The 288,358-nt window shown below is 35.1% G+C and overlaps 1 long non-coding RNA gene across 1 annotated transcript; it reads right to left on the bottom strand.

Moving 5' to 3' along the window:
- Positions 1-41,492: 41,492 nt before the first annotated feature.
- On the bottom strand, positions 41,493-43,914 carry LOC138118418 (uncharacterized). The gene is made up of 3 exons (XR_011155120.1): positions 43,725-43,914; positions 41,930-42,006; positions 41,493-41,774 (listed from the first exon to the last, which is right to left on the bottom strand). It is a non-coding gene; the product is annotated as an uncharacterized lncRNA (long non-coding RNA).
- Positions 43,915-288,358: the final 244,444 nt, after the last annotated feature.

The following is a 288,358-nucleotide window of genomic DNA, read 5'->3' on the forward strand; positions in this document are numbered from 1 at the left end:
GAAAAAAAAAAAAGTTACTTTTTTGTTAGCCCTACAGTTTAAAACTTACATCAAATTGAGTTTTAAACTTTGCTGTGTATTACAATCAAAAAAAATTGCATTTTTTTATGGAAGAATGTAAGACAAGGAAGATATTTTTCAAACAATTCTACTTGATGACAAAATAATAGATATAATGAAGAGCAGGGAATGAAAGAGAAGCTTGTGCTTTAGAGCAATATAATTATGTAAATTATCAACTGAGATATACATACTTGCTACTCTTTCATTTGAGGTTGTTTCACTTTTTTATTATGTGCATAAAGAATAACAAATGATTTAAAAATATTAATTGCAAGAAGCTCAATTAGAAATCAGTTGGGAAAAACCTTTGTAGGAGTTTAATGACATATGGATCCGTCATTCCTCACAGATACTCATGAAGAGGTTGAGTTGTCCCGCAACCTGAAGAACCACAGAATCACAGAAAATCCTGAGCAGGAAGAGATGCACAGGACACCCCAAGAGTCACATCATGTGCCTGAGAGGATTGTCCAAACCCTCCTTGAGCTCTGTCAAGCTGGTGCTGTGACCACTTTTCTGGGGAGCCTGTTCCAGTGCTCAATTAGACTTTTAAAGAGTTTAGATTACGTAATGAAGGAAAAAGAAGTGGGACCTGAAGACTCCACTGAGATAAAGGGCATTGAAGACTGACATGACTGGCAAAAGAGAAGGAACAAGACAGAGTAGTTGAATAACCGTACCTAGGATTGCTGTACTCTATTTTCCACTGTTTTTTCTGTTTTTTCCATCCTTCCATAGAGAGGGTTTTTCTACTCAGCAGTGTGAATTGTAGTGCTTCCAGACTGAGAGATATGCTGGGGAGAGTCAAAACAGTATGCAAAACAACATGGGAGTAGAAGAGCAGTCTGTAGAGAGTATCATATGAAATGATTGCCATCTGAGATCTGACAGGAGAGAGAAAGAAACGTTGCCAATATGAGGGGAAAGGCCAAATGCTGAACAGCATTGCTGCAGCTCTGACAAAGTCAGCAATTTGGGGACCAACTTTGTCTTTCCTAGGTTACACCTTGGGTTCTGTAGTATAACATTTACACAGAATTTCTGGTTATGTACTTTAGCAAATTTCCCAAACATTTCAACCATTTTAGTTTTTGCCTTTCTTGTTATGAGTCCAGTTCCAACATTTGAGACATGAAAAAACAACTGGATTTCAGATAATGGAATTGCAATGTGCACTGCTGGGCTGTGTTCTGTGGTGCTTTAGGTTTGCAGCTCAGACAGAACTAATTTTCCCTGGATTTAGTTTTCTAAAAGTTTTTCATCCTACTTTCCTTATGGTATTTCACAGATTTTTCCAGGAAAATAAAGCTTTTATAATTCTCAGGTTATGGCTCAATTATAGTAGAAACAAATGCCATTTATAAGCAGTCATAGTTACTTACATTTAAAACCCCAGTTATTTAGATTTCAGTAATAGAATGTATTTCCAGAGGACAATTCAAACAATCTTAGAATAATTGGTACAATATACTTTCAGACAGGGAAAGAACTTAAAGAACTTTAGATGTAATGAATCTTAAATTTGAGGGTGATTTTCAGAAAAGTTCAAGACTTGTAACCTTTATATGAGGAATATGACATAACTAATGTGTTCTAATATAATAACTAATGTGTATGTACTGTTCTTTAGCTATAAAAACAAGGATATTGAAGCTTGGGCTTCTAGGTAAGAGGTTGCCATGTTTTTTTCTCTTACTATCATTTAACCCGCAAAACTAACTTATTTTGCCTAATATTAATTCAAACAGCAATTCAGAATAAAATGTCTTGTAGGAATAAACAATGTTTATGTTTGAATGGCAATATGCAGTGAGGAACAGAGACATCTATTTCATAATTTTGCATTTACAATGACTTTTCTGCCTAAAGGTTTGACCCCATGATGGTTGCTAAGACACTGTTTTGCAACTGTAGAAGAAATTAAGAAAGAAAGAAAAGCAAAATAATATTTTATGTTACAATCCTAAAGATTAAAATTCAAAAAATATTCCAGTCCTACAAACAAATGGAGTGGGTTTTAAGTAAAATCCTAGGCCATTTTGAGAATTGCGATTGAAACCCATATGAAGTATAAATCTTGAAAGTATTTTGAAAAGAAACAAGAAAATACATTTGAATTTATTATTTATTTCAAATATTGTATTTAGAAAAAGAGGGCATTCAAGTGAAAACTAAAAACCTTCCAGTAAAGGTCAAAGGAAAGATACTTAGTGGCTGTTTAGAAATACTATTGAGAGCCACAGAGTCCAATACTCAAATTTCCTCATTTTACACCATTCCTAACATCACTTAGAATTCTGCAGTATTAATTACTGACCTCAGCTCAACAGGATTTTGATACCTGTAACATTTGCTTTGCATTTGGATAATGTCTTTGCCATTGCCTTCATGAAGCAAGAATTTTGGCTATCCTAAAAAGAAATGTAGTAAGATGTGACCAGTCCAGGCCACACATCACTGGCTATCTGTATAGGGATTGTCAGTAGCCTGCTGACCAAAGTTTGAAATCCTCTGCCTGAGTATCAATAGCAAGTAAACATTAATACTGATAAAAAAATTGCTGTTCTATACAACTAAAAAGAATTTCTAGCACAGATTTATTGGAAGACAGAAATGGTCTATCCTAGCAGTGTCTGCTGTGCTACACTATGTCATGTGATGACTTAAAAAGTTGTACCAAAACAGAGATAATTTTTTGTCCATCAGCATTGTGGATGGATCTATCCCTGCTTCTTGGAGCACCTCAATCAAATTAAACACAGCTTGGTAAGCATTTTGGTTTTATTACAGGAAGTAAAAACCAAACGATGTCTCTCGTCCTTTCTAGCAGCTCTATCAGACTCTCTGAACCTTTCAAATGTTAACCTTACTTCATTAAAAACATCCAGCCTTATGGTAAAGTTGAGATGCTGTAGATTTTTCCATATGGCATAGTAATGGTGTAGATATTTAATGTATTGGCACACTCACAAATGAATAAAAAATGCAAATAAATATAAAACTGCTCTTAGTAGAGAAAACAGTGGAATTGTAATTTCTATTTTGAGAATTTTCTTTTTTTTTTCCTCCTCCAAAATATTCTACAATAAGTATTGTTCACTCTCTGGAAATAGATAACAAAATATGTTTAATTTCTTTTGCTCCCAAGAGTCAAACAAAACTGTGGAGTATTTGGTGCAAAACATTCTGCAACTGATATGTCCTTTATAAAGCAATAACTTGAATAAGTGTTTTGGTAAATGTTGAGAGAGAAAATGTCCCACAATTGTATTTAATGCAACTATTATAGTTATGTTCAGCATTATTAGTTTACTGGGACAGGGACAAGGTGAGAAACACCAACTATGTTAATGTCAGTAGAAATGTGTAAGCCATCCAATGCCATTTGTTTTCTTCTGATATCTGCACTCCACTGCAGATGTTAGTGTCAACCTCACTGAAATTATTGTTGGATTTCTTCAACATCAGACAGACTCAGAGATAGTAAAAAGATCTTTTAAATGCAGAATATTGTTTTAGCCTCACAATGATTTCAGTACTAGCAATACTTCATAAGCTAGAAGTGATAAATATTCATGTGCATTAAATATATTCATTTAGTAGAATTATTCATAGTGAGGGAAATTATGTAGTCAGTTTCTTTTGGAATCAATGTAGTTTTAAATGAACAAAGATTGTATGACTTGGCCTGTGTATTTAGCAAGATAAATAGCCTGTGTTCAGCACCATGTCACTTTTTGGTGCTTCAGTGATTCCACTTCTCTTTCCCACACACACAGACATAAAGAATGTGTTTCTTTCACTGAGGTCAGCTTACTTCTATGCTTTTCTTACCAAGAAAGAAACAGGATGTTAAGGGTCTACACCTGTCTCAGAAACGCTCCAGCAAGAGTAAGTTTGGGCCAAAAAACCACCACCCTCTTCCATGAGCCTAATTGAGTTATGGAGTTAGAATCTGCCTATTGCTTGCAATGGTTTTGACTGAGACTGCCAGAACAGCCAGGATCAGTTTCAGCAGCAGTTGACTATGGCAGCTGGATGTAACTAGGTGTACATGAAGAAAATATGTGGTAGTATAAAATAGGAAACATCTTACAGATACCTACAGTGTCTGATTACTTTTCTCTGAATCCATATTCACAGAGGCAGACTAATGGCTGCAGGCTTCTCTGTAGTAAAGTATAAAGGATTTAAACCTTGATTTCTTTTTTTTTTTTCTTTTTTGATCTGAATTGCTTTTCTGTTGAAAAAAATTAAAATGTAGAATCCTTTCCTTGTGTAATAAGCATGTTGCAAGTAGTGCAGAGTCATCAAACACAGCATTTGTCAGGCTTTTAACATTAGAGATTGAAAGAACTGTAGCATACATAGAATTCTGAGCCAAGAAAATTAGTTTTCAAATTCCCAAACATGTACCATTGTGAGAGACAGGTAGCAGAAGTATACTTCACGTGGTCTATATATTTGCCCACTGTTGCATATTAGAGCTGTGGAATATGCATTACTTTAGATGTACAGCTATCTAAAGTCTGTAGGAAATTTAAATTTGCTGCTATGCGGTCACAGGAAAGTTGGCAGATTGTAACTATAAAAAACTTAATTAATGTTCTCAATAGAGTTTTAAATTAGGTGTTTTCAACTCTTTAGTAACGTGGGCAGTCCATTAAAAATAATATGTGATAAATTTAATGCTGTCTGCTTGCACAATCAAAAATTCATTATTTTATTTTTAAGGACTGCTGAAACACCTAATAATTGATACTTCTTTTCATATTTGCAATTATGAAAGTTTCATTTCAAGCAAAAATAATTGGCATGGAATTAGGGATTGTATATTTTTGTAGATTCCTTTTTTCTGTTTAATATATCCTCTAAAGAACAATAATATGACATTTCTTAAAAACACACACTGAGATTTTTTTTTTTTTAAATGACCCTTGACATTTTTCCTTTGAATGCTTGTGAGATTTCCTAGTGCTAACAGCAAGAAGCAAGCCAGAGAGAACTTCACAATGGCAAGCATCAGCAGCAGAATGAAAGAGTGCCAGAGGGCCTGTCTTGGGGTCCAATCTGTTCAGAGAAGAGACAGCAAACTGCTGTTGCCAATTTACATACCTTTGCTTTGCTCTGAGGCACAGGGCACAGAACTGTGTCTGCTGAGAGCTGCATCATATGCATATTTATCTCAATGTAGTAAGTACAGGGACTTAAACAAAACAAAACACTGAAAAAAAGTCTACCCTAGCAACAAAATCAAGATCAAAAATACAAAAGACCTTACCACAGAATAATTGATGAAAGACTTGTGGTGCAACCCGACCTTTTGATGGAGAAGCCAAGACTAAAGTCAGTCTGGATTCCACGGCACAGATAGAAAGCTCACACGCTTTGTGCATGCTTTTGTTATTGTTGTTGTTTTGTTAAAGCAGCTGTGGAAGTGCCTTGTAGAAATGATGATAAAGATAAGAAACTGTATGCCTACCTTATCAAAGGGCGAAATGGTCACATGTGTATTTTTAAAAGAGAAAGTAATTGAACAATAGCATTTAAAGCACCCTGAGAATCAAGCTTATTCTCTGTACAAAGGGAGGAGACTTTCTTCCTCTTACAGCTCTTTTGGGGCTGTCTTAAATCAGGAAAATGGAGGAACCAAGGAAACCATATTCAGAACATGTTTTTATCTCTGTCTGCTGATCACTGTCAACACTGCTTCACCCAGAAGAAGAAATTTGCCTGCTGATCACTGATGACAGTACTCCACCCAGAAGAAGAAATTATGCATGGTTTCTATGATGTTGTAAGATGAAATCTGAGAATTCAGAAATCTTCTACCATATAGATGTGAGATTTCTAAAATACTCTGTTGTGTGAATTTTAAGATAGTCTTTCACTGATTAAATAGAGAAGCCACAATATTCAATCAAGTTATGTATTTTCATTTTAGCTTCTAATTTCACTTTGGGGTCATATGATTGCTCTTAATGCAATTTTATGAGCTTAAATGACTGGTTGAATATCAATCTTAGATAGCTATATTTTAAGCATTCTAATTTAAAAAAAAGTCATGTTACAGTATCTGCTATACAGAATGTATTTTTTTAAAAAAACAGAACACTTGGCAAGATTTTGTCTTATATTAAAGCATCAAACTGAAAAACATGATTTAACCCACTATGAAGTGTCTGGCAGCTGGATCCAGTACACACCTTGGGAACTTGTTAGAGTACACAGGAGGAATTTTTTCTGTCTTGAAGAATTTGATAATGCGTACAACATGTCACCTTTGCTATAGCTTGTTTCTTAATTTTTCTCTTGGAGTGAAATGCTTCTTGGACTGCTTCCCTTGAAATATATGCATTGAAAAGAACAAAAAGCATAATTAAAAATATCCTGACACCTCATTGGCCTCTGGACAAATCATAGGAACTCAGACTTTTTTGTTGTTTCCTCTGGAAAATGACAAGTCCACTGTGACCATTTGATGGTATAGTTGTTTAAACTGGTTTTATACTATTAGTGTAGCTCAAAGCTCTTGGGTTTAGAAAAGAATTCTTTTTCTTTTTTTTTTTTTAACTTAACACAGTTCATAAGCAGTCTATTATAAACTTTAAATATATTTTAAAAGCTTTTGAGAAACGGAATTAATGCCCATTCCATATGCATGGAATCAATAAGAACCCAGTAAGATATATTTCTATTTTATGCCTTTTAGTTCTGTTTTATGAGGCATAGTGAACACTGTGTGGAAAATAAACTGTTTGCATCATATTGTTAGGATGTCAAATATTGAATAACAGCCAGTAGTTATATACTCATGAAGTACAGCTGACACCTATTACCTTTTGGGAGTGATGTCTGCAGCAAACCCAAGCTGAGGAATTAAGAGCGATTGGAATGACTTTGAATAAACAAATGCTTTGAGTCTTCCACCTGTCAATACAATCTTTCCTCCTCTCAGAAACAGGTGAACTTCTCAGGGGAACGGAGAATCTGAGACTTGTGTTCAGCTGATAGAACATAGGGACAACATCCAGGTTTAAATGTTTGTGTGTTAGGTCACTAGGTCAAATTAAGCTTGTTAATTTAGCCTAGCTTAATATAAAATATATTAATTTCTATGAATTTGTTCCTTTATCCTGTGCACCCTAATAAATACCCACAGCACTCAGAACGAAGTTCCTATATAAAACCCCCTGAATTTTAAGTGGAAATAACACCAAGTCTGAGAACACAGTAGTTAGGCCTTTCTTCAGCATTTTTCTCACCCAGTGATTGTTTGTCTATTGCATTTGTCTTGTTTTTCTTTATTGATTTTGATCTTCAGGGCTTGCTTATGTTGTTTTACTATCTTTAGATGTTTGTGTTCATTTCCTAGAGGAAAATTTTGCAGATTCTGACAGACTATTCTAGAGGAGCTGTGCTAACTTTAGGCAACCAAAATAGGGAAAAAGAAGTCTGTAGTGTATCATGAAAAATTGTCTTTCCATGTTGAGAAAAAAGTACTAGATAAATAAATGCTACCATATTCATTAAATGCATAAATAGACAATGTGTAAATTTAAATTAAGTTTATAAATAATTTCTCTTTTACCCCCTTGGGATTCTGTTTTTTTATTTATAATAAATAATCATATTTTTACTATTATAAAAATCACATTTATAAACAATATCAGGAATTTGTAATGTAATATCAGTTAGTGAAATTATTACTACATTAAATTATAATGTTAGTCTCATATCGAAACAAAAAACTCAGTAGAATTTTATATAGATGACAGCATTTCACTTTTTTTCCCCCCTCCCCTCAGAACCAGCAAATATTCATTTGCAAGTTTCTTAAATTGAAATTACAGAATCCTCTTTTCAAGTGTTTGACCACGTAGGAGCAACTCAAATGGGCTTTAATTTTTCATGAAATGGAACATGTCAGGTATCTAACAATCAAATTCACTTTTATGTACTTATTGTATAACTTACTCAATAAGAGTGGAAAGGAGAGTTACTCTCTATCATTTTTAGAACACGTTCCAACAGCTTGTCTTTGGAGTTAAATAGAGCTGTCTTGATCATTTTTACATATAGACTTCTTTGAACACTAAAAAGAATTATAATCACCTGATTATAAATTCACTGTTAATATAGCCTTAGAGCTGAGAACATTTCACTCCAGTAGTTAATTTAGTCTGTGGTAAATTCTCACTGTTATTTAATGTCATTTATCACCTGCTGTTTTGTCTTACTGTGAACATCCTGCCTGCCCTGTACAGTCTACAGTACATGGACCTTCTGTGACTTTAATGTACTCAGAACAAAGGCTCCAAAGTGCTTCTATTGGGAGGATTTGGCAACTTGCCTTAGATATATTCAAGCCATTTTGCTGCCTGTCACTCAGTGCTTTACAAATTGAACTCTGAGGAGAGGTAAAAAGGGTCTATGAGGCATTTTTTTTCTGGGAAGAATATGCTAATAAAGCGCCATCAGCAGGAAGCAGGTTGTGTCTGAAAGAGTTTTGTCAACTCTGAATTAATTTTGTGTGTTAAGAAACACGGGGGTGCTTCTAGAGCTGGTCTGTGGTAATTAATCCTTCCTGTTTCTGGAAGAGGAGAACTGTAATAAATGCAGCCCAGATTTAACAGATGTGTGCATACAATGTCTGCTTTATGAGGAGTAAAACAAAATTATGTGCATAGAACAAAAAATGTTGATTTAAAAAAATTAAAACAGTATGGAAAGTACTAAGATTGGAATTCCCAGTGCTTATGCAAATACTGTATTCCTTTAAATGTTACCAGACAGTATGGTTTTAGAAACATCTGCCAGAGTGGTTGGATGCTGTGAAGAAAGTAAAAAGGACAGATGTTACTTGTGCTTGTTAAAAACACCCTACCAAAAAATAGATGCATGAGATCTGAGCCACAATCTGCTTAATCAAGGTGATTATGGAAGCTGGACTAACAAGATGGAGAGTGGTAATGAACTATTCTGGGAATCTTTGTAATCTTTGCATAATATACATTAAAAAAAATTGTTGTTGCAATACAACATTATGATTTCAGTACCCTTACCCTGTGTGGGATCAAGATCAGGGCAGGACATAGGGAAAATATATTTGGTGCTATGTAAAGAGTTTTAGAACACATATGTAATATATTACCAAAATATCTTAGTCATACTTGCCTGTAAAGTGTGACTTCAGTGAAGTGTGTGATCATTCATAACAAGTTTCAGATTTTACTGAAGTCCATTACATGCTTCTCATTTATTTCTGTGCCCGTCAGGTCCCATGGACAAGGTCACCTCTGAAGAACATTACAATCCCGCAGCTAACTCCTCAATGTCCTATCCAAAGCATACTCGAGACCTTTTCCCTCAGACCTAATATAACTTTTGATTTTGTTTGAGGGACTGTTTTCTCTGTGCTTTTCACAAAACAGAAACCTGAACAAACAAGCAAAACCACCAAACACACAAAATCCCATCTAAAGAAAAAAAAGTTCTCCATCATCCATTGATGACGTTTTGTCATATTCATAGTGCATGTCCTCCATTTAAATGTGTCTCCATGATGAATAATTCTAATTGCTATGTAGACAAATAGATGCCTTAATTAATTTTAGCAGGAAATATAACTTTGAAGATTATTGATGGTTCAGCCCTCACACAAGAAATAGAATACCTAGGCACATGTTGTTTAAAGTTTGACACAATTGCCACTTACTGAGAGAGCTTGAAGGTTGTTTTAATTTTCTACCTCATCTTTTACTGGAGCTCATAAGCATATATACTTCTCTGACACTTTTCAATACTTTGTCTTTAGACATCAAAACTTCTCTTGAATTTGAGTAAATACAGTACTAACAATGTATTATTAATACCTGAATATTAGGTGCTTTTATTAAAATGTCTACAAAGACAAGTGAATCAAAGCAGAGTGAATTACACTTCTGTGCGTAAGTTAAAATACTAGAATCTACAACCTGTGTTTCATGTGGATTCAAACTTTTTCAGTTATTACTTTCAGCTAATAAAACTCTAGTCAATTGATCTATTTCAATTACAATTCAGTTTAAAATATGGCACCTGAAATATTTTTCCACTGTTTACTTTAGAAGGATTGTGGAAATGTGGTTAAGAAACAAACATGTATGATTGTCAGATTCTGAGCAAAACTTCAGTGTCAGCTGCATAAGAATTCCAGATTTCTGTAGTGAAATTCTATGAGCTTCAACTAAGATTTAGAATGTATTACCTGTTTCTCATTTCACAACAATTCATGTCATTGGTAGCTGTGGAATTTTGTTTGCCAATGAAATAATTTCTTTATTAAATAATTGAATCATTTTCCATGGCAAGTGTTGGTAACTTATAAACATTTAAATATAAACTGAACATAGGAGATAATTTTATTTAAAACTTCCTGCAGAGGTATAGTTTTGGGTAGATATGAGTGCTTTATGCATCTCTTTAAAATGCAACATTTTGAATAACACTAATTGGATTTCAGATATGCAAATTTGCATATTAAAATGATGTATTAGGAAAAACAGGCAAATTATATATTTGAAAAAGTGGGAAAGGGAAAATCACTCACAGTGCCAAATTTTGGGCTTCCTAATTTCAATATTCTTGATCATTCTGTGGAGACACATTTTTTTCTTTTTTTTTTTGTTAATCTATAGACTTTCAGATCCTACCTACAGATCCTCTAAATTGTGCCAATACTAGATGCTTAAAATAGCCCTAAATGGAACGTGTGAAGTCCCATTCAGCAGCCAAATTCACACATGGTGCATAGCCATTAAATCCAGAAGACCACCATATATTTACTCTGTCTAAATCAGTCTTGGATTATTCTCACATTTCACACAATTTGTAGCACATCCTTTTCAGTTTAAGAGGAGAGATGTGAAGCATTGTCATTATTCTTAACCAAATGCTCAAGGAAGAGGTTAAGTCACAGGCTCCTTTTCCATCATTCTTGCAAATCACTGGGCTAACTGCCTTGCTTGGTCTGTTGGGACTTTCTGTAGTGTAAAGCTCTAAGCAATTGCCCTGCTGGCATCTCCTAGATATCACATCTGTTCTTGTGTCATTGAATATTCAGTGAAGTTCTTCAAGTATTTATGGTATGTTTTTTCCTTTTTAGCTTTATAAATGTAGAAAATAGGAATAAAATAATCTGTGCCTCCTGACTCAGGAGGAGAAATATTTACTTACTTCAAAATTAGTCTTGAAAACCAATTATTCTGAGAAAATTCTGGTCCATATTTTGAGGTTTTACTCCTTATTCTTCCTGTTTTTTTGCAATTGCCAAGAAAATACTGACTGTTTTTGACAAAGACTTTAATTTTCAATAGAGAAATTAATTGGTTGCTGTAGAGGAAAAAATGTTTATTTTCTGTATGGAAAATTACCTTTTAATGTGTCAAGTAGCTCATACTTTGTCAGCCATTTCTGCTTAAGTTTGTGCAAGAAGCTTCAATAAAATAATCTGGCTTTCTTTCTCAACTGGTGTTTTTTCCTGATTTGCCACTTGTCTACACTTGGTAGATTATCTTCTCTTTGGAATAAATCATGATGAGGGGTTTTTTGTCATTATTCCCATATTTGTTCCAGATGACTGCAAAATGAGAGTAGGACTGCCTTTATTCACCCAGAATTACTTCCCAAATTGACCCCAGCAAGCACAGTTTCTCATGAAATCCAAACATTTTTATTGGTACCTGACCTTTTTCTGTATGAGATTAGATAGTGTATTATGTTTCCAATGACAAGCCCTTTACAAGTTTGAAGACAATGCTGAAAAATTGATGGTAATGTTCTTGATGAATAAAAACTGTCTCATCATTACCATGCAACATATTTTTGCTGAGTTGTAGTGAATGAGGCTCCATCTGGCTGGCATCTGGTCACCAGGTGTGTTCCTCAGGGCTCAGTTCTAGGGCCAGTTCTATTCAATATGTTACTGATGATCTGGCTGCAGGAGCTGAAAGCACCATTAGCAACTTTGCTGATGGTACCAAACTGGGAGGTGCTGTTGACTCCCTTGAGTGACAGGAGGCCTTTCAGAAGGATCTAGATAGGCTGAAGCTGTCATCACAGAGGCGCTGGGCTGTGATTAATGCGATGAAATTTAACAAGTTCATGTGCCAGATTCTGCACCTAGGATGGATTAATGCCGAGTATAAACCAGCAGAGCAGCTGGAGACCAGCCCTGCAGAAGGGGATCTGCTGGTCATCAGCAATCTCAGTGGGAGTCAGCAGTGTGCTCTGGTAGCCAAGAGTTCAAATACCATCCTACGTTGCATCAAACGACCAACTGGCCAAAAGACGTGATTTTCCCTCTGTATTCAGCATTGCCACTGTCTCACCACAAGTGCTGTGTGCAGTTCTGTGCCCCACAAGATAAGAAGGATGTGAAGGTCTTTGAATGTGTCCAAAGGATTGCAACAAACTGGTGAAAGAACTTGAAAGAATTTTCTATCAGGAGTGGTTGAGGATGCAGGGTTTGTCTATTTTGGACAAAAGAAGGCTGATGGGTGATCTCGTTGCTCTCTTCAGAACCTGTGGGAATCATTCAAAGCACCAGAGGAGGTTTAGACTGGACTTAGCAAGAGGGTGGCCAAACATTGAAACAGTTTTCCTGGAGGAGTGGTTAATGTCCCAAGCCCATCAGTGTTTAAAAGGCATTTGGACTGTGCTCTTAACAACATGCCAGTCCTTTCAACTGAATAGAATTTTTATTCTATTCTATTCTATTCTATTCTATTCTATTCTATTCTAATTACTTGCAGTAGTTGCCTAATATGTTTTATTGGATATTTGCTGGCATAGATTAAACTCTTTTGAAAGATTTCTTGGAGATTTTTTGGAGGTGAATGAATTTTCCTGGGTTTCGAGGCAATGTAATCATGAACATGGCACTAGGGGTTGTGTTTTCAAAGCCGTTATAAAATATTTGAGAATAACAAAAATAAATTGGGATAGTGGATAAAACATATTTGGGGTATAGGTGAAATGGAAATGTGTTGATTTTATTTGCATAGTGTTTGTCTTACTTGGGTATGAGAATCTGAGGCAAGTATGCTCCTGTATTTAATTCATACATATTTTTGCACTTCAACTGTATTGACAAGCATACCTGAAGCATAAAATAGTAGTTCCTATACTTGCATGGTAAAGGTCTTTAAATATAGGTAAATAAATGTGACAATCAAATTGAGTTTTCACACTGCATTTACTAAAGGCTGACATTCACTTTGAAACAACTTGTACCAAGTAATTTCTGAAACACTGCAAACTTCCTCCATCTACCAGTAATTCTAATAAACAATGCCATATGAGCTGCCTCTGAATGTCTAAAGGAGGAGACAAGGTGACCACTTCAAATTGTTATCGACAAAAGCAATAACAATATTGCTATTAAAAGCACACAGTGCAGTAGATAATAAATCTCAAATGTTTAGTAGAACTGTCAAACCTACATTATTCTGGACTTCTACTTAGAAATGTTTTCAGATCCTAAATTGACACTTAACAGTGTGTAATGTCCCTGGGGCTATTTCATAGGGCAACATTAGTGATGAAGTATGCAGAACTGTGCTTTTCTTCTTTCACTAATCACAGTGTAGCTGAGATGAAATCTAACAGAAGAAGAATGATTCTTCAGGGGAAAACAAAAAAAACAATAGGTTTATACCATCTATTTTTAAGGAAATTAAAAAAACCCCAAAACAACAAAAATGCTAATATCACTCCATTGGGCAAGCATTCACTTTGTTTCCCTTTCCATGACTCAACTTCAATATGAGGCAATTTGGCAGAGCAATTGAGCACCTATGAAGTGTTACATTAGCAATAATGAAGGATTATAACTGCAGCTGGTGGGGGTGGGGGAGGGGGTGATATATTTTGGTTTGGTTTGGTTTCTTTTTTAGTCTTGGCTTTTAACCTTATGTGAGTTGTGAAGTCTACCCTTAAAACATCTGGGCTTCTTACTGAAACAATGGCATAGTTTCTGCAGTAATCTTGTATAATTTCTGATGAATGGTAGGGTACATTTAAGCAGTTCTAATGGGGTGAGCAATATTATTTTAAGGGGCTTTGATCATTACTTATCTTCCTGCTGATTATAGGAATCTTGTTGGAAGCTTTCAAAGGATTTTTAATTTTGAATCTCTTTATGTCTTCAGCTTAGTGATGACATTAATTTCCCCTATTGCTTGTGAAAGGAAGCATAGTTTTGTCTCAGATGGTTTTTGTTCCCTATGTCATGTCTTTGTGCATGCAGATGGGACTGATTAATTCTGTGGCCTTACTTTTACAAAATGAAATGAAATGAAATAAAAATAAAATAAAATATCACAGAATTATAAGCATAACAACTTCTGTTAGAATCTACCAGTAAAGAAAGGAATGTGGCTTTTACCTTAGGAACAATACAGTTAACATACCTCTGTATATGACGTCTGTGTGGATTTTTTCTTAGTTTATAAGGTATTCAGGATTTTTTGCAACATGTAAGTTTTGCTAAGAGGAAATTTGTTTCTGTGCAGAGATATGTCACAGGCCACTTCATCTCTTGAGTTCTATTTAAACCTTCAAAATAAGGCTTAAGTGGCATATAAGTAAGCCATTAGCCTCCACCACAGGTTAAATTTCTGAATTAGCAGTTTTCTTTCCATTTGACAATGACTGAAGAACATAAAAGATTAAAAATTAAAGGTGAAGTAAGGATCATGCATAAATGATGGCATTAAGAATTATTATTGGCATTATTATATATTTAAATAGAGAAAGGCTAACATCTAATATATATTACTTTCATTTATTAAGACTTCTGAACTAAGCATAGTGCTGAATATAAGCATTTCAATCTTGGATTAATTTCTTGCATGCGATGACATAAAATTGATCTTGTATACTTAGATCTAAATATTTTTGCTTTTGGTTTTGTTTTGGTCTTTTTACTTACGATTAAGGTTTACTGAAACCAGTCAATAAATACCATTAAGACAGTGTCTTTTTCATTTTGTTCTTGCTAAGACAGATGCTGAATATTAATTTCATTCCCTATAATGCACTGCAAAACATCCTAGGACTGATAAAAAAAAAAATCCCTTTTTACACAGAATAAGATGAGAGAGGAAATCTTAAAATTTTCTAAATGCTGTATTAAACTTATTTTCTTCGTGAAAAGAGTAAGCAAACAAAAAACTTCCCCTCCAATTTAGCACTGAAGCTATTTAAGCATGGTGTACCTTCAGATCTCTCAAATCACTTTAGCTAAAAAGTGTAAAAGCAACGACAAAGAGAATAATCCCCGAAACAGAGCAAGAGACCCCACCCTACTGAAAAATATTTATTTTGGTATATGTACAGGAATAGCAAGCTCATTTATGAGTAAAAAAAAAAAAAAAAATATTAAAATCCCTTAATTGTAAACTGAGAAAGAAAAAAAAGTACTTTCACTATATAATTTATTCATAACAATTTACCTGACTCAAGCTTTCAGTACATTTTTTTCCCAAGAAATCAAAGCACTTCAACACTTCAAATTACGCTTTGTATTAAGCAAACAAAATCATGAAAAGTTTCAGGTCTTCTTGTTTTTGTTTTTTTTTCCCATAAAAAAATCAGGTTGAAAGATTCCTGGCCTTTTACTCTGGCCACAGAGTAAAAAGTACCAGAATAAATGCTGAACAAATGCTTTCTATTGTCAAACACAAGAAATAGCTTCCTGTCCAATCAAGGCACTTAAATCTCCCAATTTTTATTAATAATAAAGGTGGGGTGGGGATGTTTCATGCTTGCAAATTAGTTTTCTGATTAAAAATAAGTTAAAAAATGCCCAGATGAATTAGAAAAAAAATGATTGGGCTGAAAAACACAATAAGTAACATTTTAACAGCTGAAAAAAATCCTACACATGAAACTTCATGAAAAATGCGCTTTTATTGTCATTGTTATCCTTTGATGGTTTGGATATTGCACTGAGAAAAAGGAAATAATTTTTTGTGTTCATTAGGAGTCTTTGAATCTATCACGTAAAATGATAATTGCAAAATGGCATGCTTATAGAAGTAATGTGAGTTTTTTTGAATTAACGAAGGAATGGATGTAGACTCTAACTGCATACCATTTTCAATAACAAATTTTCAGGCTGTGTAAACTGACTGCTTGAATCAATGAAGCACAAACTACTTATTTAATTGTAAAATGCCTCTAATTTATTATATTAATTGTATGTTTCTGCTTCAGCCTCTTTTGTAAGTATCTGAAAAGGAAGATTTAGAATGGACTACAACTTATCATCTCTCACTATACGTATTTTAAATAATCTGTTTCTAAAATTCAACCACATTCAAACTACACAGTAGAGGAAGTCAGAATATAGATTTAAATTTCATGGTGCTGAATGTGAAGAAGAAATGGAAATGTGCCACAGTGGAAATATCTGGACAGAACATTGAAGAGTTATAAAGGTAATTCTGGTAGAGTTTGTGTAATTGTCTTCTGATCACCACTGTCAGTCGTCACTTCTTCACTCTATGTTGCAATATTTGCTGTGTTTTTCCGTGTTTGCTGTCCTCTGTAAAGAAAAACATGTTATACAGGCTCCTGTAGCTTCAGATTGGGACATATTGTGGGACATACTGTGGATTCTTCCTGCAGTAAAACCCACAGGGCTTCATCTTTCTCCCAAACACATTTTATGTAACCCATTTTCTTACTTCCACAGAACTAACACTTCTTCTCATTAGACCAAAGCATGAAGCCCTTTATGGTTACAAACTGTTGATTTATATATCTGAAATGCTTTGGTTCTCTGCTTTTATCAGCTTTTAAATAGCTTCTTTACTTCATCAATTCTGAGAAATTTTTCAGTGCCTTTGTGCTTCATGGGTTATCTGACAATAACTATGAATAAAAATATGCCCTTGGACAAACTCCTAGCCTTCCTTAAAACTAAGCAATAGTGAAAGAAGGAAAGGAATATGATAGTATCAGCAAATATAACTCCAAAATACTTTTTGCATAAGCTAAACTCAATTGAACGTCAACCTTGTAAAAATGTATGAGTTCACCCAAGTTGACCCACTGTCAATATCATTCAGAAAAGACAAATAGACTTCTGGACTATATATATTTCCCTTGAAGGTCCTCAGAATTTTCATGTTACCTGTCTATTTTCGTTGTCCTTTTTGTGCTTTAGTTATCAAATCTTCAGAGTAATACTAGATCATTCCTTTTACCTGTGTTCTCAATGTGCCACATCACCAAATCTCTTAAGTTCTGATTTTGAGAAAAAATCACTATAAATACTTCTTATGCCCACATAAATTAGAATTTAAGTGTTGAAAATACAGTAGGAGAAATAGCTTAGACAGCATATCTCTCAAATAATATAGATCCCATTTTATAGTAGCAGTGACTGAAAGCCACAATAGAAACAGAGAATGCTGGATAGTGTGTCCATATGTGAGTGATCTCATTTCAAAGGGATCATAAGTAAAATAAGCAAGATAAGATAGTGGAATATTATTAAATTCTTAACACTTTTATAGAATCAGCAAATCAAATTATAAAGCTCTTTTTTGCCTGAAAACACTATCAGGTTGAGCAGTTTTATAGGATTTGTATTACAATCATATATGTATTACTTTGGTAATGTTAAAGTGATATTGAAAGCCATAAAATTTAGTCAATGTTTTTCATTGTCCCTAAGTCTTTCCAATAAATAAAAAAAATGACAATAACTACTCTGTGACCCCAAAGGCCAATTAAGATAGTAGAAATTGTGCCTAAGCAGGTAAATTCTCTTACCCCCAGACACATGTAGTGGTACTAGAACTACTCATTTGGAATTGCTCCATCTTGAGCCACGCTTGTATATGGTTTCTAAGTCTTCTGCTTAGCTAAGTCAGGCTAGGTCAGGAAACATGCCAGCTGTTTAACAGCATAGAGCATTTCATGCTAGCGCTTGCAAAGGTAGTCAATCTCTGTCTGAACATGAAAGAAATGAAAGGAAATAACTGTACTTCAGGATTTCAGTAAAACCATCTAAAATTGGGAAGGTCGAACTCTAAGTAATTAGTTGTATGTAATATGTGTTGACATTGATCTTTTCCTTTTGTATTTGTGCATGTGCATGCGCATAAGTGTCTGTGCCAATATTGTATAATGCAGTAATTCAATTGATTCACAAAATGAAAAAAAAAAAATGTTTTATCTGAGTGTGGTCTTTGACTTATTAGACTACAGTGCATTCAAAATATAACACTGTAGAGCATTAAACAATCCATGATCTTTATACTTTATTAAATGTGAAAATGTGAGATCTTATTTCTGCTCACCAGCAGCTACTAGAAACTATTTAGCTACACATTTGTAAGAAGTGCTTACTCTGCAACTTAGAGTAATTTACTTTTTACAATAAATATCTCTTTGTGAAACTATCCAAAGAAAAATGTCAAGGTCCTAAAAGCTTTAGTATTTGCTTGACTTATCATTCTGTTTCTGATTATCATACATGTCATTCTTTTTATCTTATTGAGCTTTGTGATTGATTTTCCCTTCTTTTGTCTGTTTTTAATGTTACTAGTCTCCTATTGTGTGAAGTTTTACAGCAAATGTTGATCTACTATGCCTACTTGGAAATAAGTACCAAATAAAGCATCATAAGTTCAGTAGAATTTTAGATATGTGTTCACATGAGATACTCCAATAGAATGATATTCTTTTCTGTAGCTTTATATCAAAGCCATTATCAATGCCACCACATGTTCCATAACTGCATCATAACCTTATATATTGAACTATTTTGTGAGAGAAAAAATTAGGAAATAATTAAATAATTGCTTCCCAAGATATTTGTCATATTTCATTTATACAGTCAATCAAAACAACTTCTGTTCCTGTTGTAATAACTTATGTATCTATAAAGATTGTATTAGAGTAATTTTAATTAAATTGTAGTTAAGAATAATTATATATATTTTTTTTTTACACTGTGGTTAGAAGAAAATAAAATTATTCGGCCAAGTTCTGAGTATCATTATTTTCTCTGAATTGACTAATGAATAAATTATTTACGTCCAGTTCTAAGATCAGAGCACATATATGCATATAAGAAGAAGAGCTGACTAAGCCATATGACTTCAAGCAATTTTATCATGTTGTTGCTTACCCTGCCAGGTTGTCATATGAACTGGGTTTAAATTAAGAGCAATTGGATTTAAATTAACAGCTATAGCTGTATCTGACAGGCATTTGTAATTGCATAACAGTCAACAACTCATTTGAATTCAGCAGCCATAGATAGTTTTAATATTTTTTCCACTTTTTAAGTTTTAATTAACAATGACAATGAGGATTTTTTACAGTTATTCCACCTCTGTTTTGAAAGCACTCATTTTGAACTATCTCAGAGCAGTAAGATACAGTGTTTAACTTATGTTAAGAATGCAAGCACAGAAAAATTAATAGGAAATTAATCCAGTGAAAATTTCTTATGAATATTCTTCTTATCGAGGGAAAAAAAATGCTTATTTATGTATTTTAAAACAGCTGCTGAAACTATATTAGCTCTCTGTATTTTAGATCTAATTCTGTCTGAAATTTCTCGTTTTCAAATCAGATTATGTTTTGCTCTAGGTAAACCTCTATTTCACTATGGAACTACTTTCCTGTTTGAATGCATTTTATTTGAGAAGTTTTTGACTGTCATGTGCTACACTTTGCCTCCCTTATAGACAATGAAATATGGGTCATAATTTTACCAGGAAAAACAAAGAGTAATTGCTATGATACTTAAGGTTTCTCTTAAACTCGTACTTTTTTCTTCTTTATGTGTACCTGTTGACTTGAAATGTATGGACAGTACAGAAAAAAAAAAAAAAGTATATTATAAATTACTTCCAACAACTTATAAAATGCTGTCTGATAAGAATATCAAAAACATTTCAAGTGTTTTTGCTGTGAGACATTGAAAGTAAAAAGTTCTATAAAGATCAAGCGAAAGTCTGCAGCTGTTCAACATTCTTATGAGACATATTTCACATTTTATTTGTTATTTTCTTGTGGCTGGAAATAAATTTAATCCTAGGAGTATGCTTCCTTAAATAAATTACATGAAATGCACCTACTGATATTCTCAAACACAATGTTAACAAATTGTTCTGGCTATATTAACACTTGTTGAATTTTACAACTTTCTAAAACAATGTTACTGAGCTTATTCTGAACAGCTGAGACAAATAAACACAATATGAAAGGAAAAAAAATATTTCTTTAATATCAGTCACTACTCTGTATGATAGCATGAGAATCTGCTATCATACAAAGCAGATCTGTGTGGACTAGCTCTGGGTCAAAAGAGGTAGAATGATACATAAAAGGGCTAGGAGTTACACATCCTCAGTGATAGGGAGACACTGATTCCTCCAGCATAGGAAGCAACAGCACTGTTTCCCAAAGGCATGTTTATGTTACCAACATATACTTTCAGGTCATTGCATGAAACACTGAGGGGGCAGGAAAGCATTAAATGGCATCCTGTCTCCTCCTCAGCATCCTTGCTAAAGGAAACACTAAAAAGATGGTGTACATTGTAAAAGCTGGGGGATTCATCTCACCTAAATTTTTCTGAGATTTAGATTAATTTTCTTGTCTTTACTCAGATCAGTGAAGGCCTCACTGGGATGTGTTGTGGCATGATCCAAAGTCTCAGCATCTCTATTGCTGCACTGGTATCCTGGTGGAGCACACCATGGGTGAGAAATAGCACGGAAGGACTTGTATGACCTAGGGGCTTAGCCTAAATGAGAGTGCAACCAAGAGCACACAGCCCTGTGAATTTGGAAATGTTTAGAGGTGCAGTATCTCAGGCATAGCTTCCCATAGTTGCTTTAGGTTTATGTTAGAATGAGGTTTGGGTTATGAGATTGTCTGTGAAGCAGAGATTTCCACCTTCTCCAAAGCAGTGCAGAGTAACCTTAAACTGAAACCAGTTGTTTTTTTTTTTTTTTTTACAAAGTTCAATGTAATGCAGCAGCAGGACTCTCTGGATTTTCGAATTAATAAAAGGACCGGTCCACAGTATTTTCTTCTAAAATTCACTCAGTGTCATGAAAGTCACATGACTTAGAGTCCTTTTCATCTTGTTTCTGAATTTTTACTAAGTGTGAACTTTGGAGTCTCAAATTGCAATATGCATTTCAAAGAAACAAAACTGTATCTTTTTTTAATGTAGTTTAGGCTTGATTTGCAGCTCAGAATACATTAGGAGTGGGAAAAATAGAGAGGTTATCTTTGACTCCTTAAATTGTATTTGCCAGTTACAATTTCAGACAATGTTTTAGTTCAGATAATCACAGGACTGGTTTCATTGATCTTTTTAATTAAGTGAAAAGTAAATTTCAATGAGGCTTTCCTCAAAAAGTTTCACTTAAAAATGAAAAAATATACAGTCTTCATTATAAGTGTTAAGGATAAATGCAAGCTGGTTTTTATGTCACTCCTTTTTTTTTAAGTTCCCCCCTCCAGGATGATTTTATCAATTAAACTTGTTATCTTATTAACAGTTAAGACAGATTTTCCTGAAAGCATAATGAAAGTATTCTTGTTAAACCTCACAGATGTTCTGTTAAAAGTAGTGCACTTTTGTTCCTGTTAATGAAGTTCTATATAGTTACTACCTTGGTGTCACTTGAATGAGATGCTACAGTAACACCAATTTTAAATGGTTTTAAAGTTTATCAACTACTTTTGACACAACCAGAGATTTACTTTGGTGATCAGAGAATACATTTAGTTTCTTCAGTGGCAAAAATATTTTTTTCATCTTCTCTATCAATTCACTCATGTAATTCACTACACACTCCAGATGAAAGAATTTTTATATGTGTTATTTCATTACTTTTAACTTTTTTTTTCCTTTTTTCAATTGCCTCATTATTTAGTTATCAGATAGCTCATGGAGACAGACAATTGTCTCATCACGAGACAGAAAGGCAATGTTTTGTAAAAATCATAATGTTGAGCTCCTTCACTAGAAAAGAAGCTGTATTCATGTCCTTGATAAATAATTAAATTATAATTAATTTTTCATTCTTCCATCTGATACTCAGCAATTGTTTAAAAGCATATTTATTATTCAAGTGGAAGTGTCAGATTGCCCATAACTTGCTGTGTTTCAGCCTCAGTCACAGAGAAAACTATCCAACTTCAGCGCTGTTTCCTTTTCAATACTTTGCATGGTGTCAAAGAAAATAATGACTGATGCAATGAAAACAAGACTGATAGCCTAGAACTGGAAGGAAATATGTGCCTACTCTCATCTTCCCACTCTGTACATGCACAGCCAATCTGAGAGACTGACAGAACACACTCTCTCCAATGTCCCAGGCTACTGGGCTACCCTGAGAGCTGGAGCCTTTATGGAGCTATGAGCTTATTATGCACTATCTAAAGTTATACCCATCAATCTGGTCAGTATTCTGGAATGTCAAGGATCATCAGCATGGGTTTATAATCTTGCATATGTGAGACAGGCAGTTCTGAGAACTTTATAAATGCATGTGTCTATGTCAGCATTGGCTGTGTGGTAATATAGTACATGCAGCTGAGTTGAAGGTATAGTGAATTCCAGACCTGAATAAAGCTAGTTGTATATTTTCAGCCAGCTAATAATAATCAAATATTAAAAGACCATATTCTTCAACTTTATTGCGTGTGTCTGGGAGGAAAATTTCTTAACATTCAGGTGTTTGTTCTCACACATTAATCACAAGTCAGAAGAGCATGACAAAAAAGACCAGTAGTGAATCTTGCTCTTATTGTGCAACCCAAAAAAGAAATTAGAAAGCACAACTATATCAATGTAATTAATAACTAATAAGAATTAATTTGTTTTCTATACCTATATTAATATGATTCATAAATTACATATTTCTTATTAGGAAAAACTAGAAGTTCCCCAAATATCTAATCACACAAGAAAAAATAATATTTTTTTTATATTTTCAGAGAAGCGGATCCTTTTAAACAGTCCTTTAACTTAATGCATTAACCTGATCAATTAACACTAGACAGCAATACCTTCTGTGCAGGAGGTAACCAACAAACTAGAAGCTAACATCTTCACCTGCAGGCCTGAATCTTAGAACTGATAGAAAAAGATAGAACTGATGGGAAAAGAGTATCAATCTACTCTACATTTGTTAGTCTGGCTGCTAAGAAAAAAATATTTTCTGTCCCAATTTTTCAAGCTACCAGAAACTAACTGGGAAAATTCACATAGCTTATAAAATTCTACAGGGGTGCTCTAAACTGTCAGGCACCAGAGGGCAATGGGTAGAACTAGAGCTAGTGGGAGCATCTGAGCATACACCTACTCTAAACTGAAGGCTCACCCTTATCTAGCAGCCATTACATGTTAGAACAATCCCAGAGAGCTAAAGTATGCATTTTATGCTAGTCTAACTTAAATGGAAAATATGTGAAGAAGATAAAATAAGCACATTTAAATTACTATGTCACCTTTTTTGTTAGGCATTAATTGTAACTAAAAGGCAAATGGCATTCTTTTTCAGTTCTTACACAGGTCGCATGTGGCATTTAAGTAAAACTTTATAAAATGAAGGCCTTGTTGCCTTTGTAAAATTATGGCTCAGGCCTGTCTCTTTGGCTAGAGAAGGACTGTGAGAAAAGTCCATGAGAAAAAAAACAATTAGTTTTTACCCATGAGAATGTAGTATCAACAGAAGCAAGAAAGTTAAACAACTGAAGGAGAAAAACAGCCACATATCTGCACCTGTTATTTTTCTGAATGCTTGAACCCCTATGCCATAGGTAGCCAATGACTATATGTTTTAGTTAATAGCAGCCAGTAAGTATATTGTAGTAGTTTAGCAGCCAATGAATCTGTAACACAAATGATAACATACAAAAAGTGCATAAAAGAGGCTGCTTTGTTTAATAAATGGCTTTTTGGCCCTGAAAGAGGCACTGTCCGTGTGTGTCGTGACCTCCCCAACAGTGACAGTCACATATTTATGAGAAATAATACTAATTTCTTTGTGTGAAAAACTCTTGGTCGGTGTGACATATCCTTTCCTGGTTTGCTTCACATTCTGGAAATGCCCCAGTTTGGACATCTGAGTACTTGACTCAATGTTTATGGAAATGTAGATATTAGAAGACACAATTTTCTCCAGTGATGCCTTGTAAATTTTATCAAACTACTTTGTTCAAAAGCCCTCAGCAATGTGAATAAGTATTCGAGCAAAAGAATATATTAAGATATATCAGTTGAAAATCTGCCCCCTTCGTTTCTTCTGACAAAGATAACAGTGTTGCTCTTCCTGCCCCCATCTCCTTTGAGTTGGACTGCAGCCATGCAGAGTGAATAATGACACATAAGCACATTGTTTATTTAAATAGATTTGTGTAGTTAAGTACATGACCTGTGATCTAGAGCTGAGAAAAAAAGAATTAAACACTGATTTCTAAGTGCTCTGTGAGATAAATCAGCCATCACTCCAAGACTCAGCCAACACAGATACTTTTATTTGCACTTATCACTTCAGTTTGTTTGAGTATTGTGTTAATAGTTTAGATTAGTTTTTGATGTCTGTGCACTGTTAACATTTTTACAAAATGAGAAATGATGAAGCTATGCACTTTCTATTATGTACCTACAGTTTTCACTTAAAGCAATGAAGTGCTACTTACCATAACAGATACACACTAAGGATCTGATTCTCCTGTCACTTGCAACCAAGTTTCACACCAAGGTAATTTCTCTCCCTTCAGAAGTTTTCTTAATAGTTTATGTTACTGCTACAATTCAGGCCTCCCCGTGCTTCTGAAAACGAGTATGTTTACACAAAACATTCTCACAGATTTCATCGGGGCTGCCTTCATGTGAAAAGATGCTTGAAAGCAAAAATCCTTTGCCAAATCAGTCTTTGAGAAGCAAATGAAGCAAATAATATCTTTTTTTTTTTTTTTTTTTTTTTAAATGTGTTTGTGACAGTGTTGTCAGAAGCTGGAAAGGTGCTATGTACTTAAATGTAACACATGGATTTTGCTTTTCCTGTAGACAGGATACTCACAGCTGCTTAGTCCTTCATGATTTTCAAGCTTTTATTGTTAATTTTAGACTTGTTTAACCATTTGCCTTTTAGAGCATTTTAATATGGAAATGCAGATGTAAAAGGTAATCTAAGGTAAATTAGGAAACTTTTATTATTTATGTTCCATATAGCACACATTGTCTTTCATCATTTCAATAAGTGAACTGTTGTGATAAAATAATCTAAGAAGACAAATGTCAGCATGCTGACACACTGACTATAAAATTAATAAATTTTAATATCTTTAAAATAAATTTAATTATAAAAGTATTTTAGAAATAACAGGAAAGGTTTATTTTTGTTGGAAAGCTTTCTAAAATATAGAAGTAGACTCCATATGTTAAAATAGAGTGGTTTGTAGCACTTTGCAAATATTTTTTTAAATTCTAAAACATGGTTGCAACGTTATTTTTATTATTATTAATTTAAGACTTTGTTTTTCTTTTATTTGTTTTGTGGTTTTATTTTTGTCTTTTTATTGTTCCTTTTGCTGTGTCTAGCTAGAAAAAAATTGTTTTCATTTTATATCCATTCTGAGAATTTCCATTGTAAGTACAAAAGTACCTTTTCATGATGATTTGTACAATGGTTAGCATCTCCTCATTTTTAATATATTCTACCAAGAAATAAGGTAAAACTAACCATGTAATCTTGTTTATGTTAACAAGCTCTTGTTCTAATTTTAAAGTCTATATCTGTGCATTTAACTCATCGGTACCTATGTGGTAGGATGTGTCTAAGAGTAATGCACCTATATTGATGGCTAACAGTTTGGCTGTTAGTAAACACTGACTGAAGGCCTGGAGCTGGTAACCACCAAGACTTTGGTCATGCCTTTGATCTTTTGCAACCTAAGTAATGCTGAATCTGCAGTGCACTCTCCTGCTCCTTGACCTGAGAGCTACTTGAGCAGTGCATATGGTTTCACTCCTGCCTGTCTTCCTTAAAATACGTCTGATGTATACAGCCTAACAGGTCTCTGATTCCTACTATAGACCATACTGTGCCCGACCTTCATGTGTGGAAGACAGTTGATTTCCAATGGCTAAAACCTTGCCTAACCTTGTGCCAATATACAAGCAATATGGACAGTTGCATTGCATGCCCAGACCACTGCTAGAGACTTACCCCTGCTGATATTTTTTGGTACAAATGTAACCTCTGCTGCCAATGTCACATGACCACAGAGACAAAAAAGTGATAAATGGGGGACAAGACTGCATGGACAGTAAAATTCAAGAGACATCTGAAATATCAAATGCATATTTGAAGAACAGGCAAACCTAGGAATACAAAGGCACTGCAAAGTTGACGAAGATATTAATGGACATAAAAGAATCTAAAGGGAATTACAGGTTGGTGGGAGCAAGTGGACTCCAGCAGTGGATACATAGAAGACTATAAACTGTTAAGATCCTGGATCAGAGAAATGAGTGGCACTGTTACCTAGCCTATCTTGACAGAGAGAAATGGAACAGCTGTTCACGCCTCCTTGAAAAAGAAAAAAAAAAAACGACAAAAAACCACCAAACATAAAAACATAAACATTTATATATAAAGATTTTTACGGTATTTAACTGAAATTCCAAGTCCAGATTAATAGCATTAAAAATGGACATCTAACCCTAAATAAGAACCAGTAATATTCAAAGCAAACGAGCAAGAATAAACCCCTGCATATTGAACTGCCTTCTTAAAAAATTATTTTGCCATTTAATTTTTAAATCTAAAAATAAAACATCTCTCATACATGTGTGTTCAAGACCAGCAATACAGAACATTAAAACTTCAAAGTAAAATATCAAAGTCAACCTTAAAATGTGAGAAGCATCTTTTTCTACTTTTATTAAATACTAAACATAATACCCTAGGTAACTTGTTTCCAGAAATCTGAGAGGGGCTTCTGTCACCAAATACTTTCAGAGTTATAGTTTAGCACATCAAATTAATTTAATTTCTTATTTCCTACCTGCTTGTTCAATGCAAAATAAAGATAAATTCCTGAAAGAGAATGTGCCAGAAAGAAATGGAGGAGACCTGAATATCTGAAGTTTTCTTTACCCAATTAATTTTCATTGGGTTCCTGTGAGTGCTTGAATTAAATCTGAGAGATTAGGTAGGTTTTTTTCCTTCATTTATAATTTTTTATATTTAGCTTATTGTATTGGTGCACAGGTCCTTCAAGGAAGAAAACAAAAACGTTAAAGACACTGTTTTCTTTTAGAGTTACATATATAGATTTGTTTCATTTCCATTTCTTGTCAGTAAAGGTGAAAGATGTTCAGTAGTAGCAAGATGATTGGAGAGAAAAACAGGCCTGACCTTTAAAGAGCATTGCATGACTTCTCAGTAATTACAATTAAACACAGGCAAACTCATGTTAATATTAACTGTCCAGCTGGGAAGTGACACCAGCTGTGGTCTGCAGAACCCGTAGTGTCATCCTGAGGAGGGCTTGGACAGCTTCTGTACCACACCACTAAATCATATCAGCACAATCAATGGATCAATCAAGGACTTGCCAAATGTCTGTCCTCCTTGCAGGCAGTTGCTCTGGCTGCTATGGCAGGGAGTATTGCTGTTAAAAACAGGGAAGCAATAATTATTTATGCCAATGACTCCATTAAGACTCAGAACATATTAAGATGAAGCTTTCTCAGCTCATCCATAGTAGCATGTATGTACACAAAATATCAGAATATTGACAGAACTTATAAAATAAAGGCATTGATTTCGAGACTGGGTGTCTGATTTTGTGGGTGACTTTACAATCACTGGCACTTTGAAAAATACTTGTGCATAAAGTACATATATATATATATATATATATATACATAAAACAAGGGGTTAGAATTTTTCTGATGATAATGTTTTTAAAGTTACACCATTTTTTACTGTATTATATTTGAATATAAGTATAAGGTAAAGTTATACTTAAATGTTACTCTTTTCTTAAGTGAGGTGCTGGACAACCCACAGATTGTGATTTTACAAAAGACAACTACATATAAAAAAAATAAACTTGCCACAATATAGTTGTAAATTTGTATCAGCTCTTTTGCACCCGGCCCCAATTTAATTGTGATTCATGTTAGAATCAGCATCAGAGTATTTTCATAGATTGCACTGAAAGTTCTAGTCTGGGTTAATTCTTCCATCTTAACTGACTGGATAAAACAAATAACATGAAAGCAGATAACCTTAGCTACTATATATATTGTTTAGTGGTATTAGCATATTTCCATTTAATTTTCTCTTATTGTGTCTCAAAAAATAAAAATTAAGAAAGGTACCTGTAAGTTTTATGTGCTTTTTACTACAACTCTCTCTTCCCTTACTAATATGAATGCTATTGAAATAGTCTGACATTTAGCACAATCACATCATAGGAAAGTAAATTTGAGATGTCAAAGATGGAAGTAATTACAAAGACTATTTTGGATTACTAAATTTTTATTCCAATGCAGGGTGAAAGGATATTTCAGTGATATTAGAATTTTCTATGGAAAGGAAATCCCAGGATGATTTTTACAGAGCTGGAATACAATTGAACGAGTTTTCAAGTAACTTTATTCTCTAATGTATACAGCCTACTCATACTATTAACATATATTTTTAATTTGGTTTTTGATTTTTTTACTGATTTACTTCTCTTCTTCCACTACTACTCATCTGTTTCAGACATGAGAAACATCTCTCTACATTCTATCACTATTCTGTCACTATTCCAGTCCTGTAGGTTACTTTCTTGCAGTGAAGTAATTAATAATGTTGAGTCTTTTTAAACTTATGTAGAAGTGAGATGAAGGCAAATGTTATTGCCTATGAACATCTTTGCAGGTCAGAAGTTTGCACCCTCAATGAAAATGCTGTTCCAGTAGCATTTACTTGTTTAAATAAACAAAGGATTATCTGCACTCAAAAGAGGTTGTCTACAGAGTAAGATAGGTAGAAAATTTGGAAGTCTAAGCTGAGCAGCACCACCTGATGTTGCACCTCCTGAAGAATGTGGTAATAATACCATGGCATGGATCTTTTCTTTCAAATATATTCAAAAGCTGGTATAGAAAAGCAATTAACAGCCGCAGCAGATGTGTGTGAGTAGGTGCACACATAAGGGTCTCTGTGTGAAAATGGATACAGAAGACTTGATCCCAATGAGCACTGAAGACACTTGTCTGAATTTCCAGATGTGTCTTATTTATTGTCCTCACTGTGAAATAGTCTAGAATTCCATGCCATGGTCAGGATGTTATTCTCTAAAATATACTTGCAAAGTTTCTGGCCAATGTGATTTTAAATGGCTGTTAAGCCATATATGGTGCAGAAAATTGGATTCATAATGGAACCATAGAGAAATTCGTTGGTTTTTGGAAATGCCAGACATGGTTATATGTAATGAAGTGCAGGTGATGTTAAAATAATGGATTATTTAAGGTGAAAGGCAGCAGAAACCTCTCAAAGTGCAGACAAATGCTGACAGGAGTTTAGAATTGTCCTTAGTTACTTCGTATTATTAGATCCATTCTTAATAAAAGATATCATTCATATAACCTGAGGTCTGTGATTTCACAGTGGAGACCAAAAGGATATCACTTTCACAGTCTCTGACCATACCTCATGGTGAGTTAGTGGCAGTAATTCTATTATTTCATTATCGTGTGTTTCCACTGGAATTCTTGAGATATTTCTCCGCATTCATGAAAATATTGTCACTTTGCTGTCAATAAACATCACAAATTATACAATTTATTTTTCCATTCATGCAGTCTTTTACATAGAACTCCTTTCCAGACATAATTCAAATATCACTTTTCTAAAGGCTTCCTATTCATTGCCCCTCACCATCTTCCAGTAATAAGGGACTAAGGTTAGGTTGCGTGAAATGAAAAATAGGGCTTTCCTTGTTTTGCTGTTCCTGTTTTTCCCTAGATTCTTTTTTAATTAATTCCACATGCATAATATTAATGTTCGTCTCTCCTTTAACTTCAGATTTCATGAACTATTTAATTGATGAGGACTTTTTTCTTTTAGAATTCCTCCCAGAGAAATTAAAAAAGGAAAGAGCCAGTTTTAAACTCCTAGATGAAATATTGATGCAAATTTATTTTAGCAATAGTATATTTCATTATATTTATAAAAGAACCTATCAAAAGAAAATTAAATAAAATACTCATTAAAACTTCTTCAAATAACTTTTCACTGAAATATTGCTGTCTTGTGTCATGTGTTTACCTGCATCTACATTTCTGATTTTAAAATGCAGATATCATTTCTTGGACGTAGAACATGAGATTTAATTGACTTCTTTAGACATGCCATGTGCTGGTCTTCCAAAGTGTTATGTGGCTATTTCACTTGAATTCAATTTTTTTTTTTTTTTCAATTTTAATTCAAAGGTAAAATAATTCAAAAGAAAATGTTTATAGGAAATCATCTGCATGAAATGTACCAGAAAGACGATGGTGAATTCTCAAATGGTTATTTCTTAGAACATTGATGTGCATTTTGGGGTTGTTAAAGATCATATGAAAAAGTCCCCACCTATTAGGATGTATGCAAGAGATTAATTTCTTTTAGTGTCTGTGCTTGTTATGTCCACTGGAAACATTTAAAGAACTTAAGCAGAGGGCAGGTAGACATGGAAAATTCCTAAGTAGACTTTTGCCACTTCCAGAAATGGACAATAAAGATTTGCTGAGAGCATTCACAATGAACAACTTATCCATTTGTACTTCTTTGTTGTCATCCAGAGTCAGTAAGTTCCACACTCATGAAAAAGGATATTATTATGCATGTAGTAAACAGTGTTTGAATATTTCATTTGGTTTCCTTTTTGGTCCTTTGTTGTCAGAAGTTGTGAGCAAATATTCCTTATTCAACCTTTTGAATATTTAATGATTTTATATTCATCTTTTATATACCATCTTTGATCATCCCTGTCACAATTCTCTATACCTTTTTTCTGAGATCTGCTGTTAGAGAAGAGGTGATCACAACTACAACTGGTATTCAAGACAGAGGCAAAGTGACACAGAAAACAGCAGTTTGCTGACATATTTTTTTTATTATGGGGTTTTTCCCCCAAACAATTTCTATAATCTCTTTCCCCATTTATTTGTTTTACGCATTGAGTTGGCATATTTAGAGACTTCACAGTAGCTTGAGTATCTTTTTTCCTGAGCATTTCTAAGTAATTTAGAGATACCCAAAGAATTTTTCTGATTTAGTTCTGATTACAAATCCTAAATTTAGGATTTTCTTACCTTCCTACATTTTCTCCAGACTGAAATGAGGAACATACTGATGCTTAAATTTATCACAGAGGGTCATATCTCTTTGTTGGCTCAATCGATTTGGTAAATGTCTTCTGTTAACTTTTAATAACCTTTTAATTGAATTTGTTTAACTATTTATTTGTCTTAAATCAGATTATGGGGTATTTTTTGGATAATAAACTGTAATATTATACATATTTCTGTCTTTTTTCCTCATCTTCGCCAAAAATAATCTTCACACTGAGCTAAATCTTAAAGGCAGAGTGGCTATGGGATGTATTAAATGCTTATTAATGCAAGTGTAAAACACTGGATTAGAATTTTAAAGTGAAAAGTAGGTGTATATTTGTGTGCATACCTATATGTATGCATATATATATATATATATATATATATGTATATATGCCATAAATTAATAAACAAATTGTGGTTATATTTGCATAGTCTGTAGTAAAGTCTATATCAATTTCTGAGGATAAAGTTATCTATAAGCAAGAATAAGATTCATAGGAAAAATGTCAGGCTAACAAACAGGTAGGATTTTCTTCAGCTTGAATAATTTGTTCGAATTCTAACATTTTATTCATATTAGTATATAAAGTCAGTGCTTGCTTTTTATCAAAAACAGGGCCTGGAGACCAGAGTAGGAGCTTTTAGGAAAGAAACATACATTGCTGTGTCTGATATCCACAACAGTGTTCTCAGATGCCTTGAAATGATTGCTGTCAGAGCTTTGATTTAGCACTTTGTGCACAGATACAGCACACGGATCATACATTTGATAGTGACCAATTCTATTTATTTTCTCAAGATAATTTATAACAGACTAAATTCTAAATGAATGTGAACTGTAGAAAGCAATACATAAGAACAGGATATGAGGTGTGCACAGAGGATATGAGGCGTGCACAGTCTTTTATTTGTGTTTCAGGTCAATAAAATATTGCATTAACATTTTAAAATCAAAGCAGTAGGTAAAGATGGGATGCTTTCTATCTGCATATGTGACTACATCACCATGCCTTTGAAAATCCACACAGTTTTAGTCAGTTACATGATTAAGTATTTGTCCTGGGTATTAAGCCAGAGTCACAAATCTGAAGACTGTGTTATCTAAGGTGGTGTTTTCACGTGATGGGGAGACCCATATTTTTTATACAAGCTCTTTGAGAGATTTATAATAATAAATTATTGGATAGACTTTTATAAAAAAACCTGTGTTAAGATACTGGGATGTTTAGCAAAATCATATTGAAGTTATAGTAGGAAAATGACATAAAAGAAGGAAAATTTTTACTGAATCTCAGAAGAAAATAATTTTTTATTTTCAGTTTTAGTTCCTTTATAATATTTTTTCTACCAAGGTACACTGCTTAAGGCCAAAAACAAATGTCATATTTTAAGATTTTACATTTATAAAGCTCAGGAGATCTCTAATAAAATTCCTGAGAGAATTCTCTTTATTGAAATTAAAATTTATTTTTAAACTCTTTCTGGGGGAGCTATACTTTTAAGAAACGAAATTCTTCACAAATAGTAAAACTCATGCATCATAGCCTACATTTAAATAAATGGTTCTCTATGGAAAATATATGAGGATAATAAAGAGAATAATAATATAGATCATGACCATGTTTTACCTATCCCAGAAGGTAAACGGCATGACATAATCCAAATTTGTATAGTCAAAATGACTTCAGAAAAGGCTATCCTGAGTCATGACTGGATATTTTCGAATAATTTTATTGTGTTGTAGTCTAAAACTCTTTGAGGAATCATGTTGGCATTATAAATGGCATGGATGTTGTGCTATTGATTATTTCAATTCACTGGTATAGGTACAGCTGCAACAGCCTCACTAGATGTCAATATATCAGAGTTACAATTGAAAGTATCCATCTGACTAGATAAGAAAATAGTGTCTTATCAAGAGATCCTGGAGTTTTCCTGTGGGTTTCACTTAGGTCAGATTTTGCCTTAATCAGAGATTAAGACACAGCTATATTAAATATACTTTGTGTGCATATATAGCTATATATAGTGTGTTCATATATAGATACAATATATTTTTCCCAAAATATTTCATCTGGGAAAAAAAGTAGAGGGAGGGTATTCCTACCCTCTTACCAAAGTAATGACATGCACATCCTCAACTTCCCTTTTGGGGGAGCATGAGGTCTTGCCAGTTTTGGTAATGTAACTGTTTTGCAAACATCTGATCACAAGATGAAAGCAATTACAAGGCAACACAAGAAGAGAGACAGCCAGAACTACATCTCCAACTTTTCTTCCACAAAATATATCTCAAAGTACACAAATAAATTTGAGAGTATTAAACATCCAACCATCTTCTTTAAAAAGTTTACCCAGTTTTTATTTTGGTTCAGGAAAGAAGAAAATAACATTTGTTTATACTTAAGCAGGTGTTTAGCTTAAATGCATACCAAATTTTTATTAACCCTGAGGTATCCACTGTTCTGGTTGCTGTCATGCTTCTGGGCAAAGGAAATAATTTTGAAATATTCTTCATCGCCTTTCAATTTTAAAATATTTGATAAAGGGAAGTGGAGTAACTTGAGTTGGTACATTGATACTATGCTGAGTTTGAATTGCAGGAAAAAAATAATGAATTAGTTGAAAATTCCCTCTACCTGTCACCCTTGATAGTAGGTATGAGGGGCTTGATTTAAACTGAGATCACCTTGCAAATCTTACATAGGATGCATTGTGTAGCTTCACAGCCAGACGACGCCAAAGCCACAAACCCTGACACGCTGATAACAGCCTTTCAAATAGACACACACACACAGAGTTTAAAAGCACCTCCCCCACCATGCTCTGACACAGAAACATTTTTCTAAAAACAGACCTTGACTAGCAGTAACTTTGGTCAAAAACTGTGAGAAGTAAGAAAATAAAAAATATGTTGACAGGAGTATGACTTCCTCCTATGCAACAGTACAGAATTAAATATATATTGCACCTTCAACCAAGGGGTCTATTTCAGTTGGTCTTCCTCCTACAAGAGCACATATTTTAATCCGTTTAGATTTTTTCCCTCTTTCCATTCACAATTCCTGATACTAAAGTGGAAGCTGGGTCATGTTAAAATTACTTGCATTGCTTAAGTGTTCCCATTATTTTAATGTTGTGAGTCCAGGCTTTCTGATTGCTTTCACAAACTGAAAACAAGTGTTTACTGCCTGAAGAGCTTGATGTATTTTGGTTGTAACACAATGGCAGGTATAAGGTTGCCAGAAACTCTGTGACGCATCACTCAGAAAGAATTCAGGCCAAAAGGAAGGAGATTAAGATAAAAGACAGGGAGGAATTTTGATGACCTGCTCCACTGTAAACCTTCCATTTTTTCCCTGTTACCTATGGTGACAAAATACAGAACCAAAGAGGAATTCAGAAAACCAGCTTCTGCAACTGATTCTACAGTGTTGATCTCATAGTATAAACAGTCACACAAGTTACAAAGGCCTTCCCTCAGTGACAAGGGGGGCGTCATCCAGCGTGATCCAGAACAGTACGAACCATTAACCCTGAGCACAGGTGGGGGGTTATGTAGGAATGGAAAGGCTTGTGTCAAATCTGCTTCTACCACTTCTATTTGCTTTATGCCAGGTGAGCTCTGCTGAGCCCTTTATCCACCCAAGAATCATTTATTGATGGTCCAAGATTGGGCCAAATCCCAAAAGTGGGATTGGATTGCTTGCCTGTGGTAGTTTGAAACTGTTGGTACCTGCCCCCTCCACAGGAGTCTTTAAAAGCCGAAAGTCTTTTCAAGTTGCCTTGACAGCTGTTTTAAAAACCGTTTGAGACAAATTAGGCATAGTCATCTTATGCATTGGATTCAGACAGCACATTGCCAGTCAGACCTGCTGAAATCCTACTTGCTTAAAGTAAAGGACAAATTAAATGAGTTACTGCTCCCAGTCTGAATATTTTCCATATGCCATTGAAATCAACACAAAATAGTAGAAAAACAAAACACTACTCAGTTTAGGGTGAGAGGAATAAAACTTCATTTTTCAAGTTTAGTATTAACATACTCATGTGCTCTTGGAACTTAAGGGACCATGTTCAGGAAGCGTCTAGACTACATAGTTCATTTAAAATATTAGCAGTATTACAGACATTTATCAGGGATAGTATTGCTGGAAAAATATTTAGCTGTTGTGTAGATATGAAATAGGTAGGGATAAAAATATATAATATATGTGCATGTGATAATTTTTTTTTTTATTCCAAAAGGTTGTCATGCTTCTGTACAATTTTCTCTCATTGCTTATTCTATAGTGAGACCAAGTTCCAGAAAGTATGTGAATGATGTATTAAAAAAAGGAAATTTTCATTGTTTTTCAGAGGAAAAAACCCCTGTGTAACTAGAAGCAATGTTTAAGATCATGAGCACTCTTTTTCCTCATTCCTCACCTGGGATGCCATTCATCTTCATGGTAGATGCAGGACTTACTATATTACCTGAAATTTTATATTTTTGGTTTAAATTATTAAATTGAGCTATATGGCAGAACAAGAATCTAAAATGATAAGCATTACTTTGGTACATGTTTTTTCACATTTTACTTCTCAGGTTTGTGTCCTCATCATATCTTTCCCCTCCCTACTCAACTGCAATCTGCTAGCATGACTTTTCTTTCTGCTAAAAATGCTCCTTTAATTAGTGACATTATTTGATTTCAGGGTTGGCATAATCTAAGCAGTGGAGTATGAGAAGTGAGAATTTGATTCCTGTTGTGTATGCCTGCATTGAACTGTGAAGTTCTGTGGAGATACCTGAGCTGCTCTGACAGAACCCAAGCAACGCGGCAATGTCAGTGTGTTGCTGTGCCAAGGCTAATTAGCTTCACTGCTTGTAAGGATTAGGTACAACAGCTGTGTAGTGTATGCAATTTCTTTTAATACATGGAAACTGATACCACCCGCTTTCAACGCTAGAATCACATTCAAAATGTCATGTTTCATGGCGATTTTTAAAGAATAAACATTTACAGAGTGATAGAATAATTTGTATTGTAAGGGACCTTAAGGATTTTTCTAGTTCCATGCCCCCTGTCATGGACAAGGGACACCTTCCACTAGGCCAAGTGACTCAAAGCCCATCCAACTGCTCTTGAGCACATCCAGCCAAGCAGCATCCACAGCTTCTCCGGACAATCTGTTTCAGCGCCTCACCAACCTCACTCCAAAGAATGTCCTCTTTATATCTGATCCAAAGGTACCCACTTTCATTTTAAAGCTATTTCCCCTTGTCCTATCACTACAAGCCTTTGTGAAAAGTTCCTCCCCAACTCTCTTGTAAGACCCATTTAGGTGCTGGAAGGCTGCTATCAGGCTTCCCTGGAGCCTTTTCTTCTCCAGACTGAACAGCCTCTCTCAGCCCATCTTCATAGGAGAGATGATTCAAGGCACTCCTCTGGACTTCCTCCAGCAGGTAAATATCTGTTATGTTGAGGGCCTCGGAGGTGGACGCAATGCTCCAGATGAAGTCTCAAGAGAGTTGAGTACAGTGGCAGAATCAAATCCCTCAACATTCTAGTCATTCTGCTTTTGATTCAGCTCAGGTTACAGTTGTCTTTCTGAGCTGTGAGCACATGTTATTAGGTCATATCACTCTTCTCAACAACTCACATTCCCAAGTCCTTCTCCTCAGGGCTGCTCTCAATCCATTCTCTGCCCAGCCTGTATTTGGGCTTGGAATTAGCCTGACCAACATGCAGGACCTTGCACTTGACCCTGATAAACTTCATGGTCCCACTTCTCTAGCCTGTCAAGATCCCTCTGGATGGCATCCCTTCCCTTCTTTATGTTGATCACACCACACAGCTTGGAGTAATGGGCAAACTTGCTGAGGGTGCACCGAATCTCACTGTCCATGCTGCTGACAAAGTTGTCAAACGATGCCAGTCCCAACAGTGACCCCTGAGGAACATTGGTCTCCAATTGGACATTGAGATGTTGCTTTCAATGCTTTGAGTGTCAATTGCTTATCCACTGAGTGGTCCATCCAATCCATGCCATAGAGAAGGGGATGTTGTCCAGGAAAGCGCCAAATGCTTTATGCAAGTCCAGGTAAATGACGTCTGTTACTCTTCCCTAATCCAACAAGACTGTAAGCTCATCCTAGAAAGCCACCAAATTTGTTGGACACAATTTTCCCTTAGAGAAGCCATGTTGACTGTCACAAATCACCTCCTTATTTTCCAGGTGCCTTAGTATAGATTCCAGGAGGATCTGCTCCATGATCTTGCCTGCACCAAGGTGAGACTGACTGATCGCTTGTTCCTTAGTACTCGCTTTTTTTATCTTATTAAAAAATGGGGCTATGTTTCCCTTTTTCCTTTGGTGGGAACTTCACCAGACTGCCACAACATCTCAATATAATGGACAGTGGCTTAGAAAATTCAACTACCAGTTTCCTCAAGACTGAAGGATGCGTCTCATCAGGTCTCAAGGACTTGTGTACCTTTGGGGTCCTGAGATGTTCTAGAACTTTATCTTCTCCTACATTTGGCAGTTCTTCATTCTCCAGTTACCGCCTTTTCTTTCTGCAACTTGAGTGGTGTGGCTGCTGCACTTTCCAGTAAAGACTGAGGAAAAAATCACTGAGTATCTCAGCCTCTTCATGTCTCAGTTAACTAGGTATTTTGTTTTGTTCTGGAGAGGGCTCTGTCTCATTAAATATAGTGTTATCTATGTATGTGGTAGTTCTGTAGACTAGTATCATCACATGACTCTGAATGATTCACTACATCTATAACTAACAATCTAGGGCTTACATGGGCATCACTAATACAGAATGAAGCTTCACAGTATAAACAAACCCTGAAAGACTCTCTGTTACAACTGAAGAGAAGATGGATGTGTCTTCTCAGAGTGGGGTGGTAAGTTCCTGTTGGAGATGGGAGAAAGCCTAGCACCTGTACTGTCTCTCCAGTTCTGTGTCTTAGAGGAAATGTGCTACCCATTTTCAAAACATTTAGAATCAAAGTAAACAGCTGTGGAAAATTACTGATTATTCTCTTTTTAACCAGATGGCTAAAGCACCCCCTTCTCTCTTTTGCTGTAAGTGATACTTAGATTAACAAGATATTTATTATGAAACAAATTTTCCTTCCTGAAAAATCATTACAGATGTATAATAGCATTTTGAATTAATTCTCTATCACCCAGGGTGGTATCATTTTCCACATATTAGAAGATACAGTGTTAATTTTACTCTTTTTCTTTAAGTATATTTATTTACTTACCATTCTATCTCTTTTTTTTTTTTTCCCTTTGTGTTTTTTTTCTGTTTGAAAATAGAGGACTAATCTTATTTTCCTCAATACTGGATTATAGAATTCAAAATAATTTATAGCGTTTTAAAGCTAATTTTACAGGACTGTCAGAAAAAATCATCATCACTTAGCATGAAAAGCTATTAGGAACAGGAATTTGATTTTAGAAGCATAAATTATTCATATTTACTTCTCAATATGAAGTTGGGTGGACTTTGGATTGATATGACCAATAAATACCTTGAGAAAAGGTCCAGTAATACTCCAGTCTGAAAGTAACTTTATCAGTTGCTGATTTTGTGACCTTTGCACGTGTTAAGTAGTTTTCTTACGCAGCTAGCATTCATCCATAAATTTCATGCACTTATTCCCTTTAAAAGAAATGAGTTCCATATTTGTTGTGTTCCACAATTAAAGGCCTATCTGAACAGTACACCTGAATATTACAGTTTGGCTTCTCTTGGTCTGTGGTCACTGATAGGACTGAAAGGCTTTTTTTTTCTTCAACCATTTTCATCAACTGTTCTGAGTTTCACTTCAAAACTGTTGGGCTGTAGGGTAATATAGGGAAGATCAGAATATATAGAGATTACCTATATTGTTTAAACATAGAGAAAAATAAATGGAATAAGGACAAACAAAAGTAAATATATGTCTAAAATAAACAGTGTGCTGTGCCAAAGAAAGCTGCTACCCACTTTGATTCTTGACATATGTGAGAAGGAGGCTTAGCTCTATTTCGCCCACTTCAGAAGCTGATGAAATTGGTTGGCACATTTGCTCACTCTCTCCATACACTTGATCCTGCTCATGCATGGGTGTATGAGCAGGAACAGCAGTCTTTTAATGATTATTTTTTCCTTTGGCACCTTCATTAGCTACACATTAAAAAAAAGTACTTTCACTCTCCCTTCCTTCTAGACAGCAGCAATAAAATGCAAATGAGTCCAGATAGAAGCATTGAGTCCTAAGATTATATTAGTTTCCTATTTCTTCACCAAATGCCATGGTTTCTTTACTATTCAACAAGAGACTGTTTATGTTGCTCCTCATTGCACATAGAAATTAGTTTTTGCCATTTACATTATGTAAAAAGACTATATGACGAACTTGTGCAGAAGTCTACAAGTGTGATAGCAAAAATACACCCTAACAAGTGTCTGTAGGAATTTTGTGACTGTGAATCATGCTTCTTCCCACTACTTTCTTTAAAGGAAATGCCACAACAATTTTTCATTATATGTGCTATAACTAATAACAATTTAATATCAGCAACTAGTTAAATATGGAATAATTTATAACAAAGATTTGTTACAGTGCAGATACCACAACATGCACATCAAACGAGGAAGCCCAGGGAAAAGAAATAGATATGGACAGATTCTTGCTAGATGTTTCAGAGATGTTTATTTCTCCAGCCCCATGGCCGGGGCTCTGCCGAGGAACTGAGGCAATCACGGGACCTGAGGGTCCTTGCCCACGCAGGGGAACACAAAACAACCAATGGGGAACGAGGCTGACCAGGGGCAGGGAAACCCCGTGTCTCTGCCCCAGGACCCCTCTCCCAGGGATACATGGCAGGGGGAGGGCCCCAACAATGATTCAGTCATTCATCCACATCTGTGTATGCACCCAGAAAGTGCCTACACAATTATAAATCTAAATAGATGGTATAAAGTTAGAAAATACAGAATCACCTCAGCTGATATCATCCATAGATGTACCACAGATTCATATAGATATGTTATCCATACAAGCTATATTTTACCACTTTACACCTGCTTTTGTAGTAGGTTTTACCAAGATTCAGTAATTTAATTTAGGTTTTTCTTTTATAATGGGAAGGTCTATTTTATCTTATGCTAAGTAGTTACTATAAAAGGCTATTCAAATTACTCTTTAACTACTCTGTGCTTGTAGGCATATTAACTTTTCTGTTAGTGGGACAAGTGGAGCTTCACCTAGCATATTTTGGATTTCTAACGTAACATATTTTTCCCTAATACTTGTCCTTTTATTTTCGTCCCTAACCTACTTATTCCATTTTGAAAAGAAAAAATCTGTTTAGTTTACTGTATGTGATGCAGGAGAACTTATTCTTAAATCAGGGATTAATCAGACAGCTAACATATAGATCTGTCACTTCATTAATTTAAAATAAGGAAGGTAAATTACATATTCCTTATTGTCAAGATCTTAAAATATTTTAATGTGGGACTTTTCGGCATTCTTATGGAAACAACTTTGAAGGGCAGAAGAGAGATGAAATAATCTTAAATTATTTAGGAAAATTAAATGGCTTGGGAGTAGCAAAGTGTTATGCCAACAACTTCACTACATGTTCTCATATATAGAGCCACATAGACAGAGCATCAGACATGAAAAAGACTTGGAGAAAAGGTAACAGTGTCACATTTGAAAACATTCTAGTGTAGAACTGTGATTATGTAACTACTCAAAGACGATTTGAGTGACCCATATTTTTCTCCTCTTCATGAGCAAACAGCTTGTGAACTTCATCAGGCACTGGTCTCACTTCTCTCCCTGTTATCTTCCCTGATCCCAGCAGTGTTTAAAGGTAGCCTGTTGTCTCGGTTTGAGACAAATTAGAAGGAAACATCTGAAATGAAGATATCCTCTAATAGAAGGCAGGTTTCAGCAGCCCCTTCCCCACCACGGTCAAAAAGAAATTTATTGGAGAGAAGTAAAAAAAAAACCAAAACAACTGTTTATTTAACAAGCAGGCTGCATGTAGGCATGAGAGAATGAATAATGTTAAATAATAAATCCTCTTGCTGTGGAGAAGACCTGGTAAATTCAGAGTCCTTTCTGTAAGTATGGCTCTGCTCTCTCCAGAGCTGGGGTGTGGCGTGAGCCCCTCCAGACCACAGTGTGGGGCCTCTCAGTTATGGTGTTCTGGACTGGAGCTGAACAGTTCCAGGAGAAAAAAGAAGAAGCCACAGTCCCAGGAAAACTCCTTACTTCAGCTAAAGAATAAGATAGATAAAAAGCAAAAAGAATGCATCTCTCTTCCCTGCTGCAGAGCCAAGAGCTGGGGAGAGAGTGAGGCAGTTATCTGTGTGTTTTGAACACAGGCCACAGAAAGAATTCCATCACCTTCCCTCTGCTCTCCTTGACCTACCTTTAAAGGCACAGAACTCATGTCTGGCAAAGGGCAGACGATAGGGAATACAGCATCATAAAGTCACCCCAAGACACCTGTGAAGACAAACATGATGGTACAGTAGGGTTTACCTGGTCCCTAGTTATTTTGAAGGCCTCTAGCAAAGACAATATTCCAGAAAGGGAAACAAAAAGAATCATAGCCTAGATTCCCCCACATCTCATTGTGAAGCAATGTCAAATACTGCTGTGTGGTTCAGAGCAACTGTTAATGAAAAGTTTATAAAGAAGCTGTCATAAAATTACTTTGTTATACTAGTGCTTTATGCCAGCACTTGGATCAAAGATGTTGAAAATCAGAAATAACCAGGATACAACTTCAGAGAAACTACAGATTCTACACAAAGTATCCTGTGTCAAAAGACTAGAAAAAACAGAAAATTGATGTTCCTTCAGAAAGAAGTAATCATTTGTTTTGAAGGAACAAAAGACCAAACTCATGCAAAAATGTAAAAGTGAAAATGAAAAGCAAGGTAACCATAAAAAAAAAAAAACAATCAAAGAAACAAGCAAATAACACTTGAAAAAAAATTATATGCAGGCAGCTTATCAAAATATTTTAAATGTAATAAATGTCTCCATCAACAAAGGAACAGGACATGCACTCTGTCCCTAAAGACAGGTGCCATAACGGATCCCCTATCCATATGGCATATACTCTTTTTTATTCAAATAAAAGAAGAATTATTCATATGGGTGTCAACAACAGCCTTGACCTATGTGAGCCCCCTCTATACCTGAGTTTGCTCGAGAGGACGTTCTTTGCTGTAGCAAAAGGTATGTATTAAGAGGTATTTGAGTAGCCTCTTACCAGACAAAGCAGTCTCATATTTTGTGTGAACCCGTCTCCAGACCTGCGCAGTTTATTAGTATAAATATAATCAAAAGGACCATTGCCATCTTTCAACTAACTATAATAAACTGTATTTTAGTACTTCAGCATTTTTCCCCAGAAATGTACAGCTTCTTTATTGAGGCTTCCATATCAGAAAAGTAATCTAGATGTTTTATTAGGTATGAAATAGAAGTAGAGTGTATCAATGTATCAAGTTTTTGCTGCTATGGAAGATGCATAAGAGTCCACATAAGTCAATTACTATTCAGACATTTTTTGATATTGTGTTAGAATGAAATAGATCTAATTTCTAATTAGTGTGAGCTGGAAAAAATTGTTTTGCAGCCAGAACTTTTCTTCTGGTGAAACACAAAAAGAGATAAAAGAACAGAAAAGTTGTGGGAACTCACGCCTTCTGATCAACAAATCAATATGATTATGCAGAAGCTTCTTATTGTTTAAAATACACTGCACTCACATATCTCACAACTTTGACATAATACCCTACTTATACACTTTGCTCACTTACCCATTCTACCTACTTATACATAATATACTACTTACACATTTTACTTACTTATACCTTTTACAACTTTTACCTGTACAATTACTTCTACCATTTACAACTTTTACCTAGTACACTACTTATGCATTTTACTTACTTATACGTGTTACTCTACTTCTAGATCTTACAACCTTTACATGATACAGTACTTATACATTTTCCAACTGCTGTGCATGAGATCTCACATTGCTTGATTGGTTTCTCTATTTTGTCCACGAGTGCACATGCACGTTTCTGGTAATATGATTGGTTTTAATCTAGTGCAGCACAGTCCTTTTCTATCTATTCCTCGCTATCTTGGTATTTAGTTTTTCAGCTTCTTTCTCAATTCTTTTCCACTTTAGCACAGTTTACCTTTCAGTCCTTGATGAATTCCTGAGGTCTCTAATAGGTGGGGCTCCTGATGCAGGCAAGCAGCATAAAGATGATGACAGCAACAAAACCCATCCAGTGATCAGCAACCAAGTTAGTCCCAGAAATCCAAACAAGACAGCAAAGGACAAGGAGCAGACATATGCCCACCCCACCTCTCCCCTCAAATCTTCAGACTGGAGCTTAAAAACACTCTTGGGGCTGATGTGCTGCAGATGAAGGTGGAAAGGCCAGGTGAAGCCAGTGAGGGTAATTCCAGCCTGGTCCCACTCTGAGTAAAAATAACTACAAATGGTTTGGCTGGGGCACACTACCAAGGTTCAAATATTTTACAACAAAAAGTGGATTGTGATCACATATACCAATTAAAGGCCTATGTCAGTAGTATAACTAAACAAGAGTTTATTCTTCTTTCCAGAAAGAAGATAGTTTTCTATATGGTGATATCAGGTAAAAACTCATAACTTGAAAGTAATAGCAGATGTATCTTAAAGACTGCTCTGACTGGCTTAATGTTTGGGAAGAGCAACTCAGTGACAGTTGAACAAGACAACGTGAAAAAAAATGTGTAACAGAGGTATTCATGTCTTTACAATATTATACCAGACATTGGGCTCTAATCTCATATTTTCTAGAGAATATGGCAAGTTAAAAGAAATTTATGCTATTCTACAGGAAAATGAAACAAAGCAGAGCAAAACCCCCCCAAAAAAATCCCCCAAACCATCCTTTCCTTCAAAGCTTTATGTGAAAAAAGAAAGTTACTGTGAGAATATGCAAGAAAATTTTAAACCTCCCAGAAGAGTCTTATTTTTTTGAGCACTTGACATCATCTTGATGAGAATAATTTATATATTTGTGTTTATTTATATTTTATATTTCTCTTTTGTGATAACTCAGTGAAATAATACTGGAATTCAGTTATACTGAAATTCAACAGAGAAAAATCTGAGAGAACAGTAAATTTCTTTTGTAGAACAGAATAGTATAAATGTCTTCTACCATAATTATTTTATTTTGTTTTTAAATAAATCCTTTTCACATAATGCTTAGGATTCTGAATATGTTATTTCACAGTACTAACATCTGCAGGATGGGAAGACAAGCTGTCCTTTTCCTGAAAGGAAAAGGGCACTTTCAAAGATGGGAAATGAATTTTGATTAATTGTTTTTCAGTACTGTCCTAGCTACAGATGTCAGGGGACATTTGTAGTCTTTTTCAAAGATTTTTTGAAAATCTTGTGTCCCATGGAGTTTATCATCAAAGGGCTAAACCATGACTGTTCTAGATAGCCAAGGTGAAGGAATGGTGTTAACTTATTCTCACAGAAGAAACATGTAGTATCATACCTCACCAAGACTGAGGGTGTTTTGAAAAGAAAACCTTTTTAGTGATGTAGAATTCTGTCTTTGCAGTATCTGTCTTTGCAGAAACTTGTATTTCATCCAACAGAAAAAAAAAATATCATCTTCTGCAGGTTCCATGTGGACACTTCTTCTGGAAGATAGAATTCCTTGCCATATCACAGAAACTGTAAGCCATTTCACCTTTTATACATTTAAGCATACTGTTCGCTATCAACATAAGATGCATGAGAAGTTCTCCTGCAGCAAAAAAGTATGCCTTAAAAGAAAAGTATTATTTTACTGAATAAGTATAGTTACTGAAAAACACAAGCTATTAGAAGCACAGAATCATAAAGCTGGAAAAGACCTCCAAGATCATTGAGGCCAACCTTTAAGCAAATATCACCATGCTAAATAAACCATAGTACTGAGTGCCACATCCAGTCACTTCTTGAACAATTCCAGGGATGGTGACTCCACCACTTCCCTGGACAGCCTGTTCCAACACCTAACTACCATTTCAGTGAAGAAAATATTCCTGATCTCCAACCTGAATGTCTTCTGGCACAACTTGAGGCCACTTCCTTTTGTCCTGTCACTTGTTTCCTGGGAGAAGAGGATGACCTCCTCCTGGCTACAGCCTCCTTTCAGGCAGCTGTAGAGAGTAATAAGATCACCCCTGAGACTCCTCTTCTCCAGGCTGAACAACCTGAGCTCCCTCAGTCATATGACTTAGCTTCTAGAGCCTTCCACAGCTCCACTGCCCTTCTCTGGATGTGCTCCAGCACATCAATGTCCCTCTTACTATGAAGGGCCCAAAACTGAGCACAAGATTTGAGATGTGGCCTCAGCAGTGCTGAGTACAGGGGGACAATTACTGTCTTGGTCCTGCTGGCCACACTATTGCTGATACAGACCAGGGTGTCATTGGCCTTTTTGGCCACCTGGGCCCATGTCCAGCCACTGCTGCCCCACACCCCTGGGTCCTTTTCTGCTGGGCAATTTTCCAGCCTCTCTGCCCCAAACCTGTGGCACCGTGTGGGGTTATTGTGACCCAAGTGAAGTACCTGACACTTCGACTTTCGCAACCTAATACTATTGGCCTTGACCCATCGAGCCAGCCTGTCCAGATCCCTCCTCAGGGCCTTTCTACCCCCTAGCAGATCAACCCCCTCCCCCAACTTAGTGTCGTTTGTGAAATGTTCCAGTTTTTTCTTTAAAATCTATTTTTAAATTAAATGTAAATCATAAAATTACCCCTAAGGTGTTTAAAAAATAGAAAATTCTGCAGTTCAGCACCCCTCTCCTATAGCTGAATAATTCCCCAAAACATAACTAAAAATCTGGTATTTTTAAGTCAATGCACAATGACTCCCTTTCACCAGTACATAAATGAAATTATCCTATCCAATCCAATTTCATTTATGTCATCTCTTGCAATAGTTCAAGCTAATTAACACTAACAGAGTGAAGGTTAATCATCCTTAAAAATGCATACTTCTCTTTTCTCCCCTCTGAATGCAGGACAGAGCTTTAAGTTGGAGATGTTTTCATGGTCTGTTTCTAGGATGTCTCCTAGAAAATCAATTCAGAAGGCAGCTGCTGTCCAAAAATAGTAACTGATGAAACATGTGAGAGATACCTCTTCTTGCAGGTGTTCACTTGATGTTTTCCTTTCTTACTGTTGAAAAACAGCTTCCTCTTGCAAACAAACTGTGATCAAAAACTGGTTCTGAACAAGGATTCTGAAGGCTCTGAATCTATTTTTATTAAAAAATAACTAACAAAATCACAATATTTCCAAAGCAACTGATACTGATACAAATAATTTTTGGTATTGCATCTTATTTAAACACCTACTAAAATCTATCATTATAAGAACATGTCATTCCCATTCATTGAAACCTTGAAATCTCACTGAATATTTATGCTCTGTAACAATTTAGCCTTTTAACTTTTGTGATAAAAAATTCTTAAGTACAGTTTCTCCAATTAAAAAAAAAAAAAAAAAAAGAAAATCTTGTAGGATTTTTATGGATTAAAGATTATATATGAAGTTTATTTTTGAAATTGTACTGTTTGCAAATATATGGATAATGACTGAATATATTGAAACAGACTTGAATCATTAAAGTATTCTGTTACTTGGTGAAATTATCATACCCATGTAACAGCATTTCTGATATCTTATTTCTTAGTCATTGATAATTTTCTGCTTAAAATATTTTTCACCACTTAAGGGATCAGTGATACTTATTTGAACAATTAATCATAAATATGAGAAATATATAAGCATACTGAATCTTCTAAAGAGTCCCATAGACAAAAAATATTTTTCTCAATGATTTAATTTTAAATTTACAAAATTTAATACAGTCATTGAAATCAGAATCAGCCTATGAATACCATTTACACAGAAAATTATGATAAATATTTCAACATGCTGTTGAAAGAGAAAAATTAATTTATCTAGACCATGGTGTAAACTCTTAATCAAAGAAGCACTTTTCAATCTGTTTGAGAGATCCACTTGAGTGCACTGCCCAGTTAATGCAAGACAATGCTTCATTTTACTTTTTCCAATTTTAATTAAGTACAAATATGGTACACATCTTACTCTTGAGAGTATTAGTGTTGATCCTGATATTTCCTGATGGTAATCTGCACTTCTTTTCTCCTTCTGTAAGAAATTCTCTTTGTTTCTGGTGCTTACAATCTTTTTAAAATCAGGCAAAAAAAATAGATTTCATATTTTTCTTTCTTTTTGATCAACACTTAAACATCTGAACTGAACCAATAAGGCTCGGAATTCTGGTGAATTGTTCAGCAGAGCACTAAGGCAAGCTGTAGACCACATTTTACTGTGAATAAAATTTCTCCTTGGAAGGTTTCCTCAATCTGAAGCAGTAAACACAAAAGAATAATCCATTAAACTGTCTTATTTGATTAAAATCTTAGCAACACTTGAAATTTAGTACTCAAAAAGTATGAAAATTCTGTTAACACATAGATAAACATAAATGTACATATTTAAGTCCTGGTGATCTGTGCTTAGCAGTATGAAATAATATGTTTAAATGACTGTTAGACATAAACAAGACAGTTAATTTTGTGGATTAGAAAGGAAAAGTGTAAAAATTTAAACAAATATTATCAGATTTTTTTTTATTTATTACACACTTCATATTGCTTTTATGACACACACTTTGTATCAACTAAAGGGAATAAAAGGCTTTAGCATCTTGTTTTACTACCTTCCAGGAAGCCTGTAACTGCAATTCTTAAATAAATGGTGACTGGAATATTTTGATATTAACATGATTAATAAAACCACATTCTTCTTGTTAGTAATAATCAAGTTGATTTAAATAATATTTGCTGGAAAAGAAATTTAATTTTAATATCTAAACATAAATGTAAACAAAATTTTATGCAAGCACAACAAAAGAATGCAGTGTTGAAGCAGCTATATGGGTATACTATAGCATATAATTTGAATTTTGCAGCTGCCTGGGTCTATTTCCTTAGCATATGGTAAAAATGAAGTTATACAGTCCATATTCTAAGACAAGTTAAGGATAATTTGAATTTGATATGGAGTAGGTATGCACACAGCTACTGAACTCCTCAGAAACATAAAGTGGTAATTTGATTTATTTATTTAATGCAGAGTTATTGTAGATTATAAAAATGTTCTTTAATAGTAATAGCTTCACTACAGCTGTTCCTTATCTATTCCAATAATTCTTTCTTCATATACCTGTAGAGATATATAAAGATTATGACTTCTTTAAGGAGCTTTAAATTAATAAATTTATTTTAATGGTGATGACCAATAAGGTGAGAAAATTCAGCAGTTATAGATTGGGAAATTTTGACTCTTTACAGAAACAGAGTATGAAATTCACTAACTATATAAGACTGAATGTCCCAGTTTGAGACAAATTTGGATGAATATCTGAATTTGAACATCCTCTTATAGAAGCCAGGTTACAGCCACCCCTCCTCCACCAGGTTCAGGAAGAAATTCCTCAGAGGAAAGTGAAGGAAAAAAACTATTTATTTAACAAACACGTGGGAAAAGAATAATAATGTTAAATAATAAAAACTCTCCCTGTGGAGAGAAACCTAGGAAGATTTTAGAGTCCTTTCTTTGGGTGTGGTCTGTCTCTCTCTTTGAGCTGGGTCGGCCTGGGCCCCTTCAGGCTGGAGATATATGGTCTCCCAGGTATGTTCTGGTGTTGCCAAACAGTTCCAGAAGAGAAGAAGAAGAAGCTGAAGTCCCAGGGAAACAAAGAAGTGTAACTCTCTGTCTCTCTCTTCTGAGAAAAGGAGCCAAGAGCTGGGAAAAGCCGGAAGGTGGTTTCCTCCACTCTGCAGCAGTAGCAGCTGCTGTCTCTGTGTCCTTGGAGCACAAACTGCTTTGAAAACTTCATCTGGCTTTTTTTTCTTTCTCTCACACCCAGTTTTAAAGGCACAGAAAGGCACAGGAATCATGTCTCGGCATAGAGTGGTGATAGGGGATACAACATCATAAAGTCACCCCAAGACACTGAAACCTTCCAATTTTTTACTCATTGGTCACTGAAAATGCAAAATATGGATAAATAAACACATTTCATAAAATTCTTTAGCATATTCATGAAATGTCTCCATGACTTCTACTCTCAAGTCTGTTATTCATTTCTGCATGACATTCATGTACTTGGCCTACACTTCATGTCTGCATTCTCTAGCGATGTTCATATCCATCTGCCATTATGTTACAGTTCAGAAATGGCACCTGACAAGAAATTTTCTATTTTAAGAGTAATTTGAATATTAAATTCATAGTGATGAGTCAGAAAAAAAATTGAGTTGAGCTGTGATTGAACTCGCTCACAGAAGAAGAGCATTCTGTGACTTTCAAAAGATCTATTTCTGGCCTTGTCTTAGCTATGGACAATTGGGTCTCCTACATCTACTGTAAAGCTCATCCACGGGGTCCAAAGTTTATCATCTATCATACAAAAAATTATCCTTTCCAGCAGTTAGCTGCATGGTTATATTGAGTATTCAGGCATCAAACACTTGAGCCCCAAAGATTCTTTTGAAAAAAAATATTGAAAATTTACATTTGTAACTTCATAGATATGCCTTACAAACATCAGAACTCTGTCCTTTCAAAACCTAAATGAAGTGGATGCATTTTTTGTTCACATGCCCATATGCTGGGGAAGACTGTGTTCTTATTGTTATACCTGTTATCATCTGAAGAGAAAACTGGTGTTGTCATGAGGAAAGGCTTACTAAATAGGCAAGATACAGTGCAAGGAGAAAAGACCATGTGGGCCTGAGTGAAGACAAAACCAGTGTTTCTTTATCTGTTGTATGAAGCCACAGTAACAACACTTAATGACCTATGATTTTTTTGATTGTCCTAATTATATTCTCTTGTGAAATTCTTGTCAGTTATTTGAAGGTACGTCTATACTGCTGAGCATTTAGAACAGCTCTTTATGGAGGTACAGTCAAATATAAATGTAAAATACTATCTGCAGAATATAAGGTAGGAGGAATAGGGTCTTCTTTATTATTATCTTCAAATAGTAGTCTATGTGCCAATGTATAAGTAAACCTCAAGTGAACTGAAGAATGTACTCTATATCAAGATTTCCAGCGACCCTCTATATTTCTTCTGCATGGAACAAAGGCTTTTTATTCTATTGATAATGTAAACTTTATATTTCAGATTTTATTTGCATAACAATGAATCCTCATCCTTTCTTATCGAAAATTGCTTTTTTGTTTATGACTTTCTCTTCAGTAGGAAGAGGTATCAATTCATTATTCATAAAATAAAGACTCATTTAAAAAATAGAAAGAAAAAAAAAGAGAAAAGAAACCAAACTATGTTGTGTCTTTAATTTAAAAACTGCTTCAGGGCCCTATGGGGTATATTAAATCTGTCTCATTGCCATATATCTTAGTATACATTTTGCTTGAAACCAGGTGTTTTGTATATTGAACTTTTTAACACTGCAGGGAGGTAAGTATTCACAGCTGGAGTTTTATGCTTCACACATTTTCATGTTTCAGAACAAGGAGCAACCCCTAGGAAAAACTCCTCCAGCATGAAAAGAGGCAGAACAAAGCGCGTCTGTATCTGGTGGCAGGACATGGATATGATGAAGTCACAGATCTAGGACTTGCATATAAAATAGATGCTGGTGTAACTGAGACAAAAAGTTGCAAGCAATTGAAGTATATAGATTGCAGATCAATCACAATATATGAGGTTGTTAGTCTGGAAAAGAGGTGTAAAACAGATTCAGAGAAGGATAAACAGCTTTTGTAACAGACAAAAGTTAAGAAGACTTGCACTTTTAAACAACATTTGAAGGCTGTCATGTTTATTGAGCCACCAATTTAACTTTTATACTTAGTGTGTGTATATTATTACTCCAAAATTTCCAAATCAATCTTTCTACAGAGAGCATATTTTGAAAATTATTTTTGACAACAAAATACAATACAATAAAATATTTGAGAATAAAATATGAAATTAGTAAATTCATTTATCTGAAGGACTAGTATGAGAGATTAGCACTTTTCTTTCTTTCATGCAGACAAGGAAGAATATTGTGTCAGTTCTCCAAGTGACTTAAGTTTATTAAAAGAGAAAGAAAACTCCGATTTTCTGGGGTTTTCAGCTATTCCTGTGAAATCCCTTTAACAAAACAGAAGTGGACTTCCAGAAGAAAATAAGTTCTCTATGCCATCAACATGCAAGTTTGAAGCTGTTTATGTGATAATTGAATTTCAGTTTTCAGTATACTGGAGAATAATTTCAAAAGACACAGAAACTGGCTTATTAATATAGGAAATGAGCAGGGTTTTGGGCTCAGACAGAGTATAGGTCTTCTATCTCACAAATTAAGACCTTTCCACACCTGTATTTTGATCACTTAACAAGTTTAGAATCCTTTTACTAATCAGCCAAGACGAATAATTTCCTGCAAAGATTAAGAAGGAAAATATTTTTTTTTCTATGTCCTTTGTAGTAACAAGAGCTTTTGGTAACAGAAATCAAGCTTGAGCCACAGGCTGGCATTGCAGTGGTTAACTCAAAGGTTATCCCTGAAATGATAAGAAAAGACAGAGAAATAATGTATGAATACATGGAACACCTGTACAGCACAGAATAGGCTGTGTTAACAGTAAAAAGCTACCCAATCTGATAGAAATTGTAATTAATGGATCCTTTACAAATTTGAAATACACAAAATAGTAATAGTAACTGCATATTGATTGTTAAAATTATTAAAGTAATGGTGGGTCTGATCCTTTGGTCTCTTGCTGAGGTCAGGAATGATCACATTTTAGTGCAAAACTACATTTTAAAGTTTTGGGTTGTTTTGTTTGTTTGCTTGCTTTTTTATGGTGCTGTGCTTTCCCCATTACTTCAGGCCTAAACCAAAGACTACTGAAGTCCATAATATTGACACCTGGTCTTGTCCCTCAAGACATACTAGTATTTTGTTTCTTGTATTTGTGACATTATATCTGTGCCAGGTCCACTGTGGAAATCCCCCTGTTGACAGCAATGCATAGCTTTTCTTCTCTCCTTGGGTGATGCAGGCATAGTGGGGAGCATATGCAGGGCAGGGAGAGAGCAAGCACAAAGATAAACACAGTGATAAATAGTTATGTGTGGTCAATATTATTACTGCTTCTGCCATGAATGATTTGTTGCACGCAATATTCTATACAAATGGAAGTCTTAGAAGGGGAGAGTGGACAATAAACAAAATTATATTCTTATGCAACAATAGAAATGCAAGCAAGGTATAAAATTAATCTTGACTCGTTGTTGTTATACTGGAGATAAATTTTGGTCCATACAGAAAAGCTCTTTTGAAGTACCTTGTTGTATGCTCAGAGTTCATAAAAAAGAGTAAAGTGATGAATTAGACAACATCTTTGAATAACACTTTAAAAATAATAAAGATAAATGAAAAAACTTCCTCTGTCTTTTCATTGTTTGCAGAGTTTTTATGATGCATGTTTTATATAAGCTTTCCTTCCATTTTTCCTATAAGAGGATTTTATACTAGGCTTAAAAAAAAAATGTAAAATGTTAATAAAATTCACTCCACTGCTAGATTTTCTATTCTACTTAGGGTAAACATCTGTCTTACAGGGAGCCCTAAGGTTTTGGACAAAACCTGGGGATTTGTGCATTATTGTAACTCATTGTCACAAATCTCACTACTGTTTCTTTGCCTACCTCGGGTTTTGAAAATAGTTCTTTTGCTTTCGAGCCTCAGTGGTGGTCCTTTACCAAAGCCTATGTCCTTAGGTTTTTTACAGGAGTCCATGTGTTTATACACACATATGTGGGCTTGTGTTTGTGTGTTTGCATTGCAGAGTGTCAGAGGGAATGGCTTTCACCTATAATTAAGTAATTTGTGTTATAGTAATCTAATACTTTAATAATCTATAATTCTTTCTCCAAGCAAAAGCTTCTATATATTTACCTCAATATATATTTGTCTGAACAAAGAGTGCATGAACAAACCCTGCTTAATTTAAGAAGAGAACTGAACCACTGTGTGATTGCAGATATATGGATTTCAACCTAAAATAATTGCATTGGCTTCAGAAGACTTATTCTTGATTGACACTACTGAAAGTGAGGACAGCATCTCGTCCAAAAATTTTTGACAGTAATTTATTATTCCAGAGTTACTTACCTTACAGTGATTGTCCTTTTAAAATACTTTTATTTTGATTCATCACCCTTTATAAACCATTCTTGGGATCTATATTCTCAATGCGGATTTCAGTAAATTGTGAGGAAGTATTAATAATGAGCTCAAATATACTTGAAAATGTGGTGGGTTATATTTGACTGATTCATGTAAAATAGCCTCTTGGAGCAAAAATTATACACTGATGGATACTTAAAATAATTCATAGAAGTAAATAAAACTGCTCCTTTCTGAAACAGGTTCAGCTCATTAAATCTCCCGTGGTCATGTTTCTGTGGCAGAAGTGATATTCTGTGTAACAATTACCAATTACTTTGGTAAATATAGTTGGTCTGTACAAGAGGACAGCCTCATCTACATAAGACAATGAAACATTTCCCTGGCATCTGACCCAGAGTGCTTTGCATGTGGTTTTCCAAACAGATAAATGGCTGAACAGTGTGAGGAGAACCATTTATTAGACATTGCACATTCTCTGTTAAAACCTTCAAACATAAGAGTTGCTGTCAATCACCTTTCACTGAGTAAGATCTTACCCAGATAAAATGTCTAGAGTGCTAAAATCTTTTTCAACTACTTTTGCACATGGAAAGATGATTCCAGATCTGTCTGTATGAATGTTGGATGGTTGCCACACTTATGTAGCTACTGTAACTGCCAACATTTAATTTTTTTTTAGCTTTATACAGAAAGAGAAAGAAGGGTGGGGGTCTGTGAAGAATGAGAGATCTGAATATTTTTAAAAGATAAATATATTTAAAAATTCAAAGATGGTGCTAATTATAAAGAATTATAATTATAACCCATTTTAGGAACATCATCCTTGTTTCTCTAACCATTTTTGTCACCTCAGTGAGAGATAGTTTAAATTTTAGCTGCAGTTTCTTTGTTTAACTGGATTTTTTATGCCTACTTTATTTTCTGGGGAAGAAAAAGTGACAAGCATAGTTCAGAGGGAGAGCCTGACCCCTTTGTATCATTGTGTTCCTGGAATTTAGGATTTCCATTTCTGAATAAGGAATATTTCACCCCTGGTGAAATCACTATAGCTGAATGACATTGCCTGATAAAGGCCAGAAAGACAGAATTTTAATAAGCACTGAACTACAGCTCTAAAATAACATAGTGTGAAGTTTTACATATGTTTACAATGCTCATTACCCTACATACAAATTTCAAAACAAGACAGACTGTTTACAATGCCTGTAATCAGCTTGGTGTCTTGTAGTTGGAGTACTCCAAGGAATGAAACAATGAAAGCACCCAACAGAAGGGCTCTTCAACTTAATCTGTTAACTACAGTTTGTACCAGACCTTGGTAAGAATGGGAGGCCCCTGGCTAATCTTTTTACTTGGGTAAGTAGTTCTAGGCACAGAGTTCACAATAAAATAGTAAAAGCTCAAGGGGCCCTTCAAAACAGCATATATTCAGTACTGAATCTCCTTGTTAAAGAGTGAAGGTCAACACTATATTATAATGTTCTCTTGTTTGCATACAATGATTTTTTCTTTTCATGCCTTTGTCTGTGAGGCAGATAAGATTTTTATTTCACTATTTTTTAATGATGGCATTTATTAGATATATATTGATTTTGTATCATTAAACATTGTAGTGAAATTTTACTCTAAAAAAGCTTTCATATTAGATTTATATTTGGAACTTCAGACATTCAAAAAGGTCATAATAAATTAAATTTTCTGTACTTTTTCCACATAATCCTGATGCTGGCTATGTTTTTAATGCCATTTTATCTTATAGTGGTTGGAAATATGAAATCTCAATTTTAAATTTGTGATAACCCACTTAGTTTTATCATAGATACTAAATACAATATGTACGGATATGGCTGAAATGTCCATGTGCACATTTTAGTCTGAAAAACAGGAATGTGAAAATACCTTTCATATACTCCTCCTTTCTTATAATTACAAAATTATAGGCCAAAACCTCTGCTTGTGAAGATCAACCCACATATACTGATGTCAATGAGATTCTGTTGATTTATGCAGGCTGGTGAGCTGTGTCAGTGTCTCTCATAACCATAGTTACAATATGCTTTGCTGTAGTCATAGCAGACAGTGTTTGTTCAATTAAGCCAACATCTGGTGTAAAGCAAAGACTAGGAGTAGTAATTAAGCCTTTTATTCTTTTTTTATTTTTTTTTTTTAAATCTTTGTTAGACTACTTTATTTCTTAAAAATACAGGGTGATATTGCTATAAATGCAACCTACTTGTTTTTCACAGATTCTAGTTAAAATGTAACAGTTCTCCATATTTGCCTGCTTTGTTTTGCAGACACCATTAGGGCCATTCTACTCTAGAGGTTTAGGTTGAATCAACCTGCCCTGAAAGTAACTGGAACAATCCTAAGATGGAACATCTACCAAAAATAGTATCTATCTCCCTCTCCTCACACAGGTGAGCTGTGAAGCTAGTTAGTGTGTTCAAAGCCAAATGTAATTGTCTTTCCTAAGAGGAATGTCATCCCAGTCACTAAATCTTGATGCCTCAAAAATGGGGGAAGACTGGGAGTGTGTAGTTTTTTCTGTGATCCAGTGAAAGGGTGGGAAGACCAATAAAATAACCAACTAAATAAAAAAACAATAAAAATAAGAAAATACAATGTTTGTGAAATAAGGATATTATTTGGTTGTGTATTCTTTGTTTTTCTGATAGCTATAAATATAGTTTTGTCATCAAATCGCTGTATTGTATAGAAAATAGTTTTAAGGAACATGAAGGGAACAGTAATGAAAAGCAATTTATTACTGGAAGGATTAACATTAAAAAACATTCCATGTGTAATATAGGTTCATATGTAGAATATGTTTTACAAACTTTATTATTGGAATTTCTAGAAAATAAAAATATAAATATATTTTTTTGATGTTAGTACTGAATAAAAATTAAGGATGAAAATGAATGCTTCAGAGGCTGCCCCTTTTTTTCACTTGCAGGAAGAATAGTCCACTTAAAAATAGTGATCTTCAAGAATAAAAGAATGGGAACAGAGAGAAATAATTATTTTGCTTTCTAAATCCTCACGTTCCAAAGTCTGTCAATATCCCAAATGATTAGTCCAAGCATATGTGCTCCATGGTCATGCTTTAGTAACTTATTTCCATGTAAAATGTAGTTAAGGAAAGCTGAGTTTTGTCTTTTCATGAGACAAAAATCTCAATGTATCTAAAAGAGAGATGTCCCCTTATTTTTCAACAGCCTGCACTGTACATTATCAGCTGTTGCAGTAAAAATAAGGCATTTTTCCATTTATTGTTTAATTGCAAGTCATGGCTTATGAATTTCTATTTAGTTACAGCGGTTTTAGAAGCTGAGAAATTATCATTCTCACAGAGGCATTGACACTGTTAATTGTGATGTGCATGAAATCATCTTTATTGGTGTGACTACATTATTAAGGCAGCATGCAAGAGCACCATTGTCTGACTAGGGCATTTTTTTGTCATTGAAGGACCTGAAAATGAAATAAACCTACAATGCTTAGATATATATGAATGCATGTCAAAAATTACACTCTCAGATTTTCACCAAATTACATGCAGGATCAGTCTTATTAATAGCAAAGTCTTAGGCTGTAAAATGCATGGAATGAAAGCTAGTGGAATTTGAGCAATCCAACAGAAAAGTAGACAAGGTGGGCGATATCAAGAGAACTTGGGCAAAAAATATACAGCGTAGGACTGTATTATCTTTTTCAGGCCTCCTACACTTGCAGCTGTTGCACCAAAGAACTGATGTCAGCAGTACTTTAACTACCTTTCAAATACCCTGTATCTTTTTTACAGAATGGAAAACACTTTCCATTTCATTAAAATATAGTTCACATTGCCTTAACAAAAGAATAACCACAAACTAGCTGCCACCTAATTTTCCTTTCAGAATAGAGCAGGTAGAAGAAACACTACTAAATAAGAAATGTAACAGTCTAAATATCAGAGTATTCAAAGATGTATTTAAAGGCCCTTAAAGACCATTTTTTATTATTAATCTTGAACACAAACTTGAAAGATAATTTTGAATAGTCCTTCTGAGCTTGTTACATCCAAGAGAAATTGTAACTTTTAATTCCAAATACAGCTTTTTCTAGATTAGACTATTTTCTCCCTTGGAATTCTTTCATTTTGCCATTCTGTCTTTCATAATGTTTTTCCTCTAATATAATTTCCTTTCTTTCAGAACTATTTCATGGTATTCCCTTCCCATTTCCCTTTCAACTTCACAGGAACTTGTGGTTCACCTGCTGAAATTTTAGCATTCACATGTCTGTTTGAAATCCTTTGAGCCATGAGGGATTATTTTCCTCTCATATTCCTCCTAATTAACATCTCAATATCCTTGCTGGCTTTTCTTCCAACTACAGCCATGATGACATTTCCATAAACAACTAAAAACGGCACAAGAAACATTTTGCTTTTATGTCTGGCATTCAATGCAAAATTACTTCAGCAAAGAAGTCAACTGTACACCATCTAGTGCTGGTTGGAGCATTGTTCAAGAACTCAGAATATATCTGAAGTATATTGTTTCAAGTGACTTATTTTTTTGCTCAAAGAAGTAAATTTTTTAATTGCGAATGACACCTATGCTCTTTGCATTTCAGTATTGCTTTTCCTATAACAAGAACTATGTACAACTTTTAAATCTGCACAGCATATACCACTGGAGAAAAACTGCACAAGTATACACTACAACAGGGAAGAATAGAAAATTTGTGTCCCTAGACCATACAAGGCCATTCAAAAAACATTAGAGTGAAAGATTCACCAGGGAAGAGAGCTAGACTGTCCCCAGATAGAAGAGAAATCTCTTTCTCTCATAGTTTTAGCTCCTAAAAAATGTGTTTATAAACAGTAGATTATATAGAAATTTTTTCACTAGTATGTTTTAATGGTTTTGTGCTCTTATTTCACTACAAAGCAAGACATCCTTCAGTAAATTTTGTCATGTTTTGTACTTTAACGAAATCTGAAGAGAAAGTAAATTAATACAATGCAATATAAAGAGTCTGGGTATTTTTTATGTGTTTATGCAATATTTGATAACTCTTTTAAAAAATTCATAAGAAATCTGACTATTTGTCATAACTTAAAGGGTTACCAAACCTTCAGGTATATAGAAGTTGTGACTGTGAGTTCAGAGAATGACACAATATAAAAAAACACAGAAGCTTTATCCTCTAAATTTCACTACTTTTTTACAGATTGCCTCCAATGTCACAAAAATCACCAGTAGCAGGTACATCTATGATTAATAAAATGAGTATGAATTACTATATATCAGGCTTTTACCAATTGCTATCAGCAAACAGTAGTGTATTATCAATCAATAGTATGGTATCAATCAATAATAATAATATCAATTGGTATTGTCATACAACCAACAGCAACAGCCAAACACCTAGAGGCTATTAAAAATTGCTACAATTTATCATCAAGCAAACTTATCAACAATATAACAACAGATATATACCTATTCTGGATTACTTGTATGACTATATAAAAACAAACAAACAAACAAAAGAATTGATTTAGATTTCAAAAGGAAACAAACAATCCCAAAATTGAGAGGCAAACTGATCCCAGATCAAAAGGACCCTTGAGGTGAAGAAGTGAGGATAGACCAAAACAACAAGATAACAGACAGAGCCTCCCTTTAAAAATGGTCCATGTCACAGGGTCTGGAATCAGTCAGACATCCCACCTGGTAAGGTCACAGAGAGAGAGACTCTTTTTTGGAAAAAAATTAAATCTTTTTTAAAACAGCAACATAAGACAGTGGAGGATATCCCTCTTTGAGAAGCTACTAAAAGTTTTCAATTTATTTTTCTCACCTGTAACAGAGAATAAAAAATGGTGTTTTCTGCGCTTTCTGAAAAAAACATGACTTTTGAAGGGGCCCTTACTTCCTGTGGCTCTTGGGCCCTTTATGAACCCCAAAAGGGTGGAGATCAATTCTGTTGAATGCTTCTCTTTCTACAAAGAGATTGAGGTCAGAAAATTGCAAAGTTTTGTCATATTTGTGACCTCTCTTTCCCAAGAAAAGTTACTACTTTGTGGAAGCACTAGGTTGCATTTGTCAGATACTAGGGAAAACAGTATCTTATATCCACAAGCATAATTACCTGGGGAGAAGATGTGAGGAAAGCTTTAGAAAACTATCATTCTGTCAGGAGATTGAATCCTACAAGAAACAGTGTGGCCACCTTGGAAGTGGGAGATTCTCAAGAAAAAAAAGCCATTTTATCAAAATATTCATACTTTTATACCTTAATTCTTAAAATATAATTAAAATTAGAGCTATTATTTTTTAAATGGATTAATCCTCTATAAATCCCAATGAAGTTGCTTGTACACATTCTTTACAACTACACTAAATAATACATAGCACTTAATCTGTACTGAATAGATGGCAGGCTATAAACTATGGCTTAGGTTCATCTTTTCAGGTTAGACATGATCCAAATTTGTTTGGCTTCTCTCTGACACCTTTTGATGTATTACAGCTGAGTAAATCCAAGTTCATGTCCCATATTTCCTTCATTATCTGTATACCTACAAAAGAAGTAACTTTAAAATGAAAGCAATTCTATTTTCAGAGCAGATTAATAGTTTTGGTAGTTAAGGTTGGTAAATAGTCGAGAAAAAACAAGTATATAGAGTATTCCACAATAAATAGATGATTATATCTCTGAGAATTAATTGTAATAGAAAACATAACAGGACATGTTCTGTAAGGAGTATAGAAAGGACTGTCTGCACAGAAGCAAACCCACAGAAGCCTCCATGAGTAACCCTCGATAAGAGTCCTTGATGTAGGTAATGTGTAAAATAGGTTGAGTGAGACTGATATTGAGTGAGAATGATATTTACATTGATGATTCAGGGAAAATAGTACAAATTCTCAGAATTTCTCTATTGACAGTCAGTTTTCTTTTAGGGATAATTTTTTTCATTTGGATGAATTCCATAGGTATCTATTCTGCTATTAACTTAACTTAAGAGACAAATGGAGCGACAAAAAGCACTTTCCAAAAGTTTGGTAAGTTTGACCTACTTAAAGTGCTTTAGTTTTTCATTTATAATTGTTTTGCAGAAGAAATTACTGAAGGAAATAAATTATATACCTAGGCCTTTAACTGATTATTGGTTACTTGCATAAACTATCAGTAAAATGATTGTATTTATGTACTAACTGTCACTGGAAATTATACTGCATCTGACAGAATATCATCTCACTTCTGAACTATTGTGCATTGTAAGATCAGAGTGCCATCAGGTCACCAGGTAGTAGGTCATACAACCATGTTTCAGCGTTACCATATCTGTGATGATCTTCTTTCCTGTTCTCAGGACATCATCTTATGGGATGATTATTTTTTTGTCTCAATTATTTTTTTATTTTATTTATGTCTTAGATCTTTTAATTGGTAGACAGACTTTTCTAAACAAAGATATTTGTCAAAACTTTGATTGCTTCTAATTCTATGATACTCCAATCACTTGAATGAAAATTCAAGTTGCTCTGCAATTGTATTTCCTTTAGATACTAAGAACCACTTTTTGATCATCCACTAGTATCTTAAAAAAGATAATTGACCCTAAGTTTCCGATGTGAACCTTATTGACCAGGTCAGGTTCTCTAAAGTAAGTTGACATTTTAAAAAGGCAGACTGTCAAAGTATATGGGTGACATCAATTTATCTTAGTCTTTTAATAATGTGGTTAAAACTGGAACATTCGTTCTCAAATAATATAATCTCAGAGTTACTTAATGGCATTTGGATAACAGTAATAGAAGTTTACAACTCAACTCAGGAAGCTAAGAGTAGAAAGGACAGCCAAAAACTAGTTCTAGATAGCGGGCTGCTGTATTTATAATTGTGAGTCACTTTTCCCATTAAAATTCTTTTCATTAGTTTTTGTATTTAGAAACAATATTGATTGTTTACTTTTTATTTGTCCTCTGCCAAAAGTACATGTTTATTTGACCTTCTCATTCATTATTTCTGGTGATAAAAGAAGGAAGACACATCCAGAAAGATATAATACAGCTGTTCCAGGTTCAATGAGAATTTAAAAAAAAATTATTGTTGGCTGTGGAACAATTCACAAAATATTATGGAAATATTTCTACAAAGAAATAAGCCTTACTACTCAGTTTCTTCAGGAAAACTGAAAATATCTTTGAAATACAGAATAATAAGTACCCAAGAATTTGTTAATTTTAACACCACATAAAATTAGTTTCAAAAATATTTTTCTCTCTAGTAAACATCCTTAAAAATATTGAACAGAATATATCTATTTGATAATTTTATTGTACAGTTCTGTAGGGCTAGCATTTAAAGTTATAAACAGATTGCTAACAGAAATCAGGGCATTTAAAAATAACGGTGTGCACATGCCTATTTTTATTTCTGGATTTAAGAACTTATTCAAATGACAACACTGCTGAAGGATTTTTCACCTTTTATATGTCTATTAATTTCAGTGAAATTATTGGTAGGAAAAGCATGCAGGGTGCCTTAAGGTCATGGATGTAAAAAAGAAAATCCTTTAGAAATGTAAAATGTTTGAAGTAAATTTTTAAAACAATAAAATCACATACATTAAAATAATAATTTATTCACAAATGAGTCAAATAAGATAGTCCTCAGGGCATAATTTGTGATGTCATTTTAATTTAAAAATTCATGTCAGGGAAAAACTCAAGAAATTATGCGCAGTATAATAGAAAACAAAGAATTCATTCAAAGACCAGTTAGTGTTATGGAATAAAATTCCTTCCAGAAGAAAGAGTTAGGACCTTGTTTGAGAAAGGAATGCTCTCAATATGTACCAATATTTTGTACACAAGAATTAGAAGCTTCATGCTAAGATTCTTGGGAAATACAGCTGAAAGACGAAAAGTAAATGCAAATAAAATGCCACTCATAAAACACATATGTTTTAAAACTGCCTATAACTTTTTATTTTGCCTTTTAACTTTGTTATTAATTTTTCTGAACATTTTAAGACAATTTTGTCTGCAGTCATCAGTGCTCCCACACTTTTGCTATTTCTGCTCTTTGAGGACTCTAGTATAAGAACCTTTTATGCCACTGTCACCTTCCCTTTCTCCCCTGGTGAATCTCTCTTCATGATATAAGTATTTGCCTAAAATTGCCATTTCTAATAAGAATGATTTAATGTAAAAAGGTTAATTAGATTAGCAATGCATATCATGATCACTGGTGCTCTATCCCCCTTACAGTTCTTGACTTCAGTAGCCTTTTCTGATCAGTCTGTCTTCAATCATACCATCTCCTAGATAGGTAATTTGCTGGCTTTCACAGTAAGTGCCTCATGTTTTATTGCCCTTCAGACTATTGTGCAGCCTCACTGTTTTCTCAAAAAAAAAAAAAAAAAAAAATCCATTATAAAATTAATCTGGTATATCTTTTCTGAGCTTTCTTCTTCCTTTAAAGTCCTCTAGGTGGTGACTTAAAGACCTGTCTTGTCTACTGCTTCCCCTCATTAAAACTGAAATGACTTCTTGATTACAAATGCCCTCCTGTGGTTCCTTTTCCTTATGTATTACTACATAGCCAAATTTGTTTCAAATTTATTTGAAGAACCCTTTCTTCACTGGAAATATTTTTTCTCTTCATAGTATGTATTCCTCCAAGTTTTTTTCCATTGCTTTATATATATATGTGTATACATACATAGATTTTTTTTTATTGACTTCTTTTTTCTTTCTAAAGTTATGAAGAATCACCACTATGTTTTGTATTCAAGGTAAAATTTTGCATCAAATTTTTCAAAAACTCTTAAGTGTCTCTGGTCTTTCTGAATGTAAGAGGGCATGTCTCAAACATTTCTCAAACAAGTCTGAAAGAATTGCCAATATATTGAAAGAAGTAAAACAACTGTTTTCAACAGTCACATATATTGAATTGCTCTCCCACTAAGAAGTAGGTGTACTTAAATACTTTCCAGTGAAAATGTCTTGCTTAAAGATATTATTTACTGTTCCATTTCTATATTCATCAGAGTTGCACATGTATGCATGCTATAATATGGCAGGGTTTTTTTTTTCATAGAGTTCAGATCAATCTTTATTGACTTATAATACTTAATTTCCACTTAAATTGTTTTAAGGAATGTTTCATGACTGTGGCAATACAAGAAATCAAGGAATCATTCTTCAGTCCATCTATGTGATATACCTGAATGATAAACCTCCAAATGAATGAAAAAGTTATTTTTATGACTTGGTGTTATTTTTAATAGTCTTTACTGATTTTCAAGATACTATCTTCACTGAAAGGGTTTTCAGGGAACCTACAGACTGCCCAGGGAAAAGGTTGAGTCACTGTCCCTGGAGGCATTTAAAAGATGTGTAAATGTGGCATTTAATGACATACTTAATGTTGGACTTGCTAGTGTGAGGTTAACAACTGGACTCGATGATCCTGAAGGTCTTTTGCAACCTAAACATTTCTATGGTTCTATGAATATGTACAGCTACTACAAGGATGTAGTATTTATTTTATTAAATGAAATTTTGAGAGGTGCCTCTTTTGGGAAACCTGAGTTTCATGAACGTGGCATCTTTGACAAAGTTGTGTACTTGCACATTTCTGTTTGCTATTTCAAATCATCTTAACACTTTATAGTATTTTCTGCATTATAGTATGTTCTAAAATCTACAGTAGCTGTTAACTATGATAGAATATTTTATGTGTACCTATGATAAAATATTTTATGGAAACATTTAATTATATACAGTAAATGCACTCTAATAATAAGTTTACCTGTAAGAAGTTTAAGTCCTGTTCTCAAAGAAGGCATAGCCAATTGGAAAGACAGTTTCTATGAAAGCAAAAAGTATCATTTTCAGTATAAAAACTGAAGATTAATTATTTAACTCACTAGACTGTACCTGCAGTGGATATTGAATAGTAAGTTCTTAATTAGAGGATCCAAAGCAAACACCAAAGAGAGATTACTCTCTTTGTCCACCTAAATGCTTGAGAGGGAAAGAAAGACCTCTGCAACTTGTGCAGAGGTTTTCCAGATGATTGAAATATAGAACATTGTCCTGACTGTACTTCTAAAACGTTGTAGTTTGGTTTTTTAATAATTTTATTTTTCCCTTTTGTAAATCACAAGCAAACAATTTCCCTTAATTGTCTGGTACTTCATGCACTTGGCATCACTTCTTGTCAGTCTGGACTAAATGTAAACCTATCATCTGTGTCCATCCAAGTAGATATGTCTTTACTCTCCCTTATTGTCCCAGGATCCTAGCAGGGTTCCTTTATCTTATTCCCATCTGACATAACCATTCTGGAACACAAGCAACTGAGCTGTCTATAGAGTTCCAGGTAGAGTCCAAACAACAGCACTGCCTAAGCAATTTTTTACCTATTTCTCTGATGAAATACAGTGCAAAATCTCTCTCATATGATTTCATCATACTGTGGGGCTCAGTCATGTCACCAACGTACTTTGTCTTCAAATCACGTTGTCTGTAAATGATTTCAATGATTTCTTATCCATCTGCCCTCTCTGACAAAGAGCAGCTATTGTTGCTAGGTATTTTCGCTTTCTCGTCTTCAAAATTTCAAAACCATCTCTGGTTCAAACAATCTATTCTATCACATCACTACTTAAACCACTAGAAAATGTTTCACAGTTCAAGTGAAGGTTTTTATTCAGCGTAAGTTCAACACCAAGTCTTATATTTTGTGGATTCAAAAAATTATTTCCTTTTACCTTTCAGAAACATTTTGTTTGTAGTCTGTATGATCTTGTCTTAGTCTTCTGCTTTTTAGGTTAGCGAACTTCAGTTTGCTTTCTCCATTATTTGTTTTGCATTCCTCTAGACCATTTCTAGACTGACAAATGTAATACAACACCTCAGCCTTTGATGTAATAAAGCACAAAAATATCCAGCTCCAGGTTTGAGTATGCTAAGATACGACTTGCTCTTTACAACAATATGCAGGTTCCTAATCTTTTTTCACCTCATCTCAATCTAATTTTTTCAACAGACCTGCTGTATGCACTTGTCTTGGGATTAGATGGATAGTCATCCAAAAATCCTTTATGAATGCTTTGATTGCCATGGAACAGAGATAGATTGCCTAAAATTTGAATGTCTAAGTTTAAAACATATAAATTTGACTATGTGCAATCTACTCCATATGATGGAAGTTGCATTTTTACCCCTGGTTATCAGCAATCAGAGGAATCTAAGCAAAGGTAGCACAGGACTGGAGCAAATTTTCACCAGAAGTCAAGAAAGAAAGGTTCTTAATATCTCCTCAATTTCCTTTTGAGCTCACAATAATTTTAATGAAAACAACAGATACAGTTATATCAAACAAGCTCTTAAATATGAATATTTCCTCAAAATTTTAAGAACCAACAACCTTCAATACAGTTTAAGAACATTTTGCTATATTTAACTTATTTCAATTTTTTTCTCTACTTGAGTGATTTGATACTAGTGATGTGACAGGGTGGTAAAAGGTTGAAAACTGGGTCCTCAGCAGGGTGACAGAAAATTTTTAACAAAAAGAAAGCTATTAAAGGCACAGAAGTTAAGTACATGAAGTAAACTAGTGGTAGGATGGTGTGTTCAAGAACTTTTATGTTGCAGACCTTACTTAAGAGGTGAACAGATTTTAGGAAGCAGATAGACCATGTTCCATTTAAACATATTTAGAGTCACCAAGTTCTTTCCTTCTAGTCTCTGCTTTGTGATTTTTCTTTTAATCTTCTTTCTTACGTGTTTCACTCTTCTCAAGTCTAGAAAGTCTTTGCACTGGTTCCACATGGTTCTGTCCACTGGTATTCAGTTTTCATCTGTTTGGGGAAGAATGGAATAGTAATTATGCTAGTTAAGATTACTGTTATTAATGTTTTTGCTGTGAACAAACTTTAATGAACCATGTTTTCCATGTTTCCTTTGCTAGGAAAATATATACAAGTAGACAGTTAAGATGGCAGCATAACATTAGATACTTTGCTAAATTCATGTTAAAACATCCTCTGTTTTCCATTTCCTTTGCTGTCTTTATCATGTACTTAAAAAATTGCTGTAAAAGCTTAAATAAAATTCGTATCAGGTTAATTATCCTTCAGTTTCCTCAATCACATCTCTGTTAAGTAAATATTGATATTCCATTTTCTATTTCTTGATAAAGACATTCATTAAAATACCTTGTTTCTGCATCTATAATTTCATATACCAGTTTTTCCAATTTTCCTGTGCTAAATATCATAGGATCCCCTTTACACTGAGATCTTGAAACTTTGTTTTTACCTAAGAGGTTTTTGGGTTTTTTTCACATATTCATTCCATTAATTAACATGACTTTTTCTTGATGTGCCATGCCTTAAGTCTTATTGAAAAGTGGGATAGGTATTTTTTTAAGTTTTAGATACAACACAGATTATTTTTAATCTCTACTATATTCTGGACTCATTTGTCTTGTGTACTTGTTCTCTTTATATAGCAAAGAGTTTTTATTATTTGGCTTGATTCTCCTGCTACACTCTCTTAAAACTATTTTAATTATATATACTTAATCTCATTTTTAATCAAAATATCAAGGGAAAAAATAATTTCAACCAACTTTAAACACTAAGGCTCAGGAAGTGGACTCCTCATGTTGAGGTAATTCAAATTTGGTGTAAAGTTCTAATTTCATCGTTCCTTGTATCTGTTTTATGCAATCATCAATTACAAGAGAAAAACACTGAAACTTCTGTCTGTACAATCTTAGTTTACACTGCTATGTATCCTGGGCCTTATATTACCAATAGCTTGCATTGAACCTGTCACCCTAGAAAAGGTAACTGGAATAAAACCAGCTCAGGAATAAGGTGTTCCTGTACTATGTTCTTGTTTCATGAAACTTACTGGTCCATAGAGATGAAAAATAAATATAGGCTATAGTCCACAGGGAAGAAAAGTTCATAATTCTCTTACCACTTAAATAGTTCTAGCAAAATCAAACTGACAAAGACTAAACACAGATTTCAGAAGGGCAGTGAGTTACACTTTTTCTCCCAAAAGGTGTATTTTTTTTCAGAATTGTATTATGAGCATACTGGTTAGAAATTTAATGAAACATAGGCTCTTGCTAGCTGTTAAATTTTTTTTATAAAGGTGATCTTTTGTGTGTTCAAGAGCTCCTTCATTGCTGTTATTTACCTTTATGAGAAAGAAAAGAGAATATGTTCTTCTGCCCTTGTGTCTCCCTCAGTCAGTAATATTGCCTCCTACAACCCACAATAAATAAATTTCATGGTAAAGAGCAACCTTCTTAAGAATGCAAGAAATGTTCTTCTTGCGTTAACCTTGGTCTGGCTGAGTACCTGGCTCAGTTATCACAATGAGCATATAGCAATAACTTAGAATAATATTTCTGGAGTTGCCTGTAACTGCACTTACTGCAGTAGTTAATGTGGTTAATTTTACAAATAATTAATTCTAGTAACAACAAGATAAAAATTACAGGTGAATCTGGAACAGTAACTTCTATCTGAACATAAAAATATAATTTCTTCTTTTTTTTTTTTACATTCTAGGAGATGTAGTTTTATCGAAAGCAGGGGAGGGAAACACAGCTTTCATTCAAATTATTAAAACAGAGCATTCTTGTATTCTGGGTTCAGTTGGGCATCTTGTTTGCATCCTGGCTGTCTATTGGTAGGAAACTTGACGACTTTGTTAATGTACTACACACACATACTAACAAGCAAATTAATGTTTCTCAATGCTCATATTTTCACTAAAGCAACTTTAGGTGCATAGTAAGGGACAAAGGTCTGACCAGGTAATGGTCAGTCTTGATGAACAGGTGAAACAACGTGGACTGTAATATATAGCACACTTTCCTCAGAGTTGAAACAAGGCCAAAACCTATAGATCTGCATGTTGGAACACAGGGAAAGCAAAGTTCTGAAGTTTCACAATTGTGATAACAATTATTAAATTTGAGGTGCTTGATTCAAGATAATGATTGAGTCAGATTTAACTTGTTTTGAGTGCTTGGAGGAATAGATATTCTATTATAAATTTTGGGGGTTTTGCCCTAAATTTTTTTCATTTTACTCTGAAATTAGTATTCACTTGGTAATTTTCTTTGTGACAGCACACACAGTGTGGTAATGCTAATAGCTCTTAAAATTAATCATAAATGTTTTAATAGCAAGTACTGAAAATAACCATAAAATAGAGCTACATTCTTTGCATTTAAACCAACTGACATTTTCTTTAAACATACCATTTTTTTTTATTTATAAATATGCCCTCAATATCTCTTTGTTCTAAAATATGTAGAAGATGTTTCTTTACAAACATCAAACCATTAAATATTTGGTCTTTGAGGACATGTTTGTAGATTGACAAAATCATTCTTAATTTGCACACTTTTGAACGTATAATTTAGCAGGACATTTTTTGATAAAATTCTTGGTGATGACAAAAAAAAAGTTAATATCCCTCTTCAAAAAAGCAGATAATAACTTTATTTTTCCCTTTTTTTTTTTTTTTTTTTTTGGTCATTTAAATCTAAGTCATTATTGTTGTCCCACTAATCCCTAGTAGCTAAAAGTTAAGATTTTTTTCTTTATTCATAAGGTAATACAGTTTGAAGGGGTAGTGAAACATAATATTGTTGCCCCCCAGGGAAGATTATAAACAAAATGGAAGAGCTCAATTACTTTGTCTCAGCCGCTTTTCTTAAGGTGCTAATTTGCCAAAGCATTTCTGAATTATTTCATATACTTTGAGTATTGTATTCTGGTATTGGATAAGATTTTATGAAGAGCTTTAAAAATATCACTAGTAAATGTTTACTCAGTGTTTTGTGTTTGATCTTTTTTGTACAATCCTTATACCAAAGCTGGAATTTATTTTCAATGACTACATATAAATGCAGCACACGCTCTGTGTCCTAACAGATGCCATCTGTAAAAGCATTTACTTTAAATTAGTGGAATAAGTAATCAAAAGGGCTTTGTACTTAATGCAGAACTTTTGGTGACTATTAAATACTCATTAGAGGGTGTTTTTGCTGTATGACTGTCAAAATCAGCAGGACGTTTATGTTAGATTTCCTGAGTGGGTCAAGATTGAATATGATTTTACAACTTAAATAACATAAATGAATGCAGGTTATTTCAGAATCTCCAGATGTTCCTTAAACTCCCTGCCCCTAAGCGAAACTTACAACCAATTTAAATTTTGCAGCAATATTACAGTGCAGATTTTTGCTTCAAACACTTAACAACTCTCTTGTTACATTCTGCTCATTTGTGCCTTAACCATCACAAATGAAAAAAGATGAATGCTATTATATTGGGGGTTTGTCTCTTTAAAATATATATTAATAGATTTTTCAGGTCAGTCTATCACAATAAGACTTTTGGTTGGACAAAAGCCCTTTTGAAAAGTTCCTTACAAAATCTTCATAAATGTTCCTAACAAAATCACATTGTCTGTCCATATTTCAGATGTCTTGACTAGTCTTAGCTGAACTTAATTTAAAAATTAGGTAACTGCTGAAATCATGTTCTAAAGGTAAATAGAAGCTTGTAAGTTAGCTGTACAGGCATATGAATTTTCAATATCGTAATAAAGACTTCTACATTCTTATATGAAATTTATGATACAATGATTTCTTTGTCAGTAAAAGCTACATCTACTTGTTAGTTGTTGGGGTTTTTTTACATTGCAGATACTTATCCTAATTCTAACCTTTGAAGATGGCAACATCTGTTAGTAAGAAAGCAATAAACATGAATCAAGATCAAACTAAGAAAGTGTAGTAAAACCTGCTTAAAAGCAGCCTTTAAGCAAGACACTTTTCTAGATAAGCTTTTGCTGGAAAAAAATAACATTCAGAGGTTTTGCAATGATAAGATAAAATGGCCTGGTAGAAATTATCTTTGAATACCCAAGCTCCAGTATAAAACCTTTGAAACATTAGAGTTTTTTATAGTAAAATAAGTTTTTAATAGTTTAACTCCAAGATGACAACAAGATGAAGAATTCATGACAAAAAGAAAATAAGTAAGAGAGAGAATACCATAGACCATTAACGCTAGTCCCTATGTCAGCTGCAGGTGTTGGGTACCAGATCAGGATCTGCAGGAGTATCATCCACAATCTTTCCACTCACTCAGCCTCTCCTCATGGGGCAGCTACTCCAGTCTTTTTATCTTGGTGTTTTCCCCCTAAACTTACTACAGCATGTTGATGTCTTTCTGTACTGGGAGGTTCAAACTGGATATAGCATGTGTGAGTGCTAGATGGAGGCAGATAAAAATTTTCTTTGCTCTCCTAGTGATGCTACTGCTGATGCAGACTCAGATGTTTTTCCTGCCAGGGCTTGATGCAAGTTCCTGCCTAGCTCACTGTACCCAGTGCTCATTCCCCAGAGCTGTTCCCCGCTCAGTCCATCCCAAGCCTGATTCTTTTTTAAAGCTCTGTGAGTTCTGATTTAAACAAAAATATCCCAATCTTCCTCCAAAAGAATCCAAACAAAATAGAAGTAATACTACAGATGTAACCATTGGATATATAAAGCACAGATGGGTACATTCTTCTACTCTACAAAAATCCATACTTGATTGTTAACCATGTTATCCAGCTGACTAGAAACAGAGAACAAGCAACACTCATTTTTAAGGCACTCAGACTGATCCCTACATTTATAAAAAAGAATCCGACAGGTACTGGATTATCTTTACTTATGTTTCCAGGACATTTGGTACTAAAGGATGTAAAATCTGTAGCTAAGTCTTTCTGTTTAAAAGGTAATGCAGAAATTTATGAGAAATCAAATAAGAAGTTTGTCCCAGGGGCAGACTCAGTGTGTGTCTCTAAAACTACAGTCACACAAGTTCCTTCCATCTGGCTTAGCTACTTCAAGTTGCTCAGATTTCAGCCATGTACTACTGCTGCACATACATCTGCTACTGAACAAAATATCAACAACAAAGCAAACACCTTTACTCAAATCAAAATTATTATTTTTAATACAGTTTAAAAAAATATTTTGTGAGTGGCATCTGTGGCAAAAGCAAATGAAGCACAGAATCAATTTCAATTAGTCTCAGTTGTATGAGATTTTACACCAGTTCCTAACTGCATTCTAAATGTGTGCCCTAACTATCATGTTATAAGATATTATGTGATAAACATGTCTCCATCCTGGATACTGATCCTGGCTGATTAATTGAAACAGGGTGTGGAAGATCATAATTTTTCATTCTCTGTAAAGTAGATACTTGCAATGGAGAGTAAGGTCATCTTGTTGCTGTATTTTTTTTCCTCTATTGCTCCAACAGCCTTTCCTTGCCTCTCAATATTTGTTTTGTAAAAAAACAAAAGGAACCAACAAGAAATATCTTCCTTAAATATTTATCATGATTCCGTAGGCCACGTATTAAGCCATTTCAACTCAAACGTTATTCTTTCTCTTACACATGAAGCCATTAGGTATTACAGGCTCTATTTCTTTATTTTTTACTATTAATGCTGGACTCAATTTGAAGAAAAACCATCATCATTGAACCAAGTCAATAGAAAATGAATGACTTTTAAGTTGCTGGTCAGTGCACAGACAGGTCAGACTTGAAGTATCTCATTGAAGTATCCTTTAGAAAACAGAAAGAATGTCTCTGTAAACATAGGGACAGGAGCACTCTGCAGAATATGCATAGAGATATTACATCATCAGGTGTACAAGTACCTTTTATGAAAAGTGGGAGTTTTAATTCCTTTAAGTTTGTCTGGGACTCAAGCTTGACTAGCCCCAAATATACTTAAAGCTCAAAACACAAGACAAAAATAGTTACCAGTAGTACATAAGACCAAAGTTGTGTGGTGGTGGCAGGGATGACTTTTTATCATCTTTTTTTTTTTAATTAAAATTATTTTAGAAATCCAATGTATTTTTTGCAGTCAATATAGTATACTGTTAAAAAGCCCCCAGTTTTTAAAATTATTTATCAAGGACTCTACTGTTAAATGGAGAGTTCAACATTCCCCCCTCTAAAATATTGAGATTCCTCTTCAAATAAAATGTTATTCTAAAATATGGAGGACTAACTAAAAATTAATTTGTTTTAGCCAAGAATTATAATTGCCTGTCTTGTTGAACTGAGTTTTTAGTCTTACAGTAGTTAAAATCAAGCTTGATCTGTGCACTAACTTGTATCTGTTTACCTGAAGATTTCAACTGATATTTTAAAAATCAGCTTATATATGCATGTTTACTTCAATGTAAGAGCGATTTGTTGAAAAGAAATTTTATTTGAACTCCTGTAAAGAAAGGTCATAAGAAACTGAAATAAATAAATTTTGAAATAGGAGACACCTTTCTGTACAGATTTTAGCACCTAGTTACTATGATTGACATATTTATTTTTGTGTAGATAATGCCTTCAAAATGGCATAATGCAAATATCTTACACTAAGTAAATATTGTTTCATTTGAGAATAGAAGCAACATACAGTCAACAGGAAAACATACTGGATGTAAAGAAATAAGAAAAACTGAAAGCAAACACCATTTATCTGCATAAATTTTCTCTGTATTAAGTCTATTAAACGATTTTGGTTTGGTTTGTTTTTTTTCCTTCTTCAGGGCTAGCATGTAGGTTGTAAATGTAAGCATGTAAGAGTAAATGGTTTTGGACTATGTGTCAGAGTATATGCTATCTGAACGAGAGCTTTGAAAGAAAAACAACCTTTATATTTGTAAATTGTCTACATGTGTGGGGTTTTTAATATTAGTTACTATAGTTTTTTACTTACTTTAACATTATTAGAGAGGTTATTTCTGAAATATAAATGATGTCCTAATCAATTTGTGCTGCTTCAGCAAGTCACTGCAAAATTGAGCCCCATTATAGTCTGAATATTTTGTCAAATATAGGGTACAGGTGGCCAGTCTACATATATTTTTCAAAAGTAGACCAGGTCACTTCTGTGCAGGGCAAGTGTTTATAGAAAGCATTTCCTTTTCCTGAAAGTGATATTTAAATGCTAGTTGCCAAAAGTATCATTGCCAGATGAAAACCAACTTCAATAACTTCCCTCCTCCACATTCTTTTAATGCTAAAATTTGTATTCCAGGGTAACATTATGATGACAAAGCACGTGGAAGTGCCATGCTTGGACAGTATTAATGGAAATTTATGTCTTTAGGTTGCAGTTTTCAGTTCTGAGCATCCATTGAGTCCACATACTAGAGCAAGGAAATCTCCACATAAAAAAAAGATGAGGGGAATCAATTATTTAATATTTCTTGTGGCTCCCCAATATAGATTATGATGATGATGATGATGATGATGATTCTATATCTGTTTTAAGAATGCTGTTGAGCTTTCTTTTCAAGGTTTAATAAGCACTACATGCTCAGATAATAGACATAATGAGGGCAGAAAAGAAATTTCTCCTTATGTACTTAGCTCTTCTCCTCTGTCTGCTTGTATCTACTTCAATCTATTTCATTCTCAGATATTTATTCATAAAATATATAATCTCTATTTAATAATATTTTCATTGAACATTAAAGGAAAAGAAAGAAAGCTTTTTCAAGGTTATCCAAATGTTTTAGCCAACTGTTGCCTCCTATTTTAGTGACTTATACCTAGACTTCACTATCAGTTTGCAAAACATCCTTAGATGGGTAGAGTTGGCAAGATTATGACTCATTTAATCGAAACCTCTTAGTGACAAAGTTATAGAAAAAGATGAGGCAGGAGATATCAGGCCAGAGACAAGTAACAGAACACTGTGATACAGGTCTGACCAAAGGTGAATAATATTATGAAAGTAATTCAATTTGAATAATTGATTTATAAAATTCTCTAAACAGAGGTTCAGTAGCCTCCTGTATCAGGAAACCAGCTTGGTTTATCAAGTACAGGCTCACACATACATGTTTTTGGGGTTTTTTCTTTCTGAAAGGCAAAGGGTTTCCTGGGCTGTTCTTAGTTAAATCCAAGAAAACTGTTAAGTGAAATTCAACAGAAATTTTTTAATTTGGTGGAATTAATTTATTAGTTCATTAGTTCTTTTTTAAAGATGCTAGTTTTCTTAAAGACACTCTTTGTAAAATTTAGTAGGTAAGTAGAAAAAGAAAAAAATATTAACTTTTCATTGCATCAGCTCTTGATTCATGTATTTATTTGGGGCATTACAGTCCTCTTAACTTTCTGTGTAATGTATAATGATTGCATCATACATATGTGTGCATATACTTAACAAGGTTAATTAGTGAACTCTCATCATCAAAGTGTGATTAAGACAAATTTTAGTGAAAAAGTAGAATTTTTTTTAGTTCCTCTGGTTTTACCATTTTCTTAAACTTTTTCAAGGATGAGAAATTGAGAAGTCAAAAGGAAATAAATTCCTGAATTGTCTAATGATAGAAAGAACCCCACAGAGCTCCTTCATATAGTACAAATAGTGACATAGTAACTGTCATAGAACCATAGAATCATAGAATCATTTAGGTTAGGAATGACCTCCAAAATCATCAAGTCCAAACACTAACCTGACACTGCCAAGTCCACAACTAAGCCATGTCCCTAAATGCCACATCTACTATCAAGTACCTCCAGGGACTCCACCTCTTTCCTGGGTAGTCTGTCCAGTATTGTCAGTACTTGACAATCCATTTGGTAAATAATTTTTTCCTAATATCCAATCTAAACCTCCTCTAGTGCTACTTGAGGTTGTTTCCTCTTGTTTTTTCATTTGGGACGTGAGAGAAGAGACTGACCCCCCCAGGTGGCTATGTTCTCCTTTAAGGTAATTCTAGAGAGCAATAAAGTTTCCCCTTAGCCTTCTTTTCTCCAGGCTAAACAACTCCAGTTCCTTGAGCCACTCCTCATAACACTTGTTCTTGGTCACATGGCAAGACCAAAGTTAAAACCCCAGAAGTCCCCCCTTCCTCCTTCTTCCCTTCTCCTCATATGCTGAGCATGAGGCATTATGCTATGAAATACCCCTGTGGCCTGTTGGGGTCAGCTGTCCAGGCTCTGTCCCCTCCCAACTCCTTGTGCACCCCCAGTCTGATCACTGGTAGGGTGGCATGAGAGGCAGAAAAAGCCTTGACTCTTTGCAACCAATGCTCAACAAAAACTAAAATAGGTTTAACAGCCCTGTTTTCATCACAAATCCAAAACATGGCTCCCTACCACATACTGTGGAAGAAAATCAACTTTACCCCAGTCAAAATCAGTACACTTGATCTTATCCCATTTTGTTAGTCTCCAGGAAAAGAAAAGTAGCATATGCAACAGGTTACACTGCAACTACATAGATGATATTCACACATTTGTATGATGTATTGGACTTTCAATCCCTTTTTTGACTAACATAACTTTTAAATTCCAGAGTGGCCATTCACACTTGATAATTTTATATTCATTTTCTAAAAGTGCTCTGTAGTATTAGGCTAAGATTTAATGCCCTTTATTTTCTTTACATTTATGTAAATTAATTGGTTCCTTATGTTTTTCCTGGAGAGTAAGAACAAATGGATATCAATAAAAAAAGACAATAATTTCTTTTATACTTAAGATTGAATCTCAAAAATATTTCATTCTTTACCTACTCTCCCTAGATTCTAAATATTTTCCCTGTGGCTCAGAAAAATTAATAGTCTTAAGTCACAGAAGAGGTAGTATTTCCATGAAGACAAAAGAAGTGTTTAGATTTTCCCTATTCCTCTATATTTTATGTGAAGACTATTTTCAGCCTAATGTTATTGGTGAGATTTTTTTTTCCTTTAAAAGATTTTATATTGATACAACAACTGCTCACATATAATTTTATTCTCTGACTTATTATTTCTGGATTTAATTCAGTATCTGGTTTAAATCAGTTTTACTTCAAATTCCTTGGATTATATTGCCAGGTGACTGATGCTTGAAGTTGATAGTAAAGGTTCAGTGCAAAAATGACAGCCATCAGAAAAAAATAAATATCAGTTTTATAATAACATTGGTTTAAAATGAATGATGAAGGTATTGTACTTAAAAAACCTCAGGTCCAAAACTGAAGACTATATAAGCATAATGCTCAGCTGAGTGTTGAATGGCCGTAGTGTATCTGAAAAATCGTTACAACTTCCACTTCTTTTGGTAGAACAACATTCAGTTCTTCTCACAGTAAACAATACATTTGCACAATAAGCCAATCAGTGGAGCTATGAAACTGTCTCTGATACACTTCAAGTAACATACCATTTTCTCTTTTTTTGTTCAAAACTATCCCATTCAGGAATGGATGAGTTACAACTTTTTTTTAAGTCATGACTATAACAGTAGCGAATTATTAATAGTATAATAACTGATCTGTCATCAGAATGCTTAGCCTTCTTAAGCTGATGGTGAAACAGATGTGTAGGATCAGTAAAAACAATTTTTTTTTTTATAAACTATGTGAATGTGTTACTAGTGCCTAACTCAGGTGTAGATTTTAAAATTCAGTGACAAAAAAAGAAAGAAAACAACACTGGCTATCACATAAATCTGCATTATCTTATGTTTGTTTAGCTGTCGATTCATTTCTTAAAGCAAACAACTGATTATTTCCTTCCAATTGACCAGGCAGCATATTTAGGCTTCAAAGGCTGTAGCTTCATTTAGAATTTCTTTCTAAACAAAGACTTCTAAGTGTGTGTTTCAGCAGCTGTCTTGTCAGGTTTCTGAAAGAGAAAAATTAAAGCTCTACTATATTTATTCCAAGTCTTCTCAGTGAGTGATCTAATATGAGCATTAATTTTATTTTCTGTTTATTGGGAATATGGCTTATCAAAGATGCCGTATGTAAGTAATTATGAGAAACTGTCACACAGATGGTGGATAATAATGTGTAGCTGGGGAGGATAATTTCTTCCTTTTGACAAGTAAAGAGAAATGGCATTTGACTTCTCTTCAGAAATGATAAGACTCAATTCTTGACAGAGATAGTCTGCTTCCATTTTCCTAAGCAGAGGAGGTCTAGTGTTGATAGTAGTCTGCTTCCATTTACCTAAGGAAAGGAGACCTAATATTGGTAATCAACAAGTCTTTCAGAGAGCTGCTTGTTGCCCTTCTTTACTTTAACATTTTATTAGCTTTCAAATTCCTAAGAGGTTACTCTACCTTTGGATGCCTAATTGTGGAGTTGAGCTTGGAAGGGAGGAAATGGGCGCTGAATTTTGTTTACATAATTTCCATTGAGGGGAATTAGAGAATGAATATAGCTAAATTTATCTTTACTACTGTTCAGATGCCTTTCTTAAATACATTCTGTTCTGGAATATCTGTACAATTTGCAGATCTTTTGGAATATTTGAGCATGTTGGTATTTCCTGGACTTTAATGATGATGATTGATAAAAAGTCAAATTGCACTCAGTGTGTATGGTCACATGTTCAAATTAATTTGTCTGATGAGGAGTTTGGGTCTAGTGTCTCTAGGAGGACATTAATCTCTCCCATGGTGAAGGCTGAGACAAACCTTTCAGTGATTCTATTCTGTTCTCACTGACCCAAAGACGCCTGCTCTTACCAAGCCAAAAACAAACTTCCTGAAAGTCAACGAGCAGATTTTAAGCAGGACAGGAAGTTTCTCTAAGGAAGTTTTGTAATGTGAATCAGAAAAGGCACTTTTGGTGACAGAGATTGCAGAAGAAAGTGTACTGGTAACTTGAACCTTTTATCTAAGATTTTTTACATTACTACTATTTTGAATCTCTGCTTGATTTTGTGTTCCAGGTAAGCAGGTGGTGTTGTTTTTGAAATGTATGCCCAGCTTGTTGTGAAGAATTAATTTTCAGTGTTTGCTTCGACTTAAGTAAAGCTATGCAGACTTTCCAAATATTTCCAGATTAAGAATGACTCTGATACCTAGAGACGATTTTACCGACTCTATAATTCCCATTTATGATTCCCATCATCCTAAATGATTCTATGAAATCACTAAGCTACTATTTTTTGTTTCATTTCATTTGGAAATACAGACTCCAGCATATATGTTGTCACTCTGGTTTAACCACTTCTGGTTAAAAAGAAAATTGTCCTATGGGGAAGGTAGAGGCAGGGAGATAGAACAGACAAGGAAGTGAAAGTCAGACACACTGGCCCTCTAGGTCACTTCCCTTCTAGAAGCCTAAAGGAAATCTAAGACTACAAAACCTCAAGAACACTTACATGACTTTATTCTGCTCTGTCAATTGTATCAGGGACTCAGGACCTCACATTAAATTTTTGAGACTTCTTCCAGTATCTGTTTTATTAAATTACTTTTCCCCAGGAAGTTCCATCCTCCTACTTCTAAAGGGCTTGGTGTTCAAAAGGTAAAGAAATATCTGGAAGAGATACAACAAAATGGATTTTTGCAATTCGCTAAATCTGCATTTATATGCATTTATATGTCACGATCACTTCTCTTATAATGTTTGAGAGAAAAATATTTGAAAGAGACAATTATAACCTTTTCAAAACTTCTAAAGTTTGCATAAATCAGTCTTGTTGCTGTGGGGAATGCTTATTCAATCAAAGGCAGTAAATCAAATAGGTGGCAGGGGTGGGAATGAGAGTTAAAAGGTTTTTTGGGCGCCAATCAATATGTGTAGTTCTGTACATTACATGTAAGTTCACTAGCAAGCAGAAATTGTTTAATAAGGGGAGTAACTAGTAAGAGGAAAAGGTTATCTACAATGAATGGTGAGCATTACACATTTAAATGTCAGCCTGGGCTTCAGTGAAGCTTTTGTACTCAACAAGAGGGTTAACAAATTCCTCAGGTTTACTGCTAAAAACAAGAGATAAGGTGTCACTAGAGAGAAATAGACAACTAGCTGTCTTATCAAAATGTTAGAAGGGGAACATTCAAGTGATAACATTTTAATGAAAAAGAACAGAGTGTCCTTCTCCATAATCTTATTTGTGTTGTCTGTCTACTTTCTCTCAACAAGAAATCCAGTTTTGCTAAGTCACTTCATTAATCGTTTGAGAGCAAGAATACAAATCTCATAAAACACATGCTTCTGTTTTGGATTTTCACAGGTGTCTTGATAAGAGCCCAAGCTAGTGTTTATTACTGATTCTCCAAAACTTGGTACAGTCCTTGCAACTGAGTTATGGAAGGACTTTACAATTCACAATACGGAGTAACCTGAATTATATTGTAAATTACTGTAAGTACAAACTACTCTATCATCATATGTGGATGTGTTTTATGAGAATTGAACTCTGACCTTCTAAGAATCGTCACAGTGTAATTAAAAAGCAGAATATCCCAAAAGAGAGCAGCTATATATAAAATCAGTTATTCTTGGATAAGCTTAAATAGTTTAAGGGATTCTAGTATGTAGTACAGCAGAAAATATAGAATCACTAAATATCCTGAGTTGGAAGAGACCTATAAGGATCAGAGAATCACAGATTTAATTAGGTTGGAAAAGACCTCTGACATCATTGAGTCCAACCTATGACAGAACACAACCTTTCAACTAGACCATGGCACTGAGTGCCACATTCATCCTATCCTTAAATACCTCCAGGGGAGGTGACTCCACCACTGAGTGACCATCCTGAGCAGCCCATTTCAATGTCTAACCACCCTTTCTGTGAAGAAATTCTTCTTAAAGTCCCACCTAAATGTGCCCTGTCATTGCTTAAGACCACGCTTTTTGCCTGGGAAAAGAAGACAACCCCCACCTGGCTAAAACCTGCTTTCAGGCAGTTGTAGAGAGGGATAAGGCCACGCCTGAGTCTCCTTTTCTCCAGGCTAAATAACTCCATCTCCCTCAGCTGCTCCTCATAGGACTTGTGCTCCTGACCCTTCACCAGCTCTGTTGCCCATCTCTGGACAGATCCAGCATCTCACTGTCCTTCTTGGGTTGAGGGGCCCAGAACTGAACACAGCATTCAAGGTGTGGCCTCACCAGTGCTGAGTACAGGGGAACAATCACTGTCCTGGTCCTGCTGGCCAAACTATTGCTGATACAGGCCAGGATGTCATTGGCCTTCTTGGCCACCTGGGCACACGCTAGCTCATATTCAGTGGTTGTCAACCAGGTCCTTCTCTGCTGAGCAGCTTTCAAACCACTCTGTCCCCAGTCTATCGTGCTGCATGGGGTTATTGTGACCAAACTACAGGACTTGGAGCTTGGTCTTTTTAAACCTCATACCATTGGTCTCAGTGCATTAATCTAGCCAGTCAGACTTCTCTGCAGAGCCCCCCCCCCCTTCAGCAGATTGACATTCCCAGCCAGTTTGGTGTCATCCATGAATTTACTAAGGGTAGAATCAATCCTGTCATCCAGATCATCAGTGAAGATATTGAATAGGACTCAGCCCAATGATGATCCCTAGGGAACACCACTAGTGACCAGACACAAAATGGATTGCATTTACCACCAGTCATTGGGCCCATCCATCCAGCCAATTCTTTACCCAGTGAAGAGTGAACTTGTCCATGACGTGGACTGCCAGGTTTACCCGGAGTATGTCATAGAAGATGGTGTCAAATGCTTTGCTGAAGTACTGACATCAACAGGTCATTGAGTCCAGCTCCCGGCTATTCATAGCACAACCCAAAAATCACCATGTCCCTGAGAGCATTGTCCAAGCACTTGACAGGCTTGATGCCATGGCCATCTCCCTGGGAAACCTGTTCCACTGTTCCAGTGCCCCACAGCCTTCTGGGTGAAAGACCTTTTCCTGATATCCAATCTAACCCTCCCCTGACTCAGCTTCATGCCATTCCCTCAGGTCCTGTCACTGGTCACCACAGAGAAGAGATCAGTGCCTGCCCCTCCACCTGTCCTCACAAGGAAGTTGTAGACTGCAATGAGGTCTCCCCTCAGTCTCCTCTTCTCTAAGCTGAATAAGCCAACTGATCTTGGCTGCTCCTCATACAGATATACAGATTCCCCTCTAGATCCTTCACCATGTTCATGCCCCTTCTTTGGATGCTCTCTAGTAGCAATAGATCCTTCTTATACTGTGGCACACAAAACTGCACATGATCCAGGGAGGTACTTCTGGAAATGCTTTAATGGCCATCTTTTGCTCAGCCACTAAGTTTAATGCAATTGTATTATAACCAGTTATTTGAAAATGGAAACACTTGAGAAAATTTGTGAAAAAAGAGAAGTATTCACAAGGAATAATAAGTAGTGGATATGGAATCTAGACTCCACATCAAGGCTAAGGAATTTTTCTTCTATTTTCTTCCTAATTGCAATGTTTTGCAGTAAATGTGTAAAAAAAGTACAGGCAATAAACACATTAAAAAACATGAAGAAAACCTCTAAAGGTAAAACGCTCAACACTGTAAGAGTTGTTCTTAATAACATAAATAGAGGAAGTCAATCAATTACAGCCAAAAGAGAAAGGTTAACATGTTTCTCACAAAGAATAGCTAGATTTCCTCAGGAAAAAAAGCCAAGTGGATCCCTTGTGTGTATTGTTTTCCAGGCAGAAACAAGACTAAAATTCAGCTAGAAATATCAAGGACTGTTTTAAATAAAATGGATGAACTCCTATCTACCAAAATAAAAACCATTAATAAAATAAATAAGGTACCAGAGCAGAAATTAACAGCCTAACAATGAATTGAGGGAACAACCCCACACGGAACTAAAATAAGAGTTTGACTGGTTTTTTTACAACAAATAAAGTGGCTGAACATGAGGATTGTTACTTGTTACATTCAGAGATGAATGAATAATTAAAAGGAAAAACCAACAATGAATAATTTATTCAATGAATTTGGCTGGGGCTTTTTTTCTACAGCCTAGTTATCATAACTTTCTTAAATGTATTCATTATGCAAATTAATTCAGCTAATATTCATTTACACTCTTAAGAGATTGGATTCAATTATCCAGAGGGTATGTTGCTTATAGTATTTGTGACTGGTCAAAAAAAATTCAAACAGAATTGCTTGTATCACCTGACTGGGTAAATACATAACCAGTTAGTGAAACTATACAGCAGTAAAATTATCATCATGTATAGCCAAATACAAGCTTTGAAATATACCTTTTAAAAAGTTTTGCTGATGTATCAACCCTCAGACATTTACTTTCAAGAAACAGAGACAAAGGGAATTAATTCAAAACTTGAAATAAAATGTAGTTCTTTAGCTCTCACTCTCTATCTACTTTCTGCAAGCTGAAAGAACTTTTCAAGGAAATGAACCTTGTATATTTACCCTGTCACGTTGCTAAGAAACTGTTGCTGACCACTCTTAGAAGCATAACTCCCATGTAGAGGGACCATGAGCATGACCCAGGACAGCTTTTCTAACACTTTAGTATCTCAAATCCCAATACAGTGAAATATGATCCCTTAAACCTGTTGCCTATGATGACCAAAAAAAAAAAAAAAAAAAAAAAAATCCATTAGTATTATAGTTCATGAAAAGGCATGGAAATTTAAAATATTTCAAGACTTATCTGTCAATGGCTTGCCTTCAGAACTACCTCTGCATATGTTTTTATCTAAGTGCATCTCAAACGTAGTCAAATATGTTGCTATTCATGACTGGCAATAACTTTATTTTATAAAGGTCTACTATACTCATTTGCCAAAATTTCCAGTTTGAACTTTAACAGTAATGTCTCAGAAACAAATTTTTTGCTCACTTTTTGCTCACCCATTGTCAGAAACACGAGGCTTCTCTTTAAGTCTTACAATTCCCATGACAATTAACTCTTACCTTTGAAAAAACATGTCAGAACTTAAACAAAATATTCAAAAATTAATCCTAATGTTTTGATCTGCTAGATTTTGTTTCTTCCCTATAAGTAGAATTATTTGTTTGTAGTATTGTCATAGTTGCTCTGAGACATTTAACATTTTTAAAGTATATAGCAACATAAACAATTTTTAAGTTTTTGAAACAGCTAGTGGTAGATCATTTCATAATTCAAAACTCATAATAGCCTGCATCCGATATCAAAAAACCAAATAACAACTTCATAAAAAAACCCCAACTAACAAAATTTCTGCCAGATGATGAAGTGAGAAACAAAACAAAACTGATTTCCTGTAATATAGATCATCAGGTTTTCTTGATTTTCAGTGGTCTAGGGAATTTATAATTCTTAGCGCTGCATGTCATTTGCAGCTAAAAGGTGTGTGAAGAAAGGCAAAGAATGCCACAGCTTAAAACTTAAGCTCCTTTGAGCTGTTAAAGTCTTATTTAAAGGCAAAACTGTTATAATGAAGCAGAAAACATTTTACTTCTTTTCACAGTAAAAGCAGATTCTTACTTGATCTGTAAACTCTTTTTGAATCTGGGCTAAGAATTAAGTTATCTGGTTAGTAGGAAACCAGGCCATGTTGCTATGGTGTAGGTCTCATGTACCTTTCTAAGCATGCTAACCTCTTCAGAAATCTCAATTCAAATTACCTATATATTTCTAGAAGAGGACCTGAAGGAAACCTATCTACCCAATATTGGCCATGTCTCATAAATGCAATGGCTGGTAAAACCCAGAGTACGAGGCAACAGACACAAGGGCCTGTCATTAACACCTCTGAAGAACTTATGTTAAGCCCCAGATTTCTCCAGTAATATGTGCCATTGTTTTGTTGTCGTACAATGCACGAGTTTGAAAAGGTGTATATGCCACTTGTAGGGTCGATGTTCTCTTAGTGTCTGCCTAATACTAAGTTTGGCAAACTGATTTTAAGTTCTCTGCTAAATTGTTTTCTATTTAACTATATATCATGTACAAAGTCACGTACAAACTACTTATAACAAAAAAAAGACTGAGTTTTGACCAAATAATAACAACACTAGAATCCCATAACAGGACCTAACACTGACCTTAAAAATTCAATGACCCAGGTAGACTTTGCAGGCCTGTTTGCCACAGACAGCTCAAGATGAAAGAAATTAATTTAAAGCATACTAAAGTGTAAGACTTTATGCTTTTCAGTTCTGATGCTATTTTTAAATGATGCAGAGCAATAGAGAAATCAATAACATATGGACTTACCTGACAGACTCCTTGGCAAACAGCCCTTTGTTTTTAGATATATTTTTATAGAAATAAATGAGGATGTGTTAAAAATGTGCAGTTTACTATTTTAATACACAATTTAAGAGATTTATTATTTCAGTTTCCAAAAGTAGTTTGTAGGACATAAGTCAGCATTACTTATTCAAAATGTGTGCCATTACTCACAATAAATTCAATAAAAGTATTAAAATATATAGTTTACTTTTTACACTTCAACAACCTTTTCTAAACTAAAAATAAAAGGCTTAAAAAGTGAGAAAGAATAATTTTGACAACATCAGAGTAGTCTGAAACAGGCCAGTGGATGAGTAGTTAAGATTGCTAGCAGTTTTAGTGAAAAACATATTCATTTCCAACGACGCAGTAATGTAGCCTTATACTTGTAGAGAAAGTTTCATCCTAAAAGACATAGAATCCTAAAAGATGTTATAGAGAGCTACTAAGTACCTAATTTCATTTGCCGAAAAATGAACTCTAATGGAAAACATTATCATTTAATGAATGGGACAGCAGACTGGAAACCAGGAAGCTTCAGCTCTGTTGTGGGTTGTGACAACAGCCTCCTGCATTTTTTTTAACAAGTCATAGATCTCCTGTTCTTTTCCCCCGATCCTTTGCATGTCTGATCTCCTCATAAGGCTCTTATCACAGAGATTGGATATTTTGATACTGCAAACAGTAAGTAGCCAAAGAGACACGATTCAGCTTAGTCAGGTCCCCTGTTCCTTCCAAAATAAAGTGCTGTGAAAAGCAGAGTAAGGTAACTTACACTGAATTTTGTGTGTGTGTGTGTTTTATTTTTTTTCAGAAGGTCCTACACGTTCTTGGTTTAGCTAGTGTTTCTTCACATTGCTACTGCTGTCAATAGTATGGTCATAAATATTCTAAAGGAAAGTTTCTTATATAAGAAATTGAAACCTAGTAAAGATCTAAAACTACAAGATCCTATAGACCAGTAAAAAAATTCAACACATTATATAATCTCAGATAAAAGTCTTTTAAATTTTATATTTCTGTATTACCAAGAAGGGCAAAATTCACAAGATCATTGAGTACTGAGAAAAAAATGCCATTAGGATATCAAGGTGAAAGAAGTCTGCTAAGAGAGTTTTTTTCCTCTTTTAGATATTGAATAATGCTTTTGGATGCATTCAAGGCACTTTTAACCATGAATGCCTCCTAGGTTATAAGGCTTCCCAGAAGGCAAAGAAGTTACTCATTAAAGCTGTTATTACCTTGCCCTCTGTGTACTAGATGATTTCTTAGCAGTTTAAGAACTTCATTTGGCACTTGAGAAGAAATGATAAGGTACCTTTAGAGTAACACATATAGTTTATATTCAATATTATTATGTATTAAGATCTCTTTAGAACAATAGAAAATTTCAAATAGAAAGAGTCCAAAGTGGTTGCATGGTTATTCAGAAATGTCTGCAGACTTAGATGATGTCAATTGATGCATCTTGGCTCTTCTTTCCCGCAAAATGATGCTGTATAATAGGAAAGGCTATCTTACTTCAAGTGCATTGCTGTTGCAAGGGCCTGAATGTGAGACATTTCATTTACTGCTTTGAATTACTAGATGAGATGTAAAATATTTTTGGAACTAGAGACGAAGAATAGTAAGGTAACTCCTTGCTCTTAGAAAAATACCATACATGGAAAACAAGCCCAAATGAATACAAATCACAGAGTACACTGCATAAAGAACAATAAAATGCTACAGCTCCACCCGGATTATTATAAAAGTGCTTGGAGGTGAAAAAACCCCAAAAACCATAAACAACAAAACTAAATGAAACCAAACACAAACCCAGCAATAAATGGAAGCACATATTAAGCTCAGAAGAAGTAATTGGGTAGGTGAAAGACAAAAAAGGATTGGAAGACTTTTATTTAGTAATGATGTATTTGTTTGGTTTTGGCTTTTCAGCTATTCATTTTAACTACAATCCCATCTTTTGATAAAAATTAAGAATTACATTATCTTATTTCAAAGTTCATACAGGTATTTGTATTAGAGTTATATTTTAATTGATGTAATTAATTTAATCTTCATATCCAATTAATTAATTGTCTCATGATCTGTAGGAAATATGGTATTCTCAAATTGAATTGCTATATATAGGGTGCTTGCATTATGTAGATCAGAGGAAAAGATTTTTTTTCTGGGGAGCAATGTTTTAATTATTTTGTTTCAGAGATCAGTAGGAAAAGCATAATCACTAAATTCAATTAATTTAAGCAAATTTAAACAGAATTTAAAGCAATTGGAGAGACAGAAACTTGAGAAGGGGAAGTTGCAGCAGTAGTGCCTAAAGCTATGCCTAGGGATGAGTTACTAGCTGGCTAAAATCAGGATTAGCAGGTTAAAAAGTACATGTGACACTGCCATATGTTTCTGATCATGAAAAATTAAATGACACCTTCTTCAGACAACTAGAAGAAACCTCACATTTACAAGCCTGGCTCCTGGTAGGGGACTGCAGCCACCTCATTATCTGCAGGAGGGACAACACAGCAGGGCACAAATATCCTGGAGGTTTCACAAGTGATAGAGGAGCCAACAAGGAGAAATGCTCTTCTGGACGTCCTACTTATATAAATATAGTAAAATACTGTGATGGTTTACATTATATTATCTTTCCTACTTTCCCCTGCTGATAGGTTAAGCCAAAAGTTTGTATTTCATGAACAACACTTAACATTTGCACAGTACCTGCAAAACATTGTTATGGATATAAATAGAAAAATTTCCCAGATACAGAGGGTTTTTTCTGCAATAAATAAATTACCAAGTCATTTTCACCTTGGAAAATAACATTATTGTAGGTAATAGTTATTTTGTATTTAAAGACAGACACTATTTTATTTCCTACCAGATTTGAATTTTGCACATAAATTTTTAACAATTGGGCTCACAGGTTGTGAATGTCCCACCTTCTAATAACTTTTAACAAAACATGTAAAAAGGAAAACGTTTCCTTCATTTACTAACACAAACACACATAAACAAACACACACGAATTAACTAATTTCTTAATCTTGGACCCTGAACAAATAAATGTCTGGTTAGATAAGCAATATACACAAGCTTGCTCAGGGTATGTTTCAGTACTTCATTAGTGCTCCAGTCACTGTTCCTACTCTCTTTGGCAGCACTCTTTCTCATTTATTTTTTGTGCTGCAGTAGCTTCCCCATCTCTCATACACCCCTCTTGAAACTGTCAGCTATATCTATGACAGACAGTTTAGTCTAGTGAATAGGATATGGGAATGTGCCTAAAACTTCTTGACTGGTGTTTTGGCAGCTAAATATAGGTTTATGGGTATACGTGCAAAAGGGAATGGAGGGATATATTACCAAGGTACTTCCCACATGTTGATCAAGTTGAGTTCATGGTGATTGCTAAACTTTTGCAGCAACTTTGCTGGGGTACCCCATGGGTAATCCATGTGGTAATTCTAACTACAATCAAAGTAATAAAACAGGCATTACACAATCAGAAATAAGGTATCCCAAAATGGATCTAAGATGATTAAGTGTTGGACAATGATGTCCATGCATGTGGTAATCTCTGTATCTTCTTACAGAGAAAAACTTTGACAGACATCTCCCTAGTCCCCTCTAAAAGGATGTGGTTTATATTTATTTAAAGTGGCAAACATGAATTGGTCAGGAGGGGGAAGGCTGAATATTTTAAATTTCCTATTGAAACTAGAGAGTCAATAATGCCTTAGAAAATATTTTTGCTTATAAAAGAATCTGTGACTTGAGAGTGTAAATTTGATACTTATTTCTTTCAATTTCAATATAAGCCATGGAAAATTCCTTCAGGAAATCAAAACTACTAACAAAGAAAAGATAGAAGGGACCTTGCCCTGACTATAGTAAAGGAGACCCCACTATCCATTTCTGTGAGCACTCATGCCACTGGTCTCAAAACAAAACCTTGTAAAGATCTTGTGATGTTAGCTGAAGTTGCTACAACTACCTGCACACTTTCTGCAGGCAAAATATTGTGTGAGTGCTTTTGTAATTTGTTTCAAGTAAAATCAGACATATTGCATCAGGTCAAAAGTTGAAATTTTCAAGATGACTCAACAGACTGAATATCATTCAAACAACTCCCACACCAGTTTTAACCACTTCATCCCTTCCCTTTGCAGTATCACCCTCATTCATTTAACCAGACTTACCAGAAAGCAAAGGATTTTATCTTCAGAGTTATAGTTTTTGCTTTCCTTCGCTTCTTTCCTTCAGGTTGAACATGAGGAAATGGTTTCTTTGGTAGAGAAGCTTACTCACATAACTTAATGCTGACATACCAGCTAACATCTTTAGAAATTCTGGGCTGGATTGAAATGGAATTACTGCATGATAATAGCTCTATTTGAATATGCTAATAAAGATACATGATGTTGGACCTACCCAGAACTATGAGGCAAATAGGCAGCCTGTGAAATTTCATTTCAAAAAGCCAACACAAATTGACAGCAGTGCTCCTGATTATATACTGCTTTCAGAAAGATACCTGACCCAGTCATTCTTCATCCATGTTATGTAAAAAATAACTGTAGCCTGACTGACTGGGTAATACAGTACTAGGAAAAGGTTAGAGATATATTTCAGGGAGTATTAAAAAACTCCAAAGTTATTTGTCTCAAAAGCAATTGTTTTATCTTTAACAGTGATCCTCCTTTCCCTACAGTTGACTGTAATTTCTTTCCCTGACCATTTTCTTTCCATTGCAAAGTTAACGTCTTTTGTTTGGAACAGCCAACTCGGCAAGGCAATTGAATACAGAATAGAGATACTAAACATTATTCTTATAAATTGTATTAAAGTGTATGAATCTGTCTCTTTTATAAAATGCCTGCCTGCACAGAATAGATGTAATCTGAATTAGTAGATGGCTGTTGATATGGTGAGAATGAAAAAGAGAGGAGTATTTAAACCAGATATACATGAGAAGATATCAGTGAATTGCACAGTGGGTTTCAGTTTTTGGTCGTGTGCCATGAGTAATTTAGGCAAAATAAATTGCATCAATTTACTTAACTTTTTACTGAATGAAACTATCAGTCTGAAACAAACTGATTTCAAATCAGGTTCATAAATAGAAGCCCAATGTAGCTCTTCTGTAACGAGAAAGAGTGAAGCGCTACCTTGTTCTAACAATAAATACAAGATCTCAGGGATTAAAGAGCTGCACTGACCATATATTTTCAAGAAAATAATAGAAATCTTCTATTTCTCTTAAAAAATGATATAGCAATATTGATGTTATTTCACATAGTGGTGTTCTAAAATATTCCTATTTACATTAGGCTTAGGATGTGGTGATGTCAACAGAAGTGCTACCATTGTCATCATTAAAGATAGCCTCCAAATTGCACTTGCAGTTCTAAACACATGAACAGATATGATTCTTTCTTGGACAGAGAAAGAACAGATATATTAAATAAAGAAAAAACTATAAACATTTATTTTCCCATCTCTCATAATTTTTTTCTTCTAGACTTGTATTTTTATACTTTCAAAGCACTTAACTGTTTACAATCTTCATCGTGACTACACAGAAGACATAAATTTATCTCCTATCTTAAAACACTATATCAAACTAATAATTTCTACTGAAAACATCAGATTTTGTCAAGAGTGCTGATGTTGAAGGGACCTTGTTATCATTGTGCCACTTTAACTATCAGAGAAGGAATTTCCTGAGATCAGAAGAAAATTATTTTTTTCTGTATAAGGTAAAATTTGCCTGCTACCTTATCTTTAAGATGGACTCTTTCATCTGAAAGTTGGTTCACATATATTGTTTATTTGTCCTCTTCTACTTGCAATTTTTGTCTTGAAAATAAATCACAAAGTAATGGGTTTGCTCATTCCAGACTGTCTTTAAGTAGTATGCCCGGTTTTCAAAATGTATCTTACAGGAAACAAAAAAAGTGCTAGAAAGTAAGTTATTTTTTTCATATTTCAACAGAGAAAATAATGTGGTGGTCTCTAAGTTTGCCTTATTCAGACCCTATAGCAAAGCCAAACAGCAAGTAAACAACTACCAGCAAAACCCTGAAACCAGAGCAAGCAACCAATCACTAATTTTAGCTTTAGTTTATATCTCTATTTTCTCAACATCGTGAACAAAAATATGTTCTTGCTGTATCTATAACCTCTGTGAGGTAAAATTGGCTTTGAAGCATTTAAAACCAGACTGTGAAATATTATTAATTTGCTAAAAAAAAATATTTCAGATGGGTTTTTCAGCAATAGCTGAAATACAGTAAAACCAAAGTCGGAAATGTCTTGCCCATATTGTACTCACAGTATGATTCTGTCAAAATTCAGAAGTTACGCAGATGTTTCTGCAGATTACATTATTCACAGATATTATTCACAATATCTAATTTGCGTTCTCTGATACAGAGAGCCAAGATTCCTAGCCAAGCCAGTGAAACTGAATCTAAACCCCATGATTTTAGTCCTGTGATTCACCTATGCCCAAGGTGAAAGTTTAAATCCTTGAGTTAATCTTAAATTTGGACTCTTTATATCCTTACAGAGATAGTGTTCAGATTTGGTTGTCAAAATCTTTCTATCTGAACCACATTCTTTTTCTCTTTTGCAATGGCTGTCTCTGACTTTGAATAATAAAAGCAGAGGACTTTAACAGAGGCTGTTAATTAATCTGATTTCCCCTACAACACGGGTCGACTTTATAGGGAGAGACAGAGAGAAAAGAGGACCGAGAGAGAGAGAGAGAGGAGGAATGGAGGAGAGGAGAGATGGTGAGAGGGCATTGCATGTTGGTGTCCAGCTCTCATTTAAACCAGATGGTCGTGCAGCAACAGCACCTTTCTCTATAAACTTCTGAAGAGCACTCAGCAGGGGCATGAACAGCATGGCCAGAATACATCAGAGAGAGTTCTGCTAAGAAAATGCAGAGTCTGATACTGTTCCTAGGAATTATTGGAAAGAATGAGACTAGAGTGTCTTCATACACTATCTTCGTGATCAGAAGGTAGCAGACCCATAGCTTATTCTCTCTTTGACAAAATGAAGTTAAATCCCAACTCTTAATCCTGCTGGGTAGATTCTGAATTGAACAGCTATATTGCCTCATAGCAACATTCTACAGAATTTGTTATAATTTCTGGAGATTGGGTCACTGTCATGGGTCTTGTGACACATTTTTACCACTTTAGTGAGAAACTTCTAGTGAATTGACTTTATTTGACATTGAGCATGTATATTCATATCTGATGCTATCTGCACACTTTCAGTCTATGTCAGTTAAATCTTTAGTTTGTATTTTTATTAAAATCTGGGGTTTCTACATCAAATATGTCCTGTTATATATGCCTCTCTTCTCCTTCCTTCCTTCCTTCCCTCCACCACCCCCAAAAACCTAAGGAAACAAAATAAACTTGAACCCTGATACGATTACCTTCTACAGCTTGATTAAATAAGCATTTCGTTGTTGATACAACCGACTGGTTGACGATTGACACTCTAAGCCTACTCTGTTAACAGTTTGTTATCACAGGCATTGTAACCAATTAGTGTCAAGCCTTGTTTGCCCAAGATTAATTTTCCAATATCTGGAGTTCAGAATCAGTTTTTTGTGAAATTAATAAGAACATTTGGAGTACTTTAACTGAGTATATAGCTTCAAAGCTAAAACCTCTGGCAAGTAAATAATGTTTGTAGGTTTCAGGGTTTTTTCTGATTTAAAGATGCATTTAGAAATAACTTTGTATAAGTTAAAAATTTGAAAAAGTAGTTCAGTGTTCTATTAACTTATTTTCTTGAAAAGTTTTTCAAAAATGTTATTAATTTTGAAATTAAAGGATAGAAATATTGTCAGCAGTTCACAAAAGGGAAAGAATATAATGAAAGTCAATATCAGTTATGTCCATCCTCATTCTTATAAATACATTGAAATAGGTCATTTTTTAATTAGTTTCAGATGAGCAGTTTGACTCATTATAAGACACTACCAATGAATGCTGAGTTCTTAAAGGTGCAAAAATCTCTATATTGCAACAACTGTGGTTTTTAAGAACACTGGCTTGATTATTTTTTTGGTTATTTGCTTGATTTTTAATTGAAAATATAAATATATTGAAGCCAACAAATTCAGTTTCACAGGAAAAAAAAGTAAATTTGAGGTTTATTAAAATTGCCTTTAGAAATTTTTTTTAGCTGTTTCGTCCATTTGAAGAGAGTTTAGAACAGCCTAGTTGCCTAAAATTCAACTTCTTTTTCCATCATGAAAAACAGGCATTTGAATCTTGTTTTCTATTACCCCTGATAAGGAAAGAAAACTAACGTACCAGATAAAAGAAAATTAAAGCATATTACAGGATAAGGATGCATTTAATGATTTGTGACTGTTTGGCTATTTGGAATCTGGAGTAGAGGGTCTTGCTGAATAGTTTGATTGGAAAGTGGAATGTGTTTGTGTGTGTGCATATATATCATATGTATTTATACATTCATACATGCATGTATATATGTTTATGTGTGTGCTAATAATGCATATGCATGCAAAATTAAATTTAGGACTTGGGTGCAATACAAAGAAAATAAAATGCTTCTTTACACACGCACACGTGCACGCACACACACTCCCCCACCCTCCTCCCCTTGAAATGCAATTTTACTTTTGCCCAGATGCACATTTTAATTGTTGTCTCAAGATAGATCAGTCATCAGAGTATCATGCCTAAAGCTGATACTTATTGTAATACCCATGACTATTATTTTAACATTATTATTGTTACTGTTGTTATTATTAGGAGATTAACAGAATGTGTTATTATATGGCACATTATGTAGTGATAGCTATGGAAGATCTTTTCAGTTTGGACAATTGTTCGTGATTTCATATGAATAGTTTAGGTCTGGCCTCAGCCAGTCTTAGTCCACAGTGGGACTGTGAAGAATTTCTATAGGTAATAGGAAAGACAGCTTCCTTTCTTCCTTGATGTGAAATACAAGCTGGGAAAAAGAATGATTGAGGACCAAGGTGGAAGCCTATGTGTGATTGCAGGTGTCTCACACTGAGTACCACTCCAAGCCTTTATCTCTGATGAACCGGAACAACACTGAAAAAACAGGCCTGGTGTGTACCTGCACTCTTGAATATGTTTAATATTGCCACATCTCAGGCTTTTGTCGCTTTCTTCCAGAAAAAAAAGAAAAAAAAGATATGTAGGAGTCAGATAAGCAGTGGATCAAAAGGAACTTTATGAGATTTAGAGATCATGAGATTTCTCTGTATCTTCAGATATGTTTTTTGTACTTACAGTACTGTGATCAAAATATTTTTTTAAATTCAGTGACATATATTTCAAGTTTAACATATTTGACAGTATCTAGCAGTAGCTACTGGATCAACTGAATGTATAGGTAAACTTCTGAAACATTTTAGCCACAGTATATTTACTCTATATACAGAGATATTATCAAATACTCCAATAAAAAATAAAATTATTAAGATAATTATAAAATTATCTGCCTACTGTTTAGGCATCATATCAGCATATATTGTCCATGTAAAAAATCTAATCCAAGAAATCAAGCACCTTTACTATGTTCCAAATATATTTTAGAAATATTTTCACATCTTGCATGATAAACTCAGTTTAATTTCCTCTACTTAATATGTCTTAAATTGGTACTTAATTATCCAATTCTGTGGTAAAAACCTGAACGGAAAATAAATGAAAATACTGTAGTCTTCTAGAGTAAAGACAAGCAAGAAATTATTTCCACAACTTCCAAGAGTGGTTAATTCCCACATCCCTGTTAATATCATGTGGCATTAACATTTCATGGGTTTAACCTTCTAACGTAAACATTTTGAATCAGATAATTTGTATCAGCAACAAGCGGAAGTGTAAGTAAGTGAGAAAAACAAAAAAAAAAACCCTAGAAAATGTATCTCTTAAAAGGTTGAATGATTTTAGGCTTTTTTGAGGGGTGTGCATTTTAAGACTTCACTCAGTTCTGACACTGATCCAGATCTCAGTTGGAAATGTCATTGTTGTGATTAATTGATAGCCATAACCTTCTTCAGGGAAGCATATAATTTTAAATGGAAAAGTCGCAGATAGAGACCAATTAGTACCATGGTAAATTATGAGCAATTTCAATATCAAATGTCATTCAGGGTCTTGTTATGTCACGCCCATTCTTTTTTCTTCTTCCCTATCCTCCCAAGTCCATCCCCATTTCAGTCTTTTAGTATACAAAATAGTGTTATTTAAAAGATTTCTATATAATTTAAAACGTAGTAAAAACTTAATTCCCTTAAGTAAATGAAATAACACCAAAGATGAAGAGAAAGCAGCCTTCTAAAGAGTCAGCAAAGGCCTATAAGTCTGGTTGTGAACACAAACACTAAATTGTGGGTAGAAACGTGCTCAATACTCACAAAGTGACATCTGGGACCAGGTCCACTCTGATTGTGTACAGAAGTGTCAGAAGGCAAAGAGCTTTTATTCCATGTGGGTGTAGCCTACAGCATTTCAGCTTTTGTTTACAGGGTGTTGGACGCCCCATGACAGGTAATGGAGTTTATGGAAGGTCTCAAGGAAGAACAGACAAAAGCTCTCAAAAAACCACACTAGATAATTTTTTGTTATTGTTTCCTTTGGACTTTTGTGAGACCTCCTGTGTTTTCCAGAGTGTCCTACTGGGGACAGTGTGGTACTGTCCATCAGTGTGGTTCCACCTGCAGTATCAGGGCCCTACTCTATAAATATAAACTGGTAATTCTTATTTATTTACAAATCCGCATTTAACTGATGTTACAGCAAGAACTAGAAAATGTTTATTAAATATCAATTAATTTAAATGGATTGCATAAAATATATTTTTTATATTGTTTATTTTATACAACAATAGGTTGTATATACTAAATACATTTTAGATTATATTAAATGGCTGATTTAATAAGCTACATATTTGTGCTTGTTCTATTCAGCATATTTTACCTTTGTAAATGCAGGCTTTACTAGGCTGGTGAGGATGGATGAAGGATTATCAAGGTATTACCTTTTATGTATTGTTTGTTTCTGGATCTTGTTCTTCTGAAACACAATTCTCAAGGGATCTGGGGACGTGTGGAAAAGGTAACACCCTTTTTAGACCTGACTTACTTAAGTATAACAGACTGATATATAAAAGTATGCATATAAGAAATGAGGAAATATTTTATTACAAACATTTTTTGTCTCTTCTGTTGTTCTCTTTTTGTAAATGTTTAATGCTAAAATTCGCGTCAAAAGTGTAAAAAATATGCAGTGGGCCAAAGTTAGTAGCACACATAAAATGGAGGACAGGCAGAGAATAAGCATACTTTGCTTGTACTAAAATCATATGTATATTGAGGTTCAAAATCTGTCTTTATCTCCATTTTTTTAACGTTCCCATTCCTCTGAATCTGTTACAAACTGTCCTCTATTTAAATGTATTAGAACTTCACAATATACCATTGATTATATCTCACTTGAAAGCATAATTGGAGAATTTAAGCCCAAAATTTTCCTTTAGATCATTTGTCTTTAATAACTGCAAATTAGCTGGGGAGAGTTTTTGAGGACAACCAATAGCTGTGTGAAATTACACAAACCATAATATTTTTGGGGGGTTTATTTCAACCAAAAATAGTTCATATAGTGAATACTGTTTGTATTGGACTCAAGACCTAGTATTTTATATAAATCAATCAAGTGTTTGAAAATCTAAAATCACTTGTATTAACACTCTGAGTATTCTTAGTCTCACTGCTCTCCTCCACTTTCAAAGAGAGGTCTTCTAGTGTGTGACCTGACAATCAGCCAGGTCATATAATCAGGAAAATTCTGAGTTTTCATTGATGTTTCATCTAAGGATGATTTTGTGAAGAGGGTGATCTAGCACCAATATTTTAAAATTCTTTTCTTTTTACCACTCAAAAGCATTTATGACTGCCACTTGCCCCTGAAAACTTCCCTCTTCATGTCTCACTCTCATCAGGAAGTAAGAAATTATTCAGTATAATGATCTGGACTAGGCAGAAACCGCTGACGTTTCAATGCCCTTCATTTGCTAATACAAAACAACATCTACAAACACCTACTGATATATAAATAAAATGTACTGTTGCAATCATTAAAATGAAGTGGAGGGTGTTTTAAACACTTATCTAATAATTTCAATATCTGGATAATGTTAACAAACACTTTATCATATTCTACCATGATATCCTAATTAGTCTAACACTTATATTAATTTTCCAGCAGTGAATGATGAAGAATCTCAGAAGCAGATGTTACACCATGTAAGTTGGCTGCAAGAAAGTGGTGCATTTTCATGTGTGTTTTTGTGTTCCTAGTGATGTAGCAATACTTTTAAATTTATAGCCTCCATTTCAAATGAACAGCATCCACTAACACCCAAAAGCCATTTGTTACTTTTACTTACATATCGGAACCTTTTCACTGACGTTTGGTTAATATGCCCTGTGTCCATCGGACATTCATAAAATCACAAGATGTCCAAAAGGAATGTTTATAAAATAATTTGCATTATGATTTGTGCCTGTGCAAGAGAGAACACATCCATATTTAGTCTAGGGGGGGTAGAAAGGGAGAAACTGGGGGTAGGCGTTATTATTGGCTCAATTCCACACATACCAAATGTGAATACTTATGTTCTTCCCACAAAGCATTAATTTCTTCACATACTGTAGACTTTATTCTTTTACCAGGTTCCAGATAGCAGACAGCTCTTGTTTTTCACTTATGTTTTCCTTTTAACAACAGTCATTAATTTACTGATACGCTGTCTATCAGAACCACATCATCTTGATTAGAGCTGTTATCCTAATCAAAAGGCTGATAATTAAGACTATCCATCTGTAGAGTTCCAAGTGCTAAGATGAGCTGAAGATCCTAATTAAGATTATTTAGGTGTTACTTAAATGCCATCATTTGATTCAGCTAATCATACCAGCAGGTACATTAGATTTGCATTAATGCTCTGCTGAAGCCAGCAGCTCTTTAAACAGATCAAAAATGTAGATTACAGGCACCATTTTCAAACATCTTTATATCAATATAACACTGAGACAATGCATTAAAGTAAATGGAATATTGGAAGAAAGACGCAATTTCAGTGTTTCTCAGTCTGCTTTATGATAATCAGTAGAGTATTTAAAATAAGTAATTCATTTACTGAGTTTACGTGTCATAGCAGCTCCAAGCTTAAGTTTTCAGTTATGCTTTGAATATGTACTTTATGGATGACTTTCAGTTTAATGTATATTTTTCTAGCCTAAGTGAAATGGTATGGTGCGGTGTTGGGGAAGATGAAACAGGAAAGCCTTATAAATATGATTGCCTGACAAAAGATTTTGGGAATATGAAAACTATAAGCGACATCGAAATAAAGGCCACCTTTGAGATACCAAGCCTTAGTTACTGAACAACTGGAAAACAACGGTACGGCCGACTGAAGGTAATCCCCTCTTGATTGAACAATACCCTCTGCTTGCAGACAGGTCCAAGGGTCAGAGCAGACCCTACTATCTCAGCAGAAGGGGTCCAAAGAGCAGTTTTTAGGAGTTAAAATGTAACACTCTATGGTAATGTAATAACTCTTATAGGCTGTATGTAAATGCAATAGGATTTGTATCTTGTACTAGATTGGCTAGTGAGAATTAGAATATTCAGTACAGAAGATGATTTATTGTATTGTAACGAGGACTTTGGTCTCTTTTTCTTACTCTCTCTCTCGCCCTCTTTTTACTCTCTCTTGCCCGCTCTCTCTCTCTCTTACTTACTTACTCTGCTCTCACCTTGGGCCTGCTCCGAGCTGCAGCTGGCAGCTCTAAGCAGTGCCCCTGTACCCACGCCCTTTGCAATAAACCACATGTTCCAAGATCTGACTTCAGAGATCTCTCGTCTCCATCCGTCCCAACCGTCCAACCCACCCAAGCTCCTACAGTGCGGGAGAGTTCATTAGTTCCTGCTGATAAATTATTAGATAGGTAGTTTGCAAATAAGTTATTGGAGAAGTCATAATTCTTATCTAATAAGGAATCCATACGAAGCTGAAATTCTCAGTCATGATTTTGTGTTTAAAAGGGAGCTGTGTTAAACTGCTTTTCTTTTTTTTCTCCTTCATCTGAAAATTAAATCTATTTTCATCAGAATTTTAGTACATTATGATTTTAAAATCAAAACAATTAAGTTCCTATTTTGAGTTTAACCTGTAGATTATTGAGTTTCTAGGAAAGAGATCAACCAGTACTATTGTTAGTAATGTTAAGTCAGTACAATCCAAGATCTTCATGCAGGCATGTCCTTTTTCTGCCTGACAATATGAAAGACAATTAACATACCACTAGGCTAAAGCCTGTAAATGAGTTTTATGAGAGATCTTACCTCAAAAAGCAAGGTACTGGTTCACACATCTAATAGGTTGGACATAAAAGAGGCCACAAGTCCACTTCAGAGAGAGGTCAGCCCCTTGAAAGAAGGTTACCATAACAGCCTTAAATACAAATAAATAAATAAGTATATTCAAATATATGTTTAATCTAAGACTCTGGTTCCCCATAGTAGGGTAAAAGAAGAGGACACCTTTCTTCTCTCTTTAACTACCTAATGGAAGGGTGAAGATGGAGCCAGGCTCTGTTGAAGGTGAATTCTGTTTGGAGGAAAGGCAATGGACACAAAGAAACTATAATCAGACACCATAAAAGCATTCACTGTGAATACTGCAAAACATTCCACCCTTGGCTGTATACAGAATTTGACTGAACAAGACCGTTGTCCGAGCTGGAGCCTCTTTGAGCAGAAATTCACTGATTCAGTCCATCAGACGCAGCTCTTTTAAGAGCTCTAGGATGGCTTCATCTCTGCAGGTGAATCATTCGCTATAGAAAGTGTCTAGGCTTAGAGGTGTTCTAAATGTCTGAAGTGAAAAGAATCACATCCTTTTAATCTCATTCTGTTTTTCAGTCATGCTACTCTCGCAGGATTTGTTCTGGAGGATAAAAAATTCCTGTACACATGAAGTACTCCCTAGTCCAACCAAGTACTTCAGCATGGAGATAACACAATCACGTTGCTGAATTTCCCTTGAAGGAGCGTTTGCCTGAAGATAAATTGGACTTCATTACTTAGTTCCAAAAAGCACTTGAGATTCCAGAGCTGTTTAACAATAATATGCTATCAGTAATGTAAAATACTGGCCCAATTCACAGAATACAGACATAGTTTTCAGGCATAAAACTATTCCAAACCTATAGTTTCTGGGATATATGCTTATCATTAATCTGTAAAAAGGAACATTCAGTTTATGAGTTTAACCTTTTTAAGGTTCCTTCAGGAAAACTAGACTCAACAACCATGTCATGTAGAGAGGAAGAAAGAGGAATATGAGTGGGATGACTAAGAAAAGAGGGTTAAGTTAATTTGGGACTCTTAACTTTACATTTTCTTGCTTTGAAATGTTAATTTTGCCTGTAACTCTGAAGCTCTATCCCTATATTTTTCACTATTTTTGATGGTTTTGTAAAGAACTTTGCTTGCAAGCTTCTGATGCTATCCTTAATTTTATGTTAACAGATTCTATTATCTATAATATGCCTAACACCAAAAGGAGATGGATGGAAATTTTCAAAGAAATTATAGCAATTACACCAAAAGAACAAAGATATTACAGTGTATTTTAGTGGTTACATTTAAGAAGTGCATCATCTTTAAAAAAATCCCTTTTCTTATATTCTGTTTTATTTGCATATAAACAGACATATTCACACTGAATTTGCATAGAAATAGATGCATTCAAAACATCTTTACAGCAATCATGAAATCACAGAAGTTACAGATGTAACAGTGTTATTAGTTCTGATTATTTAAACTGGGCATCTATTTTTCTGAGTGATTTTTGGGACAGTTACTGATTTTACACACCATTTCGCACCTGCAGATTCAGATAATGGATTTAAATATTTAATTTAGATTCTGCACACACAGCAGGCAGTTGATGCCCAAGTTTTCCAGACTGCACTCAGGTCAGGAGGGAATTTCTAGAGCATTCAAAATAAATTATCTATGTATTTAATTTTAGAGTCTCTGAATATTAGGAACAATTGGCAATCAACACTGATGAAAAGTATCCTTTACAGTTTTAAATCTTGCCTAACGTTCAAGAAGACATATTCCGTATCAGGAGACACTTCCAAAGCTTTTGCTTTAAATATTCCAGCAGTGGTATCAGAAACACTATACTGCAGTTTGTTAAAAAGTTGCCCTGGCTGAGAGTTAAGACAATTATCCTAATGTCTCACAGCATACAGCTATTTTCTAAATTTTTAATATTTAGAGGTTTTAATTATGTACTTAGTTTAAAATTATCTCACTGGTTGTTATTTGCTTTAAAAAAGATTTCTGTAGAGAAATGGGTAACATGAAGGTGATCTTCAGATAAAAGAGTTACAGGTGTTGAATCATCAGGTCTCTAATAGCACAACTTGTATGTCTAGTGTTATTTGCATGGGTGGATACCAGATAGATTTACTATTTTTCTTCATACCTGGACTGAAAACAACATGCCTATTACTAGCTATCTGAAAATTTTACTCAATCCTCTTTTCAACTAAAATAAATTAATATATAATTTATAATTTATAAAATAGCAATAAATTCTGGGACGAGCAAAGCCAATATGAAGGAAAAGATATTTTTATTCCATAAGTTCTTCGTAACATCTTAGCCAGTTTACAAGTTTTATAAATTGATGGAGGAATTTCTTTCTAAATGAAGGCAAGATTTTGCTCAAGGTCAAGGAAGAGCAATCTTTCTAATTATCCTTTAACATTATTATATTTACTATAAATTCTCACTTTTCTGAAGGAAAGTGCTCTGCTATAGAAATGGTGAACTGTAAAATGTTTTATTTTATGCTTCAAGGAAACAGAATTCTCTCATGCTGTTTGACCCAACAACAGAGCTTTCTTTAAAGTGAGACCTAAACAGATATTTCTATTGACTGGTGCTAAAGAATCTTTTAAAAATAAAATGTCTATTGACTGTGCCTGGGTACTTCCTAGCAAATGCCTAAAACACTTTTAATGTTATATTTTAAGATTGTGGTTTTAAGCAATATTTCCTGTTCTGATCTTTTATTCATGCTGCTAATGCTAAGTTGATTAGCTGTCACTATAATTTCTTTTTGGAACATATTTTTTTAATTACCATTTCATCTTTCTGCAGTTTTTATCACTCTGAAGCCATAAACCTGTTATTGTTTTTACTACACTGGTGTGACAGTGGAAATTAGATAAACTGTCTGCAAAAGTACATATTCAGTGGGAAACTGCAGCAGGTGGACTTCCAATCACAAATTTTGGAAATTCATATGTGTGAGACTTAAGAAAATGCACTCTTGAAACTGATGGAAGTAGATATAAATAAGAATGCAAGAAATGTTCCTGATGTGGAACCATATACTTAGTCCTTCTTTCAGCAGTGTTAGTGGGATATGCCATTTTAAACCAGTGTACAAGCCTGGCTACTGCAGTCTATCTCTCTTGTAAATTCTATTAGTCACAATCATTAAATTAAGGATGTTATAAGGTACATTCCTATGCATTTGCTTTAATATGTGTCTCTGGACCTGTGATCTATGAATTTGTCTAAACCACTTTAAAACCTGCTGATATAATTTTCACCCACAAATCACGGTAGCAATAAATTCCATAATTTTAATGCTGATGTTTTAAGTACATTTCAAATGTTTATCTTGTACTAGCTTCAGTGACAGCCCCCTATGCTTACTGCCATGGGATCTGACAAATAACTGTTCTGTATCAACTTATCCACTAACTTCCTGATCTTTCTAAGTCTTAATAATTGGCCTTCTCCTTTTCAAATTACTGTCCTAGCCTTTTCAAATTCTCCTAAAAATGTAGGTGTTCTGTTGCCTTATATGTTTTTTGCCATTCTCTCTAACTTCTCTAACTCCACTGAGCCTTTCCTGATGGACAAGAACAGCTCTTAGTAAATGCTGATATAAATATTTACATATTTTGTAGAAAAATTAACATTTACAAATAATATAAAATTAATTCCTCAGGATTCATAGTTTGTTCAATTAAACAATTAAATATCAATTTATTGGGATGAGGAGCTGATGACCACCTGCAAGCTGAAGTGAGCTAGTCCTTCCTACAAATTACATATTCTTCTAAGAAAACTAAACTTGAATCTGAAAATGTCGGAGGGCTCAGATCTATAAGGGACTTGATGAATCCAAAAACCAGAGAGGCACAGCTGCAGCAGCTCCGTGTCCCTGGGCTGAACCAGGAGTGAGACTGAGAAGGTGTTCCTGATAGGCACACCACAAACATTTGGACATGGCCAAAGTGCTCTGAGCAGCCACCTGTTTTCATGCACTCTGTTCCTCTTAGCCCCTTATCTCTCTATTTGACCACACCTGCCTTCCTAGCCCACCTAGACACTGTTATTACCCCATGTTTTCTTCATCTGCTAAACATTCCCAAATAAGCCTTACACAATCTCAATATATTTTTTCCATGCATCCAATAATGTGTCCCATTTGTCTAAACCACTTTAAAACCTGCAGATATAATTGTCCTATGAAGGGAGTAACACCCCCCCATTCAAAAGATGCTCCAGAGAGCTGCTGCGGAGGGTGCGGTTCAGCCCATGGGGCTGGAAGCTCCCCAGAGACAGCTCCAGGAGGGAAGATGTTGAGGTCTTGTGTCTCTGGTTGGATTACTGGGCTGCCTACATCTGCTGTTATACCTCTCTACTCCATTATGTGTCTGAAGGAGCTTTTAATAGAGGTGGCTCTCTTGTCTGAATGGAGAAGTCTTTAATGGCTCCCTTGTGGTGGGATTAGCCAGGGAAGGCCATTAGCTTGGTCCCTACCTGCCCTTGTTCCTCTGTGCTCCTTTATGTGTTTAGGCCAGCTTTTTATTAACATAACGTAGAAAGAACCTGATAGATTTTCTTACACCACAAAAATATAAGGTATTAGATGCCAGAATACCTTTTGGAATCTTAGAGCCGCTCGCCACTTTTAATGACTTGGAAATTCTGGAGTCACCACACCTCAAATTTCATGAACCTTGATCTATGCCAGTGATATTTCTGAATGTTATAAGTAAATATATTGAAAAATCTTTGTAACTGAAAAAAGAAAATCTTATAATCCTATTTGTTAATAAATATTTTTTTCAATTAAGTTATAATCAGAGCAAAACTTTGTTATGCACCTAAACAACACAACTTGCTACTTCTAGCTACAATCCAGATAAATTTTCTAAATCAGATCTAAAGCATGTCAAATATTTGCTGACAGTTCATCATGTCCTATGCAAGTTCATTCAAACACAGAGGGAAAAGTGCCAAAAATACAGGAATAGAGTTGGGTTTTGTTCTATATTTTTTTAATTAGTAATATAATATTTTCCTTATTTTTGCTGGCTTACTAGCATAAGACAAATATATTAAAGATACTTTAGGTGTTAGTTTTCCTATTATTCAAATTTTTGTGCCAATATTCATGGTGTATTTTATTTGTAGAAAGTGGAAAATCTGTTGCAATCTCCACCAAGAAGATACAGCTAGTCCTCGATTATCTAACTCTCAAAAAGATCATTTCATCTGGGAGAAAACCAACCAAACTAATTAAAAAACCAACCAAACCCCCAAACAAAAAAAAAAAATTCTAAAGTTTGTAGTCTTAGTTTAGAGCAATGAGGACATGTGAACTGGACAATGACATTATAGTATCCTGATATTTTACAGTATTTGTGGTTGTTTTTTCCCTCCTCATCACTTTTTCTTCCTCAGATTGAAATAAAGACAAATCTTAATAATTCAGTTCCTTAAACAGTTTATTCTATCATTTTTCAAAGTAATAATTTTGTCCCTGTGTTTATTACTGAGCTATCATTTAGCAGAATCTGTTTTACTGACACTTTAGAATTTCAGACTTCACAGGCTTCTCCAACATGGTACTACAATTACAAAACCCATTAGAGAGGATATAATTGCTGTTACTGCACAATGTTTGTAATATATATTAGGCTTCAGATTACCAAAAGGCATACATATTTAATGAACTAACTCTGAATACAAGGTTACTAATGATTAATAGCCTGAAAGGACACAAAAAGCAACATGCATTTTCCCCAAGCCATTATATGCTGCTAAACGCATCTCAGAAATTATGGGTAAGGAAGTAATCTGGTGGGGCAGTGAAAGTCAAAGGAGAGAAACAAAGTGTTCCATGAAATTATATCTCAATGAAGATATTCTCTACAGTATAATTTCAACACTGGATTACCATGAACCTTTATGAATAGCAATGTAATATTTTAGTTTAAACTAATGATAATTGTCTACATTGATCTTAAAGACACTTTCTTTACAGGCTTCCTGCAGTGTTTTAAATGCAGAGCAGAAAAAACAGTTTGGGTGTTCAGTGTGGAACACCCAAATGCCATAGGGTCTGGCTGCAATCTACTTATATTTTGAATGGGGAGAGTAGAAATCTGTTTTTATAGCCCTTCTAAAAGCCATGTGTTAGAAAAGAATTAGACTTGATGACCACTGTGAGGGATAGTTAAATCATGTATGGCCTGTTACTTTCCTTACCTTATCTGAACATACTTCAATAAGTTTGGCAGTTTGTAACCAGTGCTAGTCCCATATTTGAAATCCTTGGATGCCAGTGTTTTAATCCTTATTGTTCTTTACTGCCATGATTGCAGGAGGTGGAGGGGGAAGTAAAACTGAAAAATAGCAGCGAGAACAAAATAGTTTGTTGTGTTTCCTGGAAACTTTTATTGAAAGCAAGGACTGTGTTGAACTGAACTAAACTAAATGTCAGGATGGATAGAATATTCAGTGGTGTGTAACAGCAGGATAGGAAAACACACTTGGACTGTATTTCATTTAAGTCCCTGTGACACTGGATGAGAGACTATGACTTTCTGATAGTGCCATTTTACTGCCACTTACCATTTGTGGAGTTATTGAGCTACGTTCAGAATGGAATGTCTGGGAAAGTGTATTAAATATGAATTACTAGAAAAAACATTTTCAATATGGTGATATTTCATGTTTTTTTAGGTATGTGTACAGTTCCTGACTTGCAGACACCCTGACAGGAGAAATCTATCATTTGCATACACCAGGTTATTTCACAAAACAAGAAGACAGACATAAAAAATGATCTTGATGGTCCTGGAAAGTCCATTATGTAAAACCACTCATAGAATATACTAGCAAAAAGGATCATTAAAGGAGTGGCATAAACAGTTTTAGAAAGCTAATCTCTCATCTAAGAAGAAACAGGTCTAATATATATAATACTCGATACAGAGCAAATATAAACAAAGAAGTCTGGCCTTCAGTCTTATGTGCTATAGGATAACCAAAGTGAAGTGCAACAAAGATTAAAATGCAATTAATAACTGTGACTTGAGAAAACACCAACTCTGACTGGTTGCCAAAGTTATATATTTGTTCTCCATGCACAGGAAGGACTTCTGTCAGGTGATCTGTTAATCAAAGTGACAGGTCCTGCTTCCCTTCTCACTGACATTAATGTTGATGCATTTCTCTTCTGATATTTCATGTGTTTCTGCATGCCACAGATAAGAGTTTGCCCACAAATTCAGAGCTTTTTCTTGCATATCATCTGGGTGATAAGCATTTAGGCTTTCTTAGCAGAGGGAAAGCTGATTCTTGTTGATAGTATGTAAGATAAATGGGGCAAAAAAGTAAGCATTAGTGAAAGGTTCTTTGTTTTTAAGCAGACATTCCATTGACCATGCAGCCAAATATAAATAAATAAAAAAAGAGAAAATTTTTTCATTTACCACCCTGTCAATTTTAATGACAAAGTGATATTTAACATTTGCCTTTATATGCTATGGCCAGCAGGGGATGAATCTGCCTTTCTAAAGCTTCTGCAACATTGCAAAATACAGCAATTACTAACTTTTGAGGTTTTGGAATTTTATCTTTCCTTACTTGTAGGTACACATGTATAACATACATAAACAAGTATGATTCAGGGATAAGGTGCAATGTTAAAAATTGAACTATTAAGTTTATTATAGCGTGGAATACTGAACTTATGGGAGTAACAGAATATTAAGCATTATATAGTTTCAGGTAAAACTACTGAAATAATGGATGCTTTACTTTTCTATAAAACAGCGCATTGCCCATGGTTTCACCCAGCCAGCAACCAAGCCCCACGAAGCTGTTTGCTCTTTCCCCCACCAGTAGGATTGGGAAGAGAACTGGAAGAGTAAAGCTAGAAAATTCAGGCTGAGATAAAAGGAAGAGCAAAAGCCATACACACAAGCAAGGAAAACAAGGATTTAATTCACTGTTTCCCATGTGCAGGAAGATGTTCACCCATCTCCAGGAGAGCAGAGCCCCATCACACATAACAGTTACTTGGGAAGACAAGAATTATCACTCCAAACATCCCACTCTTCCTCCTTCTTCCCCATACTTTATATACTGAGCATGATGTCATATGGTCTGGAATATCCCTTTGGTCAGTTGGGGTCACCTATGCCAGCTATATCTCCTCCCAACCTACCATGCCCCTTCAACCTCCTCACCAGTGTGGAAGTATGAAAAGCAGAAAACACCTTGGCTCTGTGCAAGTCCTGCTCAACAATAACAAAAACATCTCTATATTATCAACCCTGTGTTCAGCACAAATCCAAAACAGAGCCCCATACTAACAACTGTGAAGAAAATTAAAAGGTAGAAATCAGGTTTGATATTTCAATTGGTTACATAAGTATGCATTAATTCAATCAAAATAAGTAAATAATTAAATAAAAATATATCATTAGAGCGCATGTTTTGGACTTAAAAAAGCTAATTTAAACACTACATCATATGAGTTTTCTAGACCTTCAATCTACCAGCTAAATTATTCATACACTTAAAAGAAGACCTAGAGCAAAAGGATTTTTTCAATCGCTTGATTTTCCAGTGCTTTGTATTCTGATGTTTATATTAACTGGATATTTTATCCATCTCATTTGACATACAGTCGGCATTAGGTAATTTCTAACCTACATAAGTTGTCTTAACTATCCTCTTTATGAAATCTGCTCTTGCATGTACAAAATGTTCCTACTTCTGCAATGATCATGTATGGATGATAAATTTAGTGCTGCAGTACCACATGTTGGCTAGGAGGTTTCTATTGCAGATAGTATTCAGTAAGGCACTGAATGGCAAGTGGTATGTGTAAGTTGATGCCTGCCTTGGAAGGCACCTACAGGCATTTGGGATTCAGGACATTTCTTTTGGGGATAATCCCTGTGGGAAGAAATACTGAGGAGACTTCTTCCTTAGTCATAGCTGAATCTGTCATTATAGACCAAGAAGTGTGGCATGAAGTCTGGAGGAAGGACAAGTGAAGTGACTTTTTAGGGAGAATTCTTATGTCTGGACTTCAGAATGATATGACAAAGCTGTGCAGACAGAATCCTAAACTGAACTGGTGGGTGAGTAATTAAAGAAGAAAAAAAGTCTTTAGGCAAAACACGTTCTTGGCATTGGTTTGTGTTTCTGGCATCTCAGATTGCTGTCCTTGATCAGTATCTTCAAAACTTGAAATAAATGAACTCACTCATTAATAATGTTCTACTAATACATACCTGAAGAATTTATATTTTCCAATAAATTTTAAATGGATTTTGTACCTATCACATATGTACTGGTTGCATTTCATTGACACTTCAACTGTTTACATATATTGAGTGAAATAAACTATGCCTTTTATACCTTGATGACAAATGCCCCTAAGACTATATCCTCTGCAAAACTATTTTTGGAAATTATTCATATACTCAAACTAAAAAAGTACAAGATTTTAGCTGTGTGTCTCCTTCCTTCATTCCTTCCTTCGTTCCTTCCTTCCTTCCTTCCTTCCTTCCTTCCTTCCTTCCTTCCTTCCTTCCTTCCTTCCTTCCTTCCTTCCTTCCTTCCTTCCTTCCTTCCTTTCTTTCTTTCTTCTTCTTCTTTTCCTTATTTTTTTTTTTTAATTAATTTCTTGTTTGCATATGGTGCTCACACACCTGTACAGGTAGAGCAAAGGTACTGTTGCTAGAAGTATCTCTCAGCATATTTCAGTCCTGACCTAGAAAGCTGACCTCCTCAGTTCAGAGGGGCGTGCAGCTTGCATGCCCATGCAGCCCCTTCATTGCTTTTAAGATTGACAGCAGCAGCATCAGATGTGACGGTGCCTTTTTGATGTGGGCTAGTGTCCAATAAGCACACAAAGGAGACCCTCAGCTTATTTCACACAGGTCACTAAGCCATGAGATACCGACAAGTTTTGGTTGCTGTTGACCTTGGCTAAATTTGAAATAATGACCCAGAGGTGAACGGGCCCATATCCCATCACCACCACTTGAAGTCACTCAGAACTTCATGACAATAACATCTTTGAAGACCTTTTAATTTGCTTGAGCACGAGTTTCCCCTCTTAAACCTGTGGTGAATGGCTCTAATCAAATTATGTTTGCGCAGGCTATTACTTCAATAATATCTTAAAATCCTCTGGAACTTTTCCCAATGTTTTCTATTGCTCTCTTCCTCACCCAGCAGCCAATGTGAAAGTGAGTTATATTTGATAGCTATCTTTGTGACCCTTTCAATATTTGATTTCCTGTCACTGGCTTATGAGAATCAATCCTGCAATCAGATAATATACTAAAATACCAATCAATTACAAGCTTTTATTTAATTGTAATATGTCTACTGTCTAAAACTTTGTTAAGGGCCCAAAATTAGACATCAAAAGAAGGGAAATACAGAACAAAACACTTTTCAGAGGCTTAATTGAATAAGCAGCAACTGATTTTAGTCTTCACTAATATATATTTAAATAACTATTTTTTAACTGAAGCAGAATTCCATTATATTGCTTATTTCTTATGCATGGTAACTTACAAAAGGTGTTTCTGTTGCTGTAACGATATATAGGAGAACTTCTGATTCCTGCCACTTCCAATTGCACTTATTCTCTACACAGCTTATAAAATGTCCATGAAATAGTATTTTATATAAAAAATATACCCACTTCCAATGTAGAAATTCCTAGGATTTCAGAGAAACACTGAAAAATTGATTAGCATCCAAGAGAGCACAACTGCTAAAAGGAATCCCTTACCATTACAGGGTATACCACAGGGTGTAGCTGTATCTACCAAACTTACGCAATGGATATGTAATGACAAAGTCCCCATTAAAGCCTGATGTAATTTCATGGTTTTCACAATGCTGATTCCTGGCTATTTGCAGTATTAAAGAACACTTCAGCATGGACCCATCCTCTGATTTGCCATGGGGTTATTTGCAGTTTATGTACCCTTCAACTCTACCCTCCCATGGGGAAATTCTATGTTGAACGGGAGAAAACTTGTTTTCTGAAGCTTTCATGAATGCTAGATAGTCTATGTCTTCAGTTCCCTGTATGTTTCTGTGTTAAAAATAGTATGTTAAGCATTAATTCCATGAGGTTTTCTCTAGAAAATATCATTTCGATCCCCAGTGAAAATAAAGGCTCATTTCAGATAGGTATGGGTATTGGTCTTCAAACAAAGCTGTCTTCAAGAAAGAAATAGGCCTCACCATTTGTGTGTCAATCAACTTCGCCTGTGTGGGGGACTGGAAAAAGTTTAAAGATCTTTACATAAAGTTCTCTGCCAATTCTCCCAGCATTTTTATTAATACTGAAATTGAAGCAGTACCAGCTTAGCAGTATGTGACGTTTAAATTAGATGGGAAAAAATTATTAATTCCAGTGGGTTTCATTTGTTTTTTAAAGCCATATACTAATATTTTCATTCATTGTTATTTTTGAATGGCTAGGCAGAAAAGACAAATTGTTTTAAGGATGACAGTTGCTTGTCCAGCCTGGATTCACTGATGAGGCCTTCCAAATTTTTAGAAGGTTCAAGGAAGGAACCACATGAAGTTGAAATCATACATCCAGATTTTTCTCTTATCTTGATTCTGACAAGGCAAGTAAAGTTATAAAAGCTAGCTTTGTGAACCTTTTTAAGGCTTATATTACATTTAAAAGCTTCTGCCTTTGGCATCGAGCCTGACCAAACTTTTCTTATCAATTTATCTTAAACCTGACACAGACATGAAATGAATCTGGCATAACAACTCATTGATCTGCATCTAGCAATATATTGTAGGTGCACATCATTAGAAAATAAATACTGCCACTGAAACAACCTGAGCTTATGTAACTCAAGAGACAGTAAAATATTGCTATCAAAATTTAGCATTTTCTTTTTCTTCCTGTACTTTACACTCTTTTAACTACTGTATTTATGTAAATGAATTTCATAATTTTTTCCCATGTTTCACGCTATGTAATTTCATTGTTGGGTTGAAATTTGAGTCTAACTAAGCCTTCTGTTATAAATTAATTGCTAATATATGGCATTGACTTTATAAAAAATCCAGCACTTCAACTATGTAATTTTACTAACTACTTCCTGGAAGCTGTAACAAACCGATTGACTGTACTTTTTAGCAGTGAAAAATCTAGTTTTATAACTGTTGAAATCTCAGCTACATGATTTTTAACAATAATAATATCTTCTGACTGAGTAAGGTGAGATTTTGGATTTGACATTTTTATTGAGAAGGAGCTCTATTTCCTGTTTTGTTGTGTTTTTGGTTTTTTTTTTCAATAAGACAGTGTTTATAAAAGACTACATTCCTGGCAGCAACAAAGTAGAAAGTACCTGTGGTATTGGCTGCTTGTAGCTGTGGAGAAATTTCAACTGTGAAGAAAATACAAACAGCAAATACAGAATATAGCCAATATAGCCTATGGAAACAGTGGGAGATAGGATTGTCTGTTAGTTTGGGCTGTTTCTTCCATACATGGATGGGTTTCTGCAGGGCTGAAAAATGATTGATTTCCCAGTTCTTTGCCTAACAGGTTTCTTTTATGCTGAGCAAGTTCTTCAGTATCACCAGGAAAAACTCAAAGGAGTGAACGGGAAATCTTCATAACTGTCATACAAATGTCAGAACAGTCTCAGAAGTCTGAGTGTTTAAAAACTGACAAATACCAAAAATAAAAGCATAAAATCAATACTAATTTTTTGGTGGTCTGTACATTCTAATAATACTGTTCTTAGATAAGTATCCAATGTTCTGAAGCCAGTGCTCTCCAAAGGTGCAGCTCAGTCAGATAAATAATCTCCTTAACCTTTGGCATTAGGTAAAAAAAAAAAAAAAAAAATTCTCTGACCATGGTGAAGTGAATCAATATAAATGTTATTTTAGCTATGCAAAAATCTTTGGATAAAAATATAATTCGGTGCATGTTTATTTGATTTCCTTACAAAATCAGTATCCTCAGTGGTGATACTGATCTATCCAATCAAGTTTTCCTTGAACATTTGCATATTTTTTCTACTATAAATAGTTTGAACATCTGCAGTGGTAATTTATAGACCTCATTTATATTATTTATAGTACTTTTTTATTAGTTTAACACTAGTCCTTTAAAAAAAGAATCCACTGAGATGCACTGGAGAACTTTGAAAGTAAGCAAGTGGTACCAAAAATATTTGCTGGACCAAATGAAGAAACCACAAAGTAGTAACAAAAGTGTGAAAAAATAATGGACTATGGACTATAGACTAGCTCAATAGATATAATTGAGATAAACACTAAACTTTTTTTTTTCATCATGAAAATGCAGTTGTGTTTCTTTATAATGTTGAAATTAGCAACTGAGGTTTGATTATTTTCCCTGCATTTTTCCCCTTTTATTTTTAAATTTTGATGTCATAAGAAGGAATCTCTTTATCAGTGACAGTCCTAATTTTACTTGTCTGTTGCCAATGGCTCTCTGAAAAACCCTATATCTGAATTTCTGTTTCTTTAAGGAGTTGTTAAGTCAAAAGGAGAGTGTAAATGTCTCAACATTATTAAAAAGCTTTTTAAGATAAAATAAAATTACAATGAAAAATCTTGGATCCTTTTTTTCTCGCTGTATGAATTAAAATTAAATATTACTAGACATGACTTTAACAAAACCATTGGGATCACTTCTATATATAAAAAAAACCCAACCAAAACATGAGAATCAAGTCAGAGTTTCTATATGTTCCTTGTAATTGATCACTCATTGTGCAGGGTAAAATATGTAAGTCTATTTCTACCTCTCTAAACTAAGTAAATTTATTTCACTCAAATGATTTGAAAAATATATGCTTCTGTATTATTTTAAATATGAAAAAGTTTTCAATTTACTTGTCAAGACTGAACGAACCAAGAGATTTCTGAAAATAGTTCAATTAGAATATACAGAATAAATCTTAAGGTAACCTACTATTCTCATACTGAGCATAAAATTAAATAAAATTAAAGCAAATTATATTCTCCAATTTGATGACTGCAGAGAGTTTTAGCATTTTTATGTGTTTCATAATGAGTAAGTAGCTAAGGCAAGGTTAGTATAAACTAGTAAAACAAGCTCTGCACTGTGGCCCATCAAGATTTTTAGGGGCTGAATATAGTATTACTTGATAGGCTGCTTCTCCACCCATTCATGTTTGAGTATTACTGTTGCTGGTTCATTCCTCAGCCCACCTTTTTTATAAACTCACAGGAGAAAAGACAGATTTCTTATCATGTCTACAAAATTAACAGAAGTTATTTTTAAAGGCTTTTTTTTTTTTTTTTTTACTCTGTATTATGAGATATCATATGACAGGTAAAGAAGTGTACTCACAAAAAAAATTCCTTTCATAATAAGAATATAATTTAAAATTCCATAGAGATGTATGCTTAAGTTTGATAAAAAGTCCTGGATAGCTTAAAATATTGCTAAGACTGGAAAAATTTTTTTCTCGGATATGCAAGAATTACTACTGGGAAAGACAGCCTGGGTGTGGCAACAGTGTCTTCTGCTCTGCTTGTTCACAGCCTTGGAATAATGTCTTCATAAATGGAAAAAATCAAAGAATACCAACACCTGTACTGTGGAAAATGTAAAGGATGATTGGGAAAAACATGGTTTTTCAGCAAAGAAAATAGTAAAAATAACCCAAAAAACCCAGTCTCTGTTATCTACTAGATGCATTGTCTGTGAGAAAAAAATTCCATTGGACAAAAAAAAATCTGTTTATAAATATATTTTAAAAGGGTCTGTTTTGAAAAAGAATCTGTTTTGCAAGGGAATAGAAATAGGAAAAGATGGGAAAAGGATTGGGAAAAAAAGGCAATATGTGCTTGTGAAGTGTTTTGGCTCCCAAATAGCTTATTCAATCAAAAGCATCTGACAACTTCCACATTGGAATCTTCTGCTTGTCAGTGAGAATACTGTGAAAAAGAGAACAGTTAATATAATCAATTCAGACTTTCAGAAAGTCCCGCCTGAAGTTCAGTTAAGGAGGCCTGATGCTATCATTTTGTTCTGGGAGCAAAGCCTAGCAAAGATCACAAACTCTGTCTAAGTAAAAGCTTAGAAATGAAAGACATGGAGGCTGTGAATCCAATAAATATCTTTAGTTGTTTGGTTGGTTGTTTTATTTTTTTTCCTTTTTCTGAATAAGGAAGGTAATGAATTTCATAGAATCATAGAATGGGTTGGGTTTGAAGGGACCATAAAGGTCACCTAGTTCCAAGCCCCATGGGCAAGGGCAGGGATACTTTGCACTAGACCAGGTCCCTCAGAATCCCCTCCAACCTTGCCCCAAAGGTGCCCCTTGCACTTCCAGGCATGAGGCATTCACAAACTGCTCTGGGAAACATGTTCCAGTACCTCACCACCCTCACAATAAAGATTTTTCCTGATATCTAATCTAAATCTACCCTCTTTTAGTTTGAAGCCATTCCACTTGTCCTCTCACTACATGTCTTGTAAATGGTCCCTCTCCATCTTTCTTGCAGGCTCCCTGAACATACTGGAAGGCTGCAATTAGGCCACACCAAAGCCTTCTCTTTTCCAGTTTAAACAAACCCAATTCTCCCAGTCTTTCCTCATAGGAGAGATGTCCCATTTCTCTAATCATCTTGGTGAGCCTCCTCTGGAGTCACTCCAATACATCAATGTCCTTCTTGTGCTGGGGACTCCAGAACTGTACACAGTACTCAAGGTGGGATCTCACAAGAGCAGAACACAAGGGTAGAATCCCTCCCCTTGACCTGCTGGCCAAGCTTGTTATGATGCAGCCCAGGAAACAATTGGCTTTCTGGGCTCCAACCACATATTGCCAGGTCATGTTTAGCCTCTAACCCACCAGCATCCCAAGTCCTTCTTGACAGGGCTGCTCTCTATCCATTTATATTCCAAGCCTGTATTGGTAACGGGGATTGCCCCAACCCAGGTGCAGCACCGTGCCCTTGGTCTTGTTAAGCTTCATGAGATTCCCATGGACCCACTTCTTGAGCTTGTCCAGGTCCTCTGGATGGCATCCTGCCCTTCAGGTGTGTCAACTGCACCACTCACCTTGGTGTCATCTGCAAATTTGCTGATGGTACACTAAATCCCTTCTTCTGTGCCATTTGTGAAGATATTAAATAACAATGATCCCAATGCGGACCCTGAGCGACATCACTTTTTATTGATGTGCATCAGGACTCTGAGCTGCTGACCACTACACTCTGGATATGACCTTCCAACCACTTTCTTATCCATCTAACAGTCCACCCAACAAATCTGTCTCTTTCCAATTTATAGAGAAGGATGTTGTGGAGGAAAGTATCAAAGACTTTGCAGAAATCCAGATAAATGATATCTGTAGTCCTTCTCTTGTCCACTGATGCAATCATCCCATTGTAGAAAGCTTTTTCATAGGAAATGAAGGTTGAATTTCAAATAAAAGAAGTCATGCAATGATTAATATACACTCAGTTGATTATTTCCTTGTTTCATATTTGTGTCTATAGTTGTCCATTACTAGCTTATAATTTAATGTACAAAGTCAATATTACACTATTTGGAAATGTTAACATATGAGGGAAACAAATAGTTTACATATAACATAATTTTTTATTTACATCACTCAAAATCAGACAAGAATTAGTAGGACATTGAGAGGATGTAGACAAAGTCAGTAAGAGAATAACACAACAACAGAAGATGTTTAATACTGACAGTGTGAGTCAACCACACACACTTTATCGTACACTTTTGTCTCTTTGAGAGTTGGAACTGACAGAATGAGCATTTTATCAAAATGGCTTAGCACAAATGAAGATTGATACAGAGGAAAAAAAAAGGAAGGTATAAGTATGATTAAATTCCATAAAGTTATAATGATTCCCCAGTTGAAATACTAGATTTCATTTAAGTCAGCAAGTTCAAACATGTTAGAATTTTGGTTTTATCTGAATATCTTTTTTTAGAAAATGATTAGGGCAAGACAAAAGTTAATGTGAAAACAGTGGTCTTATTTATGCAAGAGTGCACAACAATAAAGAGTATCTTAAGGAGGCATATCAAATAATGGATGGCATAAGCTACTGTACTGCAATCCACAGCTTCTCTCTCCCTATTGAAGTATAATGTAAGACTATAGAGACATAAATTGAACTGCAAAGTAAAAAAATTAAACATTTAACCAAATATTATATCCTTTTAATTAACTTGCATTAATTATTACTACAACTACAAGAAAAATATGGATCTGTTGAATGGCTACAAAGGACGGCACAAAAATTATCAGAGGACTGAAACATTTTTACCATGAAATAAAGTTGAGAGTTGGGGTTGTCCATCTTGTAGAAGAATGTGCTCTAGGGAGGCCTTATTGTGACCTTTCAATACTTAAAAGGGGCTTATGAAAAGGAGAAATGTGTTTCTCCAGTGCCTGTATTATAAAATAAAGAGTAATGGTTTTAAACTGAAAGCTGTAGATTTAGATTAGATCTAGTGAGGCACTGGAACACATTACCCAGAAGAGCTGTGGATGCCCCTTCACAGGAAGCGTTCAAGCCCAGGCTGTATGGGGCTTTGAGCAGCCTGGTCTTGTGAAAATGTCCCTGCCCATGGTAAGGATGTTGGACTTGGTAAGATTTAAAGGCTCTTTCCAACCTAAAACACTCTATGATTCTATGGGATCAATCAAATAAAGAAAAAAAAGAAAAATCCTCATAGAACAGCATAGTGCTTGTTTGATGTTATATTATGATAAGGAGACAAGAAATATTTTAGTAGCCAAGGACCAAAATACTACAATTGTAAAACTGGAGAGCTCTCTTAAAATCTTTTTATTACTTGTGTTCATTTTTCTAAGAGGAGATTTTAAAGAATTTTGCATAAACAAAATGAGCTATTTGAGTTCCTATCCTTCCCAGTACTTGCCTGATCCTATTCTAAGATTTTTTTTCTGTGCTGGGGTAAAATAATTTCCACGTATCTGTATTTGTATAATGTTAAATCTATGCATGAACTGTCATTTCTATGTGCTACTGCATAGAATAGATTTGACCATTTTCAGACTGGGAACAAGTTTTCAGAGAGATTTGTTGTGTGAATTTTTATTTTGCAGTTTCAGAAATCACCTCTTTGTCATTTTCTTGGCAAGTTAATTGAAAGTTGATAACATGACAAGTACTAAAAACACTCTTTTGTTCTACCATAGAAGAGTGGATTATATTTTGTATCTGACTCTTTTAAACTACACTTATTCTTTTTTTAAAAAAAAAATATGGTTATTTATTGAAATTCAGGTAATATTTTAAGGCATAATGCATAATTCAGTACATATTTTTTTACATTTGCTTTAATCACCATATGTCAACTCTTAAGTTTGAGAGCAAAAATAATCACCGTACATGCATTCAGCTGTGAAGAGTAATATTTTTTACCTAAGCTACTGTTTATGTTTTGGTATATATTTGCCTCAGCATTCAACAGTACATTGAATAGGATTCACATATTTGTTAGAAAATTTTGCAAAAAAAATTAAAAAGGTTAGACAACTTTTGCAATAAATGTTTCACATAATTGTAATCTTTTCACTTGACTTTTATAGTGGTTTGTACTTTAGGGTTTAAGTTCATCAGGTATTTTTTTCAGGCTCAGATGTAGTTAGACTAGTGCTCAACAAAGGAACATATTCACTATAATGTCAAAGTATTTCATTTTCATGACTCGTAACATTATTCTTTTCTATCATTAACAGATTTTTAGTTTAAAAATAGCTTCTTACAAGTCAAGCCTTGCTGAATAACAAAGTAGGAGGAGCAGCTGGACTGAGGAAGGCAGACTTGTAGAAATAGCTCTTGCTGATTAAAAATGGCACCAAGAAATTATCGTCTTAATATATACTCATAACAAAAATCTCTTTTTAATGCAGTCAAGTTATTCTGATTTTTCTTTATTTTCTTTTCCCAGGCATTTCTTTAACAGGGAATTATTACAGAAGCCTTTATCCAGGAGCTCCTGTCTTGAGCAGTGTGTGTTTATGAGTGAAAAGCAGGTGCTCTGCTTTTTGCTCATCACCATTTGGACTGCTTTCAACTGATAATGCCTTTAAAAAATGTGAAGAACACCTGCCATCTTTATATCAGAACTGGTATAACTAGTCATATTTTTAGTTTTATTGCCAAGAATATCTTGTTTCTTGAAAGCTTCTATTGGACTCTCCTACCACTGATGTCAATCTGGATCAGTCCAGCTGTACAGTCAGCGTTTCTTGGCAGTACGTTGTGAGAGGCTGGCTATACATGCTCTTTGTCTTTGAAAAACTTAAACTACAACTTAGGAAAGAACTCATTTTGCTTTTCTTCCTTTTACCAGAGCTTTTCTGTATTTAATGTAATTCTTACCATTTGGGTCTTGTGATTTTTACTTATTACCTACAATGCAAAGAACAGTTCTAGGAATAAAGTATAATCTGTGTTTATATTGCTGACGGGTTTACCCTGACATATGGATTGAATTCCTGGTTCTGGTATTTTTAGGTGGTATTCAGCTATGTGAACATCTAAATGTTGGCTTCCATGTGTAAGTGGAGTCCCTTGGTTCCTGTTATGATTCATGTAGACTGAGGCTCAATTTAGTTGCATGTATTTCTATGTGCACCTGGAGTCACCTGAGGAGTCTCAGGATAGCTAAATTCATGGTTCTCAGAGATATAACTCAGTACCGTAGTGAGATTTGTACCACAGTAGAATTTGGGAATGGGGAGGGGACCACGCTCTGAATTAAAATTCCATGTGTCTACTGCTCGAAGTTTAAGCTTCCACTGTGGCATGGTGGAATCTAAAGTTTGATTGAGTTGCTTCACAGTAGTGTCTATTGCCATCTGAGAGGCTCTAGAATATCTTCTCTCACATCCTGATTCCAGTGTAAGTCTGCTGTCCTGAAATATCTGCCAGTCCCACATGGATATCTCTGATAAAGTCAAGTATCTTAAACAACAGGAGAAATGCTGGTGTGATCAACTCGATGGGATTTTTATTGTCTATGATCTACAAATGAATTATTTATTTGTTATAATAGTATATGTAATTGAATATTTTACTTTTATTCTAAAGAATATCAGTAATCCTTTGCTTACTCACTGGAATGTTAGAATTGGACTGAAGATAGACTAATTAATACAAAATCTCCCAGTCTTGCAAAATTTAGTATTTCCATGCTGCATCATATTTTATAGAAATATAGAATGAATTTCCCCAAGTATATCATGCAATGGGAATTGGTTATTATGGTAACTATAATTTAGAAGTACATGTAATTGTTGTAAAAATGTTAAATACTTGAAAAAGCAAAATCAACTTTCCTTTGCTTCATCTATGTATCAATGAAACTTAGGCAAAGCAGGGGTATATTTCTTTGAAAATTATAATTTGCTTTCTTAGAATTAACATCCAAATCAGATTTTTAGACTCTTTAAAAATCAAATTATAGTTCAAAGGATTTTGAGACATATTCCATTATTTGGTGTATACAACATCCATGGAGATTATGACATTCCAGTTTAATATTAATTAATAAATAGGCTACAACCTATTTATTTAGGTATTTTACAATACCTACCTGTTGAATAAATCATATGGGCTAAATCTATGACTGTCTTGATATATTTCTTAAAATGAAACCTTTAAAATTTAGAGTTGCCCAGAGCCACACATTGGTTTTCAATGATCAGCACAATTTCCTCTTCAGTGCATAAAGTATTTAAAAGTATTTCAATAGGAAACTTACTAACATCATGGAATATATAAAATAAATGTCATAGTTTCTTTTTTTCTTATTTCATTTTCCAGAAAGCTCAGAATTCTAAAGGACACTGATGAGGAAGAAATGCAATGATGTGTGAATTAAATCTGTTGAAAAGGCCTAGAAAAGTGCATGTAAAATTGATGGTCAAATTAAGGTTAGTGAGACTTGGATCCATTAAAATTTCAATCAAATTTCAAAAATATTTCTCCAGCTGGATCCTGCTCTCACACAGTTTTGATCCCAAAGAATTGACTCTTTCCCATGACCCCCAAAATGCCTCTGTCTGCCTCGTATTGGAGCTCTTGATTTTTCTCCAAGGTTAAACAGCTCAGTTTAATTTAGTAAAGCGCTGGCCAACATCAATCAGCTATGCTACCACAGCCTTACTACTCACCTACTTCCCTTTACCACCACCTATGAGCACGTGGCGCTGAGCCTGGTGTTTGTGCTTTAATCTACCCCATGTACCTCAGACTTGTACCTGTTACCCAGGATCAGGCAAAAAGACAAGCATCAGCAAAGAACAAGGCATAGAAGCCTTCCAGGAATCAAAACATGGGGTTACAGAGGTGCTATGGTTTGTGGTTGTGTTGCAAGATCGCTGCATGTCTATTCCATTGGTTGCAAAATGAAACTGCCATCCACATTAGGAACGCATGTGGCATAGCATGACCAATAAAGCATGTTTTCTCTGATTAACAGACATTTTCTAGAGACAATCATTCTGTTGGCTAACTAGTACAAAGTAAATGTTCTGCACCACAAAGTCTAATGCCTGGAACAGAAAGCATGAATGTATCTGTATGTGCATATTAATATTACTAACACCACTGCATGTCTTTTCTTTGCTTGTATCAGGTTAAATAGAAGTAATAGGAAACCTTAGTGGTTTTGCATCAATATACACAATTCAAAAAAGATTTTACAAATAACTGCCTTTTTCAGGTTAACTGCGTATTTAAAGTAATGGCATTGTGAGTTGAAAATGCCCCCATTAACACATTTTACAGCTCCTTGCAAAGGTTATATAGTGAATGCTTAAACCATGACACTCTTGAATAAACCTTATGTGGCTGGACTCCATTTAACACCTGGAAAGCCTGTGAGTCATGCTGTATGATCGATTTCAAGTACACCCAAAATAAAAGCATCCCACTGACAGTTTCACATATCAGTTGCATCATCGGCAATTAGAAATTTTGTTCAAAGTAGCAGTGGAGGCTATGGGAACTAACAGGAGCTACCAGTAAGAAGAGTTTTTTTTTTCAAACAAGAATAGTGCATTAGACACCTGGTACATTAGATACTTGAAACAAGCTATTCATATACACTTTCATTTTATTGGCTCTTTTTTAAAGAACATCAATAATCTAGTAAATGTGACAAAATATGGATGTCATTTTTAAATGGTGAATAATCTTTGGAGAAACACATAATTCTGTTTATCTTAAAATATTAATTTTTGTGCAGCATACCCAAATAATTTGAAGTTTTGTGATCTTTCAATTTTTTTCGTGCCTAATTACTAACCTGATGTGACAGGTGCTGATATTTTTAACATAAAAAACTAATATATATTTTAAAAGTACAAATGAAGAGAAGGATTTTAAAAATTCCAGAAGAAGACTACAGTGGACTGAAACTAGATGCTTAAAAAAATTCCCCAAACAGACAAAAACATGAACCTACAGACACAGACAAAAACAAAAAACCAAAACACCAAATAAAACAATAAAAAGCAAACAAACAAACAAACAAACCCACAACGACAACAACAAAAAAAATAAAACAAAAGCAAGCACAAACAAAATAGTAGCCAAACATAGAAAACCAGTTGTGATAATTTAAGAAATTACTAAAGAGTTTTAAAATTACTAATTATTTTGTAAGGGTCATACCATATTTTTGTCTCTGCTTTTTCTTTGAGATGGTTTCACTTGGGAGCAGAGAGCTAAATGGAAGAGAAAATATTCCAACAATATTTTTTGACTCACCAAAATCAGGGCATAATAAATATATTCAAAATACTTTATTATTGTGTAAAATATCCATTTTGTTTTGTTGCACTTCATAGATTAAAACTACTTCTCTTTCTGAAAAATTTGCTAGCAATTTCATTCATAAGTCATCAATCAGCTTTCAAGTGACAGATGAATTAGGAAACAACTATTTACAGGATGCACTTTGGGAAAAAATGCGATCAGACTCTTATCTCTAGTACTGAGATATAAATTTAGATCTAATCTAAGTTTTTAAGAACTTTAACTAGGATTTTAAGAATTTAACTAGGATTTTAAGAATTTAGCTAGGATTCAATCCTACTTTACACCAATGTAATTGAGAACAGCACTCAACTTATTGTTTTCCTGGGAAAAAATATCGCCCTTGGGGTAGCTTCTCCTTTCCTTATATAGAAACAAATCAAAGCCAGGAAAGTCGTAAGTATTTACTAGCCTGAAAGGAAAATGCTTAGCTGACGCTATCAGCACTCAGCTTGAAGCTGCTTACAGAATCAGAGATAAATGCAGCCAATATTCTGGCAATAGCCAGAGATCTAAAAACTTCCAGTTACAAGAGCACAAAATGCCTTAAGGATCCATGCTTCCTTTTCTTCCAGCCACATAAAATCCCACCTCAAAGACTGAAGGTGGATGGCTAAATGATGACAGGGACTGAGCTTGCTCATATTACTCAGATATTCCAAATATCATATCAGTCTGTATGGGCTGTAGTTTCACACATATTTATTGGAAGCAATTACAGCTACTGCGTTTGTTACTCAGAAATGGGTAATTTGGGTGATACAAGACACTCTGTAACTCACTACCTATAAGTGAATTGTATGCCTTTAGTCAAAGGATATAAAGTTATATACACTCGTGTACTCTATTAACAATCAAGAAAAACACAGAGCAACAATATGAATATGCAATAATTTGAGTTCCTTTGATGTCAAGTGAATCAGTACAAGCATCTACAAAACTGCATCTTTAAAACAATTCATTAAAATTACCATTTTCTGACTTAAAAAAGTTAAATCCTTAGTCTGACACAGGAAAAGGTTTTGCAAGGGAGTTGCAAGACAGATTTGGCCTGAGGGAGATGTAGGCATAGAATCATGAGCAGCACCTAAGAATATGACAGCTGGACATCGTGCAATACAGAAACCAGTCAGACAAAAAAAACCTTTCTAAGATAGAAAAAAATTACAGAAAACAGACCGAATATACAAAAGTTGTTCCACCTTTCTTTCCATAAAAACATGCAAAATGTTAAGGTTTTCTCCAGGAAACAAACAATTTAAATTATCAAAGTAGAATCTGCACCGTCGAAAAAACCTCTTTTTGGATTGATGGGAAAGTATTGATTTCATGCTTGTGATTGCCTGTGATTGCCCATTTTCTTTTATTGAAATTGATGTGCTTATTATTAGTTCTACTTAAGATAATCAGATAATTTCTTTGTAAATTCTGCATGTTTTTTTTCCCTCATTGCTTATTGTTATTTATTTTTAATGTCAGTGCTAAATATATTAATATTTCTTTTAATTGGAATGATCAAAATTGCCAAGTTTTCTAGTTAATTTAGAATGAGAAAATAATTGCTTAAGGTTTTGGAGTCCTGAGGCTACATAATAATCCCATATATTAAAATACATAAAATCATAGAGAAAAAATTAAAACATATCAACAGCAAAAATTTGCTAAATATAAGTATAGCCCTATTTTTAATTAATTATTTGTTGGATTTTTGTTCTGAGAATATTGGAGTGCTTAGCTATTTCCCAGATTCACTGTTGAAATAACAGTAGTGTTGATTATTTTAGTAAGTTTTCAGGTATAAGAGGACATAGATTAATAAAAAATTAATAACAAAATTAAAATATAAGAATCAAAAATGGGTGTCCAACAACTTGGCATGCTTTTTTCCAGCTTTCTGAATTGATCTAATAAATTTAGAGTTGTAACACTCTGGAAATTTTTCCATGCTATGATAGTCTGATTTTATTCCAACTAAGGTTATTTATTATAGGTGGGATTATTGTACACTGTGGCCAGAAGTATGTAGTACACCACTTTCTCACTGAAAGAAACTTCACACTGAGAAGTTAGAAAACCTTTAAAGATATGGATAACTCAAAGGAAATTAAAAAGATGACACAAATAATACTTTTATAATTAACTTGTCACAAAAATCAAGTTTTACCTTTAGGCTGTTAGAAGTTAATACTATAGATGAGAACACCATTTGCAATTTTAAATTCTGTGAATGATAACATCACTAAAACTTAATTTTTTAATTCTTGTGATATTAGAAATCTGGAAGTTTCTACTCCCTGAAACTTCAGTCAAATTTAGATGAACTCACAAACAAACCAACATATAAACATTAAACTGGAGTAACAAAAGCAACAAAAGAGATTGAGGGCAGGAGGTAAAGAACTAAAACCTGTATGAAGCAGAACTGATGATGCTTTGGTATCAAATTTCCAGCTACGACCCAATTTATTGTAACTGTTGCCTATGGTTTAAATAAGTTATAGTTATCAGCATAAAAGTCTGCCTATTTAAGTTCCACTTCTGCTGTATTTCTCTGCATTAATTTTATTCATCTGCTGCACATATAATATTATTTTAATGGTTTAAAAAAAAAAGGATTTTTAAACCAGTGTTTTCTAACATAGAACTCTAGATATGAAAAAGAACCAATAAGTATTTTATCTCCCTTTAGTAATTTCAATATTCTTATATGAATTTGGAAAGCACAATGTTACATAAATATTCATAGGTTATACTTAAATTGGAAATGCGTAGGAGGAGGGCATACCTTATTTCAGTAATGACAACCTGTCCTGTATATGCAAATTGAACTTGAAAGAGTTCTAAATGGTCATACATGTGACACCATGAAGATTTTTTGCCTTTTCTTTTATACCCCTGTTATACCTTTTTACAACTTCTGTATTCTTAGTGCTTTTTGCCTACATTCTTAGACTTGTTTGTCAAGCTGACAGATTAAACATTTTAGAAGCTTCATAGTTAGGGATCAGTGTGCCCCAGACCTCAAGGTTCTCTCCAGAACACATTCTGTAAACCAAAACAGAACCATCCAGGGGAAGGCTCCTTGGGGAGGGGGGCTCACTTGAGCCTCTCATTGGGAAATTTTTGATAGACATGCTAATTAGTAAAACCTATAATGTTATACCAGATCTTTTGGGGGTGTGCATTGCAGTGTGCATTTCGGTGCATTTGACCTAGATGTGTGCACCTAAGGATCCTTAAAATAAATATCAAGGTAAAATCCCTTTTCCCCTTCTAACCGTGTATGACTCTTGATTTTAAGACCAGGAAAAGGCATCACATGAATTCAACTCCCCCTTTAGCTCAAACACATCTATGGCACAGACTTCACCTCAGCATGTAAAGAAAGCTGTAGAACCTGTAACAGAATATTTTATCCAATTTAAACTTCTCAGCTCCTCTTTCCAAAAAATCCCTTCCTTTTTGAATGTCACTTTGTATTTAGGTAACACAAAACAAATCTCAGTGCTCTTATTTTAAGATTCATTCTTAATACATTGTTTGTGGTAAGTGCAGCATTCTCACTACTACACATTAAAAGAGTTTCTCCAGTATCAGTAGAGTAAATACTCAAATATTTGTACTCGATCAGGCAATTCTCAAAACCAGTGAAGTAGGCAGATGACCTGGTTTTAGAAGTCATTTTTAGAAATGGTTTTAGGACCACATTTTTAAATTTAGCATAGCTGACATAACACTTAGAGAACTTTGCATTGCTATGAAAAAAAGAAAAAAATCCAATATTGTTTAATCAGACTGCAGCAGATACAGGTAAGAAACTGAAATTCAAAAGTCCCAGCTATTTACACCAAATCACTTAGCTATATTTGAAATTTCTATCAAATGCTTTATGCTGAGTTATACTGAAAAGTGCCACCAAATAAAAAGTGGTAGTGATATGTCTCTATGTCAGTTTATTTCAGTGTTGAGGTTTCTATTATTCTTTATGGTCTGTGCTGATTATAACTGTGATAGATCAACATTTGTCCACTAGAGAATCACCAAGACTAACACATTTGGTTCAGAAATACTGGAGAGTTAAAGAAATGCATTCCCCTGATTATATTTGTGTATATCATACATCAAACATGAAATGGAACATTAAGTTAGAAGTTAAAGAGAAAAAAGATGTTGTGACAGAACAATGAAATATAGCATATTAATACTACTGTGTGTAGTTTTTATGCAAAGTGGGCAGCATGAAATGGCTAGATACCTGATCTGGGGGAAGGTGCCCTGGCCATGGCAGATGATCTTTAAGGTCCCTTCCAATCCAGGCCATTCTATGGTATGAAGCGATACATTTTTAATTTAGCATTTACTACATTTTTAATTTAGGACTTCCTGTAGGTTTGTTTTTTATTGGATGGTTTTATTTTCTTCTAAAGCCAAAATTCACAACAGTCTCATGTTTGATGGTGTGGAATGCTCTATTGGGAGTTGAAAAATTGAAAAATTTAAATTCAAAAAACATGAATTATGAACCTGAATTCCTTGTGCAATGAAGATAGCATTCATTGTGCTTCACCTGTGTGGACCTATCTACGCATTAACAATCTTGGCTTTCTTCCATAAATGTACTATCAAGGATTTATTTCTCCCACCTTGTGCAGCTATTAGAAGCTGGATTCTACACACAGGTATAAGCACTTATCTCTTACTTTCTTCTATAGGAACACCTCCATATTTGATCCATAAAAGAGATCACCCATAGCACAAAAGACATATCTGATAGATGACACAATAAGTCCAAAAGAATAGTATTTTTAAAATTCTACCTCTCCCTTGAATTTAGTTGCCTAAGGCTGTTAAGTATCATTTTTTAATAAATATGATGTTTTTTTCTTTTATTTTAAAATGACCAGCCTGTAACACTTGTGTTGTTACTCCTGCCTTTATTTTGTAATACAGCAAGTTACACACTACTTGTCAACAAATTAGATTTGTTCTCAGTGCCCTCTTCTGCCTGAACAAATTCATACCCCTCTGCTGAGTTATAACTTAGGCTTGTAGCCACTACTTCTGCAAAATCTAGCCCATGGTACAGTTGAGGATACAAAACTCATGAACCTTTGGAAAAGCAATAATAAGGAGCATGACCCTTGCATGCTGATGAGGCTATTTTCCTCAGCTCTCTCCCATCAGTCTTGAAAATAAAGTCAGTCTTGAATGAAAAATGCTGAAGCACTCTAGAGCAAGGACATAGACTGGACTTGTTTTCCCCAAATAAACTTCCATGAAGAGTATATTTATTGTTATGCTCCATAATAATGCTATTTATGTACATTCCCAGTAAAAAAAAAAAAAAATAATAATTTCATAGATAAAGAAAGAGGATTTGGGTGATTGAGAGCTCACCAGGCAGTGCAAGGTTATTTTATAATGCCATAGAAGATGCTGAGTTCAAATACAAGCTCTTAGTGTGTACGACTGATCTCAGTGTCTAAATGAACCTTGGTAATTAAGAAAATCAGAATTACTAACAATGAGTAACTAGGGTGTATGTATGCATTTTATGATTTTCTTGGTTTCTTGCCTCTAGAGGAAACAGGACAGAAAAAGATGCATTTTCCCCTTTTTTGTCTTTGTAGACTGTGCCAAAGAAAGTCAAAAATCTAATGCTGTTATGAAAGTTTAGTCTTTCTGTTTTCTCCTTCATCCAAAAAAAAAAATTGCAGACAGGTATGAGAAAAAATGTAAGTCATATACTGTCAGATGAAATGGATTTATAATAATTGGAACTTTTTGTCATCATTGTATGTTATGTTTCATACAACGAAGTTCAACACCATTTTCACACAGCAGTTTCATTAGAAGCAATTGTACAGGAGCAAGGAATTTTTTGAGTAAAGCATATTTAAATATCCTTGAAACAGAGGTAAAATAATGTGGGGGTTTTAGTATAGTATTTCCTCTGTTTCTCTCTATATGACCTAGACTCATGTCAGGCAGCCTGAGAGACCAGTTACAGGATTATGGTACATAGTTAACATGTCTACGTGTGTAATGGAAAAGTCTTTTCCATTGGTGTGTTTGTAATTTATGACTGAGGTAATAGTACAATATAAAACCAAATAAAATCTTGAATATCAGAAAAACATTCAGAAATCCTTGTGTCAATCCAAGATCTATGTTTCCAAGTCTAAAAAAAATCCACAAGATCACACTATCCTCCATATTTTTGGCTAGACACTTGAAGCAGAAAAACATTCAGCTGAGATTTCAGAACCACTAGGAATGGTGTTACTGTGACAATCATCACACATGAGGAAAAATATCATCTATTTTCTTCTGCTGAATGTTAGCTAAACTGGTTGAAGTATCCTTAAAAAATGACTGTTATATGTATATTAATATTTTAAAAACAATCAGAATGAAACTGGATGTGATCCAGGGATTTATTTTTTCTTTAAACTAGCTAGTCTTAGCTAACTGTATGGTTTCATAGGTTAAAAAAAAGGACATTACTTAACATGTCATTTGGACCAAAAAAAAAAAAAGTTAACAAATGAAGGCTTGCATGCAAAAGTTACATTTAAAGAAAAACATAAGGGCATATTAGTAAAGATCTAAAGCTTTTAAATACCCATTTTTACTACTAGAAATCTTACATGTACAAACTAGATGAATCAAGTCAAGACACTCAGCTACAACAATTTTTAATGCTTTCACTAAGGAACTGATAGATTGGTATTGTTAAATTATGTTAATGTTTTAATGCTATGCTGTATTATGCATAATTTATAACTCTAGTGCCAAAATGCATGAGCGAAGTTCTCCTGATTAGATATTTTAAGAGCTGAGAAATCTGCAAACTCTCAGGCTGACTTTATTTTATTTAGCAAATCTGCTAATGGAATGTTGTTTTAACATATTCACAATGAGTAGATTTTAGAAGAATGATGGATGTATCAATAAGTTTTGTCGTAAGGAGTGTACGTGGATAATCCATGACAGCGTTAATTACTTCAATGTAAGATGTTAACAAAAATAAATTAGGAATAGATTATCACAGACTACTACACCTGATTAAGATGTCTCATACTTGTTTCTGTAGAATATGTAAAATTCTCTCTGTTCTATGCATTTAAAGATAACAGCATAACTCTGTTAAAATTAACAGAATAAAGTGTGAAGTGTCACTTGATTCTGAATTTTAATGCTGAAACCATGCTACTTTTTATTCAGTGAAGTCCTTCATAAGCATTTCAAGTAGTGACAATTTTTTAGGAATTCTGAATCTCATTTGCAGGTGAAATAACCTACTTTAATGCTGCAGAAGCAATTGAGGAGGTTTGGCAATAAAGATGACATCAGAAGACAGTTTAAAAAAACAAGGCTTCTCTAAATTTAGGTCATACATGAGGCTAGATAGCTCATGTATGACCTAAGAAAACTCCTGGCTTATCAAATCCAAATGCTCCCATCAATTACTTCACTATTTATTCCCTTAGGTATAACAATCACAATCCATTTTATATCAATACAGTGGGGTTGACTCCTCTGTTACCACCGAAAATCCATGTCAGAGTCTCATGATTCCAACAACTGGAAACTCATTCACAATTAGTCCATTCCTGTCTGTTTCAAACCACCAGTTTTCTTTATTAGAAGATCTGTCCTCAATTGCTTAACACTCTGGCCATTCTTCTACTTAGGATACTCAAACTATGCTCTTTTCCTGTCCAATTTTTGGTGTCTTTATTCAGTAATACTCACCTTTTACCTTTCTGAATATGAGTGACTCAGAACCATGTAAAATTACATAAGAAACACCTTAAGAACCAAAAGTAATACTTCTTCGCTTTCCTGAGAAAACTTTCTCTGAAAGATCAAATCTGCCTTTTCATTACCTTGTGATCAAAATTAATCACCTTGCCATGACTCTTCTGATACCATCACTTTATGATAATATACAGGATTACAGCAACTGTTTGTCAGTCCATTAATTTCTACACATGGCATGTTGTATCTTGAGCTATCAGGTTATATTCAATTCTTATTACTCCAGGTCAATGTTCTTCTTGCTCTCCTTCTTATTTTATATCATCTGAAATCCATTTTCTTCCCAAAAAAACAGATAGGAAGGAAAAACCACGGAGCTGTAACTAATGGAAAGCTGCAGAATATCAAGGTGCATTATAGTCAGACTAACACATGCAGTCTGAATTACACTTGAAAATTTTGCTTTAAATGGTGTCTATAACTAAACTGGACCAAATCCTGAATCTAACAATTAATTGTTACAAAAAGGAACATTTAATTATTTTTTTCCCTTAGATAATAGCAGGTTCTTATTGTTTACACCTGTACTCATCTCTTTTTTGGTGGCACTCCTCTTGTACACATAATTAATTTTTTAATTATAAAAATTTATTAAACAAGTCAAATTTTCAGCAGTTCTTATATTGAAAATATCAGGTATACTTGACTCTTTATCCAGCTATACAGAACTATTTAAGAACTAGAAAAGGAAGTATTGCTTTAATAAATTTTTAATTGACTTTTGATATGACATCTGTCAGAACATGTAAAGGAATATGGCTTGAAGAGGCAAGGGAGACATGATGTGATATTTGGTGAGACTTTGGTTGTGAAAAATTTATATCTAAAGAGAAACTCTATTATTCATATGGACATAAAATGTTCTAAGAAACATAAGTATATAACTATCTCAAACACATGCTCTTCTATGAATTACAACATACCTGATAGTTTCAGTTGTCAAGAAAACTGAGAGGTTTTTACATCCTTCCAAGGTTTTCACTTTACTGAGAAAGTCACATTGGATTCATTCTCTCAAGAGCATTCACTATTATGATTTTCTGACTTCTAATCCCTCTAAGGAGAAGTTACCTATAAGTACAGTTGTTGAGACACAGCCAGGCAAATATTTTTTTTAATTGGCTTGTTCTTCACTCAGATTTCTATACAGCTAACATATATGGATGAATCCACTAATTTTATTTTTCAGTACATTCAAGAATCAAAATAAATTTGTATTTAGTTTGTTCAGTTTGTTTGGAAGGCCACTTGTAAGTGAAAAAAGGATACTTATCTCTCTACCCTGCTCTTCAGGAATGAGTCTCTTATCAAAATTTCAGCAGAATGTTTCAAAACATATGAGTGATCTGAAAGAATCAGATTTAAAGGACCAAACCAGAATATACTTTCAGCAAGACTGTTTCTGGAGACCACTTCTTTCACTGAGGCAGCCAGGCTACACATGTGCCAATTTGTCATCAAAAGAAAATGAGAGAGATAATGTATTAATCCATGCTGTTAATTAAAGGAGAAAACATGATTCATTAATTATAATGAAAATTGTATAGGAAAAAACCTGTAATAACTGCTCCTATATATAAGAGGAACTGATGAACAGTTGGATTCTAGCCCAAAGTTCAGGGAATAAAATGGGTGAATATAGATTTTCTGTTTAGATTATTGAGAGGAAGTCATTCTTCTTCAGCATCCTGTTACACAGATGATCATCTGCCTACAGTGGTAAGGAAAGAGAATCCTCTTCATCTTTTGTATTAATCATCATGGAAAGTATTAAAATCTTCTAGTAAATGATACCTGTTAAGATACTTTTTCTTCCTTTGTGTCTTTATTATTTTATTTCCCTGTAGTTTGATTTTTTACACACAGGAATTACAGAGAGGAGGTACATAACAAAAAGAATTCTTATTCCTCCTGGATGAAATCACTCTTCTACTGAGGTTGATTTTTAGGAGAAAAGCAAATCAAGACATATTTTGAACAAGTTATGGTTTCCAATAGTAGCAAGGTGAGGGGGCAAGAAATAAAAACCCATCAAAATAATTTGCTTTTTTGGATTGGGATAAGATTTCCTTCATTTAGTCTTGGAAATAAGTGAAATAGAGGAAAGAAAACATTTTTTTTTTTTTTTACTTAACACTCAGTGATTTCTATTTACATTATTAGCCAAAGGGAAAAAACTGAAAAATGAACAAAAAAATATCCAAATTATGTGAATACAGTCATGAGCATACACAGTCATTTCCCCAAATTTGACACACGCTGAACAGTGGAAATGAAATATGAATAATATCTTTTTTGACTCATAGCATAGAATCATAGACTATTTCAGGTTAGAAAAGATCTTCAAGATCATCAAGTCCAACTATTAACCCAAAAGCTCTATCTACACAGTTTTTCAATACCTTCAGGAAAGGCTATTTCACACTTGCCTTGACACCTTGTGCCAATGCCTGAAAACCCTTTTGATGAAGAAATTTTTCCAGATATCCAACCTAAACCTCCCCTGGAGCAACTTGAGGCCATTTCCTTTTTTACTGTCTCTTGTGTTATGATCCAGTTTTAAGGTTCTTAGAAATGCCTCTGCCCAAATTAAGGTGCAAACAAGACCATATGCCAGTGACAATAGTAAGGGTTTTATTTGATGGGAAATATGAGAGAGAGAGAGAGAAACAAAGAAGTAGAAAATAGGTAGGAGGGACAGAAAGGGTGACAGGGTCAGAATAAGGAAAATATCACCACTCCATGGATCCCAACGCTGTTCGTTGATCCTCTCCAGCTGGTCTCTTGGTGGTGAAGGTCCCCCAGAAGGCACAGAGTCCCACGGGTGTACATGCTCAGGCCAGGTGGGCACGTCCGGCCACGTCCCCCTGGGGTGGGGTCAGTCTCTCACAGCAGACTCTGGGTCTGTTTCACCACCTGCAGCCCTGTGGGGCCCAGCCTCTCACGGGAAAGTCCCGTGGATGTGCCCTGTGGGGTTGGGGGTTCCACAGCTGGGCCAGTTTGTGTAATCAGAGGATGGGTGTTTATTGCCTCTCACCAGAGGTTGCACCCTGCACCCAAAACCTCCTCCTCCCCTCTCAGCTGGGGGGAGTCTGTGTAAACCTGGCTTCTGTGGGCTGTGCTCTCCACCCCCCACCCCAAACTCCTCTGGTGGCTTTGTCCTTTTGTGGATGCATACCTTTCCCTCAGCCTGAGGTGATTGAACAATGGGTTTCCTTTTATCTAATCAGTATTTTGATTTACATGCAAAGTCCTTCAAGGAGGTTTCTGTGGCTGCAGCTTCTTTAAAACTTCATATCAATGTTTGAGGCATGATCTATTTCAGTCTCTGACATCTTGTTACATGGGAGAAGAGACTGAAATGCACCTTGTTATGATCTCCTTTCAGGTAGTTGCAGAGAGCAAGGAGGGTTTTCTCTGAACCTCTTTTTATCCAGGCCAAAAAACTCCACCTCCCTCAGACACTGCTCATAAAACTTTTACTCCAGATTCTTTCCCAGTTTTGTTGCCCTTCTCTGGACTCACTCCAGCATCTCAATATCTTTCTTGTAGTGAAGGGCCCAAAACTGAACACAGGATTTGAGGTGTGGCCTCACCAATGCCAAGTACGAGGTAAAATCGCTGCCCTGATCCTTCTGGCCACACCACTGATGATGCAAGCCAGGATGACATTGGCCTTTTTGGCTTCCTGGGCACACTGATAGCTCATGTTCAGCCGCTGTTGACCAGCAACCCCAGGTCCTTTTCCTCCAGGCAGCCTCCCAACCACTCTGCCCCAACTCTATTATACTGCGTGGGAATGTGGTAACCCAAGTACAGGACTTGGCACTTGGCCTTGTTTAACCTCATGCAATTGGCCTCAGTCCCTCATCAATCCAGCCTGTCCAGATCCCTCCTGCCATCCAGCAGATCAACACTCTTGCCCATCTTGGCATTGTCTGCAAACTGACTGAGGTTGCACTCAATCCCCTCATCCAGATTGCCAATGAAGACTTTAAACAGGACTGATGCCAAAACTGAGCCTTGAGGAGCACCACCATTGACCAGCCACCAACCGGATGGAACTCCAGTCACCACCACTCTCTGGGATTTGGCATCCAGCCAGTTTTTACCCAGTGAAGAATGCACATTTCCAAGCCATGAACAGCCAGTTTCTTCAGAAGACTGTGGGAAACAGTGTCAAAGGCTTTACTAAAATCCAAGCAGACAACATCCTCAGCATTTCCCTCATCCATTAAGAGGGTCACCTTGTTATAGCAGATAAGGCTGGTGAAGCAGGACCTCTCTTTCATAAACCTGTGTTGGCTGGGCCTGATCCCTGGTTGTCCTGAACATGTTCATGATGGCACCCAAGATGATCTTTCCCAGCACTAAAATCAGGCTGACAGGCCTATAGTTCCCTTAATCCTCCTTCCAGTCCTTTTTGTGGATGGACATCACATTGGCTAACCTCCAATCAGCTGGAATCTTCCTGGTTTAGTCAGGATGGATGATAAATGATAGGCAGTGTTCTAATTCTGGTTTTGTGTTCTAGTTTGTGTATGTCCAAGACAACAAAGACATGCTACAGAATATAATCTCTCCCAATCTCATTTTGGAATGAAGCATCATGTAGAGAGATCAATAGGAATTTCATTGCAATAATTTGTCATCTAATATAGTCAACAGAAAAAAAAGGGACAAACAGACACCAACATTTTCACCTTCCAAAACTTTAGCTTCTGTTATGATTGCTTCTGATGGCAAGCAAAATTGGAAGCAGACAAAATGAGAACAGAGAACTTAAGAAAAAAAATATTTTAAAATCCCGTAAATAGAAGAGACAAAGCTTCTATATATTCTATATATTAATACAATAAAAGCTACTGGCTCAGGAAGATAATTTTCACCAGATGGATGTACCTAAAACACTTACTGATGTACTTAAAAAAACCAACAAAAACACACCAATCCTATGGTTATTTCTTAACATCAGGGCTGGAAATGTTATAGTCAACAATAAGAATTAAACATTAAGGAAAACAAGAAAGAAACATTTTTGAGTAGAAAACTTAAAAATAGGATAGGGCAATATTTGCCTTTATTTATTCCAGTAATGCATTTTACAGACATATTAGGAAAAGTCCCACAAAAAAAAAAAAAAAAAAAAAAAAAAAAAGAAAGAAAAAGAAGAAATACAAATACCCAAACTCCACAAGTTTCCTATTGAACCATTTGCTTATTTTATTACTTCTTGTAAATTGATTTGGAAAATAAGGTGCATTATCTCCCACTGTAACAGATACAGCTGATTTCCTAACAGGAAGTTCAACTGAGAAGTAATAATATTCTGACTTGATAAAGTAATTCAAATAATGGTGAGAGATAATCCTAATCTTTTCTTCACTCAATTACTTTCTCTATTTAATTAAACTAATTTGGAATATTTTTTAAATACAAAAAATAAAAACCCAAGACCAACAAAAACCAAGGAGTGGACAGTAGTAAAAGATTCATAATTTCAAGGATATTTGAAATATGTGAATAAATATAATATGATATTGCATTATCCAAAATATGAATTAATTTCATTTAGCATTCTAGTCAAACGAGTTTGTTGTTTAGATACTTACAATACTTTTATATGTGGCTAATGAAGAATATTTTCTCCTTATAGTCATCATGTAGAGTGAAAGGCATGCTTGTAAATATATTAGTGTTAGTTGTCTAAAGAACTACTGAAGTTAATCTACTCAATCTACTCAGAATAAGCCACTCCTTTATTTTGTTGAATAATTAATTATGTAATTTTTTTTTAACAGATTATTTTTATCATCAAAAATAATCATTCTGCCTCCAACACTTCGAGATTTGTTAGAGAATGTGCAGAGTAAACTATATATACTGGAAAAATTTATAATAATAAAAATATGCAACAATACCGCAGAGAGTGAGATATATGAAATGAATCTGGTCTCAAGTTTCAGCTCACTAAAGATAGTTGATTTTATATGCTGACCTTTGTTCATCTCCATCTTTCACCAGTTGCATCAACTCTGTGCTTTCACAGAAATGAACTTAAACACCACTTTTGAGCTTAACTCTGATAATTTCTTCTAGTATGCTAACTACATTTGTCTTTTCTTGTCGGTGATCACTTAACAGTCCTCCAGTGCCTCTTTGAAGACCCTATCCCAGTCTCTCAGCTTCCATGAGGAACTTTCCACAGGGTCCTTGTGGCTATGGTGATAGCTGCTCTCATTCAGCCAGACCAAATTTTAGCCAGGCCCACAGGACCTTCTCCAGACCAAATCTTGCATCTTTAAAGGTCTTAAATTATTTAAAATATGATGAACTGAGCCTTTCTCAGGTCTCTATCTACCTTTCCTTTAGGAGGCATCTGATTTTCAAAATATGTGTTGACTATGAAGACATGAGAAGAAATTTGGAAGGCAGAAGGCACATTACAAGGAAGGAAGCACTATTGGAAATAATTTAATTTACAGGCAGTAAATCACTAGGCACTGAAAGCCCAAGATGCTTTCAGTAGATCTTGTTTTATGCCTCCCATTCTTGTTTCTTTGGCAGTTATCATTACTAACAGGCATCTATCCATCCTTTTAGAGTGACCAGTGAATTCACGGGACAAAGATTTTTTTTTAGGGTAGTTATAATACTGTGCTTACTATTTGTCTGGCACCAGAGCATTGTCAAAGACATCCATGACTTTCCTTGACACTTTTTCTCCAACAGGGCTTTGAGGACATCCATATACTGTTCAGCAGACATCCAGTGGAATCTGTATCTATGTAAAGATGAACCACCTTTCTTTGCAATGCAAAGCTAGGTCAATTTATTGGACAATAAAAAGGACAGGTTGGATGGGGCTTTCAGCAACCTGGTCTTGTGGAACGTGTCACTGCCCATGGCAAAGGATTTAGAACAAGATCACCTTTAAGGCCCCTTTCAACACAACGAACTGTACAATCAGGATAGTCTAATATATTTTGTCAATGATGTTGTTTAAAAATTCAGAGCTCTTCAGCCAGGACCAGAACACAATCCATTGCTTGATTAGAGAGGAGATTTAGTGACTTTTTTCCCCTCAATTGTTTTTTCTAGTGTTTTTACCCAAGCAACTCTACATTTACCAGCTTTAATGCCAGTTCCTCCAGAACATTAGTAGGAAATGCATTCAGATTGCAGATTAGATTTTTTTTTCTTAATTATCAACTCCTAAATCCAGGTAGTTATCTCTGTGAGGATGGCAGGGACTCCTTTCATCAAAAGAGGGACAAGCAGAGTAAAAAAAATCCCATAGGACTGATTCTGGTTTTAAGAGAAAGGAGAAATCTGCAAGATGACACATACCACCTCTATTTTGAAGCACATGAATATTTCTGTTTCCATATTTTCTGAAATAATTTTGTTTCTCTGTCCCCAGATATCAGCATTCCTCTTGTACAATCATTATCCTCAGCTTTCTCATTTTTACTGTTTTTTCAGTTGTTGAAATCTCCCTTGACTTCCTTCTCATCTTTTCTATTCAGTCAGACTGAGCTGTCTCATCCCCCCAATAGCATATTCTCTGGTTTTATGGCTTTCAGAGCTAGAGACTTCCTAATGTGACATAAGTGGTTAAAAAGCATATCATTTACTCATAAGAGGTGAATGAAGCCAGGGAAGACAGCTCTTCCTTTGCAGCATGCAAAATGTTTCAGTGATAGATACCATGATTCCATGAACTTCAAGACACTCTACCAGACACACTGGAATTATAGTATTTAACTCACTTCATATGCCCTGTTTATCCAAGGTTGAATATAGGTTAATTCAGAGAAAAATTGGGCCAAACTTAATCTTCAAAGAGAAATTTTAATAAAGTAAGTCATTAAAAACTCACTTCAAGCTATGGCCAATTCTTTTCACAATGTTAACCGTCACCACATATACGAAGGTGGTCATGTTTAACAATCATATTCCAAATTACTTTTGAGTATGCAATACCAAAGAGCTAATACTCTACACTTAGCACTGATGGAGAAGAGCCTTGGTTGCCCTGAGACACCAAGGTTGAGATGATGAAGCTAAAGACCTTATTGGCAAGAGAAATTGGAACTGAAGTGATCTTGCATTTTTTCCTTGTTTTTTCTCCAGAAAGAAATGTGGAGTTTGTCTTGTGTATTTGGGAGAATGTCCTGCCTATTTACAGTCTGTTGTGCTTATCTTGGCCTTGGTCTGGCATTTTTTGTTGCCTGGATGCCTCTTATATCCAGCTTGTTTTGGTTTCAGGTGGGATAGAACTAATTTTCTGCTAGTAACTGCTATAATTGCGTGTTTTGGATTTAGGATGAGAGTAATTCTGATAGCACAGGGATATTTTCATTATTTCTGAACAGTTCTTGCAGTGTCAAGCTCATTTCTGCCTCTCACCACACCTCACCACAACTGGGACAAATGACCCCAATGGACCAAAGGGATATTCCATACCATATGGCATCATGCTCAGAATAGAAAGCTGAAGGAAACCTGGACAAGGGGCTGCTGTTCGGGAGCATATTGGGCATCAGTTCATTGGTGGTGAGCAATTGTTTTTCATTTTCATCACTTGTTTTTTCTTCTCTTTTCTCTCTCTCTTTGTTTTTGGTTGGTTTGGGGCTTTTTCCTCTTATTTTCCTTTTTTTTTCCCCCTCATTACTATTATTATTTTTTTTTTAATTAATTATTTTATTTACATTATTAAAGTGTTTTTGCCTCAACCCATGAGTTCATTTATCTGTACTCTTCTGATTCTTTTCCCAATCCCACCAGGGGTGAGGTCGTAAGCAGCTGTGTGGGTCTTAGTTGTAAACTGAGGATAAAATACAATATAATTTTATCAGTCTTTCTTTGCTTCTGTGAGGACAATATTGTCCACATGCACATGTAATATTGTATCTGACTATACTTTCAGAATGTTACAAAATACTTAAAATACTCTTGTTAGTTACACAAATTCAGTACGCTTCCAGTTGAGTTCAAGGTAAGCTCATTTTAATTATATATTTTCATTAGTACACTTATAATTTTTCCCATGTTACAGTATTGCTGCCGGGTTGGGGTCTGTGTCTCAGACCCAGGAAGCCGTGAGTGACCCAGAGAAAGGCTCGTTTGGCGGTTCCGCGTGGGGCAGCTTTATTAGCCCGCACCGCACAAAGGCTAGGCTAGGGATGATCTCTCTTCTCTAAAGAGGAATAGGGTAGTTCTTATGGGATACAAGGGTGGGTGTGAGAGGGTAGAAGTCAGTGGGTTACAAAGAATCTACATAGGGTCTCCCAGAGGATCATGGGTCTGTTTTCTCTCACCCTCACTGAGAAGCGCTGCCTTTTCCAAGGGGATCTTGCCGGGAGGTTATGCAATCCCTCCAAGGCAGAGGCTGGGCATACCCCACATTACAGGTCTCTGATGTGGCTAAAAGTAACTGGAAAGATAGCACCCTCCTGATCAGAGAATAAGCACAGCTAGGAAGAGATAAAAGAGCAAGAATGTTATAACACAGCATCTTCTTAATGATAGAAGCAGACAGGAAGATATTATAAATAACTTTGGAATTAAGTTCTGAATAAGAAAGGGCAGGCTCACAAACTTCTTCAGTCTCCAACAGATTTTTTTTTCATTTGCCTACAGGAGGAAAATAAAATGTAGCTTAAAAATAAAAGCACTTTAAAGTGATTGATCGAAGTTGCCAGAGAGAATTTGATTTTAAAAGCACTATTCCCACTTTAACTCTCAGGATCAGAAGAGTGAACTATGCCTTGTTACATATTTCAAGCCACACTCTCTTGCTGGTTTAAATCAGTATAAATAAATTGGTAACTACATTTCCACAATAAAATGTCCAAAACGTTTCCAAAATAAACAGCAAATCCTGTCAACCCAGGAAGCAATCATGCTTTGGATTCAGATATTCTAATAGTAAGTTTGTTTGCCAAGGATTTACACTGTACTGTTTAGGACCAGGCAAGGGTCTATGAATGAGATCTAGCCCAGTGTCCTTCACCTGCAGAAAGCACCAGTGAAAGTGCTGTCACTGCTGTATTTTGAACTTTACAAAGATGACTGCCATGGCTTGAGCACTAATCTCCCTTTGTTTTCTTCTTTCAAAAGCTCAGTTAGACAAAAAGGAGACATTAAGAACAACTATTAAGCAAGACATGGGACTAAAAGATCGTCAGTCTATATTCAGCCACCTAAATAAACAAATATTTCAGTCTTGGAATGTGTTGAGTTCCTGCATATTCAACTGCTGAACCAACAGCATTTTCAAAGAAAAATATTCAGTATTATTCTGAAAGAATGGTCCAAATTTCTGCTTTCTAATTTTTTTATAATGGGTGTTATATTTCTTTTTAAATACTAACCATTAACATTTTGTATGCTATTTGTGCCAATACATTTCGTGCAGAACCCCTTGCATGACGGTGGTGGTTTAATTTACTACGAAGGAACTCACTGCTCTTTTTTATCTATGAGGAAAAAAGCACAAAGCAAAAGTAAGCTAAACTAAGACAAAAAAAATCCCAAATCCGAAACCCAAAAGCAAACAAAATACTGATACAATTTGAATTAATTGATATAATCTTGATTCAAATCAGCTGACTCATGAAATAGGAGCAGTAACTTCTCTAGGGCAATGTAATGTTTCTATTAAAATGTCAGTTGTGCTAGATAGTTCTTTATGCTACGAAACATATGTAATTATACTAAATATTTCTTCTTTCAGGAAGTGAACATATTAGTTATGAATATCTAAAATTTACAAGGGTCTAGATGCCAGTAAAATATGAAAAACTTAAAATGAGATCTGCAAATCAGTCACTTTCAGATGAACAAAAGAATCCTGATTTCTCCCTTCATGCCAGGAAAAAAAATAAGCGAAAAGGAAAAAGCCAATCACATATAAAATGCTTCCCACTTCTGTCACCTAACCCTGCACAAAAAAACAATGGAAAAAAAAGATGATTAAGATCTATAGATACCAATAATTTCCTGCTGATACCATATAGACTTCTGGTTAGTGCACCAATATGAGAGTGCAAAGGAGTAATAGCACTGATCTTGGACAGGACATAGGTGCATAAACACTTTAGTTACAGAATTCTCATACAAGTAGTGGCAAACATCACTGCCATACTTAAACTAAATGAAAATGTGTACTTCCACCTGGTAGTAATCTGTCCTTTAAAGGGTGATTGTCCTCAAGAGAGAAATTCAGACTCTGAATACCAAAGAAAAGGAAAAACATCAGTTCCTCAGTATCAGTGGTCTGAATTATGGAGTGTATTTAATGCTTTTGTATCACTTAGTTTGGGGAAGTTCCCTAATCACTGTTAGGGTTGACTAAACTTCCCTTTGAGTTTTGATTGAATTGCAGAGGCTGCCAAGCAGCAATAAATTTCAGAATTGGATAAAGTGAATCTTGTGGCAAAGTTTGTGAAGTATTCTGAGATTCTATGAGGAAAAGGTAGCGCAAAAGTCTAAAACTATCTCAGTTCTCCATCACTAGGTGTACTATGAATGTGATTAATACTGTTGGAGCCATCATTGTTGTTAAAATAACTTTCTTACCTGAATTACCACCAATTTTGTGTGACTGGCATATATCAGCTGAAAAACCCTAAAACCAAACAACCCCCAAACTCTTCCTTGAAGATGTTTTAATCAGTACACTAAGTGAAGAAGAAAAATAATGCTAAGGGATTTTTTTTTTGTCACTCAGATAATATAATAGATGGTGGGTTTCATTTTTTTTAAACATAGCTGTAGGTATGATTTTATTAATTTTGGGAGACAAATGTTGAGTTTATTTAAAAATGTCACTTTTTAATTAAATTCTAATGTTGTAAAAACATTATTTCTTATTAGCTTTGCTAATTTAGCGCACACAAGACCGAAGTAATAAGTTTTGGAATTATTTGTCTTATAACTTTTATTAGCTTGTGAATCTCAGTTATCCTGCTCTTGGTGTATCAGTTATTTTAGCAATACCAAAACCCTCTTTTTTTCTGGCTATGCTGTTGTTGTAAGAAAATCTTAATCAACTTTAGAATACTTTCTTATGGTAAAAAGTGAAAAACTGCAGTTCACCAAAACTATGTATCAGAATTCTGAAACCATTTTATACTCCAAAGAAGATGCTTTGCCAAATCAACGTTTTTTTCCTGTATCATGCTGCTTCTTTTTGTCTTGCAAGGGCACTCTTTCACTTTCCACAAATGCAAAAACAAGTTAATATTCAAGGTAGAACTGAAATTATCAAAAGTATTGAAGTGTAAAACCAGCTGGCCAAACTACCCAGAAAATGCATAGAAATGTTTCCACCATAGAAATTAAGTATTCTGTCCATACAAAATGCTTTTTAAAGAGTCTGGAATTTCAACCATGCATGGAATACCAGTAAAGGCAAATGAAGGACATCATAAAATCATGGAATCATAGAGTGATTTGGGTTGAAAGGGACCTTAAAGATCATCTAATTTCATGCCCATCTGTGGGTTTCTGAATTATTTTTCTCCATTCACAAAAACATAATCTGTCACCAAGCAGAGTTATACTGTGCTTAAAAAACTGTTGATTAAAATACTATTTCATTTGTTTCTCTTTCCCATAATACAATCCATTATTATTTATCTTAATCCATGAGACAGTCATTCAGGAATTATCTTTAATGTTAAATGTGGCTAGGATCATAAACTGCTGGGATCACTGTTGTTATTCCTGATATGTCAGGGGAATATCAAATCCATATTATTTAATTACAATTTCTCAAAGAACATCTCAGTTTCCATTTCCATTGAACTGGACTTCAAATCAGTTAACCCAGAAAACATCTCTATTATTCTCTGAAAGTTAATGCATTTTTCAGTACATTATTGGGAGATACGAAGGTATTTAAGATGGCATATCAAGTGGAAAAACAGGAGAAACTATGGGAAGGTTACAAGAAGATTTATAGCCAGAATAGGTTTTAATTTCTTCACTTCTCTGCAATAACCTGTTTTATTTGCTTCAGAAATGCTGCTGGTTTTAAAGTGAGTGGACAAAATCAAAGCACAGTCAGAAATGCAATAGAGTGAAAATAATTTTTCTCTCTAGGAACTTAAAACTAGAGTTTCATACTTCATTTGTTCAGAGCATGAAATAGCTCACTCAAACATTGGAAATGCATATATGTGAACACTTTCTTACTAGTCCCTAATTCTCTTATTGCACATGAATAAAAATTCAATCTTGACTTCTTTTCAATGTAGCATTTTTCTTGGGCATATACACAAGTTTCTGTGAAGTAATTTTTTGTCCTTGTATGTACCAATGAGTCAATCTGTTAATTAATCTTGAGAGAAATGAGAGACATTTTTTACCCTATCATTTATTAGCTCTTACCTCCAAACTTCTTTCCTCCAAAAAATTAGTAAATTCAAGAAATGTACCACATAGGAAACTAGTAGCAAGGTGGCTCACACTCTGTGTATTTTACTGAAAATACTTCATTGTAGGTATATTTTAAGAATGATTTCAAATTTTGTATGCTTTGAAAAAGACGAAAAAGAATCAAGAATGTATATCATTCTACATGAATAGGTGTTTATGTTAAGTAACTTGCACAGTATTTCATATTTACAGTCACAGAATCAAGTCAGCGACAAAAAAACTTTCTGTTCTCATTTTCATATTTTCAATTGCATGCAAAGGCCTAAGACTTAGAAGAGTTCTTTTTATAAATCATTATTGTAATTCCAGTGGTTTAGCAGGGGTGCTGAAGACATAAGTATCTGTGACCTCAAGGCTGGTGATAATCTAGGGAATTAAAAAAGGAATATGTTGCATCTGTTTCGAGAAGTTTTAATGATTTGAAAAACATCATTCATAAGATAACCGCAGTTTCCTAATTTTTTTGTATAGATTTAAATTTCTACTAGCTTTATCTGCATGTCAGAATAAGTCACACCTTAAAATAGCAAAATTATAGAAAACTTTTTGAAAGCTACATCTTTTCAAAGCTGGCATATGTGTTAACAATACCAGCTCACCATACAGACACAGAAAATTAAAAATGGATATCTTTACCACTGGGAGCATTACTTCCTTCTCACTTTTACATGTTTTTAAAAATATGTTAGAATTTATTTGCAGCTGGAAGGAAAACAAGATACATTAAGTTACCTCAAAAGGCATCAGGCAATCAACTTTAGGAAGTTAACCACCACTCTTTTAGTACAAAATTATTTCATTATTGATTTATTTATTGGAAAAACAATACAGACAAAACAAACAACAACAACTAAAAAGAGACATTGAATGTAAGATTGTGCCTTAGCTTAGCTCAGGAAAAGTTAAAAAGGATTTTTCCCCTATTTATATTGAAATTGCTACTTCATTGTCTTTACTTCCTCAGGTATCAAAAATTCACACATACAGGTAAACATATGCACATACACACTCTATAAAATCCATCCTGGTGAAAAAAGCTTTGAAAAGAAACGATTCTCCCATTTTTCAAAATAAGTATTAAACCTCTAATTTAAACACAGATAACTTGTAGACTTCAGATAGAGAGGAAGTGCACATACTGCTGATTAATAAATTACACTTAGAGTCCTGGATTTAGAATTTTTGCGTATTATTTTTCTCATACTCACTTCTAGACTCATGCTTCCATATTTAAATACAAAGTTGGCTTTGACATTTATCAAGGAGAAAAAGTGAAATAAAATAAAAAGTAGGACAGGATTATAGGCTCTCATAAATGAAGAACGCATCTGTGGGAATGGGTGCTGCACACTGAGTCATAACACAGCTCATTACTGAAATAGAGTGCATTACAGTGGGAAAAAATGTTTGAAATTACATCTTTCAGAGAAGCTTTCATAAAAATTTTCAGAAAAATGGCTAATGAAGGTGTTGGACAAGCACTTAGGACTGCTAAAGAGGAAATCAAGAGGTATATTTTCCTCTGAGATCTAAAGTGAGAGTTTTTGAAGGGAAGCAGGTCAAATAGTGCTTAATGTGTAAGTACCCCACATGGTTCCATGAAAAAATGGGGTACCTTGTCAAAAGGAAAAGAAAAGACTAACAGATAAACCTTCAGCAACATCAGATGGCAGGTGGTGAATCTCTAACTGGGACCAATAATGGATGAAGTGCTGGGAAGTGGTATGAGAGACAAGAAGCTTCTAATTATTTTATGATTGGCTTTAATTTAAATCATACTTTAATTTGTTGTCACAACAGATTAACAGTGGCTGCACAAACAAATGTAATGAATTCAGGGTGCTTCAGAGCCAAAGGCTAAACCTGGATTTATTGTTGGCATGTGCTTTCTTCATCTCTCTGGCATGAGTAGGACTTGTTTCTTTTCTCTTTTCCTTTTTTTCTTTCCCAGAGAAGTCAGTGATTTAAAGCAAACTAATTAGAAATAAATAAAATGAAGCAAGCTTCAGCTTAACTTGGGGATTTGTATTTGTGTGGGTATTTCAAAGTAATGCCATAAGCAGCTGTGCCTTATTCCATTTATTTACTTATTTCTGATTGAGCAAAGAGAAAAACTGTTCTTCACCATAGCACTGATTTGGACCTAATCTGGAATAGCCTTTTTATTAATATTGTACTAAACCTCAGGAAATGATGCCATAGGCCACATATTAGTGCCAAAATACATATGAAGTCAGTTGATTCTACTTATTAAGACCATACAAGGCCTTTGACCTCCTTACAGTGCACAAACATTAGGCCAGCTGGCTTACAGACATTCTTTTATACTAAATCTGCACACTCATATCTGTTAGCGACTTTTCATTTCAACAAGTCACAAGGAGTACCAGAACTGTAGCTGTGGTTTATATGGTTATATTTAGACTGCATGACTGGCCAGTAGAAGTACATACTGTGTCATTTTCATGCGTTCGTTAGTGGTGGCCGATAACAGCTATAACGCTTCTTTCAGGCAGATAAATCATTGAACTGAGAACCTGGAAATGATCAGATTAGGAATTAAGTCTGAACACCCATCTCACTATAAAGCACAGAAATATTTAATTTGGCAGGAATTTATCACTGAAAAAAAATGTCATTTGAGTTCAAAAGCATTTATGAATGTAGTTTCAAAAGCTTGAATAGGCACAAATACCTTTCTGAGGTGCAAGTATAGGCTAGAGGTGTTACAGATTTTCAAAGAGATTACTTGAATCTGTAATGAAAAGGAGCAAAGTGACTTTGTTTAGTAGACATAACCCACATTTTCTAAGCCCATCAGGTTCTGCACACTGCAAACAAATGCAATCTGTTTATTTCATGAATAGCCTGTCTGTTCACAACCTCAAGGTCTCAACAGAGACCAAATTCAAAACATTTTCTCACCATTCATATTCCTTCACTACTTCTCCAAGCCTATGTGGGAAGGTATCATATTCCATTCTGGTGCTGAGTATGTAGTGCATCACTATAATTAGGTTTTGTCTTATATTGGGCGTAAATGGCAGACTTTTGGTAGTAGGGTGAACTCTGTGGAAGAAGGCAGTGAACTGCCCTATGCCAGTCCCAGATGGTTCCATAAGGCTATGAAACAGGCCAAAAAAGATCACTGAACATCAGAAATTCAACCAGGCACAGGAGTTTATCGTGCCTCTACTCAAAAATGTTTAGAAAGTGCAGTGGATATGAGGCACAGGAGACACAGCTGGAGCCCCCATCTTGGAAAGAGATTCTCAGTGGTGCAGGAGACACCTCTGAGGCAAGTGTTACTATGGGTAATGTACACCAAAGCAGGGACACTGTTAAGGGACCACAGCTTGTAGAGGACCCTTTTTGGGATAGTGACACCACCAGGAGGGCAACAGCAGGTGAACCATACCAGGGTAGGGGAGCATTTTAAGGAAAATAAGTCATTAAGTGCAAACCCCAACCTCCTATTCTGCCTGTTTTATGAAAGGAATTGAAAGGGACTGAGTATGACATATAGACCATAGTATTCCTACAGTCAGAGTTATTAGGCATTCCTGTGAATTGATAAAAAGATCAACAAACAATTCTTTTGAAACGGTTTCCTTGCTTTTATAGAATGGAAATATAAATAGGAGGCAGTGAACAGAAATAAAAACTGGATCATAATAACTGGATGATAATAGGATGCTAAATCTCTATGCTATGATAAACCTTCATCATGTAGAGCACTGGGTTCGCTGTTTCACAGAGAGAAGGGGATTAGATGACGTTTTTTGTTGTTTACACATTCTAAGATTCTGGGATCCCTAAAGGAATTCACAAACTCCATTTAAGTCTTCTTTAAATCTTTGCCACTGTGACCTACTTTAAATTCTTCTTGTAAAGGGAACAGGGAACATCAAGGCGATTTGCAACTTCAGTGTAGAAAAAGAGGGCACTCAGCAGTTTTCAAAAACAGGTAGAATACAACTCTTGTTCCTAACAATGCCAGATTAAATTTTAAATGTGTGTTCTGAATAACTAGTTTACATAAGCCAGCACAGGTTCAGAACTTCAAGTCTTGCTTTAAGATTGGCTTGTTTTCTTGATAAAATGGACCAGTGCTGCTAGGAAGTCTTACCCTTGCAATTAAAGAATTTAAATCTTATTTTTACCTCCTCCTTGTTAATGCTGTTCAACATGGGGGAATGAAAAAATGCTTTATTCTTATGATGACTTCATAGGATTTAAATTACTCTATGCTAATGGAAATCCATGGAAATCAGTGCAGTCACTTTTGATTTACAGAAGTAGAAAAGGAAGAGAATTGAGCCTTTGGTTAACAGTGTCCTAGCTCTGACCAAGACTCTGCTCCAGAGTTATCTCCAGGAGTTTTCTTAAGGTGCACTGTTAGCAATGAGAATTTCTGCAGTGTCAAAACCAGCTAGTTAAGTAATAGGAATCACTAAAAAGATTCAGGATTCAATGGTGGAAAATGTTTTCACTTCCACTGCTAAATATCAGCAAATCTAAGCTAAGTGTGTTGGTCATTGTTTAGATTAAGCTTCTCCCAACAGGACTGAGACTTTGATTTTAAACTAGTGTTGTCTTCCTCCACTACCCTTATACAATGCCAGAAGAAAAATCAAAGATTGAGACCTTTGCATCCTGTAGGGAAAACAGTCATGCCTGAATATCCAAAGTATTAAAACAGTCATGCCTGAATATCCAAAGTATTAAAAGCATTGCAGGTAGACCTTGAAACACAATATAGTATAATGTCTTTATGACATAGAATTTTCTGTTCATTGACAAAATATTTCAATGAATAGCTGAAAATGTGGACATTAAAAAAAAAAAGGTTTATACTTGAAATTCCAAATAATAATTATGTAATAATAGTTAAAAACTACTATTATACTTTAAGGTGTAGAAATCTCCTTAACATCTGCATGAGCTGTGATTCAGGAGTTATGATGTGCTGCATTCAATCTGTGGACCCTTTAAATTCCCAGATTAGTGAGAATTCTGTTTTCTGCAATGTAGAGGTGTATACCCTCAAAGAAGTGTTTGATTTATAGTTTGCAGAATAAATTCGAGCAGCTTTCCTATCTTGTCTCCCTCTGCTTTTCTAACCTTCCTACCTAAAAGATTTAGGAATCCTAAAGGATTTAGGAAGGAGGGGAAATTTTTAACTTTGAGGGAGACACTGGAATAAGTTGCCAAGGGAGGCTGTGAGTACCCCAACTCTGGCAGTGCTCAAAGGCAGGCTGGATAAGGCCTTGAACTAGTGGGAGATGTCCTGGTCTGTGGTAAGGGGTTGGGACTAGATGATATTTAAGGTCCATTCCAACCCCTTAACAATCTATGATTCAGTGATTCTGTGGTGCTATAATTCTATGATTTGATGGGAGATTTAGAAGTCCAACATACAAAACTGTGAGGAGAAAGCTATAAGTAATGGTAAGCAGAAAGTAATAACAGCCAACAAATGCATTTTTAATGGTGAAGCAGAGGACTCCTGTCCACTTTTCATCTCTCACATATTATTGTACATCCAGCTTAATTCTGATGTGATATCACTGTGCAGTTTCCACTTCTGTTTTCCAGCACAGACATATCCTAGACTAACAGAATTCAGTGCAAATGAGATCTGGTCTTTGGTATGGAACACTGTGATCTCAGGTTTTATACATATAGATAACCTTAGACATATGCATTCTTTTAAACCTTTTGATGAATTATTGTCAGTAAAGGTTCTATTTACACTGTTGGACTGCTTTTGTATCATGTAAAATTAATGCAACATGAATTGTAGATCTTTCCTGAGAGCTATGAGAAAAAACAAACATTTTCTGAGATATTACAGAGCTCAGCAGCTACATTTTTTTGGAATTCCCTTCTGCCTTTAGACAACATTAAATTTATCTCTAATAGTAGAAGTGTTCATTTGTCCTTTAAGTATAAGGAGTGAGGGAGCATTTTTATTTCCCACCTTAATATCATTCCCTTGAGCCCTCCCCAGCAATCAAAGGTGTGTACAGTCTCATAAGAGAAACAAATAGAAATCCATTCCTTAAATTCTACCTTTTGAAAAATTTCCAGTGAAGATATGAACTGCAGTTTAGAACATCAAGAAACAGTGTAGGAGAAAAAAAGAAAATCAAATAAAACTTTAAAGAAGGCTGTTCAGTAAATCTTAGAGCACCATTTTGATATTTTCTCTACCTTATTATAAATTTATCTGCATTGAATGACACTTTAGATGTTTGCTCTACTGGGTATTCATATCATATCTCACCCTTTGCTTATTCATGGCTATTACATCTTTAAATTCTTTTTGCAAGGAAATGCATGTGAGAGAAATGGCTTCCTGAATAAATTTATTTCAAGATAAAATATTATATATATATGTATAAATGCACTTCCGTTCACATTAATGAATATTTCAGATTTACTCTCTACTGCATGGATTAATTTGTTGTTGTTTTTGAAGACTTTAAAAAATCTGTAAGTTGGTAAATATTCCAAGAGTTCTCTGCTGCACGAGGTTGAAAACTTAGTCTAAACTTGTCATTTTCTTTACTATTTATTTTGGCAGAGAGAAAAAAACATAGCATTCATACTCTAATGTTAAAAAAATTTGAGAAATTTCTTTCAATAGTGAATGATGAGTTCATTAAAATAAGAAAAATAGTACTGCCCTACAATTGTTCTTTGTATGTAGAAGTATGAAAGAAGTTAACAGGTTTTTTTGTACATGCTTCTTTCAACAGAGATAGAGAAGCTCTGAACAGAATTTCATGGGATGTAAATCCTGTTGTAAGATAATATATGTGTGCAAAAAAGCCCTCCAGAACTTCAGTTGCTCTCTTTATTAGAGTGACTTTTTAAACTGACAAGTGAAATGGGTAATTAATAGAATGCAATGTTAAATAAATGAAGAGGTTCAGAACTGAAATGTGTGCTGGAAAAAGGACAGGAATCCTTTCTGCTCATTATTCCTATGAAGAGTATGTAGTGACACACACCTAAGTATAAGCATTTCATAAGTATAATATATAAGTTCATTTCTCCAGATTAGACTCATTCTTTCCACATATGATTAGGCTCCTAACTTTCAGGCATTTGAAGCTTGGTAAGAGTAATCCAGGCTCAAGTCAATGAAATTAACTTATTTTTATCTTTAATGCAGATTAGCACTTATGAGGACACAGTGCAAAAGTGCCAACAGCTTTTTCTGGGGCCCTTGACTGTGTTTTCACTAAGCTATCAGACTAAGCCTGTTCTTGTGAGAGCAGGTAACCTTACTGAGAGGAAAACACTAACAAAACCTCTTGCTTTTATTGTTCCTGAATATCTAGATAGTAGTATTTATTGTTTATATTGCTATCCATGGTTTTTTAGAGTTTACACTAAGCTTCTGTGTTGCCTAGCAATTTTATTAAAAACTCTGAATAATGCATGAGTGTTTGTATACAACTTACAACCTCAGTAGGTTATATTATATTAATATATGCACTGTAAATCTTTCCAGTTCAAGAAGTATTTGATTATCAAATCATGAAGCTGGTGAATACACACGTAATCAGATTAACAGTCCTCTACATATAAAATAATGATAATATTTTGCACTTTGAGAGTAACTACTGTCTGTGGACCTCAAACATTTCATACCTATTAACAATCAAACCTTCACACTTCTGTACTGCAAACAATCTATGCCATTTTTTCTGTTGCCATACAAAACCACATCTTGAGTACTGTTTGCATTTTGGGGCACCACAATACAATAAAGATAATAATTATTAAAGAGCATTGAAAGGAGGGTACTGATCATAGTGAATGAAGGGCCTTGAGGGGACTCCATATGAGGAGTGGCTGAGGTCACTTGGACTGTTCAGCCTGCAGAAGAGGAGACTGAGGGGAGAACTCATTGTAGTCTGCAACTTCCTTGAGAGGGTAAAGGGAGGGGCAGACACTGATCTCTGTGGTGACCAGTGACAGGACCTGAGGTAATGGCATGAAGTTGTGTCAGGGAAGGTGTAGGTTGGATATCAGGAAAAGGTACTTTACCCTGAGGTTATTTGAGTACTGAAACAGGCTCCCCAGAGAAGTGGTCACAGCACCAGCCTGACAGAGTTCACAAAGCTTTTGGACAATGCTCTCAGGCACATGGTGTGACTCCTGGAGCTGTCCTGTGCAGGGACAGGTGTTGAGCTTTGATGATCCTTGTGGGTCCCTTCCAATTCAGGATATTCTATGATTCTATGACATGTATACAAAATGCAGTACATTAGCAACTCAGTGCCTCTTACATGTAGAGCACAGCTGGACCATGTTATCATAACTGGGATGATTTGGTGACTTATCAACAGATAATATTGCCACAATGATTTTGTTTATCAAATAATTTCAGTGCAAGACAGTCTCATTCATGATTAGGCCTAAGGATTTGTTACCTCATGTCACCTCAGGACTAAATATTGTTACTAAACCACAGTGAAACAGAGCTTATGTGTTCCTTCAATTATTAGAGTGTTAATCATGGGGCTTATAGAAATGGACATTAGAGCTTTGGAGAAAATATGTAACATAACCTGACATGGTAGAGCTCTTTTCCAAACAGGGATATATTTTTCTTTTTCTTTTTCTTTTTCTTTTTCTTTTTCTTTTTCTTTTTCTTTTTTTCTTTTTCTTTTTCTTTTTCTTTTTCTTTTTCTTTTTTTTTCTTTTTTTTTCTTTTTTCTTTTTCTTTTTCTTTTTCTTTTTCTTTTTCTTTTTCTTTTTTTTTTTCTTTTTTCTTTTTTCTTTTTCTTTTTCTTTTTCTCTTTTTCTTTTTCTTTTTCTTTTTCTTTTTCTTTTTCTTTTTCTTTTTCTTTTTCTTTTTCTTTTTCTTTTTCATTTTTTTCTTTTTCATCTTTTTCTTTTTTCTTTTTTCTTGTTTTTCTTTTTCTTTTTCTTTTTCTTTTTCTTTTTCTTTTTCTTTTTCTTTTTTCTTTTTCTTTTTAAATATTAAGTATTTACTGAACAGCATATTTAGCTGATTTTCTAGATATCTAGAAAAAAAATCAACCTTTTCTAAAAAAAAATCATGTTATAATCACAGCTGTGTAACATATAAAAATGGGAATTGTACACATTTAACATCTGAAATTACTCCAGTGAGTATAAATAATTGCATAGTCGAGGGGCATCAACAGGACTGGAACTTTATAAGAACTGCTTTGTTGACAGAAGCAATATAAACAAGTTTAAGTATGATGATGCACAACTGTATGCAGAGGGACCAGTTTAAATAGATTGTAAATCAATCTCATAATGCATTAAGTAAACCAGGAATAATTTGGGATGGTGATGTAGGAGAAGAGTCTTCACAGGCTCATTGTTTGGCAGGGGAAATGAACATTCAATGAATCACAGGAAAAAAGGGTTGCTGTAATTTTGAGATACTTTAACTTGTTTCCATGTCCAGCAAAGCACATGTTACAGCACCAGTATATTAGTCACCTCAGAAACAAAAGCTGTAAAAAAATTCCCATTATTGCACAATGTGCCAATAACTAAACAGGAAATGTGAACAGAAGACTGCTATGAATGCTCATTTGGATTTTACACAATTCACACATTTTTAAACATTACACTATTAATTAACTATAAATCAAATTTTTGAGAAAAAAATGAACACAGGAAACTTTTTATCACAAAAACTTACTTCCAGTATCACTTAAATCATTATCAATATATTTTTCATTACTCGTTTATAGCAACTTTGCAGCTGAGGAAAATTTTATATATAAAAACCTTAAAAAAACAATAAAAAATCCATTAGAACTAAACAGCATAAGAAAATTCATAGATTACTGGGCCAAATATCTACTAGTTATTTGAAATAAAAACTATGATTAGAACACCTACATAGTTACTGAAGAAAATAAAATGCATTGTGTAGGTCATACAAATGAGTGTTTAATTCCACTTCATCCATCACACATTTGCTTCTGTATCTGCCGTAGTGTGGTGAAAGGAATGCTGAGTGATGCCACAGACCTCTCAGTTTGTGACTGTGCATATCTTAAATTCATTAAACCTAATTTGTTTATGCTGTGTAACAGTAACACTGATGAACCTTAGAGCATACCGCTTATACTTTTGTCAGTGGTTGGCCCCTCTAACATACACTTAAAATACAGAAAGAAAAAGTTCAGCTTTGGCTTCCTCAGTCTTCTGTGCCCAGTAACAATAATTTTAAATAAAATTTCACAGTGAACCACACAGCAGAATTCTTAAAGACCTCCTGAAGAGACAAGTTTGAAAATTAGACTAAATTTGTCCTTATTATGAGATGACAAAGCATTTAGTTGAAAACTGAAAGTTCAGCAAATGTGTTTGCCAGAGATTTCAGCTGTGCTAAAAAGCTGTCAGCCTCTTACTCTCTACACTCTACACTGTTGGCAAAATTCACCTGGGAGAGCAGTGAAGTTACAACACTAAAAGGCTCTACAAATTCTCAGCTTTTGTTCTGTACCCATAGGGTCAGCTGACATCTATGCACTCTTTAGAAGATTTTCACATGAAGTATTTCTGTGCTCTCTAGGTGAGAGTGAAAAGTGAAATGATACTTTGCAGAGAATTAAAAGGAGACTGAGAAGAATCCCTGTCTACCATTAGACTGTATAAATCAAACCCAGTATTTAAAAGTGTAAATGTCAGTGTTTTTAAGCTCAAGAAGAGAGGACAGATGGCTACCAGTTTTATAGGCTCAACTTTGCTAGTGCCAAAATTTCAATTATTAGTAGTCAGATCACTGAATAAAACCATTTGCACTCAGAGGAGGGCTTTTCTTTAAGATTTCTTTGACTAGACAGATTTTTTTTTCTTTTTATTCTATTAGGTCTCAATTAAACTTCTTCAAAAAACTTGCACCAGCACTCTGGAGTACTGAAGTAAGCTTTCTGAATGTATAAAAAATTTCTTCAGCTTTGATGTAATTTGTAAGCTTTCAAAGGTAAGAGTTACCTTATTATAATCTTCTTCAAGGCAAAATGACACTAGAGTCACCTTGTTCATGTAAAGTTATAGGGTATTATGGTGACAGATATGAGCATAAGACACAAAGCAGAAAAATAATCAGAAGTATATTTAAAAACTAACAAAAAAAAAAAAGAAATATAAAACAGAAATAAAATTAATAGGCATAAACAGTGGAAATAAAATATTTACTCCAATTTAAAAGGTACTAAAACTAATTGTATTGCATAGATTTTCTGTAAGATATTGCATAATAAAAAAAAGTTATTTTTGATACTTCTTCTATAATCTTAAGCATGTTTTCATATTAATAAAACTGGAGATTATTTAGTATAGACACCAAAACATATGGAATTACAGAATCACATAACCATAGCATTGTTTGGATTGGAAAGACTCTCCAAAGTTCCCTGAATCCAACCTCTCAGCCACATGAAGTGGCTTCTTTTGCTAGATCGGGGTGTTCAAAGGCAAATCTTGAATATTCGCAATGACTGGGCATCCACAACAACATTTCCAGTTATGGGTCTCTGGGCAACCTCAACCTGTTCCAGTGCCTCATCACTCACATAATAAAAAAAAAACTTCTTCTTTATGTCCAGTCTAAATCTACCCTCTCTCAGTTTAAAAACAGTGCACCTTTCCCTGTCACTACAGCCTCCAGTAAAAAGTCTCTGTCTTTCTCAAAAGACCTGTTTATATACTGATAGGCCATGATAAGGCTTTCCTGGTGCTTCTCTTCTTCAGTCTGAACAGGCCCAACTCTCTCAGCCTTTCCTCACAGGAAAGGTGTTCAGGTCCTCCTCTGGAGCAACTCCAACAGGTCCAGGTCTTTTTGTGCTGGGGATCCCAGAGCTGGATGCAGCTGGAACACCTTCCAGATAGGATGTTATGAGACTAGTGGAGAAGAAAAATCACCTTGCTTGACCTGCTGCCCATGGGGATTTTGTTTGCAGCTTAAAATGGGATTGGATCTCTGGGTTGCAAGTGGGCACTGGTGGCTCATATTTATTGATATCCCCAAGTCTCTCCAGGTCTGCTCTCAATGTATTCACCACTCAGTCTGTATTGATATTGAAGATTGCCCAACCCAGGTGCAGGACTTAGCTTTGCTGAGCTTCTTGAAGTTTATATTGTCTTCTTCTTCAAGCCTGTGAAGGTCCCTCTGGATGGCCTGTCCTCCATCTAGGGTATCAGCTGCACCACTCAACTTGGTGTCATGTGCAAACTTGCTGAGGGTGCACTCACTCCCACTGTCTATGTGATTAATAAAGATATTGAGCAGAACTAGTCCTGACAAGGACTGCCAAGGGACACCAGTTGTGACTGATCTCCATTTGGATATTGAGCTGTGGACTGCCATTCTTTGCATGCAGCCACTACAATTACAGAGAATTGACATTACCTTCTGAACAAAACTGAAATAAATCCTGCTAAATCATAAAGCTGAACTTAGAAACAGTCTGTCACATTATGGAGGACAGGCAATACTTATATTCTTTCAATGTAATTCTGATTACCGATCCATATCTCTCAATAGAGAGAAGGGTGGTACTAATAGAGAGCATGAATTTACCAAGGAAAATGGAATTTTGATCATATAAATTATAAAAATTCATTAAAATCAATCAATTGAAATGCTTGAAATGTAATGTCCAGTTTCTTCATTATTTTGTTTAAGCAATTGACTCCTCCTTTTTGGTTTGTTCTTTGTGTATTTTTTACCTTATTACAAGAAGATACAGAAAAGAAACAGGCTGAAAACTGCGCAGAAACCTTAGAATTATTTTTATTTTTCTCCAAATTTTTTAAATATGACAATTAAATCCTTAATTTTTTTCTAGTTTTGCTCAGAAAGTTTGCAGTCAAAATGTTATATATAAGAACAAACATTTCTTTTTTCTTTCTTTTTTCCCAAGTTTTTGACCAAGTTCCTCTTAACCACTCTCCTTCAGAAACTTTGACCCAAGTAGCATTTCAGGATTTTAATTTGCAGGCTGTTAGTCACTGAAGAAGAAACAATTGTTTTTTGCAAATATTTACACACATATTTCTTTACAGATATATATATATATGTATATATGTTGTTATCTATATATATACACATACAAACATCTATCAGAGAAATGTTATGTTAATATCACTGAAATGTATGGTAGTGCCAGCCTCAGATAAGCTATAAACTTAAATCTGGAAAGGGCTTTCAAAACTGTTTGCTTGCCAACTGTCTGATGTACTAAGTTATTTTAATTTATTGCTGACCTTGGTTAGCAGGTGTGAAAAGCATCAGGGGAGATGTAGTGAATCATCATGATTTTGTTCTCAATTATTGTGTTTGCTGTCTGCAGCTGAAATATGAATGAAACATATTTCATGTAGCTTTTTTCAATGATAGCCAAAGCAAATACATACAAGGCAAAACATTTTACCATGCTTCCTTTGTATTTTTAAAATTTCTGCTATGAAATAATTCCTATCAAAGTGTTTAGACATGTTGTATGCCCAGGTTATATGTACTTTTCCTGTGGTTAAGGAAAAGAAGCACCGGTAAAGTTTCTGTGGTGACAGCACTCATTACCTGCCTCATATGACACTCATTTCTCAAAACTTTCCAGAGGCTCGGATCAAAAGTAGAATACTGTTAGATGCAAACTTGAAACTTGTTCCAAACCATATAGATCGTTGCAGTTTCTTTGGTACCTCCAAACACAGTAAGATATATCCTGACTTAAGTAACAAGAACTAGAAGGATTCCCTACTACAAGGTATGAAGACAACATTGTAGCTTTGCTAATTAGATGATGGGTCTAGAAAAAGTGGATTCTGGTTCTGAGACACAACTGACCAAAATTTTGTTGGGTTATGCAGAATTCTGTGATATCCCTTTACTAGTAATCTCTTCCCTTTCACTAAATATAATGAGACTTACTCAGCAACACAAGTATGGAAAATTAAGCTGAACTCTTAATTTCAGCTAATTTCCACAATTCAACTCCTGACTGTCTCACTTCTTTCAGGCTCAGGATAGCAGCTGCACAAAGCATCCAGCCACCTATCCCTTCTTTCAATGCCTACCACCTGGATACTACTAGTGCTGCATATAATACTAAATTAGGTAAGTGCACAGTCACAGAATATTTTCAAGAAGCTGGAGAGTCTTCTACACATAGACAATTTGCTGCAGCTGTTCACGTGTTAATATTCTGGTTCAAAGTAAATAATATAATTTGAAAATAGCTACTTGTTGAAGTTATTTCTTTTAAAGAAAGATCTAAGAATTTGATGTTGGACTGGTTTACCTTGCACAGACACAGCATCTTTGGTAATTTTCTCTTAAATCAGGCTAATGTTGTCTTTGCAAATTTTTGCATGAATCTTAGTTATTGCACATATTTTTAGATTATGCTCTTCAAAAAATTTTTGTTGCTGTAGCTTCAAAATATAAGTCCATTCTACATTTTTGCTTTGATCTATGCACAGATGTAGAAGAGTTTGGATATAGAAACCAAAAACACAATGCACATATATGTCTACATATGTATATATACATAGTTATTTCATATAAGAAAGACTAAAGATAATCTTTGAATAGCTAGTTAAAGACTTATGGGAATGATGGACTTAATCTGAAATTTTACATGTATGTTTATTTCTTATATTATCAAAATATATTTATATATGACACTTTAGGAGAGATAAACATTGACTAGGGGAAGAAAATAAAATGTAATTTGTTGAGTTATTGTTGAATTGTTAAAATCTTAATATTTGGAATATTATAGCCTTTCACCTTAGTGCAGTCAGATAAGTACCAATGCTTCAGCTGGTATTTCAAGGCAGAACTTCTGGCTTTTACAGTTTAATACATATGCAGTCAAAATTAATTTCATTCTACTGTTAACTCCAAAATCACAAACTTCAAAAGGTTTAAAAAGAAGTAATCTGCTTCTGCAGTAAGAGTATGGCATAGCAGACATATATCTGCTGTATGTAGGGACTTGTAACTAATTTGCTTGCTTTCTTATTTTCATTCTTTCTTTTCTACCATTTTTTTTCTTTTTTTGCATTCTATGTATAATTCCTTGAATTCAAACTCATATAAAAACCCCTGTTGATGAGATTCAGCTTCAGAGGAACAGTTTTTGACTCATAATATTTCAAAAAACACATTTCTGGAAACTTTGCCATATTAAATCTTATTAATATAGTGGTCTGGCACAGTCATTATTGAGTTGTCATCATAGTCTACAGGATATAAATCTAAAAAAAATGCCTCCTGTATAAAGAGAATTCTTTATTAAAACCACCTTTCTTTAAAACTATATTACATCAATATGTGATTTTTTTGTGAGCAGAACTTCCTTTTATGTCACCATGGTTGGTCAACTCCCTGCTTGTGTTGCATCAGTAGCAGAGCTATTAGGAAATGTGGAAAACAGCTTGAACAGGTGACCTTTTAAAGAAAAGCTTGTCAAACCACTGATCTCAGTAAGATCTTCATTAAATTGAATGGAGTATCTGCCTATTTTTGTTTTTTAAACTTTAGATTTGAAATATCCTAGGGTGATTTAGTTTACTTGTATTTGATAGCTCCTTATTTTATAGTCCAAGTCTGATTCTGTATGTATTCCATGCAGATAATATTAAGAAGCACTAGGAAGTTTTTTCTTCCATGTCTGGTCATAATCTGACTGACATTATTTCAGCAAAAATCCTCTACAATATATGAAGTTCTGCTGCAGATGGTTGGAAAGAGCATGACGGAGACAGCAGTTTTATCAGGGCTCTGTTCTTAATAGACATGGATATACAGAATATTCCTGTAAGCAAATATAATTGAAATTAGTCATCAGTAAGCAATACATATTTCAGATTATATTGTTAAAAATAAAAATACCAGCAGGTTAAAGATGACTTTTAGAGATACCCAAGGTGTATAACAAGTTATACTTCCACAGATATCTATCAAGAATACAGAGCACGCTAGTACTCCACATTTAACAGACATCTGGATTCAAAATAGTGTCTATCTTATGTGCCAAGTCCCTCTAGGCTGTCAGTTGAACACAGCTTGTTTTACAGTTTCCCTAGATTTCACAGACTGCCTAGTAGATTCTTGAGAATCTACTCAAGAATTTTGAATGCATGAGAAAATGTATGAGGAATTTTTTACCCTTTCTTCAGCTAAAGGAAGTCACCATCTGCTTCAGTCATGCAAGAGAAGAGTTCAGCTAACAGCAGCTGACATGTGAATTCCAGAGCTCTTGTGCCAACACTTCCAAAGCCATGGCTATGTCAGTAATTGGCCGGCTAGAAATAATCATTAGGTGCCATGATTCTAACTAGCAACAACTTGATGGTCATTGTTTTTTCCCCTTTAAATGGCAGAAGGTGCAGGGCTCCATCCTCTTTCAGAACAAATACATTAAAAAAAATGCATTTAATTAAAAAAAGAAAAATTGTCCATCACTACTGCTAAAAATACAATACAACATGAGGATAGATTGTATAGCTCCTAGTATTGAAATACAGAGATTTGTCTTTAAACACTTGATATCCTGAAGCAGTATGAGAAATTTCCTCAAGCTGTACATAGTTCATGGCTGCTTTACACTTCTTACTCTAACAGGCAAGTGAAGTGATCTTTTCCAACTCTCAAGAACACACTTTTGCATGGGAATAAATGCTGTGCCTGTTTTCTTCACTGTGTCTATCTGTGACCATTTGTGCTGCGAATAAAAGTGCAGGGAAGATCTTGTTGCTAAGCTGCCAGAAATTGCATCACAGTTAGATAAAAGACCTGGTTATAAAAAAAGGGTTATTGGTGGGAGAAAAGTAAACATTTTCACAGGTGACTTGGCTAGAGATTTAGTCCATCAAAGACCTTTGTTTTCTTTGAAAGAAACAGGAAAAAAAGGAAAAGAGACAGAGGGGTTTTTAAAAATTATTGGGAAAAGATCAGAGAGAGCAAGTAGGAAAGTTTTCTAGAAACATATGAAGCAATTATGTTAGAATGGAAATTAAATAAAAGCAGATAGGAATAAAAATAGCCATAATTATAATCAACAATAGAAGACCTATGCTAAAAATGGCATAGTAGTTTCCTGAATCAGGGCTCTAAGAACTCTTACAGCATATTTGAAGAGCAAAATGAAGCTCCCCTTGTCACTTGCTGTGATTTTTGTTTTAAGCTCACAATAAAACAGAGTCTTTGTAAAGACTATCAATAAGAAAATTCTTATATTTTTATTATTTTTAATATTGTAGTTATAGTTCAAGCTCATAAAATAAACTATAACTTCAGTTAAAGACCTGTCTTTACTCTGAAGAACCCTTTTGATCACGCATATCTTTCTTTCAATTTAATTGCCAGAATTAATGTTTGGACAGGTGGGAAGCCACCTGAACATGGCTTTTTAATATAACCTTCTAAAGAAATAAATTTTCTGAGATAATGTTGGTCATCCTTCTTCCACTCCTTCCTTTCACCAAAGCCGTTGAGTGAAATGGTGCCGAGTTAAACTTAATTATTTAAAGAAAGAGTTTCTACAATTTTTCTTTGAGCCATAAAAAAAAATTTAATTTATTAATAATTTAATTTTTAATTCAATTTCATAAAAATGCACAGATTGCATTTTTGAGCTTTTTAGATGGATAATTATTTTCATTCTGTTTTTAATGAAGAATTTAGCCTAGAAATATTGAAGTATGAAGTATTGATTTCAATATGAGTATTGAAATCCCATTTATGTAGCTAGTCATTGAAACACTGAGATAATAATCTTTAGATTATTTTATATATTAACAGTTACAAAGAACTTTTTAGTTACAGTTCATTTCATCCTTATACATGTTTAAAGTTGATCAGATGAGTTCCTATTGTTCTTGACTCACTACAGAGTATTAAGGACACAGAAGAATATATTCACAGATTTATTGCAGAATACTTCATTTGCAATAAAAACCCCAGAAAAAGTATTAAAGATATTTTTTTTTTAGTTTCATTTGCAATCCTAAAAAACAAAGACAACTTCTAAGTCCATGAACTTCCTGTGTCTTTAAAACTATACTGTAGATCCATCATGAGGTAACAATAAGTCTTTTCCTGTTCTTTCCTACTATTTGATGTTAAAACCTCTCCTGAATTACCAGTTTCAAATTTTCCTTAGATGTATGGAAAAAGTTTAGATATCACCTTATATTTTGTCCTTTTCTCGTATTCTTGTAACACAAATAAGAAATCGCTTGCAGATTTTGCAAATTATTTCTCTCTACTTAAAATCATTTTTATTACAGTACTAATATTGATAATTTTATAAGGAATAATTGTCACCTTATATTATGTCATTCTTCTTTTATTAATCCTACTGTAAATGGTGCAGAATTCAGAACTAGTCACACCTTCTCCAAATCTCCAAAGCTTTCCCAATTATTTCTTACAAAATTTAAAGTATTGTGAAGAGTTCTACATTTTTAGTCACAAAGAAAGGTATAATTGTCTAATTAAAAATATTTTGTGTTCTTGCTTCATATTTTCTGCCTAAACATGGAAGTCTAGACTTGAGTTGAGAAAAGGCACAGTTATGTCAAAAAATTCTAAATATGAACTATACTTTTTTCTTTTGCTTTTTTCAATTTTTCTAATGGTTACTTGAACATAACGAGACCACAGAATGTGAACAATAAAAGTGTGAGAAGTGAATAAATAGTAAATAATTGATAATTATAAATTGAATAGAGATATTCAGATTTTTATCTTTTTCCTAAAAGGCATTTTGAATGGAGGTTCCTTGGAACCACTTTTAACTATGGAGTTGATGTTCCCTTGAACAGACATAACTCTTGATCTACCTGTCAGGTTTTCAAAGACAGTAAGGCTGGATCCCAGTTTAGGTATATATAGATAAGCCTGTTGACTTTGCAGATCTTTTTGGGGAACTAACAAAAATATAATATGAATGCAGTACAGCATAAGCCAAAGTAATCAACGCAGGCAAATATTCTATCTGTCTCTGCCAAAATTTTTGAAGGCAAAGCTATTACCATCAGAGATACTACCACCAACTTTACTAATAATTTCAAGTAATAAGGTTCAAGAATTTATATTTAGATTAAATCTATGAATTAAATTTATATGAAGTACCTCTTTGCATTATATTCCTTTTTACTTAGAGTGCTCTTGACATTAAGACCTTGGAAAAGGTTTCATAAAGCATTTCGAGGAGGTACATGGAAAGTTTATGAATGCAACAATCCCCTGGTTTTTGTGGCCAGTCTTTGAAAATTTCTCTGGCCAGTGTAGCAGGAATGAATGCTATGTTTGTGTGGTTTATGGGATAGTAAATACAGAGAAAGTTGAAGGTGCATATAATTTTTTAACTATCAGATCTGCTTCAGACAGATAGCAGAAGAGAAGATAGTTCTCATATCTATAAAGTTAAAAACAGGTAGATAAAAAAAAAAAAAAAAAGGAAAAGATGTAGAGTGCTTTACCCTTGGAATTGATTCTACCAGACAGGAACTCAATCTCACTAACACAAAACTTAGGGTATGTAAACCAGATTTTGGAGTCTGATCAGGGTTTTGTGCTTATGTGGAAACAAGTGAAAGCTTAGTCATTATTTTGAAAATTTAATTTAAAATACCCCAAAACCCAGCATTGTACATAAATTCGTATGTGAATGTATTTTGGGATGTACCACTTCAAAAGACCTACTTAACAAATAAATGATATTTTTGGTCTCAGTCTTTACATCAAGTTATCTAATTTGTCTCAGTTATACATAATCACCTACACAGCAAGTGAAGTCCTCTTTTAAATACCACAAACTGGCTGCAGTACAGATGATCTCAATATTTTTAAAGATCTTCCTGTAAAGTTTAAAGTTCATCCTGGTTTTTTTTTTTTTAATTGTGCCTTCTTAAATCTCAATAAGTTTCCTGGTCTTCTGCCTATAGAAATTTTGGATTGTCATGACTCTTGGGCTTTTGTCCTTGGCATTTACTTGCTGCTTGCAAGAGAAACTTTACCACCCTTCTCCCAGTACTGCAGTGGAAGGCTAGAAAAATTTTTCATCAGGATTGAGAGTAGAATCCAGGAAAATGGGAAAGGATGACCATCATTTCATATTTATGGGGTTTTATAAAGAAGAAAAGTTCTCTGATCCTCTTTTGCATAGCTACTGGACTAAATCCCCTGTCAGCAGAACTATTATGAAAAACAGCCTATCATTAGTTCACTCCTTTCTCTTAGCTGCCAAGCTGTAGCTGCAGAAAGAAATCTACAAACTTTAGTGCTTTTTGAAGGCATATTAACTTTGAACAAACTTCTGCATTAGCGTCCCCAGGATCAGCCACAGGTGACCATGGTGTGGAAAGCCACATCACCTCAATTTCAATGGTAACCCATATCTCCACCCAAAAATTTTAACAGCATCCTTAAGATACTGAGCTGCAACAGAGAGCTTTGCAAATGGTCCTGCTAAGTAAAAGATTTTGTACTTCTCTCTCTATTTATGCTTATGTGGATTTTCCACATCAGGTCCTCCAAAAGATGGTTGGAAAATTTCAGCTCAAGAACATCACTCCATCTTTATATCATTGCTAATATGTTGAGATATTTCTCAACATATTGTTTCCCCTTATCCCCTAAAAATATGCTTTAGAGATCTGACAACAAAAGGCTGCATAGCACAAGCAACCTCAGTTCTGCCAGTTAGAAAATGTTCGGACTTCCATGAAGCCCTTTCTTTTTTTATGGCTCTCTGCATTCTGACTACGAAGTAAAACAGGATTCTTTCAAAGTTCTGGGCATTTTGCCACCACTTTGGGCCATGGGGCCAATAAAAATCATTAGCAATACATAAATTTTATCCAGTGGGCTTTCCTGAACATGTGCAAATGTTCATAAGGTTAGAGAACAGAAATCCATATGTTGTATCTTACATGCTTGGAATGCATTGAGTTTAACTAGTTTAGAATAAGTTCATATGAATACCCCGATATTTTTATATCAAATTAGGACACATGTGGTTCAAGTACCACAATAAGAGTCCTGATTAAATAAACAGATTGCTATTACATTCCAAGAGATAAAAGCAGTCACTGCAAAAAGCACTGCTTTTTCATCTTTACTGTGTTATATTAACACTAAGCTACAATATTTGTGAAATATCCACATTCTCTTAGGTGGAAATTTGCCCTTTTAAAATAGAGAGTTTCCACTTAACATTTCCTGTGGTAAAGCAACACTCTTGGGTGTGGGGGGCTGTAAAATCTAGTATTCAGTAAAACATTTTCATGGGATATTTTGGAATATTTTGGACCAATTTTAATTCATATATAACTAACTTTACTAATATGACTGACTTTTTCAATAAGAAGCACATACTATTGTTTAATTATAAGTTTGGTACACCTGGAAAAAAATACCCTGTTTCTGACTTGTTCTTGTGCTCTTTTGAATAAACCAGACAGATAATATTTTGGGAGTTTGGTTTGTTTTGGATTTTTTTTTTCAAATATGCTTTTTTTTCTAGGCTAGTGTCAGGTAGTAGCATCATTTTAATGTGAAAGCAAAAACAGCAGAAGAAACCTGAAAACTTTTAATAATATCAATACCTCAGCAGCACCCAAACTTTTAACACATAACCATATTGGGTCTGATAAATATGACATTTAAAAGAGTTCTGCACATGTTGCTCTGTAATGATATTATTTTACTGAAAATTGTGCCATAACAGAATTGAGCATTTTAACATCCTACAACACATTTTGGGAGCATACTTGAAAACAATTTCCCAGGGATGTTTTTTGGAGTTAAATGGAACTGGAGTTGAGGTGTTCTATAATTGCAGTTTATTTTGGCTCTGGCTATACACCTATACACCCACAATAAAATTATTCCTTTCTTTGGGCTATTAGATTTTGAAAAGTGAGGAACATTGTACATGGAAGCATTGAGGCAGAGGTCTTCTGAAACAGAGATGAAGACCACTAAAATTATTTTGCCTAAGAGTCTAAATTACTAGGATGATCCTAAAATGATTATCAGTGTAAACATATCTTAGAACTCCCAAAACAAATCAATTCCTCCAAGAACCCATCAGAAGTAATAGTTAAAACCACTGTTGCTGAGATGCCAAAACCTCAGCAAGAGTAGGAAAATATTTTTAAAAATTTACTATTTTAAGACTTAATTTGGCCTGAGGAGATTCTTAATTTTTATATGTTATGATCTCAAGTTATTGATGTCACAAAAATTTTGGATCCTTAGACTGATTCCAAGTGACTGTAGAGGAAATGTACGGCATTTATGTTCCTCTCATGTTAAGTCATGATGATCTCAATTTTCTGAGCTGTGCCCTGGTTGTGAGAACAAAGTGTCCTTAGAAAATGTGAGCATTTTTCTTGCATGGAGTTACAATATTTAATCTGGATAGGTTGTCAAAATAATTTGTCTATATATCCTGCTTCTTTTACTTGTTACTAACACCTTTCTTAATTTATTGCATAATTTTCTGCTATGTAAGAGTGATTAAATAGCACATATACTTTAGTTTTGCCAACATGCACAGCATGCTAGGCACTTTAATAAAAATAAGAAAAAGCAAATGTGAGATAACTGGACCATTGACTAGATCAAATTAGAAATACAACTCTAATAAAATATATTATTACTTTAATTTTTATTGATTTTTTAATAAAGAACTGTTTAATCCGTTATTTTCAGATAATTCTGTATCTGAGTAGCAATATTGCCAACTAACCGTGTAAGCAAAAGAAGCATGGAACATAGTTATAAACAAATTTGAATTACCATAACTGGAGAAAGTGACACTAATTGCAGTGGGAAACTTAAAAATTTAACATATTAATGTACATACATTGCTAAGCTTGGAAATTTTAGGGTTTTTTCATTATTTGATATAGGTTTTTTATTTAAAATAATATTCAACCTGATTGTTTTCAAAAGCTTTTCATTTCAAATTTTTACCTGATTATTCAGTTCATGTCCATTGTTTAAGACTAAGATAATAGTCATTCAAGGTTAATTCAAATTAAATTAGATGACCTGAGTTGAGTCTCAAAGGAACAATGCAAAAAATCATTGATCCATTTGAAATATCAATGGAACTATCAAGTAAATAATATATATATATACACACACATATCTATATCTATCTATATCTATATCTATATATCTATATCTATATATCTATATCTATATCTATCTAACATCTTAATCTTTAAAAATATTTCTACCATTTCATGATATGGCAGTTTTCAAAAGAAAGATACATTTTTATTAGATGTGTATATCATCGTTGAGATTCTCTATCATTCTTCTATAGAAGAACATACGGAACATTTTTCAAGACAAATCAGACAGAAGGTGTATATATTTAACAACGTGTACATACACACACATATATTTTTTAATTTTTTCTCTGCTTTCTCCCACTTTCCTCCATCCAGTAATTAAATATATCAGCGTTTCCCGCTGACAGATGATGTGCTGGACTAACCATTACATGCCTTGCAGCAGCACTTGCTCACACTGCAGCCTGACTCATTTATGAGGTTACTTATGTAAGTCTTCGGCAAAAATAGTATGTGTAGTGAGCTAAAAAGTGCTGTCAAGTGCCAAAATAGAGTTGAAAGGATGTTCTGAATTGTCACTTACCACCCCTTACATGTAAATATCCCTTATTACGTTAGCAGAGTAATTCAATTGCTGTGGATGTTGGTGCCTGTAATCACATAAACTGTAGATCAATGCGAACTTTCACTTTTGCTCCAGATTTTGAAAATAGAGTGGCTGAAATACACGTGCACATTTTGTAAACTAAAGCATGAGTAGTGTTGCAAGTAGAGGGTAATGCTAAGACCTGAAATCACCTGATAGAAGGAAACCAGCCCTAGGCAAGCTCTTGGCACCAGATATGCACCAGCTCAGGGGTCCTGTCAGAAAGATCCCTCACAGGATTCTCTGCTGTGTGTCTGTCACGTGCATCACTGAAATAATTTCATTACACTCTACTGCATTAAGTAAAAGGAGAGTATCAGTAGTTACTGAACATTCACAACTCTTCAACATGTATTTTTTCTTACAATAAAATGCACCTGGTTTATCTGGTTTGTGGAATTTTTTTAAACTTTGTTTTTCACTGGATAATATTGTGATGCCACAAAAACCTATAGTCTTGGGTACATTGGTTTTACCTAACCAAATATTTAACAGTAGCTAATTAACTTTCAGCTATTCATATGAAAAATCATTATCAAGTTCTTGCCTTGGACCTTTTACGTGATGAATTCTCTACAAAAGTAAAATACAAATTGCTAAGAATTTTATCTTTTTAACATTTTTTATTCATTTCAGTTTTATTTAGTTTTAAAGTGATAGGTCTGGATTTGTTTTTTTCAACTAGGAAGAAATTTTAAAAAAAGGCGAGGTCTTGTATTCAGATACAATAATGATTATGATTATGTCTTTTTCAAGGACTAGAATTCATTTTAAAAGTATTATAATTAATTTTAAATCTAAACTGACATAAAAATAATCATTATATTTCAATTTATTTCAGTGATCTTTGTAGGTTTTGTATTCCTTTTATTGCTGCAAAGAAGACTTTGGTTTTTTGGGTTTTTTTTTACTTCTCACAGTTCAGATGAGGAGAAGTGTATGAAAAATCAGGGTAGAAGTTCAGATGAATATAATAGTTAGTCTAGGACAGCTATAACAAGGAAGTACTTTTACAACCAGTACCACACAGTCTCTGCTATTTGTATTCCTACACCTACCTGGCGTGAGTTCCTCTCTCACATTGTTTCATTTTCAAAAGGAAAGTGCTCAACCCTAATCTAACTGGCATTGTCATCATTGAATGCTGCTTTTTTTCCCCTACAGATCTGCCATCTTTGCTAGAGTTTACAAACTTTCTGTCAATGGAGCCTTCTTATGGAAGTGTTTTGTAAAATCTGGAACATCATCTGAGCTTGAATTTCCCTTAACTAAAACCAAACAGAGTCTTAGGTACCTGCTTGGAAGAAACATTTGGAAAAAATTAATATGGAGAAGCACTGGTGATTATAAACATCTGTCCTTCAGCACTGTTTTAGGCCCACAGACCATTTTGAAATCACTCTGACTCATTTATTTTAAGTGATTAATACAGCAGCATTTAAGAAAAATATCTATGGGATTTACTGTATGGAACAGTTATTGTAAAGAGAGTAATAGATTTGCCACCTTATGAAGGATAAGTTTGTCTTTTGCCTTCCTTCACTGGTGATAAGTTTTTTGTAGTGCAATTTTATGAGAACAACTTACTGACAAAACTGTTTAAATTCTATATATAAATATATATCTCTATGTCTCGTGAACACCACTGAAGATCAAAAAGGCACCTCTATGTCCTCTACCTTTTACCTTTTTCTTTTTAGTGCTGGAACACAGAGCTGCAACATTGTTCTGTATAAATAACATAAATTACATAGCCATGATCTTTTGGGAAAATAAACCATTTCTCATCTCCCGAATAATATACCTTTTTCACTTTCAAAGCTATGCAGAACTGTCATATTTTATGTATTAGAGAATGTTTATACAAGCATGCTTTAAAAAAATATCTGGATGAACAGACTTTATCGTGTGTCAAAAAGCATCTGTTGATAAATGGCTTTGTATGTGTTCTGAGTTAGCATTAATCAAAAAAGGAAAGTATTCCTTCTTAATCCAACCTCCTAGAATAACCATATGTTTAAGCAGAATATAAATTAACTGCAATACCTTTGCAAGGCAGGTATTCCAAGATTTTATTGCAGAAATAAGACTGGAACAAGTAGGACTATAACTACAAAAATGACAAATATTTAGCTTATTCTTAAAAGCTACAATATTGTCCTAATTTCAGCTATTCTATTCATTGGATTAATGTTAATTTTATGTTGTAAATGGAATCTTTTCTCTCTGCCAAAGCGAAACAACTGTGTAATACATTAGGTATTATTGTTCATAAATAATAATAGCAGGGTCTTGCTCTGTCTTACAGTTATGTGCAGCTCTGCTATGCACCTCTTAAAGGTGGTATTTGTTAAGCAATAGAAGCATTATTTAGTCATAAAGCATAGCAAAGAGGAAAACAGGAAAACAACTCTAAGGAATAATGCAACATTAATGACTGGATGATGTGTACTTCTATGTTAATGAGTTCATAAATTCTTTAAACATAACATTTTTAGATGTGTTAGAGTAATGGAAAATGAAACTGAAAAACTTCTCAAACACTTCAGGAATCCATCTATGGATATTCCCTCCTGAAGAGAGGGTCACTATATCTAAACTTTTCCTGACAGATGTTTATCTAAACTGTTCTTAAAAGCATCTAAAGATAGAGATTTCACATCCTGCTACAGCAATCAGTTACCTTGCTTAAATAGCCTCAAGGCTGGAAAGTTTTTCTGAGTGTCTAAGTTAGATCTCCTTCAATGCAATTTAACCTATTTCTTTTTCCTCTCCCCTTGGAGACAGACCATTTATTCTTTTCTGCCATAATCTTCCATAGATTTGAAGGCTGTTATTTTGTCTCCCTTTAGTTTTCAGTCCTGTGGGTGAAACTAGCTGAATTCCTCACTTTCCTCACAAGCAGTGGTTTTCTAGATTTCTGGCCACAGTAACTGTCTTCCAGACTCTGTCATACTGGCTCAAAACTTTTTATAAATGTGTGGTCCAAAACCAGGCCAAAACTCAGTTGAGATCTCACTCATGTTGGACAGACAGGAAGGATTTGCTGAAATGTCTAATTTATGCTAATCTTCATACTCTCTCTTATGTTCTTCCAAGAGCAGGACAGGTACAACTCCTGTATTGGGAGTGGCAATCAGTCACCTAGGACCCGTGCAACCAGGAGATGGACCCTAATGACAAGATTCATCAGCCTTTAAAGTTAGATGCTTTGCTATTAGGACTACCTCTGAAGGTCGAGGAGAAAACAGCCAGTCCAAAGGTAGCATTTCTGTAAATGAGGTCAGAAACAGCCTGTGTGAGAGGGCGGAAATATTTCCTGTTCAAGTCTAAAAAAGGTCTGCTTTTGGTCGGAGAACTTAATCCTGGCTTTTTGTATTCCCACTTGACCCAGGGAAATCTCTCACCTTTAGGAGAGAGGGGGATCTGCTTTAGGATGCTGTGTGTGATCAGAGTGAATAGTGTGTAAGGATGGGAGTGACTCTGCTGCATCTGGTCAACCAGCTGCCAGGACCCATCTCTGCCTTTTGTTGCTCCAAGTTCCTCTGTCAGTGGATTCACTACAGTTCCTCCATATGCACATTTAGTGGCTGTGCCCCAGATTTCATCTCAGTAAGGAGTGTAAAATATATATTAGCATTGTGGCAGTTCAGTCATTTATCTGCTTCTTAAACAATTAACAAATAGTTAATCTGGTTTGTATATACAAAACACTTTTTCATTCTAAAACAGAGACTATTCATTCTCTGTGAGAAGTGCATGTTCCCTGTTTGCCTTTACTACAATAATAAAATCCAAAGACTGTTTATAAAGTAAGATTAAATCAATTTTCTATTTCACAGAAACACAGAGACTTTGTGGACCAAATCCCTTCCTGGTGTACTTCAATGTGGTATATCCCTGGTCTCTTGGCTTAAGCAGAGTTTTTCTTTTTTTTTTCTTTTTTTTTGCTTGACTTGAGATTCTTTGAGATGGTGCTGATTTTATTATATTTTACTCTATGTTTCTAATGCAGAATCCTAACCAAATTATCTGTTTGTTTCCCTCACAGGACCTCATCTGATCTTTAATCTCCCTCAGAAGTAGCTCTTGTTGCCTCAAAACAAACAGATCTGACATTTTTCAAATACATTGTCCTAATCCACTAGTTCCCTAACTAATATCAGTTGTTAAGCAGAGTTGATTAGCAGCTCTGTGTGGAGCCTCTGCCTGTTTGCAGAGCTGTCACCTCCTGCCTACACTACTGTATAGCAGAAATGGACTTAAACAGTGTTGCCACACTGAAGATAGGGAAACATGTCTAGAACAATTTAACTTGCAAGCAATTTTTTTAAGGATTTTGGAATGTCAAACTGTTTATTTTCAGTGACAAACTACAAAAAAAAAAAAAAAAAAAAAAAACCAGGGGGGAAAATCAGTTCTAATCTTAGTCTTAATGTAGTGGCAGAGAAAAAAAACCTTAGAAAGGTCTGACAATTCTGACATCCCTGGAAAATGCTTAAATTTAAAATGATGTTATAACAGAGAAGGAAATAATATGAGCTCAGATTAATGATATAGCACAAGATCATTATTTAAAGCCTATCAAATACTCATAGATTCTTCTTTATTATGTTAAGCTATATTTTTTTAGACCAATTGAAATGAAGATTGATATATGTTCTGTGATTTACTTCTACCAGTTTAACCCCTTTTCATTCACTTCAGGAAAGATAGCTCACATATATATTCACAGGTGTGTGCATGTGTGTGCTCATGTATGTACCTGCTGGTTTTTGATAACAGAATAATTTAAGGCCAGTTATGTAAATTAAAAAAAAAAAAAAAAGTCTGACACCATAGGTTCAAGAAAAACATCAGTCTGGGAACTAGGACATATCAATGATTTACAGTTCCAGCATCACACTGTGATATGCTGCTTTGTTTTGTAGTAATTTACAGCATTTAATGTTGTAAATAGATTCTCTTATGGTGATGAATTATACCATAAAGTGCAGTAAAAATAAATGCAAAAAATATTTGATTTATATAAAACTTTGAATTCAGAGATTCATGTAGAATGGGAAGTCAAGCATGAAAATAGCTCTTTGGGTTTGGGAAAAAGAATTGTTTACAGAAATAATACTTTACACACACTTCATTGGCTTACAGTAGTACTGCATAGTGTATGCCATCACTAAGTTTTCTTTATGGCATTTCTTCTTTGGAAGTTGTATAAACTGAATCCAATGAATTATAGCAAATTTAATAACCCCTTGTTCTTGTAGTAGTTTCTGAGACATGAAACCTTTCTGCTACTGAATGGTTTTTTGTGTTTCCTGGCATTTTCCAGGATGATAGCAAACAGCCATTTTCAAATTTTTCTGGAAAAGTTCATTAAACCAGTGACAAGGCAGAAATATCAAAGTTGCTGCATACCAAGTGGAAAAACAGTAATTTGCAAACCATCATAAAAGGCTACATAGTGCATAGTAACTGTCAATGGTCTAGAAAGCAACAATTATGTACAATTTGCAGGTGAAAAATGATCTTAAGATGTGCAATATAATTTGTGGTACGATTTGTTCTTATTCTAAAGGAAATGAATTATCAAGCTTTATCACAGGATATTTTATAATGTCTTTCTGTTTCTGTCAAAAATATTCAAAAATTTTTAAGAAATACTTACTTATGCCGGCAAAATGTTCCTATCTTTAAATACATAAAGATATACACCACACAAATATGTATTCCTTCACATATTTCTTTCTGTTATATTCTGAATTTAAAAATACTTCTAATAATAGCACAAACCCTGCTGTTCTCATTCTCTAGAAGCAATAGTTCAATGTCAAAATTTGCAACAGGATATTTGATAACTTCTGTCAAAGTGCTTGCATATGACCCAGCTGTTTTGGGTTTGCATGGCCAGGTTTTGGTAGAGGGGGCTACAGGGGTGGCTTCTGTGAGCTGTCAGAAATTTCCTCCATGCCTGGCAGAGTCAATGCCAGCTGGCTCCAGGGTGATCCCACCGCTGGCCAAGACCAAGCCAATCAGGAACGATAGTAATGCCCCTGTCATGACATATTTAAGAAGGGAAAAAAGTTATTGAAAAAATTTAGTTGCTCTCAGAGAAGAGAGGAGTGGGAATATGTGAGAGGAACAGCTCTGAAGACACAAAGGTCAGTGGAGAAGGAGGGAGAGGAGGTGCCAAAGCTGAGCTCGAAGTGCAGACCACGGTGAGGCAGCTGTGTCCCTACACCCCATAGAGGTCAATGGGAGTGCAGAGATCCAGCTGCAGCCCATGGAGAAACCCACGTTGGAGCAGGTGAATGCCTGAGAGGAGCCTGTGAACGAATGAGAAGCCTGTGCTGGTGCAGGCTCCTGTCTGAGACCTGCAGACCCGTGGGGAGAGGAACCCACGTGGGAGCAGGTTTCCTTGTGACCCTGTGAGGTAACCACACTGGAGCAGGCTGTGCCTGAAGGACTGCATGCCATGGGAAGGGACCCACATTGGAACAGATTGTGAAGAGCTGCTGCCCGTGGGATGGACTAATGGTGGAGAAGATCACAGAGAACTGTGTCCCACAGGAGGGACCCCTCACTGGAGCAGGGGAAGGACTCCTCCCCCTGGGCAGTGACAGGAACAACGTGTGATGAAATTATCATAACCCCCCTTCCCCATCTCCCTGCACTGCTGCAGGGGAGGAGGTAGAGCCTGGGAGGGAGGGAGGCATAGGGGGAAAGGTGGTTTTAAGGTTTGTTTTATTCTCATTATCCTGCTCTGATTTTGTTAGTAATAAATTCAATTAACATCCCCAAGCTGAGCCTGTTTTGCCTGTCATGGTGATCAGTGAGTGATCTCTCCCTGTCCTTATTTCAACCCATGAACCCTTTGTTATATTTTCTGCCCCTTGTCAAGTTGTGAAGGGGTGTGATAGAGTGGCTTTGGGGGGACATCTGGCATCCAGCCAGGGTCAACCCACTACACCAGAAAAGAAAGGAGTTTACATCTTCACCAGTGAAAAAGATCTCACTTGGTGAAATTAATTGGAAAATTTCAGCAGATAGGTACTACTCAATATGAGTAAGATCCTCACAATTAAGGCTAAAAGAATTAGAAATAGCATTTACTAAATACTTCTTTTTATACATCACTTCTTATATCTAGAATGCTATACAACAGCAATATTTCCAATTTATTTTCAATTCCTCTAGTAATTTTAGTTTGAAAAAATATTTCAGATTTGAATTGTTTTGGGTTTTTTCTATTAGTAGTTTTATCTCACTTGTTCACTGTGTATGACTTTTTTGTGTTTTGATAATCACAGTATTAAACTCTTTATACCATAGGAATGACTCAGAGCCATGGTACAGGTAAGTGTGAAATGAAAACCCTTTGTTATCCTTTGCAGAAAGTCTGTAGACTTTAGAAAATGACTTTTCTTTGAAAGATGTCTATTGCACCTGGAAAAGTTACTTGATCTGCTTATTAACTAAACTGATGGGTAGAAATCTCTCTGGTATGCTCCAGATAGGGCCAGCTTAAGGACTCTCAGCCATGTACCAAATTAATTTTGTCAGACTCTGAGCCTGGCTCAGAGGGAAAAGTTTAGGGAAAATAAGACGGAAATATGATGGCTTGCTTAGCCTGTTGTCTTCAGGGAAAAACGTAGCTGGTTGGCCTCTATGGCCCATGACAATTATCTTCCCCTAATGCTACAAATACCATGATGAGAACCCAATGCCTCACTCACTGAAAGGAAGATAATGTTGTATGTAGCATGTTTAACCTACTATATTTTCAATATCTGCACTGTTTTTATTAGGAATAGAACTCCTGAATTTCTAGGTTTTGAATTCAGTTTTCCAGGTTAATTTCATTTTTTCTACATGCTGTGGATGGGTCACGAAATTAAAGGATTTGGGATAATTTGCTTTTATTATTAAATATATTCATAAAACTGAACTCCATGATGATTCACTTTAGCAATATTATCAGGTTTGTTGGCTACTACAAAGTGAAGTATGAATGAACAAATTCAAACTGATCTCTTACTAATTAGCATCTTTCTATAAAATCACAGCAAGATGTAAGACCATGAATATGGAAAATAGGTCTGAGAAAATATAGACTCTGTTAAAAATGGCAACATTCTAATAGATACTAAAACTAATTATGCTGGGATCTTCAAGGCAATTTACTTACCTTCCTGTCCACTTACGAAAAACAATCTGGCATAAATTCTGTCAGTTGTGGAAACCCTCATTTGAATAACAGGCCATAAAAAAAAATAGTGTCTGAAAGTAGATGATATAAAATCACAGAATCATAGAATGTTAGGGCGTTGGAATGGACCTTAAAAATCATCCAGTCCTAACCACCTCCCCCTGCTTCCACTGGACCAGGTTGCTCAAGGCCTTGTTCAACCTGATCTGGAACACTGCCCTTGAACACAACCTCCCTGGGTAACCAGTATCTCATCACCCTGTAGGTACTTTCAGGACACTTCTGGACTTAACATAGACTTTGGGAAGGCCACGATCCCCTCATTAATGAAACCAAAGTCCTCAGCTAAGTTTAATCCTGACTGGAAAGAAAAGTACACTTGTAAGAAAAGATTCAGCTGTTTTCTATTCATATTACATAGGTCTTTCTATCAGCACCTAGAAAACATAATGCTACCAGATTAGAAGATAAGTGTATTATTTGGCTTTCTCAATACCATCTGTTAAATTTGTTCAGTTTTCTCTTATAACACTAGTAGAATTTCTACTGACATAATGACTACATTTGACCACTCAGAATTACATCTTTTCAGAAAGCTTTTCCATCACTAAAATAAAATTTAAAATCTCCCACTATTAATCATAACTATGTCTTCACTAGAGTTTAAACAAACTCCTCTTTAAATATAAACACCATGACAGGAAGCAAATAAAATGCTCATCTCATAAATATCCAGAAATATTACATATTAATGTAAACTTAAAACATCTAATATAGCAGTTTGGCTTTTGGGCCACATGTGTTTTGAAAGAGAAAATGTATATACTGTCAAATGAAAATTAAAAGACCCTAATACAAACTTTGTTCATTAACTCTGGAGAGTTTTCCTTTTTCACTTTCTGGTTGGCCACTGCCTCTGACTTCTCCCATCAGACTCTCCAAAGACAATTGAGCAATTACCCTTGTCTGTGAGGTTAATTACCAACAATACCCAGCTGGCCACTAAAGGCCTACATAATCAGTATTTGGGCAGACAGCAGACAGAAAATGTAAAAGTAAAAGTAGAAAATGTTGGACAAGGCAAACTTCCACACTTTAGGTGTGTTATGTACATTCACATAGCCATAAAATATGTAGAATTCCACTAGTTATTAATTCAGACATAGCTAACCTTTATTTGTCTGTAGCATTCTGAGGGTGCTCCTAATAATTTCTTTCTGATGCTGTCCCTGGGGGAGAGGGAAAATAGGCATTCAGATTGATTGATATAGCTTTTCATTGAAAAAAATTAACCCTCTTCATACTGTGACATCAAAGAGCTCTTGAAACTGAAAGTGAAATTTTCAATATCAAGCACTTGCAGAGGAAGAAAGAAGAAAAGAACTAGAGTTAAATAAAAATGACAGTAATTTTTATTATTTTAAAGCATTTACCCATGACAAATAATGTTAAAAAGTTTGAATCCTGTGTGAATAAGCACTGAACCAAAAGCTTGCTGTTGTACTTTGTATAAAAAATTAAGCACCCACAATAGAAGGGGTTCGAACCATGAGGTGTATAATCTCTTACCCAAGGCTGCAACTTTGTGACCACTTAGATCAAAGCACACATACCAAGATAGTTGTAACTCTAATCACTTTATCAATCAGCTCACCCTACAGCCAGGTGGATCCCCCAAAAAATGGAAGGGGTTGAGAGCTGAACAGTCAGCTGAGTCAGGAGGAAAGGTTAAGCCTTGAACCCCAGCACAGTTGCCCTGACCACACAAGGACAAATTCAATAAACAAAATTGATTGCAAAGATATCTAACAAGGTACTTAAGAGCATTTCACAATCTAAGTACCTCAGATATATCTAGAGCCCATATCAGAGTACAAGTAAAACAGGAAAATTTTCTGCCCCTTTCTTTCTGCCACCCATGTCTTGCTTTCTCAGTAAATGAAATTCCAGGTGTGCTTTAGAAGAGACATAAAACTAAGTGGTTTTTAAAAGAGAGGTACGAGGCATTTCTGTCCATTGCCTGATCCAGATGCTGGGAAGACTGGGATGTATGGCACACCATGGACCAGTTTTGCATCTCAGTATAAATGAAGCTGAAATTTATCACAGAAAATGCTGTATTCTCGCATAAAGAACATTCCAGGAGACATGGAAAACTTCAGAAGAGATTATACTCTTTGGTTTGTCATTCTTCAGAGGAATTATATCCAGTACGTTCCCGAATAGAGAGCAGTTCTTATGGTGTCTTATTTTGTTTGGATTTATTCTTACCATTTACAAATTCCAAAATCTTTTCCCTGACAAACTGACAAAAAATCAAAGTTAATATAATATTTTTGTGATTTAAAATTATAAATACTTCGCTCCTAATAGTTGTTTGGATTAATCCTTTGATTACAGAAAGATATATGCAATCTAAAAATGGTTTTATTCATTGGCTTTAGTATCTGTTTATATTCCCAGACAATGCATCTGGCTTATTTGTTCCTCAGTCCTGTGTGAGTATTAATTCACTTCTAGCTTCCCTTTGGTGTGAACCTACCAGCTCGTGCAAAGCAAAGCCTGTATGTGATTCTCCAGATTATTCTTCCTGTGGAGTTTTACTTGAAGGCTTAAAGAAAAAAAATGAATGAAATTTGTATATTTGCTATCCTGTGACTTTTCCAACATTTTGCCAGAAGAACCTGCATTCCCAAATGCTTCAATAAGATCTTCACTCTGATGTTTATGCAACCATCTGGTCTGCACAGACTTTGTCTACTATCAGACAATTTGAATTGAAAAAAATAACATATATAGACTGTGAGGGTCATAGAAACATAATAAGTGCTGAAAAAATCTCAGTCCTCTGTGTTATCTGTTGTAGAAAAAAATTAATCCCCTCTGGAGAAGTGAACTGTTCTGGACCATTTAGCATTTGTGCCTGCATGCAGCTGTGAAGTGCCAAAGAGTAAATTCTCAGTGTGGCCTAGTATTTCTTCATTATGTAGTTCCATCACTTTTTTTTATACATGTTGTACCTTGGTTTATGCACCTGAGTAAAGAGAGTTTTTGTTACTTTGATGAAGAATGATGTAGAGAACATTTCTTCTATTTTGATTTACTTTTTCGGGTTTTTCATTCTGACATAATTGAAAAAGTTATTTTTGTTTCTATGACTGTTTTTAAAATACTACTATTCCTATTCCCATCTCCTTTCTTTTTTGTCTTGTTATTTCTACACATTGCTTGTTACAGTTGATATATCTTTGTATTGATTTTTATTGTGTTGAGAATATCAATTTCTTTGTACTTTAATACTTTGCTCTACCAGCTTTCAGTAATTTTTTTTGCTTGCTCCTGCTTCCCTTTTGGTAGATAACTAACTTTTCCAGATGTATTGTTTTGGCACATATATAGTTCATTAAAAGTTATGAGAAAAGACATCTGTTTTTCAGCCTGTGATTAGGAGATTACTGTCAGTATCTTTCCGTTTCTGTTTACTTAAACCAGGGAATTTTATACAGAAGAATAGTAGTACCCTCTTCCAAAGTGATGTTGAGTGAGTAAATGAATTAATATGAAGTGGCTTTATGTACTGTCATGGGAAAATACATATCATTATGGTAGGATAAGAGACTTATTTGTTATTATGACAGTAGCTGAAGAACTTATCATGCATTTAAATGAGATAAATAACTTGTAACAAATGCTGTAAGTAATAAAGAAAAGGTTTGTTGTTGTTTTGGTTTTTTTTTAATAAAGTTGTGTGATGCCACTTATTCTGGATTTTCTAGCATTTTAATACAACTTGGATGCAATCAAAGTTGCTGAGAAAATCCAATTTGTTTTAAAAGTGGGCTTTGAGTAGACATACAATTAGTTGACCATGGGCTTTCAGAATTGTCTTGTGTTTCAGAATCCCTTAACTGACAAGATGGTTAATGCGCCTGTATCTTATTTTTCTCCTTTCTCTTTTCATTATGTATATTTCAGTTTCCCTTCCAAAACTCAGGACAAAATTTCTTCTTGATGCAGGACCAAGTACGGTCTAGTTTACAAAGGTAAATCAGAAGTCAGGGACCAAAGGGGAAATAATGTCTGTGAATATACACACATGAAAAACCCCTTTTGTCTTGTTAGGATCTACCATGGTTGTATTTTGCACAGAGGCAAAAACAGATGTGGTATCTAAGTAGACAAGAAGTGTTAAAAAACAAGGCTAAAATCAAGAAATGGTGGCAGACAGTAGGCTGTATGCTGCTTCAGATCTGAACAGTGTTGGCTGATACAGGCTGTAGATAATCAATGTGTCCATTTTGTTGACATTTCTGGGAAAGGAGGGGGGAGGAATTCTTCTGAGCCCTTTTTTTGCAGGAGCACAGATGACAGCTAGAAATAAACAGTGTTTTCGTGGCTGAAATGTCTGCCAGGCATGATCATAAGCAGGCTCTGCTTGAGGTAGCAAAATACTGAGCAAAAGGTTGGGGATGTAAAACAACTTGATGAGAGGTATCAGTAGCCCCACATTTTCTTTGCACATTCAACCCACGTCGCTAATGCATGGGGGTCATGAGCACTGCTACAAGTACAGCTCATATTGAACCCAACCTTAACTCTTGATCTGCCCCTTCCTAAGACCTTTCCCCCTTATCCTTTTGTCAATGTTTGTAATGTTTATGTGAAATCAATAAAAAAATATGTTTTTTAAGAAAAACCCCGAAGCCCCGACCTTACTACAGAGCTGAGAATTCAACATTCAGCTGAGGATGATATCACCCACTGTGCAGAGCAACTGGCCAGCTGGTGAGAAATTCCGGCTGTCATCGCAGTGCAGGGAGTTAACATATTTATCAGATACTTGAGATGAAAAAGTGGTAGTTCATGGGGACTTTTTTTCCCTAAGCCATCTGGTCCTGAGGTGCCTATTACATCTATTATTGAATCATTAAAGTCAATGAGGTGAATAACACGATTAAACTTGTTTACTTGTCATGTAACAGTCGGTTAACAGTGAAATGTAACTTCTACTTTCTGGTTTACTCTGCATTTAAAATACACATCAGTTCCCCTAAGTGATACCTAAAATTAATGCCAGATTAATATCTTTTAATTTGGAGTCTGATTTAAAAGTACATTAATTCTTTTAATTCTGCTCTACATAGGAATATTGTATTGCAGTCACTGCAAAGACTACTCCTTATAATTAAAACAATAAAACATAAATGGTTGGCAATAAGTGCAGATACGTATACTCATCATTTCACTCTACTTATCAGGTATGTGCACATTTATGGAGATTCTGCACAAAATGCAGTTTGCTCATACAATTGTAGGAAAGGCAAAAAGCAGTAAATCTGATCAATATATAAAAGTCCTATTTGCATAAAAAGGTTTAAAGCATTTCATTAGATACACTCATAAAAGTGTGAATAAGCAGTTATTGTATTACCATAAATGGATTATACTTCTTTGTACTAAACTGAGATTTAAATAATATGGATTATACTGTTTGAATTAATTTTTAAAGCCAGGAAATCTTACTGTAGTGACAGTGAAATTTAGTGTAAAGGTTTCAACAGCTATAATTAATGTTACCCTAGCAATTAGGAACTAAAGATGCCCTTTTATATTTATGTTAAGACCTCCTTTAGAGATCTGCAAATTTTTAAAAGTGCAAATATTCTTAGGCTTAATGTGAAATATTTCCAGTCAAGGGAATCATGTTCTTAGAGTTCAGTATGCTTTAAATCAGAGAATTAATGAATAATATTATATAGCAATGTAGACAATTATTCATATCAAGAAAAATAGGATTAAATAAAGAAATTTAAAAAAAAAACATTAAAATTTTATGTATAATCATTGAATTTGCTAGAGCCATGTCTACATGCTCAGCTTTAACTGGTCTCAATGTTAATCAGCAACCTCACACTCCATGCATCTAACCATCACACATTACACTGTGTATTAAGAAAGAAGTATAGTTTAAAATATGCTTAAAAGATCTTCCTCTGATATCTTGTCCTGGTAGCTTGACCTCCAGCTACTAGTTTATCAAGCAGTTAAAGAAAAACTGTATCTCATTTTCCAAAAAAGTGAAATAAACTAAGTAACATTATTGAGGGTTGTTTAAATGAACATATTTAACTATAGCCAGAAATATACTGGGAATGCTCACAAGATCATCGAATCATAGAAACATCATGGAATGTGCTGAATTGGAAGGGACCGATCAGGATCATTGAATCCAACTCCTGGCCCCACACAGGACAGCAAAAGAGAGACATCCCGCATATTCTCTGAGAAGTTGGTGTTGAAATGTAGTCCTCTTTACTTTGCAAGGATTTTAAACCAACATTAATATGGTCCAAAGAGATATGGTCAATTATTTAAGTGCTCTGCTAAATGAAACTATTGTGGATCACAACAAAATCACTTATCCATAATACTCACATCATTAACTCCAAGGTTTATTCCCAATACTATTCTATTGTGACATAGTCTTCAGAGAAGAAAGTTTATTAATCTTTTGGTCTTTTTATCCAGTCAGAATATACTTCATTATTAACATTGTTATTGCTTTACCATTCAAACTTGTTTCCATGCTGAACACTTTGTTTTGTGTGATGATGGCGGAGGTTTAGGTTGGGATTTTTCGTTTCGGGTTTTTTTTAATTTTCTTTTCTGACTATATTATAAAGAAGGATTACAGGTGAGAAGGTGTGTACCTCAGTAGGCACAACAAGATTTAATAAGAGGCCATTATCCTAGACTCAGAGGAATAGAATAGACTTACTGCATAGAATTTCATTATTATATTTAGGATATTAAATGTAATATTATTATTAAATGTATTATAATCTCAGTTATTCTTCCCTTTACTGTCTATTTCAGTTCTCCATCTAGGGACCAGAGAATGGATTTTTTAAATTATTATTACATTGCATTGTTTAATCTCATCTTGTGTTTTACTTTACTTATTTTCTTGATATTATTTGAACACATGTATGATTTTTTAAAATTTAAAACTACAGTGAAATATTAAATTAAGGATTAATTAGCATATTACATTCCATTTAACTCGGTGCTCTAGATGTTTTAATTTGTTCATTATGCAGAAAAAATTACATGGCAGTTAATTTTTTTTTTTTTTTTATGAAGACAAAACTACAAAGTTAGTAGAACCACTCCAGAAGTTTAACACAGCTGTAGATAAGTGATGTAGGGAGTTAACTGGAATTCCAAAGGGACTGATAGTTTTTATGCAAATCCCCCTGAAATATCTACCAGTCTTTGCTCAGATTTTGGAATGATTGGAACATTGCACAAATAAAGCAAGCACAGATGTACATCTATGACAAACCTTTCCATTTTGAAGACCAGATAGGAAAGTAATATAAATGAGCTACAACTGATGTCTTTGAAATTTAATGACTCAGAATTAGATGAAGGCAGGAGATACACCAGAATTAGTCCATTCATAATTTTAAAAGCACTAAAAGAAAATCCCAAACAAAAATGATTCCATTGTCAGAAACAATAATATGTGTTCCCTTACCACAGCAGGAAGTTTGCTAGACTTGAATTTTTCCATGTAGATTTCCTGAAAGGAAAATAAGGTGTTCAGCATCTATTTATTTATTTTTAAAATAAGAAATTTCCATTTAAATTTTAGAGTTCCTTCAGTTAAAAAAATACAGTAAGAAACAGTTGACACGATTTGGCTTATAGTCTTCTAACGCCCACAATTTCTCCATCTCTTCCACCTGGCAGCTTGGGAAAGCTGCCCAGGTTATACCAGAATGCTTTGGAACAAAACCAGTGCTTTAGCATACTAGGTGTTGACAGGCCAACCTGGTTAACACATGGTTTTGCCAGGAAAAAAAAAAAAAAAAAATTGCTCTCTGGATAAACTGAATCATATTAGCTTTGAACATGTCAGATGATCACTTGGAAAATGTAGTTACAATCGTAACGTGATCCTATCCATACTGTAGAAAAAATCTAAGCAACTGAAAAAAATAGCAGTCATCACTTTGTCTTCAGGTTCTTAAGGATTTAGGGGGAAGAACAAACAAAGTCAGGTCAGAGTAATAGTATTTTATGTATTATCTATACTTTTACCTCCTTGTTAGCCCTAGCAGGTAAAGGCATCACACCCTGGAACAGCTTATTTATTTGTATTAATTATGAAGAGAGCCTAGAATGGAAAGGTTTGGGGTAGCAGTCTGCACTGCTGATTTCTACAACTGATCAGACAAGGCTTATCCTTGCACACACACTCACGACAAATTGTAGAATAATATATTGTTCTACCTAGGCTACATCCAAACTGGTCTGAGTTGAAATTATGAAGGAAAATATAATGCCACAATAGTCATCTAATGATTTGTGAATATCAGAAATTGTTCAAATGTTTCTTTGGGGTTAAGGCTGGGGGTTTCCCCATTATTATCATTACTATTGTTATTGAAGTAGTATCTTGTGATTTTTTTCTCAATTGTCTGGAAGGATGCAGACTGGATAATTTCTAATTTTTCAAGCTGCTCTTTAGAGGTTTAGTAAAAACTCCAGTTTTTCAGTAAGAAAGTTTATCTTATTAATGAGATTAAGAAGCTCTATCTCCTTATTTGTCTATTTCTGAGATTTTTGCAGGTAACCACTGTCTTTAAGCACAGACATAGGAAACACCATTTTTATGCTTTGGTTGATCAAAACCATATCCAAGTATCTATCAGTGTTGGTACTGTTTAAAGTTCACAAAGAATAATCCCTTTTGCAGGTTCATAGGGCACAATGACTTTTTGGCAAAAAGGACAGTGTGATGGACTGTGCTGTGTCTCTCTGCTTAGATGTTCTGTATGATCAGAATATCTTTAGATAGCAGAACTGGATCATTTTGGTGCCGTTTATGGAAAATTATGATATTGCTGCTGTTTACAGAGAATGATTTAGTCTTCTGACTTCTCTAAAACATAATTGATTTATATTTCACTTACTTTTGCCAAAAGAATGACTTTGGTGCAGAGTTGTACAAAGCTTCCAAATGTAAAGCTGAGATAAAATTTTCCCAATTTGTTCTGCTTTTCTTTCACATTGGTATAGAGATGTAGTCTAAAAAGGATGTAAAAGACATGTAAAATGTGTCCTTGGATGCATTCACAAGCTGTATAAAGTATGTTAAGAAAATTCTACAATGTATGTACCCAAGGAAATATAAGGATGCTGTAGTGTATCAGACCAGCATGCTGCATCTATGTTTTATAGCTCTTCAGAAAGAGGACTAAACTGTTAAAGACAATCAGCACCATCAACAGCAAAATTTTTATAATCATTTTAATTCTTTCTAAGTGGATGTCTCTACCTTTTAAGAAATAATCCAAATGTTTGTTTCTTTTTCAAATGCTCCCTTTAGTAAACAAATGAAGCATCAAAATTGGAAAGAAGGACGAATCCTCAAGACATTAATTTGTTTTTATTTCTGAAAGGACTTAAAGAAACAAAAACAGATGCAAAGACCACCCTGTTCTTTGCTGTGTTAACTAAACAAATATCATGCTTTATTTGGCTAGAAGCAAGATCAGAGGTTGAAAATTATAATAGCATAGCCACAGTTCACTTCTCCCTGCAAGGAAAAGCTATGTTACTGTTTACTTGGGACTAAAACTTTCCAAGAACTTGCAACATCTGATACCAAAGAAATCCCTTAGGCAATTTATTTGATGTACCTTTATGCAAGATCTCCAGCAGCTCTCTAGCAGCTACCATCAAAAGCTGATCATGTTTTAGAAGTTTTAGTTTATTCTTTGGGTGTTGCCACTGTGAGGCAAGGTGGGCATTCCAGCAAAGCCCTTTTTCATGATTTTTGTAAAAATGGAAGAGATGGCACACATTTGCAGAAGCTATTGTATTTATGCAACATCCTAACTGGTGGTTAGGAGAAGGTAGAAAAGCCTAGAAAATTATAAAGCAGCTCTCACTAATACCATGTCATTTATTTAACTGCTTAGATATGAATTAATGAATCCATGTTTAAGAACATCTTTAGGAAATTAGTGATTGTGATAGTGTTTTGTTTTGTTTTGTTTTGTTTTGTTTTGTCTTGGTGGGCTTTGTATGTGTTTTCTTTGGGTTTTGGTTTGGTCTGGTAGGTTACTTTACTATGTTAACACCATGTATAGATCATATATAGTTTTTTTAAAGCCTTGCTCTATTTGCTAAGGAACTTCTCCCAAAAGAAGGGCAAAGAGATAGCTGCTGTGAAAAATGTTCCAGAAAATGTAATTTCTGAGGAAAGAAAGAAGAAGTCCTCTGAGAGCAGAGAAACGTATTTCACTGTATACTTATTTATTTTAAGGGATACTTATTTAAAGGAAGAGAGTGAGCTTCACTCGTGGAGTGAAATGGAAGTGTGACTTTTTACCTTGGGATTGTTAGGAGTTCTGTAAAACTGTGAACCACTTCAGCTTTCTTTTAAGAATGTGTGTACTCTTGAACACCAGACCATAAAGGCCTAGGTAGAAAGCAGCAACTTCTGTAACCTCCTTCCAGCAAGGACACCCTCAGCACAGAAAGCAAGCCTTGCTGGGGCATATACCAGAATAGTCATAAGCACAGCAGCCCATCCTTGACTTTCTGTTCCTAAAGAAAACAGCACATCAATCATCAGAGGATCATCCAGCCACCTGGATGCAGCAAAGGGCAGTGTAAAATTTGTGTTGCTGTGCTGTGGCTCCTTTCTTGTTGCCTAAAATCTACTCAGCCCTGGGACAATGGAACCAGATTCATTTCCCCAGACTTGAGCTTGAGTTAGAAGCCAAATTGAATTGTGCTCCTTCTGTAGAAAATAGATAAGTTTTAACCTCTCAGAGGCTGGGCTGAATGAACCCTTGCAGATGATTCTTATCTACAAAGAAGTTAGAATGTCTCCACTCCTCAGACAGGTGTTTCAGTTAAGACCCCACAGAAAGGTGACAGAAATAGAGGCCATAGGAGGTGATAAAAAAAAGCAGTCACATCTATCAAAGGAGACTTCGACTAAGCTCTCTTCAAGGATAGAAATAAACTTCTCAGTTGAGACACAAACGTTTGTGGAAAAACACTATCAAAAATAAGTTCCACTGGTAAGCAACTGTGATAACTGACAGATGTTAGCAAAATAAGAAGTGGTTTAAAAGGTACTTGTGAGTCCTCTGCACATGCTTCAATTACTGTGGGAACAAGGTAAATTAAAGCTTGTTCCTTGTCCACACAAGAAAAATGCTTTCATTAGGCTAAATTGGTTTAGGAGTAGATCTAGTGATACTGGGGGGGAAAAAAAAGTGTGATTGAAGATGGCCCCGTGTGGTTTTCGCTTTTCATTTCTTCTTTTACAAAAAAAGCTGCAACCTAAAAGTTCCCAGATGCTATTATTTCCTGATGCTGCTCTATTTTTTTGTTCATAAATAATTTTCACAACATTTTTTTCCACATTTCTTGTATAATTTGCCACCTTTCTTGATGTAGGGTAGAGATCACAGAATCACAGAATCAATTAGGTTGGAAAAGACCTCTGAGATCATCAAGGTCATGACTGAGCATCACCATGTAAACTAGACCAGAGCACTGAGTGCTACGTCCAGACTTTCCTTAATCACCTCCAGAGATGGTGTCTCCACCATGTTCCTTGGCAGCCCATTCAGATATCTAATCACCCTTTCTGTGAAGAAATTCTTCCTGATGTCCAACCTAAATCTCCCCATGAGCAGCTTAAGACTATGTCCTATAAAGATGTCTAGATTCCTGCCACAAATTATACATATAAATAGCTACATTTTCCAGTTCCAAACTCCCCAAATCCAAATTTTCAAGACCAAATATGTTGGAACAATTTTTTTTACATTTTAAAACGTATGACTCTTTGAGAGAAATGCAAGTGGTGTGGGTGGTTGTGGTGGAGGCTGATGTTAGTAAGTTCGTGAGTGCTTTCCAAATATTTTCTCCATTCTATTAGTATTTTTAAATAGTTAGGCTAAATACAATGGTTTTCAACATAAAAATAATTAATTATTCTTAATTATAAAAACACTTCTGAAGCTATTTCTGTCAGAGTTTGTTAAGAGTTTTAGAAAAAAAAAATTGAATAACAATAGAACGTAGAATAGCAATAGAAAAGAACTTTCCTTTTCTGACCCTCTTCTTGCAATTTATGTATTAAATTAACAGTGTTCATTTACCTACACTTAAAGGATTGGTTTCATGTTTATAGCTTTTGAAGAAAAACTCCGACACTTTTTCTAGAATATCTAACACCTATTGCACTGAAATGGTATTCCAAAATGTTTGTGATACTTTTATATCTGTATTATGTAGATAACTAATTTAATTGATTTGATTATAACTGTGATGTATATATCCTCTTCTGTGCATACAAAAAGTTAATTTATCTTCCCCTACTCCACTCCAGCTATATTTTACTGCTTTATTTTACTATTCCATTTTTCCCTCCTGTTTTTTTTTCCCAGTGTTATCATCAGCCCTTTATCAGTTCTCTTCTTTCTGATTCTCTTACAACCCTCTTTTTCTTTCACTCCTGTTGTATCTAGTGACTTTCCCACTCCCCATAATTTCCACATCACAAAATATTCTACCAATTTTTCACATAGGTACTGTTCCTCTCATTCCTGTCCATGTACGAAAAATGTCAGTTTTCCATTATCTTATTTCCAAATCAGTATTCCAATGCTATTCTCTTCAATTATCCATCTGAACTCATCAGTCATGAACTCACAGCTTCTCACAAACACTCAACTTCCAACAGCTTCCACTGATGACTGCTGGAACCCTAGTTTGATCACCACTTTCTCCTGACTTACCTGAATTTTCTGTAAAGAATTATTACAGCAGTAGCAAGACAGAATGATGTGACCCTATAGTACTTTTCAGAGTCTCATTTCTAATATACTGCACACTTTTATTGCACATTTTTCCCTCTGTAGACCTCTCCTCTTCAAAGATTGTATACAAAGCTACGTGTTTCAAATAAAAATAAAACTCTTCTGGCTGCACTTATTGCAATATACACTCTTTGTTTAAGGCAAAGTCTGCAGTTTGAGTTCCTACAGGAATTCTTCCCCTCTAAAATATTTGTTCAGTCAACAGCCATTCTCTCACAGCTATCTCAAAGGCATTCAGTCAAATACTTGAAGTTCCAGTAGGAAACGACTCCTCCTTTCTAATGCCGGATGAATCATTAATGGGAACAGCCTCAGATTTTCTTGCAATAACAAGCAGCAGATAAAACCGTAACTTGAATGCATTTCCAAAGTCCTCGTTTGTCTATAACTAGAACACAGGATAAATCTTTTCTTTCAGGAATGCATAGCTAATTGCAAGCCAGAGAAATGTTAAATTTTGTATTGATTAAGCACTATTGTAACAGATTGGAAGAATTTAATCCCTTTTTAAATCTGTAATATAGCATTCCAATATATTAAAGAAGGAAAAATGATCCAGCACACTTCATTTACATTAAGTGGCTTTGAAAACTAATTCAATTTTTACTGAAAGGAAGTCTGAAAAAGTTACAAATTATTTTGGATGAAGTGCAAGTCCTCAGTCTGAAAGAAAATTATTGCTCAGAGATTACAGACTTTTTTTAGGCAAAATAAACCCCTCACACTTCATCCCAAGCTTCAAGGCAAAGAAAAATCTCTAGAAAATATTTAGTATTATATTTAAATAGTAATAACAATATTTCAGTCTGAAATGTCTTTTCAAGAGTAACACTTCTCTTCAGACCAGTCATTTGGTGTTGAAGTATACAAGGATACATATTGTCATAGTTCTGCATTATAAAATACTATGGTGTCTCCTGACAAAATTTTTTTAATAACTTATATAAAACTTTTTTTTTTTTTTCTGATAACTTTGCACAAATGTATGACAATTGGGTAGCCTAATCTGCTATAAACTGCTCGTATAGAAAGATTTCTAAAAAGCAAGGACTCCATCTCAAGGTTTTTTGGTTTTGTTTGAGTTTTGTTTTTTTTTCCCCAGACTTGATTTGCAACAAAAATGAAAAAAAAATAATTAGTTTATCTATTTTCTTAGAGTGCCTCATTGTAAGAAAAGAAATAATTTATACTTGTGTTTCTTTTCTGGGCTACATATATTTTTTGCCAACTGACCAGCATTTGAAGATCTTTTTTTAAGGCATGTAATTCTCCCTCAATGATTATGAAGTCTGAATGGCAAACAGGAATGTTTAATACTTAAAAAAGAAAAATCATCGTAGTGACTTTAGGAAAATATATATACATATATTTTAGCTTTTTCTATGTAGTAAAAAGAATCTTATGTACCCCATCCACAGTACTAAAGCTTAAATAGGAAATCTTTCTATAGTTTTCTAAGTTTGGTGGTTATCATCTGTATAAAACTGGGAAGACTTGTAGCGGAAAAGTCTTTAATTTTGGTTGAAAGGTATATACTCCCCACTTACTGGTTTACTTAACAGCATGTGAATACAACTTGATTTTAAAGTCTTTTTCTGTTTTCTTGGCTGGGGGGGAGGGGGACTTGTTTATTATTCTTGGGTTTGGTTTTTGTTTTTTTTAAGTTCTATCAGTGTGCTTTCCTACATTTCACATACAGAAGGAGGTAAGTCTAGCTAGTTTAGTAACAGTGTCCTGCTTCAGGAAATTCTTAAGAGAGGTGGTGGTCAATTATGCAGAGAAAGAACACTGCAGCATAGCTTGCCAGCAGGATGTGGGGAATGTGTTACTTTCTAAATAAAACCGAAGGGTTTGTGGATATGGAGCACTCGGTAGCCTGGATATGCACCATCTGCCTACCACATCTCTGTGCCCCGATTTTCACTAGGAGCAATGAAGGCATACAGACAGCAATGAACTCCCGTAGATCTCCTGGGATGGGTGACTGCAGGGCTCCAAACTTCACCTAGAAGCAGACATAGCCCTTGTTTATACACAGGAAGTTGGTCTCCAGATAGATATTTGGCTGTGCCTGTGAAGTGAAATTAGGAGACTATGGACCATGAAATACACTGGTAAGAAATATTAACACTTCAAAATGATCCTTTTCTCTTCTTGCTTGTTGGCAGTATTCTGAAAATGTTAGTTTTTATAAAAGAGTGACTCAGATGCTATTGGTTCTTGACTGTTCAAAACTAGTAAAAAACTTACAAGGTATGGATCACAGCTGAGTGCTGTCTGAGTAGTAAAAACATAGTGCTTTGTCTTCTAATCATCTTCGAAATATTGACTTAGTGGCTGTGAATACTGATCATCAGCACAGAATAAACCAGAAAGACTATCTTAGTGAAGTTTGATCAGCAACAATGGATGTGCATGTTCAAAGAGCCTAGCCTAATATGAGAGTCAATATGTTCAGGCTTACTGCCAGCACATTTCTTAGACTAAAGGAAACAACTGTTCTGTCACATGCTTTTGATAAGTATTTTTAGGAGTTCACTCCCTGACAATTACTTAATACATTTAATTATATATTAGGAAAAATGATTGCATATTGAGGAATTTGAGCAAAATTGTTCAGAAGGAAAGTGAGGTGCATTAGACTTAGCTGCTGTGAAAGTAAGCACATGTCATCATTCTCTTAATTAAAACTTTTGTAGGTCTCACAGGATAAATAGTGTAAAAACATTGGGACATCAAAATAAATGTGCAAAATCTCACTTCTCCCTCTGTTCTTCCATAGTACAATATTACTTATGTTACATACGTTTGCCCCCTTTGCCCAAAAAGTTGATTTATATAGACCACCACAATTCCTGATCCTTTTCTAATAGCTATCTGTCTTGTGTGCTATTGATAATAACTTTTGAACTCAGTTGCCTACATTTCCCTCCAGCTTCTCCTTGAAAGGGAAAAAATTGCAGCTGTTTAATCAAGTTAGACAGCAAGTAATTTTAAACTTCATCCTAATTAGTTCAATGAAGGTTAAACCATGTGACAATATAGACAAAGTTTGATAATTACATACTCCATTGAGGGAAAAAAGTGCTCATAGTGGTGAAATTACTTTTATATTCTTCTTCCTTGATATTATCCCTATTTCACTCAAACTGAATATATCACCAGCTGGAGAAATGTGGAAAAATAGCTACCATAGGCTGATATAATTAGCTATCTAGGGCCATGCAGAATGCTCACAGGAATAAAAATCACCAGCCCCCCAAGCATCAGGGAAAGGTCACACAACAATATCTACCCAAGCAGCTACTATATTCACACATAAAACCAGACCAAACTGAATGAAGCCAAACACTTCTTGAAAGATTTTATGTCAGTTAGATAAATCTGGTAGAAATCACTTAACTTCTGTAGAAATGTTTCTGATTTAGGAAGGTACAAATGAATCAAGATTAAGACCCTAGAAGCAGCATTTCACTATGCTCAGTTGCAAAGTGTCTTTAAACCATCTTGTTCTTATGGTTCTGGAGAAGCAGTAAAGTAGAATAAGGAGCACAAGTAATTTGTTTTCTTTTTATGTCATTTTAGTAAAGGCCAAATTCCAATTACCTGTAATAATTAAGTAGCTTCAGCACTAAGGGGTTCTAACCTTCAGCAAGGGAATCTTTCTCTGACTTCCAGCAAAGGTCAACTTTCTATCGATCAGTTACTGATTAGGTTTTCTGTGTTTTTACAATGTGAGATTGCTAACAATGCAGTGATTTATGGGATTTTTGAATACATCTTTGTATATGTTCAGGAATAAAAAACAACAATGAAAATACGTTTTTATCTCCTTATATTAGAAGGATTTTATATAATAATTAAGATATCATTTTTCTAAGTCCTAATATAAATTTAATTGGTTTGAAAGCCATTCCTGAAAATTTTACTCCTTTTAAACAAATCTTACTTTTGTTTCAGCTAAAAATAATGGCATTCAAATATATTCAAAACACATGAGAAACATTAATTTTAACATCTAAGTGTAGGAGTGACCAAACTGAAGTGATTACCTCCCCTTACAAAAAACAAACAAACAAAAAACCCCAAAGAAACAGAAGTTCTCAAGCTTTGTTAAAGAAATGGGAAAATCCGTGGTCATGGACAAACAATTTTTATACAAAATTATAAAAGCCTAAATATTCTTAAACTATTTTCACTGATATTGGAAACTGATTTTATTTTGTAATACAGTAATATTATAATATATTAACTATACCCTCTTATGTCACTTCCTTTCTCTCTTTTTTAAAATTTACAAAACGAAAAATCTTTTAAAGATCCTTAATGCTCCTCAGCTGTTGCTAAGAGTGCTTAATTTGACCATACTCTTATGGAGACATAATACTTTACACTGCATAAAATACTCTGATTTTTTTACCTTCTTATTCTATGTCTGTCAATAGGTTGAAAATAATTCCTGAAGATAATTCCTTCTTCTCAAATAGGCATCTGACACAATGAAATAATCACTGTAATGTGGGATTAGTTTCAGTATTAGTACCTAATATGTGCTGCTATAAAATTACTCCCATTATAGACATTTGTGGGAACCTAGAATGCAGAGAATATTTCTCTGCCTGTTTTGAAAGGTTTTACCCCCCTGGACAGTACTGTTTTTTGACCTTTGTGCATGGGAAAATTTGCCTAGGCTCTGGGAAGAATTTGAATCTACAATGGTGTGAATTAGGTGATAGAATACTATGTGAGATTATCACAGGGTGAAAAATTTAAAGTTTTTAGGTCTATTTGCATAATAAATAGATAGAAGTATAAAACCTCAAAATGGAGGATAAGTTGTAGTTAAAAGCTTCTTTCTCCTTCTTCACTAACTCCATATTTTGCAGCAATAGTGGTTTGGGATGATTGGATAAAGAATTCTGCAGTTCCTGTCTACGTGATTTAGGAACTTGTTGGACATTGGTAAAAAAGTGACAATATCTTGCATTTTAAGCTTTCAATGGATAATTTACCTTTAAAAGGGCTATGAAATCTTGATAAGTTGTCTTCTTGCTGTGTTCTCTGCTCTGTGCTATGTCTAGGCCACGCCAGATAATTCTTATCTCCTTAGATAAGAATTAATAAACACCTCTCTGGAGACTGAGAAGCATGAAGTCCCATTTGCCTCCTTTTTTCCTTGGCAAAAATCTGAACGTCTCCCCCATCAGGGAAGACAACAATTAATGACGCGGACAGCGTTAGACTCACTTCTACAATCAGCAGGTGATATTCAGTTCTGAGCCTAATATACTACAACTGTCACCAAAAGGCACTTTTAATCATTAGATGAATGAACTTTTAATCAGGTAGCTGCATATAATCACCTTTTGAATACACACACACAACTTTATAGAGTACAAGATGATTTTGGAGAAGCAGGTACCAGCATTAAATGAGTTCAGAAACCTAACCTCTCAGCTCAATTAATTTTTATCTGGCACAAGTATAGATTCTATTAGCCTTACGTGTGATAAATAGTATCTTCCCTCTGTGAAAACACATTTAGTGAGAAAAGCATTAAATGGTATTTGAATAACAAAACTTAATCCATAGTAAATAATTGGAAACAGCTCATTTGAGTTCTTGCTCTGCTTAAAAAAAAATAAAGAAAGCAATTTAACTACACAGATTGAGTATTAGTCTTAACTTGGCATGAGAACATCATACTGTTTGTCTTTTCTGACTACGAGTGGGGGCTCACAGTTAATACTTTAATCTGACAGCTGCTGTTTGAAAGATTTGTCCCTGGTAAAATCTCCATTTCCTTTGGAATTCACCGGATACTTGACCAGAGTGCTACTATTTCTATTAGGGAGGAGAAACTAGTTTTGAGTCAGTCAACAAGTGTTTTAAGGGGTTTTCTACCACTGTTGTGGTTTAAGTCCAGTGGGCAACTTAGCACCACTAAGCACCACTAAGCGCCAACTAAGCAACAGCTGCTTGTTCTCCTCCACCCCCTCCCCCCTGCCCCCCCCCCGTGCCCCCACGGTGGAATGGGGAGAAGAATCAAAAGTAAAATTTGTAGGTTGAGATGAGAACATTTTAATAAAAGAAACAAAAAAAAAAAAAAAAAAAAAAAAAAAAATAATAATAATAATAATAATAGTAGTAGTAGTAGTAGTAGTAGTAGTAGTAGTAGTAGTAGTAGTAGTAGTAAAAAAACCCCAAACTAAACCAAGTGTTGCATAATACAATTGCTCAGTACCTGCTGACCCATGCCAGAACTCATCCCTGAACCCCAATTGGACTCCTCTTCCAGGTAACTTCCCCAGCTTATATACTGGGCATGATCCATGGTGTGGAATATCCCTTTGGCTAGTTTGAGTAACCCATCCTGGCTCCCTCCCAACTTTTTGTTGTCCCTCACTGGCAGAGCATGAGATACAAAAAAGTCTTTTATGTAGGATAAATACTTCTTAGCACCCACCAAACCTGTGTTATCAGCATTGCTCTCATACTGAATCCAAAATACAGCACTGTACCAGCTACTGAAAGGAAATTAACGCTGTATCAGATGAAACTATGACAATTTTAATTCCCTGTGGACAGTTGTGGATCACTTCTGCTGTGTAGAAGATCACTTAGTACCTTTAACTTGCATGTGCAGGTGTTACTCTTTAAACATTGAATTAGGGAAAATGATAGACTTATTGCAAAATACCTGGAAGGAGGACACAACATGTTTCCACATGAAGTGTAGCACTTCTTAAAAATTCTTGATAACTTGAGAAGTCCTAATATTAAGAAAGAAAACTAAAAGAATAGTAATCTCACATGGAAGAATAAACCTGTCTCTGACGTATGCTTATTGTTGTTCTTATTTTCTTTATTTACCCTAACTGAGCTAATGTGCTCCTCCCATTTTGTATCACATAGATCCTTTCCAGCTTTGAAGTTGCTTCTAGGGGAATAAGCCACTTGCAAAATATTGGTTGAAATAAGTAGGGCAGACCAGAAGACTTTTCTTTTATTTTTTTTTTTCTGAGGTACCCAGGATCTGTTTGTATTTTTAAACCTATGATACACAAGATTCCTTCATCCTGTTCCCATGATCATCTATATCAGACAAATTTTAGTGCACTTGCTGTGTCTTCCAGAGTAAGACAATTTATTCCTTTAAAATTAATCCTAATAAAGATCTGGGAAACAGTAATTTTAGAGACCTCTCTTAATAGGCAGCATGAATTACACTGTACTGTGTTTATCTCCCTTTTGATTAACATTACTCTAAAGTTATCACACTTATTTTACTGCATTTTGCATTGCCACATTCTACTATTTTTTCTGTAGAAAACTCCACTCCTCTATGCTGCAACACAGACCTCTTGTTATGACAGATACTTTGGATGGTCCTTGGTGAGCTGATCACACCTCAATTATGACATGGCATTGTCTACAAGTTTTACTGCACTAAGTTAGTGCCTCTATATCAGCTAAGTTGGATGTGCTTAGCTGTCTTTTGGGACTAAAACTTAATTATTTTGACTATTAAGGCTTTTGATTTGTATGATACATTTACATAGAAGCTAGGTATCTGTATATAGACATGTGGACATGTATCTCTCCTTACATTTACATGTGCCTGTGTATACAAATATGAATTACCAAATATTTTCTACAGTAAAGATTCTGCTCTAAATTATTGCTGGTAAATGAATGTCTTGATGTTCTAAATAAAATTTAATTGAAGGTGGTATTGATTCACTATTACAGATGTTTGGGTCACTGCAGATGTTTGCTCTGTTATTTACTAGCTGTGTGTAACGCCACTGAAAAAATCAGTAGCAAAGAGGGCTTTATTATATCAGTGGCAATTTCATTAGATGTTTACACTTGTTCATACGTTTAAAATTGATTAAGAATTATAAAGAAAGTTTTAGAAGTGTTAACATTGTGTTGCAATTTTCAATAATCTGGCTGAGCACAGGTTTAGTCTGTTCTTATGAGAAAAGCAGTCCCCTTGAGAATTAGATCTCAAAAAAGGGAAGAAAAGTATAACTGTGGAGGCCTGTCATGCACTATACGTGAGCTTCAAAGAATATTTTAACAGCTAAAACTGTATGTTTACAGAGAACATAAATAACCACAGGATATCCATTGTGGGAAGCTCTCATTATTCAGTCCTATTAAATGTCAAAATGTCTGAGAAAATTAAATAAAAAGGCCTACTGATATGAACAGATAAACTGCAAGCCTTGTAAAATGTATGAAATGGAACTCAGGGCAGAGCTAAGTGAAGAATTCTAATATAATATAAAGCACATTGCCATAAATCTTTTCGAGTTACTTACATCATAAAGAATTTACTTACTTCTGACTACTTGTTGCTCACTTCTGAATATTTCTTCATCTTTCCAATTCTTTGAAGTAGTATTGAGAATCAACAGAAAATGAACCATGAAGGCTCTGAGACCCAGGGGGAATGATGCAAGTAAAAGAGCAGCAAAAGAAATAACAGCAGTGATACAATAACAACAGAACTCCTTGCCTTCTGCTATAGATTTATATATCTTGTGAGTCTTTATTCACTCAGAACACAGAATATTCTCATTTTAGGTCTTGGTTTAATAAATTGATCACTCACTTTCCCTTCCTATTGATGCACCAAATATACCCAGCAATGTAATAAATTTTAATCATAATCAATTGCAGCCATTTTGAGACATAAAACTGAAAAAAAATATAACATTTATTTCCAAATCACTGTTCAATAATAAATGGAAGCTATGTGATATGTATATAAATAAATAAATTGATGTTTTATTATCTTTGGGAGTCATTTTCATATTACTTCCAAACCGAAATGAACTACCATGGCCTTGATTTATCAGCAGTTGGATTTCCTAATAAATTGTCCCAATCATCATCTATTTCTTTAGCCCTAAGAGCATTTTTATTAACTGATAAAGCAAGCATTCTCACTTTTATCTTTGTGTCTTAGATATAAAATGTATTGTGTGACAATTTGAACAACACTGTCACATCTGACAAGCTTAAAATGGCAGAATTAGTGTCATCGATTCAAAGCAATAATTGGCACATCCAGTCTTTCAAAAATCGTGTGTAGTACAGGATGCATGCAAATTTTCTTGGTTTGTTTCTCTGATGCATGGTTAGATGGATGGACTTTCCATTCAATTATTCATTTGGTTTTGAGAAGTACCATGATGTTGATTTGCTAAGCACAAAACTTGGGGTTTCTTAGGAAGAATGAAGAACTTAAAAGGATTTAAACATTAATGCATATATTATATTTAAATATACAGGTTTTTTCTGATAAATATAAAAATCTATAATCTGCATTGCAGATAATCCCAACAATTCAGCCACTCATTGAGATGATCAGACCTGGAGCAGGCCTGTTCCACAGCGGAGCTGGGGGTTGTGTCTCCTGAGCTTGGGAAACTCCTGGAGAGTGCTGAGGCTCCCACAAAGGCAGCTCTAGGGAGTGCTGCGGACAGGATGGGCAAACAGAGCGAGTCATGGCAGCCAGGGTGGGATGCAGCACTTGGAAACTTTTTGAACAACATGAGGTTCATCGAGGCCCACTGCTTGATCCTGTCACGGTCCCTCTGATTGACACCTTCTGTCTCATGAATCAACTGCACCACTCAGCTTGGTGCTGCTGGCAAACTTGCTGAGGGTGCACTCAATCTCTGTCCGTGTCATTGGTAAATATATTAACTACTGTAGGTTTCAGTATGGACCCTTGAGGGTCACTGTTTGTTACTGGTTTCCACTTGGACATTGAGCCTTTGACTATAACTCTTTGGATATGGCCATGCAGCCAATATCCTGTTTGTTTAATAGTCCATCCCTGAAATCCAAATCACTCCAATTTAGGAGCAAGAATTTTGTAGGAGATTATAATTACTATTTGTATCTAATTCAGATAACAATAATGTTGATTTTGCTTTCTCTTGGTTACCTCCTTATTTACCAAAAAAAAACCCAAAACACCAACATTTCCTAAGACCTATAGAGTTCCTTTCTTCACAATTTTGTGCTGCATAGGTTATTCGCCTGAATTACTGACCCTTTTTTATTCAGTTAGATGACCCACCCCATAAGATACAGGATTGTGTTTCAGAAGTACACTAATATTTTTATAAATAGCTGATGATTATTTTAAAGGTCTCTTATCACATTTTATCCTTCATAGAAATGAAACAGAAGAGGAATGTGAAAAAATGTGAAAACCACTTTGTATTTGTGGATATTTTGTCCTAGCGGCTCAGAGTGTTTTTTAAAGAAATTACAATATTTCCTTTGTCTTTTGTTTGTATTTAAATAATAATAAGCGAAATTAATATGATTCAACCCTATTAAACAATCTGACATGTTCCAGTTTTCATCCTCCAACAAATTTTAGATGGTATAAACCAAAGGAAACACATTATTTGTATGTATTTTTCAACTGACTGTAAAACAATACCATACCTAAGTAGGTAGTAACTCTATAGACTTACAGAATGTTAGATTCTCTGATAGTGAAAGACTTCAGTAGCCTAAAGATTCAGATATTTTTAATTCCTTAGTGGCTGATTTGGCTTTCTGAGGAAAATGTAAATATTTTTGTTAGTGTTGATGTCTCATGAAGTGGAACTACAAGTAATATTTTATGATGTGAACCAATTCGAAAAACTTCCATATAATAAAGAAGTGTAGCAAAACAGAGATGCTTTGTCCTGAAAAAAATTCAGCCAAGTCTAAAGGATAGAGAGAAACATTCTTCTGAGAGGTGAAAGCTACTGAAATAGAAAAAGAGAATATTAAATGTTTGATTATTTTGCAGAGGGGTTTAATCTGATTTATGTTTGTTACTGCTTCCAGTAATTGTAAATTTGTGTTTTAATGACTATAATTAATAACTGAGCTCATGTTTTTCCAAACATACATGAATTTTTGGTCAGTATCACACTAATTGACTATATGCCCTCTGTCTGCAGAAAGATTTATAATATTTCATTACACCTATGGAGAAAATCCTGATTAAGTCCTCCCAAAGGGGACAAGTTTCATTTACAAGGAATTATGTGACATATCACAAAGGGAAAAAATAGCTGTTCTAAAATGAAGCCCAAGATTGTATGGAAGACAGAAGGTCACTACCCCAATGGGTAGGTAGAGCAAAAAAAAGAAAATAAGAGGAACGAGTATCAGGAAATTTCTGTTTGGAATAATAACCTTATTTGTCCCTTAACTCCTCAAAATTTCCACAGATTTGTTCTGAAATGCCTAAACACCACACTTATTAAAAGAAAAATTAAATGCAATGCCAAAGAAGAACTATTTCAGTGTTATTAGTATAACAGAAGAATAAAGTAGTAAATTTTGTTGTGGAAAAAGTGATCCAGGAAAAAGCACTTGACTTGAATAAAACATCACCAAAAAGTTTGCTGCATCATTAAGGATATTAATTAATAAATATATTATGAACTATGAATAAAGGAAAAAATACAAAATCTCAGATTAATGAAACAAAAAACAGTTTTAGAGGTCAGGTAGCAAAAACCAGATACTGATACTGATGTTTTAGAAAGAAATTTTCAAAATAGAGAACAATTTTTTTTCAAATAGTCCCCACAACATATAGTTATGTAGCATTGTACATGGCAAAGATAGAGTATAGGAGTTCATGGACATCATCAAAAAAACCTGAAAAACATTATTAAAAAGACATACTAAAGATAATGAGGGATAGTATATGTCTTAGGAGTAAAATGTAGCAGAGGATGACAAGGAGAATAAGATTTTCTCCTTGCAAATATACCTCTATCATTTCCAAACAATAATACGAATTCCCATGTATTCCAACTAGCTTAAATAGAAAAGGAAAAAAAAGGATTCTGATAATTAATTTCAGAAAACCAGAAAGTATATACTGTCTTAATGTTATAGGAAGATTGTATATTTCTAATCCTAGAAAACAAGAATATGTATTTTCCCAGTGACTTCTTCCCTTGCCCCAAAGCAGCTATTCAAGATAATTAGTGCACAGAGTAATTGAAGACTATAAATGTTTATAGCCAGGGAGGTAAACAAGCAATTAGTGATAGCACAGGTGTGAAAGGAAGTTAAGTGAACTTACAGGGGAGCTATGCTGGAAGTATATAGTCTACATTTGCCTTAAAATATAAGCGTGTATTTAGGGAGATCTAGAAGCAAAACCAAACATGCATGCACAAGAAAACCCAAACAAGCAAATAATCAAGACAAGGCTGAAAGAGTCAGGAAGGAATTTGGATTTAAGATTGTCTGAATAAGGCAGTGTGCCCTTCAGGAAACCAATTTAGGCCTGACACAAAGCAGCATAAATAAAATCAAGTGTGAAGGCTGTCGCAGAAACTTAGTCTTGATTATGCTGATATTTCAGATGCACAAAGACATCAACCATTAATGAAAGTTAACTTATCAAGCCTCTTCCTCCCTAGAAAAAAGTGTGGTGTACTTTCATAGAGGTAATTACTGTTCTAAGACATGAGCCAGGAGTGAATTTTCCTTCTTTCTTTCTGTCCACAAGATGGGACATCTAGCGTCTTTCTAGAGGCACAGAAACTGCCTTTTAAAAATAACAAAACTAGTGTATTTTTATTGCCCTGCAGGAAATAATGGATTATATCTGGATGGCAAGCACAGGTAGGCAAACCTTCCTAGAAATCTAGTAGGTTTGTTTCCTTATTGTGTGGACGAACTAGGGAAGATCCCTCTCCTTTCACAGAATTTGTAATCTTTTATTTAATATTATCACAGCAAAAACATCTCTAACATAGAGCCTTCATGCACATCAAGAGTCTCACAGACACATGCTGGAGAAATCGCTAAATAACATGTCTATCGTGGTATTAAGCTTGACATAGAAAAGGATATTTTTTAATTTCATAAAGCTAATTCTTGAGTTTTAATTAAATACTTTTAACGTGTCATTAATTTAGCTAGTTTATATAAAACACTGAAGAAAACAAACAAAATGTAGTGCTCACACAGAGCTGTTCAATTTACTCTGGCACAAAGATCATTGTGGCTTGTTCATTACTACATTACTACTTCATTACTACTACTACTACCATTACAAAAGTGGTTTTCTATCTCCTTTGTCCTCTAAGAGAAGAGATTTAGAGAATTACTTTGAGGGGGAAGGAAGGAATTCGGAAGGAATTCGGAAGGAAGGAATTCAGAAGGAAGGAAGGAAGGAAGGAAGGAAGGAAGGAAGGAAGGAAGGAAGGAAGGAAGGAATTTGGAAGGAATTCGGAAGGAAGGAATTCGGAAGGAAGGAATTCAGAAGGAAGGAATTCGGAAGGAAGGAATTCGGAAGGAAGGAATTCGGAAGGAATTCGGAAGGAAGGAATTCGGAAGGAATTCGGAAGGAAGGAAGGAAGGAAGGAATTCGGAAGGAAGGAATTCGGAAGGAATTCGGAAGGAATTCGGAAGGAATTCGGAAGGAAGGAATTCGGAAGGAAGGAATTCGGAAGGAAGGAATTCGGAAGGAAGGAAGGAAGGAAGGAAGGAAGGAAGGAAGGAAGGAAGGAAGGAAGGAAGGAAGGAAGGAAGGAAGGAAGGAAGGAATTCGGAAGGAAGGAATTCGGAAGGAAGGAAGGAAGGAAGGAAGGAAGGAAGGAAGGAAGGAAGGAAGGAAGGAAGGAAGGAAGGAAGGAAGGAAGGCTTCCTTCTAAATAGTTAACATGCATTTATTATTTATTTAAAGCACTATTCAGATGAACAGTGTTCTCCTATGAAATGTATACAGCCATTTCAGACAAAAGAGAACATTAATTTGGATATATATTTTTAAATGAATCTGTTTTGCTTTGCAAAGATTCTGCATATATACCAAAATATTCAATTGAATCAAAATCTTCAGTATGCAGCTTCAATGAATTGTGAGACAGTAAACTAAAAGCAATTATCTATACTAACTTTAAACTTTGTTTCTTCAACTTTTTTATTACAAGAGAAAACTAAGAAAGTTAAATGGGTTTTAGTACTATAATGAAATTCTCATTAAATATTTTCTGTAACTATTTATTAAACTGTTATAAGAAAAAATATATTAGACATAATTTTATGCCTTCAGGCTAATCACATTCCAATTAAAATTAAGCATTTAGAAGACATTTAATCTCTACAACTATTTTATGAGCAGCTTATGTTGCAATATATGCTTCACCATGCTGGTCCTGGCAGAACTACTTTACTTCAAATGCCCCAGAGGTAGCCTGAGGCAAAACCTCTTGCTTATCCCTCTACTGTTATAATCCTTTTCCTATATATGACCTCCTGTGAGCTACTTAAGTATATCTGGCTCCAGGTATTCCAGTTGCTTGTTCCCACAATTTTGAGCAATACTGCTCTATTGTCAAGTCCAGCTAAATGAAGCTTTATATGGGGAAGATTCATTAGTCTTCTTTATTAGGTAAGTGATTGACTGCATTAAGAGCCTAGAATGAAACTTTATAGCTGCTGTACTTGAAGAAAGGAAAAGTGGAACAGCTGTTATAAACAGCCATGCCAGATTTAGTGCAATGAAATAAAAATCTAGACGGAGAGGGGGAGGAAATAAGGTCACTTTCTCCTCTAATACAATATATATTATGTAGTAAATAATCTGTTTAACTGAATGTGGAATTGGGGAAAATATAAGTCAGAGACTTTGTAGATAATTTCTAGCTTGTCTTTCTGAAGTAGTCAGCACGACCAAATAAACTGAAAAGAAAGTATGATAATCAAACAGCAAATCTTTTTCTAGAATGCTAAGATGTGGAAAAGTAATTAACTTGAAAAATATTAGAATAATTATGACAGAATACATTTAAATGTAGCATTATGCAGAAATATAAAAAATCCTGCTATTATTATTATTATAGAAAATCAATGTGAACGCTCATATTTTACCTACTTCATCAGCTATGACTCAATAATAAAACACAATTATACTTAAAGTCAATAAGTAATACTTTTTTCAATTTTATTGTATTTTTTCAACCAAATAAAATTCTCTGAAAGCACCAAATATTTAATTGTTACTAGTGCCAAATTTTTAATTACTTTTTTCTTAGATGAAGTTACCATGATCAGAAAATTCTGGTGAAATTAGATTAGAAAGTCCCTTCAATGCCCTCTGCATTTTTCCTCTAACATTTTATCAATTAAATAATTCTTAATAACTTCTGCAGCTTTTCTTAAAATGTTCCAAGAAAGAACATTCAGCAACCTAAGTGATTTGTTTTAGTGCCACTAAAATTCTTACTTTGCTATTCCTAATCTTTAATCTAAATCTCCTCACTGTTATATATGCACAGTAATTCTTGCCCTAACCTCATTGGATCTGAAGGAAATATCTTCTCTCTCTTTGCCACAAAGATTTACAATTTTATTAGAATTCTCCTTAAATATATAGTTAACCCAGCTCTTTCAATCTTTCCTCGTCATCTAGATATTGAAATCTCAGATTATTTTTCTTCTCTTAATTTTATCATTGCAGTCATAAAAAAAATTACCATACCCTGGATAAAACATTCTGGAATTAGAAACAAAGTCTTCTTGATAACAAGGATGTTTCCTTCACATGATATCCACTGAATCCAAGATCTAAGGATTTTGCTAAAGCCAGAGTACTAAGTAGCAAATTTAACACGTCTTGAACCGTTCTGTAGCACTGAGGTCAGCTGATACAGAAGTGTCTCTGACAGCAGTATCAAACCTTCTTAAGTGCAAAACAGTGTGGTCACATGCAAATCAAAATTGTAAATGGTCAGCCTGTGTCAGCTACAGAAATTAGCACAGACATGCTTTAGGAGAGGCATAATTGGCAGTGTCCACAACTACATCACAGTGCTCTGACAGGTTATCAGTTCAGATGATCCTGTCCCTGTAAACAGAAACATTTCCTATCATTGTTTAAGTTACTAGTATAACCTTAGACTATCCTTGAGAAATTATACCAGTCTTCATAAATATGTATGAAGACATACTATTATGTCTTATATTATATATATATATATTACTTATACTATGTCTTATATATGTTATATATATAGGATATGTAAATATAACTATCTATACATATAAATATGTGTACTGTTACATCTATAACTACATATAACATGATATTGCACCAAGAAAAAAAAAAACAGCAAGACCTAAAGAGTGGTCCTAAAAAGCCATCTCTGATAATTACTTCTTGAAATTCCTAAGAAACTGCAGATAACCTTTTGGCTTGTGTTTAATTAATTACCCAATTGCCAGTGAACAAGAATCTGCTTGGGCTGAGTTTTTCCTTCTTGGCTCACAGAATTTTTTTGGTCTTCCTTTGGAGCATCTCCAGTTAGAAAGGAAATGTTGATTAGTGTGCTGTGACAGTGTGATAGTGAAAAAAATAGATGTCTTTTTCTCATACTCTCAGGGCTAAAGAGTAATTTAATTTTATATCAGGTAACAAATTTTTCTTAATTTATATTCATAGGATCTATTCTTCCTTTTGTTAAGATGATGCAGAGACATCTACAGCTCCTGAAGTCCCTGATGTTTCAGAGGGCAAACCATTGCTTCCTGATCTAATCTTTAGCATTACCTGTTTTTTCCTAGATTATTGGTTCTCATGTACTAAAAATCCTAAGTACTATGGGGATATAATTTAGTAACTGTCTGTATGGGGAACAGAGCAAGAACATGTGAGTATGTGGACTCTTGTGAAGTTCCATTTCATCAATGGGACTTTTATTTGTCTTGCTAATCCCTCCTGGCTCTGTGTTTCTACATATGCTGCTTTTTTCTGAAACTTGGTAAGACTTCATGAAATATCTATTGGGATATCTTTGTCTCACAAGTAAGGACAGGTATTTATTCTTCTCTTCCCTATTTTTCTGGCTCCATAATCTAGAGACCTGTAAAAGACAGGATTTATGCAGATCTTAATTCTTATGATGTCTATGCTGACAAGTGCAAGTGCAACACTAAAAAAAAAAGCCAAAAGAAAATAAACAGGGGTACAGGGATACTCAGACATGTCCAATTACATAGTGCCAATTAATTTTCTGTAACAAATCTTTTAAATATCAAGAGTGTGCTTGTTCCTTTTATGCAGGAAAATATTCACCATACATCTTCCACACTTACTTTTGCTTGACTCCATGTCAGAAATCCTATACCTGAAGCAAAAAAATCCCAAAGTTTTTCGCAGCGACACCATACATTTAAATAGAAAATGTTGAAATAGTTTTAATAAAAACACTTTTATCATGGGATTGCTTCTCTTGCTGGGAAATAATGTTGTCAAAATAAACACATGGGTTACTTTAAATCCTCCTTTTATGGTTTGTAATATGTGACCAACTACCTTTTAAAAGTTCCACCAGAGCATCTCTTCCTAAAACTGTATAATCTAATCTTTTTTTTACAGATAAGATAGATATTTGGAGCATTGATAAAATAGATAGAATAGAAATTACTAAACTAGACCTTTCTAAAAGAGGCAGGTGATCTTTTCCACAGCTTCTTTCACAGGCAATTTTTAACAAGTAACTTGCAATGTCAGAGAGTCTGTTTCTACTTTATTTTCATAACTACAGTCACCTGACACTTATCAATTGAATATTATCTGGTTACAATAGGTCAGCTAATTATCCTGGTCATTAACCTTTAAGAGTACAGAGGGTATGATAATCAATGCCACCCCTGGTGTGTGCCACATCATCTAATGAGTCTGTGTCAGAAAACGAACTCTTTCACTTCCCAATGGTGCAGTTTTTCATCATTAACTTTCTTATTCATTTGGTTTCTTAAAAGAATATGTGAAAAACTGGCACCTGGCATGAATCAGCTTATTAAGAGGAATTCATAAAATGAAATTGGTTACTGAAGAAGGAATAAAAGAAGCAGTATTTCCAAAAAGCTGTATGAATCATGGCACAATTTGAAAGCATCAGGAAGTTTTGATAGCCAGAAAGTAGTGATCAGTTAAATATAAGGAAAAATCTGCTGTATCTAAATAGTTTATAGTTCAATGGAAGACATTATCATAAACAGAATGGAGAGTAGCAATTTAGGAAATGCAATTAATTTACCCCAGCAAATTTTTAAGTACATTTTTTGTTTCAGTTTCATGTAAGTCATAAGAAGATAATATTCTCCTTCACCTGAAAAATATAATACTAGAGCATGCAAAGTGATGAAGGGCAAGGTGTGCATATGAATCTTACTTAATAAATGGCAAGAATTAAGCATGTAGTCCCAGGTCATTCTCTAATAATCAAAAGAGTGGTAGAGAAAGGCTTACCCAGGACACTGTCCATCCTCTGTATTTTACAGTCAGGTGAATCACTCTCAGGAAATATGTATTTCTTTCAAGTGTCTTTTGATTTTACTCAACTCTTAGTGTTAATGCCTATTTTTCAAAGGGCTTAAGCCCTTTGGGAATATGAATCCCAGCTGCACATGAAATGATGGCTGCTGCCAGTGAACTGAAACCTGAGCAGGGGACATTTTTCAACACTTTTCATAGTGTCAGAGCCCTAAAATGTTTTTTCGACATAGTGGACTGATAATTTTCTTTTAGTAGATAGATAGTATCAGAATTGTGATCTTGAAAAATATGAACATAAGGCCAAGTAGTGGACATTGCACCTTCCAGGGAAAGGTGTGGGCTACTGTGCTGTCTTTCCTGCTTCCTGACCAAAATTCATATTATGTCAGTGTTGACATGGAGTCCAAGACAGCATTGGAAGGTCCATCTACCTTCTGAAGTCATGACACCACCCTCAAAAGTGATGAAATTCTATCTGTGAAGAAACATTTCTTACCAGAGAATTCTCTTGCAGTGAAGACTGAAAGATTAGGAATGATGTTATTCCTCAAACAAGGAGTGAATAAAAAAAAATATTTTATTTGGAAACCAGTGAGGATAAAGGAGTTGCCATCGATCTGAATCTCAGCATGGTTTGCTTAGGAGGCAAGACTCACGGTGCATTGGTTACTGAGCAGTTGTATGAGTATGCAGAGTCTGGAACAATGTTAAAAGAACTGTGATTGATTACAGTAGAAGCTCACCTTGATTTTTGCCTGGACCCTTGGTTCCTCTTAACCCCTATTGCTGTACCGCAAAATTTCACATTCCAGTAACTTTCCAACAACAGCTTTAATTTAAATAAGGAAGCACCAGTGGCAGGAGGGTACTTCTAAAATCAGTAATAATTTTTATACATGATACACAAACAGAAGTTAAGTAGTAAGTTTCTTAATGTCCTATTTTGGTCTTATTCTGAGCATATGACTTACAGCCCTTAATCTTGATTCATGACTCCTAATTCGTCACTCTTGATTTCTGGTATATGAGCAGATGTAGGACCTTGAAACAGATCTGCCTTTTCATGATAAAAAAAATATTTTTGACATCTTTCTCAATAATTTTAATGATAGTGTGTTTATGAAATATCATTGTTGTATATGTAAAACACCTGAAAACACAGAGACAAGGAAAAAATACATCCATTTTGATTAAAAATATAAAAACTTCTATTTACTGTTTTGCAAAGCAAAATCATTTACAACTGAAATGTTTATTTTGTGAAATTAGTTGAATTGGCAAAATGTTATTAACTACTAGAGATGCAAATCAGCAAAGAATGGCAAATAAATCAGAAAAGCATCTAATAGAAATCTAGGCATAGAGCTGTATTTAAAGATTGAATCATACATTAACAAACTGAAAAACAAGAACAAGTTCTGAAATACATGGTTCTTACAGAAGAAGAAAGCCCCAGCAAACAAACAAAAAATATGGACTTGGGCCAGACTCCAAACACAGCTATTGTGGGATTTTATTTAAATATATTTTAGGAGATTAACATGACAAAGGATACTGTACAGTTTATGAAAAGATGTGTAAAAGTATCACCATAGAAACTTGTTTGAGAAAATCAGGATCTCTCTTCAAACTCTGGCATACATTTGTGTAATTTGACTTATGTGAGTGCAGATCTTTCACAGAGAAACATGGAAAACTTCATTAGCATGGGGAAGAAAGGGAGATAAATTTGAAGAATAAAATGAAACTTTGCAGGAAACAATCTAGACTGTAAGATAGGTACCCAGCTGTTATTTAAGATAAGACAAACACTCCACAATCTATTCAATGATGCAATTGTTAAGGAAAAAAAAGGTATTTTCATGATCAGTGTAAAGCAAAATATTTTAAAGAATTCTGTTACAATCCTTACGTGTGCAGTAAGGAAACAGAAGGGTGTTTTACTTTCCAGTTATTACCCCATGTCTGTCAAAGCTCAAACATTTTGGTGAATTCAGGGATGCAGTTTTATCTGTGACTTCAACTAAAAAGATATTTAGAGTTTTTAGACACAAAGCAGAATGTAAGTGTTGGAGTTCTCTTTCAAAATATGCTTTGTTTTCTGCTCAGTTGTGTTTAAATTACAGTTCCTTGGCTCTCTCCCTTCATATGAAAGCTGAAATTATATGCATCTCCCTAGAAGGGCTGTCAAAGGCTGTAAAGTTTGTATCCTGACTCTCTGCCTCTGGTAACTGTAATAAAAATGAGGTGAAACCAAGCATAAAAAATATCCTAGAAACAAATGGTCACCTTCCTGCAGCTTATTGGCAAATTCAGGGGGAACATGACTTTTCCCAGGAGGCAAATGTGGAACTGACAATAATCATGGGGCTGAAATATTCCTTTTCCACATCTGCCTCAAATTAGATTAGCTTGTTTCAAGGAGAATTTCCTTTTAGAAATTATTTCTTCTGAAAATCTTTATATTTTTACTTTCTTACACCTATAGGTAAAATGATAAGAGTAATATAAAAAAAACCTCTTCATCTTCATTTATTCATTGTTATACCACTTGATTAATTAATAAAAGGAGTCACAGTTTTTACTCAGACACATTTCACATTATTGTCTCAAGCCTCTTGCTTTCTACTTATTGATTAGACATTCATTACACTGTTTCATTCTCTCAAAATTATTTCTTAAGCTTCAGCCTCTTCTACTGCTTCAATCCAAATTATATTTATCATATTTACACAGCACCTACAGTCTAATTCACAGTCTAGAAAGTGCATCTGTGTCTTATTTCTGAAAAAGACCATATTTTTGACTTCTTCATCAGCTTCTTGAACCAAAACAACCAATATACACAGTTTTGCAGAATTGGGTGAGGCTTTCATGCTTATTTACCTGCTTGAAAGTCTAGGGATTTGCATTAATTACCCCCAACTTTGATAAAACAGCCTTTTCCTGAATTTATGCATCCATAATGCTGTGCATCTCGGTGTTATGGTCTTTGAAGTTTCCATGCTTCCAAAGACTTTCATCTGTCACAAATGGAAATGAGCTTGTACTGATGGGGCCAGGTTGCAGTGGCATAACTCCATCAGTGGAAAATTTACTCCTTGATATTTGAAATATTAGCAAGAATTATCTGTCATATAGATTTAATCACAGTATATTGTAACTAATAAACTACAGAAGAAGCATGAATAGCTAAAAATTATTTAAAGAGTGGAAAAGTGAGAATTCTTATATGATCTTTATGGTTTTCTATGTTTTGTCTAGAGAACAAATATAAATATTAATTTTTAAAAAAGACATTTTTCTCAGAGTAAATTTTTTGCAGGTATTTTAGGTATTGCTACAGCTTATAATAAGGTGTTTGAGGGTATCATTCATTAATGACTAGTAGATAAGTGTTAGAGACTGACATATTATAATTTATGACTTAATATTTTTTGAAGGACTTTTAAAAAGTACTACAAAAGCTGCAGAGGAGACTGCTGCACCCTGAATGGGGTCCTGATGAGGCCTTACACTGCTCACTGATGAAGATAAAGTAACAACTCAGGGCTGGGGACATTTCACAAAGCACAGGCTTAACACCTCCAAGGTGGAGACCACAGCCCCCGGGCTATCAGCTGCCAGGCTCATACAGACCCCCTGCACCAAAGGGTGGAGGGAGGAGAGGCTTTGGGTATCTGGGAAAAGCCTCTGGTCAGAGGTGCAGTGCCTGCCCATCCTCCACTGTGCAGAGGAGCCCAGCTGAGGGGTCCTCACCGGGGGGGGGGGAGCTTATCCACAGCAGAAGGGGTGACATGGCCCATCACAGGGGCCCCCCTCAAAGGAGTCCCCAGACCCTGCACAGAGATGATGCAGCAGACCCTCAGTGTTGCAAGGGACAGTGTGTCAAGCCAGCCCCTGCAAGGGGAGACACGTGGGCATTCCCACCTGGCCCACAGTGTATATTAATCCACGGGATTCTGCACTCTTTGGTGTGTGGTGTGGTGGTGTGTGGCGGCGTGGCCACGGCAGCGACGGGGGACCGTCACCACCAGCAGAGCAGATGGAGGGGAGCAACGAGATGTCTTTGGGACCCTTGGATGGGTGATCTGCTTCCACCTAACCCCTGTCACCTCTCCCTGTTCCCCCAGCCCCCCCCACACACTTCTTTTTTCCATTTCTTTATTTCTTTTCTCTTCCCTTCTCTTTGCCTCTTTTACTACTAAATAAAATACATCCATTTTTTGGCATCAACATCCAACCTCATTTGTTTTTAATCTCGTTTCTGGGAATATTTTGAACCTTCTAAGTTCCTTCCAGTTTACACTCAGAGACTTAGCTTTCTTTGCTTTCCTGAGTTTAAACTGGATCGTAACAATAGGGAGGTAATTCAAACATATAATGAAGCTCATGAATAATGCAAAACAGGAATGTCAAGATTTAAAAAGCCTTGTGAAGCTAGGATCCTACTGGCCAACTCAATTTAGATGGTGCTCAATGAGTTCTAAAGACCCTCTTAAGAAACTCAGATATGAAATATTTGAATATGTTATGCATCACATAGAATCATCAAAGACTCAATTATGAGTCTCTGAATCTCAGATATGAATCTCCGAGTCGATATGACTCTCAGATATGAATCTCCAAGCTCTGAATTAGTACATTAAGCCAATATATGGCTCAAATAATTCTTGATATCAAAGAGAGGGAAGGTGACTTTTATGACATGTTGTTAAAGAGAACTTTGTAGACCACTGTCATGTCTTGGTGCAGACAGTGAAACAAATAGTGTGTATAAGAATAAACCTGGTATACCAAAGAAAAACACAAGCCATTTTTGTGCATGCCTCATAGATTTGTTAGTCTTTAAAGAATCAATAAGATTGTGCATAAAGATCCTTCCAAAAATCTTTCAGGAAGATCTCACATCAATTGCTCCTAAAAAATAAAATTCTAATGAGCTGCTGTGGTTCTGCCACAGGCAGCAGCTCGGCCCGATGCAACCGCTAGGTCACTTCCCACAGTGCGTGGGGGAAAAATTGGAAATTTAAAAGTGTGAAAATCCATGAGGTGAGATAGAGAGACTTTAATGGGTAAAGGAAAAGGTGTGCATACAAGGAAAAGCAAAACAAGGAATTCTTTCACCACTTCCAATAGGCAAGCAGGTGTTCATCCATCTCCAGAAAAGCCTGGCTCCATCATGCATAGCAGTGACTTAAGACAAATGCCATAACTCTGAACACTCTTCCTCCTTATTCTTCACTTTTTATTGCCTCAGCTTTTATTGCTGAGCATGACATCATATGGTATGGAATATCCTTTTGGTCATTGAGAGTCAGCTGTCCTGCCTCTGTTCCCTCCCAAACTCTCATGCACCCCCACCCTGTTTCTTTCAGGGCAACCTGAGAAGCATTTGACAAACACTTCACATGAGATACTGTATATGCTTTTCTATGAAGAAAATTAGCTCTGTCCCAGTCAAAACTAGTACAGGAGCTAAGAGATACTGTCGTTCTGTGCCTCAGCAAACAAAGAATAAAGAAACAAGAATAAAACCAAGAAGATATTAATTTTCAGTGTAGTTCCAATGCTGGAACCCTACGAGAATACCTGCAGAAACTTATGCTTAGTATATTCATCACAGATAGAAGAAAAAGGATGAACAGTGAGGGATAAAATTTGTACATGTCTCTTGGGGTCACTTTATGATGTGTATCCCCTATCGCTGCCCCATGCCCAGAAATTAATTTTGTGCCTTTCTGTGCCTTTAAACTGAGCCTGAGAGTGGGGAAAGCACCCTGCATGCTTTCAGCCGGTTTTTCAGCTCCTTCTTCTTTCTCTGGAGAGAGACGGAGAATTGAACTTTTGTTTTCCTGCGACTCTGATTTTTTCCTTTTTTTCTCTGCTGGACTGTTTCAACATCAGAATACATCTGGAGGAATTTCCACCGAGGCCTTGGCCCTGGAGGTGGGCCCACCACCCCATCCCAGCTCCAAGGAGGGAGAGAGAGAGATCTATGGAAGGACTCTGAAATTTTCCCAGGTTTCTCTCAGCAGATCGAGAGGTTTCATTATTTAGCATCATTATCCTTTTCCTGTGTGTTTGTTAAATAAATAGTTTTTATTGCTTTCACTTTCCTTCGAGCAAAATTTATTTTTTTTCCTGAACCTGGTGGGGGAGGGATGGTTGTAGCCTGCCTTCTCTCAGAGGATATATTTCTAAATTTGGCCAAACCAGCACAACATGACACACAATTTCATACAAGGTTGTGATCACTGGCTTAAATCTGGCTGCTGAATTGAAGGAATATTTCATAATGTTGAATGACAACAAAGTAAAGGAAATTCAGTGTTGAAAACTAGGGATAGTACAAGAAAAAAGGATGAATGATGACATGAAACAGGGCACAGATTTAGTTTGGAATTTTTAGGAAAAAGCCTGACAGGGAGGGGTATGAGAATTCTGTGCAAAAAAGAGTGGAAATTGAATACCAAATTATTATGTATCTGCTATAATTAAAGCAACAACAAAAATGGATGGCTGAAATTACGAAGCAATAAATTTAGAGCAAACAAAATTGGTTAACTTGTGTATGATGCATAATTACACTGTGGAACTCATGAATTCAGACAATAGAACTGTAAAGAGATTTTTGAAAGGACTAGGAAACTCAGAGAAAAGAACTCATTGTTATCTATTTAGAAACATGGTAAGGTATAATCTTTGTTTCAAGAGGTGTTTTACACATTGATTGTTGTAGCTGGAAGATCGTATCTGTCAAAAACCCTGTAATTGCATCAGTCATTGAGTACATCTGTGATCTATAATAGTATTTGCTTTGGATCTTAGTACCTTTTACTTTAATTTCTCCTTCAGATTGCTAACCAAAAAAAATTAACTAGATGAAATGAAGCTTTATTGGCAGATGTTATGATCCAGTTTTAAGGTTCTTAGAAATACCTCTGCCCAAATTAAGGTGCAAACAAGACCATGTGCCAGTGACAATAGTAAGGGTTTTATTTGATGGTAAATATGAGAGAGAGAAAGAAAGAAAGAAGTAGAAAATAGGTGGGGGGGACAGAAAGGGTGACAGGGTCAGAATAAGGAAAATATCACCACTCCATGGATCCCAACGCTGTTCATTGATCCTCTCCAGCTGGACTCTTGGTGGTGAAGGTCCCCCAGAAGGCACAGAGTCCCACGGGTGTACATGCTCAGGCCAGGTGGGCACGTCCGGCCACGTCCCCCTGGGGTGGGGTCAGTCTCTCCCAGCAGACTCTGGGTCTGTTTCACCACCTGCAGCCCTGTGGGGCCCAGCCTCTCACGGGAAAGTCCCGTGGATGTGCCCTGTGGGGTTGGGGGTTCCACAGCTGGGCCAGTTTGTGTAATCAGAGGATGGGTGTTTGTTGCCTCTCACCAGAGGTTGCACCCTGCACCCAAAACCTCCTCCTCCCCTCTCAGCTGGGGGGAGTCTGTGTAAACCTGGCTTCTGTGAGCTGTGCTCTCCCCCACCCCAAACTCAACCAGGGATAGCTGCAGCTGGTGGCTTTGGCCTTTTGTGGATGCACACCTTTCCCTCAGCCTGAGATGACTGAACATTTCCTTTTATCTAAACAACAGTTTGACTTTCAGTTCAAAGTTGCACTCTTCAGGGAAGCTTCTTTGGTTGTAGCTTCTTTATAATGAGCAAAACTTTATATCAATGTCTGAGGCATTAACTATTTTCAGTTTCTGACAGGAGACATTAGAGCAGTTGTGTTTTTAGAGAAGAGAAGAATGGAATGTAAGTGGTGAAGCAGAAAAATTCTTGCTGTCAGTACTAGAAAGTTTCAATTTGACAACCCTTTTAGTGAAGGAATTTTTCTTAATATCTAATCTAAACCTCCCTTAGCACAACCTGAGACCTTTTCCTCTTGTTCTATTGCTTTTTACCTTACAGAAGAGACAAACCGCCACTTTGCTACATCCTTCTTCAAGTACTTAGAGATAAGATCTTCCTGATCCTCCTGTTCTCCAGGCCAAACAATCCCAGCTCCCTCAGCCACTCCTCATATGACTTAGACTCCAGACCCTTCATCAGCTTCATTGCCCTTGTAGGCACTCCAGTTGTCTGAGTCATCCGACCAGATTTCCATGATGGTAATTATGTCATAGTTTTCCTCCTGTGCATGGCAATGTCAGAATAGGAAAAATTATGAGAATCACTATAGGAGAAGTGTCTACGAAGGATGTCTGGACTTCAGGCAGCTCTCTTGAAAGCTGTTTCTTGCATAGGCAAAGTTACAGTAGTTCAGGGAGTGGGTATCCAGAGCCAGCCCTACAGCTGTCAGCTACAGCTTGTAGACATACTTGAAGCCACTTTCTGTTCAAGTTACAAAGCATTATATACTTTTCTTTGCTGAGTATCTTAATACATAACAGCCAATAAGCACCATACACAACACCTTTACATTTGCCTATAGCCTATCATAACTACTACCATCACCATATTATAGGCAGTATTATCCAATCACAAGAGTAAGTAAGTTACAATTTAAGCTTACAATTGAAAATTCTCAGACCTCTCTTCTTCTTGCTACATCAACATTTCTTGTGTGCCTGCGATATCTCTCTTTTTGGTAAAAACATGTTTTCTATTTACTTATGCTCTTCTTGAGACTTATTTACCTGGTGAAAAACATGTCTTTGTTTGTAATCACATAACTTTGTCCTAATCATAAAAATCTCCTTCCAACTCATCTCCAACCTTTGCCTTCTCAGTTATTCAGTGATCACTGCTTCAGCAAAACATCTTTTACTCTCTATAAAACCTTGCTTTCATTTCTATCTCATCCTCAGTTTCTACATTCAGAGATCTTTCTGCCAAGCCTAGATACCTGTGAAACTTTCTTACCAAACTTTCATCCTCTCCAACAAATCACCATTCATCCTGACATAGTTCTGGAAAGCCCCTCTTAGCATAAATTAGGAATTGCCCATCTAGTGAGTCATATTCAGATTTAGGGCATCGTCTATCAGGGAATTATTTCTGATTTATACATGGTTACTTAAGAAAATAAAGTTAGATCAAATTGTATATTATGTTTAAAGGCTAGAAAATAAGGAATGAAATAGAAGAATCTGAGGAAGAGAAACGGAAAAGTATAAGTGGTACATAAGCAGAAGTGTAAGACAAATTATTTTACAAGTCTAATCTTAATAAAAAGCCACTCTTAAAATGAATAGATAATAGTTTGTGTGTAGCAGTATGAAAGTGTAAAGGTTTATTCAGACTAATAACTTTTTCTGTTTTTTTCCCCTCTGTTACTTTTTCAAGAACTCAGGTAACACATTATTTTATATATAGGATCATTATAACTAAATATGAGTCCACATATATGCACATATTTACCACTCTTTCAGAATGTTTTGGTAGCCTGTAGAAGTTCAATAGCTTGGCAGCTGAAGATACTGTCAGACATGTGGTCATTGTTACTGATGAGTGGTTCAACTGTATTCAGAACAAAGAGATATCACTGTGCTGCCTAAAGGGAAACTCAGAGGATAAATCATGTCTCAAAAACTTCTGAATCCAGGGAGAAATTAAACTGGACTTTGGTTTACACTGGGCAAATATAAATCACCCAAAATGTCACCACAGAACTAAGTTGAGAATGGCATGCATGCCTGACCCCTAAAAATGGGCCTGAATTTGGATCACGAAATCAATAATTCCCTTCGGTCCCATTCAGCACTACCTCTGAAATCTCAATGAGTTGAAATCTTAATGCTATAGCCATCTAAAATCTTTAATTCTCTATGTGAATGAAATCTAGATAATTGATACGAAGGACATTGGCAGTGAGGAAATATTGATATTCAAGGGCAGTGCTTAACAGATATTGGTTCTTGTGATAATCCCAAGGAAGAAAAATTGTATTCTCTTGAAAAAATGTGATTGGAAGGAATATTCAGGAATAGAATTAAAAGTAGGTTATTAACTATAATTTTAACTTAAACCCTAGATAGTCTAAACCTTTTTGGCTTTAAATTGCTTCATGGTACTTTTGTAGTACAGGAGTGGTACAATCGCAGAATAACAAGTTGGAAGGGTCCTTTAAAGTCCATCTAGTCCAAAACCCTGTCGAAACCAGGGTCATCCTACACCAGATATTTTAGAACCTTGTCAAGTTAAGATTTAATCTTCAGTTATATGGTTTGAGGGATTCTACAACATCTCTGGGGAAACTGATCCACTCTTTGCCATTGTGACAGAAAAAAAAAAAAAAAAAAAAGAAAGAGAAAAAGATCTTACTATGTAATCAGCTTAATTTTTTGCAATTTATGTCAGTTGCCAATTTTCCTAGCACTGGTCACTTCTGAGAATAGTCTGTCTCTCCTTTTTTCATTTCATTTTTTGAGTCCATAGCTTACCAAATTGGCTGTAAGGTTTGTATGCAAGATCAGATCAAGGATTCTGATAAAATCAGTATGTAAAGTATCCACTTCTCTTCCATTCAGAGGAAAGACAGGATTCTCATCATGAAAGGAAAAGAAATTGGTCAGACATTTTATGCTCTTGCTAATTCCCTTATCTCTGTTCCCAGTTATAACCTTCTTCATGTGCCTGCTTCCAGGTGGATTTTATCCTTAGCTTTTTCAGGTGCTTTCATCAGCCATCATCAGGCTGATGATCCTCCAAATAGTCCTCCTTGTTGTTCTCAAAAACGGTCTTAGTGTTACCTTTTTGCAGTCACTGGGGGATCCTCTGATTGTCATGTCCTGTCAAAGATGTACAGAGTAGACACACAACAACATCACCCGACTTCATCAACAACTTCACACATATCTGATCCCATGGGGTTGCAAAATGTTCAGTTTGCTGAAGCTGCATAGATATATGTAACTACAAAAGTATACCTCTAGGTATTTTTTTATTAATATATTTTGATGATATTCACACACTCTTTCTTACAGCACTGTGATAATTAATAAATATTAATTACCTGGATTCCTTTTGTAACAGAACATGAAGCACTCTCAGACAAGCCAGTTCTATTAACAATGGGGCTGACCTGGAGTGATAAAGGAAAAAAGTGTGGGAAAAGCATAAATTTATGAACAATTCTAGATTTTCCTAAGGAAACATTGAGAGCAAACCCATGCCCATTCACCTATTTTTCCACATGCCTACAGCTGTGAGATAAGTTAGGTGAAAGAAAATTTATTTCTGTCTCAGGAAGCAAAATTTTTCCTGTTGCTACCTCTCTATGTTGACCAGAATTAATTCAGCAGTTACTGCTCACCTGAAACCTCTCTGAATGCTATTAGCTATTGTGCTGGCAGTCAAACTCCCTACTTTCAAGAACAGCTTGCTAAAGATATATCAGTTTAATATTTTCTCAAAATAGTGTTCTGAGCAGCCAGTTTAAATAATAAGAGACATTACTGTAGTTATGTTAGAACGACAAAATGAAAATAAAAATTACTATTTTGATACATTTGAAATATGTTATTTGTAATATGCAAAATATACATGCAGGAATTATGTATTTTTATTTTGCCTCTAAGTCCATGACTAATTAACGGAAAATTGAACATAAGAGAGAGATAAATAAAATCATAAATATATTTTTTAAAAAAAACTTTGCCTATTTTCATGCTATTTGAATGAATTTAGTAATGATGTTTGAAAGAGCAGACTAATAGGGATTTTGGAGAAAACATTTTGGAATTATGCTGTTATTTAGGATAATGAAAGCTTGCAATATGGCTGAAACTGTCAGTAGAGATGCTGATGTAGTCAAACACAGACAAGTTAGTGTCCTCTTCTGCGTACAAGCATCAAGAAGAAAAAGCACCAGGAAATGCCTGCTATGTCAAATTGCCAGCTTTCTGAACGGAGAAGAACAAAGGCATCAGGATTCAAAAGAAACTGCTTTCAAAGCAACTATTTGTTGGTAAATTTCCTGACTTTTGCTCTCAATATGTGTCAGCATCACTTTGATATAAACATCAGAGCACAGCCTCAAGCCAAGTTCTTCCCCCGTGGACTGAACCTTTAGGGGGTTGCCAGTCTGTATCCTAACACATACAGTAACCCCACTACTGTATGGAAAATTTCTTGTATGGAAAATATAGATATATGAAACTTGAAATGCACTACAGCACAAGAGTGACAGGTATCCCATGAAGCCTACTGTGCCCAGTGAAACTTTCAATGCTGCTAAAATAAAATGCCCACAATTATGGGAATTTAGAATTTTTTTTGTAACAGGATCAAGTACCTGAGGTATAACCCCATGCCTATCTAAACTGATGCCTGTCTTCAACAAAAGTAGCAATATCAATTAGATGATGGCAAAAAAATGGTGGTTTTTTTCCACATCTTGAGGTTAAGCTTGGTGAATTTAAAGTATAATACATTTTCTTCTAGAGAAATTGCACAGAATTTCCCACAGAAATTGTTTTCACTGAATCACAGAATGGGTAAGGCTGGAAGTGACCACAATGGGTCATCTAGACCAACCTCTGTGTTTAAGTAGGGTCATCCCAGAGCACATTTCACACGATTGCATGCAAACAGTTCCTGAACATCTCCAGTGAGGGAGGCTCCTCAGCTTCTCTGGGCAATCTGTTCCAGTGCTCGGTCACCTACGTAGTAAAGAAATTCATCCTCACATTCATGTGGAACCTCCTGTGCATCAGTCTCTGCCCGTTGCCTCTCGTCCTATTGCCGGGCACCACCGAGCAGCGCCTGGCTCCATCCTCTTGACTCTCTCCCTTCAATACTTATAGACAGTGATGAGGTCCCCTCTCAGTTGTTTCTTCTCAAGGCTGAACCCCAACTTGCTCAGCCTTTCCTTGTAAGAGAGATGCTCCAAGCTTTTCTTGTGCATAGAAATGTTGATAGTTTGGGTAGCTGCAGATCAGTAAATATTTGTAAATTAAACTGTTTGGGTTTTTTTATTTGTTTAGGTCAATAATTTTTGTATATTTCAGACCTCATATAATGATTAAATCTTCTGAATAAATTGTTTCCTTCATAATGTCTTTTTTTCCCCAAAAAATGGTAGGCTGACCCTTGATCAACAGATTTTTTCTAGCAATTTCAGATGGCTAAAGGCCTGAATGTAGACTTTGGAGAAATGAATTAAATTTTGCCGCTGATTTTCCTCTGCTTTATCAATTTTAATCAATTATAAGAGCTTTTGCCACTTTTTAATTTTTTTCTTTTTAAAGAACTTGTGTCTGACTTTTTACAACTCAAGGGTTCACAAAGTACTAAATGTTTTCTCCTTAAAAATAAAATCACATCATTATTATTGATTATATATTTAGGCACTTACAACTATTTAATTAATTGATACTTTGTATTTAACAAGGACTCTGTAGGTTAGGTGCTCAGAGAGCTAAAGCACACAGCAGCCCTCCACAAAAATAGAAAGTGATATTTGATTTCTTCAGTTCAAGCTATTAATTTGCAGTGAGTGAGACGAGTAAAGGGTGATGACTGAGTTCTCGTTATCAGTGATCAATAATTGTCTTTGAGATAGGGCCTGAACTCTCAAAAACCAGAATTAATAACCTGATTGAAAGAATCTTGAAGGTTTAAAGGCTACATAGGAAATGCAAAGCATAACGTGGAGTAGGCACCACAGAGAATCCTCAGCCTAAACAGGCAGACTTTTATTCATTGTAGTAAGAACTCAGCACATGCTTAAATTCTATGGTGACTTGAGACCTCATTGATTAACTGCAAATGGTATATCAGAGGTGATATAAAATGAGAAAATGAAATCAAAATCAGAGCCGGTTAATAAATTAAGAAAAACAGCATGTGTTTATTTGTTGTTAATAGTTTCTTTGGCACTGTATAGAATGAATGTGTTGTGTATATGCTGTTCTACGTTGCAGATTTTCAAGGGCACTTTTAAATTCAGTCACATCAGTATAGCTCAGAAAGCAAACTGGAAACATTTCCCATACAACAAATTCGTTCTAAAAACAAATTGTTTCCTCACCATTACAAGGAATATAAAAAAGCTTGTTATAAATGTTCTGTATGCAACAATGGCAGCAAATAAAAGCATTATATATTTAACTCATTCTATTCTGCCTATTGAGTATGCCAAACAATATTCTGAGATAGAAACAAACCTCTGATTTTTCAACACCCTAACAAAGAAGATTCTCTTTTTGTGTCTGTAAACACAGAATCAACATTTGTACTAATCTGTATGGGGCTTGGTTTTTAATTTTAGAAAGATCATTATACCATTAAAAATTAGTAGCACTTTTACAAGCAGAAAACACAAATTCAACACTTCCAAAATAATGGAAACAAGTATCTTTTAGCTAATCAAATCACAGAAAAATGCATTTTAGAAAATGCATTTCTAAAAGACAATTTGTATCCAACATATTATCCTGTGGTTTAGCTGTAAACCTCTTACAATTATTTCTTAGAGCATTTAAAATAGCTCTCCGAATATATATGTGGTTATCTGAAACACTTTTTTAAGTGTCATGCAAAAGTGGAGGTAGGGACAAATGTCATCTGAAAAGATGAGAATTCTAGGACTGGAGATAAAAATAGCAATAGGGATGAAAAACATAGAAAGAAATGTAGAGTGCTGCAGGTGGGTAACAGGGTGGATCTCTTGTCCTGTCTGGTTGTCAATAGATGCTCTGTGGTTCTGAAAACTGTTACCCACTAAGAGACAGAGTACAGAAGTACAGAGGTAAGTACAGAAAGTAGTATTATTCTATTAACGCATACTGATTAGAAAAGGATAAATAAGGTTCAAAAACCATTTAACAAGTATTTTGTTTCTTTAATGTATGGGTGACTCTGTGACAGAGATTTTAGCATTACTGATTGGAATATTTTAGCTTGGAGTCGTCATGGAAATTCTCAAAACCAAATTTAGTGCCTTGATTTCCTGTGCCATACATAGAAAGATGTTCACATCTGTAAAGTTGGTTTACAAAAAAAATACTAGTGTGAGTTTTTTTCACTGATTCAGTGAGATAAGAGATTCTTCTTCTTGCAGAAACAGATGAGTGTAACAGCACAATTCTTGGAGTTACAACAGATATCTTGTGATGGTGCATGTGGGAATAAATGAAGAATCTTGTACATCACTGTTAAAGCCCAGAACAACAAGTGGAGAACTACATAAAGTAGAAAAAGAAGAAAGAAATGCTGAAGAGTGTTAAACACCCTTCTTTGAGGAGCATGAATGTCCTCACTTCATTTCCTAGGTCTGTGTGCAGTGCTGGACAGTTATTTAACAGCTTAGTTAAGCACATAAATGTAATTAAACAGCAATGACATTTCCTCTGAAAAGTTACCTACAGAATATGCTGCTGCTTCTTTCAATGCCTTTTTCATGAGCCCATAGTGTCTTTTGGCACAGTAAGTGGTCTTGAAGATGTTCTATTATGGAGCAAAAAACTTAATATTCATTAACTAATAGCAGGGTTGACTCTACATTAGAGCACAGGTCTGCGTACAGAAGACCTGTAGTAAAAACCTGTTTCATTTACTCTTGTCCTTTTGGATATACATTAGGTGAAATGGAACTTGTCACATAAAGATTTCTGAGAGAACTTAGGCATGAGGCATGAGCAAACAAAAAGAAGATGTTGATTTTATGGGAGGAAGATGGAGACTGAGTGAGGAGAAGCTGCAATATTTTTGAATGCTTTCTGAGAAGAACTCCCAAGTACCAGTAGTAATTTTAAGATACAAATTAAGTTCCTCTACGTGTTAACCTCTTCAAGATTCTGCTACAGAGCAGGAAGATGAGTTTAAAATGACAGCAACCTGGACATGGGTGCCAGGAGCAATAGCTAAATAAGTGATCATCTTTCAAGAGACTTCAAGAATGTTCTGTGCTCAAGGCATATCCCTATTTACCATATTTAATTCAATCTAATCTGCCATGTTTGTATAGTTTCTATCTTAACCTAGCTTATATGAAGAACATTTTCAAAGATTTTTTCCAACTTGTAGCCAAAATATCTTTTTGCCTCAGGTCTGTGTCGTCAAATAAGAATGGTAATAAGGGTCCATTGAACTAAGTTCAGACTGAAAATTCATGTTATATATTTATAAAGTATCTTATTTTTGTTTGTTCTTTTCCATTACATATTTTTCTCCCATCTTACCAAACACTGTCATCTATTTGAAGATTCTTTAAGAAGTGGAAGAACTTAAATACCAGAAATAAGTGGTTTTATCATTGTTGCTCTCAGTTATTACACTTAATTACTTTTTAGCTGTACTTCACCTTAATTCTCTGGAAAAAAAAAATTGTTGTGTTTGAGTGCCAGCAATCATATGGATAATATTTAGATCAATTCCAAAAAAAAAGACATAGAGTAGCTTTTAACTCTCTCTTGCAAATTCCGTTATGTGACTGAGGCATAAAAAATACTGGAAAGAAAATATAGTTTTAATATAGTGAAATTGACAAAAACACTGGGGGCCTGCAGTGGCGGGGGTGAGGAAGTGATATTTTCCTTCCATGGAAGGAAATTTCTGTCAATGAAAAAAGGCCATATTCCCAGACTTGCTGTGCACATAAAGCATTGCAAATTTTGGCAGAGTTTGTAAGTTTTTATTAACTTCTGACCATCTTTTTTGGGCCTGAGCAATTTAAGAGAGACTCCTGAAAGATTAAGCGACACATAGCAAGAGTTTGGAATGGACTGTCTTCTGCTAAGATGGTTCACCCCAGATGGAATAGTGGGATCATTATTTAATCATGAAAGAGACAACAGAGACCAAGTAAGTCTTCTCTTGCAATTGAGAGAACCCCCAGTTACATTTTCCTGGGCAGCAAACAAATCAAATAAAGAAACAATGAAAGAAACAAACTAAACACCACAAAAAAAAAAAAAAAAAAAAAAAAAAAAAAAAAAAAAAAAAACCAAAAATATGAAAACAGAGAGAAGGGAAATAGAAAAGTAAATGAGAAAACTTAGTTGTGGGTATTTTGGGAACCAAAGGAAAAAAAATGGGTTATTTACATGTATTGCAGAATTAAAAAATACACTATTGAAAAAATAGACACAGTCTTTTTTACCTTTCAAAATATATAAAAATAAACCAAAATATTACTGGTAAAACATGTACAGGATTCATATTTTATTATTTTCATTTCAGTTGTGACTCTTTTCCCTTGTGAAATTAAGGTATAATAAAGAAGAAGTTAATATATCATCTTACAGGTTTGTTACTACATGCTAAGTTAAGATTATTTGTAGGGATTTTCTGTCCTCTACATTGGATTTAGAAACATTGATTCTGTTCTCACAATCATAAATGAGGATAGCATTTGGCCTCCCACCTCATCTGTCTCATGGATGCTTAAAAAGTAGCTTTTTATGCCAAGCAGACCTGGAATGAATGTTCCTACAGGCAGAGGTTGTAAAGTAAACAGCAAAGACAGATCTGTACAAAGAATGAAGGAATCTCACAATCAGGAAGGGTGAACAACAGTCACTTGAACAGATGTTATTTTACAGACAATACATGTCAGTGCTATTACAGACCAGCAAGACAGAAGAAGGCAAGGGAGACAAAGTGAGGAACAGTCAGGCAAAACAGAACTGAGAAAGACACAGTCTTAAAATAACTATCAGAGATTTGAGTACCAGGATATAAAATATTTGCTGGTATCAGGGCTATAAGTCAGGGGTCTCTCATCTGCATTTAGATGTGGGTTTCTAATTTCAAAATCTTCCTTTCATTGTTTATTAAAAAGTGTTTTTGTATCAAGACACTGTTAGCCGTGAGATTGGTGTACACAAAAGGGTAGTTGAAGGCTTGTACAAAGATAGTTTGTTCAATAATGAAACCAGTTACCTTTCAACCTTTTTCCTTTTCTTCCTTTTCTATTTTTTTTTAATTTATGCCTTTTTTTTTCCCTGCTGAGATGCAAGAAAAGTTGTGCAAAAAGTTATTACAAAATAAAACTCTTCCTCTCACTCTATCATTTCAATTGTGTCTCTGTGATAAATTTCACAAATAGATACAGGATAAAACAAGGCATGTTACTTTTTTTTTTATTTTAACATTTGTCCTCATCATGCCTATGCTTCATTTTGCTTATTATTTCTACTGATCTTCAACAGGTCACATGTTTTTTCTTGGTATAAAATGCTGTGAATAGGATGCTGCAAATCAAAGTCCTGTGAAGCAGTAGTGCTCTTGATTCCCTGCAGTGTTCAAGGTCAGCAGCAGATGTGGCCTGAAGATCTGCTCCTTGAATCTTGACCTTCACTGAATGATTCTCTAACGACTTGGGAGGGACATCATAATTAGATAAAATCCTTGCCTATCTTTATTAAAGGGCACCAGATTAAACTCTGCATGTTTGATGAGAAGTGAAGTGATTGTTTTCCCCACTTCAAATGCTTCAGCATGCCTTTTCATTAATGTTTTATCACTTGTGTATTGAATTCTGATGCTTTTGAGAGCTTCTAAGAAAGAGGAAATAAAAGAACTACTGTCCTTACAAAACTGAAAATCTTTTTTTGATGGAAATTCTTTCAAAGATAGTCATATTTTGCACATGTACACATTGAACAACCATTTGAAAGAGGTGGCAGTTTACCTGAGGAAAGTAATTAAAAATCAGTATTTTAGGTAAACCCCAGTAACAAATTGCTTCAAGCTTTCAGCACAATAGGCCATGTAATGTAATCAAAGCTAAAGTGAATTAAATGCTTTTACTCTTTAAGTTGTTCGATAAACCCATTGAGTTACAGATGAGCTTTTGAGGAAGGGATGATAAAATGTTTATTCTGTTGCAGCTGAAATGACAAACATCCTGCTGCTCATTTTATTTTAGTAAAAAGACTTACGAAAGCAATTTAGCTCCAGAACACATTGCTGCAGGCACTCATCAGGCAGATCTTTTGCACAGCATGTTATCAGAAAAGCAAGAGGTGAGATGTTAAGTAAAAAGCAGAAAAATGCCAGTGGCATTATCAAATTGGAGAAGAGAGAGCAATTCTTTAGAGGGTGAAATTTGGTAAAAAAGTCCTAATCATAGTGGTCTCTCAATAGTGAAAGTCAGTTACTAAAAGTCACTTTCAATTTACGTTCCTCTTCATTTGCACTCCCTGTATTCTTGGTTTTTTGTTTCTGATTAATGAATCTGTGGGCCAAAACCATCAAGATTCCTTTTGTAACCTACTTATGATCAATCTGGTATTATATACATACAGCTTAATATGCCCTTTTTACCCTTGCATCTTGAAAATGCTGGAATGTGTTAAAAATGCCCAAACCTTCAGTAGTCAAGATATTTCAGGTCCCTTGGGTTATTAAAATCAAGAATAAGTTTTAAGTATTAATAAAAGATTGCTTCAGGGCGGTTGCTGTAAAATACACAAAGCAAAACAAACACTCCAACACTCACATTTCATTGTTAATACAGCTATTCTTTTCCCATAAGGTCTGTAGGAGACCAAATTCCAAGGGACTGCCTTGGGCATGTTGCTTTACTGCTCTGTCCCACAGGGAACCTAGATTGTTATGTGTCACAGTTTCTAGCTCTCACGTCTATGTCTATATCTATGTCTTATGTCTTTGCTTAAAAGCAAGCAGTCAACCTGAAGAAATTGGCAACAGCCTTTTCTAGCTCTTCAGAGGACAATGCTTGATTAGTGTGCATTCATTGCTTCTTGTACTTTCTGGTCATAGCTGGAATCAGCGTATTTTAATGGCTTGAATTTCTTCTGTCTCTTGCACCGGCTTTCATCACTGTTTGAACAAATGCCTGTCAGTGTACTCTGCCTTCCAGTCTTCACAGTTCTTTTAAGTCACTTGCTTCATTACATCCTCTTGACTTTACAGAGATGCTATATTTGCCTGCAAGTCAACTTCCACTACTACTTTTGGCAAAATTTGGCTTTCTTATTAACCACTGATCTATGTTTCTTCTCCCAATCAACCTCGACCTATGTGTTCATTCATTATATCTCTGGTTGTTCTATTTAGCCACAGGCTTTTGCTTTGTCTTTAATACCAGACTATATAATTTAGGAATACGACTCTGGAGACAGTCCATTCCTTTCAAAGAGGCCCATAAATGCTTTGAGCTAACTTCACACTCCTGAAACTCTACTAACAAAAGGTTAGTCCAGAATGTCCAATTCATTTAACAGGCATATTCTGCAAAAACCTGATGCAGTCAGTTCAAAGAAATTTGGCTTTTTTGAGCTCTGGGAAAGATTGTTCCTACTTTTGACCCTCATTTATAACATTATGATTTTTGTATTTAGCCACAAAGATTTTGTGAAGCCTGGGGAGGGCTACCGCAGTTACAAATTAGTAAAATGGGAAGACAAACAAACAAAAGCATACTTTCCAACTGAAAAAAATTAAATTTCAGTGGTGTATACATTAGAGATTTTTAGACATCCGTGACAGAGTAGTAGGAACTATACTCACTCTAAAAGAGAATCAGGTAACAAAACATAATACATGTTCACAGTTCAAACTTCTGTCTATTTTTGTTGTGGGTTTTGTCTTTAATAATGATTAAAGAAAGAAAACTAATTGTCCAACATTTCCTACAGTAGCCTCATGATTTCTTTACCAAGACATCCCATACTAAAAATACTCTGCTGTACTTAAAAATGCTTTACATAACAAAAACAGGGAGGGTGAATGTAAAAGTAGATTTTAACAAAAGTGAGTTGCAGAAATCTTAATCAGCCCACATATTCACTGTTTTATAGTCCACCACCACAGACAAATTTGTTCAAGTTCAAATTTGTATTAATTTGCTCTGTGTGTCATACACAGATATATTAATGTCACTGATCAATGAGAAACCAGCTAAAGGTTGTGAAACATAATGCCTTTACTCTGCAATATTGAATCAAGACTGCCTAGAGAAAAGAGATGAATTATTTCTGCATCGAGCTTAAATAAATAAATGTGGAGCTCCTTCAGGTTGTCTGTGGCTGCACTTTTATCACCTTCACAATGTCACCACAAACACACACTCTCACTCTCTGACCTTTAATAGCTAAAATAAGAATGAAAGTACAGTAAGCATTATTGACCTAGGATTTCACCTAGCTTGACAAATACTGTGTGCTAAGAGTACTCTTGTGTCATAGAATGAGATACAGATATTTTGTAACTGGTGATTAGAAAAAATTACATTGGTAAGGTGGCAATAATTCTAAAATCCCTGTTTTCCAGGAACACTAATATAAATTTGCTATAACACTTTCTCTGTACAACTGCATTGATGTGTAAGCTTAAATTTATATCCTGCAGTCAGACTATAATTTATGATACTGGAAATTATTTAAATAATCATTGGGCCTTTTCATTATTTGATTCTTGAACTTAGCTGGTACCATTTCCCACCAAAACAAATCCAAAATAGTGAGAAGATATTTCTATGTATTAGCAAAGAACAAAGTATATCAATATAGAAATCAGAGAATCTGGTTAATTAGTTAAAAAACCCAAACCAAACAGAAAACCAACCCAAATATTAAAAAAAAAGCAACAACAGAAACAAAGCAAAAAAGCCACCAACAACTTCAGTGTCTGTGGTTTCATTATTAATCATCAGTATTTTATGAGAAACAAAGAATTTTATCTTTTTCCTTGGTAGTCCAGGTCAAGTATCGCAGCATTGAAACAAATGTGTCTTTTAAAGGGAATCCTAATTAGTTAGTGTCATCTTTTACCTGATTAATACTAAAAAAAATGTGCCATAGTATCTAGCTTCCAATCCAAATATTATCAAAAAGCCAAACTTATTTTAATAGTTTCAGATTAGCCAAATATCAAAATTCTTAAGTACATGAGAAATATTATCTAGTTTAGTTATTTATAACAGTGCTCCTAAAATGACCTTCTTTTTAAAAACAGTGTTAAAAGTACTGTGTTTAACCTGCTTAGCCTAAAGGCAAGTATGTCATACTGCTATTGAGACATTAATGTTTTAAATTTCTGGCATTACATAATTGTGATCCCTATATCCCAGTACATAATTGATGTTGTATTTTCAAGCTTAGCATAAAAGTGCTTGGGGAATATCTTTAATGTAACAGTTAACATTCTCTTCAGTAAAAATTTACTTCTGTTATATGAAATGTGTGTAATCTTCTATCCTCTGTTGATTTTTTTGCAATATACTTTTTTATATATTCCCAAAAAAGACTCAACAAAACCCACCAGAAAACCATCAGAGAAAACACTTTAAAATACCTTTCAACTTTTTCATTCTTATGTGGATATTTCTCAAAAAAAAAAAAAAAAAAAAAAGGCAAAAATCATGATGGACTTAAAGATTTCAGATTTCATACACATTTACAAATTGCTTAATTGAATTAACACATACAAGAGGAATCTGCCAAAGATCTTACATATACATGTCTGCTTTTCTTCTCAGTGAAATGATTTAGCTGTGCTAAAGATAGTATCTTTATTCAGACCAATTCTAAACCAATCAAGACCATGGAGGTGAATAATTGACTGGTCAATAAGAAGAAAATAAAACCACTAGCAATTTTATGAAGGTTCTAAAATTACCTAAGTAAATTGCATAGCTATACAGGAAATTACTCCAGGCTCATGGACACAAGTCTTAGCATTCACTTGCATAAGCATCTCATAAGGAACATGGTAAATAGCTTTGCAGTACAGTTCTCTATCCTCTGCTCTCTACAGACTGTCTCTTCCTGTTCACTTACCAATATTGATGAGGTAGTTTGCAGGCACTACTGAAAGTAGGGGTGCTGTTCCACATCCAGGTGAATTAATTGTGCTAAGAGTAAATTCCAAAATCAGCTAATTTTTAGCCTATGAAAATATATAGAACGACCAATTTCTTTATGACTTTAAGATATCAGGGGGATTTTTAACTTTGATTAAGTGGATGAATTGGTAGCATTAGTGTAGGCAGTAATTTCCTCATTCATTTTGATTTTCCATTAGCTGTAATCCTTTTAGGCTTTTAGGCCTTTTTCTAAATGCTTTTTGTACACAGACTTGTTTGTTTAAAGTTTTGAATAAGAAATAAAAAATAAGAATATAATGTAAATAATAACTTAAAGAAAAAAAATCATTAGTCTTAAAAAAACTGCACAAGGCTGACATGGTATTTTAGAATGCTAATTCATAGATGTCACAACACCACTGAACATTCCTCAGCAGTTTTCTACTTTAGTTCAGACTGTGAATCTTATATGATAGTAATCTGGAAAAGTTTAAGAGCAGGAAGATATTTTTCTGTCTTAGGCAATCAAAAATGTATAGTTGTGATTCACAAGCCACTCCTCAGAGATGCCCAAACCAGTTCTGAATCCACATAACAATCTCCCCAGCACACTGACAGAAGCAGACCCCCAACACCACATTGCTCTCTGTGATGTGCTTAACACTGATGAGAAACTATTATAAGTAGTATGAAAAATTGGAAACTGAGAAGTCATCCACTAAGTTTAATCCCAGACTGAAACTAAGCAAGTACTATGATTCTTTTATAGCTATAATTTGACTTAGGATATGACATATGACATATTCTTATCAGCAAATATTTGCTTAAATTCACAAGGTGGGTTAGAACTGCACACAGACTTCATAAAAAGCAAGATTTTGTGTGCTATGCATTGAATTTTTCCAAAATATTCCAGCCAAATAGTCAGAGAGGAACATAGAAAGCAACTTACACTAACAGTTTTATTGTTGTTGATCTGTCAGCTTTGCTGTTGCTGTTATTTATCTGTTACTTTGTTAACATTGCTAAAGCAGTAGAAGTGATACACTCAATTTATTATTGAGTAGCAGCACTACACAAATACCACAAGACTGGATGATTAAATTCATTCTCTCTGTTAGATTGATTTCCCAAAAGACTGTGCACAAGCTTGAACGTAATACCCTCTGTCCATGTATATATAGTATTTAGAGAGAAATTTTCCATCTTACCCGGTTATCATTAGATATTGAACACACAGAAAAGTGTGATATATTGATCAATAGGTATGAAAAAAGTTCACATATAAAATGTTGTAGATGTAGTAAACTGTCTGCCAAACTGATTCATCAGCTTTTCATTTTTTTCCCTTTTTTGTACATTTTGTTTTCTAACAGGCAGTGCTCAGCCTGCAGAAAAGCAAAAGACAGATGTTTGAGCTTGCACTCTCAAAAATCTAATGGTCCAGGTTAATAACTTGGGCTGTGTTTGTGAGAGAAAATGGAAGTCATTCTTTTGCTTGGTTTTGAAACAGACTGCAAAAGGGAAGGTATTATAAACAATGAACAATCCAGTCCCCCAATGCATTGCAATTTCAACTCAGAATTTCAACGTGACCTTAAATAAAGCCTGCTATTCACTCGTTGTAGAAAACTGTAATGATGTTGGTAAGAAGACATCAAAGACAGTTAAGCCTGCTTTGGTAATAATGAAAGGGAAGTATTGATACAACTTTTCAAAAGCCACATTCTTCAACAGACCTGGCTAAGAACTGACAGCAGCTGGAATTTAATCTGTTTCTTCTTTAGTGAAACAATACTTACAGGATGGGAAGTGTCAAGTGTAAGGGGAGAGCTCTCATTTTCTGAGAACTGCAAAGTTGATTTGGCAATTCTTGAAATCCCTGTCCCCCCTCCTTGCAGCATCAATCATTTTATCTTATTGGAGGTGACACTGTTTCCCAGACACTAGGAGTTTGAACTCTTCTCCATCCTAAAAATAGATCTATCCTTATAATTTGTCATTCTTTTAATTAACTCCTCACTAAGTGACTCCGTCTAGTTGAATATACAGGCCAAACCTCATTTTAAGTAAAACGTGTATGTGTATGTTTGTGTGCACATGCATAAAAAGGTCCATTCAACCTATTAGGCAAACAAGTAAACCAAAAGTCATTACCAAAAAATCTCTGCAAAACACATTATATAAGAATGGCTGTAGCTCTGACTTTCAACAGTTATAAGCTTTTCTTACATTCGGGATATTTTGCCTTTCAAATGGCAAGTTGAGCTCAAACTTATGTAGCATGGTTTAAACCCATTCTTCACTTTAATCTAAATCAAACTGTGGCCATGGAAAACAATTCCTTCCCTCCTTACTGAATCTAGATGCATCTCTCTTGGTGTTTGACATGGATGTTTATTATGCACTGGTTTGAAATATGTTAAGATAGAGCTGGCACACCGCTATTTATGTTTCCATTAGTGCTAATGAGAGCATTTTGCGTAAATCTCACACAAGCCCATTAAATATTTTTCTGAATGTGCCTTCAGCAGAAATGGAAAGAAACCCTAACTATTTCAGAGAATCTTAGCCTACCCAAAGGGAATTTTAGTTTTACAAAATCCTTTTCCATATTAAAGGCAAAAAACCTAGAAATTCAGCTGAATAGTGCAATAAAAAATTTGTTACATTGTTTTGTTTAGATTTATAGATGCAAAGGAAAGTGTTCTACCCTTGGGCTGTAGACACCTTTTTGTGTAAGTTAAAAAGCAAAATTCTGTTTGTTCTTTGTTTATTGCTTATATAAGACAACAACCCTAAAGCAAAATAAATAAAATGACTGTACACAAAATTTTCCAATTTTTTCCCTTAAAAAGAGTCACTCATCACTGTTTAGCATGAGCTGCGTTTTATAACGCTGGCTAATTTCACAGAATCACCAAATGAGTCAGGTTGGAAGGGACCACAGTGGGTCATCAACCTCCCTGATCAAACAGGGTCATCCTAGAGCGAATTGCACAGGATTGTGTCTGGATGATTCTTGAACATGTCCAGTGAGGGAGACTCCACAACCTTTCTGGGCAATTTGTTCCAGGGTACAGTTACATGAACAGTAAAGAAGCTCTTCCTCATAATCAGGTGGAACTGCCTGAGCATCAGTTTCTGCCTGTTCCTTTATACCTGAATCATTATTTAAATATTTATGTTAGTTGGAAGTAATTTAAATAATGTCATGGTTGTTGCAGCTCCATGAACAAAAGCTAGAACAAAGCAGAAGAAAAGTGACATTAAAGGGAACTAACTGCTTTACTCTGAATTCCTCCCCTATCTGTTTATGTTTTCATCACCATAAATAAGTCAGAAAAGTGCTGCCCAGAATGGCTTTGCAGCTGTGGTTGCTGCTGCTGGAGAGAGTTTCAGCCCCACTTAGCAAAAGGGGCAGTCTGTGTATGCAAACCTGAGTTAGTTCAGGCACTGCAACCCTCACTTTTGGTCACATCCCCCACCATGTTGCTACTGTACTCAGCTATAAGCATCTGTTTTATCAAGAGAGAAACTGGTTTTCTGCATGTTTAATAAATTCTGGAGAAATCTCATTTTTGCATTTTCACAAGGCCTTTCTTTTGACACTGAGAAATCCTTTTGCATCCTACATCCTTTTCCAGAAAATGTTTTTCAAATCTAAGGACATCCCTTACTTCTGCTCCATTTTCAGCTCCCCATTTAACTCTTAGCTTGTGTACTGTAACCATTTAAATGCATTCCTAAACATAAACCATTATAAAATATTTGAAACTCATGTCTATACATTTATATATTATCCCAGATTTTCAAAGACAGGTTGGATGGATCTCTGGGCAACGTAGTCTAGTGAAAGGTGTCCTTGCCAGTGGCAGGGGGCTTGAAACTAGATGGTAACTAAGGTACCTTCCAATCCAGGTTATTCCATGAAAACTGCAAAAGAAGACAAGAAAAAAATTCATCTAATACCCAACTACATGACTTATTCTTCAGCAAATAAGTACCTCCAGCTTGTTATGCAAAACTCCTATTTTTTTTCTGTTTACTAGATAGTCATAGCAGGAATAGTTGAATATGACATCTTGATAGAACATATGCTGAGAAGAATTTCTTAATCTGGATAGAGTTAAACCAGTGGTTGAAATCAATTCACTAGTGAAGGGATCTCACCACCAGCTGACTTCCCTGTTCACTACCACTGTTATCAATATGGGTACTGCTCACTCTTTAATCCTGACCCATAAATTCTCAGTTGGCTTACAAACAGTCTTCTGTTCTCTGTCAAAGAAACCAAACTTACTCATCTTAGGTGCCTCATACTATTTGTTAATGCCATGTCATTTAGAATCAGTGAAAAATCATAAAAGAGCAAACTTGCATGGTTAGATTTCTAGAATGAGGAAGAGATCACTTAAGCATGAGGAATTATCATGTTAGATAATTCTATCAGCATTACACGATGAAGATTTTTTTATTTGATGTCATTGATTGTCATAAGACAATGTAAGAACCAGATCAATAAAATGACACCTCACTGAAAAACACCCTGGATTGGAAGACTGAACATTTTCTGTGCCGGTGAGTATCTACATATAATCTGTGGGACCCTTACTCTCTGTGAGTGAAAATCATTTGTTATGTTGTTTTAGAGCCTTTTTTTCTTATCTCTAATTTTTTCAACATTAGCAGTAACAAAAATTGGCTATACAAGAGCTGAGATGGAAAAAAGATTATTGAACTTCAAACACTCAAAAGACTATTTATGTTCATGCAAACATTTTAATTCCTTTTCTATGGCTGTCCAGAAAATTACTAGTAAAACAATCACAGTTAGAAATTTCAGTTCTTTACAAACTGGAATTCCAAACAGGATTTCATACCAAAGAATCAGATAGTCACAGATTCATCAAGGTTGGAAGAGACCTTCAAGATCATCTAGTCCCACCACCTACCCAGCACCACCCTAATCAGCCCTAAACTATATCCTCAACTGCCACAAGATGTCTTTTGAACACTTCCAAAAAAGTTCTCATATAAATTATGAAAGCATCTGATAGCCATGAAAACTGTATAATATTTTTATAAAAACCTGGCCAATATTTCACAGTGCAGATAATTTCTATTATTATGGTATAAAAATGACTAATTGCATTGATTTAGAAGTTTCTTTTTTTTTTGACAGAAACTAATAAAAATTACCGAAAAGGAAACAAATGAGTTGTAATCATTCTAATAATCTGTTACCAAAACACTTGTTTCAACAGTACCATTCCTAGAAATAAACATCCTATACATTTTGACTTACTTTTTGTTTTTAAATGCAAAAGTACATATCTATATGTCAAAGAGAGATTTTTTATTTTCCACAATGATGAAGAAAAGAATTGACTGGAATGATAGAATGCATTTTATTTGTCTTTTCCATAGAATAAATTCTTTCCTTCCCTCTCATCTCTCACGCTTTATCTTTCCCATGGGAAAAAAAAAATACTGTTAAGATGAATTTGTCTTAATTTAAATTTCCAAGTTCAAATTGAGAGAGAGATTCTATTTAAGCTCATGAGTATTTAACTACAACATTAATTTCCCTAGTAAAGGATTTTTATGACTACAAATAACTAAGTGATCTGTAAACTGTATGTTGTATATCTTCTTTCCATTGAAGTCCTAAGACACTTTTTGTACATGAGTGATTAGAAGAGATTTTTAATATTTAATGCATTTTGAGACTGTGTGGAATTCACACACTTAAAGCACTAGTTGATATGTTATTCATTACGCAACTTAAGAAGGAGTACTGAAAATGTTAATGGCTATTGAGTGCTTTAAAGCAGACAAGCCGGTATTAATTGTGGACTTTCTGATCAGTTCTGTTTCTTAGTAATGTGTAAATATGACTTTCTGATCAATTGTTTGGGTTTATTAGGATAAATGGAAGCACAGGTCCCTCAGTCACATTTCAGCAGTAAAATTAATGTTTTGCTTTTTTTTACCAGAGACTGACTTATGGTTATTCTTACGTAAAGATGGAAATATCTTTCTCCTGCTCTGAAACCAGACCCTGACAGCCCATTACCTGATGTTATGGGTAACTTTATTAAGCTACTGGAAGTTGCAGTTCTCTATTACTTTATTTTAGAAGGTTTAGGAGGTTTAGAATGTTTCCTTTTATGGCCCTGCTCTAAGAGTTTTTCATCATATACAACATGTAAGTTCAAATTTTTATTCAGTTTTTACATATCGCAGAGAAAAAAACCCTCTAAAACCAGCTAGACAAGATATCTGTTCTCCATATCTCAAGTTTCTCAATAAATCCATGTCTCATCTAATGAATAATCACAATGAAATAAAATTATTTTATTCCATTTCCAAGAAAATTGTATTCTTCTTAATGATTATGAAATGGGATTACACTTTTTAGTAAGGTCAGGTCAAAAGTTTTTGCAGATGATTTCCACTTTTATATAATGATTATAGAAAACATGTACCAGCTGGGTCCTGTTCTGACATGTGGATGTAGAATAGATCCAAATCCACTTTGATGATGTTAGAGGAAATAGTGTTGAGAGGAACATAAGCAAGAGGAAAGTGTTATTTTGGGTATTTGTGCCATAACAATCCTTGATATACCTACAGGAACAGGAAAAAATTTGCCTGGCTTTTTGAGGAATTCTTCCTTGAGCTTTTACATGAGTGAGGAGGTAAGACTGGTACAGTCTAACCTAAAGTTCTGCCAATTGCAACCCCTGTGTGTAGATCCTTAAATGAAGTCTACAATTGCACCATCTTAATGTAACCAAACACACTATACCAAGGTCTGGAGCTTTATGATAATCCTAACATCTTCTATCTATACTTTAATGTTCCCAGGAGGAGAGAAGAGATATGGAACACTAAAAGGAAAGGCTGAATGTGATACGCTCCAAAACTATGGAGCATCCAGAGGTACAAAAGGAAGTACAAAAGAGATGGTAGAAGTGTTTATGTGTAAAAAGACACCTATATACACAAATCCACAGGTCTGTTGAAACTTAGATTTTTAGAAGGGAAAGTTATCGTTGGATACCAATGCTTTTAAGACCATAGCTGGTCATTCAAGCTTACAAGAATATCTGAACTCAGTTTTGACTTTACTGTCCCAAAAAGACTTACATAGAAGGTACTATAAAAGGTACAACTCTTTACCTTCTAGTTTAATGTCCACATCTTTAATTTTCTTCTTATCAAATGAAATTACAATCCCTTTAGCTTTTATTTTTAATATAGCAAAAAATACAGACTGGTACCACAAACATGGCACAACAATTATATGCCATTCAATCAAAATAAATTGTACAGATACCTAGGTATCTTCTACCCAAATTTATTAGGAAAAGAACAGAAACAAAGAAGTCTTTCAGAAGTGGCATAAAGCAAATAATCATACTTTATCCAAAGGCTTTATCCAATACTATTAAGCTCCAATTACTTCTGTTTCGAATAAGCAGATAGGCCAAAATTTCCCAGATGTTGAAAGATGGAGAAGTTCTACTCAGGGTGTGTATAATATATGTGTCTGTCTCCTGATATGTATGAACTTATTGCATGTTTTTCCAAATTCCTTTCTGCTATTATAAATAATTTTGTTATTTCTAGCTAGAGGAAAAAGTAAAGGCCAATAATAACAAAGTGGTGAACTTGTGAAATTAAAAACTAGTCAGTGGGGTTGCTCCTCAGCCTGTTATATTCTTTGTTCTTAAATTTAGCCAAACATCCTGTAGTGGTTTGGTCCAAGATACTCATGACTGTTTACCTTCTGTGAGATAAGAATTAGGAGAAACGCAAAGCAGGCACCAGCCTTGAAAGAATATAAAGAAGTTTATTAACAGACCTAAAAGAAGGAAAAAAAAAAATATATACCACACCTTCAGAACTCTTCTCCTCCCCTCACCTTCCTCCCTTCTCCCACTGACAATGTAAAAAGACAACCCTTAAGATGTTCAGTCTGTTTACTACTTCCATAATAACCTTGTTCAGTCCATTCAGAAAGAGAAGTCTCTTCTTGCTCATGCTACGAAAACAGTATCACAACGAGACAGCCACCCACTTCCAAATATTGTTCAGTCCATTCAGGAAGAGGAGTCTCTCTGCTCGCATGTGAGTCCCTTCCCCCGACTTGCAGCTTTTCCCGCAACTGCTTTCGAGGGTCCACTCTTGAAGTTTTTGGGGTACAATTTTAAGGTTGAGCCATTCAGAAACAAAAGTTCTCTTCACCCATCTCTGGGAGCATTTCATCTCTAAGAACAGAGGCCCTTCTCCTTCCCTGGGAGCAAAGGGTCTTCCACATCTTCATCTCTAGGACTATCTCTGGGAGCATCTCTAGGAACTGAGGTTTTCTCCTTTCCCTGACCAAACTTCTCATGAAATTACAGCTGTGTCAGCATCTGCCTATCTCAGCACAGGTGCTTTTGCTAACAAGCACGAGTTGAACACTCCACCCTCCGTATCTTCATGAAATTACAACGGGATACTCTGATATATCATAGCTTCACAACAGAATTTCAGCTTTAAGCATCTCCTCTCTCTCTTCCCTCAGGTTTTCAGCTCTTCACAGCAATAAAAGGGTTAATCTCACCTCGGCCTTGCAGCTGGAATGTGGCTTATCGCAGTGGAGGGGGGGGGTTCCGAGCCGCTCCGGCTGCCCACGGCAAGGCAGTGGGGGGGGGTTCCATGGCTGGAACAGGTCCATCAACTCCAGGCTGGCCGTGGCCCGGCCTGGCCTGGCCCAAGCAGGGCCTGGCCGGGCCCACTGGCCCCCACACGGGGCCTGCAGCCACCTGTGCCAGCGCCAGAAACGAGAGAGAGCTGGGGGGGGGAGTTTGTCTATTCTTAAGTGTGGATCACAGAGGCGGTCACAACTTTAAGTGGCTTAAAGAATTGTCCATATTCAAACTGGCCAGCTGATAGGTTCTATCAGGTCATGGGGAAAGCTGTAAGCACTCCTTTGCGAGAACATCACTTCCGAGACCACGCTAGCTAACCCATGACACATCCTAAACCAATTTTATGAGATTTTGCAATGGATAATGTTCTTAACTCCTCTAGGATATGCTGATAGATTGCACATCCATTCTTAGTTGTTCATGATTTGTGGCAGCCACTTCTTTGGGTGTTGGTTCTGGTGTGTTACCTTTTTGTCCCTTTCAGTCAGGCAGCAACTATAAATTCATGAGTAATTTCCACAGGAGGAAGTCAGAACTTTAGGAGATCATTCCAGACATGTTTGATGCTCATATGTCTATGCACTACAGCAAAGATATATGTCTTCCTTGTAATATATATCAAGTTGAGGAATAATATTTGCTTAATGAAAACTTTGCAAGTGTTTTGATATTTATTTTGATATATTTTAGAAATCAGAATGGAAAAAATATAATTGGTCAGAGAACACATACGTACAAATACCATGCAAGTACTATGATTAGTACAGTTTTTTTGCAACCCGGTTCTGCACAAGAAAGGTATTTATAGTTTATGCTAAATAACAAATTTGAAATGCACATATCTAGTATTTAAAGGCAGTGATGACTATCTGTCAGGTTCTAGGATGAAGAAATGATTGTGTTTGTGTTGTTTTAGACTAAAGACTTCTACAACTGACATCCAATATCTGCCTTTCATAAGTGACTTTGAATTTTCCTTTCTTTGGTAGCTATTTTGCTACATATAATGCTTTCCTTATTAAAAAAAGTTTTCCATTCCCCATGACTTTGGGACCTTTTCTCTGAGGATTTCTTTCCCATCAAAAATCAAAAAGACCTTCAGAAGTGATTGCTAAGTGCAGCATCAAGCCATCTGGTCTTTCTGATTTTTACTTTTCCCTAAACTGGTACTGTGGCTTCAGTGTTCACCACTGTGTTTTGACACCAGTTGTTCTAGGATAAGTCACTGGAACAATTACACATTTTTTCCTGGTATTTATAGTGTTTCTTTAATAATTTCTGTATCCAAAGAAGTTTAGAAATCCAGGGAAGATCAAACACCTCACCATGCAAGGAAAGACAGCTAAATGTCTAGTTTTATTGCCACTATGGATTTAGTAAAGAAATGGCAGTCACTGGAGTAGAAAAACCATTCAATTGTAAACCAAGAACCAGAAATTTAAATAAGTAAATAATATGTATTTTTAGCTTAAGTAAAGAAGGGATGCAGGAGAATAATAAAAATAGCTAAAAGTAGTAAAAATAGGAATACTACTTAATACCTATTTACCTTCAAATCAGAAGAAAGCAGCCTGTAGGTAGTCAAGTGGAAGTCTCATCAGGAAAGAAAGCCAGAAATGGAAACTGTCATGATTACATTCCTACCTGTATCTTCCTCCTTTGGCCATCTTCAGATATATCAACTCAAAATGCAGAAGCAGCAATCTATACATGATTCATGTGGCTTAGGTGCACCAAAGTGGCCTAATGCTGGTTTTGACATATTTTGGATATCTCCAGATTATGACCTCACAGCCTGCATGAACTCTTACCCTGCATGTAGGTTTCTGTGTGAAGGTGTAGTGGGTTGACCCTGGCTGGATGTCAGACACCCACCAGAGCCTCTCTATCACTCCCATACACAACTGGACAGGGGAGAGAAAGTGTAATGAAGGGTTCATGGGTTGAGATAAGGACAAAGAGAGATTACTCATCAAATACCATTACAGGCAAAACAGGCTCAACTTAAGAGATATGAAGTGAAATTATTACGAACAAAATCAGAGAAGGATAATGAGAGGTGAAATAAACCCCTTAAAAGCACCTTCCCCACACCCCTTCCTCCTTCCCAGCTCTACTTGCTACCCCTCAGTGGTACAGGGAGATGGGGAATGGGGGTTGTGGTCAGTTCATCACACATTGTTTCTGCCACTTCTCAGGGAGGGGAATCCTTCCACTGCTTCAGCATGGGCTTCCTCCCATGGGACAGTTCTCTATGAACATCTCCAACATTAGTCCATCCCATGGGCAACAGTTTTCCACAAACTGCTGCAAAATGAGTTACTGTTTTACAGGCTGCAGTTCTCCACACGCAACCTGCTCCAGCAAGCGTCCCCCCTCCAAGGTTACAAGTCCTACCAGGAAACCTCTCTAGCATGGGCTCCTCTCTCCATGGGTCTGCAGGTCCTTGCATAGACCCTGTTCCAGCATGGGCCTCCAATGGGTTCACAGCCCCCTCTCAGGCACCCCACCTGCTCTGGTGTGGGTCTCTTCCATGGGCTGCAGGTGGATCTCTGCATCCTCCTGGATCTCCATGGGCTGGAGGGGGACAGTCTGCTTTTCACCACAGTCTACAGCAGAATCTCATCTCGGGCACCTGGAGCACCTCCTTCACCACCTCTTCACTGACCTTGGTGTCTGCAGAGTTGTTCCTCTCACATGTTCTCACTCTGCTCTTCTGTGGCCACAGTTATGTCTGCTCAATAACTTTTTATTTTTCTTCTTAAATTTGTTATCAGACACATTACCACCATTTCTGATTGGGCCAGCCTTAGCCAGAGGCACATTTGTCTTGGAGCTGGGTGGCATTGGGTCTGCTGGACATGGAGGAAGCTTCTAACAAAAGCCACCCCTGTAGCCCTCCCGCTAACAAAAGCTGGCCATACAAAGCCAATACAGAAGGGAACCTTTGTGAAGTTGGACATGGTTCAGGATGTCCCTGTATGACAATACCTGTCCTCAGCATGCAAAACCAGCATAATATTGATGCCTTTTCCTGGTTTTAAAATCAAGTTAAACACAGCTAGAAGAGAAAATGGGATTTTACCTTGGTATTTATTTTAAGGATCTTTAGGGGCACTACAGTTACGTCCAATGCACTGAAATGCACACCACAATGCACCCCCCAAAAGAACTGGTATAACATTATAGGTCTTACTAATTAGCATATGTATCAAAAATTCTTCAATAAGAGGCTTGAATGAGCCTCCATCCCCAAGGAACTTTTTTTTGGATGGTTCTATCTTAGTTTAAAGAATGTGTTCTGGAGAGGACTTTGGGGTCTGGGGCACGCTAACTCTTACCTACGAAGTTTTTTAAATATTTAGCTTCCTAGCTGAACAAACAAGTCTAAGAATGTAGGCAAAAAACACTAAGAATACAGAAGTTTTAAAAAGGTATAAGAGGGGTATAAAAGAAAAGGCAAAAAATCATCATGGTATCAATATCAGCACTCATGCATTCAGGTAAGCTTAAAGAACTTGTTTAGCTTAGCCTTAACCATACTCCACAGCTACCTATAGCTCAACCCTGCCTATGTATGAGAATTAAAAAAAATTTTTAAAAGACATTTCAGCTTTCCAGATTTGTTGGACCTGGAATTTCTCTTTATGGTTTACATGTCTGATTTAGTAGAAAAAATCCTTTATCGAGTGACTAGGTTCTTAGTGAAGTTCACTGTCACTGTTCAAGTCCTGGTGACAACATAAACATAATTTTTCTCTAAGACTTCTTGCCTGTATCATAGGAATCATGTCCTTACCTTCTTTCTCTGATTGAGGCTGATTTTTCTGATTTCTTTCTCTGTGAGAAGAGTGCAGAACTTTTACCTTTTAAACATCACTACAGTATCCAGAAAGTGGAAAGAGTTTGGCAGAAGGAACATTAATAGTGAAGTCAGGGGATATCTTTAATGTGCACTACCTTGGATTGCTTTAATGTGCACTATCTTGCTATTTACTGATACCATCTTTACAAAAAAAAAAAAATCCGCACATTTTCAAAATGTGTTATCTGGACATGTTTTCTTAGCAATAACAGTTTATAAGTTTCTCAAAAAAATTTTTCATGTTCTTGAAAACAGACATAAACAGATTTTTATTATGCTGCAGAGACACATTCCCTTTCATCCAATATCAGGGAAGTTACTAGCAGCTTCTACCTGTGACTGAGCATGGATTTACAACCATATTTATTCCATCTTCTCCAGATATACACATTTGTGTGCTTTTGGCTTTGAAAGCATCTTATTTATAATATATATGTGCACATCTAATACCCAAACTTGAGGTACACTGCAATGTAATGAATCAGTTTCTGTCTCTCATAACTTCATTAATCACAAATAGTCAGTTCTGAGCTAAATTTTCTACTGCTGCCATTCCTTCTGCTACCTAAATATTAAAAACAACATGTTAATTTGTTTGGTTTTCCCACAGGATCAGATGCCAGATTGCTTCAGATAATCCCACTAACTAACTTTTTATCCCTAGCACTGAAAAATAACTGAGAAAAAACTCATACAAAGTCTTTTGGTTTTTAAGGGATTTCTAGAGCTTCCACCTACTAGACAGATGATATAGGTTAGATATTTGCAGTAAATGGAGTAAAATCCAGACAAAACAGATGCATCAGCTTTTCCATAGTGATAGCACTACTTGTGTGGCACATGATAACATTCAAATGAAAGACATACCTATAAAAAAGACAAAAAAAATTTCTTGGAACAACCAGCTCTGGTTAGGTGGGACTTCTTCTTGGATGTTTCCTCTTTATTTTACCTGCTAACTAGTAAATTACTATCTTCTTTCACAAAATTATTAAGATGGGATGATCCTATGATTTTTTTTTTTTTCCTAACAGAAATGCTTCCTCTTTGTCTAAAACAGGCATCCTTAAATGAATATTCACCAGACATGACACATGTTCTTCACTGTTCTCGTAAGACTGAGTGTGACCGAATGGTCAGTTATTGACAGCAAAATGTTCTCATGTGCATTCAAGCCATTTGAATTAGATACAATATCACTATATATAGTATCACTAGACAAAAGATCTCTAGAAGTCCAAAGTTCTACATGTTTGAACACCTAGAAACCCAATCTAGTTTTGCTAGCTGCTTAGCCTGGCAGTTTAGTGAAGAATCTTAAGAACTCTTATATGTTCTTATGAGAATGTCAACATTCTCTTAATTATATATCTATATCTATTTTATGAAAATACTCTGCAGTTTTGCAGGTTTCAAAAATTTCAGTGGAATGGGGAAAGCATGATATTGCAGAGTCAAATACTTTCCATAAGGATGCATAGAGAAGATTGCCTACACTATTAGGAAGAATGATTCAGAATCAGCTCAGAGTCATATCTCTGAGTCATACCTAGGAAGTCCATAACATCCTAAGGGATAATCCTAGAAAATTCAGTTAGAAGATTAAAAAAAAAAAAAAGTAATCAAAGGAAAATAAAAAACAAACCAAAAACATACATAGAAAAAAATAGGTATAAAGGGACAATTTTCATCTATATACATCATGTTCCATGTTTATTTCTAATTTGTTCCTGGTTTTTACAGTTGTCTTTTTTTTTTTTTCTCCAAACACATCTTATCTCTTCTGTCAGCAAGCATTTACTCTAGTCTCTTGCATTAAAATATGACCCCCATTCTTTTTGAGGGCTTCCTTGCTTTTTCTGCCTTCTTTTGACTTTCCTTTTCTGTTTCCTTCTCTTTCTTTCTCTGCTTAATCTTTAGCCAACCACCTTACAAGCCACCCAACTGTGTATATTCCTCACTTTGAATTCACTGTAGCTGGAATACTTCCCAGAAACAGTGGGTGTATAGATGTGTTTATAGAAAGGAAAGGAGTGAATGAGCTTGGTATGTTTTAGAAGAAATGCCAATTCTTTCTCCATTATTTTAGTGTCCTGTATCACAGACAATAAGAATCAGCTTTCTTTAACAAATGGGAAGCCATAGGATTACTGAGATCTCCAACATGAAAATAAAGTGTGTAACTGATCTTTCTTTCACTTCTAGCTAATAATTATTTTGCACACCACAGACACTTGCGATCAGCTTACTGCGCAATGAGATTGTTCATAACTTCCTGCTTGCCTGTTTGTTGACTGAAACATGCTCATCCATATCTATCAATTTATGTTTTAAAATAGTGAACTCAAAAACAAAAATAAAAAACTGCCTGTGGGTGTTTAAAAAGAAAAAGTCTGTGGATTTTTCCTATCACTCAACTGTGTAATAGCAAACTACCCCCTTAAAAGTTTGCTCTGCTCAAAGCTGAACTTCTATTCTCCCACACATTTGGTCTGCCCATGCAAGTAACAATTACACTGGGGAAGGGGGACTGTCTGCTTTCTATGACATGATCTAGGGAATAAGTCCAGCCATCAAACACCCTCATTTATCCAAATATTGGAGACATTTGCAATTCTCCTTGTAAATTATGATAAAGTAGATGCTGACAGAGCAACATGGGAAGGGATCTCTTATCATTCAGGGGATTTTTAAATGTTGTATGAAATTCGATCAGCAATTCCAATTCCATAGTGAATTCCATTTTTAAGTAATAATTTTATTTCTTAAAACAGAAATCTCTTTCACTTATTCCAGTAGCTGGAAAGCACTTAATTCAAAGATAAAAACAGTTAATAAGGATTTTGCATTTACGGAGAAAATTGCAAATCTACAAAATGCTACCTGCAATCCAGCCATTAAGTTGTGTTTGCTTCTGCATGTGTATGTTTGGTTTTCCTTTGCTACGCTTTCCATGTTAATGTGTGTAATTTGTTTACATTTTTAATTTGAAAATTATTGCAACTTAAGATCACTGTAAGAGATAGCTACAGATTTCAAACATTTTTAGCAAGCTTTTTTATATAACCATTACATTGTTGCAAAGAGATTGTAGGTGTAATATGAATTACATGAGATGAATCTAAAGTCATGAAAAGAAGCACCATAATCCCAGAAATACTGTTTGCTTTAGGTAAATGAAGTTATTGTTAAGCAATCTTGGCTGTTAACACAGCCATTCCATTTATTACTCTTGCAAAATTAGTCTAGGAGCAAGTCTGTTCAAAGCAATGCATATTTAACCCCATGAAATCACCATCTAAAAGACATAGTCAAAAAAAAGTAGATTACCTGGAAAATATTAAACTGACGGTAAAACACATAATTTTCTAATTTCCCAGTGTATACATGCAAGTAATTTATGCATTCATTCACTGAAATTGGTGTTTAATTGCAATACTTCCTTAATTATTATTACATACACACAGATATTTAGAGGGAAAAGGCAAGGAATTTCTATAACAAGAGTTGAAAAAAGACTGCTGGTTTTTCGTGTTTGCTTGTTTTCCAGATGAACTCAAGTTCAGGTTCAGCTGTAGCTAGAGCCTTTCTGGTTTAAATCAAAAACCTTTGAATATCAAGCTGAGTTCATCCCCACCATTTTTAAGTGCTTCACAGTGACAGAAGGAAATACATTTGGGATATTGGTAGCAGCTGAGTTTTTATCAAGAACATTTCTGTAACTAGCACTTACAATGAGAAACTGAGATTCATTCATTTGGACCATTTGATACAAGAAAGTGGTGATAACAGAGAGCAAGTATCACATGTCATATATTTTGAGACTGCTCTATTATCATGAGACTGAAGTTCAAATAAGGGCATGGCCATGTAAGGGGTTGGAGTGTATCTTAAATATTAAAACAATAGTATTTACTAGATAAGAACATCAGAAACCACATACTGAATAAAAGAAAAATAAGTGTAAAAGGAAACCACACAACCTACGAAAACCAGGAAAAAAAAGGAGAATGAACACTCATGGTTCATGTAAGCATGAGAATCAATTAAATAAAAAGATAGGCAACAATAATTATCAGTATTAACACTTGCATGAACATATTTATGCAGTAGGACTAGAAATGGATGTTTATGGCAATAGTTTCATACTATGATTTACTAAGGGTATTACAAATTTCTAAAATTTGTTAGTTTCACTAACATTACATAATTCAAAATTACCTCCTTCATGCTGAATCTTTGGAGTGAGAAAACCTGAAAATGCCAATTCAACACTCCCTAGAATTGCTGGCATGGACAAGATAACTGGAGCCAATGGGTACAGCTCATGCCTTGGTATTTTGGAATCTTTCAGTGCTTCAGTCTAGTTTTTATCTCTGCTCAACAGCAACTGTTGCAAATGAATATATAAATAGTCCATTTTTCTTTGGCTGGCTTTCAGAAAAAGATGAGTACTATTTTGAACAAGTTTTTTGAGCTGAGAAGATTTGAAATCAGTTTGTTTTCTGTATCAGTAAGAATCAGAATAATTTTGTTCTGTACTGTGTCACGGTTGACCGTTTTCCATTTGACATTTCACGTTGACAACTTCTCTTCGGTTTGTTAATTTCTGGGAAGAGCAGCTAAAGCAAATATCTTGCAGGCTTGCCTTCTAAAATATTTACCATGGTTTTCCACACTTTCCACTCAAATCCTGTTGACCCTGATGCTGATTTTGAGTTTTCCGGATGACAGTTCAGCCTGTTTGAAGATCTCTGTAGAAGATCTCTGATACTAAAACATTTTGAAATTGCCAATTTGTCAGACTGCAGAGCAGCTGTTAGCTCATGTCAGCTGCCAGAACCTATATCACTTTATATTCACTCACCTGAAGATCTTGCCATGGTCTTGGCAAGCATCCTACATTTTTAAACCTTTTTCCAACAGGCTGTAAATTTAATGTAATCTACTAGATCAATCTATCATAGTTTCCTAATATTTATTTATATGTACTTCTCGCATATATCTAATGTTTTTACCATAAAGCAAGCAACTGCCCCTCATTTTTTTACACTATTGGTTACTAGCTTCAAAGACATCAAGAACTGAACTGAATTCAGAAGGAACATCTTCTGTCTTTCAATTTTTTCATCATGCCATTTTCTTTCCTATTTTATAGGTCTTTCTGGATTTTCCCTTTCTTTCTGTAGCAAATCAGATGGTCCTTTGGTGACCTTTAGCCTCAGAAGCAAATCACACTGTTTTCACAATGAGTTTTCCATTGCTTGCTATATAGAATACAGCTGAATGTGATGAATATCATCTTATAAAGTTCAACAAATGTTTCAAGCACTTAGACATATGTTATTCCCATTCCAATAGGCTTCAGAATAATTTACCATAAGCAATGAAGTAGGTATTTATCTGAGTATCAATGTATAAGTTGGTCACAGATTTTGCCCTTGAAAAATGATTCTGTTTCTTCAGAGTCCATTCAGTATCACACTATGCATGTTGGCTGCACCTTCAGCAACATGGAGCCAGATTCAGACACAGATTCACACAGGTTTATGTATTTATAGTGTTGGTATCTCTATATCAAATACAGCTTGATCCAATTGCCCACATTTCTAGAACTAACTCAGCTGCCCTGCTCTATCCTGGCCTTTAACTGTTACTCTAGGAAGTGTCCTGTAAAAATCACAGATATCACTATGCTCAAGTGCTTAAAATTTTGGAAGCAAAGCCTCAGGACATGCTACCAATATGTATGACGGAAAGAAAAAGAAGAAATAGGATTAATGAATACTATATAATTGGGCAATTAAATTGTGTTATAGTGCCTGAACATTTGGAATTGAAAGTTTATTTTTTTTAGTTTGTTTTTTGGGGGTTCTCTTGTTTGTTTTGTGAGAGTTCTTATTGTGTGTTTTCAATACTATAATGAAAGCAGCTCTTAAAAATTAGAACAGACTGAACAGAATCAAATTAGCCTCCTATTTCTCATGCCTCAGAGAAATAGGGAGCATAGATTTTTAAAGGCATCCCAGTGTTATTTGCAAAAAAATGAACACTCAGCCTCATGGGAAATGACCAGCCCATACAAAAGGGGTTTAAGAGCAGGTCAAATAACATATACGGGTCTAACTTATGCATTTAGATTCTATGGAATCCTCCGGCTTGAGTGTTGTGCTCTAAACCCTTTCTGCTTATCCCCTAATCCTGTGCTGCACACTTCTAGAAAGCATAACCATGTCTATGCATGCCCAATCATTATTTCCTGTGCTCTACAGACTATGTCAGGTACTGCCAGCATCAGCATCCTAGTTCTCTGGTTTTCCCAGGTTGCCTGAGTACAGGCAACAAGAGAGACTTGAAAATGTACAGCAACTATACATGACATGCTTTAAAGAGCAAAAACAGCATTCTGAATGATACACAACAATTTTTGGAGGACAGGTGTCAGATGGTTTCTTTGTGAAGTTCCTTCATGCACAGACAGATATTACTAGCACTATAAAACATGTAAAACTTCTCCAAGTCCTTCGAATACAGTTAAACAAATGTAGGTGCTGCCTAATCTCTGTGCCAGCCCTTTGTGTGGGAAGGAATTCCACCATGGAAAGTACTGACTGATGCTTACTTACAGCCTCATGCTACACTGGGACAACAGAATATCATCTTTATAATTTGGATGGGAGCTGACAAAACAACAAATGACTGACGGAAGTTTTTTCTTGGTAAAATCATGGTGAGGTTAAAAAAAAAAAAAGAAAGGTTACCTGTCTCTGTAGCAATATAGACATTCAATAAAAGAAACCCAACAAACAGTGAACACCAAAAATATATTTATTTAAGACTGAAGACATGATTAAAACAAATGTCAGGCAAAACTGCACAAGCAAGAATACTTTTTAATAATTCCACTTCTTTACAATTGCAATCAAATACATTTTATCATTACTTATGATGTTTCTTCAGATCCTTTTATTATCCACCCTATAACTTCTTTAAGTAAAAATCCTAATATTTATCTTAACAGGTACCTTAATATCCAGCTTTCACATCCACCTGCTGCTTTCCAGGAATCTCAAGCCACAGACCAAATGTAATTCACTTATATTATTTTCCAATACACAGTATTCCTGCCTTCTTTTTATTGTTCATCCACTAGAAATAATTGCAAGCTTCATTAGAGATAAATATTAGCCTTTATTATTTAATTTATTAAATTATTGAAATTTTATTATATTTCTTGACACCTTCCCCAGTGCAACCTGCCTGTTTCATTTCCTATTCCATATTATTTCCCAGTTATCTGCACCTCCATAGAGGTATTCAGACCAAATAATATTTTACCAATAATGACTTGAAATTTCAAGTCTTAAAATTATTGCTTTGAAACTATATAATTGCAGTGTAACGTGTTTCAGGAAAAAAACACCAAAACTAATGGTGAAGCTCTCCTAATAAACTCTCATATCTTGATCATGGCATTAATGTGGCCATTCATGAAGTGGAGATGTGAGACAGAGCCTGTGTTGTTGTATTTTATTTATGAAGAGCAACGTTGTCTTTTTGTACCTGCTTTGGCTGTCTTTAGAAGAGTAATAAGTAGTTGTTCACCGCACCTTTTTCTCAGAATTTTGTGAAGGAAAAGGAAACCATATAGAGACAGTGTCAACACTCATCGCTCAAACTTACATGAAATAGGATTTCTCAGCTGACTTTTCTCTGAAGAGATTTTGGAAGAATTTGCTTTTGTGTATTTTTTTCCTATTCCAAGAAATTTTGTCTTATTCCTTTAGATATTTTTCCCCCCAGTTGTTTCCCATACATATTATATAGCATTTTACTAGATTTCAGATCTATACATTTAAATAAGCTTTCCTCTTGTGCTTGATCCAAAATGGAAATAAATTCCATATATTGGAAGAGACAGTATGTTTTAAACACCTGATGGGTCACACAACATATAGTGCTCTGAAAGAAATAAAAGCTACTTATTCAAGAACAGACATTTTTCCCAAGGAAAATTAACACTTTACTAGTCAATAGAAGTATTTTATTTGTTTTCAGATTTTATACAGACTAAAATCTCGTATAGATCCTTTTAAAGCCCAGAAATATCTAAAACTTCAAATATTTTTATAACAAGTTTCCTTTCTATTTTAAAATGAAATATGATTCGAATAGGGTTTCATGGAACCATGGTGGTTCAGTGTCTTTTCTAAAGTAACATTTAAGACTAGGAGGAGAGAGCAGAGATTCAGGAAGCAATGCCAAAGAGCACTGAGTCATATCACTAGGCTCGAACAATCTAGTTGCCTCAAGTTCAGGTGAACATCTGAACAACTGTTGTGGTGGCTGTCCCCACGGCAGGGGCAGCCTGTGGGCCGGGGGGCGCGGGGGTGGTGAGACAGCTACAAAGTTTGAATCAACCCCCTTGGGTAAGCCTTAAGGCAGGGAAATCGAAACGGCCTCTCCCAAGGCGCTCTGTCCCTTTATGTTAATGTACCCCAGTTCTGTTACCCCGATTGGTTTCCTAACTCTCCACCCCCTGTACCCTAATAAGTTCATGTCCTAGAATGTTCTCCCTTCCCTGCTTTCCCATTAGGCCTTGGTCCTTGGCTCCTCCCTCCACATTTCCCCATTGGCTCCCGTACCCTGGCCCCGCCTATGTACCACCCCAGTGCCCTCAAACCATTGGTCCCTGATGCTCTCTCTGTCCCTTGTCGTCCTCATACCCTGGACCCTCCTGTATTCTGGGTCCTTCACTCCTGGAACCCATCACGCGCTGGGCAATAAACTCCTGTGGAACTCTATGCAAAGGACCCCTCCCGCCTCTTTATTCTTGGTGACACACTGAACAGCTTTCCAGTGGCGTACCTGTGCGCGGCTTCTGTGGGCGTAGCCCAGCTCTGTGTGCGGAGGCTGAGTGCTGGTGTGGTGCCAGCCGAAGCAGCCTCATCTGGGACACTTTCTGGGAGGACGCAGCAGCCTCCAACCACAATGGGCCGGAAGCGTCAAACAACATCTACAACACATTGTAAATTTAAATTCTACTACTTTCTAAGTGATAGTCCTTTCTCTATATCTTGTCAGACATGTTTGCTCAGAAGAACTGGATATGAATAAACACTTTTCACTGCACTTTTATAAAGATATTTGTGCTTTGACTGTGTTGTGGTTTTGAGTGCCAACTCTGAACTAAGATTCATGAAATACCATTATTTTAGCAACAAGAAGACAGAGTTAGGAGCTGCATGAGACAGGTCATTTATAAGCAGGAGTCAGCATAGCGAAAATGCTGTCCACTGGTGATTCATTTCCTTCTTGCTTCTAAAGGGAACGAGATGTGTTTTTTAAAATGAAATCTACTGCCAGCTTTAGATAGAACCAACAAAGCTATAGTCAAACAAATGACAGTCAGCATGTCCTGCTCGGACCCAGTAGTCTTTACCCATTTCCATACTTAGAAACAAAATCATTAAACATGAATTTTAAATTCCAGTATGTCTAAACATGGATTTCAGCTGATGAAGCCCTGAAGAACAAGCTACTACGTGGTCAAGTTGTTGAATTTTTGTTGGAAGAATTTTGAATGCAAGCCACATCTTTAACAAAGTCAAGAAATCTTGAAAATAGTTAAATTTAAACAAATATTTATTTGTGTCTAGGAGTAAAAATCATTACTCTGTACATGAAAAATCTGATTTGAACCAGGCTTCAAAAAAGTGGTACATTATGAAACAGTTTAAATAACTTATCCAGTGCATGTTTAGCTCTCATCAACAAAATATCAGATGAAAATTACTTGCAGATGGATTTATACACAGTTTATTATGGATTTTTTAAACCAGAATAAGTCACAAGGCTGGTACTAATTTTATTTTCCCACCTATACCACTGAGATCCCAATATATATTTTGTAATGAAAATGAGATACGGTGATGGAAAGTGTGATATAAATGTATATTATAGTCCAGTGAATGAGATTTATAAATTATTTACTCACAAAAATTTAATGGTGGAAATTATTATTATTACACATAAATTGTGTATCATTATGCAGGAAAAGAGATTCTCAGGCCGTTTATCAACAAATCTGAAATTTGTTCTGGTAACATAGCCCTTCGAGAAGAAGACAATTAAAAACTGAAGGAACATTTATTTGACCCAGTTACAGAGGGAAAGATAAACCTCTGAGCCCTTATAAGTAAACTTAAGAACACATATTAGAAGCTAATATTGAAAAATTTCGTAAGTTCACCAAAAAGCCCAAAAAATCCAGATGTATGAGATCAAAATGTGCAAGCATTTTACTTTTTACTTAGCATCTATCAATCTACAGGCTACACGCCTGTAACACTCAGAAGGTAGGATCTAAAAAATAGAGCATGTACATTATTTCTTTAAACATTTTATGAAATCGTTGTTTGATCAGTAGCATTATGTATTCCAACTGAATCTTAATGTGAAAGTTTCATTTTATTGACCTAATTCTGCTTGTGAGGGTTTATTTTGTTTTATATTTGGAAGAGACACAGGGATAATTTCTGTATTTAATATTTTCAGTTACTTGAATTGTTTAAGTCTGGCTATCAGAACAAAAATGAGGGAAGGTGAAGTGTGAAAAATTGCCATCTTCACAGCTTTAAAATGTTGGCTCTGTTGTCTGGCATAATTAAGTCAACAGTCTGCTGGTCTGCTTCCAGGAACTTTGACAACTGTTCTCTCACTGCCACCAGTAAATTAATAGAACTGTGCTTTTCCCAAGGGGCACTGTATGCAGAATGAGAATTTTCTTGTCCTTTGGTCTGCTGCTGGTGAAGTGGTGATGGGCGGCAATGCTCAGTGGGTAGGAGCTGTCAGGTCATTTGCTCTATTATAGTTGGACCATTCACACTATTATAGTTAGATGTGATAACACTTACACCCTTTATCATCAGAGGTTTATTGTATCCCAGCTGTTAACATGGTCTCTAAGGTAATAGACCACAGCTGTGAAGTGAATTCTTTTGTCACAGAGCAAGAAGAGAAAAGAGTCTTTTTAGGCATCTGCAAGTTGTTGGGAGTGTCAGAGCTGCTCGATTTTCACCAGGGTTTTATACAGGCTTGTAAATTTTGATGAAATTATTTACTTTAGTATTGTCTCATATAGTTTTTAATCCCATGGAATTTTTGGGGTTTCTTTGGTGGATTTTTGTTTGGCAGTGTGGGGGGAAAGGGGGGGGCTTGTTTGGTTTGCGTTTTTTTGTGGTTGTTATTGGTTTTGGTTTTTTGTTTGGCTTGGCTTTGGGCTTTTTTTGTGATTTATTTTGTTGTGTGGTTTTGGAGGGTTTTTTGTTTTGTTTTTTGTTTTTGTGGGGATTTTTCGTTGGTTGGTTCGTTGGGTTTTTTTGTTTGGTTGGGGAATTTTTTGTTGTTTTTTTTTTTTTTTTCCTCAGCTTTAGGTTTGCATTAATCCAGGTACTACCAGCTTTCACCCGCTTTAATTGAACTCAGTCACACAAGCACTAACTTTTGTGTGATCAATTCACTGGAAAACTATTTAAGAGTACAAATTTAGAGGATTTTTGCAAATGCAAGAGTGTCCACAGGAGTCCGTAAGTCCTGTCTTTACCGTACACTGGGAAAACAACTTTCTGTAACTAACATGGCTGTGGTCAAGATTAGTATTTTTGTTGTCCAAGGTTTTATTACATTGAAGTAAGCAAATCCTTAGTAGAGATGGATCAAGTAGAAGATGAATACTACCTACCAAGAGAGAAACCTGGCAGAAAAATTGCAGGGAGCACAGATAGTAGTGGTAGTAGTGCCACTAAACTGGATAAAAGCCTTTGCCCAGCTACTTTTGGAAGAACACAAGACATTAAAGAGCTTTTTAGCTGGAGCAAACAAATGCTGAAAACTGATTTGAAAGTCTCAGAAAACCCTTAATCCACGCAGGAGACATTTTCATTTAAGAAGAAACCAGTTATTAGATGAAACCATGGCCAATGTTTGTTGCAAGTTTTATTTAAAAAGATGTGTACTTCAACAACTAACAGTGGACTAATTGGGAGCTAATTGCTTTTTATACAGTGGCAATCAGGTCAGTGCTAGGGATGTGAGAGAAATAGCAAAAGCTACAGCAAAGAAACAAAAGGAAAAGAAATATTAATTTCCTAAATGTTACTGTTAGCAGTGAATGTTAGCAATGTCAGCTGTTCTTATTGTTTGTGTGTGCAGGACTTCATTCACCACCTGGAATAACACTAATAACAGTACAATTCACTAGTCAGATTTATATTGCTCCAACACTGTATAACAAAGAAAGCTGAAGAAAAAGGAACAGAATTATGATACTTAGGGAAAAATAGTTTCAAATTATGCCCAATTTCTGTTAATTTTTTTTTTTTTTGCCTATTTGCTACTTATTATTCCCAAATAGTAATACTTTCTAAAAAATTAATAAGGAAACAAAGTACTATATATTTACCAAAGCATAATTTTATATATATGCCCAACTAAACAAGAAAAATAAAATCACAAAGCATATTAATTGGTCAAATTGTCACACTGGGGCTTTCATTTAATGGTTTCCCCTTGCTGCATGCAAGTGTGATTTTGTGCCATGACAGTCAGTGTAATCAAATCTTTAAATTTTTCATTCACATTTATTAATTTTTGAGCTACATTTAAAAGGATTCTTGCCTTTATTATTCTTGTTGTTTACTAATTTGTAGAGGAATTTTGAATATAGTGAAATTAAGTTTTGCCTAGCAAAAAAAGGGAAAGCATGAGCATAGAGATTGTTAAACTTCTATAAGCACTCCCACATTTCCATTTATTGTTATCATTGGTTTCTCTGGGCATTTTCCATGAGCTCTGGTCTACCTTAAAATACCATTTTAAAACTAGAAAAAAGGCCAATATCAGTAAATAATCCGGCAAAAAGATTTACAATTTCAGCTAAAAAAGCACTCTAGATTTAGGCAACATTTCATCTCCCCTTTTGAGTGCAAGTATACTGACATACCACTCTTCTATTTATCTTTCTCTGTTGAAGTTGACCAAAACATTTATTCTCATGAGATTTCTTCAAAGGTGTATTAATGCTGACAAAAAGACTCTTGCTTTTTCCTTCAAAACACACTGTAAACCCAAAGACCAGTAATAATGACAATGATGATTATGAAATAGCAAGTGCAGAATGATTCAATTAGTTGTGTCTTAATTTGGCTTAGGAGAAAACAGAGACCAGTTTCAAGGAGGCTCAGAAAACCTAAGGTGCAGACTACTAACTCCAAGCAGAGTAACTTTGGTCACTTTGAAGTTTGTTTTTTGGTTTTTTTCCTAGTTGTATGCACTTTAAGACCAAAAAAAGGAAAGTCATTCTGCTTCCTATAGTATTCTCAGAAATGTCAGCTGATCCCTGCTTGTCCTCTGGGCTACCAGATTTGAAACTTGACCCTTCTTTTGGCTGATCAGAAATACGGTTTTTGATATTATGGGGGAAGGTCTGAGAGGGCAAAACACAAGGAAGGTCCACGTCTCTGCTGTAAATAACACTGACTGTGGACCAAAAAAAAAAAAAAGGGCAAGATAGACTAATGTAGATGTTACAGATTATGTAAGTGAAGAAAATATAAACTCTAAACAAATGGAGTGGATTACAGTAGGTGCACATCCCAAACCTCTCCATGGTGTAAAGGAAGTGCAGTAAGCACAGATGATCAGGTGGTTTGCTACCTACACATACACTTGATCAAACCCCCACATACACATACAGTAAGGTAGAACCTACAGCCTTGCCTGTACCAGGTCAGATCCAAAGGTGCAAGGGTGAAACAATGAAGTTTGCTCAGCAGTGGGAACTATGAGCTGTAAATAAGGATTGATTATCAGCCAAATGGGTTCCAAAACAGAGGAACAGTTGTTCCCTTTTAAACACTCTACAACTTAAGTACTTCTGGAAGTACTTACCCATGTAAAAGACACATGGTTAATTTAAATTCAAAGACAAAAATGTCCTGGTGATTGCTCTATAAATCTGAAGTTATGTGAGAATTGAGAGATACTGTGGGAAAGATCGACATTCTTTCTTAAAACTGTCCCCTTCTTCATGGATAAGGTCTCCTGGAATCACTCTGGGAGCACCATTTCTAGAAGGGTGTGTATCTCAAATATTTGAGTACACCTGGGATATTCTCAGATTCACCCCTCCAAGCCCCTGTCAGACATATGTGTAAGACTGGAGTTAGATGAAAGATGAAGAGTCACCAGACCAGTGTAGGAGTGGAAACAGACACTGTTTTCAAAGAGTCAAATTTTGTGACAGCAGTTTTTTTTTCTATTTTCAAATGCAGCACACTGAGATTTGAAGACGGGTGTGGACCTTCAAATATCATATAGAATATTAGCACCTCATTATATAAAAATGAAAAATAATGGTTCTTGTTCCAAAGAACTAATGAGCTGTATATGTCAATGCATTTGACTGGACTGTCATTAAAAGGGACATAACTTTAGGCAAGATACTATGCCAGCTGGAAGTGAGGTGTTTAAAAGTAACAGCCTACCATAAGGACAGTGAAAAAGATAATTCTCATTTCAAGCAACCATATAATCTGGAGTAAGAAGGGGATAAATTCATGCCAGTGTTTAACATGATTTTTTAATCTTTCTCCCTGTTTTTGTTTAATAGTATATTAAGTTATAGATTATTTTTATAACTTGCTTAAATGGAACAAGCTAATACCATGTGGTTTAAATTTACAGTGGTTAAGGATTTCACTTGAAGTCCATCATACTACTATCCTGTTTCTGAAATACCCATTGAAATTTCTCTTTCTGTACAAAAATATTAGATACGTGTCTGTCTTTTCTTAGTATCTTTATAAATTTCAAAGGTTATGGTACACCTTTAGAAATGGTCTTTGTAAACATATTAACAGCAAACTATTTGAAATGAGAGAGGTTCTTGCAAAGAAGTATGAAGTCACCTTTGGAAATTCGTTTTGTTCAGTCAGCACTAATTCTGGTTTTAATCTCTCTTTTAATCCTTTGAATTACTAGCATTATGCTTCTCTGCAAGTTAGTTTCCTTTTGTATGTACATCTTTTTAATATGAATCTGTTATTACTGCTGATTTTCATGTAACTTCTCTCTTTTAGACATTCAGCATGCCTAACAATTCAGGCAAAAACCTGAATATCTTGGAGACTCGTGCTCACAATATGAAAATTAATTTTAAGATATTTAATCCAGAACAGTATTGTCTAAGAGAGATAAAATGCCACGTTGTCATTGCTGCCTTCTCATTCTTAAAAATGTTCAGATTCAAGAATGCAGTTAGGAGTGAGTCTAGACTATATACTTCCAGCTCTTCAGGACCAGGAAGGAGCCTGTTTTCACTCTGTCTGTCTGTCCTTATGATTTTTAAGAGAGAACTAGATCGTGAACACATCTGAAAAGGTTACCTCAAGATGGGGAGTCACAGACCAAGGGCAGGTTTAGCAGGTAATTCTTGCTCTCTGGTTTTCCTCAAAGTTCTATGTCAAGCTGACTGGTATGTGGGTGATTTGAGTGTACCAAGTGCCACAAGACTCAAGACACAGCTATAACTGAATACTGAGCACAGTAGATTTGTGTAATTGTCCTCAGAAATTTACAGATCTCAGAAATCTATAGATCAGATCTATAGTATCACCCTCAGAAAATGGAGCATGGTTGGTATTGTAGCTGAAGGCAATTACACCTGAACTGCCCAAAGTCAAAATTTAGTACTTTCTTCTCTTTTGACCTTAGTCTGGGTCTCAGAGCTGTGGTGATTTTCCTTCCTGGCAGGAAGATAAAGATTGTGGCATTGTTGAAATTTGTTTTCTGACTTAACTCTCCAAAGAGGTCAAGGAACTGAATGTCTCTGAGAGCATCCAATGGCATTCTGTGAGAAAAATTGGCATTTAAGTCCTTAAAGAAGAATAATGTCAGAGCTTCTTAATTCTCCTTCAGGCCCTGTGGCATTAAAAAACAGCTCACAGCAACCTGGGTTATGGCTGGTTCATGGTGATGTGAAGTTCTATTTATGAGCTGTTCATTTTGGACAATGCAGAGAAAAATTTGTTGAATGGAGAAGTATTTTCATCCAGACACAATTATTTTATCAGAACGTTAATAATGAAAAATCACAGGAGATTGGAGCCATGCTATTTAAACATACTGACATTATGTAATGCTAATTACATTATTTTCCAGGCTAATGCTATTATATCAGAGCATATCTAATCTGTGGAATTGGAAAGTTGTTATTTATTTATCATTTTCACCCAAGCCTAAAGAAAAACTAAAAACATCTACAAGATTAATTCAGACTCAAAAGAAACAAACTAAACAAGCACATTCTCTACTAACTCAAAGGAAGACATATTTGAGCAGTTCAAATTTACATATGCAGAAGTTATGAAGAATAGTCATAGAGAATGTTACACCTATTCAGAAAATGCCTTTACATTATTTTAAAAAATACTAATTAAAATCTTCAAATTAGAAAGCAACCAGGTCCATTATGGGTTGCCTCTTATCTGCTAGGTTCCCTATTTAGTCACGGACAGAAGTTTCCCTGTTTAGCCACGGACTCCTAATTTGTTCTCTCCGTGAGTCTTTCTGATTTCCTTGGTACCACTAGCATTCCCCTTCACTGCAGATACAGAAATATCTGGGCATCAGCAAAGGACATTCAGAGAAGCTGGATGGTTGCATAAGCTCCTTAGGGCTCAGACTCTCTCCTCTCAGTGTCAGTAGCCATCAGGCTTGACCCTGTATGCACTTTTGGAGAGGAACCACCCCAGACTTAATTTGGCCATGCCTGAAGAAATTGCATCACAATTTTCATCAGGCTGTTAAAGCATGTCCAAAAAGACTTTCAAGTCTTGCAAACTCAGATTTGAAATGGAAGCACTGGACAGAGAACTAAGAGAAGAGTTGTTCATCCATTGTTCTGGTTTGCATAGCCTTTTAGGCCTCAAAGGCCATGGCAGTTGCTATATTTGAATATAAGTTCCAGTAAAAAAAGTAAAACAAATAAATATTTTATAATTAACAGGGATATTGGGAATGGAGGAGAATAATTTTCATCATTTTCTATGTACCACATGAGACTTTTCTCAAATAAGACCTCTACAACCATATGGTTACATAAAAAATAAAAATAAAAAATAAAAAATAGTTATATATCATTAATAATACCCATACTATATCTGTAACTGCATCATGCTTTTTCTAATACCTTTTGTCCTGTTCCTTATGCCTACTTTTGAGTGAGCTTTCAGAATATAGAACAGTTGGTCATGACTAATAATCTTAAAGATGCGCACATAGTTATTTATTTTATGCCCTCTCGGTAATTTAGGAAGATACCAGCTAAAAAAAAAAAGGAGCAATCTGAAAAAAAATTTTGGAAAACAAGGAAACACTGTTTTTTAAAATTTTCACAGCTTGCAAGGCTTACTAGTAGACAGACAGACAGATAAATATTCCTTCTGAAAACAAATAGCTTTAATCTGAATTTAAATACTCAAGTAAACGTTGATTTAATTGCATGTACATAATATAATTGAAGTATGTTACACAGTCTTTTGTTATTCATTATCATAATAAGCAAAAGTGTTTTAACTATGCAAATTAAATGTAGTTAAATATAATCAATTTAAAATATAACAAAGAAGTCAGTATGGCTTCTTTTTTCATAACAAATGCCCTTTTCATCGGAAAATAGAAAATATACAAAACATGTATTTATACTGCTTCACAAAATTACTTAGTAACATTTTAAAACTTATAAGCAAATAAAAATGAGGAAGGTAGTATAAAAATATAATTTTTTTATGTTATGATTGTAATCTAAGAAAGACTACATGAGATTTGGTACTAATTCTGTTAAATCTCCTTTAACAAAAGAAGTCTCTTTCATTCAGAAACAGGTAACCTAAGCTATTGGTGTATAAACTTCAGATTTATAAGGTTCATAAGTTTATGAGAAAAAAACTACTATTTTTCCGAATTGCACCATTTAAAATTTATAACTATATAAAATATAAAGTATGCATGATGTTGACTTCATTATAACTGTTTAATTTAAACCTAAATGTTGTTACTGTGATCTCACTTTTTTTCAGTGTTGCTACTTGTAATCAACGAAAGCTGCTACTCCCGAGAAACAAATAAACAAATAAACTCCTCAATCCATCAACAATGAGAACTCAGTATTAAAGACCTAAGACAGATTCCAGGAATGGGGAACTAAGCATTCATACAGTTAATTGAAGGTCTGTGGGAAAATATTTTCATTTTCATTGGAATGGAATGGTGATTATAGTGGGTTTGCCTGGCTGGACACCAGGTGCCTACCAAAACCACTATATCTCTCCTCTTATGAACTGCACATGAGAGAGAAAATTTAACAAAAGACTTATGGGTTGGGATAAGGACACGGAGAGATCACTAACCAATAACTGTCACAGACAAAACAGACTCTAATAAATTACTTTAATTTATAATAATTCAAATTAGAGTAAGATAATGAGAAGTACGCCCAAGTCTTGAAAACACCTTCTGTCTACCTTTTTTTCCCAGCTTAGCTTTATTCTTGATTCTCTATGTCCTTTCCTCCTCAGTGCAAAGAGAGGGGGGACACGTTGTCATTGTCCCTCCTTCCTTCTCACGGGGAGAACCCCTTACACCCTTCCCTGGCTCTGTATGGGGTCCCTCCCACAGGAGACAGTCTTCTACAGACTTCTTCGGTGTGAGTTCTTCCCCCGGGTTGTAGTTCTTCCTGAGCTGTCCCAGAATGGGTCCTTTCCATGGGAAGTAGTCCTTCAGACTGTTCCAGTGTGAGTTCCCCATGCAACCACAAGTCCTGCCAGCAAGCCTTCTTGGGACCAAGCTTGTATCTCGACAGGTCCACTGGTCCTTCAAGGACCTTGCCCCAGCATGTGTCACACAGGATCACAGCCTCCTTCAGGTATTCACCTGCACCAGCGTGAGGTCCTTCAGAGGTTGCAAGCAGCTATCAGCTCTCCGGTGGATCCCCAGGGGCTGCAGGGGCACGTCCTGTCTCCCCATGGGCTGCACCATGGGCTGCAGGGGAATCTCAGCTCTGGCACCAGGAGCACCTCCTTCCTGTCCTTTTTCTACACTGACCTTGGTGTCTGCAGGGCTGCTCCTCTCCCATATTCTCACTCATCTCTTCTCTGACCACACTTGCTTCTGCACAATAAGTTTTCCCCCTTTTGAAAATCTGCTGTCCCAGAGGCACTATCACCATTGCTGCTGGGCTCAGCCTTGGATGGTGGCAGATCCAGCTGGGAACTGGGTGGCATTGGCTCTGCTGGACACGGAGGAAGTTTCTAGCAGCTTCTCACAGAAGCCATCCCTGTAGCTCTTCCACTGCCAAAACCTTGTCACCCACACCTGATAAACAATTCTTTATTATCTGAGAATATAATAATTTCTTTTTTAGCAGGAAGTTCTTTGTTTTCCAATATGTCATGTAGGGAGCATTTATTAAACTATATTCTTTAAGACTCCAGTTTAATGGAAACAATTAAACAAGTAATTTTTTTTAATGTAATTTCTTTGTTGTTATCCACTATGTCTCTGCTTAGGCTCTCACCTTTCCTGTTTCTTTTATCTACCTTCAAAGTGATTTCTTATTCCTTCACCGTGTCTGAGGAAGGAGTGAAATCAGCAGCACAGTTAGTTTATTAGATAAAATTTCCCAAATAATTTGAAAAATCTTATTTATATTTTTAATACTTTGGCACTCAGTATATTGATTTTATTGTTATTATAATTTACACAGGTTATTAAGCTATTTCTGTCAGAGAAAGAGCTTCCCTTAGCCAAGCAGTCATACTGGGGGTCTGTCTCCACAGTGATGCCTACAGGGTGGTCCTGACTTTATGTCCCTCTCATTGCTAGGGTTGTACTTATTACATTATTCTAGTAGTTATTTATTTAACCACTTTGGATTCTTGTTACCATCCATTGCTTCCTCAGATAATAACATGAAAACAGTAAGTGATATATTCAAGAAAGTAAGCAAGCATATTTTTGAAGTCTTTCTTTGGCCAAAAGAAGTGCATCTTATGACTTGCGGTGCTTCCTGACAGGTTTTGGCTAGAATATGGCAAAAGGCAGCCAAGATTTTTCATATGGGATATTATAATTATATGTTAATTACGTTCCACTAATTACATTTGAGTAGGCACCCAAGGATGATTCATGTTTAATGATTCTGTGGGCAACCTCACCGTGACGTGTTTTTCCAGATTCTTTTAAACCATTCTCATTGTCATGAATATGCATAACTACGTTCAACAAGGGCCTTTATAATTAATCAATAGACTGGAATCATAAGAAAGTTGATACAAACTGTCAAAATTTAGCATTTTCTTTAGAAAAACATAGGTATATGTGATCTCTGATAATAGGACAACACATGCTAGAAGCAAAGACAGTCCATTCACACATCAGCAACAACAGGTCTGTGGTGTATGAGACAATACCTAAAATTCATCTGGTAAGCTAAACACATAAAAGAATTCCTGTCTGGGTTATAAAAATTTGAGGTTTATCTATTCAGTTAAAGGCTTATATGTCCATATGTTTGGTTATATTTTCATTCTACTGTTTATTTTCAAAATTTCTCTGTCAGCATCTCCCCTTTCAATTTATCTGTTTAATGAGAATGATATACTTCTTGACGCCTTATATTGAGATAAAATCTCAATAACTTTGTTTAGACTTTCTAATAGGAAATGCCTCATTACACTCTTATGGTAGACTGCAGAAGACCTGGATGCCTTTCCTGGGTCCCCTGAAATTTCAAGGAGAGCTCAGGCAGTTACTGACTGTGTATGCTGCTATTCCTCTGCTATCCAGGGAACAGTTGTGGGTCAGACCTTGAACTGTAGGGAATGCAAACTGCTACCTCTCTAAAGAAAATGCTCTCATGATCTTGGTTTGTTAAGCTCATGCTTACATGTTTTTGTTGTCTCTGTCTCCTCTTCAAATTATTCTGTCATTTCTCTCTACAGCGTAGAACAACTTCAACAGGCCCTAATTTGCCTTTCACCCTGACCACTACACCCCAAAGAACACATATGGAGCAAATTAACTCATTCTTTCATGACGTAAGAGAGATGAATGAGAAAATTTTCAGCATAAGAAGGGAATTGACCTCCCACTACTTTCCAACCAAAGTAGTCAGACCGAGGAACAGAAGACTAGTTTTTCAGCTGTTTCCCGCCAACAAAACCAAGGAATTTATTTTTTTTCCTTCAGTTCTCCCTCTGGTAATGTCTTGCTCACCTCATGCTTGACAGGAAGTATTTAGTTGCCTGACTGCTGTGGCTCAAGCCAGCAACTCTCAACACCTCAGAGCAAGCACATGGGGACTGCTGCTGCACATCATTATTTCCTCTGGGAAACTGCACCTCATCCCTGAAGACTTTCTGAGACCTGTGCTCTTTCATCTGTATCGCTTTCGCAGGTTGACGGGAAAGAATAACCCATCTTCCTTCTTTGTACAGATAATGAAAGTAGATTTTTACTGAGTGTTGGTATCAAATGCAGGTCTAAACTTACTGTTTGAAAGTCTGTGAACAAAGGAGAAGAGACAAGGCTTCTAAATGTGCAATGAGGTACTGTACTTCTCATTTACATTAAAAAAAAAGTGTGAGCTAGATAAAATGATAGCTGCTTGAAGTAAATCCGCATATATAAAATGGAAAAAGGTAAAGGTAACAGTTTCACTAAGCAGTAGATTGATCATGTTCACATGTGATTATTCATGTTTTCTCAGAGTAGAAACATTTATAAAAATCTTAATTAGAAAAAAAGCAAGCCAACCAACAAACCAACCAACAAACAAACTACAAAAACCCAACCCAAACCTTTTGATAAATTTAGATTACTGGTATATCACTATTAGTATTAATATTTGTTTGCACTTTTAAACTTTGAGAACCTTGAGTCATAAAAAATTAGTTTAGACAAAGATACTGTAGCATATATAACTTCAGTTAAAAGCCATTAAAGAGGAAAGAGGGACAATTATGGCTGCAAAGGAAGAACCCTGAGATACATATCACTTTGAGGTGATTCCATGATCACCAATGATCTTCTATAACTGTGTATGAAAAAGAAAGTGTATGAGATCGGAACTAGATATGTCGTTATTTCAGCTATCTCCAGCCTACTAGAGATACCAAGGGCTGCAAACCAAGGAGAACATTTGGATATTTGATATTGACTCAATAGGATTTAAAATAATCCGCAATACTGTATATGAATACTACTTATAAGTAAATGTTCAATAATTACCACAGGTAGCCATTTGTTGATATACACCCCTTTACTCAGAAGAAATGTTGCATCCAGCTCTACATTAGCAGCACAGTACACAACATACGTTCTCATCAGGCGTAAATATTCATTAAATATAAACAATATATTTTGTTATATTTTCTTTTTCTTTGTTTCCTTTCCCTCTCTGCCTTACTCCCTGCTTCAAGGTGGATAAAGCTATTACATTTATTCTAACAGATTTGCATTCCCCTTAAGGCTTTCAGTGACTAAAAATTGTTACAGTGTTCTGCCTGTGTTCAAGTCAGATTAATAGGTTGGAGTCTCTGGGAAGAAGACCAAAAATATAAATTGTAATCAATTAACATTTATTACAGACAACTTGTGGCTGCATAAATTTCTACTGCATATTAGACAAGTTTATATTTTTTCCTCTTTTTATACTGCTTTATCATAATCTTGATAAAATCATCTTAAAACCTGATTTTTTATAAAGATATGGCACTAAATTTACCATGGTACAAATATTATATTAATTATGTGAAATAAAACATAGTGCAACAGATAGAGGTGTGAGGGAAATGCATAAATTGGGCTTCTCAAATCTCATGAGGGCTTATGATCTCTTATAATAGACAGTATGAACCCATGCAATACTGTCCCAGGCATAGATGTAAGAGTCTGTTTTCTTTTACATTCATTGTCAATGCCTGTGTTTGGCTGTCATTTGGTGTGGAATGACGAATCAAATTTTTGATCAGCTGCAAATGTAAATGAACAAGTAGTAACATACATATATAAATAATTATAGCTAAGTGTAACAGGGGTCTTGATACCACACTGAGCTCCAATAAGATCTGATTCTGAATGCCTATGTTGGAGGCATTTCTTTGAGCTCAATATTTACTTAACTTTCACAGCAAATATTTCATTGACTAATTGCTTTCAGATATGACATTACACAAATATAAAAAAAAAAAAAGGAAAAAGAGGAAGTCTGTTATTTGGAACAAAACCTCAACAAAAGACCTCCTACGTCTCTAAATCATAACGTATAAAATGTGTTTTAGTTATTAGAAAAGAATAATCATATATTTGGTTGTAATACACACTTCATTCCTTTGATTATAATTGAGTAGGTAATATATATGCCTGTTTGAAAGTAAACTTAATGCATAAATTTTATGTTCAATTAGCTATCAAACACACTGTAAAAATGCCTGGTATTCAAGGAAATACTAAGTTATTTTTTGTTGTTTTTATTGGGGTTTTTTTAATCAATTATTTGCAAATTTCTCTTTCCTTGCTTTGAAGGGTTTCTTTTTTCAAGGAAATGAAGAAACAAACTAGATGAAATTCCATGCTTGTAAAATATACTTAAGATCCATTAACTTTAACTGAGTTACAACAACTTACACAAGTGGAAGACACGACCCTTTCTGATTTATTTTGGCAAAGAAGTCTCTCCTTTTTTGGCACTAGAGATGTTCTGCTATCACCAGTTACTAAATCTCTAGCAGCATTCATGTGAATACAAGTGAACATGCACTTAAGCTGACAGCCCAAATAATTCAACAGTGACTTCTTTAGAAATTTCCAACTTTCAAAGCTTCATATAAGTAAAAGTTTAACAGTGATATTTACAGATGGATCTATAGTGATGCAGATCAATAGTGAATTCTTTCTCATTATTTATTTTTAAACATGGTCCATAAAAAGATAAGTGTATTTTGCAAGAAATTTAAAGAAATACACTCCTCTGTTTACGCTTCGAATTGCAATGTATTTTATTTTGCCACAGAGTAAAACATAATTGTCATTCTCACCTTTTATCCAGAAAAGAAAAAAATGAATACACCAAACGTTCAGTTTTCTTTTCTTAGAATGAAACTTTTCATATATATTTGGACTGCAGAGATGTGATGAACACTCCCACACTTCTGCTTGGGTACTGGGGCTTGAAGTCCCTCAGGAGTAGGTGCTCCCTGATGTATGTCTCCAAGCTCTGGAGGGTGCACGACAGTGACAGCTCAGGTTGCCCCCAGCAGATTTTCATGTGGTTTGAATAGGAGGTAGGTCACAGCCAGGAAGTCTTCTGGAAGTATTCCCAGCACACTCTTTATGATTAGTTGTTTCTGTGCAGTTCAGCCCTGAGTCTGTTTTCCAAGAATTAGATAGAGGAATAGAAGTTTTCACTAGACTCTATTTTCTATCTGGTTTGAGGTAGTTTTGCCTCTTACATGAAAGCAGCACTCAATTTAAAATATAAAAACAATAAATCAGAAGCTCTTATGTGTTTAATATACCAAATAAATATGATTGAGGTGTTTTCTTGAAATGTCAGAGACTTTTTTTGTTAGAAGACAGTCAGAAAATATAACATGAAAGATCTGTTTTCCTAAGATTCTGAAGTCACCTTACACAGAAAAAAACATTACTACAGCTTTCTTAAGCTATGTCTATACCATAAACTAAGCAGAATCAAGGATTAAAATTGTCTATCTAGTTTTGTCTTAGGCCAGCTAGCAATTTGTCAGACAGCATCAATGTACAGACTGGGAAAGAGAATAGGCCAGGAATTATTTTTGAGAGAGTTGCCTGTTAATTTCTATGCATCTAAGGAGCTCAGTAATGTTGCTGAAGATCTTTGCTTCAATTTAAGAGTCCAAAGATCAATTCAATAAATAGAATGAACATGTCTTTATCAGCTTACAAATATAAATACAAAATTTACAAACACTGAATAGTAAATAATATGTCTCGTAGTAACTAGACATCTCACTCTGGATTTTCATTTCTGTCTTCATTTCTAGTCTTCACCTTTCTGTTCAACAAGTGGTGGTATACAACCCTAAATACTGCCAGAGAACATGAGGAACCTAGCTATAAATCAGGACCAGCTTTGGAAACATAAATGGTCATTCTAACCAAGTAAGCTGTCAAAGGCTACTTCATTGTTTACACTGCATAGTCGAAGTAAGTGGAGCCCAAAGCTATGATCTTTGACATGACATTGACTGTAGAAACCATTACACTTTAAGTACATGAAGTTTGTCTGAACTTAAATGTTAGAGACATCTTTATCCTTCCAAACCCCTCTGTCATCTTCTATTTATTAATAGAATATTAGTTCACCAATATTCCATTTCACCTTAGGTTATATTTACTGAATCCAGTGTAGTATTATTTGCCACAAAACAACGGTATTAAATAGTGTGAAAATACTAAAATTTTATATTGAAATTGAGGGCTATATGCTCAAAATTGAGATGCTATGAGTAGTTTAAAAAGTTATTTACGTACGAACTACTTGTATAGAGACAGTGCAAGCCAAAAGTTAGGAAATTTCAAGCATATTTAGATTAAAGTCTCTATTTATTTCTCCTATTGAGAAGAGAGCTTGTACTTTGGAAAATGTTAGAAAAGGTCATGAAGGCTTTTGCTTAATGCAGTTGCTGTTTTCAGTAGAAATTTTATGATTATTTTTCCTTTCCTAAATGTGTGTTTAATACACTTGAAAGGTGATAGATTGACAGCAGTAGAAATTGCCCAGTATCTACTAGGGATATAGGAATGATGCTTTTTGATGAACAAAGTGACCTCTGTTTCATCATGTTTACTCTTGCCAATACTGTATTCAGTACATATACATTCATACAAGATCTTTGCAAGCTGGAATAACCTCACTGGCAACAGTGAAAAGTATAAATAAGTGTAAGCAATTGCAAGGCATGTGTTTAGTTTAGTTTAATTTTTCTTCCTTCAATAGGTTTGTAACGAAAAAGTTGACCTTGATAAGGAAGAATTCAGCCCGTACGTTCCATTCTTCTAGACAGATAAGCTCTCAGCTAGAAACCATGTTAAACTAATAAAAAAAAAATACTACAAATTAGAACACAGATATTTTTGATCTGCTTATCTGGGAGTTTTGTTTGGTTGATTGGTTGGGGTTTTTTTTGTTCAAATGCAATGAAAATGGGCAAGGGATAGAAGGAAAGGCAGGAACAAACTGCAGAACAGACCTTTTCTAAATGAGAATACAGTACCTAAAAAGGTAAAAGAAAAGCAAATTGGCTTTCTTGTTTATGAGTAAGAATAACTGTTTTATTAACTACATTCTACTATCTACTGACAATTCTCTTATAATAAAAGTGTGCATTGTCTGAGCAGGCATATCTGTTCTGTGGGTGAAGAGTGCATACACTTCACACAAGTTTGTAATATCAGAAGCTTACTAAAATCTTTTACAGGAAGTTTGCTTTTTTTATGGTTAAAATAGTCCTGTAATAAAAATAAAAGTGCTGAAAGTTCAAATGGCTTGACTGTGTATTTTTACCTGTCCCTGAATTTCAGGCAAAGGCATACATATCTGATTTCCCCAACTTGTTTATTCAGAAGAGGCTTTTATTTGAGAGCACAATTTTTTAGCCAATAACTTTGTCACTGATATTTCATAATCTTCTTTGATATTTAATTTTTATTTATACAACACAATTCTCCAAAGTTATCCTGAATAACAAAAAAAACAGAAGAGAAGCTTTGGGATTTGGGCCTTATTGAAGTTTTTTGCAATTCTCAACAGCATGTGTTTGGATGAGTAGAAAAATTAGAAACATAATCAATTATAAAAGGAATTTCCTTATGAATGAAATTTCACAGTGTCTTAAATTTACACCGGTCCATCAATTTCAACCGTTTGGGTTTGTACCTTTGAAAAACTTAGACATTTACTTAAATCATATAGACTTTGCAGCTAAAGCAAAAGAATCTAACTTTTTATTTACCAAGCACAGCAGTGGATACATTTGGGGAGATATGTAGCCTAATTCTCTAGTTTTGTTCTAGTCCAGATTCTTATCTTGCTGTCTCATTGTCTTACAACTGGTCTAAGACAGCACAAGCAAATTCTAATGTATTATTTCTAGTTCCATCTGACTTGATAGAAATCTAGGTCTATTCTAAACTAATGTTAATGAAGAGCTCGAATGTCCTTTTCATAAATGTTATAACAACAAAAAAAAGGTCACCAAAAAATAGCAAAAAGCATTCTTCCCAACCCATTAAAAAATACCAATAAATACAACTGTATTTACACAGTTGTATAACAAGTTGCTTTACACTTTAGCTTTTTCAAAGCAGACAAGCATCAAATCAGAATGATTTAATAATGCTATGAAAGCAGGTAGTCCTGCTTTTTAAAGCCTTTTGATCTCTTTGAATGTTGAAAAACTTTTTAAGACAGGTGTGATAAACTTCCGCACTTAGTATGACTATGCAGTATCTCTTCCTTTAAGGAAAGATTCAAATTAGAAAGGAAGTTTCCATGGGGGAAAAAAAAAGAAAAGAAGAAAAAGGAAAAAAGAAAAGAAAAAAAAACCCTCCTTCTGAAAAAAAAGTACAAAAACTAACCCCAAAAAGCCCCCAAAACAACAACAAAAATTATTCCTAAACTAGGATAAGAGAAATCAAGGCCCAAAAGAAGGGAAAAGGGAAAAACATGTTAACAGTAAAGGTGAGAGTTTCCATTGTTCCAGTGCCTTGGATTATGACCTGTTCATCTTTCAGCCTTGCTAGAGGAAGAGTCCTTGGCCTACAAAGACCAGGAATCTGAGTACAAAAAGGCAACTGAATACACACAGAGGACTGTATCTTTTAGATAAGATCTTTGTATATGTAGACTAGGAGAAGCATCATTTCATAAAACCACATATATCTTTTATAAATATATGGAATTTCTTTGTGTGTTTGGGTTATTTATAACAAAATGATTTTTCTGCATTTTATCTTTTGATAGCTCAGACAGGTAACATCAAGGCAGTCCATAATCAGAGATGTCATTCCTAATGAGTAAACTCGGATCCCTCAAAAAATTCATCTGTTCCCTGGAAAACTGCACAGAGGCACTCAAGGAGGTGTCAGATTTTATTTTATTGGCAGAGAAGAATGTCTCATATGGTTAGGGACAGATAGGAAAGCTTCATTGATCTCTACTGGGGGAACATGTCTCTGTCTGAGGGGACTAAAGGTTATTAGTAAGATCTATATTTGATATTTCTACCAGCATTCAGAACACCATTACAACTTTCCAAAAGCCAGACAGGGCATTGACTCACCCAAGATGCTTTTAGGCTCGCTACCCTGGAGGTGATGAAATGAGGGGGAAACTAGAAAGTTGTGTGGGAGCTGTAGAAGGAAAAATGGCAGTAACATCAATAAGATTATGCCACATGATGTAGTAAAGAAGAGGGTGTTTTTATGACTAAATGCGTGTGTGACTTACATGTTTTATAACTCTTAATTACTCAATAAATTACCATATGCTTTATTTATACAGAAAGGAAGCAGAAGAATAAATAGCAGGAGATCCAAAACCAAGCAGTCAAGATTACATAAAAAACACATTCAGGATTTTGACTATAGTCTGGCCAGAAAATGTCAGGACATGGAAATATTTAGGAATAATGATATAGTTAAAAAATCAAAGTATTATATTTTTTAGGCGGCCCTAAATTAGGTGAGGTTACAATTAAGGATATATATGTGCACTTGTGGGCTAGCAAGATCCAAGCACATTTTTTAAACTTGATTTTGACCTCAGTGAAATTATTATCTTTTTCAAATTATTATACTGTCACTGGCTAGTGTTGAAATTAAAGGTCTGTCAACCTTGCCATTATAAATGCTGATGTTTAGGAGTTTATAACTCAGCTGTAAAAATTTCCTTCAGGCTCAAAGTTGGCAGCGAAGGCTATAAACCAGAGCTGATTTTTCCTCCCACAAAAACCATTAGAGTATGCTTGGACTAAATCTAAGGATATTGGAGCAAGCAAAATATAAGCATTAAGTACTTTTTGATACTTTTTATGTCTTGCATAAAACTCAAGAACACCTTTTATCGCTTTGTTTTATTTACTGTTTTGGTTTTTTTTTAGTTGAGTTTAATGCTCATAAGAGATGCCAAATTGACATACCTGAAAGTTGAAATCTTTCCTTTACTTGAAAAGCAATTCTTTTACAGACAAGCAGCCTATGGGATCATGAATTTTTGGTGATAAAAAAGCAGACTAACATCAGATTATTTGTAGCAGAATTAATAATAATAATAATAATAATAATAATAATAATAATGCAGATTATGTCAAATTAACATGGCAAAATAGTCCCTGTCTTGAAATATTTACAAGACTGTGATGTAGAGCTAGAACATTTTTACTCCTCCACTACTTTAGGCACCACATCATCTTTTACCTTTCACAATCATATTGGGTTTTTTTTAAAGCTGTTAGGTTTTTTTTTTGTTTATTATTTGTGTCTGCACTTCTTGGAAGATAATTTCAAGGAGCTGCTGTGGTATGAAAACTTTTTATTTATTTCCAACTCTTCATGTTCAGAATTCATGTCCATTTTTTATGTAGCAAATTTATCTTTATCTGACATTAAAACCTCTAACACAGTTGTAGAGATTGATTGTACTTCTTTCAGACTGAGTGGGCTAATCATGTAAGGATCTTTATCCTGGTTTCATAGTTCCAGTTGCCTATGATCATCATTGCAGAAAAGGATAAATGAAAAGGCTTTAAATTAGGAATAGAAAATGATGCAACTGAGGGAATAAATAGTGGGATTCTTTGGTGTCATTGGTGTGTGTTGAAGGAAAGATGGCACATGTCCATTCAAAAGCAAGGAAAAAATAAATTCAATAACAACAAGGCAGGTTCAAAATGAGTAAAAGTCCTTGTAGTTGTGGAAGTTACTGCTAGAGAAGACTTCATAGTTAAAATGTATATGAAATGAAAAGTAACAGGATATTCTTTTATCCTTTTACATAAAAGAATATAGTATCTTCTCTGATTCACAGAATATTCTGAGTTGGGAGGCACACATCAAGTCCAGGTCTTAGGTGAACAGCCCATGCAGGGATTGAACACTCAAACTTGGTGTTATAAACTCCATGCCCTGACCAGCTGAGCCAATCTCAGGGTCAACTCAGGAGATTCCTAACCCACAATCTGTGAGAGGCTGGGAAAGAATTTATGGTTAAGTGTTACTACTTAGCTGTCCATTCTATATACTCTGTCCTAGAAAACCTTAAGAAAGCAGAAGTAAGTGTGTGTGTGTGCATGTGTTGTGTGAAAGAAAGAAGACAGGGGAGTGAGTCATAAGTTTTGTGTAGAGGTATACAGTGCCCAACAATGCTCCTCCTACTTGAAACAGCATTTTCAGCTGTTAATTTCCATATTTGGAGTAGTTTTGCTTGTAGTCCATGTTGCACTGAAGTGATTTTCAGGGTATTTACTTCGTTTTACTTCTATTTACAGAAAAACACATTTGCCTCAAATTTACAGCGTTAAATGTTTGTGCCAGAAAATGATACTTTCATGCTTTCTTACATACTGATAATAGTCCACAGGGCATTTAAGAGTTTAAACATTATTATTGACTATCCAGAGAAATAGTACATGTTAATTTTGTATTTCTATTTCAGGCACTATTTATTTAAACATGTAAATAACATAAAAATAAATATTAAAATGATACATTATGAATTTGAATATCAGTGCAGAAGTAAGAAAACCAAATATTAATGCTAGAAATGTACACCTATTTCACCTCATTACAGCAAGATCTTCCCTTGCCCACATAAGATATAATGGGACAAGTTAAAAATAATCCTTTCATCTTACTTTTGAATTTCATATTCATTCCAAGCAAAAATTTGTTGAAATGGATTTTATGAAGCTTAATGCAAGACTCAGTGTTGTGGTAAATTACCTGCCTTTAATTGCTGTCAAATTGCTGTTCAGCCACAGAAGTCAGGGCTGAAGTCAGAAGCAAGCTTTCCCCTTTTATGATGCTAAATATTATGGGAAACTATTGAGAAGTCTAGACAATTCCACATTCAGATTAGGGCTTCCAGGACTGACTGGCTTGTGGTGGAGCAGCAGCTTCATAATCCTTAGAACAGTGGACTTATCCAAGACTTTTGAAGTATCAAGGTTTCCAGTGAAACAGCAAGGCCTGAGTTCAGTTGTATCCTGAAGGTGTCACCAGTTTCAGAATAGTCAGGCTAGCAGGAAAATCTGCAGATTTACAAAGTTTCTGCTGAAAGATATGAGCAACAGTGGTATCTATAATGCTCCTCAAACACCCTTGGTTTTAATCAGTTACCATCTTAACAGAAAGCTCTTAATTCTGGACCTTACTAATCATCACTGTTGCACAGGAGCTGCAAATGGAACTAACAGAAAGTGAACAGCTTCCATGGTTTTGCCATTTATTTTTGTTCTTGTTTTTTCAATCAAGACAAAAGCTTTTACAGGAATTTGTGGAAAAAAAAGTGTTGAAAGATCATTTTTTTCCCACTTGTAACAGGAAACAAATCCTTACAGTCTTACATACCCTACCTATTTTTCTTATTCTTTCCTTCTGATGTCTCTGATTAGGTCTGTTGGAGACTTATTCTGTTATTTCTCAGGACTAAGAAACCATTGTGTTGCAATAGTTATCAGAATCAAAACTAAAAAGTTTCTATTCTGTTGAAGCATTATTCTTTGAAATACATCTTTTTAAGTTTCCAGCCAACAGTAATAGTGAACATCAACCTCATAGCATAGATTTTATGTTAGCACTTTACATGAGGGGTTATACAGCTATAACTTAAGTATTATATGATGGAATTTAATTAGGTCAGATATGAAGTGATAATATTAAAATAGTAAGTTGTACTCATCATGAAGAAAAGTTCCTTGCTTTATAGCTGAAAAATTTATGGGTGCTCTTGGAAACTGTAATGTTGGCAAGCATTTCCTAAAGAACACTCTATAATTCAAACTATGTAAAAGAAGAACTTATGTACCTTGGCTGTGAATTTCAGCTGACTCTTTTCAGAAAAAAATCAACAAAACTTAGAAGGAATCTGATACATTGGGTGTTAAAGACAAAAAAAGTTGATTTAGAGGTTGATTATATAAGAAATATCATGATACTCAGTGAAATCTTTCACAAAATATAATAACTATAGGAAAAGGTGTCTTCATTGTCAAAATACTGCACATCTGAGCCATATGAACCTCTTGAGTTAATTTTACTTATCTGAAAGTCACTTGTATAACTTCATCCCTTTGCTTAGTGTGAACTTCAAGATTTTGAAGAATATTGGGTTATTGCAAGGTGTACAGGTTGTCTCAGTCAGTGGTTACCAGGCAATGGCTTTCTTGCCTTTGCTATGAAGTAGCAACTGGTCAATTACAAACAGTGGATGCAAATTCTGGAACTGATCAAGAGTATCAGAAATATTCTACCCATCTTAGAACTCACTATCTGGAAGTGTTAGTGAAAACGTTTTGTTTTTTCCAAAAGTTTATAATTCTCGTATTCATTCACAGTTATCAAAATTACTGCTTGTTCAAAAGTTTGCTAAGTCAAAATCTTTTGCAAAAATGTGAATGCTTTTATTTTCATTTATGTTGATTTCTTTGTACCAGTGTCTTATGTACTCATGGCATACATATATATATATATATATATATATATATAGAATTATCCGGACTTCAAAAAAAAGGTTGTATTGTCTTTCTTTAATAAAAACCCTAAAAGTTGGACTACCTGTTCTAATGTCAAAGTACTTAATTTTAACAATATATGTAATTTTTAACATGGTTTCACTCAATCAAACTTCAGATTTTTTTAACCTTTAATTACACCTCTGTAGTTACAAGTATAATACTGCCATCTAAAATTAGATTTTGAAAGCTGAACACCAAAATATGTTCAAGTACTCCATTGTACATTTAAGGCTGGAAAAAGATCAGCACCAGGCTTTCAAAACATGTACAACTAGTGCAATTTGATAAGGAATATGTTTATTCACTACAATTTTTTCGGTAGCCTAAGTATAGATCACATCCCAATTTCAAAACTGCCTGCTGAGATGATTCAAGATATCAGAAATAATTATTTCTTTTATATTTTTTCTTTTTTAATATTTAAGATTTATTAAAAAATTATTCCTTAAAGCAGAATTCATAGACATACTTTCCCTCTAATGTAATAGGTTGTTTCCTCTCAAGAAATAGTGAAGGAGTTCTCCCACTCATTAAATCACCCAAAAAAGCACGCAGAGTCTTACTGAGGTCTGTCAGGTAGTATCAGAAGCCCTGTGTAGTATTTGCATTAGTAGGGTAAGTATGGAACATCTCTATTAAAAGGTTGATTTAAAATTCCTAAGTATCTTTTCAGTGACTTTGGCTCCATATGCCCAAGAAAGCGACAGGCTGATTCCTCAGACATGACCCTAAAAAATCTGTGGTACCCATCCTCAGTGAATTACCTGAATCCTGCAATGGAAGCCAAGTCCCACAGTCCTGCTCTTCAGCCAGTCTGTTCCCCTGTGACTTGAGGGACATATCCAGACCTATTCAAGCAGAAGAATCACATCAGGGAGGGTGAAGCTAAAAATACAAAGGAGGGAACAATGTCAGACTTGAGCTCCATCTGTCTCCTTACTTGTTTGTACTGGGTACCTTGTCAGCTGCCTTGCTTTTCCCTTTGAGGATAAAAAGTGAATGTAGAAAGAAATGACTACCTGTGTCATGAGCCTGGAAATCTGCTCAGGTCTGCTCACTGAACAAGCTATAAATATAGCCACAGCTGTTTCTCTGGGACCTTTCTTTTCCACTTAAGGCATGGAATTTGTTACTCACCATGCTATGCTGTTCTAGGCTGCTCATTTTTTCTCCTCCTTCTCCTTCTCCTTCTCCTTCTCCTTCTCCTTCTCCTTCTCCTTCTCCTTCTCCTTCTCCTTCTCCTTCTCCTTCTCCTTCTCCTTCTCCTTCTCTTTCTCCTTCTCCTTCTCCTTCTTTCTCCTTCTCCTTCTCCTTCTCCTTCTCCTGCTCCTCTTTGTTGTTGCTGTTGTTGGTTGCCATTTGTTTTACAAGTGTGAAGGCTGGCCTGACTTTAATAAAGCAATATAATTACTTTATCTCTTTTAATCTGTGATTTTGCAAAATCTATCAGAATTTTTGCTTCTGAAATTAAACACAGATGACAGCAAGTTCTCCTAGAAATGTATGAAAGCTAGTGAAACTGTAGCTTCTGACTTGCCATAGCTGCTAGAACAGCTAGAACAGGTACATGATACAGATAAAACTCAGCAAATATGGCTTTTGCCTTAAAAGTTATCCAGAAATCAGAAACATGGTTTAATTGTTCTTACAATAAAAGCTAAATGTATTTTTCCTCTTGATAAAAAAGATGTGGTTTCGTAGCATGAAATTTGTGTACATTTTTAGTTTCAGTTATTCAAATAGCTTTCATAGTACTATTACTTTTTTAAAAAATTTGGATGCCTATTTTTTATTATGTTTTAGAAAGACTCTAATTACATATGCAGTCTTAATCTGAAAAAGAGCTGAATAGGACAAAATTTAAAAAGTGTAGTAAAGTAAACTTAATGGTTTGACTTGAAGTATAATTGTATATATTATTATATTTATTTATTTATTGACTCTTGGCAATGTTCTCCTTTGACATCTGGTTTCTACTGCCAGCCCCTTGTTACAGCTGTCTCTGTGGCTTTATTATTTCACTATTTCTTTATTTTTTAATTCCCACATTTGTCTGACTCATTCAACAAATAAAAGAAGAACCCTCTGTACTGAATGTTCATCCAGAACTTGAACTGTGATCTTTAACCTGGGGAACTCACAGAACTTCTGCTGTTTTGTCCACATCAGGACACATCCTACAAAAGTTCTCAGCTGGGAGGTAGAAGGTTAATAGCATGACCACATACTCAGTGCAGATCTACCACAGGATGAATGTTTACTGAGGCAACAATATTGAAAAATAATCCTTCTCCACAAAAACCCCAATCCCTCCCACCCCCCCAAAAAAAAAAAAGAAAGCAAACCAAACAAAAAAAAACCCAAGCCCCAAAACAACAAACCAACAAACGAAACAACACACCACTCCTACCATTTATGCCCTAATCCAGTTATTTAAGTGGGGGACTTTCAAGGAGTCTTTTAGCTTTATAGCTATCTTTCCTTCTTTAAGATACCTCAGCAGGAGTACAAGCATGAGAAAAGCTTGGGTAATAACAGAAGGAAACATTGTGCTTCACAGAGGGAACAAGAGAAACACTTCCTGCTAAAAACACATCCTGGCTCTGTGTACTGGGTTTCCACAGCAAGGTTTTGGTAGTGGTGGCACTGCAGGAGTGGTTTCTGCTGGAAGGCACTAAAAGCTGCCCAATGTCAGACAGAACCAATTTCCTCCAGCCCCAGGATGGACCTGTCACTGGCCATCAAACTGAGCCAGTCAGCCCCATTGATAGCAGCTCTGGGGTATCACATTTCAGAAAGGGTAAAAACTGCCACAAAGCAGCCAGGAGACAGAAGTGAGAAAATAGAAAATAAGCAGCCCTGCAGACACCAAGGTCAGTGAAGTCAAGGGAGGAGGTGCTCCAGGTGCTGGAGCTGAGATTCCCCTGCAGCCCTTGGTGCACACCATGATGAAGGAGCTGTGCCCCTGCAGCCTGTGGATGTGCAGGGTCGAGCAGAGATCCACCTGCCACCCATGGAGAACCCCATGCCAGAACAGGAAGATGCCTGAAGGAGGCTGTGACCCCATGGCAAGCCCATGCTGGAGCAGACTCCTGGCAGGACCTATGGACTCGTGGAAGGAGGAGCCTACTCTGGAGCAAGTTTCCTGGTAGGACTTGTGATGCCATGGGTGTCCCACACTGGAGCAGCCTGTTCCTGAGGGACTGCATGCTGGGGGAAGGACCCATGTTTGAGAAAATCGTGAAGGACTGTATCCCATGGGAAGGATTCCATGCTGCAGTAGAAAAAGAGCAGGAGGAGGAAGTAGCAGCAGAGAAAAAACATTGAGAACTGACTATAACCCTCATTCTCCATCTCCTTGTGCCACTTGGAGGGAGGAGGTAGGAGAGTTGTGAGTGGAGTTGAACCCAGGATGACAGGCGTGGGGTAAAGGTGTTTTTAGATCTGTTCTTGTTTCTCACTGTCCCCATCTGCTATTGATTGTCAGTAAATTCAAATAATTTCTCCAAGCTGAGTCTGTTTTGCCCGTGATGGTAATTGGTAAGTGATCTCTTCCTGTCATTACCTCAACCCATGAGCTTTTCACCATATTTTCTCCTCTGTCTTATTGAAGTGTGTGAGAGATGGAGCTGCTTGGTGGGTACCTGGTGACCAGCCAAGGTCAACAGACCACCCCATTACCCAGATGGAAAAAGGGTATATACTTAAGGCATAGGTAAATTACATTAAAATTATGCTTCCTATAAACTTGAAATAGAAATAATTTCCCCCCTATTTTTCTCCCTTATAGCTGTGTGGTTTGTTAGCATTTTAAAATGGGAAGCTGGAGACTTATTTTACAGAAGCAAAACACCTTATTTGATAGGAACAAGAAAAATAGAAATTACAGAGATTTCTATTTTCAGAAAAACTAAAGCAAATCCAGAATTTATTAGTGATTTTTTTTTATTAGAAACTTCAAAATGTGAATGTTTAAATATGGCAAAACAAAATATTTTTTTATGCATCTTAGTCTCAAGTGTTCAGTTACGATAGAATATAGGTCTCTCAAAAAACAGTTTTGTAAGGTGAAATACTAATAATGACCCTAAATAGCATGGAAACCGTTGCTTCCCTATTAAAATAAATAGTATAGTAAAAATGTCAGTGTTTTGTTGTTTTTTTTTTTCCTGGCAGAACAACGCTACTTGCTTAATAAAAGGAAATATTCATGTTCATGTTAGAACAAATTATTTGTTGATTAATGTATCCCTATGGAGATTTTATTGATTTAATTAGGGCGTAGATTATTTCTGTATCTCCTTGTATTGGAGTATTTCCTACAAATGAAAACAGGTGTACTTAAAATGGTAGGTTATGTATTTCATGCAGTTACATTTGATCCATAAATTGTATAGATTTGTTATTAAACAGTCACAACAGTAGTAACTTTACAGTAACAGATGAAGGCCACAGAAAAATCCCATTTTTGTTTACTTACACGTGCTCCAAGAAACCTTCTGGCAAACTTGTTTTGCTGAATTTTAAAAAATTTAGGAAAGTATTCCCGTAAAACACATTTTACCAGATAAAATAGGAAAATGAATAGATAGTTTGATAGTTTTATAGGAAATAATGGATTAGGATCATTTGCAAAAGGACTTGAGCACTGAAGTATATAATGTTCAGGTGCCCAGTATGATCTGTGAAATACACAGGGTAGCCTAGGAATGTCATGCTAAGTAAGTTTAGTTGCTGAAGGTACTGGAAGCAGGTTGGCTGTACCACCTGCAAAGCATAAAATATATATGGAAAAGTAAACACTTAAACCCCTGTTTCAGAGGAGCCAGCTAGCTGGCTGGACTATAATGCTAATAACTTTTTCTTCCTCTGAAGTTCAGACCAGAACAGTTATTAGGTTTGGAAACAGCACCCCTCTAACTCAGGTGATGAAACAAAATGCAATAAACATGCAATCAAGAAAAGAAAGGAAATGAAAAGAAAGAAATGAAAAGAAAGAAAGAAAGAAAGAACCATGTATCACGAATGTAATGTGCCTGATCTGTAAAATCAAAACCTTAAAAGTATGTAGTATCTTATCCACAATGCAGTCTCATCATGAATACACTAAGGTAGCTAAGGTACAAAAATGAGATCATATGGTAGCTAAGCAAGATGCAGGATAAATGGGTCCAGACCTAAGCTGATTTTTCTTTCTGATGGAATGTTAGCTGTTTAAACTCTTTCTAAGATTAGGCATCAGGCAAAGCTGCTAAACACCACTTATATGTTAAACACAGTGTTGAGAATAAATGACATACCATTGTGGGATGCTAAAAATAAAATAAAGTCAGATTGAGGCCTTAGATGTGTCAGGATACATGAAATTGTGAATTTCACTTACATTTAGTTGTCAACAATATATAAATATATACATTTAAAATGGTACATCACTCCATGACAGTTATACAATGTATTTACATGAGTAGGCAAGGAGATCAAAACACAACAGTACCAATAGTGATGCACCTACTGGTTCCAAATGACATCCACAAAACATGCTGCAGGCTTGCAGAACCTTGTCATTGTCACCTTCCCCAAAACCTACATCCAAGCATTCCTTCAGCTGACTCTTGCACTGTCTCCCACACTCAGAGGAAAATGCCACTGTCCTCATGACTGCTTGAAGGAAGAGCTACAAGGCACAGAAGTGGTTCCAACAGAAGGGTATTTTCTATCTGATCCAATGACATTACCTGCAAAGTAAAATGTGACTGTCACAGGCACAGGATGTGCTTTCACTCTATGTGATAAGGTACATGATAAGCCACTTAAGGCTGGTCTTTGTCCATTACTGGCCTGACATCAAAATTTTCTGTACCTTCCTTTGAATGGTTTTAATATCTTGTCACTCACTACTCAGGGCAATGACTGTGAAGCATAACCAAGCCCTTGGAGGAATGATAGCACCTCCTGGAAGAACAGGAAAAAAGTCAGCGTAGCATAAACTCCCTGACATGATTTATTGGAACCTTCCTGTGTGATTTTGAACTCTCCTTTGTTTTAAATGGAAAATATTACTTAATTCTGGAAGACTTCCCTGAATAGAGACAAAATAAACTTTATGTGATCAATTTTGGAAAACAAAGGGAATTTCAAAAAAATAAACCTGAAATGTTGATACATACCTACATGCTCGTAATTTACTGAACATATTGGAATAACTCTAGCAATCATAACAAGTTGTTATGACATGCTTCTTTAGTTTTTTATAAGAACCTAAAATAATGTATCTTAATTGATTCATTAAATACTCTGAATTTTTTGAACAAACCCTAGAAATCCTATAGATATAAGGATACAGATTCTTCATGGCTTCATGGCTATTTGGCCATGCAGAACATCCTCTTTATTTGAATAAATGTCATGTGAGTGGTTTAGAAGAGGATATCAGCAGAAAACCCTTCATTGGCTGAGGCCACAAGACTGATGGTTATCAAATTTTTCCCTTTTCAACTTGAGCTATTGATACATCTCTCTCTTTTTTTTTTTTTTTTCCAATATCCCCACATTTTGGAAATGTCTATCAAATGGCCAGAATTTCTTCAAACCACTTTGTATGAAATTTTTCTAAGATTTCTAACTACACAATTCCAAACAATAAAATGTATTATAGACATAAAAAAACTTATAAAGTCTATTTATATACTTTTGCTTTGATGGGAGATTTCAAAGGTCTTCTAAATCTATTACCGTTATGGGATTTTTCTTTGTTTCTTGAGAGCTATGAAAAAGATAGTAAAAATCTGAGAAGTCTGTTATCCTATCACACTTATAATGGCACACTTAATGGCAATATATCCAGTGAGATGTTAGGAAGACAGAGGACTTCAAAAGTTTTATTCAGAAACATTAAAAAGATTTATGTTAATGCCTGAAGATTGAATTCAGAATCTCCAGAGATAAACATACACTGTGCTGCACCATAACAATGCTATGTCTTGAAACACTTCCAGTTTATTTATTCTTAGTTCTGTCACACATTTTCTGTACTCTGAACTGTGTAGGAAGACTGATACCTTAATTCAGACTCCTAGCTTTAATAAAGAAAGAAGATACAGTACACTGTTGTATGAATTCGTTGCCTTATTATTCATAGAAATGGATTAACTTTTAATACCAGAAGTAAGGCTTAGAAATAATTCTCTTTTTAATGGGTCCCAATTCAAACTATAAGACTGAAAAAATACAGTTTTGCCTAAGTGTTAAACACAAGGCTGCCTGGAGAGAGTCATGGTTGTTGCTATCTGTCTTGTTTCTAGGGTAAAACTGAACAATACATCTTCCATGAAGACTTCCATGTGTAAAAGTAAAGTATACATAGAAGTGAGAAAGATTGCTCCCATAAGAAAACACAGTGAGTATAACTGTAGCTCAGCGTTAAAGAGATGGCTTTACAAAGGAAGACATTCATTCACAGGACTTATCCCACAAGAACGACAAAGCCTCACATAGAAGCTTAGCTGAAATGGTAACTGTCAAAGAATTTTATAGGGTTTTTATTAGTCTTTTCTGTCGTTTATTCATGTTTATATATGTAAAAACCACAGTAGCTCAGAATATTGGAACAGCCCTAACAGATCAAGGAATTCAGTAGTTAAATACAGAGAGGTGCTGAGATTACAGTTACTTTCCATTGACGACAAAAAGATCAGCTAGAATATTTATCTGAAATATAGTCATCTATGTTTTATGTAATTACATGTGGCCCCCATTACTAAAAAAGTTCTACAAGAGACAGGTTCCAATAATGAGATGAAAAGTAATAAAAGATATGCTTCCTCCCTCTTTCCAGACATTTCTTTTATAATCTAAGAGTGAGTTTTTAAATTATGTGACTGTAACAAATATGCCATTTTAAATATAGAAACAATAACTCCCAGTTATTAAAGCTTGGAGTCATTTCCGCTAATGCATGTGGGTGAAACAGCAAGGAACCACCACACTAGTAACACTTATGACTGCTACTAAATGTTGGAAAATTATCAGTATCAAAATATTTAGTTGAGAAGGACCAAGTCATGACTAATTAACAGATTTTGAATCATAAAAATAACACAAAGCATTGTCTAGTCCATGTAATGCAGGCATCTAAATTTTTGGTGCATAATGTTATTAAGCCTGTGTATAAAACACAAGTATTTGAGGATATCTAAAGGAATATCCCAGTTCTCCAAGTTGTATGAAAATCTGGAGGAACATAAAGACTACTTACTCAACAAGGAGTAAGGCTAGAAATTATTTAAGCACAAAAACAGTTGAATTTGGCTAACAGGTTGTTTTTTATTTTGTGTCTGAAACATGTTTTTTGCTAATTTGTTATTAAAATAAGAAATATTATTTATCTTAAAAGTATAAGACTAAAAAGCCAAATAACTCACACGACATGTTCCTAATTTGCTGATTGTCAGAAAGAAACCAAACTAAAAAAGTTTTGATACATTCCATTAAGTATGTCTCTGTTAGTATTCTGTCTGACCTTTCAATTAAGCTTTACCATGTTGTCTATTCAAGGAGCTTTGAACAAGGATTTGGAAAGTCTTAGCTATTTTCCCAAATGACATAGCAGATTGCTTCAAAATCAATTACGTTACCACTAGAAATTGGATTTTTTTGAGTCCTATATTCATGAGACAAGAAGAGTTAGTACTGAGCATACTGAGAGTTCTAAAGCCCATTTTCTTTCATTATACATATACACTTTCTATGAATTTCCTATTTCATATACAGGCCAGAATGCCTCATGACATCCTAAAGCCAAGGAAAGGCAACCCTTTTGTCAGCCTTATATTCTCCTGGAACATGGAAACATGTTTTCACAGCATGGGTTAGAATTTAATTAGGAGCTATATCTATCATTTTTCCTCTAATTTTCTCTTGCACATATCATCACTTCTTGTAATGTTCTTGTTTGCATTATTAGGACTATATTTCCTAGGCCTGTGGATTTCTCTGAATCAGGCTTGATAGGTGGGAAAATAAAAAAAGGAGTAATATCAAGACCTGAATTAAACCCTCTTAATATAATATATTTAAAAAGTCCATGAGGTAAGAGATTACCTGATCTTACCTTCCTCTTTAGTCTGGTAAAAAGACACTTTGAGAGGACCTTTGAGCCTTTGGGACCCAATAGGTCTTCTGTGTAACCTGCAGTGCTGGGCTTCAACTACCTACACCCTTTGCCTGTGCATTTTGGTGCAGCCCAGCTGTGTGACCTTGCCTTAGCTTTAATGAGTAAAAATGTTTAACTGTAATGGACAATGCAAACTAAGACCTTGTAAGAGAAAGGATGTAAAAAGACAGAAGTAAAACTGTTTAGACTCACGGTATTTCAGGACTTAGAAGAAAAATGCTGACATGAAAGAGTGTGAAAGCCCAAGAAAAAAAGCAGATTGAGAAGGTAGCAAATCAGTAGAAACAAGGGTGACACCAGACCTTTTCCAGAAGCACAGGCGGAAAATGTTCTCCATTTGACTGATAACTGTCTGGACACTAAAAACTCCCAGGGAGTCTGTGCAGATCCTGCAAGTCTGATTATCTGAATAGCATAATAGTCTAATACTCATGTCTTCTATATATAGCCCCTGGATATATTTTTTATATATTATTTTTACAGAGTTTTTCTTCCCATGGTAAAAGATGTGTAAAAAGTAGAGTAGTTCCCAGTCTTTCTTCAGTTACTAGACATAAAATTTAGAAAGTTAGTTGGTGTCAAAACTTACATAAACCCCATATACAGGGGAGTTATCCAGTATTTTAAGATGAGTGAGTGGTCTGTGACTTCTCAAATTTGCACCAATATCTGCAAATTCATAGACCCCAATGAGGAAAACAGCTGTCCTTGAGAATTCTGCATCACATTAAAAAATAGAATGCAGAAATCTAAAATAATAAAAATGAAAAGTATGATATAAGAACTGCTTACTATTCATCCTTGAAGAAACTGACATACCAATTCTGATTTAGTTTCTAGAGAAAAATAAATTCTAAAATGAACCAATTTCTCAGGTTTTGCTTAAATATTTTACAGCATGTTTTCCTTATAAGGATAATTGTTCCTAACCTCAAGATAAATTCAAGCATTCTGTGTAATGTGCCATTATAAAAGAAAAAAAAAAAACCCAACCATCTAGTAAAATATAAAGCTGATCTGACATTTTAAAATCTTACCCAAATATCTTCTTGATATTTCTTGATGTTCGTGACTGAACATGATTTTCATGAAATTTCATGCATTTTCCTGCAGAAAATATTGCAAGATATTTTGATTTTGACATCATATCTTTCAGTAATCTCAGGGTCTATGGAGCCAGAATTCAAACTGTAACTTTTGAGTTGGATGTGGAAACAAGCAGAAGTCAAAAATGCTTCTGGAATGATCCTGTATTTGTTAGATGTAAAGAAGTAAAAAACTGATTAAAAATTAATGGTGGAGCTTGCTCACTTCTTAAAAGAAACATTTTCATTCCGCATCAATATAAGAAAATATTCGTGTCTATTGCTGTTAACTGAAGAATCTAGGATTATTTAGTACTTCATCAGTGTAAAATGATCAAGGTAATAAAAGTTAAAATAATTGTTCCTGTGAAGTAGATTGCTCATTTTTTTTTTGGAAAAAATGCCTCTTATTTGCCTGAACTGTGAGCTTGGGCAATCTGACTTTTTACCTTAAGTGGATATGCCAGAAGACACCAAAGACATGTTATCTTTGAAGAAAGGCTTTATTAGAACTCAAAATAATAAATCAGAGCAGATAAGGGGTTCTTTGAAATGGGATCTATACATGCCGATCTATCAGCACAGCACAAAGCCCTGCCTGATGTGTTCACAAGCGAAACTTGTGTTTCAGATAAGTGCAGATTAACCTCAGGGGAGACATCCTCCAGGCAGAGCGATTGCAAAGCAGGCTTGATGTCATCATCAGAGCCTTGTTTAGCCAAATGTTCTGTATTAATTTTCAGAAAGACCACAGAAAAATTAGGGTTTGATCACTTTTTATTTACACCATGAGACTGACATAAAGCACAGAGGTATCAAAAAATGTGAGCTTCTGAAGGCATGTACACCATGAGCACACAGTACCTGCACAGTGGCTCTCAGAGATGATTTCACTGGTTATTCTTCAAATCAGAGACTATTCATGTTTTCCATCACATTTTCTTCAATATTCCTCATGTTATACATGCACCAGAACATATGCAAGCAAACACACTCACACCTAATACAAGATTATTGGTCAGGAACCTGAACACCAGAGCTGCCATGAGGGCCACAGAAAGGAATACCACTTTATATTTAAAATGCCGGTAACCAGCACACTAATTTCAGCCCTTTCAGATTACCTGCTCCCTATTATGGCATTCACCATGTTCTCCCATCAGGCCCACAGACAGTAGGAGTCAACTATCATTTCTGTGATTATAAAGTGTGTGCGAGGAGCAAATTCCTAATACCACATCTCCTGCACACCTTGGCACGGATGCAAGCAAATATATCAAAGTACATGACTAAGGCCTTCAGAACAAGGCCGTGTATAAACAAGTATTACTTTGTGTTAATGACTTCGGTGATGACAGAAAGTTACAGAGCAGCAAATGCAGGGCACTTGGTATATTTTACTTGGAATGGGACACCACTTGACACAACATTCCCCAAACTTCTGGCTTAGCCCTGGCACAGAGGCAAATACATGGGCCAGATGAGAATCTGACCTCACCGTTTCAAAGTCACTATTACCTTCACAATTACCTTGTATTACTGTGACCAGACAAAAAAAAATTTTAACTGTGCACCCAGCCTGTAAATCTTGAAGTTGCCTCTTTTCTCTATCAATAACACCTCACCCAAGACATGACTTTTTCAAAAAGAAAAATCCTTAAAATGTTCCAAAAGTCACTAATCTTCCACAAGTCTTAAATAACTCTTTTCTCCTCTTGGAGTTTTGGAATCTCTGTAACTTCTTTGAAGGTTCCCAATTATAAACTTGCTCATCCATCCAATCCAACAATGGGAAATATATCATACCTTTCACCAAATGATACTATGACACTCAGAAAAATGATGTTTTAGTTTCAAACCCTGAGTATCAAATACTTCTTGATCAATATTTTTCCAGGGAAAACTTGAGAAAGCAAGCTGAATAGTGAGGAAATTCAGAGCAGCTATGGCATGCTTGAAGTCTTCTGGTGAGCAGCAAAAGAATTATTTTACTTAGTAGTGTGTCAGGGTGAGCAGACATTACAGATTGTCTTAGGTAGAAGAGGAGCTTTTATCTGTAGGCAGATTAAAAAGAAAGAACCAAGAGACTATTAAATTGGGGTAGTTCAGGTGGAGAGGAAGAGCAATGTGAGAACTATCTAAAATAATCAGTAGTCTTTCAGTTAGTGTGGTTGCTTAATTTTAAGCAACAGTAAAAATTTGTTCTCTATTTGTAAAATCAGAAACATGGTCAACCTGCACCCTCATCATTAGCAATACTTTCCAAACTTGTATGAAAACAAATGTTTAGTTCCATCAGACTCGTTCTCATTAACATTACATTTTGTGAAATGTCTGAAATTACAGCAATTAATTATATCACGAGGTTGAAATGATCTTGCCATCACTGCTAACTTTGAAGGCTAATATTAAAAATGTGTGAGCTTCAAGAACATGGCATTTTTAATTCTCACTTCAGCCACCTACTGTGTGTCTTCAAGGATTCATATAGTACATTTAACAATGCTTCAGACTTCTTTTTCCACATTTAGTAGAATAATTGACATGCATGTTTGAAAAGTGGTATGGGGATTGTGGAGGAGGGGTAAGAACATGTATCACCTTACCTCTTCAATAATTCCATTTCAGGAAAAACAAACTTTCACATAATTAATGAAAACTTTAGGTAAATTGACAGATGATTTGTTAGCATCTGATTAAAAAAAAAAAAAAAAAGGAAAAATTGAAAAAAAAATGAAGAAAATGAAGACGCTTTGAACAGCTTCATGTGTCCCTGACACAAGGTCTAGTAGGAAGAGAAAACTAAATATTAGTTTTAACTCCTTCCTAACCACAATCATCCTCTTCCCCATACATAATCAGTAAAATTGGATGTTGTCATGCTTGAGGCATGAGAGTTAACCCCCTTCTTTTTTCAGGATTTTTCACAAGTGAACTTCTAAAGTCAAAATTGAAGATTCAGGTCAAACTAATATATTTCTCTGATTTCAGAAGTGGAATTACAGATCAGGCAGAGAGAACAATGGGGTCATGAGGTCACAACCAATGAGCTCTTTTGAGTTTTGGAGGTTTTTGTTAAGCAAAGGTTAGAGATAGTTATCTGATTTTTTTTAAAATGTACATTTGTA

The sequence above is a fragment of the Aphelocoma coerulescens genome, chromosome 1 (genome assembly GCF_041296385.1).
Source record: "Aphelocoma coerulescens isolate FSJ_1873_10779 chromosome 1, UR_Acoe_1.0, whole genome shotgun sequence".
Classification (NCBI taxonomy): Eukaryota; Metazoa; Chordata; class Aves; order Passeriformes; family Corvidae; genus Aphelocoma; species Aphelocoma coerulescens.